This window comes from Aotus nancymaae, unplaced genomic scaffold (genome assembly GCF_030222135.1).
Source record: "Aotus nancymaae isolate 86718 unplaced genomic scaffold, 86718_ANA_hifiasm-v0.15.2.pri h1tg000018l, whole genome shotgun sequence".
Lineage (NCBI taxonomy): Eukaryota > Metazoa > Chordata > Mammalia > Primates > Aotidae > Aotus > Aotus nancymaae.
Window position 1 is genome coordinate 5,563,175 of NW_026988430.1, and position 256,237 is coordinate 5,819,411.

General features: G+C 51.1%; 6 protein-coding genes and 2 long non-coding RNA genes across 24 annotated transcripts; 5 read left to right on the forward strand and 3 right to left on the reverse strand.

Moving 5' to 3' along the window:
• Window positions 1-12,589: 12,589 nt before the first annotated feature.
• TLCD3A (TLC domain containing 3A) lies at window positions 12,590-20,491 on the forward strand. The gene is made up of 5 exons (XM_064378157.1): window positions 12,590-12,767; window positions 13,092-13,175; window positions 14,924-15,125; window positions 18,400-18,495; window positions 19,000-20,491. The coding sequence occupies exons 1-5, from the start codon at window positions 12,646-12,648 to the stop codon at window positions 19,267-19,269; spliced, it is 774 nt and encodes a 257-aa protein (XP_064234227.1). The 5' UTR covers window positions 12,590-12,645; the 3' UTR covers window positions 19,270-20,491.
• Window positions 20,492-22,410: 1,919 nt separating this feature from the next.
• On the reverse strand, window positions 22,411-33,543 carry GEMIN4 (gem nuclear organelle associated protein 4). Of its 11 annotated transcripts, none has more exons than XM_064378151.1 (3): window positions 33,393-33,543; window positions 27,594-27,689; window positions 22,411-25,764 (listed from the first exon to the last, which is right to left on the reverse strand). In XM_064378151.1, the coding sequence occupies exons 2-3, from the start codon at window positions 27,613-27,615 to the stop codon at window positions 22,598-22,600; spliced, it is 3,189 nt and encodes a 1,062-aa protein (XP_064234221.1). In that variant the 5' UTR covers window positions 27,616-27,689; window positions 33,393-33,543; the 3' UTR covers window positions 22,411-22,597. The 11 variants fall into 11 exon arrangements, with proteins under 11 accessions (XP_064234221.1, XP_064234222.1, XP_012317197.2 ...); XM_064378152.1 differs by lacking the exon at window positions 33,393-33,543 and adding an exon at window positions 27,778-29,056; XM_012461774.3 differs by lacking the exon at window positions 27,594-27,689.
• Window positions 33,544-34,899: 1,356 nt separating this feature from the next.
• On the reverse strand, window positions 34,900-52,928 carry GLOD4 (glyoxalase domain containing 4). 3 transcript variants are annotated; one of them, XM_064378158.1, is made up of 10 exons: window positions 52,822-52,928; window positions 50,167-50,216; window positions 48,324-48,444; window positions 46,933-47,077; window positions 42,458-42,594; window positions 41,543-41,629; window positions 41,164-41,277; window positions 40,990-41,076; window positions 40,292-40,381; window positions 34,900-36,105 (listed from the first exon to the last, which is right to left on the reverse strand). In XM_064378158.1, exons 1-10 carry the CDS (start codon window positions 52,909-52,911, stop codon window positions 36,040-36,042), a joined length of 987 nt encoding a protein of 328 aa, XP_064234228.1. In that variant the 5' UTR covers window positions 52,912-52,928; the 3' UTR covers window positions 34,900-36,039. The 3 variants fall into 3 exon arrangements, with proteins under 3 accessions (XP_064234228.1, XP_012317192.1, XP_064234229.1); XM_012461769.3 differs by lacking the exon at window positions 40,292-40,381; XM_064378159.1 differs by lacking the exons at window positions 34,900-36,105; window positions 40,292-40,381 and adding an exon at window positions 36,116-36,457.
• Window positions 52,929-53,025: 97 nt separating this feature from the next.
• On the forward strand, window positions 53,026-61,696 carry MRM3 (mitochondrial rRNA methyltransferase 3). Its single transcript, XM_012461767.2, has 4 exons — window positions 53,026-53,348; window positions 53,706-53,950; window positions 57,633-57,800; window positions 60,648-61,696. The coding sequence occupies exons 1-4, from the start codon at window positions 53,035-53,037 to the stop codon at window positions 61,208-61,210; spliced, it is 1,290 nt and encodes a 429-aa protein (XP_012317190.1). The 5' UTR covers window positions 53,026-53,034; the 3' UTR covers window positions 61,211-61,696.
• A 5,180-nt stretch (window positions 61,697-66,876) lies between these two features.
• Window positions 66,877-69,842, forward strand: LOC135275721 (uncharacterized). The gene is made up of 2 exons (XR_010343285.1): window positions 66,877-67,375; window positions 67,730-69,842. It is a non-coding gene; the product is annotated as an uncharacterized LOC135275721 (long non-coding RNA).
• On the reverse strand, window positions 67,994-236,871 carry NXN (nucleoredoxin). 5 transcript variants are annotated; one of them, XM_064378160.1, is made up of 8 exons: window positions 236,512-236,871; window positions 100,577-100,694; window positions 97,813-97,946; window positions 96,518-96,618; window positions 94,183-94,289; window positions 77,063-77,242; window positions 75,479-75,603; window positions 67,994-69,895 (listed from the first exon to the last, which is right to left on the reverse strand). In XM_064378160.1, the coding sequence occupies exons 1-8, from the start codon at window positions 236,869-236,871 to the stop codon at window positions 69,713-69,715; spliced, it is 1,308 nt and encodes a 435-aa protein (XP_064234230.1). In that variant the 3' UTR covers window positions 67,994-69,712. The 5 variants fall into 5 exon arrangements, with proteins under 5 accessions (XP_064234230.1, XP_064234233.1, XP_064234232.1 ...); XM_064378163.1 differs by lacking the exon at window positions 236,512-236,871 and adding an exon at window positions 189,190-189,243; XM_064378162.1 differs by lacking the exon at window positions 236,512-236,871 and adding an exon at window positions 177,009-177,098.
• On the forward strand, window positions 133,103-137,729 carry LOC135275720 (uncharacterized). Its single transcript, XR_010343284.1, has 2 exons — window positions 133,103-133,535; window positions 135,314-137,729. It is a non-coding gene; the product is annotated as an uncharacterized LOC135275720 (long non-coding RNA).
• An 11,494-nt stretch (window positions 236,872-248,365) lies between the features above and the next one.
• TIMM22 (translocase of inner mitochondrial membrane 22) lies at window positions 248,366-255,038 on the forward strand. The gene is made up of 4 exons (XM_012461762.3): window positions 248,366-248,612; window positions 251,180-251,376; window positions 251,870-251,942; window positions 253,887-255,038. Exons 1-4 carry the CDS (start codon window positions 248,375-248,377, stop codon window positions 253,961-253,963), a joined length of 585 nt encoding a protein of 194 aa, XP_012317185.2. The 5' UTR covers window positions 248,366-248,374; the 3' UTR covers window positions 253,964-255,038.
• The last annotated feature ends 1,199 nt before the right edge of the window (window positions 255,039-256,237 follow it).

Below are 256,237 nucleotides of genomic sequence, written 5' to 3' on the forward strand. Positions count from 1 at the left end.
CCACCCGCCTCGGCCTCCCAAAGTGCTGGGATTATAGGCGTGAGCCACGGCGCCCAGCGGGGAAGTGATTTTTAAGCTGAAGCCAAGGGTGGGAAGCGAGGATAGCACATGGATAAAAGGAACAGGATGTGCAAAAGCTGTGAGTATGAACACAATTGGCCAGGGTGGTGGAACTTTGAAAGTCAAGGGGAAGAGTGATACCTGAGGAAGCTGGAGAAAGGGGCATTGCCAGATGATGAGGGATCTGGAAGGTTGTCTTGAAGGACCGGGAAGGCTTTGAAGGGTTGTAAGCAGAGGAGTGGCATGACCAGGTTTGCATGCATGCCGTCAGCCCTATCCCTCCATTTTGTTTTCTTTGCATCAGAGCTTTCCACATTGTGGAGAGTCGTGCAACTAGGGTGACACGTCCAGCGCAAATCCCTGTTGTCTTATTTCCGCTGATTCTGATTGTCCTTCTCAGCATCCACTGTCAATTCTCAATGGCACTCCCTCAGGACCCAAAGCCTTCCCCTCCTCTGGAGCTCCAACTCCATGATATCCCTTCTCCCTCTTTGCACATAAGCTACTAATAATACAAACATTAGCTGGGCATGGTGGCTTTCGCCCGTAATCCCAGCTACTCAGGAGGCTGAGGCAGAAGAATCGCTTGAACCCAGGAAGCAGAGGTTGCAGTGAGCCAAGGTCGTGTCACTGCACTCCAGCCTGGACGACAAAGACTCTGTCTCAAAAAATACATAAAAATAAAAATACAAGAAGTTAGCTGGGCATGGTGGCATGCACCTGTAATCCCAGCTACTCAGGAGGCTGACAGGACAATCGCTTGAACCTGGGAGACAGAGGCTGCAGTGAGCCAAGATCCCACCATTGCACTCCAGCCTGGGGGACAGCAAGATTCTGTCTCAAAAACAAACAAAAACCAACTTCCTATTTTGCTGTAGGATAGGATATAGCTGATGACAAAATATCACAGAAAACATTTTTTCAACCTTGAAATTTCACCGTATGAGGCAGAAATTCAGTCTCTAATATTTTAAAAGCAAAACAAAACTAAACCCTGTGTCCTTCAGCAGGCGATGGGGGAGGATGGGCTGGAAAGGACCACAGTAGGCTGTGAGGGAGTCGGGTGGCACTCCGCGAGGAGATGCCAGAGTGAGGCAGAAACACCACCAAACCTCACACAATGAGTTTTCATTACGTTTCTCACCTTGCCAAAAATGCTTTACGTATATCATATAGAAACGTTCTGTAATTTTCAAACAGCCTTTGTTAATGAAATTCAGAGAGATCTCTAAATTTCATGTCTCTGCCATTGTAGTCTTAATGACTGTTGAAAGGAATCTCAACTGTCCTGTTACATTTGCAACCAGCTTGTTGTTGGAGTGCAGAGGCAGCTGACTGTAATGGACTCAGTAGGCACTGTGCAGAGAAGGGTCTTTCATGAGATCAAGACAGTGTCTTTCCACATGACCTTCCCTCTGTGTAAGGACCTTCTCCTAAACAGCTGAGCTTTTTGTGGAACTTCTTGTGCAGGCCATCTGAATGACCTGGTCCGTGCCCACTAAATGCCAGTAATATAGCACCTTTCCTGAACATTGATGTAGCCAACAGTACCCCACACACATGTCCAAAATGTCCCCGAGGCTTCCAAGCATCATTGAGATCCTATCGTCACTGGTGGCACAAGTTCCCAGGCCAACTTGTAGTGGAGGAATAGGGTTTAATTTCTACTTGACGTCTGCTCAAAATGTTCTCTTGGTGCTTCTTTAGGGACTGTTTCTAGTACATGGCTTTTCATGATGACCGGTTATTTCACTGTCCTTTATTCCTGAGTTTCCCGAATATTGGACCCTGGCACTTGTTCTTGATTGTCACTTGGATGATTCTGAACACTCCCTGTATCCTGGACACCAGTTTTGTTTTGGCTGGTACTCTGGTTCTCTGCATGCCCATTCTTGCTGAGCAGACGATGATCTACGGCTGGTTTCAGCAGCTCCCCTGTTCCCACGGTCATTTACATATGCTATCTCACAACTGCTTTTAAAATTAAAACCTTTTCCATTGGCTACATTGGGTTCATATTAAAGTAATCCTTTCCCTGAGTCAAGAAGTAATAATTATATAGGCCAAATTAATAAACCCTCTTGTACAACTTTTATATATGCCAACAACTATAAAAAGACATCTTGGCTGGGCACAATAGCTCACACCTGTCATCCCAGCACTTTGGGAGGCCGAGGCGAGTGGATCAACTGAGGTCAGGAGTTTGAGACCATCCTGACCAACATGGAGAAACGTCGACTCTACTAAAAATACAAAATTAGTAGGGTGTGGTGGCGCATGCCTGTAGTCCCAGCTACTCAGGAGGCTGAGGCAGGAGAATCGCTTGAACCTGGGAGGCAGAGGTTGTGGTGAGCAGAGATCGCACCATTGCACTCCAGCCTGGGCAATAAGAGCAAAACTCAAAAAATAAATGTTAACACTTCTGTTACAAAACTGACATTAACTAGTACAATCACTATAATGTAGCTAACATTAATTCATTGTATCTATGACCCTGAGCACCTTCCATAGCTGTTTTTCGACTCTACTTCCTGCTCAGTTCTGCTGCATCCCAGAGCAGCGTCTTCAGCTGCCGTGCCTTTTCCTCGTGTACAGCAGTCGTTCTCAGGAGCTAAAGAACTCTATATCAATCCTTTCTCTGAAAAAATACACATTTGCTTAGCATTTTGCATGCAGTTTTAATGAAGGGTGTTTCACTGAGTATTTTTTAACCTGTTTTTCTTAGCCCACACCTCTTTCTGCTAAACCTACAAATGCTGTGAACACCCTCCCACACCCAGTATTTTCACAAGAGTATGCTCTTCGTCACTATAATTTTACAGTCACTGATAGGGAAATTATATTCTCTCTTCACCTGCCCAGAATATTTTGCTCAGCTAACCTTATTTTAGCTATACTTCTGGAAATCAGTAGAAAGTTTTTATTGCCTAAACATAATGTTGTTCAAGGCCAGGTGTGATGGCTTATTGGGAGGCCGAGGAGGGAGGATCACTTGAACCCAGGAGTTCAAGAGGAGCCTGGGAAACAGAGGGAAACTTCCTCTCTATTAAAAAAAAAAAAGCCAGGTGTGGTGGAGCACATCTTTAGTCCTAGCTGCTTGGGAAGCCAGGAATTTGAGGCTGCAGGGAGCCATGATCATGTCAGTGCACGCCAGCCTGGGTGACAAAGCAAGACCCTGTCTGTAAAATATATTTAAGCTTCTGGCAGGGTGTGGTGGCTCACACCTGTAATCCCAGCACTTTGGGAGGCCGAGGCAGGTGGATCACCTGAGGTCAGGAGTTGGAAACCAGCCTGGCCAACCTGGTGAACCCAGTCTCTACTAAAAATACAAAAAATTAGCTGGGTGTGGTGGTGGGTGCCTGTAATCTCAGCTACTCAGGAGGCTTCTCTATATGTTGCTGTTTCTCTCCCTTTTTTTTTTTTTTTAATGAGACTGGGTCTCACTTTTTTATCCAGGCTGGAGTGCAGTGCTGCAATCATAGGTCACTGCAACCTTGACCCCCTGGGCTCAAGTGATCCTGCCACCTCATCCTCCTAAGTAGCTGGGACTACAGGTGCATACTACCATGCCCAGCTGTATTTCTTTTAATGGCTACAGAGTATTCCATAGTCTGAACGTACTGTAAATTACTTATTCTATTCCTTTTTTTTTTTTTTTTTTTTTGAGATGGAGTCTTGCTCTGTAGCCTAGGCTGGAGTGCAATGGCGCGATCTCGGCTCACCGTAACCTCTGCCTCCCAGGTCCTGGTTCAAGCAGTTCTCCTGCCTCAGCCTTCCGAGTAGCTAGGATTACAGGTACGTGCCACCATGCCCAGCTAATTTTTGTATTTTTAGTAGAGATGGGTTTCACCATGTTGGCCAGGCTGGTCTTGAACTCCTGACCTTGTGATGCACCCACCTTGGCCTCCCAAAGTGCTGGGATTACAGGCATGAGCCACCGCACCCGGCTTCTATTCCTTTTTATTTTTGGGGACACAATCTCACTCTGTCACCCAGACTGGAGTGCAGTGGCGCGATCTCAGCTCACTGCAGCCTCCGCCTCCCAGGTTCAAGCAATTCCCCTGCCTTAGCCTCCTGAAAGCTGGGATTACAGGCGCGTGCCACCACGCCAGGCTACTTTTTGTATTTTTAGTAGAGTAGGGGTTTCACTATGTTGGCCAGGCTCGTCTTGAACTCCTGAAGTCAAGTAATCCGCCAGCCTTGGCCTCCCAAAATGCTAGGATTACAAGTATGAGCCACTGTGCTGGGCCTTATTTATTCTATTCCTAAATATTTGGGTTGTTTCTAATTTTTGGCTGTTATAAACAATACTATATTCTTTTTTTTTTTTTTTTTTTTTTTTGAGACCAAGTCTCGTTCTGTTGCCCAGGCTGGAGTGCAGTGGCACAATCTCAGCTCACTGCAGCCTCCACCTCTGGGTTCAAGTGATTCTCCTGCCTCAGCCTCCTGAGTAGCTGGGATTATAGGCATGTGCCACCACGCTGCTAATTTTTATATCCCAAAGTGCTGGGATTACAGACGTGAGCCACTGTGCCCAGCCTAATAGTATATTATTTTAATTCTACCAGCACTGTAAAAAAAAAAATGGCTATGTCCTTGTATACTTAAGCACACTGGATATTTTCAGTCTTTTCAATATTCACTTATAATGTGTGTGTGTGTGTGTGTGTGTTATTTTGAGAGACAGGGTTTCCCTCTGTCACCAGGCTGGAGTACAGTGGCAGGATCATGGCTCACTGAAGCCTCAAACTCCTGGGCTCAAGGGATCCTCCCACCTCTGCTTCCCATGCAGCTGGGACTACAGGCACACACTACCACACCTGGCTAATTTTTTAATTTTTTTGTAGGGTCTTGTTATGCTGCCCAGGTTGGTCTTGAACTCCTGGTCTCAGGTGATCCTCATGCCTCGCCTCCCAAAGCGCTGGGATTACAGGTGTTGTGTCTGGCCTACTTATAAAGGTTTTAACTGGCCTTTTCATATTTCTTCTGTGTATTTCTTGTTTATATCACTTAAAAAGTTCTTTTGGATCATTTATATTCCTTAATAATTTGTAGGCTCTCTGACTATTCTGGATGTTAACCCTTACTCTGGTGTATGCTACAGACACATTGTTACTTGTCTTTTTTTTTTTTTTTTTTTTTTTGAGATGGAGTTTCGCTCTTGCTACACAGGCTGGAGTGCAATGGCGCAATCATCGGCTCACCGCAACCTCCGCCTCCTGGGTTCAGGCTATTCTCCTGCCTCAGTCTCCTGAGCAGCTGGGATTACAGGCATGCGCCACCATGCCCAGCTAATTTTCTGTATTTTGAGTAGAGATGAGTGTTCACCATGTTGACCAGGATGGTCTCGATCTCTTGACCTCGTGATCCACCCGCCTCCACCTCCCAAAATGCTGGGATTACAGGCGTGAGCCACCGCGCCCGGATTTTTTTTTTTTTTTTTTAAAGATGGGGTTTCACCATGATGGCCAGGCTGGTCTTGAACTCCTGACCTCAGGTGATCCACCCACCTCGGCCTCCCAAAGTGCTAGGATTACAGGCGTGAGCCACTGCACCTGGCCCTGTTACTTGTCTTTAACTTCTTTATTGTTGTTTTACTATCATCCAGGCTGGAGTGCAGTGGAGTGCAGTGGAGCCTCACTGCAGCTTTGAACTCCTGGGCTCAAGCAATCCACTCAAGTAACTGGGACTACAGGCATGCCACCATGCCTGGCTTGTCTTTTAATAGTGCTTTTTGATGTACAATTTTGTGTTGTTTGAGACCGGGTCTCACTCTGTTTGTTGCCCAGGCTGGAGTGCAGTAGCACAATCATGGCTCACTGCAATCTCCACCTCCTGGCACAAGTGATCGCCTCCCAAGTTGCTGGGACTACAGGCATGTGCCACCATGCTCAACTGATTTTTTTCTTTATTTTTTGTAGAGATGGGCTTTTGCCATGTTGCCCAGGCTGGTTTTGAACCCTTGAGCTCAAGTGATCCATCCACCTTGGCCTCTCAAAGTGCTAGAATTACAGGCATGAGACACTGTGCCCAACCAGTAGTGGTTTTTGATGTACTGTTGTGTTTTTTTTTTTTAAATGTATACAAATCCGTCAGTCCTTCTCTATATGACATCGGGGTTTTATGCCTTGTTTGGGAAAACTTTCTCTAGCCTATGATTTATAAAATATTTTTCAAAAGTTTCTTCCAGTACATTTGTAGTGTTTAACCCGTGATCTATCTGAATTTATTTTTGTGTTTGGTGTGGGGTGCACTGTACTGGTTTCCCGGAGCTGTCTTCACAAGTTACCACAGCCTGGGGTGCCTAGGACAGCAGACATTTCCTCACAGTTCTGTGGGCAGAGGTCTGAAATCAACAAGCTGAAGGACTGGTTTCTTTTTGGAGGCTCTGAGGGAAGAACCCTCCCATACCTGTCTCTGAACGTCTGGGGTTGACAGCAGGCCTCAGCATTCCTTGGCTTGTGGACGCGTCATTCCAGTCTCACTCCATCCTCACATCCCTTCGGCTCTGTGTCTCTGCGTTGTCTTCTGTCTAACTGGGTTTAGGGGCCACTCCAATCCAGGATGGCCCCATCTCAATCCTCACCTTAATCATATCTGCAAAGAGCCCATTTCCAAATAAGGCCATATGCTGAGACTCTGGATAGACATGAGCTGTGTGGAACACTGCTTCATTTCCTACTTTGTCCAACTGGAAGGCTCATCGTTTCTGTGGCTTTCCTAGGTAGTCCTTTTCCTCACAAGTATGACATGCTTGTCACAGATAAAATTTAGTAGGTCTGAAGCCAGGTGTGGTGGCTGGGATGCCTGTCATCCCAGCACTTTAGAAGGAAAGAGGGAGGATGGCTTGAGGCCAGGAGTTTGAGACCAGCCTGGGCAACAGAGTGAGACACATCCCTGCCACCTTTATTTTTTTTGAGACAGTGTCTCCGTCTGCCCCTCAGGCTGGATGCAGTGGCACCATCACAGCTCACTGTAGGCTCAACCTCCTTGAGCTCAGATGATCTCCCACCTCAGTCTCCCAAGGAGCTGGGGCTATGGGCATGCACCACTACAGCCAGCTAAGTTTTTTTTTTTTTTTTAAAGAGATGGTATTTCACCATTTTGCTCAGGCTGGTCTGGAATTCCTGGCTCAAGCAGTCTGCCCACCTTGGCCTCCCAAAGTGCTGGATTTACAGAAGTAAGCCAGTGTGCCTAGCCCTTAAATATTTTTCAAACCTGAGTCTGAAAATGCTGCTTTCAGATAGGTGTGACTATCCGCAAACAAGCCAGATTTTGCATTTATAGCAAAAGAAATTTGTATGTGAAAGTACTTTGAAAAACACAGTGCATATATAAAAGCAGCACTACATCCTTAGTTCCTTGTGTGAATTACACGGCAATCATAGCATTGTGTACAAGACCAAAGTCTCCCTGTAGTGCAGCTGCCGTCCCTGTTTGTGGAAACCATGTGGTTGGGTGTGACTGTGCTTCTTAGCCTCAGAGTTTGCTCTTGCAAAGAACTCAGGATGAAAAAAAAGGAAGCTGCAGCCTGGAGCCTGGGTAAGCCCGGCCTAGGGGACCTTTAATTCAGTGGGTGCTTTCTGGGAAGCTTCTCAGCAGGGAACTATGCTTGGGAATCCAGTGTAAAGAACAATCATCCCCTGCCTGTGCTGGGCACAGTTTAACATTTTGCAAATATGATCTCATTTAATTCTCCCAGCCATCCTGGAGGGTAGGTGGAGGAACCCCATTTTGCTGGGGAAGGAGGCAGTGTTTTCTCCATGCCAGCAGCTTCTGGGTGGTGGGGCCAGGGCTGGACCCAGGTTCCCTGATCCCAGCTCCAGTGCTGCAGGCCATGGCTGCCTCCCAGACAGACAGCTCCTACAGTCAGGGAGAAGTACACACACGTCAGCGCAGGGCTACGCTCATCAGGCAAACTAAGTGAAGGAGAAATTCAGAGCAGGGTGATTAACTTCTTTCTGGCCACACTCCTAAGAGCAAGATATCTCGTTCTTTGCGCCGTTTCTTCAAATGCAGTGTGGCTTTAGTTGGGGCTAGCCTGCAGCGAATGAAGTTCCACAGAAGGCTGCTGCTCTCCTTCTCCGTGTCTGACTGTCCTTTTCCCCTTGTTCTTTGGTTGTACCAATCTTTGCATCTTCATTTCTATGTCCATCTTCCTATATTGAAGAGTGTGTACTGGCATTGTGTGTGTGTGTGTGTGTGTGTGTTTGTGTTTTGAGACAGGATCTCACTGTCACCCAGGCTGGAGTACAGTGCTGTGCTTACAGCTCACTGCAGCCTCAACCTCCCGAGCTCAAGCAATCCTCCTACTTCAGCCTCCCAAGTAGCTGGGACTACAGGTGCGTGCCACCACACCTGGCTAATTTGCGTGTTTTTTTTTTTTTTTTATTTTGCCATGTTGCCCAGGCTGGTCTCAAACTCCTGGGCTCAAGTGATCTGCCCACCTTGGACAGATCCCAAAGTGCTAGGATTACTGTTGTGAGCCACTGTGCCAGCCTCTGTTAGGATTTCTAAAGGAGATAAGTGGACAGAGACCTCTAAGTTCCCTCTTGGTTCTGGAGCTCATTATGTGAAGGTGTTTCCTGTGTGATCTCAATTGTTTTTCATGTAGATGGTTTTCCCAGATAGGAGGAAAAGGTCCTTGATCAAGGGTAGTTGCCCACACATCACCTATCTTAATGGCATTCACTTGAGAACTCGCAAAGTATTTTAAAAGTAAATACAGTATTTTCCATTTAAGGCTGAAGAAACCAGGAAGCAGATATTCCCTAATGATAGTGAGTGGGGTCCAGAAGTATGGGGGAGAGGGGACTGAAAGGCAGGGCCACATACTTTCACAGTGGTAGAATCCCTCTGTAGCCCTTTACAATGGGGAGCTTTATAAATTCTGTGTTCAAGGGGGCGAGAGTCTAAATTTTGTAAGTGAGTTTTATCTTGGCATGAAGTAGCCCAGATTTTCACAGGAAATCCACACAAGCAGCATAATTACGAACTCGTTAAATCCCAGCCCTACAGCATGGAGTAGCTGAAATCACCCCGGAACATGAATCCAGCCCTAGGTTCTAACCTGGGCCTTGTCATTCACAGGGTGGCAAGTCAGTGTACTGTGCTGCACTTAGGTCTCTTCATCTGTAACATGAAAATAACATGTGTAGCCTACCTCACTGGTTATTTTGAGACCCAAGTGAGATAATGCACGTGAAAGCGCTTTGAAAATTTATAAAGTTACATATAAATATAGAATAGTGTTCATAGCAGCATCGGAGCCCATAAATTCACCATACACATTTATATTTACAAGTCAATAATCAGGAACAGCATTAATTGGAAACTATATTGTGAAAAATTGTTATTCTCTCCTCGCTTATCAGGTTTGAAGGCAGTATACTCATTCGGCACATGGAACCGAAGGCAGAAGGTACTGAGTTTAAATCCCAACTCTGCCACTGGCAGTGTGACCTTTGGCAATTTTTAAATTGCTCTAGTCTGAGTCTCATTTTGCTGATACACACACTCAGACACTCACACACACACACACACACACACACAGTGAGAATAACATTTGTTGTGAGCATTTAATGAGACAATGAATACAAAACATTTGATACAGGGCCCAGCAGGTAAGTGCTCAACCAATTGAGCTTTAGAAAATATGAAACATGTATTGAACCCTTAGAATGTGCCAGGCCTAGGCCAGGCGCGATGGCTCACGCCTGTAATCCCAGCACTTTGGGAGGCCGAGGCGGGCAGATCACAAGGTTGAGATTGAGACCAGCCTGGCCAACATGGAGAAACCCCGTCTCTACTAAAAATACAAAAATTAGCTGGGTGTGGCTGTGGGTGCCTGTAATCCCAGCTACTCAGGAGGCTGAGGCAGGAGAATCGCTTGAACCTGGGAGGTGGAGGTTGCAGCGAGGCGAGATCGCACCACTGCAGTCCAAACCTGGTGACAGAGCAAAGCTCCGTACCAAAAAAAAGAGAATGTACCAGGGCTAACTTGGGGTACAAAATGAAAAGACACAGTCCTTGTTTCAAAGACCTAACAGTCCAGTGGAGAAACATACATACAAATAAAAAAACCAACAGGCTCATTACTCAAAACGCAAAGGCAGATTTAGAAAATGAATTTTTCTAAATCATTACTGGAAGAGACAAAGAAGCCTTCTTAGAGAAGGAAACAGCTGATTCAAGACTTTTGAAGGATGAGCAGAAGTTTGCGTAAACCAGGCTCGGTGTTTTTTACTTGGCTTTATCATTTGCCCACAGAGGTTTGACCACTTGAGAAGCGAAGGTTCATGTTTATGCTTGTTAGCTTTATGGTGATTCAACCTAAACATTCTGGTGACTTCACTGAGCATGGTGTTGAAACTCATTTCACTTGCTATTTTCTATACATGAAACATCTGCTGTTTTGTCTTCAATTCATAAAGATGCCTTACGAGCTGTACAAACAGCTTCTTGTGTAGGGTAGATTGGTTCCCACCACTTAAAAGTGCAGCATACCCAGTGCCAAGTTGCTGGTCCCTTTAAGGAGGGAGGGCAGGGAGGACTCGTAATCACTTGTCACTCTGGAAACGCTGGTGCTGGAGGTGACTGTGATAATGCATAGGAGAGAAAGTGGAATACACAGAGTTGTTTTCCTGGGGAGAATGGGGAGTTCAGAGATAGCTGGTTTTGTCCACCAGCAAATGTGAAAATACAGAGAGCTTTGCATTTGTCAGAGACCTTGGTACCAAACTGAAGTGGCTTTCTCATTTCATGAAGTATGTTAGCAGTGAATTTGGGAGCTAGAGTAGAAATTCCAGGCTTTTCTTTAGGCCGTCTGCTACCTTGATGTTGGCTGAGTCCCTTTTCTTAACAACATATAGGAAGATGTTGGTGGCTACATTCATTCTAAAAGGTCACAACCAAATAACTAATACTTCTTTTCCTTAAAAGGAAAATTATCTTTTAAGCCTGAGAACCATTTTCAGACTCCATAATAAATGAATACAAAAACCAAAAGCTGTGCTCACTATACCAGTTCCTACATCAGTAACTGCCGTGTTAAAGTCATTTAACTGAAATCATCTGCCACTTTATAGAAGTCATAGAATCATAAGAATCTTAAGCTGGAAGAGCCTTAAAGGGCTAGTAATCCAGCCTCCCTCTCATTTCACAAGCCAGCAAATCATGGTCCAGAGAGCTGAGCCCGGCTATTCCGAAGTCCTCACATGGGATTCTGGTCAGCATTTTGCATCATGGTGCTCTGAAGAGACCCTTGCATTTGTAGTAACATAAATGAACTGTATTTCCCGCCCCCTACATTAGTTAGCTTAGGAAGATACAGACCAAAGCAAAACAAAGCTGCAGGTTCCTAAAGGAGAGAAGCCAGTGATACTGAAATTACTGTCCTCATCCAGGTGATTGGCACCTAGCGCAAATGAAATATATTCCAATTCATTCCCATTTAGGACGGCTGTCCCGATAACTTTTTTTTTTTTTTTTTTTTTTTTTTTTTGAGACAAGAGTCCTGCTCTGTCGCCCAGGCTGGAGTGCAGTGGTTCGATCTCGGCTCACTGCAACCTCCGCCTCCCAGATTCAAGCGATTCTCCTGCCTCAGCCTCCTGAGTAGCTGGGATTACAGGCACCCGCCACCACACCCAGCTAATTTTTGTATTTTTAGTAGAGACAGGATTTTGGCATGTTGGCCAGGATGGTCTCGAACTCCTGACCTCAGGTGATCCGCCTCCCAAAGTGCTGGGATAACAGGCCTGAGCCACTGCTTGTAAATAATGACACATTGTGAACAACAAAACAGTCACTAATCCTCTGGATGGTATCTCCCGACAGATCCAAAGCCAAGAGGCAGCTCCCCAGAAAGCCTGCGGCCTCCACTCCTGGTGCAGAGGGAGAGGGGCTGCTGGATGCCGTGGGGGGGGGGCGCGTCTCACGCTTTCTGAGGGTCCCCCCTGGAGCAGCCGCAGCAGCAGGCAGGAGGCCACGTCCTGACTCCCATCGGGAAGCACCAGGCTTGGTGGACGAGGCCGGCGGGGACAGAGCCACAGGCCTCCCTCCCTCCTTCCTTCCTTCCCCGCAGGGACATGGTGCGGCCGCGGGCTCGCCCACCCTGCGGGTCCCTACCTGGGTTTCTCGGCCCCGCGCCTCGCCTGCCCGCCCGAGGCCGGGAGCAGAGCAGGTCTGGGGGGCGGGCGCGGCGTGGGTGACGGAACAGAAGCCCGGGGACCCGGCCCTTCCCGCCTGCGCTCGGCCCCGTGGGTCCGGGAGGCGGCGTCGGTGGACTCGGAATCGCGCGCGCCGCGGCCCAGGCGAGAGCCTCCGCCCCCACCCGCCAGCCTGCCGGGGACGCCGCGGAGCCCTCGGGCGGGAGACGCCGGGAGACCCCGCCCCGCCCTATCGCGGCCACCGGGTCTGGTCACGCGCAGAGCCGCGCCGCCGCGGGATCGGGGCCAGCGCCGCGGGATCGGGGCCAGCGCCGGGGCGAGGGCGGCGGGTAGAAAGCGCGCGGCCGGGCCGGGGCGCGCCCAGCCCAGCCCAGCCACGCCGCGCGGCGCCAGCGAGGCGGCCGGACCCGCAGCCCTCATGCTGCCGACGCTGGCCGGGGGCACGCTCTTCTTCCCGGGCCTCTTCGCGCTCTGCTCCTGGGTGCTGCGCCGCTGGCGGCCCGAATGGACCTGCACGGACCGCGTGATGATCAGCACCAGGTACCCGGGCCGAGGCCGGCGCTGCCCCCGCCGTCCCCACCCACCGGCTGCGCAGGGCCCAGGGCGGAAAACGGGCGGCAGGAAGCCTGGGGGCCCCTCGGGGTCGCGGAGGCCCTAGCTTCCCGGAGACCCTCCGCGTCCGGACCTGGAGGGAGCGGGGCGGGCCGGGGCCGGGGCGGGCGGGGAGCGCCGGGGAGTCTCCGGAGCCCGCTCCCCGCGTCTGCCCGCAGCTGGGGCGGGCCGGGTGGGAGAGTCGGGCTCCGCGGTCCTCGGGACTGGACCGAGCGCGCGCGCTCTCTCCGTTTTCTTCCCCGCCCGCGCTAGGCTGGTGTCCTCGGTGCAGGCGGTGCTGGCCACCGGCTCGGGGATCGTCATCATTCTCTCCTGCAACGACGTGGTCACCGGCAGGTAACAGCCAGGCCCGAGGAGCGTGTTGGAAACGCGCATATTCCGTGGCTCGCAGCAGGCGCCGGCTCCTCTCAGCACAGGCTCTTAGATTCTAGCTGACTATGGGAAAAGCAGGCACCGCCATGAGCTCCTCTTCCTCTCGGAGTCTCTGAGCATCCCCAGCTTAGGAGAAAGTCCGAGGAAATGAGAAAGGACGACAGAGTCAGAGTCTGATTTCAGGTGGTGCGAACCGACAGTGTGGCCACGGACCCAGGTCCTTCGTGAGGCAGATGAGCGTGGAAATATTTAGAGCCGGGCGGGTGGCTGCTGGTTTCTTTTAGCTGGTGTCACCGGCTGCCCACTCTGGAGCATCACTGGCCCATATACGTCCAGTGTGGTTAGCAGAGCCCGGCGTGGAAAGGAACAAACGCTGCTCTTGGTTCCCCTTTAGCTTCGCTAAAAGGTGACTGAGAGGTTTCTAGTGCTTTCCCAACGCCGACTTGTGCGTCTGTGAGAGCTCAGTCCAGAGGCAGGTCAGGAAATGTGCATCTCTCTGCAGTTCCATGAAACAAATCATACATTAAGACCAGAGAGTCTGCTTTGCAGAGTATTTAGACCTGGGCAAAGGTGGTGCTTTTATTATTTTATTTTAAGCCTTTTTTCCCACACCTGTCTTGCTAGAATCACACGCACTTTCTCCCAAGTTGAAGAACCACAGTTGGATGTGCAGGAAAGTTGATCAGCCTTTCTAGACCCTCCTCTCCTGTGGGCTCTGCCCTGTCCTGCTTCTCACTTGTTGAGACCCAGCTGCCAGGGACCTGAGCAGGGCTTCTCTCTTTAGCCTGCAGTCTCACTTGGGATTGATCCTGCTGTCATGATTTTTGTGCTTTTCTTCTGCCTTTTTAAAAACATAACTGGCTATTGGTAATGAATGGTAGATGCTAAGAGAAGATAGACCAAGTGACCTTGATTTGTATACACCAAACGATAATATTTGCTTAGCTGGGTTCAATATTTCTTCTTCTTCTTTTTTTTTTTAAAGACAGGGTCTCACTATGTTGCCCAAAGCTGGTCTTGAACTCCAGGGCTCTCAAGTCATTTTTCTGCTCACCCTCTCAAAGTGCTGGTATTACAGGCATGAGCACCACACCCAGCACATTTTTAATTACTTTTTTTCCTGTAGAGACAGGGTCTCACTCTGTCACCTAGGATTACAGGCGTAAGCCACCGCGCCCAGCCAGCTCTAGAATTGTAAAGAAAATGGCCAGGGTTGCCTCCCAGAAAATCCCTAGAGTGGGGTTGCAAGCAGATGCAAGAGAAGACTCACAGGTTTAGGATTTAAGTTAGTAAACTTCTAACTGTGGAGCAACTGAGGAGTTAAACTGGAAATACTGGATTTGCAATTTGGGACACTTTCCAAATCAGTTTCTTGGTGGGGCTGTTGAATCATTTGCATATATATCTAATCAAAGTGAGTATGTATCACAAAATGCCAGAACATCTATTATAAATTAGTAGCTAAGTCAGGCAAATAGTGGCAGCAAGTTGCTTAAAACAGGCAAGGCTGAGTGATGCCTGCTTTTTCCTTTGACACTCATGCACTGGCCCTGGAACTTAGAGAAAGTTGTCTACTCCTGCATTTATCACTTTCGACATCTTTATTGTGAAGTATGTGGAATAAGAAGAGCTGATCAAGCACTGAGTTTGGCTCTGAGTCTTCACGATGGATATCCAGTCGTCTCACAGGCTGCGTGTATGCTTTCTTTCAGGCACTGGCTTGCCCGGGAATATGTGTGGTTTCTGATTCCATACATGATCTATGACTCCTACGCCATGTACCTCTGTGACTGGTACCGAGCCAGTGACCAGGACCGTGCACACTCCCTCACGCTTCGAAGCTTCCTCAGTCGAAACCGCCTCATGATCACACATCATGCAGTCATCCTCTTTGTTCTTGTACCAGTCGCACAGGTACGGCCTTCCGGGACAGCAGACCCGCAGCCTCAGTCACACCTTTTCTCCTGTTGAGCTGCGTGTCTGGGTGTCTTTTTTTTTTTTTTTTTTTTTTGAGATGGAGTCTTGCTCTGCTGCCCAGGTTGGAGTGCAATGGGGTGATCTCAGCTCACTGCAACCTACACCTCCCGGGTTTACACGATTCTCCTGCCTCAGCCTCCTGAGTAGCTGGGATTACAGGAGCCCACCACCATGCCTGGCTAATTTTTTCTATTTTTAGTAGAGATGGGGTTTCGCCATGTGTTGGCCAGGCTGGTCTCAAACTCCTGACCTCAAGTGATCCACCCGCCTTGGCCTCCCACAGTGCTGGGATTACAGGCGTGAGCCACTGCACCTGGCCTGAGCTGGATGTGTTGACTGTCCTTAGGACTCAGGGCTGCCCCTCATTTGTTTTCTGCTCATGGGCAGCCATTCTTGTGCCTGCTGCTCCAGCAGCCACCTCCCCCAGGGGAAAAGTGGAGGAACACCATCGCATCTGAAACATTCGTGATCCTCTTTACCAACATCAACATACTTTTTTTTTCTTTTTTGAGACAAGGTTTCACTCTGTCACCCAGGCTAGAGTGCAGCAGTGTGATCACAACTCACTGTAGCCTCGAACTAGTGGCCTCAAGTGATCCTCCTACCTCTGCCTCCCAGGTAGCTGGGAGCACGGGCACATGCCACCACAACCAGCTAATTCCTGTATTTTTTGTAAGGGTTTCTCCATGTTGCCCAGGCTGGTCTCAAACTCTTGAGCTCAAGTGATCCTCCTGCCTAGGCCTCCCAAAGTGCTGGGATTACAGGCATGAGCCACCAAGCCCGGCCCCAACATTCTTTTTAACAAACACGTAGCCCTCTGAGATTCCTTAGCATTTGTCAGAGGCTCTATCCTTAGTTCAGTATAAGATAAAAATGACATAAAATACAAATATAATACAAAACAACATAACGTGCCAGAAAGCACTGTGTGCATTTTTCTGACGTCACAAAAACACAGATTCTCAAAGCAAACAGCTTCCTAATTTCTCCCCAGATCAATTTCCCCATAAAAACCCACCTAACAAGGAAAAGAAATGGGAATGCTAAGGGGAAACCCCTAGTTCTTGAATGCCTGCTTGGGGAAGACTTGTGTTTTATTTTTAAAAATTATTTATTTATTTAGAGACAGAGTTTTGCTCTGTTGCCCAGGCTGGAGTGCAGTGGCATGATCTCGGCTCACTGCAACCTCTGCCTCCAGGGTTCAAGTGATTCTCCTACCTCAGCCTCCCGAGTAGCTGGGACTACAGGCACACACCACCATGCCCGGCTAATTTTTGTATTTTTAGTAGAGATGGGGTTTCACCATATTGGTCAGGCTGGTTTTGAACTCCTAACCTCAGGTGATCCACCCACCTCAGTCTCCCAGAGTGCTGGGATTACAGGTGTGAGCCACCGCACCCAGCCAGGCATGTGATTTAAAAGTTCATAGCTTGCTAAATATTAGAAACTATTAGCCTGATACTGTAGATGAAGAAACTGGGGCTCTAAGAGTTTTCTTACTATCTCACTGAGTGGTACTAAGTGGCAGAGCTGGCATTTTACTATGCTTACTGCTTTCTTGAAAAAGGAGGCCGGGCAAGGTGGCTCACACCTCTAATCCCAGTCAGAAGTTCAAGACCAGCTGGCCAACATGGTGAAACCCCATCTCTACTAAAAATATAAAAATTAGCCAGGCGTGTTGGTGCACAACTGTAGTCCCAGCTACTTGGGAAGCTGAGGCTGGAGAATAGTTTGAACCCAGGAGGTGGAGGTGGCAGTGAGCTGAGATCATGCCTTTGCACTCCAGCCTGGGCAACAAGAGCAAGACTCCATCTCAAAAAAAGAAAAAGAGGGTAGCGAGCATTCCATTCTTTTTTTTTTTTTTTTTTTGAGACGGAGTTTCGCTCTTGTTACCCAGGCTGGAGTGCAATGGCGCGATCTCGGCTCACTGCAACCTCCGCCTCCTGGGTTCAGGCAATTCTCCTGCCTCAGCCTCTTGAGTAGCTGGGATTACAGGCACACACCACCATGCCCAGCTAATTTTTTGTATTAGTAGAGACGGGGTTTCACCATTTTGACCAGGATGGTCTCGATCTCTTGACCTCGTGATCCCCCTGCCTCGGCCTCCCAAAGTGCTGGGATTACAGGCTTGAGCCACCGCGCCCGGCCATTCCATTCTTTCAGAAGCGTCTGGGACCTACCACCTAGGAACCAGAACTGCTAGGGTGCTTTGAGACCTTAACATCTAGCACAGGGCCCAGCACATACTCTGTTGAACTGAACAGGCTGAGTGCCTTGGCATGACTGACTAAGTTAGATCCACAGAAGTAGGCTGCAGAGTTCCTTTGGGCTGTCATCAAGATTCAGAGCTTGCCGTAGGTGCAGTCAGCCTGTCTGAATTTGCCTCTGGATCCTCCCGCTTGGGCCATCAAAGTGCAATTGCTGTGGAAGCAGCGGACAGTAACGGGGTCTACACTTACCTATGAATGCTTCCCTTCATGGTACCCTTTTCTTTCTTTTTTTTTTTTTTTGAGATGGAGTTTCGCTCTTGTTACCCAGGCTGGAGCGCAATGGCGCGATCTCGGCTCACCGCAACCTCTGCCTCCTGGGTTCAGGCAATTCTCCTGCCTCAGCCTCCTAAGTTGCTGGGATTACAGGCACACGTCACCATGCCCAGCTAATTTTTTGTATTTTTAGTAGAGACGGGGTTTCACCATGTTGACCAGGATGGTCTTGATCTCTTGACCTCGTGATCCACCCACCTCGGCCTCCCAAAGTGCTGGGATTACAGGCATGAGCCACCGTGCCCGGCCCCATGGGACCCTTTTCAATAGCCCCAGTGGGAACTTTCCTTCTGGTGGTTTCTTTTTTTTTTTTTTTTTTTTTTGAGACAGTCTCACTCCGTCACCAGGTGCCAGGCTGGAGTGGTGCAGTGGTGTGACCTCGGCTCACTGCAACCTCCACCTCCCGGGTTCAAGCAATTCTCCTGCCTCAGCCTCCTGAGTAGCTGGGACTACAGGCGCGTGCCACCACGCCCAGCTAATTTTTTTGTATTTTTAGTAGAGACGGGGTTTCACCATGTTGGCCAGGATGGTCTCAATCCCTTGACCTCGTGATCCACCCGCCTCAGCCTCCCAAAGTGCTGGGATTACAGGCGTGAGCCACCGCGCCCGGCCCCTTCTGGTGGTTTCTTAACCTCCACTTATTCCCCTTCTCGTTGTTTCATCTGCAGAGGCTCCGGGGGGACCTTGGGGACTTCTTTGTGGGCTGCATCTTCACGGCAGAACTGAGCACACCGTTCGTGTCGCTAGGCAGAGTTCTGATTCAGGCACGTATGAATGCAGTGGCAGGAACCGCACACGCAGGAGGGAGGGAGTGGATCTCACTTTTCCTTGGGAGATGGTGGGGTGTGGAGAAATCCCTGCTGCTAGAAGAGTCGGGTAGGAGATCTTTCCACAGACTTCAAGGTCAGCTGGTCCTCTGAGCCAGTGGGATGAAATTGTAGGTTTGATCTGAGTTTGATACAGTTCATTCTACTTTTTCCCTGGTCACATACTTTTCTCTAATCCACTGTTCCCGTCAGCTGCGTGGCCTAGGTGAAACTCAACATCACTACGGGGTAAAATGAGGTTATATGCATGTATCAATATGATAAGTGTTCAATAATGTCTTCGACAAATGTCAGAAAACTAGACATGTGTCAGGGAGTCTGGCAGCCCCGGTCTGGGTGAGCAGCTGCACCTGTGCAGCTTTTCTGCCGTGGGACTTGGCGCAGTCGCTCCCTGACACCCAGTCTCTTGGGGACCTTCCCTTTGTCCTTCCTCTTCTGCAGCTAAAGCAGCAGCACACCCTTCTGTACAAGGTGAACGGAATCCTCACACTGGCCACCTTCCTCTGCTGCCGGATCCTTCTCTTCCCCTTCATGTACTGGTCCTACGGCCACCAGCAGGGACTAAGCCTGCTACAAGTGCCCTTCCGCATTCCCTTCTTCTGCAACATGGCCAATGCCTTCCTCATCGCCCCTCAGATCTACTGGTTCTCTCTGCTGTGCAGGAAGGCACTCCGGCTCTTTGACACTCCCCAAGCCAAAAAGGATGGTTAAGCACTCCCAGGAGTCGGGCAGTAAGGGTGCAGCCTCACACCAGCTGCCTCCTCCGCTCAGTATTCCATAGACCAAACTGTGCCCTGGATGGCCTCAGACTTTTGGGTATTGATAAGCAGATAGATTTGAGTTTTTCTAAAGAATATTCATATTACCTCCTTCTAACCTGCCCCAATTGCAAAAGCACTTTTGTAGTAACACCTACTGGGTCCTGCCAGACCATGGGCAGCAAAGTGGCTTTCATGCAAGCCCAAGGATCCTTCTTTGGGTCTTATCTCTAGAGCTCTGGGAGGTGGAAGCATGGGGTGTGCTCGGCAGACCAGGGTGATAAGTGTCTGGGCATGGGCCTGTCCCTATATCGGCGGCTACCCACCTTTCCAACCACTCAGGGCAGTACCCATGGTTCTGGGCCAGCAGAAGCAAGTGGTGACTTCTTGTGACACTGGCCTGGGAAAATCATTGTGGGTAGGTAGTTTTTGTTTACTATATAACCCTTTGGTTCTTTGCCTCATCCTCTCATCCATGGGTCAACATTGAATTCTCACATCTTCTGACTTCCAATCAGAAGTCTCACTGGTGGGGCTGGGGTTGTGCAGGCCAGAGGCAGGAATGGAAACCTGAGTAGGTAGTGTGGCTGAGTCAGCACAACCTTTGCAGGCTGACTTGGTAAGACCAGTGTCAACCTTGTGAGCTTACTGCAGTCAGTCACAAACGCCATTCTTTTTAACACGTCCCTTCGTGCCCAGCTTTCCCCATATCCACATGCAGAAGACGCGCTCATAAAAACTACAGGGGCAATGTGAAATGATGGCTTTGGTAGCCATTTACTGGGTAACCCCACTCCATGACACTGTCCTTTTCATGTGATGTGGAAACCAATTTCTGTACTCCAAACCGTGAAATGTCTCATCTAGACTGCAAAGTACTTAGCCTCCTGATGAGCCAGAGCTTGGGGTGCAGAGCCCGTTCCTGTGTTGCGTGTCCTGCCATTTAGCCACAGAAGGCTGCAGAGCAAGGGGGCAGCCAGCCTGGCCAGAGGCCGTCTTGTGGACCGACACCTGTACCTCCTTCTGCAAACGGGATTTTCTGGTGCCAACACTAATCATTCCTTATCGACTAGGATGAGTTTGAGACTGTGCTCAAGTGTAGTGTAAAACGTGGATTTTTAAAGTGCCTTTTAATTCATTGTCTGTGAACTTGTAAAGGACTGAATGATGTCTCATTTTGACTGTTTAGTTTTTAATGGGTGCCATTTAAGAAACAAAGTGCTATTAATTTTTTTAACTTTTTTTTTTTTTTAACTGTCTTTTTTTAACTATCAGTGTATCTTTGAAAGTCACCCTTCTGGTGATTAAATTGCACTAACATTCCCAACTTACTCTCATTTGTGAAGTACATCAGTACGTTTCCTTTAAGAATCATCTTGTGACCCCCCCCACCCCCACCACCGACTGGCTGCTGTGTGCTATAGTTCCATGTTGATGTCCATGTTACTAGCAGAGGGGTTTGGTGCGTGTGAATGCTTTCAGCCTCCAGAGAGGTCCAGCTCACACGTCACTCAAACCTATCGCTGTGGTTCCCAGAGTTCAAGTGTAGTGGTCACATGTAACTGGAGGCCCTTTCTTCTGTTTTCCTAAGTGAATCCTGTTAGGAACTGCGAGAGTCAAAGCCTGGTTACTGGTCAAGGAGCCAAGCCTACTTTAGTTGGGGGAGAGAACCTGAGTAATGCCCCATTTTGAAGGAAGTTGTGTGGATGGAGATAGTGATGGGACATAATCTTTCCCCGCTTCATCTCAAAATAAACACGTCCCCAGCCCATTCTCAGTTTCCTAATACCCGAGACACCTTAAACTCATTTTTTCTTTATGTAGGGACAGGCATCTCTGTTGCCCAGGCTGGTCTCAAAGTCCTGGCCTGAACTGATCCTCCTGTCTCAGCCGCCAAAAACACTGGGATTATTACAGGTGTGAGCCACCACCGTGTCTAGCCCTCTCTCTCTCTCTCTCTCTCTCTCTCTCTCTCTCTCTCTCTCTCTCTCTCTCTCTCTCTCTCTCTCTATATATATATATATATATATATATATATATATTTTGAGATGGGGTCTCACTCTGTCACCCAGGCTGGAGTGCAGTGGTGTGATCTCAGTTCACTGCAGCCTCAACCTCCCAGGATCAAGTGATCCTGCTGCCTTAGCCTCCTAAATAGCTGGGACTACAGGTGTGTGTCACCACACCCAGCTAATTTTTGCATTTTTTTTTGTAGAGATAGGGCCTCCATATGTTGTCCGAGCTGGTCTCAAGTGATCCTCCTGCCTCTTATTGTCCCAGCTACTCAGGAGGCTGAGGGAGGAGGATCACTTGAGTCCACGGGTTCAAGGCCAGCCTGGGCAACAAAGACTGTAAGCAGTCCTCAATTCTGAGGGGGACCTATTTTCCTGAGGTCATTAACCTAGCCCCTTGCCAATCAGTCAATCCTCTCATTTTAGAATTGTGCAGGCCTCTCGGGCACAGCAATCTCATGGCCAGAGGCAGAACCAGGGCTGGAGTAGATACTTTTCCAAGCTGCTGTCCTTTCCAAGGTACCTCATGAAAAAAACATTAAAATACAAAATAACTTTTGAAGGGGGTTGCACATACCCTGTCATGCTTTTTCAACTCAGATAGTTTTAACTTTGGGCTTATTTGCCAAAATCTAGGATGGAAAAGTCCAGTTATGGCCGGGCGTGGTGGCTCACGCCTGTAATCCCAGCACTTTGGGAGGCTGAGGTGGGCAGATCACGAGGTCAAGAGATCGAGACCATCCTGGCCAACATGGTGAAACCCTGTCTCTACTAAAAAAATACAAAAATTAGCTGGTCGTGGTGGCACGCTCCTGTAGTCCCAGCTACTCAGGAGGCTGAGGCAAGAGAATTGCTTGAACCCAGGAGGCGGAGGTTGCGGTGAGCCGAGATTGCGTCACTGCACTCCACTCCAGCCTGGCACCTGGCAACAGAGCAAGACTCTGTCTCAAAAAAAAAAAAAGAAAGAAAGTCCAGTTATGAACATGTTCCTCTGGGCTGAACTGAATCTTGAAGACACTAAACTCAATTTCAGAGCATACGTAATCAATCTTGGGTTATTGCTGTGGCAGACTTAGACAAAGTGAGATGTAAAAGGGAATGTTTATTATAGTTTGTACATTATAAATACCTAAGAAACGATTTTCTTTACACCATTATTGCCATGATTTCCTGTGGACAGTTTCACGCAGCTGTAAAGTCCGTGCTGCACGGGTCTCGTCCCTATGGACCCGCCATGTTGAGCCCCAGCTTTTCTGCTATGGGCCAAGGTCAGAAGCTGCTGATCTTCTGCAGCAGGGTCTGGCGCCGCCCCTCGGGGCTGATGTTCTCAGCAATGGACTTCAGGAAGCGCTGCTCATTCACCTTCTGGAGCAAGGAGCTGACAGAAGGGTTAGCCTTGCTCAGAGTCTCATAGCAGGTGAGAGTTTCCAAGGCTAAAACATACAGTGGCTCACAGACCTCCTGGTGGAGCATGGCCATGATGTGCAGAGCGTGACAGAACACCTGGGTGTAGACAAACAGGGCTTCCTGGGTCAGGTCCTGTTCTTGTCCCTGTGCCCAAGGGCCAACTGAGTGTATCAGCCTGACTGAGTCCAGAAGGCTGGTCAGACTGCCACATAGGAGTCTGACCACGTGGTTCCAGCCTTCCAGAGGAAGCCAATTTTGACAACTCTGGCTACAGAGAAACTGGAAAGTCCTCAGAAAGAGTACAGAGAGCTGGAGCTCCTGGGCAAAGGGCTTCAGGTTGAGCAGAGGAACAAATTGAATATACTCCAGACTATACGGGACATGGAGCAGCTGTTTCTCCAGCAGCCTCCTGGTCAACTGGTGAAGGTGCTGCCACTCCTGAGGGCTGCACCAAGGCATGACTTGCACCAGGGCCACCAGAAAGCCTTTGCTGAACAACCTGACCTCCTCAGGACTACCCACGTCGACCACCAAGAGAGACAGCATCCTCTCCGAGAGGCTGCTGGAGACGCAGCAGCACTCCATCCAGGCCAGGAGCCCTGTGCCTAGCCCATACCCTGGGTGGGCCTGGGAGGTCCACTCATCCTCAGAAAGCTTACAGATCTCAAAAAGTGTGGCTGGCACCTCACACTTGAAGTGTCCCTCAAAGAAGGTCTTCAGTCTCAGGCCCACAGTCCAGTCGAGCTGTTCTAACTTGTGGTGGAGCCAGGACAGGGACTTGATCCAGGCATCCGGGGAGAAGGTCTCGGCATTGGCTAATACGATCTCACACAGGAGCTCCAGGATATGGGCCGCCAGATCCTTCCTCTCCAAAGACAAATGCCGCTTTTCCTTGGGGAGCTGCCAGTACTTGCTGAAGCTGTCCAGGAGCTGGCACAAGCTGAAGATGAGTGGGAATGGGGAGCAGGCCTGGAGCCAGTATTCCTCCAGGCATGCATTTGCTTCTAGAGTCTGGAGGAAGATCTTCAGACTGAGGTCCACCTCTTCAATATCTAACATCAAGAACAACAGGACAAATTCCTTCAGCACCTCATCTGGCTCAAGCAGAGCAGCCACTGGAATCCCCTGGGGCTTCACGGGATTCATCAGGCAGTTCAGGAGCTCCAAAAACTGCTTTTCCTCCTTGGGTGTAGAGAACTTCGCCCAGACAGTTTCTTTGAGGCATGACACCATGAAAGTGGCAGATGAATTTGGACACTGCTCTTCCACGAACCGAAGGGCAGGGAAGGCGGTGAGAATCTGGGCCAGGAACTTGTGGGTGCCAAGATTGACCACAGCCAGGCTGCAGATTTTCTTCACTGTGGCTTCCGGGTGCACTATCATCAGGCGGGCCACGGAGGCCACAGCTTTTGCCAAGCCCTGCTCGGAGGCACTCTGAGTGAGCTGGTTTAAGGTTGTATTGAGGTCTTCTGGAAAACTCTCCACATAGGCCAGCAACTTTTCAGACAGGCCCTTTTTCCCATAGGAGTGCAGGATACCTGCGAGGACTTTGTTTTTGTCTGGCAGGGAGAGGTCTGCGTAACATTCCAGGACTGAGTGGAGAACTTGCCGGATCTGAGGCTTGGGGACAGCTCTGTCAGTGGTGCTGACATCTAGCACTGTTTCCAGCAGCCTCAACACCAAGTCTGGCTCCCTGAAGAGAGCCCTGTTACTCACCAGGCAGGCTACCCACTCGTCTGAGAAAGCCCACTTCTTCTCAGAAGCAAAAATGTAGCACATTTCCATGTGATGGTTCATCTTCTGTTGGATGATGGCCATGGCAATGGAAGCCATGATGTCCTGGGAGCCCCTGTTCTTCAGCACCCTGCTGGTTTTCCTCAGGAAGTCCCTGACACACTCTGCCAGCTCAGAGGCCACCTGCCTCTCCTCCTCGGGCAGGCTGGTGCGGTTCAGGTAGAGCGCCAGGTTCTGGCTGAAGGAAGTAAGACTGTTGCACAGCCGGTAGCTGTCATAGCTTGTGCCCTGGCTGCTGCAGAGCATGGCTTGCAGCTCCTCCCCCCACTCCCCCAGCAGGGCGCGCATCAATTCCAGGCCCTCAAAAATCGTCTCACTGGGGAGTTTGGCCAGTGAGGTCAGGCTGACATCCCGTTCTGCCTCCTTCACCTTCTCCACCAGCGCCTGTTGGTGGTATGGGTTCTGGGTGTCTGAGTTCCACACAGAGATCACTGTGGCCAGTTTGTCCAGATATACGGTTGCAGACACCTCTTGGGGGTCGTCCTCAGTCAGTGCAAACACGCTCAGCATGTCGGCTAGGTTGGCCAGTGCACAGCACTTCCTCCCTGGGCCCAGGATCCGACTCTGGATCTGCATCAGCCCATGGAGCAACATGGCCAACAGGGGCATGGTGGGGCACACGTCTGGCTCTGACCTCAGCCTCTTGGGAGGATGGGGGAACTCATCTAAGACAGGCAAGTACTTATGGGCCATTGCGCTGAACTGGGAGAGCAGGGGGTCCTGCAGATTACCCCGGTGCTTCATCATTTCCCACCAGACATCCAGGAAGAAGGCCACGTCCTCGGAGGACGTGTCAACGCTCACGTGCTCCAAAAAGCGCTTGAGTTCTGCACAACAGACAGTGACGGGCAGGGCCATCAGGAGCTGGATAAAGAGTCCAGAAGCTTCTAGGGACTTGAGCAGCTCAAAGAGGACGGTGTGATTGAGGATGGGGATCATGTTGCCCACTGAGAAGAACACATCTTCCTGCCACCGAGTGTCTGTGTCGGAAGAGGTCACAGGCTGGGGCTGCAGAACCTTGGCCCAGATGATGATCAGAGCTTTCTTCTTCCAGGCAAAGGGCTGGGAATGCGCTGCAGCCGAGGAGATCTCCCGCAAGGCCTCCACGATGGGCCGCCCAACGTGCTCCCAGTCAGACTTGGTCAGTTCTGTCAGAGCTTTGGGGTGGAACAGCTGCTCAGCCATCAGGAAGCCTCCATGCAGAATAGTCATTTCCTCACAGATGTTCAAGGGTCCTGCACAGAGAAGCCAAGTAAGACAGTAAAGTGCGAATGTCTCAAGACGGTTACTGCAGTTAGGAGACTGTCAGGGTTAGAGACGACGAGGGTTTTAGACATCCACGAAGGAGAGAAGAAGGGATGGCCACCAGAGCCACTGCAGGGCTGGAGGCAGGACTTAGTCGAGGAATTCAGAATGACTTCCAAGCTCTCTAGCCCGGGAACTGGGAGGACCCCGGGTGGCGTCACATACAGGGAAGGAGGTTTGAGAAGAGACAAGCTCGATTTTGGCTATCAAGGCACAGGTGTCCTCCAGCAGTGGAAATGCCCGGTGCAAGTTGAGGAGAAAAGCCAGCTGGGAAATGTGATTCTGGATTTTGGCTATCAAGGAGCAGATGTCCTCCAGCAGCTGCAATGCCGGGTGGAAGTTCAGGAGGGAAGTCAGGTGGGAAATGTGACTCTGAGAGGCATCTGCCCAGAAGGGGATCACTGGAACCAAGAGAGAATGAGATCCCTCAGGAAAAGTAAAAAGAACAAGCTGGGCTGCTGAGGGCAAACTCAGCAAAGGATGGGCCAGAGGAGGATGTGGGGAGAGAGGTTCAGAAATAGAGAGCACAAGGACAATACAAACGACAGGAGCCACTGAGCATGTACCACAGGACATGACAGCTGAGTTTCTCATGACAGATGAAGCGGGGGAGAGCCACAATCGCACAGCCACAGGCCAATGGGCAGAGCAGCAATTACACAACCACAGGCTAATGGGCAGAGCAGCAATCACACAATCACAGGGTAATGGGCACAGCAGCAATCACACAGCCACAGGGTAATGGGCACAGCCACAATCACACAGCCACAGAGTAACGGCACAGCAGCAATCACAAAGCCACAGGGTAACGGGCACAGCAGCAATCACACAGACACAGGGTAATGGGCACCACCACAATCACACAGCCACAGGGTAATGGGCACAGCAGCAATCACACATCCACAATCACACAGCCACAATCACACAGCCACAGGGTAACGGGCACAGCAGCAATCACACAGCCACAATCACACAGCCACAGGGTAATGGGCACAGCCACAATCACACAGCCACAGGGTAACGGGCACAGCAGCAATCACACAGCCACAATCACACAGCCACAGGGTAATGGGCACAGCCACAATCACATAGACACAGGGTAATGGGCACAGCAGCAATCACACAGCTACAGGGTAATGGGCACAGCCACAATCACGCAGTCACAGAGTAACAGCACAGCCACAATCACACAGCCACAGAGTAATGGCACAGCAGCAATCACACAGCCGCAGGGTAATAGGCACAGCCACAGGGTAATGGGCACAGAAGCAATCACATAGCCACAATCACACAGCCACAGGGTAATGGGCACAGCCACAATCACACAGCCACAGGGTAATGGGCACAGCCACAATCATGCAGCCACAGAGTAACGGCACAGCCACAATCACACAGCCTCAGAGTAATGGCACAGCAGCAATCACATAGGCACAGGGTAATGGGCACAGCCACAATCACACAGCCATAGGTTAATGGGCACAGCCACAATCACACAGCCACAGATAACGGCACAGCAGCAATCACACAGCCACAGGGTAATGGGCACAGCAGCAATCACACAGCCACAGGGTGATGGACACAGCGACAATCACACAGCCACAGGGTAATGGGCATAGTAGCCATCACACAGCCACAGGGTAATGGGCACAGAAGCTACCACACAGCCACAGGGTAATGGACAATGAAGCAATCACACAGCCACAGGTAATGGGCACAGAAGCAATCAGACAAGCCCTGCCTTCACCCTTCATAACCTTGCCTTGCGAACAGGCTTCAAACATTCTTCTATCTTTCAGGGAAACAGTCCACCCCACAGCTCCTTCTAGTCAAAGACAAGCTACTCAAGGCCCTGGCTCTGTGGGAGAAACCAGGGAGTAGATACAGAAAATACTTCATTAGATTAAGTCCTTCCTTCAGAGAATTAATAATTGACACAGACTTACCATGAAAGGCATCTTGGGATGTTTAATCAGACATGGGTTTGATTCCTAGATCAGTCATTTAAAAGTAATGTGATTCTGTCCAGGTGCAGTGGCTAGCACTTGTAATCCCAGCTACTTGGGGGGCCAAGGCAGGTGGATCCCTGAGGTCACGAGTTCAAAACTAGCTAAGGTAACATAGTGAGACCCCCTCCCCACACCTCCAAAAAAAGGGGAGTGGGTAAGGGATGTGATGGTGGTCAGACTGCTTCTCCAAGCCTTCCTTCTGCAGCTGTGGGGTAATACAGACTTCCTGTTATGACTCTGAGGATCATGTGATGTGTACCAGTCAAGCCCCTGGTAGTTGGTTGGTACTGCTATCTCCTGACCCCATCTCCTGGGGACGCTGTGATGGAAAAATGAGATACAGCTACACTAAGAATCAGGTAACAGAGCCTGATCAGGGCTCAGTCAATGTTGGTTTCCCCAAACCTTCTCATGGTTGGCCAGGATCAGAATCCTGTCACTGTTCTTTGCCTGCCCCAGCTCAGAAACATCAAAGGACATAGGTTTTTATCAGGTATGTTTCCTTCGGCCCAGGAAGTAAAATGAGGATACAAACACTGCTCACTATTCCTTATTTCTGCATCCTCTCCCTTTCCCAGGATGGAGACACTGCTCACTATTCCTCACCCCCCACCCCGAGTCCTCTCCCTTTCCCAGGATGGAGAGACTGCTCACTATTCCTCACTCCCGAGTCCTCTCCCTTTCCCAGGATGGAGAGACTGCTCACTATTCCTCACTCCCGAGTCCTCTCCCTTTCCCAGGATGGAGACACTGCTCACTATTCCTCACTTCTCAGTCCTCTCCCTTTCCCAGGACCAAGAAATGCTTCTTCTTCCTCAGTCTCTCATGCCCCTGAAAGCTCACAGTCCCCATTTTACAGGCCAGACACCAGCAGAGATAACTCGGATTCCAAGAGACGAAGGACTGTGTTGCCCTTGCCACCATGTATGGGAGCAGCCGCAGGCCCAGCGCTGAGCACTCCCATGTAACCCATGTGCGGAGGAAATCCATCTCAGCTCGCAGTGGCTGAGGCCGCGGCTGCTGAGGGATCTCGCTGTGGTTACGGCCCTTCTGTCTCAGGAGGCTCTCCCAGACCCCAAAATACGGCCCCTCCTGGCGCTGCAAATGTAATTTTACTGCATTATCAGCTTCGTCGGGCCGATGCCTGGCCGTCCACGCGCGCCTTCCAGGCGCAGGCAGTCCGCGGCATTTGCAGCAGTAGCACCTGGGCAATGACGGCTGGAAAACCCGCCGGCGCTCGGTCAGGAACGGTGCCCAGCGGGAGCCAGAGCCAAGAGCTAGGGCTACCGGGTGGTTTCGCGCACACCGCGCCAGCCCCGCGCCGGGTCACATGCGAGACCTCCCGCATCACGACCACCTTGACAACACTGTTCCCGCTCAGCGCCGGAACACGGAGCTGCAGAAACGCTTTGGCCAGGGTGCCCGGCCGCCATTCCGCTCCCGAGAGCTGAGGCCGGGGCCGGGGCCGGGGCCGGGCCCTCCCGGTCCTGCTGCCGACAGTGTCAAGGCGCCGCGGCCCCAGCTCCCTGGACACCCTCCCGACGGCTCCGCGTTCTGGGCCTGGCCCCGACCACCCCCGGTTCCGACGCGCGCAGCCTCCCCGGCAGCCCCGCGTGAAGAGTCGCGCAGCCCTCGGCGGGGCAGATGCACCGTCCTCCTCCCGTTCCGCCAAGAACAAGCCAGACGAGATGAGACACGCGCCCTTCAGGAGCGCGGCCGTCCGGGCGCTGAGGGAGCCGCGCTTCCACAGCACGTGCGCCGACCCCGAGCGCTCCACCCTCACTCCGCTGCGCGACTCCCCGAGGCCGGGCCCGGACCCCCTCGCCAAGGCCACCCAGGACCCCAGACCCGCCCCGACGCGGAGGACGTTCCGCCTGGGCCCATCAGCGCGCGCTGCGGAAGAAGACGCGCCAGGGAGCACCGCCCTGCTGACGCGTAGCGGGACGCAGCCCGGGGCAGGGAGCGCGGCACCCACCTAGGTCCATGGCGGCAACGCCGGCGGCTGCGCGGGGCCGGCTCTCCCTCTCCTCAGAGAACGCGGGTGCGGCGCGGGACGCATGGCACAATGGGCGGCGCAGGCGCCACGGCGGCCGCGCTCAGGCCCCGCCCACAGCCTCCCGCGCACGCGCAGTCCTCACGAAGTCGCGCGCAGAGCCACAACACCGCCTCCTCACAGAGGCCGCCCGTCCGCGGTTAGGTACCGGGCGTCGCTCCCGGGCCCGTCCGCACCGGCCCCGCCTCCGGTTCTCAGCGGGTCCAGCTCGAGACCTGGCCCCGCATTCACCCTCATCCGGTGACCCCGAGCGCGCCCCGCACACTGTCCGCCCCTACCCAGCGCCTCCCCCGGGTCGTCCTCCACCCAGCGCGGCCGCACCACGCGCACTCTTTCCGCGCGCCGTTGCCGAGCCGCCCCTTGGGACGGCCGCGTTCGGGACTGGAGGCGCTTATCATGGCTGTTCCTCCCCAGAAACACCGTGGACAGACCCAGACACTGGCCCCTGGGCCTACAGTCGCCGGTGGAGAAAACACAGACTCCGCGTGTTCTTCCACGCGCCGCCCGTCCCCTGCCCCCGAGATGGAGGCCTGACGCCGGCCTTTCTACCTCCCTGCCTCCGGCTTCCACCACCGGGATCGCCCGGAAAGGCCCGGCCGCCTCCCGCCCCATGTGCCAAGTGGAGTTCGAGCTGGCGCGCGCCGCCCTCAAGCAGCTGAAGGGCCCCATGAGCGACCAGGACAACCTGCTGCTCTACCGCTGATACAAGCAGGCCACCCGGGGCGACTGCCACCTCCCCGCCCCTCCCGCCTCCGACCTGAAGGCCAAGGCCAAGTGGGAGGCGTGGACCGCGAACTAAGGGATGTCCAGGATGGACGCCATGAGGGCCTACGTGGCCAAAGTGGAGGAGCTGACCAGAAAGGAGGCCGGCTGAGGGCTCCTCGGAATGGAGTGGCTCCCTAGACCTCAACGGCCGAAATGGAGAGTAGCCGGGTTAGCCGAAACACCAGTCAATCACTGACACTGCACTAGAGTGACCGACTGCTGTGGAAAGGAAATTCGGTGACTGGGTGCGGGGGAGGCGTCCAAATACACAGACCGCGAAACTGTGTGGTTTTGGGTGGAGTTCCCAGCCTTCCTATTACTAGAGCGTATTGAGGGGATGGTGTGCCGTGGAAATACCCACGATCTGAGGTCGGGGAGACCCTTCTCCACTCAATGGCCTCTGGGGAGGCTGAGGCCCAGCCCCTTACCTCTTCAAGGGTGATTGACGAACACCCCAGCACTACAGAGGGGAAAGGGACTCTGTCCTAAATACCGAAGCCCCCACTGGAACACAGGGCCTAGGAAGTGCATGTTCTAGGGAGACCACGCTTTACCCGACGATAATGTGGTGAGACAACTGAGACTTCAGAACACAGCAGCTGAGAAACAACAGAGCCGATGGTGTCAAAATCCCAGGCCCAGAAAGGCTCACGGAAGGCCTCGCAACCGAAGTGTTCCCGGGACTATTCTGTACTTAACCCTGGTTTCTGCTTAGGGGATGTCTGTGGGATTTCCTGCAAGAGCACAACACACCCTTTGACCTATGCAAGTGCCAGTATCTGGGCCCACTTCTGTTCATGATCACGGAGGCCTCAATCACAGCCACCGCGCCTAGTGGCTGGAGTATGGAGTACTAAATGGTACCCAGAGAAGCAGGTCTACAGTGGCGGGGGATTGCCTGGGACTTCTTCCTTCATAAAAGCTGTTTTCATAGGTCACGACATCAGGTCAGCTCTAGTTCTTGCTAGGACCAACAAGAGAAGCAACCACCACCAAGACTTCAGAGGACAAAGGAAACCAAACCTCACTGTGCGTCTTCAACATCTGTTCACATAGTCGCAAGAAGTTGCTGTAGACAAAGTACATTACTTAGGAATGAAGCCCACCCAGGACGTCACAGCGACTAAAGAACTATTTCCGGTAACTGTGGGGCGAGACCCACACTGTAGAAAGCAGTGCTGCTCTCTTTTTTGGTGAATGTTATCAAGAAATTCTGATACACTTAGGATCATGATTCACGTTAAATGTAAATTAATAGTAAAAATAATACATCTTGGCTGGGTGCAGTGGCTCATGCCTGTAATCCCAGCACTTTGGGAGGCTGAGGCGGGCGGATCACCTGAGGTCGGGAGTTCCAGACCAGCCTGACCAACATGGAGAAACCCCATTTCTATTAAAAATACAAAATTAGCCAGGCATGGTGGCATATGCCTATAATCCCAGCTACTTGGGAGGCTGAGGCAGGAGAATCTCTTGAACCAGAAGGCGGAGGTTGCGAGAAGCCGAGATTGGCCAGCCTGGGCAACAAGAGTGAAACTCTATCTCAAAATAATAATAATAATAATACATCTTGCCCCAAAATATGGTGACAAGCAGCTGTCTCTATAGCCAGACCACTCTGTAAATCACTGAACCTAGAAAGTAAGTATGTGCCACAGTTAGGACAGCAGAAGGTAACAGTAAGATAAAGTTTTAAAAGAGAGAATAAAGATTTATCTATTTGTATTTGCTTAAGGAGGGGTTCCCCATAGGACGCAGGGGGAACAGGATTGATGGGGATGGGGTATACTGTGAAAGGAAAATCTATCTCAGGATCAAATTCACTAAGCCAAAGGGAAAAGTTAAGCTTGGAACCTGAGTCATGGAACCTGCAAAAAACTTTTCCTTTTGTTCCTAAACAGATAAGCTACCAGACAGAAGGCCACATATCTCCCCAGGTGGTCTCCCTCACCTGACAAGGTAAATTAACAGCTTATCTTCATAGTTAAGGGACAAAGACAACACCAGAAATGATCCCTCACCAGCCCTCAGACAAATGTAGATGTACTGAGCTGAATGCATAACTCCTTTCACTGTAACATGTAGATTTGGTGAGTGCTAAATGTAGATGTACTGAGCTGACTGCATAACTGACTCTTCCTCTGCCTGCTCCTTGCACACTGTAACATGTAGATTTGGTGGGTGCTAAATGTAGATTTACGGAGATGAATGCATAACTGACTGTTCCTCTGTCCACTTTCATTGTAACATGTAGATTTGGTGAGTGCTAAATGCAGATTTGCTGGGCTGAAGATAACTGACTGTTCCTCTACCCTCTCCTTTCACTGTGACATGTAGATTTGGTAAGCGCTAATCAAAGTCTCACAAGAATGTAACCACTAATCTCCCTACTACGCTCCTTTATTTTTCCTTCCCCTCTTCCCTCCCTTCCTGCTCTTTCCCTTTTAAATACTGAAGCCCTAAAATCCTCTGGAAAAAGTGCTGGCCACAGATCTGTGGTTGTGTTTACTTCTCAGGGACATCCTCAACCTTGGCAAAATACACCTCTATATGGGTGAGGCTTGTCTCAATACCTTTTTATATTGTTTTGATTTTTGAACCATGTGACTCTTACTTTATATAAAGAGGGAGAGGCAAGGGTACTTCTTTATTGATTATTAAAGTCAGAGTAAATTTCCTACTGATTTCCCCTAAGGTAGGGGGAGAACTCTTAGAACAAACGGAAATTTCTCACCTCTTACCCTGAATGTCAGTGGACAAGCTGGAGGTCTCCTGAAAACTCTGGCTGCTGAATCGCAGCGGCGCTGAGTGGCAGGTCATGTGAAGGAGCACTGAGTGTCGCTGGGTTTGTTAATTCCAGTAACGTCACACGGACATGAACTTCAGGCAGTAACATGTGTTACTTAGTCATTCAGTACTTCTATAAACCACTTATTTGACTACAACAAACCTCAAGGCCCACATTCAGCCGTTCTAAATCTTTCTGGAGATTCAACTCAAGCCACCCTTGCCTCTACAAAAAATCAAAAAATTAGCTGGGTGTTGTGGTATACGTGGTTGCGGTCCCAGCTACTTAGAAGGCTGGGGTGGGAGGATCTCTTGAGCCCGGGAGGTCAAGGCTGCAGAGAGCCATGATGGTGCCACTGCACTCCACCCTGGGTGGTAGAGCAGTGTCTCAAAAATGAAACACCAGCGTGGGCAAAGCTATCTTTTTTATACCCTCATTTTCTAATGGATCATACCATCCCCTAGACATGGGAAAGTAATAATTTTAGTTTAGTTTTTGCAGATCTAATGGGCATCTAAATCATAACTTTTAAGAATTACTGTTTTCTGGTTTAAAATTACTTGGCTGAACTGTGCAAAAGCAAGCTTCTGGATTCCTTGATAAAAAGCCTAAGTTGGACACTAGAGGGCTTTAGGATGAGTAAAATGTTAAAACACTCAACAAAGCAAGATGTGACAGGCAATGAGATAAATAAAAGGAGGCCGATCTCCTAAAGCCAAAATGTCCCGAGGAGACCAACAGCATTACCTTTCACCCTGCACAGTGCCCACTGTCAGGCATGGTTGAATAGTTAGGAGCAAAACATTCTGATAATGCTAAAATACAAGATAAACAGATAAAACGGAAACTAGTGTGTTACTTAGTCATTCAGTACTTCTATAAACCACTTATTTTACTACAACAAACCTCAAGGCCCACATTATAGCAGCCCAATACACTGGGAAAAAGTTTCTTTTCACAAGGACAATATTACCAGAGATGAACATTAAAAATGACTTAATAATCTCATAGGAAATTGGAAAATCAACACATTCTAAAGAGAAGCAGAAGTTTATCTGATTACTTAAAGTTCATGTAATTCCCCATGTATATAAAAAAAAGAACCAATTACCTAGAGGAGGGACATATATAACTTGGTTTGCTTTGAAACTCACGATTGCTTCCCTAGGATACAGAATTTAAGTTGAACGAAAAGTTGTAGAGCTGAATGAGAATTTCTTTCTCTCAGTGAAGGTATATAATATCACCCCTATAAGAATATAAGCTGAAACACAACCAAAATTTCCATGCCCCACCCTGCCAGTAAGGGAGGACAGCAGAGGTTATGATTTACAAGTAATTCTTTATATGTTCTTTTGGAACCAGGATCCTCTGAGTCAATCCCTTCCAATCTCCTAAGTTTATTTTAAAAATCTGAACCACCACTTTAAATGATGAGACTTAGAGACTGGTGTAACAGCTTGATAGCAGAAGCTTACTTTCAAAAAAAATTTAATTATTCAATGAATACACAATATAATTTCCAGTGATTACAACCTATTTGTTGTATAGAACCAAACAAAGCTACAAGGAAACATTTTTAAAACCTTTTTTTCAGGCTGAATAAATGGTTTAATCCATTTTTTTTTTTTTTGAGACGGAGTTTCGCTCTTGTTACCCAGGCTAGAGTGCAATGGCGCGATCTCGGCTCACCGCAACCTCCGCCTCCTGGGTTCAGGCAGTTCTCCTGCCTCAGCCTCCTGGGTAGCTGGGATTACAGGCACACGCCACCATGCCCAGCTAATTTTTTTGTATTTTTAGTAGAGACGGGGTTTCACCATGTTGACCAGATGGTCTCGATCTCTTAACCTCGTAATCCACCCGCCTCGGCCTCCCAAAGTGCTGGGATTACAGGCGTGAGCCACCGCGCCCGGCTGGTTTAATCCATTTTTAAGAAATCTCACGTGATGTTCTGTCGGGATTAAAAATAGACACAGAAAGAAGCTAGCAGAGAGGCAGGTGAGCAGCAACATAACAGACTCCATCCCTTCCGTCTGTTTTCTCTGGACAGTCAAAATGTAAAAGCAAGTAAGATGGGGGTGGTTAACCAAATCTTTTGGTCCAAGGAATAAAATTTCTTTAAAAAAATTTAAAATGTCAAAACCTGCCAGAGTAAGATACTAGAATAGCATATATATCATCATCAGATGCTGGGAATGGTACCATCACAAGCAATTAATTTGGATTTCCTGAACAGCTGCTCTCATCAAATCTACATGATTCTGAGTTCATCCTCACCATCTGCAAATCCCAAGCGAAGTCTTGTTTCATGCAGCCGTCCTAGTCTGGAAAATAATCTATTACTAACCTAGTACAGTTATATAGAGAACGTGCAGTTCCAGCACCAGTGCAGATTACAGCAGGCATTCTCTACCTGGACTAATGATTGGATTTCATTTCTAAAATATATGACAGCTTCCAAAGACTAAAATACACAAAGCCTCCTTGCTTGTACAGGAAACAAATTAGAAAAGCATTTATCAGGAACAGACAGGTCAGGCCTCACAGGTACTGGGCAGTAATCACAAATGCTTACTCTGCAAGATGGCTTCCATTAACCTGAAGCTTTGGGTTTATTGTGTTTAGCAAACCACTCATCACTTTTATCTGCTGCCATTGCCTGTAAAACAGAAAGAGAATATACGTTTATTCCAAGTCTGAAAAAGAAAAGCTAGAGCCCACTTTATACCTCACTATACTGCCCAAATAAAAAAATTAGCATTAAAAAAAAACCCAAACCCCAACGTTGAAAAAAAGGAAAAGAGAAAGAAAAAATCTTTTTAACATTTAAAGAGTATTAATCCAGTAGAGAGTATTACATTGAATGTGGCAGAAACACTGGTGAGTACAGCATCTGTGCAGAGAGTCCCACCACTCACAACACCCGGGCAGAGTCCCACCACTCACAGCACCCGGGCAGAGAGTCCCACCACTCACGGCACCCGGGCAGAGAGTCCCACCACTCACAGCATCTAGACAGACAGACAAGAATCTTTTGTGTCACAAAACCCAGTCTGATAGTGAGGCCAAATATGAAAAGCTACGTGATGTGTAGTTATTAAGCCCGGAATGATTCCTTTCTCACAAGTCTCCTCCCAGCCTACTCTTCGGATGCTGGCTCTGTTTTTTAGTTTTGGGTGCCTTGATTGAAAAGGAGGCCTTGAGCCATGCCCTGGGGTCACACCTATCATCACAGCCACTCGCAGGCTGAGGCCAGAGGATCACTGGAGCTCAGGAATTTGAGTTCAGCCTGGTAACATAGTAAGGCCCTGTCTCCTACATATACATACAGATACATTAAAAAAAAAAAATAAGCAGGAAGCCTGAATAATAATGTTTTGTTCCACAAGCATCCTTTTGGTTGCTTAGTAAGGACAAACATTCATTTATTCAGTCAAAAAGAGCTAGATACCATGCTGGGCTAAGGTGTGGCAGCAGAGACAGTCTGAAGCTCTGAGGAGCGTGCAGAACAGAGAATGTATATAGAGTACTTAGGGCTGGGTACAGCGGCTCACTCATTTTTATTTATTTACATATTTTTAATATAAGTAGAGAGTTTATCTGGGCCAAGCTTGAAGACTGCAACCTGGGGGCACAGATTCAGGTTTTCCTGAATATACACTCCCAAGTAGCCTTTATTTAATATTACAAAAAGAAGAATGAATTTGAGGTAAGATAAATTATAGACACGCTGAGTTTGATACATGGCAGGTTTCCCACGTGAAGAGGTTCATAGGATATAACATTGGTCTGAACAGAAAAAGTATGACACATAAGAGAAAAAGTGGTTAAGCTGGACTTCACCAAAATAAAAACTTCTTGTTCTTCAGAAACTCAATTCATGGCTGGGAAAAACACTTGCATTTCCAAGTGACGAAGGAATGATGGAAAACTATGGTACAGAGTCGAGGGAAGAGTCACAGAAGGATAAGTCCTACTCTCTCCTGCTGTGCATATTTGGAATTTTTAACTGTGGAATATTTAAAAATAAAATTTATGATAAAAAAATGGACAAAAGACTTGAACATAAAATTCACAAAAAGAAGTAAATGGCGGCCGGGCGCGGTGGCTCACGCTTGTAATCCCAGCACTTTGGGAGGCCAAGGCGGGTGGATCACGAGGTCAAGAGATCGAGACCATCCTGGTCAACATGGTGAAACCCCGTCTCTACTAAAAATACAAAAAATTAGCTGGGCACGGTGGCGCGTGCCTGTAATCCCAGCTACTCAGGAGGCTAAGGCAGGAGAATCGCCTGAACCCAGGAGGCGGAGGTTGCGGTGAGCCGAGATCGTGACATTGCACTCCAGCCTGGGTAACAAGAGTGAAACTCCGTCTCAAAAAAAAAAGAAGTAAATGGCTAATAGGCATATGAAAAGGTACTAAACATTGTTAGTCATCAGGGAAATAAAAATTAAGGCTTTGTGGGGCTGAGCTGGAAGGATCGCTTGTGGCCAGCCAAGGCAACACAGTGAGACTCTGTCTCTACAAACATGAAAACAGCTGTAGCCCTAGCTACCCGGGTGGCTGAGGCAGAAGGATCACTTGATGGCACTGCTGAAACCATTTCACATGTGCTCGAATGGCTAAAAAACTCACAATTTTACGTGCTGGTGAGCACGCAGAGCAACTGCATCTCTCGTATACAAACAATGGTCTGACCACTTTCAATTACTGTCTGGCACTTTTTTATAAAGGAATAGCAATTCTACTCCTAGGTATTTTACTCAAGAGCAATGAAACACATATCTATCAACAAGAAGATTTACACAACAATGTTCATGGCAGTCTTCCTTATGATAGATAAAATCTAGAAATAACCCACGGTCCACCATTGGAAGAATGAATAAGCAAATTGTTATATACATAAAATTCAGTTATCAGTCAGCAATATAAAAAAAAAAAGGTGTGATATGCAATTACATGGAGCAATCTCAAAACTACATTGAGTAAAAGAAGCAGGCACAAAAGCACAGGAAATGATTCCATATTTATGAAGTCCAAGAACAGACTAACCTACAGTGACAGAAATCAGAATAGCAGCTGCCTCTGGGAGATGAGGGTGCAAACTAATTGCAAATGGGCATGAGGGAACTTCCTGGGAAAACGGTCTGTATTTTGTTTTGAGTAGTGGTTGCATGAGCAAACACAACTGTCAAAACACATTCCAACTCTACCTAAATTGTACCTCACCAACAACAACCACTTGTCTGAGCTCAGGAAGAAGTTAAAAACTAGGAATTAGGAAGCTGGAGCAAGGCTGAAGGTTGAAGTCCAGCACAGGGGTAAGCAGAGTTTTAGGTCAGCTCTCGTCAGGGTAGAGGAAGAACGCAGAATGAGAAAACGGCAGAGTGGGACCATGGGTATTAAAACATCTGGGGATGAGACACAGAAGGAGGGGCCCATGTCTGAGGGGAAATTGTCAGGGAGATGAAGATGGCAGGATCGTGAACCGCAAAGGAGATGAGAGCGCAGGGAGGAGGGGCCATCAGCACCATGAGTGAGTGGAGGCTGGGTGTGGTGCATCACATCTATAATCCCAGCACTTCAGGAGGCCAAGATGGATGGATTGAGTGAACCCAAGAAATTCGAAACCAGCCTGGGCAACAAGGTGAAACCCCATCTCCCATCTCTACAAAAAATACAAAAATTAGCCAGGTGCGGTGGCACACGCCTGCGGTTCCAGCTACCAGAGAGGGAGGCTGAGGTGGGAGGATCACTTGAATCTAGGAGGCGGAGGTTGCAGTGAGCTGAGACTGCGCCACTACACTCTAGCCTGGGTGACAGAGAGAGATACCGTCCTAAAAAAATAAAATAGGGCCAGGTGTGGTAGCTCATGCCTGTAATCCCAGCACTTTGGGACGCCAAGGTGGGTGGATCATTTGAGGCCGGGAGTTTGAGACTAGCCTAGCCAACCTGGCAAAACTCCATCTCTACTAAAAATACAAAAATTAGCCAGCGTGGTGGTGCGCATACCTGTAATCCCAGCTACTTGGGAGACTCAGGCAGGTGAATAGCCTGAACCTGGGAGGTTGGGGTTGATGTGAGCCGATATTGCACCACTGCACTCCAGTCTGGGCGACAGAGGGAGACTCCATCTCAAAAAAAGTAACTAATTAAGCCAGGCTTGGTGGCTCATGCATGTAATCCTAGCACTTTGGGAGGCTGAGGCAGGCAGATCACGAGGTCAGGAGCTCGAGACCATCCTGGCCAACATAGTGAAACCCCGTCTCTAGTAAAAATACAAAAATTAGCTGGGTGTGGTGGCACGGGCCTATAGTCCCAGCTACTCAAGAGGCTGAGGATGGAGACTCCATTTCAAAAAAAAAAAAAAAGTAATTAATTAAATAAAGAACGAGGAGGAAGAGTCTGGCAAATCTGTCAGCTGAGAGGATGGCTGAGATTCTATTTTCCTTCAGGATAAAATTTATAAAGACTGTATTTCCTATACATTTCCTGCTTTAACATTAATCGTACATCTACTATTATGTCAGTAATTTGCCAAGCTCTATAAACCATAGCAATCTTATGAGGTAGAGACTCTTATTTTCTGAAATTTTCAGGTAAGGAGACTAAAATTCATAGAATTTAAGTAACCTGTTGAAGGTCAGCCACATAGATATGCAACAGAACTAAAGACTGATTCATTCCTTTAATCATTCCACAAAGAATTCCTGGAACGTCCAGTACATGCCAGGTATGTGCTGGGAGCCAGGATCCAGCAACTGCTTCTAATGCTTCTGAGCTACCGAGTGTGAAGAGAATCTCAAAGTGGTTGCCGTATCTGGCTAGAAACAAAAGCACTTAACTGAGTAAGGGAGCGAGCGCAGAACAGACTGGCATGAAACGGGAGGTGAGATGGAGAAACAGTGCGCACTCAGACTTGTAAATGAAGAAATCTGGAGAGGAGACAGATATGGGGTCAGTGAAAGGTTTTTAAAAGCTGGGAGCTTCCAGTGCCTGTTTGCGTGCTGACGAGAGGAATCACTGGAAGAACAGACTGATGCAGCAGAACAGAGAAGAGACACCTGAGGAGCTGCAGACTGAAGGGGGAGAGGACGGAGGCACCTTCACATAGACAGCAGAGTAAGGACAGAACCAGAGCGGAGGGGTGGGGACGGAGGCACCTCCACGCAGACAGCAGAGTAAGGACAGAACCAGAGCGGAGGGGTGGGGACGGAGGCACCTCCACGCAGACAGCAGAGTAAGGACAGATCCAGAGCGGAGGGGAGGGGACGCAGGCACCTCCACACAGACAGCAGAATAAGGACAGACCCAACAGCAGGGTTCAGAGTGGCCTGCGGTTGGAGGAAGGCACGAATGCTGAGTCTAGACAGGCGGTCTACACAGGTGGCAGTGAAGACATAGGCGCTTGGCTCAGGTCCACCCAACAGCGACGTAGTTCTGACCCTGAGAACCTGGACCCTGTTGCTTAGGCCCTTCTCACACACACCTAACATCAACCCCCTCAGGCCCAGGGTGACATCAGTTTAGAAATGAGACTCACATCATCCAACAATCTGCTTCCCTCTGGATCCATCTTAGAAAGTTCTCGAAATGCTTCATCCCCAACAAAGCAAATTTCATGTCCATCCTACATCAATAAAGAGAAAAGACATCTGCCAAAAAGACATGTCTGAAGCACCCCTCAACCAGCCTGCCCCTCCCGAGTAATACTTACAGGGTCGGCCAGAATGACCACCTGCACTGTTGCTTTCCCCGGGGTATCCAGGCTCACCAGGGGCGTCAGAATCTTCTGCTTCTCTCTTTTCATCAAATCTTCTAAGCTTGGTAACTGGAGGAAAACAAAGATGCAAGGTGAGCCAGGGGTCACACACTACTCACGACACGGCCCTCGCCAGCCCCAGAGGAGTGTCAGAGCCCAGAAAGAACCAAGGCGCCATTTGTTTGATTTTATTATCTCAGCTGCTCTTGAAACAATTGCTGAACTTGATACAAAAGCCATAATCAGAATGAACCTCGAGAAAGGAAGGGCAAGGTTCTTGGCTGGGCTGAACTAGCTAGTCGCAGAGTGTGAAAGATCTGGTTTCAAACGCTACCTCTTTCTGGGGGCAAGAGAAGGCAATTCTTCCAAATGCTGCTGCATGGTCCACCGCACCCTTCACGCCCTGTAGCTCCAGCTTACACTGAAACAGGAAAGGGGCTTATTTTTTGGAACAGGTTATACATTACATGTGTGTGGCAGAAAAATTTAAATAGCATACACTACAGGAATAAAGCAAAAACTAAGTCTCTATCCTTCTCTCAGCCCAGAGACAACCAGTAAGCAGTTGCCTGGGTACCCTTCGAGAAGCACTGCATGCCTACATCTTTTTCTTTCACACAAATGGTAGTATCACTGACAAATTATTCTGTTCCTTGTTTTTCTCCACTTAACGTTACCACGTCAATACATAAAGATTTGCCTCAACTTTTTTGCTAGCTACATAGTGATCCATTTCATGAATGAACCATAAATCACTGAAGTATGTCTCTAGTCCACAGGACACTGACGTTCTCATATGCTGTTATTACAAACAATGCCGCAACAGATACCCTCCCACAGACTTCTTTGTGCCTATGTATGCTGAGCACATCTGTAAAATAATTCCCAGGAGGAGAATTGCTGGGTCAAAGTACAAGGACTAAATCATGCTCAAATGCTAGGTTATTAAAAAAAAAAAGAAGATGACAAAGATGGTGCATTAAATCCATTCAATCTCCCTGATTAAGCAATTCCACTTCTACAAAGATACATCTATCCCCAAATAGAAACAAGGTAATATCTGGGTGGTAAGATTATCACTTACTTTCATTTCCTTCTGTTTATCTATATAAATTTTGAAATCACTGTGAAGAAACTATGAGAACAACCTTCATGTTAACCTTATCTATAAAGGTTATAAGCCATTTCTAAGCTTCATTTGTAAGCCAAATTCAAAGTAACAGGTTAGTTATTCTCCAAGACTGCTCACCTGGTTATCAGCATAGCCCAGCAAAGCCCTTTGCTTTTCTTCATCTTTTTCATAAATTTTCATGCCCAGTAGATTACACCAGTAGTTCAAGGACTTCTGAAGATCAGACACTGCTAGAGTTACTTTTAATACAGGATCTGTTGGGTAATAAAGTGGAATAGACAGATCAATTTAATGGAATGCAATAGAAAGACCAAAACATGCTCATGTATACATACAAATTTAGCTTATAAGAAAGGGATTTTTTTTCTTTTCTTTTCTTTTTTTTTTTTTTGAGACAGAGTCTGACTCTGTTGCCCAGGCTGGAGTGCATTGGTGCAATCTCAGTTCAACCTCTGCCTTCCAGGTTCAAGAGATTCTCCTGCCTCAGCCTCCCGAGTAGCTGGGACTATAGGTGTGCGCTGCCATGCCTGGCTAGTTTTTGTATTTTTAGTAGAGACAAGGTTTCACGATGTTGGCCAGGCTGGTCTCAAACTTCTGATCTCGTGATCCGTCTGCCTCGGGCTCCCAAAGTGCTGGGATTGCAATTGTGAGCCACCGTGCAAGGCCAAGAAAGGGATTTTAAGCCAATGTGAAGCCTGGTGCAGCAGCCCATGCCTGTAATCCCAACACTTTGGGAGATCGAGATAGGAAGATTGTGTGAGCCTAGGAATTCAAGACCAGCCCAGGCAACACAGTGAGACCTCAGCTGTATAAAAAATTTTTAAAAATTAGACAGGGGTGGTGGCGCATGTAGTCACAGCTATTTGAGAGGCTGAATCAGAATCACTTGAGCCTGGAAGGTCGAGACTGCAGTGAGCCAAGATTGAAATACTGCACTCCAGCCTGGGCAACAGAATGAGATCCTGTCTCAAAAATAGAAAAAGACAGTATGAAAAGCCTCGTTATTCAATGGATGGCACTAAGAAGACTGGCTAATCATTCGGCAAGAAAAACTTACATCTTTGAAATAAATGACAAAATACTTCCTGATGGGTTAAAGGAATAAGTTTAAAGAATGAAACCATGGGGAAAAAAAAAGAATGAAACCATGAAAATACTAGATACAGGTGATTATCTATACAATTCTGGAATAGAAGAAGACTTTGCTTTAAACTTAACACCAAAGATAGAAAAACTATGAAGAAAAAAATTCTGCTATATAAATTACACAAAATGGAGAACTCGCAGACAACAACAAAGAAAAGGAATTACAATCAAAACCAGAGTATACAACACAGTAGGAAAAATTGCAATATATTGGACAAAAAGTCCGTAATGTGTAAATCACCTGTAAATACTAATAGGAAAAGGATGAACATGCTAGAAAATCAGGCAAAGGCACAAAGCAATAATCCACAAAAGAAGGAATTAGATGGCCAATTAACATATGAAAAAATATTCAACCTGACCCCCTCCCAAAAACAGAAGTCAGAATTCACATAAAATCTTTTGTTATCTAATGTGCAAATCATGTTAAAAGTTAGAAGTGTTGGCCAGGCAGGGTAGCTCACGCTCGTAATCCCAGCACTTAGGGAGGCCGAGGCAGGTAGTTCACGAGGTTAAGAGATTGAGACCATCCTGGCCAACATGGTGGAACCCCGTCTCTACTAAAAATACAAAAATTAGCTGGCCAGAGTGGCATGCATCTGTAGTCCCAGCTACTCAGGAGGCTGAACCAGGAGAATCGCTTGAACCCGGGAGGCGGTGGTTGTAGTGAGCCGAGATCATGTCACTGCACTCCAACCTGGTGACAGAGTGAAGACTATGTCTCAAAAAAAAAAAAAAAAAGGTTAGCAGTGTTAACTGTATTAGTGTAGAGGGGAAAATCACAGTCACATAATACTGGTTAAATGTAAATTAGTACATTTCTGGCAATAATTTGACAGAATGTACCAAAAGCTTTGAAAAATGCTCACTGCTTTTAAAAGAACAAGTCCATTTTCAGCCACTCAAAAAGTAATTGTGAACGTATGAAGGGCTTTTACCACAAAGACATTCATCCCAGTGTTGCTTAGAACAATAAAACACTGACAGAAATTTCCAACAGAGAACTGTTCATCTTCCTCCAGTGTAACAACACAATGGAATCCTAGGAAAGGATGTGAAGAAACGTATACACTTAATATTATATATGTATTGTTGACAAAAGATCGGAAAGATATACTCTAAAATGTTAGCAGCGGTTATCTCTGGATATATGGGTACGGGTTCCTCCGCCCCCACCCCGCCTCATCTGCTTGTCTAAGGAAAAAAATTCCACTATTTTGTACAAAGAATAAAAGTCATATTGAAACACCTCCTGTTACTGGAAACTTTTCACATTGTAAAGTGACTTTCTGAAGAGCTGTTCCACGTCTCCATCTGACTATGATAAATTCAATACATTTTTATTTGGTTTTTGCTGCCTTAGTCCCGTTTGCTAGAAAGGCAATACCATGACTAAGACACGGTATTTCTCACAAGTGCCTCTGCCTGGCAGACTCCTTCCATTTACTTCAAAATCAGCAAATCCCAGTAGACCTGGAGCTGAAGGGACGCAGGACAGGAAGGTAACAAGCAAGGTGAAGTGGCACAGGAGTGAGTAATTCAAAGGAAAAATGAATGCCAGCTAGATAGACGGGTCTGACCACATTATCAACCAGAAATGCCCAAAGGGATTTCCATCCCAAAGGGCAAACGCATCTTAGCACTGTGGGGCTCTCTATTATTTTCTGTACTGAAACATCACTAAGACTGGAGGAAAAAAATGCACAGTGCAGCTAGTTGCAAAAGTTAAGTTTTAAAGTCAGTCAATAACCTATCAACAAAAAAACACCATACACATCCTTTAAATCACCAGCGAAGTACAGAAACACCATCTCTCCATGAGTCCCACATAGCCAAGTCTAACCTCCCACACTGGAACGGACTGATCTTTCTTTTGCTGAGCACCAGATGATAAATGAGGAGCATTAAACATTCTAGGCAGACTCAGCATGGGGGCCCTGGGGACAGGAGCCAAGCAGCGGGAGAGAGAGAACGTGCATGCTCCCTTCCCAGGCCACCTGCAGGAGCATGTTCACCAGGGGAAACAGCAGGCAGGGTGCCCCTGCCATCACCCACATTTTCCCGTTCCTGCTTTTGTTTTGGCAGAGCAGGTGGTTGAATTTGCAGGAATTCAATACAGAATTAAATACTGATGAAGCTGCCTCTGCAGTAAACAAACCAAACCCTGCAAAGTTTCCTTCTTGTCTGGGGCAGCAGTCAGCGTGAGGGCTCCTCACCTCCATGCCATCCCTCACTGAGTCCCAATGCTGAAGTGTGGGAAACGGACCTCAGCTCAAGATTCATGGCTAAATGGTTTAGGGGTGATCCTATTTCTCTTGCCAGTGATTGGTTTTGGAGCAGGCACAGTATATCAAATTTGACCAGGAAGTTTGCTGAAAGATTCTAGGAAAGCTTTTCTTCTGCTCTTAAAGCAAAAAGGGCCAGGCACAGTGGCTGACACCTGCAATCCCAGCACTTTGGGAGGCTGAGGTGGGTGGATCAAGTGAGGTCAGAAATTCAAGACCAGCCTGAACAATGTGATGAAACCCTGTCTTTATTAAAAATACAAAAATTAGCTGGGTGTGGTGGCAGGTGCCTGTAATCTCAGCTACTGGAGAGGCTGAGGCAGGAGAAATCACTTGAACCTGGGAGGCAGAGGTTGCAGTGAGGTGAGATTGTGCCACTGCACTCCAGCCTGGGTGATAGAGCAAGACTCCATCTCAAAAAAATAAATAAGTAGTTCTTAAAAATTAATAAAAATACAAAAAAAAAAAAACAGCTGGGCGTTGTGGTGGGCGCCTGTAATCCCAGCTACTTGGGAGGCTGAGGAAAGAGAATTGCTTGAACCCAGGAGGCAGAGGTTGCCAGGAGGCAGAGGTTGCCATGAGCCAGTGAGCAGAGACCGTGCCACTGCACTCCAGCCTGAGCAACGGAGTCTAAAAAAAAAAAAAAAAAAAGGGAAAAAGAAGTCAGTGTTTCCTCTCCTACCAGATGGGAACGTGGGAGCATGCGGCCCCTGCCTGCAGCTGGCAGCCCTCCTGCAACCCCGAGGGCACCAGCTCTAGGAGAGGGACCAGCAGAGCACAAGAGAGCACAGAAAGAGAAAACTTGATGAGCTGGTGAATCATCTAACCCTGGAATCTTGCCTACCTATAGAATGCCTGCTCTGTGAGCTAAGACATTTTCTAATTGTTCAAAGTAGTTGGGTTTTCTGTTATTTATGGATGAAAGAATCATAAATCAGTATATTACCAGTGAAACAGAACCACTCTAGACCCCCTATTGTTATGCATTAGAGTTCTGATATGAGAATATAATCTCTCGGATAACAGGCAAAAGCATTGGCTGGGGAAGACACGTCACACGAACACAGAAAGCCTCTACAAAAAAAAAGACAAGCGGCTCTCACTCTCCATTTTTCCAAGATGCCTTTAGACAGATGCTTTGATTGGTTCTGGTGTAATTACCTGACTGAGGTAGGCTGCAATTCTGCAAATAGAACTTATATCCTCCTGGGGCCTCGGTTTCAAAAACACCTTCTGCAACTTCCGTCAGCGGCCACCCCAGCTTCCTGGCATTGCTGACAGCCTGGCTAGAAGCGAGTGTGAGACCCTAAAACAAACAACAGCATCACCCAAGTACGTACACACACAGACACTTCACAGAACAAGACCACGAGCCCAGCCTCACTGCCTACTGCCTTCAGGTAAAATCACCTAAGATTTCACTGGCATCCAACATTTTCTTCTAGTGATTTAAAAACAGGTTTTGGATGTTTTATCCCACAAACGTTCAGACCCTCATGAATAATAGGACAAAAACTGAGATGCCAGTGAAGTCTGATTCATTTAATACCAAAGATAAGCACTTCTAGTTTTAAAGATCTAGCCAGAGAAGCCTTGATGTTACCTTGGTCTGTCAGCCAGCTACCCATTTAAGATGACCTGTTTTTGCTTTTTTTGTTGTTTTTTTTGAGACAGAATCTTGCTCTGTCACCAGGCGGGAGTACAGTGGCATGATCTCGGCTCTCTGCAGCCTCCGCCTCCCTGGTTCAAGTGAGTCTCCGGCCTCAGCATTCCAAGTAGCTGAGACTACAGGCATGTGCCACCACAACCGACTAATTTTTGTATTTTTAGTAGAGACGGGGGTTCACCATGTTGGCCAGGACGGTCTCAATCTCCTGACCTCATGATCTGCCCACCTTGGCCTCCCAAAATGCTAGGATTACAGGCATGAGCCACCATGCCAGGCTGTTTTTGCTTTTTTAACAAACCAACCAACCAAAAAATAAGTAAACTATCAAGGTTTCCTTACATCTAGTCAAAGGACCTAGAAATGTCCACCTATGCTCTCTGCTAAGGCTTGGATTATTCTCATGGCCTCTGTGCCCCCAGTCTTGTAAACCCATTATCCACTCTGAGCTGCAGTCAACTTCCCACAGCGCCTCCTGTGGTCCATCCCCAGACAGCAGCCAACAGGGTTTTCCCTTTGCTCAAAGCCCTCCAATGGCTCTTCATTTCACGCAGGGGTGACTTACGGCCTCGGGGGCCCTATGTGATCTTACCCCATGCCACTGCTGACCCCGTCTCTCACCACTTTCCCCCACTGTCTCTATTCCAGCCACACTGACTTCCTTACATGCCCTTGAACATGCCAGATGTGACTTGGGGGCTCGGAACAGGCTATCCTCTACTGGAATACTCTTCCCCCGGATATGCACATAGCTAACTCCCTGACCTCCTCTGAGCATCTGCTCAAATGTCATCTCTTCACTCACATACACCCTCAATACCCTCCTCAAATTTACAACCAGCCACCTACCGCAGCCAAAAATCTGCTAGAAAAAAACGGTATTTACCATAAAGTCATTGCCAAGCTTGTAGTCTCCGATGCCATAATTGTAAGTCAGTTCTGCAACAAAATGGTCATCCTCAGGCCCAAATCCCACCATTGTTTTACTCCATTTCCCATCATAAGGTCTAGAAGATAAAAGTAAATGAAGTCAGCAACCACAGACAAATCTGCCTCAGGCCACCGCCAGAAAACTACTGGGCACAGAAAGATGAGCAGTCATGACTGGTCCTAAAAGTTCTCTTAAGGATGAGATGACCTCAGGTGGTGCAGAAAGAGACGTGGGCAGTGCTCATGGGATCCTACTACAAACTCTAAAGACTGGCTATTCAGCACCTACTTGAAGGAAAGATTTGTTCACCTTTTCTGTAAAGCAGGGAACAGAATCCCAAAGACAGTTCTCCAGCTGACCTCAGTGACTTCCTTGCCTATCAATCAAAGAGCATCAAATTCCTAACAGGCCTTGGAGACGGTTCCAACTTGACATGGCAGTAAGCTTAAGAGATGGCTGGATGTGGTGGCTCATGCCTATAACCCCAGCACTTTGGGAAGCCGAGATGGGCAGGCGGATCACCTGAGGTCAGGAGTTTGAGACCAGCCTGGCCAACATGGTGAAATCCTGTCTCTCCTAAAAATACAAAAATTAGCTGGGTCGTGGTGGCACACGCCTGTAATCCCACTTACTAGGGAGGCTGAGGCAGGAGAATTGCTTGAACCCAGGAGACAGAGGTTGCAGTGAGCCAAGATTGTGCCACTGCACTCCAGCTGAATGACAGAGTGAGACTGTCTCAGAAAAAAAAAAAAGATACTCGAAAGCCGCTGCTTCACCCAGAGCATCTATTTATTTACATCTGTGGTATCATATGAAATTTATTTGTTCACTGTCCCTGGTTCCTGTCTCAGAGCTCCTCACACCTCTGGAATTTCCTCATAGGAATATCTTTTGTTCTTCATCATTAGCCCCTTTCAATCACACCTGAGTTTATGCTAATACGGTGACTCAGAGTGGTGCCTCTATATAGACTCAAGCTGGGGCTGGTCACCAGAAAGACAAACAATTACAGGACTGGAACTTTCAGTCTAGGAAGCAAGAGGATGGAGACTGGGCTCTCTTAGGCTTGAACAACAAGACTTGAGCTTCTAGGATGCTGAACACATGGAGGTGCTGGGAGGGGAGGCTGACCGGGAAGAGCAGGGAAGCCCCGGGAAGTGCACGGAAGACCTGGGAAGAGCAGGGAAGCCCCGGGAAAAGCAGGGAAGCCCCAGGTGGGAAGTGCATAGAAGCCCCGGGCAGGAAGAGCACAGAAGCCTCGCAGCCCACTCTCCTTCCTTGTGCTACGTATCTCTTCTGTCTGGCCATTTCTGACACGTATCCTTTATAATAAACCAGTAAACGTAAGTAAATGTTTCCAGCGTTTCCCTTAGTTGCATGAGTCATTGTAGCACATTATCAAACCGGAGGAAGCAGGGTGGGAAGCCCCGACTTGTAGCTGGTCATCAGAAATACTGAGATCAAGACTTGGGATGGGCACCTGAAGTGGGGGAAACCTTCTGGGACCGAGCCCTGAACTTGTGGGATCTGACACTAACTCCAGGTAGAGCCGGAATCGGATTAAATAACAGGGCAGCCAGCTGGTACTAGAGAGCTGGAGAATTGCTTGGTGTGCCACAAGTGTTGTATGAGAGTGCAGAGAAACAGAGTATGTGTTCCCAGTGTTCCTGAAGTTGCCTCCCTAGTTTACTGCCTCATTAATTAAGTTCACTGCTTTATACCTATTTTAAGAAACTGTCTTCTGTTATGCAGGTATATTCAGACCCTAAGCGAGATTTTAAGAAACAAGGTATCATACCCATTACAGGCAGCTTTGCAGCCTTCTTCAAATTCCTCATGCCGCAGAACCTGGGAAGAGATTTAAACAAATTGCAAAGTGTTACTAGTACTGCTCACAGCATCTTTAGCACAAACTAAAATGTCTAAACACAGATATTATCATTTGTAAGCTTTACTTGTAAAAGAACCAAAGAAAATGAGCCTTATACTTCTCCCAGGATAGAAGTAGTAGAAGGAAGCACAGCTTGACACCAAAGGTCAGGCTACCAAGCCAGTTGTGAAATCTATTTAGACCGGTAACCAGTGCTATGTAGTGGGAAAAAGTGTGGTCTTCAGCATTAAAGAAGTCTGATTTGGGCCGGGTGTGGTGATTATGCCTATAATCCCAGCACTTTGGGAGGCCAAGGTGGGTGGATCACCAGAAGTCAGAAGTTTGAGACAAGCCTAGCAAACACGGTGAAACCCTATCTCTACTAAAAATACAAAAATTGGCCAGGCATAGTGGTGTGTCCCTGTAATCCCAGCTACTCGGGAACCTGAGGCAGGAGAATCAGTTGAACCTGGGAGGCAGAGGTTGCAGTAAGCCGAGATTGCGCCACTGCACTCCAGCCTGGGCAACAAAAGCAAAACTCTGTCTCAAAAAAAAAGAAGTCTGATTCGGAATTCCGTCATCAGCAGTTGTGGAACTCTGAGCAAGCTGCTTAGAAGCTGAGTCTCGGTCTCCTAATATGTTATGAAATGGATGTTATTAAGGCACCGAATGCAGAAACCCTGTATACAGTAGGCTCTCAGGGTGTTTGTTCTAGTTTTCCTTTTTGATTCCCACTGCTGCTGCTCAAGTTCAAGTTCCCAACACTCCTCTCAGGCTATTAAAAATCATTTATATTGATATCCTTCCTTAATACCACCACCAAAGTACATGCCTAAAACACACAGCTCTGATCCTATCACTGCCTGTTTAAGAATGTAACTGAGCTCCCCTCTTACTGCAGCATAAAACCCAAATTCTTTAACATAGCATTCAAGATACTATTAGAACCAATGCTGACCTGTCTGTCCTGATATCCCATCTCCTCAACTTCAACTAAGCAACCTCAACTAAAGGTACAAAAAACCCAGTGTTTTCACAAACATGCGCCATCTCTGCACTGGCTCTTCAGTTCTTCCATGTAGCGCCTCCCTCTATCTATCTGTGGCTATCCCATCTATCTTTAGAGAACAACTCAATCACAAGGTCTCCATGAACTATTTCCTGATCACCCAGGTTGGAAAAACCTCTCCTTCTTTTGTATTTTTATAATAGTAGCTAACATGAACATAATGCACTATTACCTATATGTTAAATACTACATAGACAGTAAGGTGTTTAGTCTTTACAACAACCTTTTGATCACTAAGGAAAACAAGGGAAAGCTCTGTGGTTTCTGCTAACAAAAGTTTTGTGGTCGGCAGGGTGCAGTGGCTCACACCTGTAATCCTAGCACTTTGGGAGGCTGAGATGGGTGGATCACCTCAGCTCAGCAGTTTGAGAACAAGCCTGGGCAACATGGTGAAACCATCTCTCTGATAAAATACAAAAAATTAACCGGGCGTGGCGGCGTGTGCTTGTAGTCCCAGCTACTCGGGAGGCTGAGGCAGGAGAATTGCTAGAACCCAGGAGGCAGAGGTTGCAGTGAGCTGAGATCACGCCACTGCACTCCAGCTTGGGCAACAGAGCAAGACTCCATCTCTTAAAAAAAAAATAAATTGAGGGGTTTTTCACTATCAAATTCTGACTTCCATTACTATCATCTTCGTACAAATCCGTTCCAGCTCCCACCCCAACCCAGGCCATGAGTTCTAATGGAGGATATATATCCGGGTACTCTGTACCTCTTTTGCCAAAACTCAACATAGTACCCTGAAAACAGCAGACATTTAAACAATGACCTGAGGAACTCAGATAACTCCCTTCGGACTCCCTGCCTACTGCGCTGTCTCTACACTAAACAGCACTCTTGCACCTGTAAAGCCTTCCTTACGGTGTGTTCCCTACCTCCCCGGCTTATCACAGGAGTTCCCCAAAACGCAGTTCCCCTGCGTTTTCCAACCAAGTGAGTCCTGCAGTAACAGCTTCTCAGGACCCGAGGGAGACCGCTTCTGGGTGTTGTTGAAAATAGGATGGGTTCTGACTTAGCTCTGGATTGTTGAGAACTGGAGCATTTATTCAGAGAGACTGAGTATCCAAGAGGGACGGTTCGGACCAGCCCTGAGAAAAGCAGAACTCTGAATATGCTGATTATCTCCATCAAAGGCTCCAAACCGGAAAAGACAATTATTAACCGGAAAGCACTACATGACATTTGGCTTCTTCACCGTCTTTCCTGGGGGGACAGTGAGCTCCACAAGGGCGGGGCTCAATAAATATTTACGAGTGAATTTAAACGTGGGCACACCGCTGGGACTAAGCGTGCGGGGCCCCTCGCCAAGGCCTGTCATCCCACTGGCGACTCGCCACGCTTCCCGAAGCCGAACAGTGCGCAGGGCCCACGGGGAGCCCCGGCCTAAGGTCGGACGCCGACCTCAGCTCAGGCTGAGGTTCACGACACACCCATTTCTCCCTTCCCTCCCCCAGGGCCGGCTCGGGCGCCTGCTCCGGCCTCGCGCGCCAGCCCCTGTCGACCCCGGCCTGCACCTTCATCCCCAGGACGTCCCGGTAGAAACGCGCCGTCTGGAAGCGATTGCCCACTTTGAAAACGAAATGCAGAGCTCTGCGAGCAGCCATGACTCCGACCGCGCGCAGCCGTCACCCGCACGGCAGCGCCCCGCCCACAGAGGGCGCGCCGAACCGTGACGTCACTGGTCGTCGACGGCGGACTTTCGTGACGCAGCCCAGGTCTCGGGGAACATGGCCGCGCTGGTGAAACCCGCGCGGTTTGCTTTGCGACCTTTGCTGCAGGTGGTTCAGGCGTGGGACCTTGGCGCGAGGCGCTGGGTCCGGGCGCTGCGGCGGAGCCCAGTAAAAGTGGCGTTTCCTTCCGGAGAGGTGGTGGAACGGAAGCGCGCTCCTGGGAAGCAGCCCCGCAAGGCAGCATCTGAAGCCAGTGCCCACGAGCCACAAGAGAAACAGTCGCTTGAGGTGTCCCGATCCCACACACTCAGCACCTGGGAAGAGTCTGGGCTTCGCTACGATAAGGCTTTTCCCGGAGACAGGAGGCTGAGGTGATGTGTTATTGAGCCCTGTATAATGTTCTCGTTTCCCTTCCTCTCTCACAGCGGAACCTTAACCTCTGTCTCCCGATGGAGGACTACTTCCAGTACAGCCCGCTGGATTTTTATTTTGCACAGAGAGCCGAATGAGTGTCTTTGGAATTAGCGACTGTATCTCCTTAGCTTTGTTGTTGTTTCACCGTGTTGCCCAGGCTAGTCTCGAACTCCTGACCTCAGGTGATTCGCCCGCCTCGGCCTCCCAAAGCCACAGGCGGGAGCCCTCTCCTTAGCTCTTTATTTCTGTTACATCTAAGCTTGTCTCAGTAACAAGATGTCGATAATTACCTGCTTTTTTATTTCCATCTACAGCAGTGTGATGACAATAGTCAAGTCCAGGCCATTTCGGGAAAAACAAGGGAAGATCCTGCTGGAGGGTCGCAGGCTCATCGCAGACGCTCTCAAAGCTGGAGCTGTGCCAAAGATTTTCTTCTTTAGCCGTGTAGAATACCTAAAGGAGCTGCCAGTCGATAAGCTGAAAGGTGTCAGCCTCATTAAGGTGAAATTTGAAGATATCAAGGATTGGTCCGACCTAGTAACGCCGCAAGGAATAATGGGTCAGTGATTACACAGTATGTCTTAAGGGGTGGAGACCTAGGATTAATTGCTCATACTTGTGTTAGGACAGCAGATTTCATTGAAACTAAACTTAAAGTGTTACAATTAGAGAAATATAATTCTCAAGCCTGTGTATCTTAGAGTATTTTCAATGAAAATTGAAATCTGTTTTTCACTCTCTTTGCATTGTGGCTCTTTAGTCTCTAGGAAGAACCACTATTCCTCAAACCTTATATTTTTTAGATTACTTCTTCAACTTTTTATGTCAGATTAAAAATTAAGGAAATGTTTACTAAAAGATTTAGCCCTTTGTTTTTGCAAAACCTCTGCCCATGTGGTAGTAACTGTCAACTCCTTCTAGAAGCAGATCTGAGAAGTGAGGTATAAGCCACAATTTATTGCCCTGTTGAGCCCCATAAACAGAACCTTGTCTTCTAATCTGTTTCTTCATTTGGCTGAATCTAACTTAAGGTTTTATTTAACTCTGATGTCAATTAGCAATTACAAAGTCTTTTGTCTAAATATGAGAAGTTCTTCATACGTTTTTGACATTGGAGTTTTCAGATTTGAAAACTGAGTATTTGAACTGTTGGGAGAGGAGATTCTGGGGGACCATCTCTTGTCTCTGTAACCCAGTGAGTCACAGGAATCTGTGCCTCTATACTCAGAGCTCTTAGATCCTAGGATGGGGACTTGGAGTACTAAAGTACTTAGATTTACTCATGCTAGGTAACCGTATTCTCTTTAGCTACACCCCTCTAATCCCACTCCATGCTTCAGTGAAAGTGTCTTCATTTCCACCATGCATGTCACTTGGGGCAAGTGTGCTAACAGTGGCCAGCCCATCCTGCAGTTCATCATTATGACTGCTTTCATCATTTCCTGGCTTTAAAATTTTTATATTATTGAGCTTATCCTTATGTTACTATATTTTAGATTTTTTTTTTTTTCTTAGATGGAGTCTGGCTCTGTCACCCAGGCTGGAGAGCAGTGGCACAATCTTGGCTCACTGCAACCTCTGACTCCTGGGTTCAACATATTCTCCTGCCTCAGCCTCCTGAGTAGGTGGGACTACAGGCACATGCCATCACGCCCAGCTAGTTTTTGTATTTTTAGTAGAGACGGGGTTTCACCACCTTGGTCAGGCTGGTCTCAAGCTCCTGACGATTATGAGGTGATCCTCCTGCCTCAGCCCCCCAAAGTGCTGAGATTACAGGCATGAGCCACTGCGCCCAGCCTTATATTTTAGATTTGAGGGCAAAGAAGGAGGGAGAAATGGATAGGAACTGGCACCACCTGTCAGACTTTAGATACTCTCTGGAATCAGTGATGTAAGTAGGGCCTCTGTGTGGTAGGTTCTCATCACCATAGACATCCAAGTAAAGGACTTCTAAGGTCCCCAGCCCTACTGAATGACTTGTGGCCATCTGTGACTTTGAAGTGGAGGATCTCTTACAGCACACAGAAGCCTAGTACCCTTCCAGTCTCTTACAGCAGTCAGACGCCTAGTACCCTTCCACTGCCTTCAATGGTAGGTAGGCTTTTTACCTGCATTGTCTTGTAGAAAGAATCCTGAACCTTTCATTGTATCATGTTTCAGTACAAGTACTGTTTCATTCACTTCCTAGCTTCAGTCAGTAGCCCATTTATTGGGGCAATTATATATGACAAAATACTAGTAAGATTAAAAAAAAAAAAACCTAAACAGTCCCTTGGGAGCATACTACAAAGGGACTGAATATTTGATAATTATACCTGAATAGTTTAGGGTAGTGCTTGGCCTATAAAAAATTTACCAGTAAACATGGTGGTTCAAAAAGAAACTTGTGGATATGTGATACATCCATGTGAATAACTTCATCTTTACCACACACATTTCAGGTACTCTAAAGCCATTTTTATTTTAATATTGTAAGTAGCCTTTTTCCAGTTTCTGTCTTTTCCCGTAAATTCTTTCCATAATACTTTAGGAGCTAGAGGGTTAATCTAGAGACTATTAAATAAGGAGAGAATTTTTCACGAAGGAGCCACTTAGGGTTTTCATTTTTCCACCTATTTCCAGACCCCATTTGTACTCCTTTGTATTAGATGGAGGACAAAGAGGCCGCCAGTAAGTGGCTGTGCTCATTCTAAAAAACTCCCAGCCTCCCGGGCCTCCAGCCTTTACTGCACCTACAACCCCTTCATTTTGCAGCGTAGGTCCCTGAGATGGTGCTTCTGAGCCAATGTGTTTGAAAAAGGGGTTGTTACATTGATGCTGAGGTGGGTGGATCACCTGAGATCAGGAGTTTGAGAGCAGCCTGGCCAACATGGTGAAACCCTGTCTCTATTAAAAATAAAAAAAATTGGGCCAGGCGCGGTGGCTCACGCCTGTAATCCCAGCACTTTGGGAGGCCGAGACGGGTGGATCACGAGGTCAAGAGATCGAGACCATCCTGGTCAACATGGTGAAACTCCGTCTCTACTAAAAATACAAAAAAATTAGCTGGGTGTGGTGGCGCGTGCCTGTAATCCCAGCTACTCAGGAGGCTGAGGCAGGAGAATTGCCTGAACCCAGGAGGCGGAGGTTGCGGTGAGCCGAGATCGCGCCATTGCACTCCAGCCTGGGTAACAAGAGCGAAACTCCGTCTCAAAAAAAAAAAATAAATAAAAATAAAAAATAAAATAAAACAAATTAGCCAGCATGGTGGGTGGGTGCCTATAATCCCAACTACTTGGGAGGCTGAAGCAGGAGAATTGCTTGAACCCGGGAGGCAGAGGTTGCAGTGAGCTGAGATCATGCCATTGAGCTCCAGCCTGGGCGACAGAATGAGACTCTGTCCCCCGCCCGCAACAAAATAGCCTACAGCAGTTAAAGGAAGAAAGTAGCTCCAAATGTATTGACGTGGTAAGTTCAAGACATGCTATGTTGTTATATAAAATAAGTAGATTACAGAATAATAAAGTATGACACCAAATGTAAAGAAATATTTATATATGGACAGGTGTGCATATATATAGGTAGATGCATTGAACACGTTATAAAAGGATACACTCCAAAGCAGAGCAGTTGACAGGGAGGAGAGTGATACTGGTAGGATTTTATGCTGTTTGAATTTTGCTAATCCAAAGGTATTCATGTACTATTTTAAAAAATTTTCTCTTTTTTTTGTTCCAGGTTCTCACGAAATCTGATTTTTTTTTCTTCATTTTTTTTTCAGTACTTTTTTTAAGACAGAATCTCACTCTGTCGCCCTGGCTGGAGTCCAGTGGCATGATCTGGGCTCACTGCAACCTCTGCCTCCAAGATTCAAGCAATTCTGCCTCAGCCTCCTGAGTAGCTGGGACTATAAGCACACGCCACCACGCCTGGCAAATTTTTGTCTTTTTAGTAGAGATGGGGTTTCACCATGTTGGCCAGGCTGGTCTCAAACTCCTGACATCAGGTGATCCACCTGCCTTGGCCTCCCAAAGTGCTGGGATTACAGGTGTGAGCCACCGTGCCCAGCCCATATTCATTTATTTTTATGTAACTAAGACCACATAAAGATAAATGAAAAGTCAGACTATTCCCCATGCCCACACAAGTGAATGAAAAGTCAGACTATTATTCCCTATGCCCACACCACACAAGTGAATGAAAAGTCAGACTGTTCCCCATGCCCACACCACACAAGTGAACCATCTGTTTTGTTTCCTCAGGGATTTTTGCCAAACCTGACCATGTTAAGATGACATATCCAAAGACTCAGCTTCAGCATTCACTGCCTTTATTATTGATTTGTGACAATCTCCGTGACCCTGGGAACCTGGGGACAATTCTGAGATCTGCAGCTGGGGCAGGCTGCAGCAAAGTGTTACTCACCAAAGGTAAGAGCACCAAAGTCCAGGCATGGCGGCTCACACCTGTAATCTAGCCCTTGGCAGCCAAGGGAGGAGGGTCACTTGAGCGCAGGAGTTCAGGACCAGCCTGGGCAACATAGTGAGATGTCATCTCTACAAAAAAAAATGATTAACTGGATATGGTGGTGTGCCTGTAATCCCAGCAACTTGGGAGGCTGGGGTGGGAGGATTGCTTGAGCCTGGGATGTCAAGGTTGCAGTGAGCTCATCACTGTACTCCAGTGACAGAGTAAGACCTTGTCTAAAAACAAAAAATGTGTTACTAGATGGATTCATTGGTTACTTATTTATTTTTAAGCGATGAGGGTCTTACTGTGTTGCCCAGGCTGGGATTGAACTGGCTCTGGCTCAAGCAGTCCTCCTGCCTCAGCCTCCCAGAGTGCTGGAATTACAGGCAGGGCCACCCTGCCCAGCCAAGTTGGCCATTGTTAGGTGAGCCGGGGCTCTGGGCATACAGACACAGGTTTTGTCTTGGGTCTACCTTCACTAGCTGTGGCCCTGAACAGGAGTCCCTTCAGTGTCAGCGTCCTCGTGTGTGAAGTGGGAGCAGTAACAATCTCACTGGTCATTGTGAGGACTAAGTGAGTTGATGCACATCAGATACTTCACACCTCACCTTCTGTGCCTGGCACACAAGTAATTCAGTGTTGATTGTCTTCACACCACACCCCCTGTGCCTGGCACACAAGTAACTCAGTAAACATTGATTCTTTTTTTAAAAAAATTATCTTTTTTTGTAGAGACAGGGTCTTGCCATGTTGCCCAGGCTGATCTCGAATTCCTAAGCTTAAGGGATCCTCCTGCCTCGGCCTCACAAAGTGCTGAGATGATAGGTGTTGGCTGCTGTATCCAGCCAGTGTTTATTATCTTTAAAATTATCATGAAACCTGTTAGGCTATTAAAAGACTTCAATTACAGAAAAGAAATAGATGCCAGTTTTAACACTTGGTTTCTGCTTCTTTATTTAATGATCTTGAGTTCCCAAATTGTTGAGTTTACGAGATGTTCCTAACTCTTAAATTCTGAATCCTGTGAAAGGCACCATGTCAACAGCATGTGATTCTGTAGTTGTGATTCATTTCCCTTAGCCTCAGCATGGGTCACATGCGTACACACAGACCAGTCTCATTACATTTCGTCTCTTCCCATCAGAAATGGGGATGAATAATAGGCTTGTTCTAAACAGACTTGCCTAACAGTTGGGGCATGCCTACAATGTCTATTACACCTTGGGGCAGAGGGCACAGAGAGGATCCTTCATCAGAGACACCCAAGCCACCATTAAGAGCAAACTAATAGTGGCAGCCATTGTTGAGACTCAGTCACGCCTTGTTGGAATACATTTCTGTGCCAGTGTGAGAGCTGAGTGCTGGGGTTCGAAGATCAGTACCCCGCTGACTTGCCCCATTATTTAGTGTCCTGATAGCTGTTGAGGGATTTGGAAATCCAAATAATCTAAGCAGTACAGTTTTTATATTGGTAAGAAACAGGGAAAGAAAGTAGGAAATACTTGGTGTGGTGCCCAGTGCCCAGGGCAGGAGGACAACGAGAGAAGCCCCACCAGGCAGAGGGGTGGCCTCAGCTGCTCCTCTCACACAGCTGGGCCCATCTGGGGTCCCTTTCCCCAACCTCTTGGCATATGGCCCAGCTCCCGTCTCTGGTTTCCTGCAGGGAGCAGGAAAGCCTGTGGTGGGAGTGCAGGCACTGTTACATCCTGTGTCTCATTCTCCTTTTACAGGCTGGTTTGCCTGGTTAGTCTGTCCTGAGCTTTGACAAATGAACCTTTAAAATGACTTGTTAGGGGAGATGTACGTGGACAGGTTGCCAGGGGATGGTGGCAGGCGATGTAGTCACTGTGAGGCCCACCTTGCCCGCTCCCCCAACCTGCCCGGGGCAAGGAGTGGATCTGGGAAAGGCCAATCTCTAGTGCCTCCCCTGCTCCAGTGCAGGCTGAACACAAGCCCGGTGGGGCTTCATGAACAAGCTGATTCTGTCACGGCTTTACTTAAGATCCTCAACCGCATGACACTGCCTTCTGTTAAAATGTCTAAGTCCCCAGCTTCCCATACACTGCCTCCTTTGTATTGGCCTGTCCGCCTCCTGTGCCGCCACACTCCACCTGTTGATTGGCAGGCTCATCTCCTGTACAGCCACATCCACCGGTTGATCAGCAGGCTCACCTCTTGTGCCAACACACCCCACCCGTTGATTGGCAGGCTCACCTCCTGTGTTGACACACCCCACCTGTTGATTGGCAGGCTCACTTTGCTTGCAGTCCTTAGGCACTGCCACTCTCCCCCTTCCTTCCCTAGCTTTGTCCTCTGCCTGCGCCTTCCTCTGAGATGTCCTGTCATTCAAGAGCCAGCTCAGTGTCGTGGTCTTTTGGATGGTTTTCCTCGTTACCCTGCTTCGTCCATGGGTTTTCTGTGACTGTGTTGCTGCTTCCTTTACATCAGTTCCTACTGATACTGTAGTCATCTGTTTAAATACCCCAGGGCCACCACCCACTATACCATGAGTTCCTTGGGGGGTTTGGGACTTTAATCCTCTTTGCATCTTCTGCGCAGTGTCTGGCATGTGTGTATGGAGGATGCTGAAGGGATGGATGCAGTCTTTTCAGCACTAGCAGGAATAACCCTGATAGTCGCTTTGCTGGATGCTGTCACGGTCAGAAGCAGAAGGTCCCAGCTCTCAAGAAGGCTACCATAAAAGAAATTTGCTTTATCTTCTGATCCAAAATTAATCTTACTCCAGAGTCTCCTGGTCTGGGAAGATGTGTAAAATCTTGATTGTACCCTGTCTTTTTATTTTCTAGGCTGCGTGGATGCCTGGGAGCCCAAAGTGCTCCGGGCGGGCATGAGCGCACATTTCCAGGTGCCCATCATCAACAATCTGGAATGGGAAACTCTGCCCAATTACCTGCCCCCTGACACCCGCGTCTACGTGGCTGACAACTGTGGCCGTTACGCCCAGGCTCAGGTGTCTAATAAAGCGGGTGACCACGGCTGGGTGTGTGACCGGCGAGCCCTCAAGTCTCACAGGTATGAGGAGGAGGAAGATGTAGAAACTGGGGCCAGTCAGGATTGGCTGCCCGAGGTTGAGGTTCAGAGTTACGACTTGGACTGGACTGAGGCGCCGGCGGCCGTGGTGGTGGGCGGGGAGACCCACGGCGTGAGCCTGGAGTCCCTGCAGTTGGCCGAGAGCACTGGTGGCAAGCGGCTGCTGATCCCCGTCGTGCCCGGCGTGGACAGCCTCAACTCGGCCATGGCAGCGAGCATCCTGCTTTTCGAAGGGAGGAGACAGCTGCGGGTGAGGGCAGAGCACCTGCACAGGACAGGAGTTCCCACTGAGAAGGATGCAGAAGTGAGTTCTTCCTGAGGACGCCTCCAGCTCCCCTGCACCTGCACGCCATGAGTGAGGAGGCCGGCAGAGTCGGTGACTGTGGCCCATGTCCAGGGGCAGGTGTGATACGGTTACAGGAAAAATAACTTCCTCGGATGGAACAGGTCAGAGTTCTTCCCAAGGCCTTCCATCACGTCACTGATCTCGAGGTTGGTTGTATCTTTTTCCCTTGGTGACAACACAAATAGGTGACCCACGTGGCTCTGTGTTTTTAAACATTGTCCACCAAGAAGGATTTCGTGGCTGGAAAGTTCCTGAGGCATCCTCCTGGGCAGGGAGGAGTCCCCTCCACCAGCCGGTGGGTGTTTCCTGGGCAGGGAAGCGTCCCCTCCACCAGCTGATGGGTGTTTGTGATCGTCGAGCACGAGTTGTAGGTCTCAGCTACGCCACTCACAGCTCATCACTGGTTGGTGGAAAGTGAACGATGAGCAGCAGACGACATTAAAAGTTGCCTTTGTGAGGTTGGTGTGTCTCAGTGCCTGTGCCACGCTTGGCCTGTGAGGAGGCCGTGGCTGAGGGATACCAGGGTGCTGGGGGCTGGGGACATGGCATCCAGTAGCTCTTCTCTGGGCTCAGATTGTCTGTCAGTTTGAGATCGTTCAGGCCTTCACTGAGCCACTGTTTATATATCCGTAGAAATAGCTTAGTTCAACGGGCTGTGTCAGATCGCCTTGGCACCTCCGCAGATAGATACCTTTTTGAGGACTTTGCAGAATTTCAAAGTCTGCAGCCTGACCCAGCATTTGTCTGGGAAGCGTCACTGTTTCCTGGCTCCCTGTTAGTCCTTCCTGTGGTGAACTGCGATGCTCACCTACGCCTCATCCCCGATGCCTAGAGACCACGGTACAACACGGCAGGAGACCCCCGCTGTTCTCTCGGCCCCTCTGGGGGACCAGGGCAAGCTGGATCTTTACCTACCAGGGCTAAGCCAGGATGTAGCCGGGCTGTCGGGGCAAGAGCTGATGGCAATCGCTGTATTTATAAGGGACTGTGGGAATGGGGTGGGTGGAGTATGGGACTGACTAAGCACTGCTTTGCGACCACACAGAATATGGTTGCAGCTGGAGGTGGCACCGGAGCGTCATTTCTGCACAGCCTCCCGCCCAGTGGCTCCTGTGATGGTGTGGACTCTGGTAGCTCCTCGGCTGCTCACTTCAGGGAGGGCAAGTGTGTTGCTGCTGTGCCCAGGAGAATCCTTGCCCCCACCCCTTCTGCTCTCCCCACTTCCTAGTAAAACTTCCTCTCGGGGAAGCAAATGACCAAGCATGATGCACATGCTGAGGGGCAGGTTGGGCTCGATTTGGGATGTCTCGGGGGAGCGGTGTGTGCAGGGATCCTCGCTAGCTGGGCAGCCTGAACATCTGGTCCGGGCCCACCACACACCACCGCACCACTGCTCACAAAGGCCGGGCAGAGCCCACGGCTTCACTGCAGCGTTGATGCAGACAGGCTGAAAAGTGGCTGGAGAACGCAAATTCATCCGCTCCAGTCTCCCTAGACACCTCAGGCAGGAGTCACGGGAAGGAAGCTCACACCTTTCCAGCCTGAAACCAATCTCCTGTGATTGGTTCCCTGGCTTATACTCCCACTGATTTTTGTTACAAAATAACAATGAAAGAATAAACCATATATTATCTTATCCTTGTTTAGAAAAACCATGTAAAACACTGGCAAATTATTCTATGCCCCTTTTATCCTCCTGGGTGTAAGAGGGAAAAGAAATTCACACCCTGTTGCTTTAGAGTCCGTGGCTTACGTGCAGTGCCTTGAGTTCACTTTATGTATTCATGGGTATAATTTAGTAGGAGGTGAGGGAGGGTGCAGGCGGGAGGCAATGTCCTTTCTTCACTGAATACAGGGGAGCAGATGGTTGTTACTTTCTGAGTGATAGGCTCCCAAACACTACCTTAAATCCTCAGTTTTGAGGCCGACATTTGTTCTGTGACCATTTCTCCAGTAAACAGGAATAAAAACAAGTAACATTTGGCAGGGAAAACACTGCTTGGCGGAGAGAGAGAGGCCCTGTCAGGACGTTGGCCAGGCTCCTGAGCCTTTGTGTGGCAGCGTCGCTGTCGCGGTGGCGTCTGCCGGGAGGGGGCAGGCTACGCCTCCAAAACCACCCAGTGCTTAAGGGCAGGGCTTCCAGTTTTCCTAGATTTAAATCCTTGAAAAGGGAGGAAATGAGGATGGAGTCGCCCCCACCAGAGAGTGTTTTCCAAGCTGTCTGCTCCAGGCTGCAAACGCTGGAGACCCATCCAGACTGCCCCACACGATCTCAGCAGCAGAAGGAACCTGGAGCACAGGAGGGCATGGGAACAAGTCAGGACAGAAACAGGAAGGGGCAGGAAAACCCAGCACAACTTTTCTCCATGCCTGGAGCCTCTGAAAAAGCAGTGCTGGGCAAAGCACGGACGTCCAGATGCGCCTGGAGCTCACGATGGACGCCCACTGGCCAGCCCTTCGGTTCCTGCTCCAGGGCAGAGGGTGCTGAAATCAATCTCTCTTGCCCCTGCCCAGGCTCCTGGCTGGGACCCTGGTCAGTAAGGTCCAGAGGAGACACAGCTCTCTGGGGGACCCGCAGTTCACCTGGGACCTTCCACCGCTGGCCCCACGGCTGAGAGTAACCCCATATGTCCACACCGGCCATACGAGGCCACACTTAGACCCATTGTCACCCTTCTACCACACACAGCCCCTAGACGCACACCCCATCCAAGGTTCCAGGGCTTGCACTGAAAATCACCAGCTGCACTGCAGGGCCCAGGGCTCCCTTGACCAAGCCACCTCTCCCTCAGGAGCAGGCCTGACAGACCCACCTGTTTTTGTTTTTTAGGGAAACATGTTGCCACCTTAAAAATTCCACGATTGTATTTCCTCTATTTTCTTCTTATTTTTTTTTAGATGGGGTCTTCCCATGTTGTCTAGGCTGGTCTTGAACTCCTGGCCTCAAGCTATCCTCCTGCTTCGGCCTCCCACTGCACCTGCCGTGTTTCCCATTTTCATCAGTGCAGTGAGTGCACACCTGTAATAAGCTGGAAGCCAAGTTAAGGGTGAGCTGGTTAACCGCTCAGGATGATTGACGTCTCTGAACTAAGGAGCCATGCTACACTCTAGCAGGTGAGACAGTAGGTGAAGCCAAGTCCTCCCAAAAGCCTCAGGAAGTTTGGGTGACACTCGGCGGCCAAGCGTGACGGAGAATCCCAGATACCTTATGGATGGGGTCAGGTCTTTTCTTACCACACTCAAAATCTGGCTTCCTGGATCGTTTTGTAGGGAAGAGCCACTTTTTTCAGTTGCAGCCTGAGCTGGCATGGGCCACAGCCAAGGCTCCTGCTTCCTCAGAATGCAGGAAGGGGGCCGGCTATGGTGGCTTCACACCAGTAAATCCCAGCACTTTGGGAGGCGGAAGCAGGCGGATCACCTAAGGTCAGGAGTTTGAGACCAGCCTGGTCAACATGGTGAAACTCCATCTATTAAAAATACAAAAATTAGCTGAGCGTGGTGGTAAGCGCCTGTAGTCCAGCTACTCAGGAGGCTGAGACTCGGGAGGAGAACTGCTTGAATCCAGGAGGTGGAGGCTGCAGTGAGCGGAGACTGCGCCACTGCACTCCAGCCTGGGTGACGAGTAAAACTCTTCTCAAAAAAAAAAAAAAAATGCAGGAAGGGAACAAGGTTGGGGAGGGAGGAGCCAGCTGATGGCTGCAGCAAGGTCTGGCCTCAGCCTCCCTGCCTGCTCCTCTGAGAGGCCAAGGGCGGGGCATGCCAACTGACAGCCAGCCTGCCGAGTGGCTCTTCCCTGGCTGGGGATGGATTCCCATGTCCTCGGACGGTCAAGAGAGACTGATTTTTTGGCCCTGGGCCCTAGGGTCATGTCTCCTGCTGTGTCCTGGTTCTAGCACATGTGGGTGACTTACTCGTGTGTGTGAGGCGTGAGCACCCAGGAATCTGGACCAGAGGCTGTCTCTCCCTCCTCTGGGTTGCACACTGGCCCACAGACCTGGGAAGAGAGGCTTTCATGCGTTGATTTAACAGAAAACCACCAGTTCCACGCAAACCTCCCAGCACATTCTCTGGCTTGGGAAGTATTCCGAAACACCAAGGGGTGAGACACACTTACACCTTGAGAGATGACAGTCGGCCTACTCACCTGTCTTCATGCCCTCGTAGACGTACCTGCAACATCCTGATGTCATATTCCCAGCACTAAGCATGCAGCTGTCAACAGCTATTTCTTCCCAAATTATTTTCCCTTGAGCAGCCTGGAGGAAGCAGGGCAGGTGCTCCTGTCTTGGCAGCAGCCGTGAGGGGTGTAGGTAGGTGCCCACCTCTTTCATTCAGCTGCTTTGGGGCAAACTAGGAAGATCCTTCTGAGCTCATGGCCCCCTGCTCAGTCCTTGGCTCCCAAAGCAGCTTCCAGAGAGAAGCTGCAGGAGGCAGTCCGGAACCTCCGGTCCCACGGGCACGGCCACCCGCAGCGTGTGCGACAGTGGCGCTCCAGCCCTAAAGGGCGTGCATGGGCCTGGCCCGGCAATGGCGCCCTCCCAGCGCTACAGTTCCCAGCGTGCATGGTTTCTACGCATGCCTCCCACGCATCGCGGTTCTCGCCCTGAGCCCGCCGGCGCGACCCCGTCTTAGGTCCCACGGATCGGCTCCCGGCCCATCCTGCTACAGCTGCATTGCTGCTGAATTCAGTTTGCTGTCCTAGAGCAAGGCAGCAGGAGGGAGAACAGCTTTCCAGTGTCTTTAATTAGGCAACAGGGAAAAACAGTCTGGCTGAAAGTGACTATCTGAAGCGTGGCTGGCGCCAGCACAGAACCAACTCCCTGGGCTCTGATCAGTGACTTCAAGGACATACCAAGGGGCGAAAGGGACAGCAGGAAGTCACTCGCTCGGGAAAAGCAGCTGGTTTTCGTCGCTGGACGTGCTAGCCCCAAACATACGCTTTTCCCTTTTCTTTTTTAAATGATCATTATGTAAAGCAACGCTTTCCCTTTAAAAAAATTTTTTTTTTTCCCCAATTAGGAATTCAATGTGGAGAACACACCCTTTTTCTTAAACAGACTTTTAATGCTGGGAGACGGGTTAAAAAGCAACAACAGGCCGAGCGTGGTGGCTCACGCCTGTAATCCCAGCACTTGGGGAGGACGAGGCAGGTGGATCACCTGAGGTCAGGAGTTCAAGACCAGCCTGGCCAACATGGTGAAACTCCGTCTCTACTGAAAATATGAAAATTATCTGGGCGTGGTGGTGCGTGCCTGTAGTCCCACCTACCTGGGAGACTGAGGCAGGAGAATTGCTTGAACCCAGGAGGTGAACGTTTCAGTGAGCCAAGATTGCGCCACTGCGCTCCAGCCTGGGCGACAGAGCAAGCCACCGTCTCAAAAAAAAAAAAAAAAAAAAGTAAAGGAAAAAAACCCTCATCTCTGCTGTGAGAATGGGCAGATGGGATCTGGAAGTCACTGTGGACCTCGGGTGGGTTTTTTTTTTTTTTTTTTTTTTTTGAGACGGAGTTTTGCTCTTGTTACCCAGGTTGGAGTGCAATGGTGCGATCTCGGCTCACCGCAACCTCCGCCTCCTGGGTTCAGGCAATTCTCCTGCCTCAGCCTCCTGAGTAGCTGGGATTACAGGCACGCGCCACCATGCCCAGCTAATTTTTTGTATTTTTAGTAGAGACGGGGTTTCACCATGTTGACCAGGATGGTCTCGATCTCTTGACCTCGTGATCCACCTCGGGTGGGTTTTCACAGCTGCCCCAGCCTCCACCTGCAGGGCACGGGTTCCCTGTTGACTGGAGGAGCCCCTGAATCCGTCACAGCTGGTGTTTAACGTGCTTCCAATTAGCAACAAGAATCTCGAGGTACTCTGGAGCTGCTCGGTGGGAATTATCACGCCACACACTCTGCCTGCATCAGTGACCTTTACATCTCCCTCACCATCGCTCCCCAACATTCAGAAGCAATTCTTCCCTAATGATTTCCCACAAAGTAGCCACCGTATAAACCTGAACCTTTGGAGTACACCTCCCCCACGGATCTTAAGGAACCCAGAAATCGACTCTGCAAGGGGAATTCTGGTGTCGAGACTCCAGCTGCAATGACTTACAGCAACCCCTCGCTGGACTCTGTTCCTTCTGCCCCAAAGGTAAGCAGCTGTTAAGAGAACCCACCTTTCTTCCAAGGCCATCATGATACAGGGCGTGGACAGAAATCTGCCATCGCCCACATTCAGGTCAGCCATATTCATCTTGAACTCTCATCCACCCCGACCCCTAAGGGAGTCACTGGAAGAGCCCCAGAGAAGTCCCGAGCCCTGCGATGAGCTGGGTTTCAGGGTCTCTCACGCTTGCCCCATTCTCCACAAGGAGACCAGTGTGTGATTCCTCATGTTTCCCCAGCCGGCTTTCTCAGAGTTCAGAGCACTTGGCCTCTGTGGGGAGGAAATGGGTAAGAATGTCCACAATGAGGTATGCAACCTAAGGATTCACCCTTCGTCCAGGGCCAAGTCCAACCAGCAGAGATGGTGGCCAGAGCTCCAGGAGGGATCTGCGCCTGGCCCTGTGATCCAAGTGAGCTTCATGGCTGCTGGACACCAAGAAGCTTCGACGGACGACCAGCTACATCATGCGGGTCTCAGAACTTCCCATACACAGTCCCCAGGTATCCGACGGGAGGCTCTCTACGCCCCGCCCTCCACCGCCCACCCGACAGAGCACAGCACAAGCGAAAAAGCCTTTTGCTACTAAGGACAGGAAAGACCCGGTGGTGGAAAAGGCCCAGAGATGCCTGCTTTATTTCCTACTGAGCGATCGCATTTCAGGCCAGCAACAGCACATCACAAGTCTAACTGCCAACTAACTTTATACCTCTCAACTACAAATCAACAATCCAATTCAGCAAGGAACAAGTGTCAACAGCTCATTCGGGGGTGGGGGCTGGATTTTCCAAATAAACGGTCTTGGTTGGCAGTCCTGAGTGGAGCCAAGGGTAACGCCCAGAGTTGTTTCAAGTCCCCGACACCTGACTGAGGCCAAAGCCATCCATCCCCAGTCCTGAGAACAGAGTTGCTGTTTCTCTCTCAGTGTCAGGTCAGCCCCCGTAAGAGGCCGGCAAGCTACCTGGGCCTCGAGGTCCACTGGCGGCTGCCACGCCCTCCACCCTTGCTCCACCCTAGGGCACAGCTCCTGCTGGCACTCAGGAAAATGTGAGGCTTCTGGTAATTTCTCATCTTTGTAGTTCTGCTTAGAAAAGAAAAGGGGGCCGGGCACGGTGGCTCACGCCTATAATCCCAGCACTTTGGGAGGCCCAGATGAGTAGATCACTTGAGGTCAGGAGTTCCAGACCAGCCTAACATGGTGAAACCCCGTCTCTACTAAAAATGCAAAAATTAGCTGGGCATATTACATGCCCGTAATCCCAGCTATGAGTGAGGCTGAGGCAGGAGAATCGCTTGAACCTTGGGGGCGGAGATTACAGTGAGCCGAGATTGCACCATTGCACTCCAGCCTGGGCAACAGAGCAAGACTCCGTCTCAAAAAAAAAAGGGAATGACGGGGTAATGGAACGTGGGCATGGGTACCTCAGCAGAGATCAGTGGCCTCAGACACTGAGCTGGGTGGAGTCAGAGGCCTGTGCTGGTTCCGAGGTGCTCCTCTAAGAACTCTGGGCTAAGTTTCCTGGGAAGATGTCCAAGGAGAGGGATTTGTCAACAAAATTTCAAGATGGTAGGAGCTGTTTGTATGAGCAGGTGGAGACTTGGGGAAGGTCAAGGTCAAGGTCAAGAAAGATAAGGAGTAAGAAGCTCTCATCACGAAGTGGGAGCTCCATAAAAACAAGCCGTTACTATATGAACCATTACCTTAGCTACACTTTTTTCTCACCCCAAAAAACTCCACAAGCTTCTTTCCACATTTGGAGATGCCCTGCCTGGAAACACATGGATGGGCTGCTGCTTTCCTGCAGACCTGGAAAGACTGTGTCACTCGGAAAAGGATGTTCTCGTCCAAGCTCTAAACTGAGGCCACCGAGACCCAGGCTCTTTCTCGGCTCCCCTCACGCAGGTGTCACCCGGTGGTTCCCCTCTGGCTGTCCAGGGCTGCGTGTACGTGCCGGTGCCACAGTCAGCTCCCGAGCCCTGGGCCACTGGCCCTCCACGCTCACTCTGCCCCGGAAGACCCCGGCAGAGCCTTCACCAAACACTAGTGACTTTGCGAGAGTGATGCCATCCCTGCTCTGGCTGGGCTGGGCCATCCCATGCTCCCAAACACGGGAGCCTCCTAACATGGCAGATTCTGCTGCTGCTGGATTCTGCACCCCGGGGTGCTGCTGAGGAGTTTAATGCAGAGACAAGGCACCACAGAGAGGTTGGACACTTGGGTTGTGTGATTTGGGACACGCTGGGTAGGTCCAAGGGCGGAGGGAAGGAGGGGAGGAGGAGGAGAAGGCGGAGTTTTAAATAATGTCTCGGGAGGCTGCAGCCACACTAGATGGGCTCAGGCTTGAGCTTCTCTGCTAGGAAGTCATTCACAAAGGCCTCCACGATGGCGGGGGTGATCTCCTCCACGTCCATCACGTACTTGGCCCGGGCTGACATGTCCAGGATGGTGAGCAAAGGGGCGGCCTCGGGCAGGTTGGTGTAGTCTCGCAGGGAGTCAGTCATGTCGTCCTGAGGTCAGCGGGAGGGAGATAAAACCAACAAGCTTTAAAGAAAGGAGGTGGAGATGTCCCTTGCCCGGCTCCCCAGGCATGGCAGCTCCCTCACCCTGAAGCGCAGGCTTTCCTGAGGAAAGGGGGGCCCAGCATGGGAACCGGAGACCTGCCCTGCCTCTGGGAGGAAGGGGCTGCTTTGTAAAATTCCCTCTGTGCATCCGCCCCGCACACCACTAGGTAAGTCATCTGCATTTAGTTATTTACATATTTATTAGCATCAATGCCATTTTAACACATCCTAAGCATTTTGGAAATGTCACATCCTTTTTTTTTGAGATGGGGTCTCGCTCTGTTGCCCAGGCTGGAGTGCAGTGGTGCGATCTCAGGTCACTGAAACCTCTGCCTTCCAAATTCAAGCAGTTCTCCTGCCTCAGCCTCCCAAGTAGCTGGGATTACAGGCGGCCATCACCATACCCAGCTAATTTCTGTATTTTTAGTAGACACAGGATTTCGGCATGTTGGCCAGGCTGGTCTTGAACTCCTGACCTCAGGTGATCCCCCCACCTTGGCCTCCCAAAGTGCTGGGATGACAGACGTTGAGCCACCATGCCCAGCCTAGAAATGTTATAGCTTCTGATGGTTTATTTTTGTAATCAATGATTTGCAGCCCCACTGTGGGTTATCTGAGGTCAATCTGGACTTCAGCTCTGGAATGTTTTTAAACAGAAACAGCTCGGTGTCCTCCAACCTCCACCCTGTGGTTTCAGGAGGGACCAGAGCCGCAGAGCCAGCCAGTTCAGAAGACAGGGCTGCTGAAGCGCCATGCAGGTTTACACTGCCTCCCTGTACTTCTCTGAGAAGGAAGCTGGCACTTATCCTACATGCCCAGCAGCTGTCCAGGGCAATTTCCCTAACACCAGGTACAGCCTCATGCACATAGAAAGGCAAACACAGAAATCCAAGGAGAGAGGATTTGTAACGGAGCTACCTTGTTTTCTTTTTTTTTGGGAGACAGAGTTTCATTCTGTCGCCCAGGCTCGAGTGCAGTGGCGCGATCATAGCTCACTGTAGCCTCACCTCCTGGGCTCAAGCGATCCTCCCAAGTAGCTGGGACTACATTCATGCACCACCATGCCTGGCTAGTTTTTGCATATGTTGGAGAGGGGGGTTTCGCCATGTTGCCCAGGCTGGTCTCAAACTCCTAGGCTCAAGCAATCTACCCACCTCAGCCTCTGAAAGTCCTGGGATTACAGGCGTGAGCCACTGCACCCAGCCAGAGCTGCCATCTGAGATCACTCTTTGCACTGTGGACTTTCACTGGTGGGTAACAGAAAATGGAGTTGGAAACCCACCCTGGGGTTGTTTCACTGCAAATGTAAATACTCTCAAGGGAATGAAACACCTGAGCCCTCCTGTAGAGAAAAGGCTTGGGGGTATTCCTGACCTTCCACGGTGGGGAGCAGGAGGAATACAATTCACCAGTTTCTGAGACAAGCACAATCCCTTCTCAAAGGCAAATCCTTAGCTGTTAGTGAGGGTCTGTCCCTCACCCCACTGTGGAGGCAGCAAACACTTCCCAGCACTGTGGGACCACTCAGCACCTCTTCACTGTTTACCCAGTTCAGGCCTCCATGTGGGCCAATAAAAGAGCATGGGCACCTGACAAACACATCCATCTAAGTCCCACTGGGAGGCCCAGACCAAGCCAAGCACTCTGCTGCCTCCCTCTCGGCTCCCTGCAGCAAACCACAGGAAGGTGGAGTGCAATGGCACAATCTCGGCTCACTGCAGCCTCCACCTCCCAGGTGCAAGCAATTCTCCTGCCTCAGCCTCCCGAGTAGCTGGGATTACAGGCACCCGCCACCATGCCCAACTACTCCTTGTATTTTTAGTAGAGACGGGGTTTCTCCATGTTGGCCAGGCTGGTCTCGAACTCCTGACTTCAGGTGATGAGCCCACCTCAGCCTCCCAAACTGCTGGGATGACAGGGTGAGCCGCCGTGCCAGGCCACAGAGGCGGATTTTAATGCTACGAAGATTTTGTAAGGGCTGACATCTGCCTGCCACCGGGATGGGATTGAGATGGGATCAGTGGGTGCCCTTCACCCTGGTAACCCAGGGCTGGAATTCTGGGCTCAGCAGGGCTCTGTGGACACCTGCCTGCTGTGCCTACCCCTCTTCCATGCTGCCTTGCTTCTCAACATGACAGAGAATGGGACTAGGAATGCCACCAAGGCCACAAGCCCAGGTGAAGCGCAGGAAGAACGGCGGCCACGTGGGGTCCTCGGGCAGGGGAGAGAGGACACAGGCATCTCTTCCCGTCTGGTGCACTGGCCCTCGAGGTGTAATAACCTAGCTTCTGCTAGCCTGACTGACTCCATCTTAGCTTCTCCCTCCGTGCCTCGGCCCCCCCAGGTGCTTTACTGGGTCAGGCTGCACTCAAAACTCTGAACCGTGAAGAGTGATTCACACTGTTCACAGCACCTGTAACCACTGCACTGAAAACTCTGAACCGTTGAGAGTGGTTCTCACTGTTCACAGCACCTGTAACCACTGCACTCAAAGCTCTGAACCGTTGAGATGGTTCACACTGCTCACAGCTCCTGTAACCACTGCACTCAAAGCTCTGAACCGTTGAGAGTGGTTCACACTGCTCACAGCACCTGTAACCACTGCACTCAAAGCTCTGAACCGTTGAGAGTGGTTCACACTGTTCACAGCTCCTGTAACCACTGCACTCAAAGCTCTGAACCGTTGAGATGGTTCACACTGTTCACAGCACCTGTAACCACAGGACTCAAAGCTCTGAACCGTTGAGATGGTTCACACTGCTCACAGCTCCTGTAACCACTGCACTCAAAGCTCTGAACCATTAAGAGTGGTTCACACTGTTCACAGCACCTGTAACCACTGCACTCAAAGCTCTGAACTGTTGAGGTGGTTCACACTGTTCACAGCACCTGTAACCACTGCACTCAAAGCTCTGAACCATTAAGAGTGGTTCACACTGTTCACAGCACCTGTAACCACTGCACTCAAAGCTCTGAACCATTAAGAGTGGTTCACACTGTTCACAGCACCTGTAACCACTGCACTCAAAGCTCTGAACCGTTGAGGTGGTTCACACTGTTCACACCTGTAACCACTGCACTCAAAGCTCTGAACCGTTGAGAGTGGTTCTCACGGTTCACAGCACCTGTAACCACTGCACTCAAAGCTCTGAACCATTAAGAGTGGTTCACACTGTTCACAGCACCTGTAACCACTGCACTCAAAGCTCTGAACCGTTGAGAGTGGTTCACACTGCTCACAGCTCCTGTAACCACGGCACTCAAAGCTCTGAACCGTTGAGATGGTTCACACTGTTCACAGCACCTGTAACCACTGCACTCAAAGCTCTGAACCGTTGAGAGTGGTTCACACTGTTCACAGCACCTGTAACCACTGCACTCAAAGCTCTGAACCGTTGAGAGTGGTTCACACTGCTCACAGCTCCTGTAACCATGCCCTGCTTGGCAAGTCTACCTGCTACTCTGAATACCCTCCTTGGGGATTGAGTGTATGGAAAGTTCTCCCTGCTACCCCCCCCTTGATGACTGTAAGGAAATACCCTTAGCAACCAACAATGCTGGGAACCTCCTGCCCCTGATTACCAGCCTCCTTATCTATCCCGCTTTTCTGCTTCTGTACAATTCCACTTCAGCTAGGCTCCCCCTCCCCTACCTACATCAAGGTAGAAAGGGGAATCAAGCCCCTTCCTCGGGGCCAAGAGAATTTTGAGTGTTAGCCGTCTCTCAGTCGCTGACAAACAACTCTTAATTTGGAACTCAGAGTGTGGTGCTTTGCATCTAACTCACTCGGTCACAACAGAGGCTTCCTGCCACTCTCGAGGCCTCCCGGAGTCCCATTGGCCTCTCTGTTCTCTGCCTACCCCATGACTCTGGCAAGTCACTTCCTTCTCCAGGCCCAGGTCTCATCCCCTGTGAAACGGATTTAATGATGGCTCCCAACACGGGCTGACTGAGAGGTCCATGAACGGCAGCACTCCCAGCCCAGCTAGGCAGGAGCAGCACACAGCAGCCCCTCACCCGTCCTGAACCTTGTCTCCCAGCACACAGCCCTGAACCACCCGTCACCTGCCCTGAACCTTCCTCCCAGCACACAGCCCTGGAGCTGCCCCTCACCCGCCCTGAACCGTGTCCCCCTCCCCTGTGAAACAGGAGGACAACTCTGTTCCCAACCAGAAGGCAGGAGCAAAGAGACAGCCTGGGAGAAGCATGTGCTCTGTGCCTGGGTTACAGAACACCTGCACGTGCTCTTTCCAGACACACCTCTAAAGGCTGCCCAGCCTGCACCCAGCCCTGGCTGTTGTGCAGAGCCACTCTGCAGGGTTAGAGTTGATTACACAGGGCACAGCCTCCCCCGGGCTGGGCTTTGTGCGCAGAGGCTGGTGTGGACCGAAGGCAGGGCCTGTGAGCCTCTCTGTTCCCCTCCAGCCCGAGTGAGCATGGTTGAGCAAGTGACTGGAGCCGCCTGGGAGGGGCCTGGGGCTGGGCAGGGCCGGCTACTGTGGAGGTGATAAATGGGTGGCTCCGGGTGTCTGGTGTCTCCTCAGCCTCTTCTGGGATCCAAACACAGTGTGAAATTAAACCAGGGCTCTGACCAACTGGAGGTACCGATGGATGGATGGAGGGAAGGGGGCAGGAGCAGCCTCCAGAAGTGTCTGTTGTCGGGTAGGGTGGGGTGGGGTGGGGTGGGAGGCGGCAAAGCATGCGTGGAGGAGGCTCCCAGGCTGGAGGAGCTGAAGCTCCTGTGCTGAGCTGGTTGAGTCGCAGAGACACCCTGTCTGCAGGGTGCAGGGTTAGGGTCCCAGGCCCTGGATAACGGGGCACCTGCAGGTGGACCCACTTTCTCACCCTGTGAAACACCTCCTGCCTGGTCCAGCCCCACTGGAGCCCTCAAAGGGGCAGCCTGGGTGAAAGATAGGGAATGGCAGCTGTTTCCAGCCTCAGTGCTCACAGAGTTGGCGGGGTGATCGCAGGGGTGAGTGGTGGCTGTAGCCAGATCCCTATGGTGAGATGGGCCAGCTCTGCAGCCTGGATGGAGGCCCTAGTCCAGCATCCTGTGAAGCCTCAGGGGCCTGGCTGTGACCAGTACCGAGGGAGGGGTGTGGATCACACTGCGGCCATGGCGCCCTCCCCAGCAGCGCAGGTGGGAAGCAGCCCCTGCGGGGAGGGCTCCAAGCAGAGCGGGCGAGAAGGATGGGAAAAGGAAGCCGCAGGGTAGGAAACGGTTTTCCAGGGTGAATGACCCCTTTTTCTTGCCACATTTGTCTGTGGGCTCTCTCAGAAGCACAGACCACCCTGACCCTGGGGTCCTTTCAGGCAGCCCTGGGAGCCAGCCCTGGGGGCCGAGCCTCCCTCCACACTCACCTCCCCAGCTCCACACTCACCTCCCAGGCTCCAAAACACAGAAGCGGAGCCAGCCCTGGGGGCCGAGCCTCACTCCACACTCACCTCCCCAGCTATGCACTCACCTCCCAGGCTCCAAAACTCAGAATTGAAGTCAGCCCTGGGGGCCGAGCCTCCCTCCACACTCACCTCCCCGGCTACAAAGAACAGAAGCGGCGCCTCCTCCTCTTTGGCTTTGTACTTGGCAATGATTTTCTCTGCTATTGGCTGAATCAGCTGCTTGGCTGCCTCGGACTCTCCGTCATCCTCAGAATCTATGATGGGGGTCAGGGGAAAAAAAGACGGGAAGAAATGCTGGCTTGTCAAATAGAGCAGTGCCCGCCGAGTGGGCCTGAGCTGCAACAACGCCCACGTGCGCAGCCCCAAAATGGAGATGGACTTCCCCAACACCACCAATCCTGCTTCCGGTAGGTGCAGGTATGTCTGCACACGTCCCAGCCGCAAAGCACACACACAGCGCCCTCCCCGTGTCCCAGCAGCAAAGCTCGCACATAGCACGTATGTCCCAGCAGCGAAGCTCGCAGACAGCATCCTCCCCACGTCCCAGCAGCGAAGCTCGCACACAGCGCTCTCCTGCACCAGGCTCACCCGAGGAACCCACCCCAGTGAGTAGCACTAGTGCCCCTGACACACAGTCCTTTCTCCTGGATTCCTCACAAACGCACGGGGAAGCTGAGCATCCTCAAGCCAGGACCTGAGGCCCTGCTAGCATTTCTCTCAGTCACAGAATGAGAAGCCAGGACCTCAGACCTCCGGCTTCCCAGTGAAAATGGTGGAAAAAACTGGTGGTGACGGAGTGAGGGCTCTGGTCTGCTCAGAGGCTGTTTAGTTTTGTTTTTAGACGGAGTCTCACTCTGTTGCCCAGGCTGGAGTGCAATGGCAAGATCTCGGCTCAATGCAGCCTCCACCTCCCAGGTTCAAGTGATTCTCCTGCCTCCTGAGTAACTGGGATTATAAGCACCCACCACTACACTTGACTAATTTTTTTGTATTTTTAGTAGAGATGGGGTTTCACCATGTTGGCCGGGCTGGTCTTGAACCCCTGACCTCAGGTGATCCTCCTGCCTCGGCCTCCCAAAGTGCTGGGATTACAGGCGTGAGGCACCGCACCTGGCCTCGTACAGTAATTTTGAGTTGGAGCAAGTCCAAGGCAGAGGCCAGGTCTTGCAAAAGGAACGAGGGTCATCCCACCACACTACCGGGAGCCTGGCATGAACACTCCTGTGCCCTCCTGGCCAGGCTGGGCCATTACCCGCTAAGCACACAATGGGTGAGATGGGAGACTGGGAGGTGCCATCGAGGAAAAAGGAGCTGGGAGGGAGCGGCTCATCAGAGCACAGAGGATCAGCAGCCACAGCCATGGGGAGCCTCAGCCAGAGGGGTCCAGCCCCCTGCAGCTGCTGTGTGTGCAGCCGGCCTGTTTCCAACAATGGGTCTGTGCATGGGGCCCCGAGGGCATCCTCTAGACCTGACCTGTTCCACCCAGATGGCAGCTGGGGAGCAGCTAGGAGGAAAAGTGCACCCGCAGCTCCCACAGGGGCCACCATGAATAAATCATTGGGGTCAAAAGCAAGGCTCCCGGAGAGACAAAGGCCCAGCCACACTGCTCCTGACAGAGACAAGCTGCAGGGACAAAGCTCCTCCCAAGCAATGCCCCTCCTGCCCCGTCCCCCCACCCCCTGCCCAGGTCCCCACACCCTGGAAGCTTCATACCTACAAAGAGGACAAGGCAGGGACCCTCATTGAGCTGGGCAGCGTTGGAGTCGGAGAGCTCCAGCACGGGCTTGGGGTGCCAGGGGAACTCGCGGCAGTCCTCGTCATTCAGCACCTCCACCCGCCCCTGCCGCGTGATCACCTCGCCCTGTGGGTCCAGCACGATGAGCGTGGGGATGCCTGTGAGGGAGAGAGGGTGTGTGGCCACCGGCCTCAGTGAGGCAGGCCCTGCCTGGCAGGAGGAGCGGGTCTGTGGGGATGACTGCAAGGGAGAGAGGGTGTGAGGCTGCTGACCTGGGGGAGGCAGGCCCTGCCTGGCAGGAGGGGCAGGTCCAGCCCAGGGTCCCACCCACAGCAGTGGAGCACATGGAAGACCCGGGACAGGCTCACAATGAAGAGTCCAAGTCTACCATCAAAGCCTGGGGAGAATCCTGGTCTGGCCAGGGGCAGCCACGGAACTCCCTCAGGTCTGCCTGTCACCCGTCACCTTTGCTTTTCGGGGCCTCATGAGCCTCAGCTGTGACCTGATAAAGGTGCTGTAGTTTCTACCTTACTCCATTACGGAAAGATCAGTGAGTTCACCCGTTTAAAGAACTTACATAGTTTGGGAGACTGAGGTGAACGGATCATCTGAGGTCAGGAGTTCGAGACCAGCCTGGTCAACAGGTTCAACAGGCCAGTCTGGTGAAACCCCATCTCTACTAAAAATACAAATGTTAGCCAGGTGTGGTGGCACATGCCTGTAATCCCAGCTACTCGGGAGGCTGACGCAGGAGAATCGCTTGAACCCGGGAGGTGGAGACTGCAGTGAGCCAAGATTGCACCACTGCACCCTAGCCTGGGTGACAGAGCAAGACTCTGTCTCAAAAATAAATAATAAAGAACCTAGCACAGGGTCTTGTCACTTCAGAGGAATTGATCACTGCCAGCCTCCTAGAGAGACCCCAAAGGCACAGGAGACTGTCCCCAGTGGCAGGGGCTCAAACCCGGAACAGAGGTGGAGCAGCGACCATGCAGTGGACCTGCTATGGCCGCACAGGAGCACAAAGTCACCAAGGAGAGGAGTCCTTGGCCGGCCATGGTAAGCACAGGGCCAGTGCAGGGAGGAGACCGAGGCTGCTGCACAGGAGACTTGGAGGAGGCGGCCGGCTGACTGCAGCCCCCACCGTGTGCATCCCAGCTCTCCTCGCTCCCTTCCCCAGGGCTGGGGAAGAAGAGTCACAGAAAGCTTGCCTGCAAACCACACGTAACCCCAACCAAAAAGCCTTCAATGAAAACTCAGAGAAAACCCCATGGTCACAGCTGCACATGGCTTTTCCGCCTCCCTGCTCTTTCTACCCCACTCCCCATAGCTTCTCCTCCAGCAAGACGACAACCCCAACCACAGCCCACAGAGCCGGCCTCAGCCCCAGTCTTCAGGCATCTCTGTCTCTCCACTGGCAGCCGCTCCCCGCCCAGCCCCCAGCACGTTCCAGACGCCTCTCCTCTCCGGCTGCCCAAGTCTGAATTTTACGTGAAAGCCAGAGCAATTTAGTATTTACATATTCCAAAGTATTCGATCGGCAATTTGCTCCACTGACATTTTCCTTCGTGGGGGGTGCTGAGGTACCAGAAATACGGCCCTTGTGTTTCATACCCCACTGCGGCAACCGTCACAGCGGGCTTGCGGCGGGGCTGCCTTCGAGAGGAGTCAACGCGTCCATTACGTTCACACCTCGGAGACGAAGGCGGCTGTGTCGGGGGCAGGTCCTCAAGGATGGTCACTGCTCCGACATCACACACGAACACACGCACACGCAGCTGGCTCTCCCCAGAGCTTTTCAGAAATGCTCAGTGCTGGACAACACACACATGCACGCGCACACACACACAAACACACACAGCTGGCTCTCCCTGGGGCTTTTCAGATACGCTCACTGCCAGATAACACACACACACACACGCCCCATCACACACACACACACACAGTGCCCCAACATCACGCACACACTGCCCCATCACACACGCGCACACACACACACACTGCCCCATCACGCACGCATTGCCCCATCACACACACATGCACACACACACTGCCCCATCACGGATGCACTGCCCCATCACACACACACATGTACACACACTGCCCCAACATCACGCACGCACTGCCCCATCACACACACGCGCAAACTGCCCCATCACGCACGCACTGCCCCATCACATGCATGTGCACACACGCTGCCCCATCACACACACACACGCATGCACACACACTGTCCCATCACGCACGCACTGCCCCATCACACACACGCACACACACTGCCCCACCATGCACGCAAGCACACACACACTTCCCCAACATGACGCACACACTGCCCTATCACACACGCATGCACACACACACTGACCCAACATCACGCACACTGCCCCATCACACACGCACACACACACTGCCCCAACATCACGCACGCAAGCACACACACACTGCCCCATCACTCATGCAAACACACATACACACTGCCCGAACATGACGCACACACTGCCACATCAAACATGCATGCACACACTGCCCCAACGTCACGCACGCGTTGCCCTATCACACACACGCATGCACACACTGCCTCATCACACACACGCACGCACACACACTGCCCCAACATCATGCACGCACTGTCCCATCACACACACGCGCGAACACACCACCCCATGACGCATGCACTGCCCCATCACACACACGCGCAAACACACTGCCCCATCACGCACGCACTGCCCCATCACGCGCATGCACACACACGCTGCCCCATCACACACACACACGTATGCACACACAGTCCCATCACACACGCACTGCCCCATCACACACACGCACACACACACTGCCCCATCATGCATGCAAGCACACACACACTTCCCCGACATGACGCACACACTGCCCCATCACACACGCATGCACACACACACTGCCCCAACATCATGCACGCAAGCACACACACACTGCCCCATCATTCATGCAAACACACACACACACACTGCCCGAACATGACGCACACACTGCCACATCAAACATGCATGCACACACACTGCCCCAACGTCACGCACGTGTTGCCCCATCACACACACGAATGCACACACACACTGCCCCATCACACACGCACGCACACACACACTGCCCCAACATCACGTGCGCACTGCCCCATCTCACACATGCATGCACACACTGCCCCATCACGCATGCACTGCCCCATCACACACACACGCATGCACACACACTGCCCCAACATCACGCACGCACTGCCCCATCTCACACACACATGCACACACTGCCCCATCATGCATGCACTGCCCCATCACACACACACACATGCACACACACACTGCCCCAAAATCACACGTGCACTGCCCCATCACACACACACGCATGCACACACACTGCCCCATCACGCACGCACTGCCCCATCACACACACACGCACACACTGCCGCAACATCACACACGCACTGCCCCATCACACACACACGCATGCACACACACACTGACCCATCACGCACGCACTGCCCCATCACGCACGCGCGCAAGCAGCTGGCTCTCCCAAGGCTTCCAGATGCCCAGTGCTGACAGCGCTCCTGAGTCGTCGCGTGTCTGCCGCCGCACAGGAGCCCCGGGCATTTCCAGCCCCGTCCTCGCGGCTGCATGTTCTCTCCCGGAGGCCGGGGTCCACCACGTGTCCATCCCTGAGGCTCCGGGGCTGGTCTCGAGCAGCAGCGCAAATGGGAACGGGGCCGGGCCCGCCACAAGGCCAGCTGGCCGCAAAGGGCACCTCTGCTTCACCACACGCCCGTCTCAAAATCCCTCTGGCAAGGTCTCCTCCTCAGAGCTGCGGTGCTTCTGCAATCGCGCAATCATGAGCACTGCGGTGAACCAGCCCCTGCCGCCATGACGAGGCCCAGCGCAGGCATGCGGGTACCCCGAGTGGGAGGCCGAGTGGGTTCATGGAGGAGAAGCAGCTGCGGAGGACGGGGAAGGGAGGAGAAGCCGAGGAGGCAAAGCAGGCCCCATCCCCCGTCCAGCTCAGCGCTGGGGCTCTCCCAGGGCCGCCTCCACCCACTTCTGCCTCAGGGCCGAGGCTCTCCCAGGGCTCCCTCCACCCACTTCTGGCTCAGCATGGGGGCTCGCCAGGGCCTCCTCTACCCACTTCCGGCTCAGTGCTGGGGCTCTCCCAGAGCCTCCTCTAAGGGGCCTTTCTCATGACCATGGCTGCAGTCTCTTTCAAGTCAGTCAGTGCCTGTGGGGCCCAGGACAGCAGGGCAAGGACACAGAGACCCCGCCTGGCTGCTGAGGAGCACTCGGCAGCTTCCCCTAGGAACAGATGCCCCCAGGATCACATCTAAGAGCCTAAGACAACAAGCTGTACAGAGACGGGCGGGATTGGGCCCTGTGACTGTCGGCATAAGCAGAAACCAACCTGGTAATCATCACAGGCAGACCTGGACCCAAGGAAGCCCCTTGTTTCCGGCACCTGCACGAGGGAACCATCCGTATCCGCAGTGCCAGGCCCCCTCCATCACCTGCATGGCGGAACCATCCGTATCTGCAGTGCCAGGCTCCCCCCCATCACGTGCATGGCGGAACCATCCGTATCTGCGGTGCCATGCTCCCCCCATCAGCTGCACGGGGGAACCATCCGTATCTGCGGTGCCATGCTCTCCCCATCAGCTGCATGGGGGAACCATCCGTATCTGCAGTGCCATGCTCCCCGCCATCAGCTGGTCCTCACTTGCTTGGCCTAGAGCCAGATATGTACACATCCCTCCACAGATGAACCAGGGGCAAGAAAAAGGAACTGGCTTCTGCTCTTTCTACCAGGTCATCAACACTGCTGGGGCTCTCCCAGCACCTGGGGTGGGGACTGTCTGAACCAAGGTAGGGAAGCCCTGTACCTGAAGCTTTCTGCACACCCCTCTCCCTCTGCTCTTGGGGGAGAAGGCTGAGAGGACAGTCACCACTTCCCTTTCTCCCGCTTCACGCCCTCCCTGTCCCCAGCAAACTTCTACTGCATGCCTTTTCGCCGCTGCTTTGCCTGAACTGTTTCCCTGCGTGGGTGGCTGGGATGCTTGGGGGAAGTACAGCTGGGATTCTAAGGAAGATTCAGGCAAGTCAATTCCCGTTTTTTTTTTTTTTTTTTTTGAGATGGAGACTCACTCTGTCGCCCAGGCTGGAGTTCAATGGGGAGATCTCAAATCACTGTACCCTCCACCTCCCAGGTTCAAGTGATTCTCCTGTGTCAGCCTCTGGAGTAGCTGGGGTTACAGGCATGTGCCACCAAGCCCAGCTAATTTTTAAATTTTTTTGTAGAGATGTGGTTTCCCTATGTTGACCAGGCTGGTTTCAAACTCCTGGGCTCAAGCAATCCGCCCGCTTCAGCCTCCCCAAGTGCTGGAGTTACAGGCCTGAGCCACTGCATCTGGCCTCACTTTTCAAGTCTCATTTCCACAGCTGCCCGATGGAGATAATGACAGTTTCCTATCTGACTTGGTTATTGTGAGGAATAAACAAGGTATTAGTGTAAAGTTCTTTTTTGAGATGGAGCCTCGCTCTGTCCCTCAGGCTGGAGTGCAGAGGTGCAATCTCGGCTCACTGCAACCTCAGCCTCCCGGGTTCAAGCGATTCTCCTGCCTCAGCCTGCCGAGTAGCTGGGTTAAGGTGCCCACCACCACAGCTAGATAATTTTTTCTATTTTTAAGTAGAGACGGGGTTTCACCATGTTGTCCAGGCTTGTCTCAAACTCCCAACCTCAGGTGATCCACCCACCTGAGCCTCCCAAAGTGCTGGGATTACAGGCGTGAGCCACCACGCCCAGCCAGTGTAAAATACTTTTTAGCAGAGTGCTTGGTATATTGATATTATAAGTATTTCATAAGTATTGGTTGTTATTATGAATCAGCTTTTTTTTTTTTGAGACAGAGCCTCACTCTGTTGCCAGGCTGGAGTGCAGTGGCGCAATCTCAACTCACTGTAACCTCCGCCTCCCGGGTTCAACCAATTCTCTTGCTTCAGCCTCCTGAGTAGCTGGGACTACAGGCGCTTGCCACCATGCCCCGCTAAGTTTTGCATTTTTTGGTAGAGACAGCTTTCCATGTTGGCCAAGCTGGTCTCAAACTCCTTACCTCAAGTGATCGGCCTACCTCGGTCTCCCAAAGTGCTGGGATGACAGGCGTGAGCCACCATGCCCCGCCTTTATAGTTTTTTAATCATCCCTAAACTGATTATTTGGCTCATGAGAAGGCAGAGGTGTGGAAAACTGGGAGCTTGCTCTAGTGAGATCCACAGAGGACTCCATGCTGGGGGGAAGAAGTTAGTGAAAGAAACAGAAAGCAGAAACGCGGCCAAGACCTCAGTGAGAGTCCCAGCCACAGTGTGATGTCGGCCAAGGGTAGGCTTGGCGCACTCTTGCTGCCACCATCCCAAGCTTCGCTTGTGGGCTTGGAACACGTACTCTAAGTTCCTGGAGAGGGCTTGGCCTCGAGACCCCTGCTTTGCGACGTGAGTGGGGCCTACAGACCCCTTTCACCATCTCCTGCAAAACACATACACGAGCCAACTCCAAACTCTCTTCTTCTCCAAGGAGAAGCCTAGGTGCATGAATTTAAAGCAATCTCAAGGCCAGGTGCGCCAAGACGATCCAATGGTTTAGTGACTTTTCCACTGCCAATGAGACAGGGGATTCTGAAGGAGGTGGGGGCTGGGGCAAAGAAGCTGAAGGGGTCCAGGACCCTGGGAGGCTGGGAGGAGTGGACAGGGCTGTGACCCAGCCTTCTCTGCATCTGGGTGGCACCAGGATCTGAGGCAGCCAGGAGGAATTCCCCAAAGATTGCTGGGAGCTGGGAGGAGAAATGGAAGGAAAAGCAGGTACTGGAACAGAAAAGCTGGTGAGGATGCACGAGCAGGCAAAATACTACGTGATCATGGAAACGGTCGTTACGAAGACTGTAGCACCGCTGCAAGGAAATGCTTGCACTGCACTGTTTAGTGACAGCTGCAGAGCTCACAGTGCTGTGTGCACATGACAAGTCTGTGTGAGTCCAGATGCACGTGGACAGGAACCAAAAGGGACTCAGAAAAGCAGCAACAGTTGTGCTGCTGAGGCAGGAAGTTGGGTGACGGAGGGATAGCTATGTCTGGATACGTTTTCTCAAACAGCATCGGATTTAGCTCGTGAACTCAGAGGAAAATTAGATCGGAAGAGCCGTGGGGGTGAGGCGGGGATGACAGACACAAATCAGCCAACGCCTGGGCCTGCCCCTCGGATCCTCCGCTCCTGCCTCCTCCTGCCTCCCCAGAAACGTTTCCCTGGTTAGAGAGTTAAGGAAAGAAGCCAGGCACGGTGGTTCACACCTGTAATCCCAGCACATTGGGAGGCCAAGGCGGGTGGATCACGAGGTCAGGAGTTTGAGACCACCCTGGCCAACATGGTGAAACCCCGTTTCTGCTAAAAATAAACTAGCCGGGCATGGTAGCAGGCACCTGTAATCCCAGTTACTTGGGAGACTGAGGCAGGAGAATCGCCTCCTGGGAGGCGGAGGTTGCAGTGAGCTGAGGTCACACCACTGCACTCCAGCGTGGACAACAGAGTGAGACTGTCTCAAAAAAGAAAAAAAAAACGACAGACAGTTGAGGAAATTCCTTTCCTTAAGGGTTCCCTTTCTAAGGAAAGCAGCCCAGCTGGCAGCGTGACGAAGCTCAGATAAATTCCGGTGCAGCCAAAGGGACAGTCACGGCAACACTCTCCAGCAACAGCCTGTGCCCATCAGCAGTGGGGCAGATACACGAAGTGGGGCACAGTCTTACAATAAAGCACTTTTCAGCACTGAAAAGAAATGAGCTCCATGTAAATATCAACAGGGATAAATCTTGCAAATATAACATGAAGTGAGAAAAGCCAGTTGCAAAAGATATGTGGCGTGTTGGTATTTGAAGTCGGCTCCTAAAAGATGCGCCAAGCAATGCTGTATGATATTCACAGATTCATTTACACACAGGAAAATCATGAGGCCCATCACGACGATGCATGGTAACCTCGTGGCGGTGCTTCCCCCGATGCTGCGTGAGTGTCCGTGTGTGTGCGCGTCTGCGCACATGAGTTTATGTGTGTGCGTGAGTGCATGTGTGTGCGAGTAACTGTGTGTGTGTGAGTGTGCATGTGTACACATACACAGAACACGTCCGCTGAATGACTGTAGAAGCTGTAACCACAGAATCACACAAAAGCTCAGAAATATTCAGAATTCAATCAAAACTAACCGTCTGAGTTTTGTGATGCTATAAAGCGGATGAAAGCAGCACAGTTCCTTCAAGTTCAAAGGTATTTAGGTCCAGCCTGGCCACATTTAAATCTCCTCAGAGGCCAAGAAAGGCAAAATCCCAGCAAGGGACAGTGCCATCTGGAGAGGGCTCCCAGCTTCTACGACCACAGAGAAACCAGGGACGGAGCTGGAAGGCTCTGCAGGAGAAACAGCCGCCCGCTTGGCGGGCGAGGACACGGAGCCACAAACGGGGCTGAAGGCCGGGCGCAGGGCTCAGCACAACCTGACGCACCCAGAAGACGCTTCCAAATGCTGTCACGGCAACGATACAGTTACTTCCTCAATAAGTGAGCATCCTTCAAACCTAGGAAGATCTGGAACTCAGTGTAGAAATACGAATCAAACTCGTGCCACTGATGTTTTTGTGTGTCAAGAAGCATATGCGTATTTGGTATTTAATTTCAGTATTTGTTTAAAAAACTATGGTGAGTGGGGCGCAGTGGCTCAGGTTTGTCATCCGAGCACTTCGGGAGCCGAGGTGAGCGGATCACCTGAGGTCAGGAGTTCAAGACCAGCCTGGGCAACGTAGATAAACCCTGTCTCTATTGAAATACAGAAATTAGCCAGACATGGTGGAATGCTCCTGTAGTCCCAGCTACTAGGGAAGCTGAGACAGGAGGATAATTTGAACCTGGAAGTTGGAGGCTGCAGTGAGCCAAGATTGCACCACTGCACTCCAGCCTGGGTGAAAGGGCGAGACTCTGTCTCAAAAAAAAAAAAAAAAAAGAGACAGAGAGAGAGAGAGACTATGGCCTATCAGAGTAACTGAAGTATCCTGTGATTCCAATATGTCATTAAGAAATTGATTCACTTTTTTTTTGAGAGAGAGTCTTGCTCTGGCGCTCAGGCTGGAGAGCAGTGGTGCGATCACAGCTCACTGCAGCCTTGACCTCCTGGGCTCAGGTGATCCTCCTGCCTCAGCCTCTTGAGTAGCTGGGACCAGAGGTGCACGGCACCGTATCTAACTTTTTTTGGGGGGTGGAGGGGTTGAGATGGGGTCTTACTATGTTGCCCAGGCTTGTCTTGAACACCTGGGTTCAAGTGATCCTCCCACCTTGGCCTCCCAAAGAGCTGGCACTGCAGCCCTGAGCCACTGTGCCTGGCCTAGACTTGTGATTTTTCAGTTGAAACCTGACCAACAGTGCTGCCACATGTAAGAGAACCTAAGAATCGCCATGTTTATAAACTTAATTTACTGGAGTTAGCAGACTTACTTCAAGACATGGAAATATTTCATGTGCTCTTCAAGAAAGGATTCAAAAAGGTTTAAATTTATAAACCTCTTTGGAGTGTTTTGATCTGCACTGGCCACGTGGAACCCCTTCCCACCATTCAGTTACAATCAGGCAGCCACGTCGCTTTTAAGGAACACAGTCATTTCTGGGACGAAGACCGGAACTCCATGGATCAGAAGGACAAAGCACAAGCCATGCATTTTTTTAAAGTGCAAAATGCTGACAACCCGGCAGACCTCGGCTGCCCCTGGCAGAGCCTCCGAGGAAGGAGAGAGCCCTGTGGTGACTAGGCCAGGTGGATTCTGTGACGTCACAGCCTCCTTCCATGAGAAACACGTCGGCCTGGCCTTTGCCTGGGCTGTTCCTTCTGCCGGAACCTTCCCTCCACCATCGGCTTGGTCCGTTCCTAGTTGTTTTCCAGACCCACTGGAGCGCAGCATCCTTAGCCTTCTCTGATCTCTCCAATGAGGCAGAATCTCACTACCACAGCCCCCAGCACGGGGGGCTTTGCATTCAGAGCACTCGCAGTTCAGCTGACGTCCAGCTGTACCATCAGGGTAAGTCTCTGCTCCAGATCTACAAGCTCCACAAGGGCAGGGACGTATCTGTTTTTACTCAAGATTGTGTCCCCAGTCCCAGGCAGAATGCAGTCGAGCATACAGTCAGCCCTCAGTAAACACATTTACTCAGTAATGAATGAACAAATGAATTAACAGACAGAGCTCTCCACACCCACACACAGTGGGAAATCAGCCATCTATTTAGGACCACTGGCCTATGGTCATCCTGATACTTAGCTCAAGAAGCACAGCTCCTATCCCCAGGCACGGCCACCTAAAGTCTCTCTGCAGAGGGCCAGACAGGTGTATGACGCAAACTCTCTGACATCACCTACCGCACAGGGTCACACAGGAGCACCTGCCACCTCCCTGACATCACCCACGGCAGAGGGTCACACAGGAGCACCCAGCCACCTCCCTGACATCACCCACTGCAGAAGGTCACACAGGAGCACCTGCCGCCTCCCTGACATTACCCATGGCAGAGGGACACACAGGCGCACCTGGTCACCTCCCTGATATCACCCACTGCAGAGGGTCACACAGGAGCACCCGGTCACCTCCTTGACATCACCCACTACAGAGGGACACACAGGAGCACCTGCCACCTCCCTGACATCACACACTACAGAGGGACAGACAGGAGCACCCAGCCACCTCCCTGACATCACCAACTGCACAGTGTCACACAGGAGCACCTGGTCACCTCCCTGACATCACCCACTACAGAGGGACACATAGGAGCACCCGGCCACCTCTCTGACATCACCCACTACAGAGGGACACACAGGAGCACCTGCCACCTCCCTGACATCACCCACTGCAGAGGGTCACACAGGAGCACCCGGCCACCTCCCTGACATCACCCACTGCAGAGGGACACACAGGAGCACCTGCCACCTCCCTGACATCACCCACTACAGAGGGACACACAGGAGCACCCGGCCACCTCCCTGACATCACCCACTACAGAGGGACACACAGGAGCACCCGCCACCTCCCTGACATCACCCACTGCAGAGGGTCACACAGGAGCACCCGGCCACCTCCCTGACATCACCCACTGCAGAGGGACACACAGGAGCACCTGCCACCTCCCTGACATCACCCACTACAGAGGGACACACAGGAGCACCTGCCACCTCCCTGACATCACCCACTGCAGAGGGTCACACAGGAGCACCCGGCCACCTCCCTGACATCACCCACTGCAGAGGGAAACACAGGAGCACCTGCCACCTCCCTGACATCACCCACTACAGAGGGACACACAGGAGCACCCGGCCACTTCCCTGACATCACCCACTGCAGAGGGACACACAGGAGCACCCGGCCACCTCCCTGACATCACCCACTGCAGAGGGTCACACAGGAGCACCTGCCACCTCCCTGACATCACACACTACAGAGGGACACACAGGAGCACCCGGCCACCTCCCTGACATCACCCACTACAGAGGGACACACAGGAGCACCTGCCACCTCCCTGACATCACACACTACAGAGGGACACACAGGAGCACCCGGCCACTTCCCTGACATCACCCACTGCAGAGGGTCACACAGGAGCACCTGCCATCTCCCTGACATCACGCACTGCAGAGGGTCACACAGGAGCACCCGGCCACCTCCCTGACATCACCCACTACAGAGGGACACACAGGAGCACCTGCCACCTCCCTGACATCACCCACTGCAGAGGGTCACACAGGAGCACCTGCCACCTCCCTGACATCACCCACTGCAGAGGGTCACACAGGAGCACCCAGCCACCTCCCTGACATCACCAACTGCAGAGGGTCACACAGGAGCACCCGGTCACCTCCCTGACATCACCCACTACAGAGGGACACACAGGAGCACCCGGCCACCTCCCTGACATCACCCACTGCAGAGGGACACACAGGAGTACCCGCCACCTCCCTGACATCACCCACTGCAGAGGGTCACACAGGAGCACCTGCCACCTCCCTGACATCACCCACTGCAGAGGGTCACACAGGAGCACCTGCCACCTCCCTGACATCACCAACTGCAGAGGGTCACAAAGGAGCACCCGGTCACCTCCCTGACATCACCCACTACAGAGGGACACACAGGAGCACTGGCCACCTCCCTGACATCACCCACCGCAGAGGGTCACACAGGAGCACCCGGCCACCTCCCTGACATCACCCACTGCAGAGGGACACACAGGAGCACCTGCCACCTCCCTGACATCACCCACTACAGAGGGACACACAGGAGCACCCGGTCACCTCCCTGACATCACCCACTACAGAGGGACACACAGGAGCACCCGGCCACCTCCCTGACATCACCCACTGCAGAGGGACACACAGGAGTACCTGCCACCTCCCTGACATCACCCACTGCAGAGGGTCACACAGGAGCACCTGCCACCTCCCTGACATCACCCACTGCAGAGGGTCACACAGGAGCACCTGCCACCTCCCTGACATCACCAACTGCAGAGGGTCACAAAGGAGCACCCGGTCACCTCCCTGACATCACCCACTACAGAGGGACACACAGGAGCACCGGCCACCTCCCTGACATCACCCACCGCAGAGGGTCACACAGGAGCACCCGGCCACCTCCCTGACATCACCCACTGCAGAGGGACACACAGGAGCACCTGCCACCTCCCTGACATCACCCACTACAGAGGGACACACAGGAGCACCGGCCACCTCCCTGACATCACCCACCGCAGAGGGTCACAAAGGAGTACCCAGCCACCTCCCTGACATCATCCACTGCAGAGGGACACACAGGAGCACCTGCCACCTCCCTGACATCACCCACTACAGAGGGACACACAGGAGCACCTGCCACCTCCCTGACATCACCCACTGCTGAGGGTCACACAGGAGCACCCAGCCACACCTCCCTGACATCACCAACTGCAGAGGGTCACACAGGAGCACCCGGTCACCTCCCTGACATCACCCACTACAGAGGGACACACAGGAGCACCCGGCCACCTCCCTGACATCACCCACTACAGAGGGACACACAGGAGCACCTGCCACCTCCCTGACATCACCCACTGCAGAGGGTCACACAGGAGCACCCGGCCACCTCCCTGACATCACCCACTGCAGAGGGACACACAGGAGCACCCGGCCACCTCCCTGACATCACCCAATGCAGAGGGTCACACAGGAGCACCCAGCCACCTCCCTGACATCACCAACTGCAGAGGGTCACACAGGAGCACCCGGCCACCTCCCTGACATCACCCACTACAGAGGGACACACAGGAGCACCTGCCACCTCCGTGACATCACCCACTGCAGAGGGTCACACAGGAGCACCTGCCACCTCCCTGACATCACCCACTGCAGAGGGTCACACAGGAGCACCCAGCCACCTCCCTGACATCACCAACTGCAGAGGGTCACACAGGAGCACCCGGTCACCTCCCTGACATCACCCACTACAGAGGGACACACAGGAGCACCCGGCCACCTCCCTGACATCACCCACTACAGAGGGACACACAGGAGCACCTGCCACCTCCCTGACATCACCCACTGCAGAGGGTCACATAGGAGCACCCAGCCACCTCCCTGACATCACCCACTGCAGAGGGTCACACAGGAGCACCCAGCCACCTTCGTGACATCACCAACTGCAGAGGGTCACACAGGAGCACCCGGTCACCTCCCTGACATCACCCACTACAGAGGGACACATAGAGCACCCGGCCTCCTCCCTGACATCACCCACTACAGAGGGACACACAGGAGCACCTGCCACCTCCCTGACATCACCCACTGCAGAGGGTCACACAGGAGCACCCAGCCACCTCCCTGACATCACCCACTGCAGAGGGACACACAGGAGCACCTGCCACCTCCCTGACATCACCCACTACAGAGGGACACACAGGAGCACCTGCCACCTCCCTGACACCCACTGCAGAGGGTCACACAGGAGCACCCGGCCACCTCCCTGACATCACCCACTGCAGAGGGACACACAGGAGGACCCGGTCACCTCCCTGACATCACCCAGTACAGAGGGACACACAGGAGCACCCAGCCACCTCTCTGACATCACTCACTACAGAGGGTCATACAGGAGCACCCAGAGATCTCCCTGACATCACCAACTGCAGAGAGACACACAGGAGCACCTGGCCACCTCCCTGACATCACTCACTACAGAGAGTCACACAGGAGCACACAGAGACCTCCCTGACATCAACTGCAGAGAGATACACAGGAGCACCTGGCCACCTCCCTGACATCACCAACTGCAGAGAGACACACAGGAGCACCTGGCCACCTCCCTGACATCACCCACTACAGAGGCACACACAGGAGCACCCGGTCACCTCCCTGACATCACCAACTGCAGAGAGACACACAGGAGCACCTGGCCACCTCCCTGACATCACCCACTACAGAGGCACACACAGGAGCACCCGGTCACCTCCCTGACATCACCAACTGCAGAGAGACACACAGGAGCACCCGGCCACCTCCCTGACATCACCCACTACAGATAGTCAGACAGAAGCAGCCAGTAACCTCCCTGATATTACCAACTTGGTGCCTTTCCTTCTGGTCTTGTAGGCAATGCCATGTCTCTCAACTTCTCTTTGGAAAGGAAACTGCTTTCATTTTTGCTGTTAGCAGGAGGCAGGGCCCCCCAGACTCCTCTAGGATTAATGGACGGAGTCAGACTATTAATACTCAGCCTCGGCATGGTCTGAGAGACACGCAGTCTCTCAGCTTCCGCTCAGACCCACCGAATCTAAATCTGCACGTTCATGAGATCGCCAGGTGATTCTCATGAGCACTTGGGATTGAGAAGTACCAATCTAAAATTAAATATTAATTTTGTAAAACTTCAGCTCCAAACAAACTCGTGTATGTATTCTAAACGGTGAAGAAAAAAGATCAAAGAGCCTGATGAGGCTGGGCGTGGCGGCTCACACCTGTAATCCCAGCACTTTGGGAGGCTGAGGCAGGCCGATCACCTGAGGTCAGGAGTTCAAGACCAGCCTGGCCAACACGGTGAAACCCCATCTCTACTAAAAACACAAAAATTAGCCAGGTGTGGTGGCCTGTGCCTATAATACTAGCTACTGGAGAGGCTGAGACAGGAGAATTGTTTGAACCTGGGAGGTAGAGGTTGCAGTGAGCTGAGATCACGCCACTGAACTCCAACCTGAGCAACAGCGCAAGACTCCGTCTCAAAAAAAAAAAAAAAAAAGAGGTTGATGAGTTGCCTGTAGGTGCAGAACTTGTGAGTAAATCCGGATTTATCTTTCTTTCACTCTCTGTAACCCCAGGAGCACTGAGAACTCAATTACTAGCTGAAACTGTCTACGGCTGACAGATACAAAGAAAATGCGTCTCAGACTGCCCAGTTAAGCTCTTTGCTAATTAAAAAACCTGGCTGGGTGAAGGCTGGGAAGGAGGCATTCACACAATGAAGAATAAAAACACAGTCTGTCTCACTAACAGTCATTATTTCGGGACAGATGCAGCGGCTCAAGCCTGTCATCCCAGCACTTGGGGAGGCTGAGGCAGGTGGATCACTTGAGCCCAGGAGTTCAAAACCAGCCTGGGCAACACAGCAAAACCCGTCTCTACTAAAAATACAAAACATGAGAAGGGCGTGGTGGTGTGCACCTGTAATCCCAGCTACTTGGGAGGCTGAGGTGAGAGGATGGCTTGAACCTGGGAGGCAGAGGCTGCAGTGAGCAGAGATCGTACCACTGTACTCCAGCCTGGATGACACAGTGAGACCCTGACTTAAAAATACACATATAGGCCAGGCATGGTGGATCACGCCTGTAATCCTAGCACTTTGAGAGGCCAAGGTGGGTGGATCACGAGGTCAGATGTTCAAGACCAGCCTGACCAACATGGTGAAACCTCATCTCTACTAAAAATATAAAAGTTAGCCGGGCACAATGGCAGGCACCTATAACCCCAGCTACTCGGGAGGCTGAGGCAGAAGAATTGCTTGAACCCAGGCGGCAGAGGTTGCAGTGAGCCAAGATTGCACCACTGCACTCCAGCCTGGGCGACAGAGTGAGACTTGGTCTCAAAACAAACAAACAAACAAACAAACAAACAAAATATATATATAATTTCTGAAAAACACCTTGATTAGTATTCTAAGTTCTGAAAAACACCATGATTAGTACTCTAAGTCCTGGTTTACAACACTCTCAGGAAACTAATTTTCTCATCTAGAAGGTAACACCCATTCAGCCCACACTATTATGCCTCTTTACTTATATTACCTATACATTATCTGTGCAAAGTTTACCATCCCCACTTTGCAGAAGAGAAAACTGAGGCCCAATGACTCTGAGTGATGAAACTGAGGATCACTCTCAAGTCTTTCACAGTAAACTTTTGGGATAAGATTTTGGTGAAGTCATTTGCGAGGCTGTGCTCCATGTCCCAACCATATTAGAACCCACCATGCCAGCAGCGAGAAGCGGCTGTCTTATAAGACAGTATTTATTATTATTATTTATTATTATTATTATTTTTTGAGACAGAGTCTCATTCTGTTGCCCAGGCTGGAGTGCAATGGTGCCATCTTGGCTCATTGCAACCTCTGCCTTGCGGGTTCAAACAATTCTCCTGCCTCAGCCTCCCCAGCAGCTGGGATCACAGGTGTGTGTCACCGCACCTTGTTGACTTTTCTACTTTTAGTAGAGATGGGGTTTTGCCATGTTGGCCAGGCTGTTCTCAAACTCCTGACTCAGGTGATCCGCCTGCCTTGGCCTCCCAAAGTGCTGGGATTACAGACATGAGCCACCACACCTGGCCCCACAATACTTATGTTTAAAAAGTGGCTTAGAATTCACACCGTGACAATTCTAAAATATTGAGGACCATGAATACTCATGGAAATAATGACGCCCTTCTTAAAGGAAAGCCAGAGGTGCGGTGAGCCTGGGGAGCAGGTGTCCAGGAGTCGCACGGAGCCAGGGCTGGAGCACCTACCTTGGATTCCATAGAGCCGGTTGAGGCGCGACCGCCGGGCCTCGTCGGTGTAGGGGACGGCCAGCCAGGGCATCTCACTGAAGTACTGTTTGAAGGACTCCTCCGACCTACAGAGAGACACATGTGGTAGGCAGGACTCCATGATCATCCCGCCTGCACCACCGCCGAGTCCCCCCCACCTGGACCACCACAGAGTCCCCCCCGTCTGGACCACCACAGAGTACCCCCCCGCCTGCACCACCACTGAGGCCCCCCGCCTGGACCACCGCCGAGGCCCCCCCCCGCCTGCACCGCCGCCGAGGCCCCACCGCCGAGGCCTCCCCCCTGCACCACCGCCGAGGCCCCCCGCCTGCACCACCGCCGAGGCCTCCCCCCTGCACCACCGCCGAGGCCTCCCCCCTGCACCACCTCCGAGGCCCTCTGCCTGCACCACCACCGAGGCCTCGCCCCTGCACCACCGCCGAGGCCTCCCGCCTCACCACCGCCGAGGCCTCTCCCCTGCACCACCGCTGAGTCCTCCCACCTGCACCACCGCTGAGTCCTCCCACCCTGCCCGAGTTTCACCCAGGGTTTCTGCAGATGTTGGGGTTTCCAACCCCTGTGCTTCTCAGACACCAGGCTACGGGGATGTGTTCTTCCATGCGTGCTGGTGTCCACCGAGAAGCAAATGCCTCCGCACAGCAGGTGGATCTGCACTAAGAAGCCAGGCCACTTCACAGCTCCCATCCCAGCAATTTAACTCATGTCCAGCTTTCCATTTCTCAACACAGACAGGTCTTACTTGCCTAGGGAGCTTCGATGTACACAGGCACTGTATACCCATGAGAGTTCTAATTTGTGCATGAAATAGCAACTTACACGGGACCACAAATTTAAGAACCATATACCTATGATTCTACAGGTAAAAAAAACCCTCAGAAAGACACACCTACTCAAGTGGCAGAAGGTGGATTGGGGGTTCCCTGGGGCTGGGGTTTATGGGTAGAGACTGACCCAAGGATCCTACTTAGTGATGAAAATGGTCTGTATCTTACCTGTGATGGTGGTGATTACATGGGCACGTACATTACTCAATTGTAAACCTAAGATGCATGCATTTTATAACATATAAATTATGCTTCAATAAAGTTGAAGCTTAAAGCTTTCAAAAATGATTGTGGTCAGGCATGATGGCTCATGCCTATAATCCCATCACTTTGGGAGGCCAAGGTGGGCGGATTACTTAAGCCCTGGAGCTCAAGACCAGTCAGGAGACACGGCAAAACCCTATCTCTACTAAAAATACAAAAATCAGCCGGGTGTGGTGGCGCCTGTCTATAGTCCAGCTGCTCGGGAGGTTGAGGTGGGAGGATCACTTGAACACGGGAAGTGGAGGTTGCAGTGAGCTGAGATTGCACCACTGCACTCCAGCCTGGGCGACAGAGAGAGACTCAGCCTCAAAAAAACTGACAGCCACACCTGGTACGGCTTCAGGCTGAGACAGGAGCCGCGGCACAGCAGAGCGGGACTGCGGGCCAACAGCGCGCCCAGGATGGCGTGGACACAGCAGACGGAACAAGAGCAAAGTGTCTTCCGTGTGCCGGCATCTCGGTCCTGCTGTGAACAGGAACGTAAGTGGCAGAGGCGGCAGATGACTCCGTTCAAACTGGGTGGGGGTTTTGGAATGCAGGAAGCTCACTGGTAAGAGAGGCCTTAGCAAGGGGGACCTGACGTACTCCAGGAAGAATGTCCGCCCTTCCTGTTTTGTGATTCCTTATCTGTGTGCATTCAAACAGCACCGCACACAGTGCATGGCCAGAGGTAAGAAAACAGCCACCCAAGACAGGTGTCCGGTTACATCAGTCTCCGGCTCCTTCCCACCCATTCCCATCCTTGTCTTTTCACCACAATCTACAAAGCTGAGCAAATCAGAAGATGCGTCCTAATCTCAAACAATCCAGGCCTGAATGGGGACATATTCCAGTATTTATGACAAGAAGAGGTTCTCAGCCAGAAGCAGTGGCTCACATGTATATCAGCACTTTGGGAGGCCAAGGCGGGTAGATCATGAGGTCAGGAGTTCAAGACCAGCCTGGCCAGCATAGCGAAACCTTGTCTCTACTAAAAACTACAAAAATTAGCCAGGCATGGTGGTGGGTGCCTGTAATCCCAGCTACTTGGGAGGCTGAGGCAGGAGAACTGCTTGAACCCGGGAGGTGGAAGTTACAGTGAGCCGAGATCATGCCACTGCACTCCAGCCTGGTGACAGAGTAACACTCCGTCTCAAAACCAAAAAAAAAGATGTCGGCCACCCACAGAAAAGGGGCCCAGCGAGGCTTGTCACCACACGACTGACCTGTCTGCACTAACGAAGATGATCTCGAAGTTCTGGCCGGCCTCCTTGATCTTCCGGTAGGATTCCACCAGCACCCGGGTGAGGCTTCGGCAGGGCGGACACTGAAAGGCAGGACGGTGAGACCCGCTGTGACGCCCCTTCTCCACGTCCCACCACTCACCATCGGAGGCCAGGGGAGCAGGACGAGCAGGATCGGGACAGCAACATCCCATTCAAGAGAGGGGTGGATGTGAGACGTGCTACCTGGAGGCTGAGGCAGGAAGGTGGCTCGAGCCTCAGTGTGTGAGGCCGGCCTGGGCAACAGAGCAAGACCTAGTCTCTTGAATGAATGAAAGCGAACGATGAGACAAAAATAAACTTGCCTCTCTTAAAGGTGAGCATCCAGCACAAGCACCCGCACGGTCCCTGTGCAGTGTGAGCAGGCAGCGGGCAGCATGGACTCATCCGCATGGATTAAAAGGAACATCCAGGCCGGGCGCGGTGGCTCACGCCTGTAACCCCAGCACTCTGGGAGGCCGAAGTGGGGGGATCACTTGAGGTCAGGAGTTGACGAGACCAGCCTGGCCAACATGGTGAAACCCGTCTCTACTAAAAATACAAAAATTAGTTGGGCTTGGCAGTATGTGCCTATAGTCCAAGCTCCTTGAAAGGCTGAGGCTGGAGAATTACTTGAACCTGGGCGGTGGAGGGTGCAGTGAGCTGAGATCACACCACTGCACTCCAGCCTGGGTGACAAAGCAAGACACTGTCTCAAAAAAAAAAAAAAAAAAGAAAGAAAGAAAGAGGGCCGGGCACGGTGGCTCACGCCTGTAATCCCAGCACTTTGGGAGGCCGAGGCAGGCAGATCACTTGAGGTCAGGGTTCCAGACCAACCTGGCCAACATGGTAAAACCCCGTCTCTACTAAAAATACAAAATTAGCTGGGTGTGGCAGCACATGCCTGTAATGCCAGCTACTCGGGAAGCTGAGGCAGGAGAATCGCTTGAACCCAGCAGGTGGAGGATGCAGTGAGCCAAGATCGCACCACTACACTCCAGCCTGGGCGACAGAGCGAGACCCTGTCTCAGAAAGAAAAAACAAAGTGGACTATCGTTATAGACCCGTCCAAAGAAGTCATTTCTAGCTGCTTTTTTCATTCATAATCATAAGCACTTATTGCCAAGCAGGCCTCGGGCACAGGAGAAGCTGGAAACGGCTGCCTGGCCAGTCTCACCCCCAGAGGCCAGCCACAGCCGGGCTTGCTGGCCACCTCACCGCTTCCTTCTGTCCGAATGAAAAGGGGGCCAAACGCTCACCCAGTGTGCAGAGAAGTAGACACCCACATGGGAGCCCTCCAGGCTGCTGCTCTCCAGGGACTGCCCGCTACTTCTCAGCAAAGGCCCGGCAATGACCTCCCTGAATGGTTTAGGGCCCCAGGGGAACTCCAGACCTGAAACAGAAAACAGATGGTGAGAGGTTACGATTCTCCGTGATGGCCTGCGACCCAGGAGGCCTCAGCACAGCAGGCATGACAACGTCATCGTCATGTGGAATTTGTTCACACGTCCACAGGCTCTGCAGCTGACACAGGAATCAAAGCGGAACCACCACCTGCCCTCCAGGCAATGCTTCCCAAACCCAGATGGTCACTGTCTTCTGGGGGCTTCTGAGAAGTCCGCATGCCCAGGTCACATCCTGCGGCTGGAGAGCCAGGGGCAACGCAGCGATGTCTGTGCAAAACCAGACAGGCTCCGCAGTCCCTCTGATGGCGAGCCCGGTGTGGACACTGCCCCAGTGTCCATCTGATACCCAGGACTGTGGATTCAATCCCAGCCATCCCATCTCGGTGGTCCCCAGCTGGGGGATTTTAAAATGCAAGGGTCCTGGGCCCCAACCTGAGATTCTGATTCGATGGCTCTCGACGGGGCTCAGGGAACCAAGTGAGAATTTAAGTCTAATAAAAGAAAAGACTGAAGCCCACCCAGCCCAGATGCTCCACGTTCTGACGGCAGCTAAGCTCCAGGCAGGGAGAATTAATAACAAGCCCCCAACTCAACTTAACAGTGTTTTCTCACAGTGTGGTCCAGGGACCACTGCAAGGAGAACACAGGCTGGCTAAACACGCAGGTGGTCAGGCCTCCCGGAAACAAGCAGAATCCACCATGTTCTGGAGGTTGGGCTTGGGAGTCCACACTGGGCCAGGCTCCCCAGCTGCCCCCATAATCCCAGCACTTGGGAGGCTGAGGCGGGTCGATTGCTTGTGCCGAAAACTTTGAGACCAACCTGGGCAGCCTAGGGTGACCTCGTCTCTACAAATCATGAAAACCCAGCTGATGTGGTGGTGCACACCTGTAGTCCCAGCCACGTGGGAGGATCAGGTGAGCTCGGGAGGTCGAGGCTGCAGTGAACTGTAATCATGTCACAGCACTCAGCCTGGGAGAGACAGAGACAGTGTCTCTAAACAAATGAAAAGGTTTGTGTTTGCCTCCACCACGCCCTGGTTTTTACTGAGGGCAATTCTTTGAAGTAGATAACTTTTTTTTACTTTACTTTATTTATTTATTTAGAGACAGAGTCTCACTCTGTTGTCCAGGCTGGAGTGCAGTGGCGTGATTGCAGCTCACGGCAACCTCCACCTCCCAGTTTCAAGCGATTCTCCCACCTCAGCCTCCCGAGTAGCTGGGACTACAGGCGTCCGCCAACACACCGGTTAATTTTTCTATTTTCAGTAGAGACAGGGTTTCTCCATGTTGGTCAGGCTGGTCTTGAACTCCTCCTGACCTCGTGATTCACCCACCTCGGCCTCCCAAAGGGCTGGCTTTTTTTTTTCTCGAGATGGAGTCCTGCTCTGTTGCCCAGGCTGGAGTGCAGTGGCACGATCTCGGCTCACTGCAACCTCCACCCCCCAGGTTAAAGCGATTCTCCTGCCTCAGCCCCCCGAGTAGCTAGAATTACAGGCACCCACCATCATGCCTGGCTACTTATTTTTGTAATTTTTGTAGAGACAGGGTTTCACCATATTAGTCAGGCTGGTCTCAAAGTCCTGACCTCAGGTGATGAGCTTTGGCCTCCCAAAGTGCTGGGATTACAGGCGTGCACCACCATGCCTGGCCTTTAGTGACATTTGAACTGGGAAAACGTGTGAGCAGTCTTGAATGTTCTCACTGAATGGATAAGGGAGGGAAGGAGATTCACAGCCCTGTTCTCACTCTAGTGCAGGAGGGAAAGGAGCCACGTGGACAGTCTTGAGCGGGACTGGAGGAGCAGCTCCATGCGCGGCCAGCGAGACTACAGCATGCAGGGCCGGCAGCTCCAAGCATCAGGTGCGCTCACCGCCAAGCTGGGAGAGCCAGGCAGGCACTGGGACTTCGCTGCGCAATATTTTAAAGAGGAAAAAGCCCACTTGGCCCGCCTCTAGCTGTGAAGGGGCCGCTGCCACAGAAACAGCACTAGAAGCCGGGATCTGAGCTCTCCCACGGCCTTTCCCACTCTCCCACGGCCTCCTGAGGCCTCCGAGCCCGGCTCCTTTTTGTGGATTCCATCTCTTTTGGCCGGTGAATTGAAGCCCCGAGGAGGGACATTCCTATCCCGGTAAAAATCTAACCATGGAGGATACTGTAATTTCACCAGGATGATACTCTCCAGCCACGCACATCCACGTATGTATGTTTCACGAGTGCTCTCTATCAATGGGGCAGAGACTAGGGGCGTGGGGACGGGCCGGGTCAGGAGAGGACCCCACGCAGGGATTAGGGGAGGGGCGTGGGAGAGGGGCGGGGTCAGGAGAGGACCCCACGCAGGGATTAGGGGAGGGACGTGGGAGAGGGGCGGGGTCAGGAGAGGACCCCACGCAGGGATTAGGGGAGGGGCATGGGAGAGGGGCGGGGTCAGGAGAGGACCCAACGCAGGGATTGGGGAGGCGTGGGGGAGGGGCGGGGTCAGGAGAGGATCCCACGCAGGGATGAGGGGAGGGGCGTGGGAGGGGCGGGGTCAGGAATAGGCCCCACGCAGGGATGAGGGGAGGGGCGCGGGGGAGGCACGCGGTCATGGGAGGCCCACCCGCTCATGCCAAGGTCTCACCCTCCGGGTCATCCCGTATCACCAGCAGCCCGTTCCTGCACACGACCTTCCCGGTGGTGGCGTCTAGGAATATTAGCGATGGAATGTTGGAAATTCGGTATTTGTTCCAAAGTTTGAGCTGCAGGAAAAAAGCAAAAGAAAGTGGTTAAGTGCAAATCAGATTCCCTGCAGAGTTCTTTAGAGCCTCTTAGGCCTGGAGGCTGGATGAACGGGCAAGCCTCAAAGCATACAGAAAAGAATCATCGGTTCTAAGCAGGGCTGCTGGGCAAACGGGCACGGTCACTACAACGCCACTGGCCCCCGTGGTCTGGGACAGTGCGGGGACTCCACGGCAGAACTGATGGTCCCACTGGCCCCCGTGGTCTGGGACAGTGCGGGGACTCCACGGCAGAACTGATGGTCCCACTGGCCCCCGTGGTCTGGGACAGGGCGGGGACTCCGCGGCAGAACCGATGGTCCCACTGGCCCCCATGGTCTGGGACAGTGCGGGGACTCCGAGGGAGAACCGATGGTCCCACTGGCCCCCGTGGTCTGGGACAGTGTGGGGACTCCGCAGCAGAACTGGCCCCCGTGGTCTGGGACAGTGCAGGGACTCTGAGGTGGAAATGATGGAGGATGACACTCATCCTGGAGGGGGCTGCCCTTCTACCTCTATAAAAAGCATGAAGATGAAGATGGATTCTGCAAATTCACAACACAATGAGACCACCACGTGGTTAAGGAAGGAAGGGAAGGTTTTCCACCCTGGCAGCAGCAACAGCAGCCAGCCAATCTGCCACGGCCCCTTGCTACCAAGGGAGAGAAGAGACGGGTTTTCCAGTAGAAGTCCACGGAGTTACAATCTGCCCCTCACCCCTTCACCAGGCCCCTGCTCCTGAACGATCACAGTCGCTGTTACACGTGCCTTTCAGCCTGCAGAACACCAGGTAAGCCACGCCCAGAGCCAGCCCCTACCCCCAGCTCTTGGGGTCACACAAAACATGCTTCCGTCTCTCGGCAGATCTTTGAGGCTAGCTGTGCACACGGTCAGAGGTCCAGGGTCTCAGAGGAATGAAACCGAGAAAATGTGAATGCCAAGCCCGGGGTGGGAAGCCGAGTATGGCCAGCCTCCTTTGTTGGCTCACAGCCATCAGGGTGAATGTCATGTGGGTGTGCAACAGGGTGCTCCTGAACTTCACCGCCAAGCCCCAAAAGCTACATAATTAAATGCAGTGTCTGGGCCTGGTGCAGTGACTCATGTCTGTGGTCCCAGCACTTTGGGAAGCCAAGGCAGGAGGATCACCTAAGGTCAGGAGTTTGAGACCAGCCTGGCCAACATGGAGAAACCCTGTCTCTACTAAAAATACAAAAATTAGCCAGGCATGGTGACACATGCCTGTAATTCCAGCTACTTGGGAGGCTGAGGCAGGAGAATTGCTCAAACCCAGGAGGTGGAGGTTCCAGGGAGCTGAGATCACACCACTGCACTCTAGCCTGGGTGACAGAGCGAGACACCATCTCAAAAAAATAAATAAATAAATGTGGCTGGGTGCAGTGGCTCACACTTGTAATCCCAGCACTTTGGGAGGCCAAGGCAGGCGGATCACAAGGTCAGGAGTTTGAGACCAGCCTGGCCAACATGGTGAAACTCCATCTCCACTAAAAATACAAAAAGTAGCCAGGTGTGGTGACATGTGCCTGTAATCGCAGCTACTCAGGAGGCTGAGGCAGGAGAATCACTTGAACCAGGGAGGTGGAGGTTGCAGAGAGCCAAGAGTGTGCCACTGCACTCCTGCCTGGGCGACAGAGTGAGACTCTGTTTCATAAATAAATAAATAAATAAAATGAATGCATTGTTGGGCTGGCAATGTACCTCCAGAAAAGAAAGATACAGGGACACTGTAGAACGCCCACTGTTGAGGCCCTTCAGCTGTGAGCTTCCCTTCGGGGGCTTGGAGGGTCTAGGCAGGAAGGCTGCGCCTTTGGGCAGAACAGGGCAAGAATGTGTCACGGGAAGCAGCCTGAGCGGCCAGCAGGCACAGAGAAAAGGGAGAGGGTCTGTGGTGTGGTGAGGGTGGTTCCGGTTCCATCCCAAGCAGTGAGGGAGCGGGGCAGGGATCTGCTCAGAAATACCAGGCCTCCCTGTCTGTGGACACCTGTGCCTTGGCAGGAAGGGCTGTGGGACTCACCTCAGACTGGGTGGCTCTGTCTTCATGCCACATCTTTTCCCCAGCCCCGCATTTCTGAGGGCTCACAAAACCACCCTGGGACCTCAGAACAACAGTGATCCTGCACGTCCAGTTTTTCTTTCTTTTTTGAGACAGAGTCTTACTCTGTCACCCAGGCTGAAGTGCAGCGATGCAATCTCTCAGCTCACTGCAACCTCCGCCTCCTGGGTTCAAGTGATTCTCATGCTCAGCCTCCTGAGTAGCTGGAATTACAGGCAACCAAAACCACACCCAGCTAATTTTTGTATTTTTGGTAAAGACCAGGTTTCACCATGTTGGCCAGGCTAGTCTGGAACTTCTGGCCTGGAACTCCAGGCCTGGAAATCCATACCTCAGGTGATTCACCTGCGTCAGCCTTCCAAAGTGCTCAGATTACAGGTGTGAGCCACCGAGCCCGGCCAGTTTTCAATGGCATCATTCCAGAGAAACTAGGTATGGAATTCAGATTAAACATCCTTAGAAGGCTCAATAAGACCATCCTGCCACCAGGATCAGCTTTGTAAGTTTGCTATGCAAGGATTCAGTCATGTTAAATTTTTTTAAAAAGGAAGATTAAAGGCTGGCAAGGTAGCTCACGCCTGTAATCCCAGCACTTTGGGAGGCCGGGGCGGGCAGATCACGAGGTCAAGAGATCGAGCCCATCTTGGCCAACATGGTGAAATCCTGTCTCTACTAAAAATACAAAAATTAGCCAGGTGTGGTGGCACGTGCCTGTAATCCCAGCTACTTGGGAGGCTGAGGTGGAAGAATCGCTTGAACCCAGGAGTTGGAGGGTGCAGTAAGCCAAGATCGCACCATTGCACTCTAGCCTGGCGACAGAGCGAGGCTCTGTCTCAAAAAAAAAAAAAAAAGGAAGATTAAAATGATTGAATTTTAATTTTCCTGGTTTAAAAAGTAATTCTTGGGGGAAAAAAATCACTGGAAAAAAGTTGGGAAACATAGCAAACCACAAAAATTGAGATTAAAAATTACCCATGACTCCCCACTTAGGAAAGCTTAGAGCTTTTTGTTTGTTTGTTTGTTTGTTTTGACATGGAGTCTCGCTCTGTCAGCTGGAGTGCAATGGCATGATCTCGGCTCACTGCAATCTCCACCTCTGGGGTTCAAGCGATTCTCCTGCCTCAGCCTCCTGAGTAGCTGGGATTACCAGCATGTGCCGCCACCCCTGGCTAATTTTTGTAGTAGAGACGGGGTTTCACCATGTTGGCCAGGCTGGTCTCGATGTCTTGACCTTGTGATCCACCCGCCTCAGCCTCCCAAAATGCTGGGAGGACAGGTGTGAGCCACCGCGCCTGGCCCTGACTATCTTACATCCCCACAGTGGAAATGAGAGAGCCCGCTTTCTGGTGCCCTCGCCAACATTATCACCTCATTTCTGTTGCTTATCTTTTTTTTTTTTTTAAATTCCAGGATACATGTGCACCCATCAACCCATCATCTAGACTTTAAGCCCTGCATGCATTATGTATTTGTCCTAAAGCCGTCCCTCCCCTAGCCCCCCAGCCCACAACAGGCCCCGGTGTGTGATGTTCCCCTCCCTGTGTCCATGAGTCCTCATTATTCAGCTCCCCCTTATAAGTGAGAACATGAAGTGTTTGGTTTTCTGTTCCTGTGTTAGTTTGCTGAGGATAATGGCTTACAACTCCATCTATGCCCCTGCAAAGGATATGAACGCATTCTTTTTATGGCTACATAGTATTCCATGGCGTGTATGTACCACATTTTCTTTATCTGTCTATCACTATGGGCATTTGGGTTGGTTCCAAGTCTTTGCTATTGTAAATAGTGCCGAAATGAACATACATGTGCATGTGTCTTCATAATAGAACGATTTATAATCCTCTGGATATATACCCAGTAACGGGATTGCTGGGTCAAATGGTATTTCTGGTTCTAGATCTCTGAGGAATCGCCACACTGTCTTCCATGATGGTTGAACTAATTTATACTCTCACCAACAGTGTAAATGTTGCTTTTCACTGACTTACTGACATGTAGGAGATACGCTGTAGTGAGCACAGTTTTTTACCCCACTATGTTTTATGACTGGCAAGTGCTAGAAGTCATTCAACAGATATTAACTAAGCACCTACTGTGCGCCAGCCGTGTTTGTCACATAGGTATACAAGCATCAAGGGAGGTGTGAGCCAGGGTGAGGAGCAGTGGAGGAGGAGTGAGCTTGAGAGGGAAAGTCAAGGCTGGAAGGTCAACCCCCAGGTGCTATTACACGTGCAAGTGGAGATTTCAAGTTACCGGATTTAGTGATGGAGACTCAGTGGGGATGTAAAAGTCGGCATCGTCCGTGACTAGAAGACAGTAATGGTCACAGGACTGAATGAGGCCATCCAAGGAGCAGATGAGGCTACACACGAGACCCCAGGGCAGAGCCAGGGACCACAGACACGGGAGGCTGGGAAGGGGCACCGGGTGTGGAGGGGGGTGGGGGGCCCTGGATTCCCAACAGCCAGGTAAAGAAAGTGCCTCGGAGAGGAGAGCGTGGGCACCTGGTGTCAGATGCTGCTGAGATGCCAGGGACAATGAGGACAGAGAACGGGCCACGGAATGTGGCAAAGTCACGTACCAAGCTGACGGGGTTGGGGGGCCAGTGAGGGGACGAGGCTGAGGCCGACTGGCCTGGAGGAGGGAGGGGTTGTCACAGCTCTGCCCGGCGCACACACCTCACGTGGGTCTGTGACCCCACAAACCCAAGTCCCCCTGCCAACATGGGACACAGAGGAGAACCCTGCAGAGAAGAGAGGTTACACAGAGGCAGAGAAAGTCGCAGAGAAGGGGCTGAGGTAATGACCACACGATTCTCTTAACAGTCCTGGCCAGGCGTGGCATATCACTCCTGTCATCCCAGTACTCCAGGAGACCGAGGCAGGAGGCCTTGACTTCAGGTTGCTTGAGGCCAGGAGTTCGAGACCAGCCTGGGCAATGTAGCGAGAACTTGTCTCTACAAAAAGCAAATAGTTCTACTGTAAAGGGAAGAGAAGAACGGGGCTGTGGCTAGAAAAGCATAAACGAGGTAAGGAGGAAGGTATTTATTTATTTATTTATTTATTTTATTTTTTTTTGAGATGGAGTTTCGCTCTTGTTACCCAGTCTGGAGTGCAATGGCACGATCTCGGCTCACCGCAACCTCCGCCTCCTGGGTTCAGGCAATTCTCCTGCCTCAGCCTCCTGAGTAGCTGGGATTACAGGCACGTGCCACCATGCCCAGCTAATTTTTGCATTTTTAGTAGAGATGGGGTTTCACCATGTTGACCAGGATGGTCTCGGTCTCTTGAACTTGTGATCCACCCGCCTTGGCCTCCCAAAGTGCTGGGATTACAGGCGTGAGCCACCGCGCCCGGCATAAGGAGGAAGGTATTTTAAAGCTGCTCTGGCCAGGGGCGGTGGCTCACGCCTATAATTCCAGCACTTTGGGAGGCCCCTTTCAAAGAGGCCTCAAGAACTCTTTTTGACTGACTGTGCATTTTGCTTTTGGCTTCTAAGAGAACTCTGACACCACATCTGATTCTGAAAGGAATGTCTGCTTCATTTCCTCATCTCCCAGCTTGGAAGACAAGTGTGAAATGCAGGCAGCCTGGCACAAAAGACCGTGGGAGGGACAAGGGCCGAGGAGTTCCCGGCAGCCTTTCAATGAGGAGGCAGGGGCGAGGGCAAGAGCTCACATTCTGCTGGCTGCTGGAGAAAAAAGGCAAATGGGGATGGTTGCACCGGGCCAGGCGGGGCGCAGCAGCTCACACCTGTCATCCCAGCACCTTGGGAGGTCAAGGCGGCTGGATCACCTGAGCCCAGGAGTTCAAAACCAGCCCGGGCAACATGGCAAAACCCCGTCGCTCCACAAAAAAATACAAAAATTAGCTGGGTGTGCTGGCCACTCCTGTAGCCCCAGCTACTTGAGAAGCTGAGGTGGGAGGAGGCCTTGAGCCCCGGGGCTGAGGCTACAGTGAGCTGTGATGCTGTCATTGCACCCCAGAATGAGTGACAGGGCGAGACCCTGTCTCAACAGGGCTGTGCTGTCCAGCACTGCAGCAGCTGGGAAAGAGCAGATGACTTTACGTCCAGTGTTCGTTTTGCCTAGAGATCACCCTGGCAACTTTCCCACCCAGGGTGCATTCTGTTCCTTTCTTTCTTTTGAGATACAGTCTTGCTCTGTCACCCAGGCTGGAGTACAGTGGCATGATCTCAGCTCACTGCAACCTCCACCTTCTGGGTTCAAGTGGTTCTCCTGGCCCAGCCTCCTGAGTAGCTGGGATTATAGGCACCTGCCACCACGCCGGCTAATTTTTTGTTTTGTTTTTGACACAGAGTCCTGCCCTGTCGCCCAGACCAGAACGCAATGGCGTGGTCTTCGCTCACTGCTACTTCCATCTTCCGGGTTCAAACGGTTCTCCTGCCTCAGCCACCTGAGTCACTGGGACTACAGTCGCACACCACCAGGCCTAGCTAATTTTTTGATGTTTTATTGAGACGGGGTCTTGTTATTCGTCCCAAGGTGGTCTCGAACTCCTGAGCTGAAGCATTCCTCCCGTCTCCGCCTCCCAAAGTGCTGGGATGACAGGCGTGAGCTGCCGCGTCCAGCCGCAGGGTGCATTCTGATGATCCTTCGACTCGCTGAGTGGCCTCCTACCACAACCACCCAGAGGCCACGCGGCACAGTGGGGAACATCACAGCAAAACCCCAGCACCTACAACCCTACTGCTCACCATCAGCTCATCAAGTTCAGAAGCAAGGCCATGGAGAAGGGAGAGAAAAAAGAAAGTGGAGACAACATTAGCTCAACTTGGCAAATGTTGAAAAGGATGACGAAATGGGCTATCCAGTTACTTGAAAGTTCCCATTCCTCCGCCTGGCAGTTGGGTCTGGTAAAGTGTCCAAGGCTGCGGTTGGAACTATCCTAGGAATGCAGGCCAGAAACGCTTTCACAGGGACCCACGCAACAAGGAAGCAAACATCAGAAGGGACAGGGCTGGGAACCAGGAAACTGCAAAAATGCGAAGGAGAAAGTCCAGCAAAGCTGGAACACGGGTGGGATTAGTCAGCACCCACAGAGGCCGCAGGGAAATGAAACCTGGTGATTTCTGAGAAGCCTGAATCTGTCCCGCATGTTAAGGGCTGGGTCTTGCACTTCACTGGGAGGTCTAAGCTTTTCTTTCCAACAGCTTCTGTTGGAAACAGCTGCAAATCTGTGGAATCAAGGCAAAGCCAACGCAGATGCAGGATTCATCGGCAAACTCCTGGGCCAGGTCAGCCGAGCCTTCTTGGGCAAACGTCACCCCTGCCCTCCAGCCAAATGCTGACCACGATCAAAACCATCCTTTCCGTGAGCAGCATTTGAAAACAGAGCCTTGGGCTGGGCGCAGTGGCTCATGCCTATAATCCCAGCACTTTGAGAGGCCGAGGCGGTCGGATCATGAGGTCAAGAGATCGTGACCATCCTGGCCAACATGGTGAAACCCCGTCTCTACTAAAAAAAATACAAAAATTAACTGGACATGGTGGCGTGCGCCTGTAGTCCCAGCTACTTGGGAGGCTGAGGCAGGAGAATTGCTTGAACCCAGGAGGCAGAGATTGCAGTGAGCCAAGATTGCACCACTACACTCCAGCCTGGTGCCTGGCGACAAAGCAAGACTCTATCTCAAAAAAAAAAAAGAAAAGAAAAGAAAAGAAAAAAGACCCTTGACCAGGCACAGTGGCTCAATCCTGTAATCCCAGCACTTTGGGAGGCCGAGGCGGGTGGATCACCTGAGGTCAGGTGTTTGAGACCAGCCTGGCCAGCAAGGCTAAACTCCATCTCTAGTAAAAATACAAAACTTAGCAGGGCATGGTGGCGGGCACCTGTAGTCCCAGCTACTTGGGAGGCTGAGGCAGGAGAATCGCTTGAACCAGGGAGGTGGAGGCTGCAGTGAGCTGAGATGGCACCATTACACTCCAGCCTGGGTGACAAAGTGAGACTCTGTCTCAAAAAAGAAAAAGAGAAAAAAGAGCCTTAAATGTGCTCCCACCCTTCCGAACCCACAATGACCAAAGCCCGTGATCTGTCCTGAGAGCAGGAATCCCCCTGGTCCCATCTCCAAGGTCACAGCAGGACGTGTACCAGAGGTTGCTGAGCACAGGCCCTGGCTCCAGGGCCTGAGTGTTCCTTCGGCCTGTTCCAGCCACTTACTAGTGGGTGACCCTGGTCAGGCCTCTCACTTCTCTTGGTTTCCTCAGCTGCAAAATGCAGGTAACAAAGCCTGGCCAGGATTAGGTCTGACATAAGGGTTAACTGCTTTCTGCTAAGGAGCTGACACAGAGTGTGGGTCTCATTCTGTCGCCCAGGCTGGAGTGCAGTGGCCAAATCATGGCTCACTACAGCCTCCACCACCCAGGCTCAAGCGATCCTCCTACCTGAGCCTCCCAAAGTGCTGGGATTACAGGTGTGAGCCACCATACCGAGCTTAGCTGCCACTGTTATTATGATCATCATTATTTTGAGACACAGTCTTGCTCTGTCACCCAGGCTGGAGCGCAGTGGGGCAATCTCAGCTCACTGCAGCTTCAACCTCCCAGCTCACATGATCCTCCCACCTCAGCCTCTGAGTAGTTGGACTACAGTCACACACCACTATGCCTGGCTAATTTTCTGATGTTTTATTGAGACGGGGTCTCACTACACGTCCCCGGCTGGTCTCGAACTCCCAAGCTCAAGCATCCCTCCCGTCTCGGCCTCCTAGAGTTCTGGGATTACAGGCGTGAGCCACCACACGTAGCTATTACTATTACTATCATTGTTTCTGTTATCCCCGCCCCCTCTGTGCTTTTGTGTGTACAGACAGGGTCTATTCTGTTGTTCAGCCTGGAGTGCAGCAGCATGACCACAGCTCACTGTAACCCTGAACTCCTGGGTCGAGCCATTCTGCCCCCTCCAAAAGTGCTGTGTGACCGGTACAAGCCACCGTGCCCAGCCCCCATGCCATCTTCTTTTTTCTTTTTTTCTTGAGACAGAGTCTCACTATTGTCCCCCATGTTGGAGTGCAATGGTACAGTCTCAGCTCACTGCAACCTCCACCTCCTGGCTTCAATGGATCTCCTGTCTCAGCTTCCTGAGTAGCTGGGACTACAGGTGCCCACCAGCATGCCCGGCTAATTTTTTTTATTTTTAGTAGACACGGGGTTTGACCATGTTGGCCAGGTTGGTCTCGAACGCCTGACCTCAGGAGATCCACCCACCTTGGCCTCCCAAAGTGCCGGGGTTACAGGTGTGAGCCACCGCGCCAAGCCAGAACAGTGAATTTTCTAACCAATGTACAGATGACCTAGCTGAGCTTTGCAACCAAGAGCTGATCAGCTGTGATTTACAACACTCAAATGGAAGTGCCACAGGGAAATGAAGGTGGTGAGACACCTTGTCTACCTTACCATTTAGAAGTGGAAAATGGTGAGAATGGTAAACTTTAAGTTACAAATATTTGGCCACAATATAAAAATGTGAGGCTGCAACCGCGTATGGCAGATCAGGCTACCTGCCAGGAGAAACGAGCAGAAAAAGGGCCAGGAGGAGGACTGGTTGCCTTCTAGTTTACCAGCACTGCAGGGAAGGGCTCAGAATGTTAATCAAACACACACGGAACTATCTCACACACCCGCCCTCCGGCGCGTTCGTTCCAGTTGGGGCAGCTATAAGAATCGGCAGCTCAGGGTTGAGTCAGGTCCTCGCTGGTCAGTGAAATCTTCAGTCAGTACTCGTGTTTGCTGGAGGGCAGTATGGAATAGAGAAAATGATGGAGAATTCGGTTCTGGAGCCAGATTGCCTGGGTTCAAACCCCAGCTCTGCTATAAACCACGGGGTGAACTCCAGCATGTCACACCCTCTCTGAGTATCAGTTTCCTCATGAGTAAAATGAGGATAATAACAACACTGCTTCATATTCTGCCGTGGGACCTAACTGGATTGATGTGTGTGCAGGGCTGACACCACCGCTTGGTACACAGTGAGGGTTCTGGCCAGGCGCGGCGGCTCATGCCTGCAATCCCACAGCACTTTGGGAGGCTGAGGTGGGAGGATCACCTGAGGTTGGGAATTCAAGACCAGCCTGACCAACATGGAGAAACCCCATCTCTACTAATAATACAAAATTAGCCAGGTGTGGTGGCTCGTGCCTGTAATCCCAGTTACTCAGGAGGCTGAGGCGGGAGAATTGCTTGAACCCGGGAAGCGGAGGTTGCAGTGAGCCGAGATCGTGCCTGCCTGAGCAACAGAGCTAGACTCTGTCTCAAAAAAGAAGAGAGAAAGAGAGCGAGAAAGAAAGCAAAGAAAGCAAGCAAGCTGCCCTTCAGACTGAATTCAATCAACAACAACAACAAATTAGTGAGATAGAAAGTAACAGCCAGAAAGACAAACGCATCCGTGTTTTCTTCCCACCCTTTCAAAAGTGCTGATCACAGAACATTTAAATCCTCTGGTCTGCCGCCAGTGCGGGGAGTCCGGGACCCAACACAGGGAACCCCACCTCGTTTGTGACAGCGATTCTGGGGGTTCACGGACTGTGCCATCGGACTTCCTGCCCTAATGGCCCCGCCAGCCAGGAGATGAGCAGTTAGTGGGATCACACACGGCATGCGGCTGCCAGGCTGTGTGACAGCACAGACAGAGGAAAGGCTGCGTCCCCACGTGGCGGCCCTCGCAGGCTGACAGAAGGGATTTCCTAAAACCCCATCTTGTGTGAAAGCCTCCGCTGGGCATAGTGGTTTGCAATGGCACGTGGTGGCTGGTGATCACAGCCCATATGCTCCACGGAGAGAGATCTAAGCTCACGGCCGGGAGTTTGCACAGGGCAGGGAACAAGGAGCCAGCGTCCGTCTGGAGTGGGAGCACCCCCATCCCAGCGGCAACCACTTCCAGGGGGACAGGGTTTCTATGGCTTGCGGTGTCCTGGGTCTCTTGCCGACATCACCAGGAAAGAGCTCAGATGCGCCCACTCTGAGCAGTGCTTTTCGAGGTGACCCCAGGGGCCTTGATCGGTAGCAGACTTTGGGGGATGCGTTGTCACACACGTTCCACCCAGAATGTCACGCTTGTTAACAAAGAGACACAAACCTGACTGCTTTCACTCCAGATCTTTCCAGAACCCGTCAGTTTAAAAAGAAAGAAAAAGGAAGAACAGAAGCATAGGAATAAGGTCTCTGTGGAGGGATAAGTGCCGTTCCCTGTAGCTTCGGGGAATCTGCTGAAAAATATGCCTGTCAAGGCTGTGATCCCTCCGGCCCTGGCCCTCCTTAGCTGGAAGGGGGGGGAGATGTCACCAGCTCACCCCAATCCCAACCCCCCATCCTTTGTGGCTCAGTACAAGCCATGAGGCAATCACATCTGACAGCCAATGAAAGGATTCGGCAAAAAATGCAAAAATATGGTAGGTTTCCAAGTACAAGGTTTCTTTCTTTCTTTTTTTGAGACAGAGTATCATTCTGTCACCCAGGCTGGGGTGCAGTGGTGTGATCTCGGCTCACTGCAAACTCCGCCTCCTAGGTTCAAGCAATTCTCCTGCCTCAGCCTCCCTAGTAGCTGGGACTACAGGCGTGCGCCACCATGCCCAGCTGATTTTTGGATTTTTAGTAGAGACGGGGTTTCACCATGTTGGCCAGGATGGTCTCAAACCTCTGACCTCAGGCAATCTGCGTGCCTTGGCCTCCCAAAGTGCTGGGTTTACAGGCGCAAGCCACCACGACCGGTCACTATATACGAGGTTTCTGTGTTGGTTTTTGGTTTTTTTTTTTTAGATGGAATGTCACTCTCTCATCTAAGCTGGAGTGCTGTGGTGCAACCTTGGCTCACTGCAAACTCCATCTCCCAGGCTCAATTGATTCTCCTGCCTCTGCCTCCTGAGTAGCTGGGAATACAGGCACCCGCCACCACGCCCAGCTAATTTTTTTTTTTTTTTAGTAGAGACGGGGTTTCACCATGTTTGTCAGGCTGGTCTCAAACTCCTGACCTCAAATGATGCGCCCCCTCAGCCTCCCAAAATGCTGGGATTACAGGCATGAGTCACTGCGCCCGGTCTGTTTTTTTAAATTAAAACAAAAATCCATGCCAAGATGCCCTCTTCAGCTGAAAACAGACCTGCCCTGGGGAGACAGGGTCAGTGTAGGTGCCCGAGGACGGGACCCCAGAGCCCCGGGCTCTGTTTTCCACTAACTTCCAACACAGCACCCGACGGACATGTCCAGCGTGGCCTCACGGCCTGTGACAGAACTCCTGGGAGCAGCAGCCGCAGGAAAAAGGTCGGTTCAGGAGCTACAGGAAGACGGGAGGTGATCCACCAGGCTGAGGGCGAGAGAGAACTCCACCTCCCAGAATCCCAGTGCCCTGCTCCTACGGACTCACATCCAGAGACCACCTCACCTCTCCCTCAGTAGACGAGGCCTCCAGGGCCTATATCTGAGGCCACTTTGATCGTCACTGCCTTACACATGGGAGACACTCAGTAAATGGGGATGATGATGATGACGACACTCAGGCCGATGAAAGGTGGGCTATGAGCTCCCACATCTGACCTGGAGCCATAGCGTGAGCCACAGCATGAGCCACAGCATGAGCCACAGCACGAGCCACAGCGTGAGCCACAGCACAAGCCACAGCAGGCCAGCATTCCGTCTTCACGCATTCATCATGGCTCCCAGCAGCTACTCAGTAAGCTGCTATGCAGAAAAGAAACCAGGCAAACAGGCCAAGCATGGTGGCTCACACCTGTCATTCCAGCACTTTGGGAGGCTGAGGCAGATGGATCACTTGAGGTCAGAAGTTCGAGATGACAGTGGCCAACATGGCAAAACCCCGTCTCTACTAAAAATAACAAAAATTAGCCGGGCGCGGTGGTAGGGGCCTGTAATCCCAGCCACCTGGGAGGTTGAGGCAGGAAAATCGCTTAAACCCAGGAGGTGGAGGCTGCAGTGAGCCAAGATCACGCCACTGCATTCCAGCCTGGGGAAGAGAGTGAGACTCCATCTCAAAAATAAATACATAATAAATATATTGGCCGGGCACGGTGGCTCATGCCTGTAATCCCAGCACTTTGGGAGGTCAAGGCAGGCAGATCATGAGGTCAAGAAAATTGAGACCATCCCAGTCAACATGGAGAAACCCCGTCTCTACTAAAAATACAAAAAAATTAGCTAGGTGTGGTGGCGGGTGCCTGTAGTCCCAGCTACTTGGGAGGCTGAGGCAGGAGAATCGGTTGAACCCAGGAGGCGGACGTTGCAGTGAGCTGAGATTGCGCTACTGGACTCCAGCCTGGGTGACAACAGCAAAATGCCATCTCAAAAAACAAAACAAAAACAAATAATAATATTTTTTAACATTAGGCAAATAGCCTCGAAACTTTCTGCAGCTTCTAGATTAGAAATGTGACCGCGTAGTGCCTACAGCACCATTTAAATGCTCTTGTAAATTACAAGTCAGCAGGGTGAGCCTGTCCACATCTGCCCTACAAATGAAAATAAGAGCAGGAAATGTGGCCTGTGAGAACAGCGGAGATGTCTATTGGTCCGGCACCGTCTGCACCTGTCCCACCGCGGAACCGTGAGCACTCGGTGCAGCCCTGTGGGAACAACGGAGGTGGTTACGGTTCCACAGGCCTGTCTCACTGGAGCCAGGAGTCCTCAGCGCAGCCCCCTTCTCAATTTCCTATTTGATTGTTATTCCATCAGGGATTTTTTTTCCTTCTTGGCTGCATAGAAAGCTGTTTCTTGGCAGAACTTTCTGAGCGCCTGGTCATAAACCCCTCGTTCCCACCTTCCTGTGCCAGGAAGTCGCCACTGAGCCCCAGCCCTAGGACACGTAGAGGAAAGGAAACATTTACAATGATGGGAGAAATTCCCAGGCTGGAAAAAGAGATCAGAGGAAGAAGTCAGAAGGGACCGTTCTGCCCAGAGCCTGGCACGTGAAGCTCTCTCTCTACACCAGACTGGACAGGTCCACAGCGGTGACAACGTCACCTCACTGGGAATCCGGCAAGCCCCGTGCGTTCTCAGCTCTGCATGCAGCCTCAGCCTACTGCAGCGGATCAGCCACATTCATCGCAAAAGGAATCGTGTCCTGTACTAAGAAACTGTGGCCACCCTGTGCCAAGATGCCTTTATACAGAAACGGACTGTGGCTGGCCTTCTTCCCCTCCACCAGCTCCTGGAATGACAGGGTTCCACGGCACAGTGAAATCAGTAACAGCAGGAGAAAGAGAGAGGGAGGTAAATTGTTTGGAAAGCAGAAGAGAGGATGGAAAACATGAAATTCAAGACAGATGTGTGTGAGCCACAAACATATGTCTTTAAACTTATGCATCCAAGTGATTCATGTAGAGTAAGGAAAAAAGAGCTACAAGCCCAATATAGAAATAAAGACAGGAGTAAATACAGAACAAAGTATCACGTTCCCTGCGCTTCCACACCAGCACCAATTCCCGTCTCTCTGCTACATAAAGTTGGTATAAAGTGGGGTGGGAGAAGGATGGAAGATGAAACACTATTAATTAATAAGAGATTCTCTGTGGTCCCTGTCACCCTCGGGAGGCTGCCAGCTACTGACAATTCATTTCCACTTACTGAACATTGATTTCGTTTTTTCTTTTTCTTTTTTTTTGGAGATGGAGTCTTGCTCTGTCCCCCAGGCTGGAGTGCAGTGGCGCGATCTCGGCTCACTGCAACCTCCGTCTCCTGGGTTCAAGTGATTCTGCTGCCTCAGCCTCCCGAGTAGCTCGGATTACAGGCATGTGCCACCACACTCGGCTAATTTTTGTATTTTTAGTAGAGACGGGGTTTCGCCATGTTGGCTTGGCTGGTCTTGAACTCCTGACCTCAGGTGATCCACCTGCCTTGGCCTCCCAAAGTGCCGGGATACCAGGTGTGAGCCACCACGTCCAGCCGATTTCTCATCTCTAAAAGGTACTGCTGCAGCTTAACATAAGCAAGATTTAAAAATTAGTGGCATTTGCCAGGTTACTGCCTGGCCATTAACAAAAAACAAAGCAGGAAATGTAGATGGGCGTTTCCATCAAAACACAAAAGTCCAAGGCTGTGGCCGGAAAGCCGTTTTTACAATGTGGTGTTAGTGTGTGTCGTTTTGCTTCCAAACAGCCAACTGGAAGGGGCCGCCGCAGGACTGGTTCCAAATGCCTCCTGCTGAGAGAAAAGCACAGGCGGCCTGCCTTGCTGGTTAACTTCTCTGTTTGAGGCTTCAGACGGTAACAAGAAAGTGGAGGGCAGTGGGAAGGCCCCCAGATGTTACAGGCATCAGGTGGAGAAGCTGAGGCTGGTCTGAGGTTTTATCGCCGGGTAGTGGGGTGGGGAGGGTGGGCGGATGACGGAGGTTTGCTGGGTCCGCCAAGTGCCACGTTTCAAAATGCTGCTCAGCAGGGCACTGCCTCCACACCACACATGTGCCTGGTCACTTTTCATCAATACACATTTACTGAGCAGCTTAAACCTACCAGGTACTTGTGCCAGATGGTGTGGGGTTAGAGCAGGACCACAGTCTTCGTCTCCGAGAAAGGAAAGAGGCCTGTCTGGCTGTATTACAGGCTCGGCTTCCTTGCCAGCCCCTCCCCTGAGATGCCGGTCCCTGCCCCACCCATGCCCTCCCTTAGGTCACAGCGATCACAGTGGGTGTGCACGCTTGATCTAAGACCAATCACGCTCTCTCCTGGGAATTCAGAAATTAGATACAAAGACAGATTCATTAAGATCGGAGCTTCCCAGCCAGTACGGTGGCTCACGCCTGTCATTCCAGTACTTTGGGAGGCCGAGGTGGGTGGATCACCTGAGGTCAGGAGTTCAAGACCAGCCTGGCCAACATGGCAAAACCCCATCTCCACTAAAAATACAAAAAGTATCCAGGTGTGGTGGCAGGTGCCTGTAATCTCAGCTACTCGGGAGGCTGAGGAGAGAGAATTGCTTGAACCCGGGAGGCCAAAGTTGCAGTGAGCTGAGGTCACACCACTGCACTCCAGCCTGGGCAACAGACTGAGACTCCGTCTCAAAAAACAGCAGGGAGCTTCCCAACCCATGTGCTATGGCAGGCTGCAGGAGGGCACCTCGTTGGCGTCTCAGCCTCAGGGGCAGCTGGGCTCCCTCCCCCTCACTCCAAGTCCTTGTCCTCTGGGGCCAGTGGCCTTGTCCCTTTACCTCCACAGACGAGCGGCGATCTTTTCCTACATGTGGCAGGATGAGAGAAGGAAGAGAAGAGCTGAGACGACGTGGAGGTGAGAACCATGAACTCATGTCAGGGGCAGGTCGGGGTCGCCTCGCTGGCCAGGGACAGCAGAGAGAGGTGCAGCTGGCGGAGAGGAGGACAGATGAGGAAGGGCAGGAAACTCACCAGAGTCAGACGGGAGTGAAGGGGAGAAGCGGGACAGCCCCCAGGGAACGAGAGCGACCTGCTCTTGACGCCCCACACGGGCCGCTCCGCTCCCAGCTAGACGCCGTTCCTGCGTCTAGACACCCCTGCCATAAACCACTGTGTTCGGACAGTCTGACCCAAGGCACCCAAGGCAGCTCATTTCTGCGCCTTGTAAATAACTCCTAACCAAGACAGGCACGTGGTGTGTGCGCGGAGAGTCCCGAATCCTCAGTGCTTAGAACAACAGCAAAGGAAAAGCAGAATCACCTGACGTCTCAGCCCTTTCAAATCCCTTTCCCACGGGTCATCTTCTGCCTTCCCCACAGAGCCCTGGGGCCCAGGGAGGAGAGCGCTGCTTCTGCTCCTCCTCGTGCTTGGGACACAGAGGAAGGAGCAGCAAATGCATCCCAGGCGTCCTGTCCTCCGCAGCTGGCAGCCCCTTTTTTAGGTGGGGGCCTGATACCAGACATCGTGTGCAGATCCCAGAGGGGTCAGCCCGCTGCTCCAACCTGTGGGTCAAAGGAAGGTGACTCTCCGAGAAAGGCCATGCCTTGAGTTCCCAAAGGAGGGCTCTTCCTCCGGTAGGGCTTTGCTCACTCACTCCCTCCAGGAGGGCTGGGGGGCACCTGGGGCTGAGTCAGGAGGGAAGAAGGCAGGAGGTTCCTTCTGCAGACAAGATGAACGCCACACGCCCGGGGAGCGCACTCCCGAGGTATAACCGCACATAATACTCAGAAGCAGACACAGCACGTCTCCCCAGCTTTAGTTGCCAAAGACAGCTCAATGCGGGATGGCCATCGGCGGACAGCCCCAGGCCAGGTGTGTGGGCACCTTCCGTGGTCTGGCTCCTGGAGCCGCCGGTGCCACAGAAACAAAATGGCAGAGGGTCAAGTTTCTGAGGCTGCAGCGAGACTTGACTCTCTCCTCCAGGACAGAACAGTCCCAGTGGATCAGGCCCTCACCATGCCACTAATCACTGCTTAGGAAATTTAAAACTGCTGAGGCCTTCTGAGCAGAAACCACACACAAATGGCTTCCCCATCAGGAGCACGGATTCCCAGGACAGGCTGACTGCTTTAAAGAGCACGGCCATCCCCTCACCTTTTGGCGGAACCAAACTGTGAAACGTCAGTAAGTTTCAGCCTGCTCTCCAGAGCCCCCACAGAAAGGCCTGCGTCCAATAGCCAGGAAATGAGGTGGGGAGGCCAGGATCCAGGGAGGCTGGAGTCTGGGGAGGCTAGGGTCCAGGGAGGCCAGGGTCAGGGGAGGCCGGGGCTGGGGGAGGCCGGGGTCTGGGGAGGCTGGTGTCTGGGGAGGCTGGGGTCCAGGGAGGCCGGGGTCAGGGGAGGCCACGGTCTGGGGAGGCTGGGGTTGGAGAAGGCTAGGGTCCGGGGAGGCTGGGGTTGGAGGAGGCTGGGGTTGGAGAAGGCTGGGGTCCGGGGAGGCTGGGGTTGGAGGAGGCTGGGGTTGGAGAAGGCTGGGGTCCGGGGAGGCTGGGGTTGGAGGAGGCTGGGGTCCAGGGAGGCTGGGGTTGGAGAAGGCTGGGGTCCGGGGAGGCTGGGGTTGGAGGAGGCTGGGGTCCAGGGAGGCTGGGGTTGGAGGAGGATGGGGTTGGAGAAGGCTGGGGTCCGGGGAGGCTGGGGACGGGGAGGCTGAGGCCCGGGAAAGGCTGGGGTCGGAGGAGGCTGGGGTTGGAGAAGGCTGTGGTCCGGGGAGGCTGTGGTCCGGAGAGGCTGAGGCCCGGGGAAGGCTGGGGTCAGGGGGAGACTGGGCTCCTAGGAGGCTGGGGTCCAGGTGAGGCTGGGGTCTGGGGAGGCTGGGGTCCGGGGGAGACTGGGGTTGGGGGAGGCTGGGCTCAGGGAGGCTGGGTTTGGGAGAGGCTGGGGTCAGGGAAGACTGGGTTCGGGGAGGCTGGGTTTGGGGGAGGCTGGGGTCGGGGGAGGCTGGGGTCCGCTACTCGCCTGGCTACAGCTCAACCCCAAGTTCCGTGGCTGAAATGCAGACGCCAGGACAAAGTGGTGCAAGACGGCCTGCTCCTCCCGGAGGCAGCTCAGGGCTGCAGATGGGAGAGAACGTGCTGAGACAGCGTCAGGGGGCAAGCGGAGGGGCTAAGGGCCACAGAATGAACCTGAGGTCACAGTGTCCCCGGCCACAAGAAGGAGCAGGTGGAAAGACCAGGGAGGCAAAGTCACCAGGCTGCGCTGGTCCCTGCGCCTCTCTGCGAAGCCGCGTCCGCCACGCAGTGTGAAGAATGCTCGTGCTCCCCGCACAGGCTTGCTGTGAAGATGAAGTCAGACAGGAGAGCCAGACGGCTGCTCCCAGCACCCAGTTTCCAAGCCCAGGCATCGCATGTATCATTTACAATTTGTTCCCCACTCACTCAGACTCTTATTTACTTATTTTGCTTTGAATAGACTCCTTTAAAATAAAAACAATCTATTTTGAAAGGAAACTCTACACTGCTATTGTCAGTGGAGAATCAGTAGGACTCGACTCGCCATAAACAGAGGCCAAGTGTCAGAATGAAAAGAACAACGAGCCGTGATTACTTGCCATCGACTCCTGCTGCCTGTGGCAAGCCGGCTTTGGCTCTCTCTCCTGGAAGGGAGATCAGCAAGTTTTCCAGCGGTTTAAGGATGGAGCGCCACAGCAAGACCTTCTCTTGATCTAACCAGAGACTTGAAATGGAGGATGGAAAAAGCTGTCACTCAGGGGCGCCAGTCTCAGGAACCGCCGTGCCACCCTAATCCCTCAGGCCCAGTGCCAGCCAAGATCGTGGCCAGGAGAGGCAGCAAGGGTCTGGTGGCCGAGGCTTCCCCCTGCATGCCGGCGAAGGCCCCACAGTCGCTGAAGGCTGAGGAGCAATCCCGCTGGCTGAGCCCCAGTTCTTCTGCCATCTGGGGACATTTCGATGACACCTCCTCACAAGCCCCACCAGCAAGGACCTGCCTCAGCCTCAGCCAGTGGCATCTCCATCTGGGAATCCCGTAAAGCTCCCCACTGACCAAGAAGTGGCCACAGGCTCCCTGGGACCCCTCGTGCCCACAGCTGGCGTCTTGAGCCCCAAACTGAACCCTGTCTTCTCTCTCCTCTCTACCTCCAGAAAACGTTAGAAAGGACTGTGCGGAAGGACTGGCATCTGAATGTCCATACTCATGTCCAGATTTCAGGGGAGGGAAAAAAGAAAACCCAACACTTCCTTTCCTTTCTGACCCAGCTCCCAGAGCTCCGAGGTGGTGTCACATTTGGACACGGGGCTCCTGGAAGTGTATGTGAGCAGAAAGCAGGGCTGGGTGGGGGAGGAGGAAGGCAGGACCCTGTCTGCTGAGTCAGCCCGCGCTATAGAGCGGGACCAGGTCCCCGGAACGGTTGGGGTTACGCTTACGCCAAGCCTAACCGTCCCTGTCTGTAAAAACAAGGCCTCGAGTCCCCTCCAGCACAAATTGCAAATCAGGAAGAAAGAGCTTCACCAGAAGGGCTGAATGCAGCATTTCCCAGGACGCCTGCATCAGAGTCTCTGGGAGCCACGCAGCTTTCCAGGCCCCATTTCACCCACTGAATCTCACTCCCAGGGGTGAGACCTAAAAACATAAATGTTAAGAAAGCTCCCGGCCAGGTGCGGTGGCTCCCAGCACTCTGGGAGGCCGAGGCGGTTGGATCACCTGAGGTCAGGAGTTTGAGACCAGCCTGGCCAACATGCTGAAACCCCATCTCTACTAAGAATACAAAAATTAGCCGGGCGTGGTGGCAGGCACCTGTAGTCCCAGCTACTAGGGAGGCTGAGGCAGGAGAATTGCTTGAACCCGGGAGGCGGAGGTTGTAGTGAGCTGAGATTTAAGAGTTTAAAATTTTGCATCTAGAAGCTGAGTGCAGTGGCTCATGCCTATATTACAAGTGCTTTAGGAGGCAAAGGCGGGAGGATCGATTGAGCACAGGAGTCTGAGACCAGCCTGGGCAACATAGCAAGACCCCATCTCTACAAAAAGTAAAACATTAGCTGGGTGTGGTGGAGCAAACCAGTTGTCTGCTAATTGTGAGGCTGAGATGGGAGGATCACTTGAGCCCAGGAGTTTTGAGGCTGCAGTAACCTCTGATCATGCCACTGCATTCCAGCTTGGGCGACAGAGCGAGACACCATCTCACGTAAATAAATACATAAGGAATTTCCATATACTAACAAAGAGTAAGAAGAGAGGCAGCCTTTGAGTCTCCCGGGTCTGACAGTGTCCTACGGGGCTCCAGGACAGCTCTGCTCAGGGTTATGAGCAGAGGGAGGTAAACGTTTTCTATCCAACCCAAGACACCTTCTCTGTGGCTAGCAAAACCTTGACTGCTACCCTAGGATCAAAACGTGGGTCAAATTTCCCCCAGATTTATCTCCTAAGTTCTATGCATGAATAGGTCTGTTGAAAAGTTTTGCTTGAATGAGCATAACTCTGTCTCTGAAAACACGCTCCAGAAGGAAGCGGTCCTCCCATTCTTCAGCAAGTACAGGCGAGTCCCATCTGATCTATCCGTTCTGGCAGCCAAACACCCACAAACGTTTAGCTCTGCCATGGGATATGTAGAATAAATTAAGTTTAGGGGGAAAATCATAAAACAAGCCTCTGAGTCTAAAGACTCTGTGTACCTTGGCAGGGGGAATGTGTGTGTTAGAACAAATCCCATCCAGCATGCCAGAGAACTCAATCAAAACCAGCAGAAAGCGACTCCTCTCACATGAGACCGACAACCCCACAGCCGGCCCTGGAGGAGACAGAGAGAAGAGGGTCCGATCTAGCCCAGGTGCTGCGGCTCACACCTGTAATTCCAACACTTTGGGAGGCCAAGGCGGGTGGATCACGAGGTCATGAGTTCGAGACCATCCTGGCCAACATGGTGAAACCAAAATACAAAAATGCAAAAATTAGCTGGGTGTTGTGGTGCATGCCTACAATCCCAGCTTACTCTGCAGAGGCTGCAGCCAGCCGAGATGGCTCTCACCCAGGCTGGAGTGCAACGGCATGATCTCAGCTCACGGCAACCTCCACCTCTGGGGTTCCAGGGATTCTCCTGCCTCAGCCTCTCGAGTAGCTGGGATTACAGGTGTGCACCACTAATTTTTATATTTTTGGTAGAGACGGGGTTTTTCCATGTTGGTCAGGCTGGTCTCGAACTCCTGACCTCGGGTGATCCGCCCGCTCCGGCCTCCCAAACTGCTGGGATGACAGGCATGAGCCACCACACCTTGCCTTGTCTTTGAAGAGAAACACTGATTTCCACAGCTAAGCCTGCCCTGCGTCTGGGTGGCCAGGCTCACCTCGACCAAGGCAGACTCTAGTGAGCCTGTAGGACCCAGCACGCCACCCACAGTAAAGTGAGACTCAACCAGTAAGACAATCCCTCCTTGGCAGAGAGGCACCGAGAGTAACGAAGTCAGGATTTCTCGGGCCAGTGCTGTCCCTGAGGGGCTGGCTACCACCTCACACCCCGGCTGTACTTGTTACCATTCCGTGGCAAAATCCACCAGGAATATCAGATGGTCTGTGGCTTTGTTTTGGACCTTTGCTTCTATGGGTAAGTAAAGGTCATGCATTTCAGCCAAGTTCATGGCCATGTTAGAACAAGGCCAGCCTGTCCTCTAGTTTCCAATAACATGTTCCTCTCTCCATCTTAGACCTCATCGGAATGTCCTTTACCGTCCACATTTTTTTTCCTGAGACGGAGTCTCACTCTGTCCCCCAGGCTGGAGTACAATGGCGTGATCTCCGCTCACTGCAACCTCTGCCTTCGGGTTCAAGCGATTCTCCAGCCTCAGCCTCCCGAGTAGCTGAAACCACAGGCACCCACCACCACTCCCAGCCAACTTTTTGCATTTTTAGTAGAGACGGGATTTCACCATGTTGGCTGGGCTGGTCTCGAACTCCTGACCTTATGATCTGCCCACCTGGGCCTGCCAAAGTGCTGGGATTACAGGCGTGAGCCACCGTGCCTGGCCTACTGTCCACATTTCTACCAAAGTCCTGTTCACAGCTCCCTAGGTTTTCTCCGAGACAGCGGAGGCTTTCTCTCCAGCTCCCTTTTCTTCTTCCTGAGCCTGCAACAGAACAGCCCTGCACATTATGTTCAGGGCAACCTAGGCCTTTTCTGTCATGAACCTCAAAACACCTCTGGCTTCTACATGTTACCCTGTTCTACAGCTACTTCCACAGATTCAGGATCAATTCAGCAGCACCTCACTTCTCGGTACCAATTTACTTCTGTCTGAATCCATTCAAGCCGCTATAATAGGATAGCACAGACTGGGTGCCTTGTAAACACAGAAGTTTCTTTCTTGCAGTTGGGGAGAGTGGGAAGTCCAAGGTCACGGCACCAGTGGACTGGGTGCCTGGTGAGTGGACTTGGGGTCTGGTGAGTGGATTCGGGGTCCGGTGAGTGGCCTCAGTGCCTGGTGAGTGGACTCGGTGCCTGCTGAGTGGACTCGGTGACTACTGAGTGGACTCCGGGTCTGGTGAGTGGCCTCAGTGCCTGGTGAGTGGCTTCGGTGCCTGGTGAGTGGACTCGGTGCCTGGTGAGTGGACTCGGGGTCTGGTGAGCGGCCTCCGTGCCTGGTGAGCGGACTTGGTGCCTGGTGAGTGGACTCGGGGTCTGGTGAGTGGACTCGGGGTCTGGTGAGCGGACTCGGCACCTGGTGAGCGGACTCGGCGCCTGGTGAGTGGACTCGGCGCCTGGTGAGTGGCCTCCACGCCTGGTGAGTGGACTCAGCGCCTGGTGAGTGGCCTCCACGCCTGGTGAGTGGACTCAGCGCCTGGTGAGTGGCCTCCACGCCTGGTGAGTGGATTCGGGGTCTGGTGAGTGGACTCGGGGTCTGGTGAGCGGACTCGGCACCTGGTGAGTGGACTCGGCACCTGGTGAGTGGCCTCGGTACCTGGTGAGTGGACTCGGGGTCTGGTGAGTGGCCTCCACGCCTGGTGAGTGGACTCGGCGCCTGGTGAGTGGCCTCCACGCCTGGTGAGTGGACTCGGGGTCTGGTGAGTGGACTCAGGGTCTGGTGAGTGGACTCAGTGCCTGGTGAGTGGACTCGGTACCTGGTGAGTGGACTCGGGGTCTGGTGAGTGGACTCGGTGCCTGGTGAGTGGACTCGGGGTCTGGTGAGTGGACTCGGTGCCTGGTGAGTGGACTCGAGGTCTGGTGAGTGGACTCGGTGCCTGGTGAGTGGACTCGGGGTCTGGTGAGTGGACTCGGTACCTGGTGAGTGGACTTGGGGTCTGGTGAGTGGACTCGGTACCTGGTGAGTGGACTTGGGGTCTGGTGAGTGGACTCGGTGCCTGGTGAGTGGACTCGGGGTCTGGTGAGTGGACTCGGTGCCTGGTGAGTGGACTCGGGGTCTGGTGAGTGGACTCGGTGCCTGGTGAGTGGACTCGGGGTCTGGTGAGTGGACTCGGCGCCTGGTGAGTGGACTCGGCGACTGCTGAGTGGACTCGGGGTCTGGTGAGTGGCCTCCGTGCCTGGTGAGTGGACTCGGCGCCTGGTGAGTGGACTCGGTGCCTGGTGAGTGGACTCGGGGCCTGGGGAGGACATGATCCTCACAGATGGCATCTTCTTGCTGCATCCTCACATGGTGGATGTGGTCTCTCTTGGGCTTTTTTTGAGATGGAGTCTTGCTCTCTCTCCCAGGCTGGAGTGCAGTGGTGTAATCTTGGCTCACTGCAACCTCCACCTCCCAGGTTCAAGTGATTCTCCTGCCTCAGCCTCCCGAGTAGCTGGGACTACAGCCACACACCACCACGCCCAGCTAATTTTTGTATTTTTAGTAGAGACAGGGTTTTGCCATGTTGGCCAGGCTGGTCTCGAACTTGCTGGTCTTGAACTTGTGACCTCAGGTGATCCACCGACCTCGGCCTCCCAAAGTGCTGGGATTACAGGCATGAGCCACCATGCCCGGCATAAACACCAACTATTTTTAAGCTGAAGTTAAGGATTTTTTTGACATACTTCAAACTACACTAGTTTCCAAGAATATTTTTAAAAGCTGAGCATAAAAGCTATAGCTCTATCGATGGTCACTGCCATCCCAAATATCGCCAAGGCCATCACTGTATGGCAGTGGGCAGTGTTCCTCTAAGTGGAATTCCTCGCTGACACCTGGCAGACATCTCCTCCAGGTGGCATGAGTATCCCTCACTGATAACGCTGAGTGAAATACTGAGAAGTTTAGCCCTTTTGTAGTTCCAGTTACTTTAGGAGAAGAGTGTTGGTGTGATGTCAGTAATTAACATTTCTCTAACACCTGCTCATCTCCCTTTTTAACCAAATATATCAATCTTTTTTTTTGAGATGGAGTCTTGCTCTGTTGCCCAGGCTGAAATGCAGTGGTGCCATCTTGGCTTACTGCAGCCTCAACCTACCAGGTTCAAGTGATCCTCCCACCTCAGCCTCCCGAGTAGTGGGACCACAGGTGTAAACCACCACACCTGGCTAATTTTTATATTTCTTGTAAAGACAAGGTTTCACCACGTTGCAACTAATTTTTGTATTTTTCTATAGAGACGAGGTTTTGCCATATTGCCCAGGCTGGTCTTGAACTCTTGAGTTCCAGAAATCTGCCCACCTCGGCCTCCCAAAGTGCTGGGATTACAAGAATGAGCCACGTCCAGCCTAAATCTACATTTTTTAAATGAGAATATTTAAAGAAAAATGTAAGTAAACGGTAGTATAACTGGTATTCTGACAGGAGAGAGCCACAGAGGTGATGCTGCACGGCTGAGATACAGAAAACAGCTCTACCGTGAAAACCTCAGGCTCCCCTTTCTATCCCACAGATGCCAGGAGCAGGCAGAGGCCACTTTTCCGAGTTTATTTCCTCTACTTTGAAGGCTCTCTGGCATGCTAAAAATGGATTCCATCCACCAAGGAAGAACTGACAAGATGAGTTACTATTGAAGGGTGTGGCTCAAAGGCCACGCCACCTCTGCTGCCTGGGAGAGGATCTTCACCGAAAAAACTCACCACTCAAGAAATGGACCAAGTTATTCCAGGAAATACTTTCAGATCGAGTTTCCTGTCCAGCTACAGTTTGCAAATCAGGTCTTGTCACCTGACCCCATAACCATATTTAACGGAACCGATGAGATGTGTGTATCCATGCTGACCAATAGTTCAAAGCCGTCGTCTGGAACCGGGACAAAGAGTCACTCTCTAAATTCTCCAAAGGAGTTAAGGCCGGGAATCCTGGAGGGGTTCCCACTGAGGTCATCTGGAGTTTAGGGGAAATTTTTGGTTTGGGTTTTCTCCTAGTTTTAATTGCTTATAAAAGCTCCTTCATGTCAAGTAAAGAACAACAACAAATGTGAAACATTAACTTCCCCAAGATGTTTATTCAAAAGAAAAAAAAAATGGTTCCCAGCAACCTTTCTGCAGCAGGGAGGGATGAGAACGAGATAATCTCGTATGAAAAGGAAAAGAAACTCGCGCTCGTGAGGCAGAGAACAGCTGCAGGAACAGGCCTGCCAGAGAAGGAGCCTCTCTGCTTAGCCACAGTCCGTTCCACGCATTCCAGACCCGCCCCGGAACACCGCGGCCAGCTCCACTCCGGTCAGGAGCGATTAAATGGACCACCAAACCCAACTTAGCTGCTTCCTTCTATCTGAAAGGCTGCCCTCAGGTCGTCCCAGACAACCCTTCCTTCTCCACGGGGAGCTTTGCCTTTTCACAGGTTCCCGTGCAATAGACAAAACTAAGCAAATCAACAGCGTGAGGAAGAGCAGGAACTCCAACCTGCTCTCACGTGCTTCCTCTGGTCACAGCTGATCCTGAGAACAGTATCAGACTCTTCCTGTGTACACACCAAGAGAAGACCCAAGACAGAGCAGCAGAGTAAGGAAGTCAGAAAGGGCATGACACAAACTAAGAACACTCACTTCTGGGAGTGAAAGCGAGCCTCTCTTTGTATGTTATTTTATACAGTTTTGACTTTTTTTTTTTTTTTGAGACAGAGTCTTGCTCCGTCACCCAGACTGGAGTGCAGTGGCATGATCTCGGCTCACTGCAACCTCTGCCTCCCGGATTCAAGTGATTCTCCTGCCTCAGCCTCCCAAGTAGCTGGGACTACAGGCGCCGGCCACCACGGCCAGCTAATTTTTGTACTTTTAGTAGAGATGGGGTTTCACCATGTTGGCCAGGCTGTTCTTGAACGCCCGACCTCAGGTGATCCACCCACCTCGGCCTCCCAAAGTGCTGAGATTACAGGCGTGAGCCACCGTGTCCAGCCTAGTTTTGACTTTTCAATCTCGTAAACATTTTACTTACTAAAAGAATAAAATCAAGTAAAAAGCAGGAGAAAAAAGCAAATTCTAAAGTTGAATATGAACAGAAACATGTGAACCTAACTGTAATAATAATTATTACCTATGTATAGAAGAAGGCAAGTGATTCCAGTGACTTTTGGATACAGCTGACTATTCCTCCTTACTTGGATGTGGTCTAAGGACAGAAACAACCGAAAAGAAAATCTGGACTGGACGTGTTAGGTTTACTGCTGGCTGTGACATGGATGCTGCCAATCTGTAAACGGGTTTCACGGTGGGACGAGAGGAACACAAATACAGACTAGGGAAGTCAGGACGGGCCTGGGCTGCTGGCTCTGAATGGCGCCTATCAGTATCAACTCAAGATTTTAAAAACATTTAAATTTCTCAGCTACTTTTTTTTTTTTTTTGAAACACAGTTTCACTCTGTTGCCTAAGGCTGGAGGGCAGTGGCACCATCTTGGCTCACTACAACCTCCACCTCCCAGGTTCAAGTGATTCTTGTGGCTCGGCTTCCCAAGTAGCTGAGATTACAGGCACCCACCACCATGCCCGGCTAACTTTTGTATTATTAGTAGAGAGGGATTTCATCATGTTGGTCAGGCTGGTCTCAAACTCCTGACCTCAGGTGATCCACCCACCTCGGCCTCCCGCAGTGCTGGGATTACAGGCGTGAGCCACTGCGCCAGGCTGTTCTCGGCTCTATCCAAAGTGCCTGTGAGCAGTGAGATGCCCAGATCCTGGTTTCTCAAGACTATCCCTTCACCAAAAGGAAGGAGGGTTTCTCAGAGAAAGAGCTGATTCCAAGACTAGGAGAGGGAGAGGGCAAGCTGAGCCTGAACATCCCAGTGAGTGCTTGTAGGATGCCAGGAACATGGTAGAAGACTCACGAGCCATCTAGAAAACACTCCAATTTAACACATTTGGGATTGAGTATTTAAAACATAATGAAATTAATATGCTACAGCAATAGGATTTTTTTTCATCCATGAGTCTGAAATGACACTAAAAAAAATTGAGTGGGGGAACACGAGGCTCTTTTTTTTAATTGAGACAGAGTCTTGCCCTGCTGCCCAGGCTGGAGCGCAGTGGTGCGATCTCAGCTCACCGCAACCTCCACCTTCTGGGCTCAAGCAATCCTCCCACCTCAGCCTCCAGAGTAGCTGGGATGACATGAGTACACCACCATGCTTGGTTAATTTTTTTGTATTTTTGTGGAGACGGGGTTTCACCTTGTTTCCAAGGCTGGTCTCGAACTTCTGAGCTCAAGTGATCCACCGCCTCAGCCTCCCAAAGTGCTGGGATTACAGGCGTGAGCCACTGCACCCAGCCAGTGAGGGGCTCTTTATAAAGGAATGTGAGGTAATAAATGTAGAAGCAGTGACAATATAAAGACCAACATTCTGCAATAATCAACGTAAAAACAGATTCGGGAGGCTAGGCATGGTGACTCACACCTGTAATCCCAGTGCTTTGGGAGGGTGGGGAGGGAGGATCCTATGAGACCAGGAATTCAAGATCAGCTCCAACATGTAAGACCCCATCTCAAATACATACAAATAAAAATAAAACTTAGCCGGGTGTGGTGTAGTCCCAGCTACTCAGGAGGCTGAGGAGGGAGGACCACTAGAGTCCAGGAGTTAGAGGCTGCGGTGAGCTAGGATTGTGCCACTGCACCCCAGCCTGGGTGATGGAGTGGGACTCTGTCTTTAAAAAAAACAATCAAGGCAGGGCGCTGTGGCTCACGCCTGTAATCCCAGCTCTTAGGGAGGCAGAGGCGGGAGGATAGCTTGAGCCCAAGAGTTCGAGACCTGCCTGGGCAATACAGCAAGACCCCGTTCTCCACAAAAAGGCGGGGGGGGACAAAAATAATAAACAAAACAGATGAAAGAATCATCACATATGAGTGTCTGTGAAAGCCACCGGGTAACAAGTTACTGGGAAGAGAACATCTCTATGGTGCTCAACTATCAGACCACTCACTGGTCGGTACTTACAAAGGGGAAAATACCTTTACGAAGTAGAGCAATCTGGGAGACGTGATCTCAGCCACGTTTAGCCTCAGCATGGCCAGTGCCAGGATGGAACTATCACGTCGCTCCTGGCAAGAACCAATAGAGCTTGCGGCCTGGATCTGATCACGAGGGAACCACCTGACAAATTCAGACCGTGGAGAATTCTGCAAAGCAAAGCACCTGTGCTCTTCACGCAGCGACGCTGAGTTTCTTGGGTATGATATGGGTACTGCTGTTAGGAAGGGAACGCCCTTGTTTTTTAGGAGAGAATGAAGTGCTTAGGATGAAATATGATATACATAATACTATTTTCTTTTTTATTTATTTTTTTTTTTTTTGAGATGGAGTCTTGCTCTTTCACCAAGGCTGTAGTGCAGTGGCTCAGTCTCAGCTCACTGCAATCTCTGCCTCCTGGGTTCAAGCAATTCTCCTGCCTCAGCCTCCAGAGTAGCTGGGACTACAGGCGTGCACCACCACGCCTAGCTATTTTATTTTTTATTTTTTATTTTTTTTAGACGGGGTTTCACCATGTTGGTCAGGCTGGTCTTGAACTCCCAACCTCAAGTGATCTGCCCGCCTTGGCCTCCAAAGTGCTTGGATTACAGGCATGAGCTACCATGCCCGGCCTTTTTTTTTGTATTTTTATTAGAGATGGGGTTTCACCATGTTGGCCAGGATGGTCTCGATCTCCTGACCTTGTGATCCACTCGCCTCAGCCTCCAAAAGTGCTGGGATCATAGGCCTGAGCCACCGTGCCTGGCCTCTATTTTCAAACACAGTTACCCCACAGTGTACTCGGGGGATTGGTTCCGGGACCCCCACGTGTCGGAAATCTGCATACACCTCAGTCCTACAGTCAGCCCCGTAGAACCTGAGTGCAGGAAGAATCAGCCCTCTGCATGAGCACGCTTCACCTCCTGTGAGTACTGTTTTGTGTTTTGTTTTGAGCAGGGTCTCACTCTGTTGCTCAGGCTGGTGTACAGCAGTCCAGTCACATCTCACTGCTGCCTCAACCTCCCTGGTTCAAGCGATCCTCCTGGCTCAGCCTCCCGAGGAGCTGGGACCACAGGTGCATGCCTCCACACTCAGCTAATTTTTCATATTAGAGTTGGGGGTCTCTCTATGCTGCCCATGCTGGTCTTGATCTGCTGGGCTGACGCGACCCTCCTGCCTCAGCCTCCCAAAGTGCTGGGATTATAGGCATGAGCCACTGCACCCAGCTGACACTGTATTTTTGATTCACCTTTGATTGAAGAAAGTCCGCATGCAAGTGGACCCGGCAATTCAGGCCCATGACATTCAGGGGTCAACCATCGTTCATGAAAAAAAAAATATATCCACTCCTCACACACAGGTAGAGGCTTACAAAAGGTTCACAGAGTGTGTTCCCAGCTCAGCAGCAGCAATAGCTGGGAACGGAATGTGGCAACATGGTCACCACTGCTCAGGTGAGGGGGTGGGTACAGGATGGGAATTTATTATGACATGGTCACCATTGCTCAGCTGAGGGGGCAGATACATGACAGTCACTGTGACATGGTCACTATTGCTCAGCTGAGGGGGCGGATACATGACAGTCACTGTGACACGGTCACCACTGCTCAGCTGAGGGGGCGGGTACATGACAGTCACTGTGACACGGTCACCACTGCTCAGCTGAGGGGGCGGGTACATGACAGTCACTGTGACATGGTCACCACTGCTCAGCTGAGGGGCAGAAACATGACAGTCACTGTGACATGGTCACCACTGCTCAGTTGAGGGGCAGATACATGACAGTCACTGTGACATGGTCACTATTGCTCAGCTGAGGGGGCGGATACATGACAGTCACTGTGACACGGTCACCACTGCTCAGCTGAGGGGGCGGGTACATGACAGTCACTGTGACACGGTCACCACTGCTCAGCTGAGGGGGCGGGTACATGACAGTCACTGTGACATGGTCACCACTGCTCAGCTGAGGGGCAGAAACATGACAGTCACTGTGACATGGTCACCACTGCTCAGTTGAGGGGCAGATACATGACAGTCACTGTGACATGGTCATCACTGCTCAGCTGAGGGGCCGGGTACAGGATGGGAATTCATTGTGACATGTTCACCATTGCTCAGCTGAGGGGGCAGATACATGACAGTCACTGTGACATGGTCACCACTGCTCAGCTGAGGGGGCGGGTACATGACAGTCACTGTGACATGGTCACCACTGCTCAGTTGAGGGGCAGATACATGACAGTCACTGTGACATGGTCACCACTGCTCAGCTGAGGGGGTGGGTACATGATAGTCACTGTGACATGGTCACCACTGCTCAGGTGAGGGGTGGGTACAGGATGGACATTCATTGTACTTGTCTTCCACTTTTCTGTAGGTCTGACATTTCCCAATATAAAAAGTTGGGTGTGGGGAGAGTAAGTCTTAACCCATTTCCTTCTCAGGGAATCAAAACCATGGTTGTTCAAAGTGTTGATTCTTAAATGTGCCCAAGTGTGGCGAGTGCTAGCTTAGACCTATCCGCGTTCCCCAGTTCTGTGTCCCATGGGATAAGACCCCAAGCGCAACGGTATCAGGTCAGGAGGGTGGACTCTACGGAAAGAAACAGAACCGAGGCACGGAGAGGGCTCTGCCCATTCGCACGGCTGCCTTGGTAGCACAGGCTGATTCTCCCATGAGGCGCCTGAGGCTTTGGAGGAACCTGCCTTGCATTTCCTCCCTCTCCAGATCATTCTCTGCTCTAACATCTAAGACAACTTTTGACCCGACTTCCACCCCGAGATCCTTTCCAACCTGATTATAACAGAAACCGTAATACCCCAACACTCACTCAGGCTCTTCTAATTAAGGGACCTCGTGAAGGAACGTGTTTGCCATCCACGGGGCAGAGGAGACAGCACGGTTAAGGACGCTGCTGCGAATCTCCTGAGAACAGAGGTGACCCAGGAGGTGTTCGGTCCATCTGCTGCCCAGGGAGGGGCCTTCTCTCTCATACAGCGCTGATGGAAACATAAAGAACTGGCCAGGCATGGTGGCTCACTCCTGTCATCCCAGCACTTTGGGAGGCCGAGGAGGGCAGATCACCGTCTCTACTAAGCTCCTGAGGTCAGGAGTTAGAGACCAGCCTGGCCAACATTGTGAAACCCTGTCTCTACTGAAAATACAAAAATTAGCCGGGTTTGGTGACGGGTGCCTGTAATCCCAGCTACTCGGGAGGCTGAGGCAGAAGAATCACTTAAACCAGGGAGGAGGAGGTTGCAGTGAGCCGAGATCGTGCCACGGCACTCCAGCCTGGGTGACAGAGCAAGACTCTGACTGAAAAAATACAAAACAAATAAACAAATAGAAAAAATAAAGAATCTAGAAATTAAAAGGTGGATTCTGGCATTTTACCTCCTGCTTCAGCCTGCCCTGGAGGTCAGGCTCCGGATCTCAGAGCTGGAACGACGCCTGGTTTTATGTAAAATCAGGAGATGGGACTAAACGGATCATCTTGTCCACATGTACTGAGTCCAGGAGGAAAGCACCGTTCCCAGAAGCCATCTTTCCTGCCCAACGTCTCACCCGTCTCCTCTCCCCGTGCTGCCTTCCAGCAGCAACGCACGGCTGACATTCTCTGTATCAGGAGCAGCATTTTCTGGGCAATGGAAACTATTGGTATTTTAGGCTGGCTGTCAAAAGCTGGAGTTAACGCATTTTCCTTCTTTTTTTTTTTGAGAGGGAGATTCACTCTTGTTGCCCAGGCTGGAGTGCAGTGGCATGATCTCGGCTCACTGCAATCTCCGCCTCGCAGGTTCAAGCGATTCTCCTGCCTCACCCTCCAGAGTAGCTGGGATTACAGGCATGCACCACCACACCCGGCTAATTTTGTATTTTTAGTAGAGACGGGATTTCTCCATGTTGGTCAGGCTGGTCTCAAACTCCCAACCTCAGGTGATCCGCCCGCCTTGGCCTCCCAAAGTGCTGCGGTTACAGGCGTGAGCCATGCGCCCGGCCGAGTCACACATTTTCTATAAAGCAACGACATTCTCTGTCCTCCAAGAAGGAGCCTGGCAACGTCTATCGAAGTTAATAAGGTATGTCTTTGGCTGATTCCAATTCACAGATACGCATGCGTGAAGTGTGCAACGATGTATTACAACCGTGTTCATCATAGAGTTATTTGCAACAGCAAAAGGTAAAGGAAGGGGTGAAATACCCATGTATCGGGCAGTGCGCAAGTAAATTATGCTCCAGACATTCAATAGAATACAATTCTGTTGTTACGACTAAAGCAGGTCGGCCTATGCTGACAGGAAAAGGTTGACAAGATGTTAGCTTCTTTTTAAATCAAAGGTTTCTTTTGTTAAGAGGACAGAGAATACCTATCACACACACGTATCCATGCAGGATACTTCAGAAGGATGTATATGAGAAACTTAAGTCTGGGCACGGTGGCTCATGCCTGTAATCCCAGCACTTAGAGGCCAAGGCAGGAGGCTCACCTGTGGTCAGGAGTTCAAGATCAGCCTGGCCAACATGGTGAAATGCCGTCTCTACAAAAATTACAAAAGTCGGTGGCGGGCACCTGTAGTCCCAGCTACTCAGGAGGCTCAGGCAGGAGAACCTGTGGACCCAGGAGGCAGAGGCTGCAGGGAGCTAAGATTGCGCCACTGCACTCCAGCCTGGGCGGCAGAGACCCTGTCTCAACAGACACATAAATGAAACTTAAGAGTGATTACAGCTGAGGGGTTATACCTCTGTCGTGTCCTTCAGTGCCACGTGAATTTTTTAAGTACGTGCATGGAGTTCTGCTTTTATAATGAAACAACAGGTTCTGCAGCCTCTGATGCTGTTCAGCTTCAGCCCAATCCTATCAGGCCAAGGCTTTTTAACTGAATCAGCAATCCAGCTTCTGGATGTGAACTCATCGGTTTGCTATCTGAAAATCCATATTCTTAGTGAAACAAATGGTTTGCGCATGGGTCAGGGCAGGGCCAACATTCAAATACTGCAAACCCTCAGCTGGTGCCAGCCTCGGGCTGGAGTCGGAACATGTGAGTGGAAACATTTCCCAGGAAAGAAGACGGATGCCAGCTTTGTCAGCAAGTTCTCCGGGTTCTCCAGGGATTCTTTCAAGTCCCTTGAGGTTATGCTCAGAATAGGGCTTGCCCAGCTACCAAAATAAGCTCTCCCACTGTGGAAGGAAAAGCTCAGCATTGCACAAAATCTTGACACTGACTTTTTACTCCCTCCACTCCTCCATAGTCCATGTAGCTAAATGACACAAAGGGTTTTTTCTCAAAGTCTGGGAGAACAGTAGTTTGGCCCTCTGAAGAATCCCAAACTTGTGATTAATAAGGGAAAAATAGACAGTTTAACACGGCGGGGGGATTGAAAAGTCAAAGAGGCCAGGTGTGGTGTGGCTCACACCTGTCATCTCAACACTTTGGGAGGCTGAGGCAGGTGGATCATCTGAGGTCAGGAGTTTGAGGCCAGCCTGGCCAACAAGGTGAGACCCCATCTCTACTAAAAATATAAAAATTAGCCAGGCGTGGTGGTGGGCACCTGTAATCCCAGCTACCTGGGAGGCTGAGGCATGAGAATCGCTTAAACCCAGGAGGTGAAGGTTGCAGTGAACTGAGATCGCACCACTACACTTCAGCCTGGGCGACTGGGAGACTCTGTCCCAAAAAAAAAAGTCTAAACAATTTGAACCAAATTCCTTCTCATAGAGGACAGTACAAAAAGAAAAAAAAAAAAAAGTCTAAACAAACGACTTAGCAGCCAATGACTTGCCAAGGGCATGCAGAAGCTGTTGAAACGTAAGTGGGGTCGTGCATGGTTCTGCCTTGCTCTCATTAATGACCTGCAGGGTGACAGGAACGTAACCTGTTCTGGGACACCGTGGGGACATGTGCTGCACTCCGGCAGAGACTGTGCGGCTTCCAATGCTTCATCTCCTGGCTGGACACCTGCAACTGCTCCGGACTCACCTGCAACTGCTCTGGACTCAGGGGTAGTTCCCACCCATCTCCCTGGGAACTACCCCTGGAATTCACCTCTCCTCCGGCCTTGGCACGTGTGACTCTCTCTATCTGACCCGCCCTTCCCAGTAATGTTCACCTGACTCCGACAAGGAGTATCACCGGGAAACCTCCCTGACCTCATCTCCCTGGAACTGTCATCCAGCCTGCAGGGGGAAGGAGCTCCTCCTGGGCTCTCCCCAGGCACAAAAACCACCTTTCCTGCATCATGGCCACACCAGTGACGGCACAGACCTGGGCTGCGTCTGCCATCCAGCCTGGGTCTGCAGGAGGAGAAAATGAGCAGAGAAAGGAAAAAGTTCAGGGTGCACAGAAAGGAAAGCTCAGAAATCACTGTGGCCAGGGAATGGTGTGGAAAACACGGAGGCTGAGTTGCTGGAACTTCCCAGCGCCTGGGGGGAAACGTCTCCCGGGAAAGGTCTCCCAGGCCTTCTATCACTGCAGATGCAAGGCTGGGGCTGGGGTGGATTCTCCCCAAGTCTCCTGCCTTTAAGTCCGACCCTCCACACCAATGAACCTCAAGACGAGGGTGAACCCCATTGAACAGACAGTTCCTTCTCTCATCGCATATCCTGTCTCCTGTTTGTTAACTTCCCAGTACAGATCTGTTTCTCTGTAAAAGGCAGGGAGCCCCATGCACCCTGGGTCACATCGGAGGCCAGAATGCCTGAAGAGGCTGCTCCAGTAGCTCCTGACGCCACTGGGAGCCACCAGCTTCTGCCTCACCAGGCGCCAGCTCACGCTCTGATCAAGGAGCTCTGGAAGCGGCTTCAGGTTCCAGGGGGCTGCCTGACGTGTCTGTGCCCATCGACAGGGACAGGAACCTACGCATATGATGATGGAACCTCTCTCACGTTCCTGAGCTGCAAACAGGACCATTTCCTCCAGGCATTTTGGCAAAAGCTCCCATGTCCCTGTTCACATCCACATACTCTGAGTATTATTTCGGCAGCACTTAGACTTAATACTTCAGAAAGATACTGTAAGAATCACTGGCACGTGTAGGTTTCAGTGAAGACACTTGGGGAGCCCTCCCCACGAGGGAAAGACGACGCCTGGTGACAGAACCCAGTTCCATAAGTCACCCAGAGAAGTGAGTGAAAAGGGAAGGGGCGCGGTCCGTCGGGAACATCTCCACACCGCTCTGCTCTTTCACTCCCTCTACTCATCCGTATTCCACGGACAGGCCCTGCCAGTCCTCCCTCCGGGCCTCTGGGAGTGCAGTGTTACTGACATGGAGCAGGTACAAGCCAGGACGCTGGTGACAATCTACCACGCGCAGCACAGCTCCTCCCATGGCAAAGAATCACCTGGCTCGGAACGTCAGCAGTGCCGTGAAACCGCACAGTAGGCCACCCCTGGGACTACCCCGGCTTCCGTCTGGCCCCCATCACTCTCAGACCCCAACTCTCCAGCACAGGAAGACAGGCGGTGGATTACAGGAGAAAGGGAGAGCTACCCAGCAAAGCTCTGGCTCTGTGTGTGTCACTATAGGGGAAAGCACCTTGGATTTGCTGCATGACTCGGGAGGTTCCCGAGCAGGCCTGAACAATCTCACTGTTACTACGCCATCGGAGTGAGGAGGCCTAACGGAGCATCAAGGGACATGAGCGTCATGTGGAATGAAAAATCCTGGCTGAGTTCAGTGGCTCACGCCTGTAATCCCAGAACTTTGGGAGGCCAAGGAGGGAGGACTGCTTGAGTCCAGGAGTTTGAGACCAGCCTGGACAATACAGTGAGACCTGGTCTCTACCAAAAAACGCAAATAATTAGCCAGGTGTGCTGATGCATGCCTGTGGTCCCAGCTACCTGAGAGGCCAGGGTGGGGACGTGGCTTGAGCCTGGACGGCAGGTGCGGATGGCGCTGCTGAACCGAGTCAAGCCTGCCCAACAGAGAGAGACTGTGTCTGGGAAACAAATCTCATCCCCACCATCCCCACCCCACCCGCCTTCCTTCCTGAGCAAATTATTTGGAATCTCTCACACTTCCGGAGCCATTTGCTTTTATTTTAAGCACGGTGGTCTGCACAGCTCTAAGCTGAAGCCACATTTGCAGCCACCAGGAACTAAAAGGGCACACATAGGACCTCCGAGGCGTCCCACAGCTCCGGGTTAGACACCGGTCTACGTGATCGCCTCAGTGCTGAGGTCAGTCAATTACCAATATCACTCAGAGTGCAGTTAGTAAATGCTCTGTTTTCCAGTGATCAGTCACAGCATACGCATCTGCTTTTTTTTCTTTCTTTTTTTTTGAGACGGAGTTTCGCTCTTGTTACCCAGGCTGGAGTGCAATGGCGCAATCTCGGCTCACCGCAACCTCTGCCTCCTGGGTTCAAGCAATTCTCCTGCCTCAGCCTCCCAAGTAGCTGGGACTACAGGCACGCGCCACCATGCCCAGCTAATTTTTTTGTATTTTTAGTAGAGATGGGGTTTCACCATGTTGACCAGGATGGTCTCGATCTCTTGACCTCGTGATCCGCCCGCCTCTGCCTCCCAAAGTGCTGGGATTATAGGCGTGAGCCACCGTGCCTGGCCACATCTGCTTTTTTTTTTTTTTTTGAGATGGAGTCTCATTCTGTTGCCCAGGCTGGAGTGCAGTGACGCGATCTCAGTTCAATGCAACCTCCGCCTCCTGGGTTCAAGTGATTCTCCCACCTCAGCCTCCTGAGTAGCTGGGATTACAAGCACCTGCCACCACGCCCGGCTAATTTTTGTAGAGATGGGGTTTCACCAGGTTGACCAGGCTGGTCTCAAACTCCTGACCTCAGGTGATCCACCCGCCTCAGCCTCCCAAAGTGCTGGGATTACAGGCGTGAGCCACTGCGCCCAGCTGCATTTGCTCCCGGTAAGTTTCCCTGAATGGAGAACGTGGATGTGACGCTAATTGGAAGTGGCACGTTTTATCCAGCCCGGATCCAGCTGCGCTCTGTTACTGAGGAACGCTTACTGGCTGCTCCCAAGCTTGGAAAATGCTTTTGTGAACATATCACGCGGCGCTATCTGCTTTATTTCCTGGGAAACTTGGGGGTGAGGGATTATCAGAATTTGGACAAGCCCACAGAAGTATGTCATGCGTGGAATTTCATACACCATGTGTGCTGTGGCAAAAATAAAAATAAAAAAGTCGAGGGCTGTGGTCCTAAAACAGGATGAGGAAGAAGCCTGAAGACACAAATGCAAGAAGCAGGGGTGGTGGGGAGTCCTCGCCGAGGCCGGTCTTTCCCCAAGCTGTCAAGTGCTCAGCAGCCAGGATGCTCCACAGTTCATTCAAAGACAAAGACAGAGAGAGACAGAGACAGAGAGAGACAGAGAGAGACAGAGAGAGAGAGAGAGACAGAGAGAGAGAGAGACAGAGAGAGAGAGAGACAGAGACAGAGAGAGACAGAGAGACAGATAGAGACAGAGACAGAGATGGAGACAGAGACAGAGAGACAGAGACTGAGAGACAGAGACAGAGAAACAGAGAGAGACAGAGAGACAGAGACAGAGAGAAAGTGTGGGTGCAATGCTTAATCTTACATGTCAACATGACTGAGCTGGAGGGAGCCCTGATATTTGACTAAACATGGTTCTGAGTGTGTCTGTGACTGAGTTTCTGGGTGAGATCAACATTTTTTCTTTTTGCTGGAGTGCAGTGGCGCCATCTCTGCTCACTGCAACCTCCACCTCCTGGGCTCAAGCGAGTCTCCTGCCTCAGCCTCCTGAGTAGCTGGGATTACAGGCACCCACTACTACACCTAGCTAATTTTTGTATTTTTAGTAGAGACAGGGTTTCGCCATGTTGGCCAGGCTGGTCTTGAACCCCTGACCTCAGGTGATCCGCCCACCTTGCCCTCCCAGTGTTGGGATTACAGGCGTGAGTCACCACAACCAGCCGAGAACAGCATTCGAATCAGCAGACTTAGAGTATAAAGCAGACTGCTCTCCCCAGTGTGGGTGGGCCTCACCCAACCCACTGAAGTCTAAATAGAAAAAGCTGCTGAGTACGGGAGAATTCTCTCTGCCTGACTGTCTTCCAGCTGGGACATCGTCTTCTTCTGCCTTCAGACTTGGCGGGAACTCACACCGTCCGTTCTCCTGGGTCTCCAGCTTGCCAACTGAAGCTCTTGAGGCTTCTCAGCTTCTATAACCATGTGTGTCAATCCTTTATAAGAGTCTCTTTTGGCTGGGCGAGGTGGCTCACGCCTGTAATCCCAACACTTTGGGAGGCCAAGGCAGGCGGATCACCTGAGGTCGGGAGTTCAAGACTAGCTTGACCAACATGAAGAAACCCTGCGCGTATACTAAAAATACAAAATTAGCTGGGCATGGTGGCGCATGCCTGTAATCCCAGCTACTTGGGAGGCTGAGGCAGGAGAACTGCTTGAACCCAGGAGGCACAGGTTGCGGTGAGCTGAGGTTGCACCACTGCACTCCAGCCTGGGTGACAGAGTGAAACTCCATCTCAAAAAAAAAAAAAAAAAAAATTACTGGAATGAAAGACAAACATGACTAGAGAAAAGAACAACTTCAAAGATACAACAAGAGTGCAATTAATTTATCACTGCTGAGGCACTTTCTGTCAGCCACCACATTAAACTGCTTCATATATACGACCTTTTTTTTGAGACAGAGTCTCGCTCTGTTGCCCAGGCTGGAGTGCAGTGGCACAATCTCAGCTCACTGTAACCTCTGCCTCCCAGGTTCAAGTGATTCTTCTGCCTCAGCCACCCGAGTAGCTGGGATTACAGGTGCCCACCACCAAACTGGGCTAATTTACATATTTTTACTAGAGATAGGGTTTTACCATATTGGCCAGGCTGGTCTCAAACTCCTGGCCTCAGGTGATCTGCCCACCTCGGCCCCCGAAAGTGCTGGGATGACAGGCGTGAGCCGCCCTGCCTGGCACTATCCTACCCTTTTAACCCTCACAACACAATCTTCTATCCTATTACCATCAACCCCATTCGACAGATCAGCAAACAGACTGAGAGATAAGTCACTCCCTGAAGGGTGCATGGTTAAACCACTGAACTCATAAATGGCAGAGTGTGGCTTCAAACCTGGGATTTCTCAAAAGCATTTTTTTTTTTTTGAGACAGAGTCTCGCTCTATCGCCAGTCTGGAGTGCAGTGGCGCGATCCCAGCTCACTGCAACTTCCATTTTCTGGTTTCAAGCAATTTTCCTGCCTCAGCCTCCTGAGTAGCTGGGACAACAGGCACGCACCACCACGCCTGGCTAATTTTTTGTACTTCTAGTACAGATGGGGTTTCACCATGTTGGCCAGGATGGTCTTGATCTCTTGACCTTGTGATCTGCCCACCTCTGCCTCCCACTGTGTTAGGCGTGAGCTACCGTGCTTTGTCCCAATTTTTGTAGTTTTTAATAGAGATGGGGTTTCACCATGTTGGCCAGGCTGGTCTCAATCTCCTGACCTCAGGTGATCCGCCTGCCTCAGCCTCCCAAAGTGTGGGGATTACAGGCGTGAGCCACCATGTCCGGCCATCTCAAAAGTCTTAATTTCCCTCACTACACACTTAAGAGCTGAAGATCTAATCAGACTAGTGTGAAATGAAATAGGGATTTTTTCATTGTTTTTGTTTTAAGGTAAGATTTGCTGTGTTGCCCAGGCTGGAGTGCCTGGTATGATCATAGCTCACTGCAACCTCCAACTCCCTGGGCTCAAGTGATCCTCCCCCCCTTAGCCTCCCAAGTAGCTGGGACTACAGGCACATGTGAGCACGCACATCTGGCTAATTTTTCTAAAAAAATGTTTTGTAGAGGCCAGTCTCAGGCTGGTCTCAAACTCCTGGCTTCAAGCTATCCTCCTGCCCCAGTCTCCCAAAGTGCTGGGATTATGGGTGTTAGCCACCGCACCCAGCGCTGAAACAGTTTTTAAGCAGAGTTTTAACGTATGGAAGAAGCACAGTTTGGCAAGAGACGGTAGGAGGGCAATGGACTGGCGCGAATGTAAAATGGTTCCATGTCCTCGGAAATGCATTCGGTGGTTCTCACAAAGTTCATCAGAATCACCATTCGATCCAGCAATTCCATTTCCAGGTCTATACTCAAAAGAATAAAAAACAAATACTCAACCAAAAACATGTGCACCCATGTTCACAGCAGTGCTATTCACAGGAGGCAAAAGAGAGACACGATCCAAACATCCGTCAGCAGCTCAAGCGATGAACAAATCATAGTTTATACATACAACGAAGTCTCATTTAGCAGCTGGGCGCGGGGGCTCATGCCTGTCATTCCAGCACTTTGGGAGGCTGAGGTGGGCAGATCACAAGGTCGGGGGTTCAAGACCATCCTGGCCAACATGGGGAAACCCCATCTCTACTAAAAATACAAAAATTAGTCAGGTGTGGTGGTGCGTGCCTATAGTCCCAGCTACTGGGGAGGCTGAGGTTGCAGTGAGCTGAGGTCGCACCACTGCACTCCAGCCTGGGCGACAGAGCGAGACTCTGTCTCAAAATATATGTATATTACTTAGCCATAGAAAATAACGATGTGTGCTACATCATGAACAAAACTTGAAAGTCCTATGCTAAGTGAAAGAAGCCAGACATAACAAGTCACACATAGCTTGATTTCATTCATGTTAAATCCCAGAATACATAAATCCATAGCCACCGAAAGCAGGAAGGGTGGACGGGGAGGTGTCTCCTAATGGGTTCAGGGTTTCCTTTGAGACTATGAAAATGTTTTGGAGCAAAATAGAATCGGTAGCTGCACAACATGGTGAATATACGAAATGCCACTACATCGTTCACTATAAAATGGTCAATTTCATGTCATGTGCATTTCACCTCAACTATAAAAACTTCTTTAAAAAAAGGGATTGTAGACAACTAAGCCAGCAAATATGAAAGTATTGAAGCAGTAAGAGGAACGAGAACCCGCTGAGCTGCAGGTGAGAAAAGCAGGTGCCCAGGCCCCGGTCTGGCGGCTCACATCCATCATCTCCCGGCACGCTGGGAGGCCGAGGCAGGTGGATCACTTGAAGCCACGAGTTCAAGACCAGGCTGGGAAACAGGGAGATTCCCATCTCCTTAAAAAATAAAAACATTAGCTTGGCGGTGCACGCCTGTAGTTCCGGCTACTCCGGAGGCTGAGGCAGGAGGAATGCGTCAGCCTGGGAGGTGGAGGTTGCAGTGAGCTGAGATCGCACCATTGCACTACAGCCTGGGATACAGAACATGACCCTGTCTCAAAAAGAAAGATAAGAAATGCAGGTGCCCAGCAAAAAATGCCGGCTTCCGAAGTGAATGTGAAGACACTAAGTATCACGCTGTCTAACAAGTTATTCAGGTGGGCAGGGTGGCTCACATCTGTAATCCCCGCACTTTGGGAGGCCGAGGCGGGTGAATCATGAGGTCAGGAGATCAAGATCATCCTGGCCAACATGGTGAAACCCCGTTTCTACCAAAAATACAAAAATTAGCTGGGCGTGGTGGCGCATGCCTGTAGTCCCAACTACTCGGGAGGCTGAGGCAGGAGAATGGCTTGAACCTGGGAGGCAGAGGTTGCAGTGAGCTGAGGTCGTACCACTGCACTCCAGCCTAGGCAACAGAGCTAGACTCTGTCTCAAAAAGAAGAGCTACTGAAGTTTCAGGTGACAGAGGGACTTAAAAACGGTGCTGATGGAAGTCAGCACAGGTCACGACGGACGGGCCCCTAATTCGGCTCCTGCTCACACCTCCCTATTTTGGTCATTTAGTTCACACACGAGTCCTTGTCCCTAAGCGTGTTTCACATAAGTCTCCCCATCAATGATGAAAGCACCTTGAGAGCACGAAGTAGGAGTCATGTACCCCAAAATTCTCCCTTAATCCCAGGCATCAATCTCACTGGCCTGGGAACACTAATAGCACTGACTGTGACTATTTCTCGCTGATAATCACTTTCACACCATGCTATGATCTTCATTCCTCATTTATATGGAAAACCCCTTCTGGTCCCCTTTGTGGCACCAGCTTCCAGCACATGTAATCAAAAGTCTTTCTTGGCCAGGCACAGTGGCTCACACCCGTGATCCCACCACTTTGGGAGGCCGAGGCAGGCAGATCACTTGAGGTCAGGAGTTTGAGACCAGCCTGGCCAACATGGTGAAACCCTGTCTCCACTAAAAATACAAAAAAATAGCCAGGCACACTGGCGGGCTCCTGTAATCCCAGATACTCAGGAGGCTGAGGCAGGAGAATTGCTTGAACCCGGGAGAAGGAGGCTGCAGTGAGCTGAGATCCTGCCACTGCACTCCTGCCTGGGTGACAGAGTGAAACTCCATCTCAAAAACAAACAAAAAATAATAATTCTTAATATATTAAACAAACATGTACTAAAGAACTATGTGAACAGTGACTGTTTTTCCCACAGTTGCATTTACCAGCGTGTGAAGCCCTGTGCTAAATGCTGGGAACAGAAAGACAGCTGATACACGAGCCTTTCCTTTAAGGAAGCCCCAGTCCCACACAGAAGACAGACACGAACGTAAACTATTAGTTTGCAGGAAATACAGGCACAATAATCCTGGCATATAGAGGAAATCAGTCAAGATGCGTAGAACGACATCTGGGGCACACACTTAGTGCTTTATAAAGTACTAGCCGTTTTTACCATCTAACCTTGCTGTGGGTTGGAGCAATGGAAGAGGAAAGAGGCAGCAGCATCGAGCTGCTTTGTGAGGAAGGAACCGGGTCTCAGCAGCCAGGCCAGGAGCGGGACAGAGGCAGGCAGAGCCAGGACTAGTTTCTCCAGACTGTAAAACAGGAAGACTTGGAGGCTGCTAGGGAGGGCGCGGCAGCTGTAGAGGAGGCTGGAGCCCCGGAGACTAACAAATAGGGCTCCAATTCATGATATCCTGACCACAAACTATTAGAAATGAGAAATGAGGCCAGGCCGGGTGCGGTGGCTCACGCCTGTAATCCCAGCACTCTGGGAGGCCGAGGAGGGTGGATCACGAGGTCAGGAGATCGAGACCAGCCTGGCCACTATGGAGAAACCCCGTCTCTACTAAAGATACAACAAATTAGCCGGGTGTGGCGGTGGGCGCCTGTAATCCCAGCCACTCGGGAGGCTGTGGCAGCAGAACTGCTTGAACCGGGGAGGCAGAGGTTGCAGTGAGCCCGATGGCGCCACTACACTCCAGCCTGAGCAACAGACTTAGACATCGCCTCAAAAAAAAAAAAAAGTTAAACCAGTTAAAAGCTCTAGTATGTGTTTAAAGAACAAATTAGTGAAAGAATGGGTACACAGCCCAGGTGTGGTGGCCCACGCCTGTAATCCCAGCACTTTGGGAGGCCGAGGAGGGTGGATCACCTGAGGTCGGGAGTTTGAGACCAGACTGGACAACATGGTGAAACCCCATCTCTACTAAAATTACAAAATTAGCCAGGTGTGGTGGCGGGTGCCTGTAATCCCAGCTACTCAGGAGGCTGAGGCAGGAGAATCACTCGAATCCGGGAGGTAGAGGCTGCAGTGAGCCAAGACTGCACCACTACACTCCAGCCTGGGAGACAAGAGAGAAACTCTGTCTCAAAACAAAAAAAAGAATGAGTAAACAGGGGAAAAGGAGAAAAAAGTGGAAGAAAAACTGGTGAAGAGTAGGAAAAGGAGTCTTTTTTTTCTTGAGCTGGTCAGGGGAGCCGGTGGGAGGGAGCCAGTGGTGGGGGAGGTGGTTGGGGGCAGGTGGTGGGGAGGTGGTGGTGGGGAGGTAGGGGAGGTGGTGGGGAGATGGGGGGAGGCTGGGGGGTGCTGGTGGGGTGGGGAGCCAGTGGGGGGGCAGCCAGTGAGGAGGGGAGCCGGTAGGGGGAAGGTGGTAGGGAGGGGAGCCAGTGGGGGCGGAGCCGGTGATGGGGAGCAGAGCCAGTGTGGGGAGCCGGGGGGAGGGGAGCCAGTAGAGGGGGAGGTGGTGGGGAGGGGAACCAGTGGTGGGGAGGTGGTGGGGGAGGAGCCAGTGGGGGAGAAGCGGGGTAGGGGAAGCTGGTCGCGGGCAGTTGGTGGGGGGAACTTTTCTGCAGGTGTCTCTTTCTAGCCTCCAGCAGGTCGCAGCAACAAAAGAAGGCTCAGAAGAAAGAACGTGGCTGAGTACATGCGTGCGTTTCAAGCCAAAGGCCTCTAGAAACTTCTCTCACAGGTATGGAATCCAACCGCAATGCCCGCTGTGGTGAAGACACTGCTGGTCCACAAAGAAGTGACTAAGAAAATGACACGGAGCCCAACTCCTTCGGAAAGCAGACCCTCGCAGTGGTTAAGAATGGAAATTCCACTTCATTCCAAGCAAAGCTTCTAATGTATCAAGTTCAAGGGTGAGGTTTCATTAAAGGAATTTAAAATTTGTGAGATCACAGCAATTTTTTTTTAAATGATTGTTTTAGTGAAGGGAAAAAAGGACTTTATCCTCATTCAGGGCATCACTCCCAATCCTGCTCCCTGAAGACAGTTCCCAAACACCCAACCTTCAGCAAATCACGCCCAGGCGCCAGGGGCAGAGAAGTGAGGGAAGTGCCTCCCCATTTCCTCATCTATAAAAGGATTTAATTAAATAACTTGGATTAACTACCAGGGCTGGGGCTTATGATAAGACTGTGATTAGAGCCACATCAAAGGAGAAAATGTCTTAAGTACTTCTTGTGGCCTGCTTGAGCCTTTCTCAGTAAATACTAAGTCACACTTTTCCTGGAGAGAGAACCATGGAAATGACCCATTTCCCCAACAGGCCACCATTGCCCGCCATTCACATGTGGTCAAGTTAAAAAAGCCCGTCTGAACCTAGCTCGGCCAGGCCGGGGGAAAATTAAAAATAAGTTTATCTTTCTGATTAAAGCCAAACAATCAGACTGAAAATAGAGAGGCCACAGAAAACCCAGAGTCTTCCACGTGCCCCTGAGCGGACTGACACACCCAAGGACATCTGCCCACAGGAAAAAGCAGCAGCGGGCAGGGCTGGAGACCGGTCAAAGTCTTTACACACATGTAGGTGGAGAGCCTGCTTTTAGCCAAAAGAGTAAGTTAATTCTGAAGGACAGATAGTTCCAACCCGAAACCAAGTAAAGCCGTTGGTCTGCTAATAGCACGGACAGAAATGAAGGCCTCCTCCGAGAATCCCACAGCCTGGGCGGGGCTCTGAGGGGCTGACCGGCTCCGGGGGCTCAAATCTCTGCCAACGTCTTCGTCCCTCTCAACCCACCCATGGCAGGGAGCTGAGGCCTGGCCCGAGGAGTGCACACTCTAAACACGCAGAAAGCTTTCCCTGCTGCAGGCAGGAGCCAGGGGGTCTGAAGCGCGGCTGATCTGATGGGTGTGGAATGCCTTCCTGGAAAAAGACTGAGAATTGGCCTGAAAGGCGAAAGGGTGCCCAAAAGATGAATGGCAGAACCACGATGCTTCTACGAGACAACAGAGCGTGAGAGAGAAAACTCAGGGGAAAAGAAGGCCTCAGGGAAGCTGGGAGGGTGCTTCTCATGACACACAAGCACCTCCTGAAATGAAAAGTCAAACTGGACTTCGTTAAAATGAACAGTGGTTCAGCCTGTCATCCCAGCACTTTGGGAGGCCAAGACGGGTGGACTGCTTGAGTCCAGGAGTTCCAGACCAGCCTGGGTAACACAGCAAAACGCCATCTCTACAAAAAATACACACAAAAAAAATTAGGCAGGCGTGGTGGTGCACGTCTGTAGTCCCAGCTACTCGTGAGAGACTGAGCCCTGGAGGTCAAGGCTACAGTGAGCTGTGATTGCGCCACTGAACCCCAGCTCAGGTAACAGAGTGAGACCCTGTATCAAAAAAAAAAATAAAAGAAGAAGAAACAAATAATTCTATTTATGTAATGCTCCAAACACGCACAACTGGAGGGTTCAGAGAAGCACATGTCAACTGAAAAGTATCAGGGGAAGCGAGGAAGGATAACCACGGAAGTTGGGGCGATGGTTCCTCCAATGGAGAGGAAGGCGCTGTGCCCAGGAAGCGCACGCAGAGGATCCAGGGCCTGTCCCAGTTCATTTCTTCCTCAGATGCTGCTGCACGGAGTCTGCTGACGATAACACACTCACCTGGACCTGTCTGTCTGGTGCACTTTTCTATGGTATACGCCACGTAATACTTTTCAAGAATAAAAAGGGAACGGGGCCAGGCACAGTGGCTCACGCCTATAATCCCAGCACTGTGGGAGGCTGAGGCGGGTGGATCACCTGAGGTCGGGAGTTCAAGACCAGCCTGACCAACATGGAGAAAACTTGTCTCTGCTAAAAATACAAAATTGGCTGGGCATGGTGGTGCACGACTGTAATCCCAGCTACTTGGGAGGCTGAGGCAGGAGAACTGCTTGAACTTGGAAGGTGGTGGTTGCAGCGAGCCAAGATCACACCATTGTACTCCAGCCTGAGCAATGAGGGAGAAACTCTGTCTCAAAATAAAAGGGACAGGGAAGCAGCCAGGAGGACTGACAGAACATCTCTGTGTACCTCCAAGAACAAAGAACCTGCATGCGAGTTCAAAGAGCCAGTAAGGACAGAAAAGCAGCGAGCGTGTCTTCCGGCAGGGGTGAGAGAAACTCAGACCAAGGTCTTGCAAAGAAACCAACTGTAAAAAGCAAAGTGTTGTGAAGGAATTAGTATTCATTTTTAAGGTGTGATAGTAGCATTTTGGGTTGTGTGTGTTTTTGAAGAGTCCTTATCTTCTAGAAATACAGACCAAGACACCGATGATGGAAACAGATCTGGGATTTGCTTTGAAATAAACTGAGGAGGCAGCTGAACGCCCGCAGGTGTGGAGGAAATGTTACGGCCAAGACCCACAACGGCCGGGTGATGGGCAGTGAGGCTCATTCGAATACTCCTTCTCCTTCCAAATCTGAGGTCGCAAATGTATCACTGTTTCCTCCAACTCAGGCAATGAAACAGTCTTTTGAAAAGGCTCTAAAACCGGCTGTCCTACAGCTGGGGAAGAGCTCTCCCGCACCTCAAATCAACCTGTCTCCAGAATCAGAGCCTCACACGCCCGCCTGAGCTCTGCTCAGCTCCAGTCCCAGCCTAGACCAACAGTCAGCACGCCTCCCATGCCATCCTTCAACAACAGAAAGAAATCCTTGTCATAACCAAAGCACCTTCCATCTCATAATTTCCTGACAGGAAAATCCCCCCAGTGCTTAGCGCCTCAGGATAGGCAGAAACAAGTGATATTAAAACCAAAAATAATGTATAATATACATACATACATATAGATAGTAGTGTATCAAAAGCTGATATACTAATGCATCTTTAACAAAGACTCATACCCAGACTATATAGATAACTCTCGGCCGGGCGCGGTGGCTCATGCCTGTAATCCCAGCACTTTGGGAGGCTGAGGCAGGCAGATCACAAGGTCAAGAGATCAAGACCATCCTGGCCAACGTATTGAAACCCTGTCTCCACTAAAAATACAAAAATTAGCTGGGTGTGGTGGCACACGCCTGTAATCCCAGCTACTCGGGAGGCTGAGGCACGAGACTTGCTTGAACCCAGGAGGCAGAGGCTGCAGTGAGATGAGACTGTGCCATTTCACTCCAATGGTGACAGAGTGAGACTGTCTCAAAAAAAAAAAAAAAAAGAACTCTTATAAGTCAACACTAAAAATATGAAAAACTCAGTAAAAAATAGGCAAGAGATAAGAACAGACACTTCCGGAAAGTAGATACGTGGGCAGCCGGGAAGAATATGCAAAGGTGTTCAACATCTTTAATCATCAAGGAAATGCAAATCAAAACTATTTCACACTGGGGGGAAACAGGACTCTCATGCACCGCAGGTGGGATGTAAATGGTAGCCGCACTCTGTGGTTGCTGTCGAGACAGGATCTCACTGTTGCCCAGGCTGGAGTGCAGTGGTGCCACCTTGGTTCACTGAGGCCTCCACATTCCCAGGCTCAGGTCATCCTCCTACCTCAAAGTAGCTGGGAATTACAGGCGTGTGCCACCACATCCAGCTAATTTTTAAAAGTTTTTGTAGAGATGGGGTTTTGCCATGTTGCTCAGACTGGTCTCAAACCTGCCTGCCTTGGCTTCCCAAAGTGCTGGGATTACAGGCGTGAGCCACCATGCCTGGTCAGCACAAACGCTTTGAAGACCAGTTTGGTCTGTCTTATGAAGATAAATCTTCATTTAACCCATCATCTCCTCAGTAATCTACCCTCAGTCTTCCAACTCATCAGTATTTACCCAAGATAATTGTTTTTAGTCCATAAAAATGTTTATTTATAACAGCCTTCCCCACCCCAAACTGAAAACAGCTTACACATGCATCACTGGAAGAATGGATACATTGTGACAACACGTCCATCCAAGGGAATATGTCTCAGCAATAAGAAGGAACAGAGCGATATAACCGAAAACAAGGAGGAAGCTCCGATCATGCCAGACACAAAAGGACACCGACTGTATGATTCCATTTCCATGGTTCTAGAACAGGGGACTGAGTGGTGGGTGGGAGGGGCGTTGCCAGACGGGCGCAGCCGGGGACTCTGCACGGAGATGGAAACGTTCTGCATCTTGTTTGGATGGTTGTTTATGTAGGTGTAACAGTTGTTCAAACACAGCAAGCTGGGTACTTAAGAACCCTGAATTTTACTGCATTAAATTAAACCTTAAAAAAAAACTCCATGCCAAAAAGAGGGAGGAGAAAATAGTTTGTTCTCATCTCATCAAGAGCCAGGTAACTGAGAGTTCCAGAGTGAGCTCAGGGGCTGCCTCCTGACCACGGCCACCTTCCCCACATGGCGGCCTCCCCCCGCCTTTCTCTGCTATTGCTCCCCATTTCCATGAAGGGACCCAACTGCCCTCCACCCGGCGTCCCTAAGCAGAAACCTTCTACACGCTTCTCTCCGCCTCGCTTCTGCTCACTTTCCAGACAGCTGCTCAATGAGGTCTCCACCCTAACTGTGTCAATTGGAAGGGTTTCTTTTGTGTTTTGTGTTGTTTTGTTTGAGACGGAGTCTCGTTCTGTTACCCAGGCTAGAGTGCAGTGGCGTGATCTCAGCTCACTGCAACCTCTGCCTCCCAGGTTCAAGCGATTCTCCTGCCTCAGCTTCCCAAGTAGCTATGATTACAGGAGCCCGCCACCACACCTGGCTATTTTTTGTATGTTTAGTAGAGACAGGGTTTTGCCATGTTGGCCAGGCTGATCTTGAACTCCTGACCTCAGGTGATCTGCCCACCTTGGCCTCCCAAAGTGCTGGGATTACGGGCATGAACCACTGCACGCCTGGCCTCACTTGCAGTTTGAATTCAGGGTCACTAAAATTGCAATTTGGATCCAGGGTCAGCATAACTGGAGTTTGGACCCAGGGTCAGTATATCTGGAGTTTGGATCCAGAGTCACTATAACTGGGGTTTGGACCCAGGGTCACTATAACTGGGGTTTGGACCCAGGGTCACTATAACTGGAGTTTGGATCCAGGGTCACTATAACTGGAGTTTGGACCCAGGGTCACTATAACTGGAGTTTGGACCCAGGGTCAGTATATCTGGAGTTTGGATCCAGGGTCACTATAACTGGAGTTTGGACCCAGGGTCAGCATAACTGGAGTTTGGACCCAGGGTCAGTATATCTGGAGTTTGGATCCAGGGTCAGTATACCTAGAGTCACTATAACTGCCTCCTGTCCAGTTCCAGTCTGGCTCCCTTCCAATCTATTCTTACCTGAAAACAACAAAGCCTTTGTTTAACATCCTTCTGCTGCCCTGGCTCACCCTGAGGATAAAGGCCAAACTCCTCAGCAAGGCAAGCAAAGGCAGTCAAGCCCTCCACCCTCTGGCTGTTAGCACTGCCCCCGGCACCACGTTCCCCTTTCTGTTCCCTTCCCACCTCTGTATTCGCACCTGTCCACCTGCTGAAACTCCCTTACCACTTGGATCAAGCATTACTTATTCTCAGAAGTCTCTCTCCTAGCTGCCCCTCGGCCTGGTGCCTCTGTGCATGCGCGTGCATGCATGCGTAAGTGTGTGTGTGTAAAGGTCTTGTTCTGTTGCCCAGGCTGGTTTTGAATTCCTGGCTTCAAGTGATCCTCCCACTTCAGCCTCCTGAGTAGCTGGGACTATGGGCACACACCACCACACCCAGCTATTTTTTTCCAATTTATTTTTTATAGAGATGGGGGGTAGTCTCCCTATGTTCCCCAGGCTGATTTTGAACTTCTGGGCTCAAGAGATCCTCCCATCTCAGCCTCCCAAAGTGCTGGGATTACAGGCATGAGCCACTACACCTGGCCAACTTCCTAGTTTTTTTTTTTTTTTTTTTTTTTTTTAGGCGGAGTTTCGCTCGTTACCCAGGCTGGAGTGCAATGGCGCGATCTCGGCTCACCGCAACCTCCGCCTCCTGGGTTCAGGCAATTCTCCTGCCTCAGCCTCCTGAGTAGCTGGGATTACAGGCACGCGCCACCATGCCCAGCTAATTTTTTGTATTAGTAGAGACGGGGTTTCACCATGTTGACCAGGATGGTCTCGATCTCTTGACCTCGTGATCCACCCGCCTCGGCCTCCCAAAGTGCTGGGATTACAGGCTTGAGCCACCGAGCCCGGCCTCAACTTCCTAGTTTTAAATGAAAAGGAAAAAAAAAACACACACCAGGGACTGTTTCCCATCTCTCCTGCCCATCCCTTCTCCCTCCACACCAGCTCAGGCAGCAATGGTGGCAGCTAGGCCAGGAGGGAAAGGCTGCAGGAAGACAATGCTGACTCTCTCTTACTGAATCTGAGTTTCCAAGACATAGAAACACCCTGTTCACAGAGGCCTCCCTTCTCTCCTCCTGAAAACCCCCAGCAGAAGCAGCTCACTGGCTGTTGTCAAAGTAGCCCTTGTTCTTAGAGTCGAACCAGCACAGGCCTCAGATTTCCATGACATCCACAGCTCTAACCCCTCCTGGACCCACTTTGTGACCTCAGGCTAAGGAAAGAAAGAAGCTGGCCATAAACACCCCAGGCTAAGAAACCAAGGCTCCTCCCAAGACAGATGACCCCGAGGAGACCCTCTGGTTCCCTCTCCACGAAGTCAGGCTGGTGCCGGGAGGAGAGAAATGGGGAAGGCTCACAGAACACGGATTTCAGGGCTAATGATCCCAAATTGTACAGACGCAGGGCAGCAAAGTCACAAGATCTAAAGACAGACACGCAGGGCCAGGCGCGGCGGCTCACGCCTGTAATCCCAGCACTTTGGGAGGCCGAGGTGGGCAATCACCTGAGGTCGGGAGTTTGAGACCAGCCTGAGCAACATAGTGCAGCTCCGCCTCTACTAAAAGATAAAAATAAAACTTATCTGTGTGGCGTGCCGTGCACCTGGAGTCCTAGCTACTTGGGAGGCTGAGGTGGGAGGATCCCTTGAACCCAGAGGTTCGAGGTGACAGTGAGGTATGACTGCACCACTGCACTCCAGCCTGGTGACAGAGCAAGACTCCATCTCAAAATAATAATAATAATAGTGCAAAAAAACAACAGAGATTTGGGAAACTACGGACGATGACTGTAGGGCATGGTCAGCAAGAAGCAGAGAAAACCAGGGCTGGCAAAAGCGTGTGAGGGAAGCGTGTCTGGCGCTGTCCAGGGGAAGGGCGACATGCTGGACACAGATGTCAGTTGAGCTGGGCACAGGCTGACTGGGTCCTCCGCCATTCCCTCCTCATCCACCAACTCTCTAGAACACCTTCTGGACCCTTGTTTCCTTCTCTAGTCACCTGGCAGGGAAGTGGAGCCTGCTGAATGGGGAACCCACATGTTCAGGTACCAGAACGGAGGGTGGGGGACGGCCCCTGGGGAATTAATACACAGCCGGAGCTGAAGACTGATCCCACGTGTCTCAACAGCTCTGGACGTCCTGATAAAACATGTTTCTAGAACGTTAACAGCTCTGAAGCATCCTTACTCCAATCACCAATCCAGAACCTAGGAAGCCAAAGAAAGTCTGGGTTTTCACTCAAACACTTAGCTGAGGACTCGGAAGAATGAGGTGCGTGTGAAAGGAAGGAAGAATCTGGCCTGGGGCGTCTGTGGCAAGAAGCGGGACATCTAAGACCAAGCAGTGCTGAGTCAGGCCTCCTGGGTGTAATGAAACGGTGTGAGAGAGAGGGGCCCAGGAAAGGGTCTTGGTCAGGCTCACGTGTCCCATAATGATCAGCCAAGGTTTGGATGGAGACTAACAAGGCTTAAGACTTCCAGGTCTGGGTTATTTTGTTTTTTAAAGAGATAGGGTCTCACTAAGTGGCCCAGGCTGGACTTGAACTCCTGTACTCAAGCAATCCCCCACTTTGGCCTCATGAGTAGCCAGGATTACAAACGCACACCATCACGCTAGTTTCTAATTTTCCGTAGGCATGGGTGGGGTCTCACTATGTTGCCCAGGCTGGTCTCAAACTCCTGGGCTCAAGCGATCTGCCTGCCTCGGCCTCCCAAAGCACTAGGATGACAGGCAGAGGCCACAGTGCCTAGCCAGGTATTTTTATTTTTTTACTTTTTATTTTTTTGAGACCACTCTTGTGGCCCAGGGTGGATGGAGTGCAATGGTGCAACCTCGGCTCACTGCAACCTCCGCCTACCAGGTTGAAGGGATTCTACTACCTCGGCCTCCCAAGTGGCAGGAATTACAGGCACCTGCCACCATGCCCGGCTAATTTTTTTATTTTTAGTAGAGACAGGGTTTCGCCATATTGGCCAGGCTTGTCTCGAACTCCAGACCTCAGGTGATCTGCCTGCCTCGGCCTCCCAAAGTGCTGGGAGTACAGGCGTAAGCCACACCTCCCGCCATTTTATTTTATTTTTGAGACAGAGTCTCACTCTGTCGCCCAGGCTGGAGTGCAGCTGCATGATCTTAGTTCACTGCAGCCTGTCTCCCGGGTTCAAGCGATTCTCATGCCTCAACTGCCCTAGTAGCTGCAGCTACAAGTGTGCACCATCATGTCCAGTCAATTTTTGTATTTTTAGTAGAAACGGGGTTTCTCCATGTTGGCCAGGCTGGTCTCAAACTCCTGGCTTCAAATGATGCACCTATCTTGGTCTCCCAAAGTGGTAAAATTATAGGCATGGGCCACCACACCCAGCCTACTTTTTTTTTTTTTTTTTTGAGACAGAGTCTTGCTCTGTCGCCAGGCTAGAGGGCAGTGGTGCAATCTTGGCTCACTGCAACCTCCACCTCCCGGGTTCAAGCAATTCTCCTGCCTCAGCCTCCCAAGTAGCTGGGACTACAGGCGTACACCACCACGCCCAGCTAATTTTTGTATTTTTAGTAGAGACGGGGTTTCACCGCGTTGGCCAGGCTGGTCTCGATCTCTTGACCTCGTGATCTGCCCGCCTCGGCCTCCCAAAGTGCTGGGATTACAGGAGCCACCACGCCCGGCCTCAGTCTTTTATCCAGAGGGAGCTCCATAAATCCACGCTAGTTGACAGGCCAGGACCCTCCCAGGGGACTGGCCGGAGGGATGAAGGTTTGGAGGTGCAGCGGGAGGGTACGTGGACACAGCACAGTGACGAGCCCATGTCTGATTTCGTGGGCGTGACTGGGAAGCCGCCACCCATATGCTCTTGCCGCCAAAGTCAAGGGTCCCTTCTCCTGCACCACGTACTCGGAGATTTTCCAAATCCCAGGCATCTTCAGTCCTGCACTCCCGCCACTAAAACCCCACGGCTTTCTCCTTCCAAGTGACGAGGCCAAGAAAAGAATCCATTTTATTTGTCAGAACTTGCCATAAGGTAAACAAACACAAAGAAAGCATGCGCCAGCCAGTTAAACAGGAATGCGGGCTCCTGGCAGCGCATGACCCAGTTTTCCGTTCACTCCGAGTCAGTGAACCACCTCCGCCAGCTGGCCCCTGTGGCCTGAGGGGAAAAGAGAGAAAGGCTTTCCACCACCCTCCTCCTAGGAAACAAGCCGAATTCCTCTTTACCCAGTTCCTGCTTAGTGGGAAAGAAGAATAAGAGTGGAAGGGACATGGGCTTCAGCGTCACCGAGGCCCGAGTTTAAATCCTCGGTCCCATTACAACCACCAGCTGTGAAGTTCAAAGCGTGTACACTGCACCTCTCCAGGCCTCAGCTCCCTCATCCGTAAAACAGAGACGTCTGTGGCTGCCACGCAGGTCAGGGTTCGGAAAGCGTGCCAGGCACAGCACACGCTCAGCAAGCGTTTCCTTCTCCCCAGCTTGGGTTCATATCACGGGGTGCGGGTATGTACCAGGTACAGAGAGGGACAGAAGGTGGGTTTAGCAGCTTCTAATGCAATAAAAAGGAAACTCTGTGTCTTACAGCAGGATCAAGTTCCACAGATTAGTTTTAATTTATAATTTCTACTTCTTTGTTTGAGACAGGGTCTCGCTCTGCTGCTCAGGCAGGAGGGCAGCAGCACGATCACACCTCACTGCAGCCTGGACCTGCTGGGCTCAAGCCATCCTCCTGCCTCAGCCTCCTGAGTAGCTGGGACTACAGGCATGCATCACCATTCCTGGCTAATTTTTGCAGTTATTTTGTAGACATGGGGTCTCGTTGTGTTGCCCAGTCTGGCAAAGAAACCCTGGGCTCAGGTGATCTGCCCACCTTGGCCTCCCAAAGTCCTGGGATTGTGAGCATGAGCCACCACACCCGGCCTCAGAAAGGGTTTTTGACTTCAAGGAAACAAGGGTGCTCTTTGGTCTTCAGACAACTGCGATTATCAATCACAGCAAATAATAAATAAATAAAAATACAGCTGGCGTGTGAGATGACGCTCTAAATGCCTTGGAACTCACACAAAGATTGACGGAGGCCAGGTGTGGTGGCTCAGGCCTGGCCTCTCCAGGATTCATCAACAGAATGCTTGCTTCCAGTTAATGAGATTTATGAGGCAGTGAGGTCTTTGGGACTCAAGCTAGAAAGTAATCCCAGCACTCTGGGAGGCCAGGGCGAGTGCACTGCCTGAGGTTGGGAGTTCAAGACCAGCCTGGCCAACATGGGGAAACCCTGCCTGCACTACAAATACAAAAATGAGCTAGGCATGGTGGCGGGTGCCTGTAATCGCAGCTACCCAGGAGGCTGAGGCAGGAGAATCGCTTGAACCTGGGAGGCGAAGGTTGCAGTGAGCTGAGATCGTGCCATTGCACTCCTGCCTGGGCAACGGAGCGAGATTCTTTCTCCAAAAATAAAAAATAAAAAATAAAAAAATAAAACCCAGAAAGAAAGAAACACAGACAGATGAATTCTTGGGTATTGCAGAATGCAAGATGAGGCTGGACCCCCAGGTTTCCAGTTGAAGGCTGTGGGTATTTCAGAGCCCAGTGAAAATCAAGGCACTGCCGTGATTTCGCTCCACTCCCGCAACCTGCCACAGATCAGGGCCCCGACTCACAGAGTGCACACAGCCAGTGCACCATCTCCCCCTCTAGGATGAAGAAAGACGTCCAAAACCCAAGATCCAAACTTAGGAAGAAACTGAATTCAAAACAACAGAAGTCCACACCTCCTGCGCACAGGACTGTAATTAAACAGTGTCAAGCATGCCAGCGTGAGCTCAGTGTCTGCACCTACTCATTATGAAGTAAACTTGATTAAGAACAAATCCCGCCTAAGAACAGAAAAACACCCAGCAACTCTCACGCACATCAAATGCTGTTCTCCATTATCCTTTCCCTCTGAACCTCGCAGAGTACCAGCAGGTGGGAGGTAATTAAAGTTTGAATAAAACTCGCTTTATGTGCCTCTGTTGGACACTTTGGTTCTGCAAAGCTTTCCCTCTTCAGCCCAAAAATGCACCTGCAAAAAAAGAGTTTTTTGAAAAGAACATTTTTCTGGTTACATCTGGGGCTTTATGACTTCAGACAGATAAGCGTGGAGGAGGTAATTTATGAAAAGAAATATTTCTCTGTCCATATTTACGTTCTGTAAGGGAAGGAGACTGGCTTTTGGATTCTCCTCCCACGCCTGTCAGGGGAATATACTCTTTGCTCCTAGCTGATGAGATTTATGGGACAATGAGGTCTTTGGGACTGATGCTACAGCACCTGCTTCACAAATACGGCCCCTCCATTTGCAAAGTGCTGCCTTAGGACATGCGGATTTTCCCCTTACAAATCTCTCTATCCATCCCTCCCTCTATCCATCCATCTCTCCCTCCATCCATCCATCCATCTAGCCATCCATCCATCTACCTAGTTATCCATCCATCTATCCATCCATCACCTATTCATCCATCCATCCAACCACCCATCCCTCCATCCATCCATTCATCCATCTATCCATGCACCTATTCATCCACCCATCCATCAATTTATCCATCTACCTGTTCATCTATCCATCCATCTATCCATCCCTCTATCCATCTATCCATCCATCCATCCATCCAACCATCCATCCATCCATCCAACCATCCACGCATCCATCCATTTATCCATCCATCTATCCATCCACCTATCCATCCATCCATCCATTTATCCATCCATCTATTTATCTATCCACCTATTCATCCATCTATCTATCCATCCATTTATCCATCCATCCATCCCTCCATCTATCCATCCACCTATTCATCCATCCCTCCATCCCTCCATCTCTCTCACTCTGCTTCCCAGGCTGTCATGCAGTGGCGTGATCACAGCTCACTGCAGCCTTGACTTCCCGAGCTCAAGCAATCCTCCTCAGCTTCCAGGGTAGCTGGGACCACAGCTGTGTGCCACCATGCCCAGCTAATTTTTAAATTTTTTGTAGAAATGAGGTCACATTATATTGCTGAGGCTGGTCTCGAACTCCTGAGCTTAAGTGATCCTCCCACCTTGGCCTCCAGAGTGTTGGGGTTACAGGTGTGAGCCACTGCGCCTGGCCTAAATCTCTCATTTTCTAAGCAGTCACCTTGTGGGTTTCCATCCCATTCATACACACTCAACATCCATCTATGTGTTTTCCGGTATGAAAAACGCTACCCTTTTCTTCTTAGTTTTTCATTGATTGGGTCCCAATCAATGAAAAATACAGCTTTGGCATCACAAAAGCTAACCAGAGTACACTGAGGATTTCAACTTGTGAAGATGCTGTGTCTAAAAAAAGACAAGGGCAGCGGTCTTCCTTTTCAGAAAAGTGAACCGAGGCAGCAAGAGACTGTGATGCTTCGACACGGGACCTCCGCCCAAGCCGTGGGCTTCTGGTTCTCTCATAGACGCATCAGACGCTGCACTTAACAGGAGCGTAACCTAAGCTAACCCCACCACGCACAACCTGACAATTCTAATCAGGGGCGTTTTAACTGGATTCGGACGTTGGGGTTTGAATTTGAGAAGGTGAGAGTTTCAGGAACGTGTGGAGTGATAACGGCTGGAATGCTGCCTCTGTCTCAGCTGACCCTCTCCTCGGGTCATCCAAACCCACCTGCTGCCTCTCTTCCGTCACTGCACAGCCAGGCCACCCCCACCCGAACACCAGGTTCTGGAGGTGACCTGCCCAGCACTGGTGCCTCACCAGCTCCATCCTCACCCGGAAGGCACTCAGGGCTGTGCCTGGCCAGCATCTGTGTAGCAGTGTGTCAGAGTCTCAGCACCGCTGACGCTTTGCTGGGGGGGTGGGGTGGGGAGGGTTGTTCTGCACATTGAAGAATGTTCATCGGCATCCCAGGAAATGCCAGGAATCCCCACTCAGTGACCACGGAAAATGGTGCCAGAAGCCCCAGAGACTCTGAGAGCAGCGAAGCGATTCTGTCTGACCCTGTCGTGGGGGTGCATGTCGTTCATTATGCATTTGTCAAAACCAGCAGAGTGTCCAACACAAACAGTGACCCCGAGGTGAGCTGTGAACTTCGGTTCATCAGCATGTATCCTCAGCTGTAACCCGCGTAGCACACGAATGCAAATGGTAACGACAGCAGGAGTCGCTGGAGGGCAAGGCAGGGGCACACGGGGACTCGGCACTTTCTGCTCAATTTTCCTGAAAACCTAACTGTTCTATGAAACACAGTCTATCAATTAAAGATTAAAGGTTTCCAGGCATTTGCCTAGGTCCCTAAAGGCACAGGCAAAACTGTTCCACTTGGCTTATGCAGAGAGAACAACCTGCCCACGCAGGTCACATTCCACGCAGGCCACGTTCCACGCAGGCCACATCCCTCACAGGCCACGTCCCTCACAGGGCAAAGCTCTGCTTACTTTCAGAGTCAGTCAGGGCAGTTTCCTGAGGCATTTCTGGAGGGAGGGTGGAAAAGGTTGTAGAAAGTCCTCTAGGGGAGGCAGCATGGAACTCAGTCTCAGGAAACCCCAGAGAGAGGCTGGACAGACAGACCTACACCTCCCGTCCCGGCTTAAAGGCAGCACTGTGGTCACTGTGTTCAGTCTGGTAAGAACGCCCTCCTTGGTTTTCACATCTTCAAAAATTATCCCCATAGCTCAGTAGCCTGAGATAAGATGTAGAAGAAAGGCTTAGCCTTTGAAGAAGCCAGAGGAGACATCCGAATGTCCCAACCCGGGGGTTCTGCCAGGGCCGCCTTTGCAGCTCTGCCACTGAGTGTCTGCTGAGACTGGCGGAGACACGACGGAGGCGCCCCAGGAATACGGGTGGCCCCCAGCTCTGCACATACCGGCTGCTAAAATACCCACTTCCATCTGAATGCGTCACTGAGATGTGACTGTGTCAGGCTGAACTCCATGTGGCTTTAGTCATTTGCACGGATGAAATGTGGGCACATCTAGGTCCCCGCTGGCTTCCTTCCCCATTTCCCTGCAATCCTGGCTCTCCCTTGTCCCGGCGGCCTGACTGCCTTTCTCTCTCATCTCTTCCTTTCACCCTTTCCCTTTTTTTCTTGATTTTTTGGAGACTAAGTCTCGCTCTGTCGCCAGGCAGTAGTGCAATGACACAATCTCGGCTCACTGCAACCTCCACCTCCTGGGTTCAAGTGATTCTCCTGCCTCAGCCTCCTTAGTAGCTGGGATTACAGACAGCCACCACCACGCCTTGCTAATTTTTGTATTTTTAGTGGAGACAGGGTTTCACCATATTGGTCAGGCTGGTCTGGAACTCCTGACCTCAAGTGATCCACCCACCTCGGCCTCCCAAAGTGCTGGGATTACAGGCGTGAGGCACTGCGCCCGGCCTCCCCTTCCCTTTATAGTTCCTGTTCTCTAATGGAGACAGGTAAAAGAGGGTACCCAAAGAAGCAGGAAACTGAGAGACAGTCATACCTGAACTCTCACGGGGACTGCTGCTACGAGCTAGGTATGCGACACACGGAATTCAGTGACCTTCTAACATGCCACAGTAACACTCTCCCGCTTAAAAAGACCTCTCCTTTCCCAACATCATCAATTCTTCTCAACATCTTCCAAGGTGAATCTTATAGTAATGTGGGCTTTACAGCTTGTTGATGGACTGGGGCAGTGGCTTCGGGGGGCTGAGGTGGGGGGACTGTTTGATCCAATGTAAGCATTGTAATCCCAGCGCTTCAGGAGGCTGAGGTGGGGAGGACTGTTTGAGGTCAAGAGTTCAAGACCAGTCTGGGCAACACATCAAGACTCCATCTCTACAAAAAAATTCAGTAGGCCAGGCATGGTGGCCCGTGCCTGTAGTCCTAAGTACTTGGGAGGCTGAGGTGGATTACTCGAGCATGGGAGTTTTTGTTTTTGTAACTCAAGCATGGGAGTTTGAGCTTACGGTGAGCTATGATCACGCCACTGCACTCTAGCCAGGGTAACAAAGCAAGACTCTATGTCTAAAAAACAAGAAGAAAAAGAAAAAGTGAAGTGTTGGTGTAGTTCTCGGTGTTCGTGGGAGGATTAAGCTGGCTCACGACAACACAGCACTTAACAATGCCTCACGCGCCGCACACACTCACCCGACCTTTTTAACTATTGTCTTTATTTGCATTTCAACTTTGCTTTAAACTAAAATATAAACATTCACTAACTATCCAGTTCTCCTGCTGCTCATCTCACTATCCCCAGCCCAAGGAAGTTTCTGTGGAATTGACATATGACATGTGCGCTTACAGAGAGCTGTTTCTGGGACTAGAACCTCCTCATCTAGTTCAAAGCTTCCTTAGATTCTCCACCAAGAGACACTTGAACCTCTCCCGATCTCTAAGACAGTATCGTGGACCACACCGCCCTGGCCACTCAGCAAACTCGCCTATTTCTCAGTTCCTGCATATCACACAGAATATTCTATTCCCTTTTGTCCCAAGTCAGCCCCTCACGTGCCTGTTTACATGACGCCTCTCCTAGGAAAGTCCGTGCAGCAGATGCACGCGGGCTTTGCAATGGAAGCTCCGGCTGCTGACAATACCATGGCTGCCACACGCGTGCGAGCGTCCGCGACAGCCAGGGACTGGCAACCCAGGGCTGCCGTGCCCAGGAAAATTATTTCCTATGGGAGACAAAGAGCAGGAAGCCCGAGCCAGGCTCTCGGGAGTGCCAGCGCTGTGTCCTTGGAGACGGACCCTTCAATGCCCCAGATGGGAAAGGCAGCTTGGCGAGAATCAAAATGACTGCAGAGATGCGTGGCTTTTTCCCGACGTCACAGAAACAAAGCCACCGGGGGCTGCCCAGCACCGATTACAGGACAATCAATTAGCAAGATGGATCTCATGATGAGCAGAAAACACACAGAAAACTCAATTTCTTCTGGAACGCATTCTCTAGGGCGGGTGCATCCTTATCCCATCAGTCAGATGTCAAAAGGCAATTGCTCAAATTGAATGAGGGAAGGAAAACGCCGGGCAGCCTCATGGCCTTCCTGCAGGTCCCCCTGTGATAGAAAGGAAATTGAGAGATTACAGACAGCAGAGCCTGTTCGCCTCACGATGCCCAGTCCCATGGGGATCAGCAGAGACATCTTCACTGTGGCGTGCTCGGCAACGCTGGCTTCAATGAGTTCCTGCTCCAGCATTTTCTTTTTCTTTTTCTTTTTTTGAGATGGAGTCTCGTCCTGTCGCCCAGGCTGGAGTGCAGTGGCACAATCTCAGCTCACTGCAACCTCCGTTTCCCGGGCTCAAGCCGTTCTCCTGCCTCAGCCTCCCGAGTAGCTGGGATTACAGGCACGCACCAGGCGAGCATCAGGATCTTCCCTGGGTGGGAAGCGAAGGTGGTGAGTTTATAAACAAGCAAAATAAATCTGCTGGTTCAAGGAGAAGAGGGATGAATGGTACTGGTTTTTTCACATTCTTACCAGTGGGATTGGGCCTCCTTTAGCACCTCATTAGCCAAAAAAACACTCAAAAGCTAATGCCTACAGACGAGACGGCCAAAAAACATGTCCTTTCTTTTCTCTTCATGGAAAGAGTTTTCTGATATTTAAAAGCTCAGGATTATTCTGCAGAGATGTTAAGAATGACCCAATCTGCCGGGCTAGAAGCATCTGCAGGGAGGCAGGGGAGTTTTGAGAGAAAAGCGTGGACTTTATGAAAAGACAGATCAGGATTCTTCTCCTCCTTCTTTTTCTGGACAGAGTTTAGAGTTTTTGGTTCAGCCTGGAGTGCAATGGCACGATCTCGGCTCACTGCAAACTCCACCTCCCGGGTTCAAGTGATTCCCCGACCTCGCCTCCCGAGTAGCTGGGACTACACGCGCCCGTCACCATGCCCAGCTAATTTTATATTTTTAGTAGAGACTGGCTTTCTCCATGTTGGCCAGGCTGGTCTCGAACTCCTGACCTCAGGCCTCCCAAAGTGCTGGGATTACAGGCATGAGCCGCTGTGCCCGGCCAGCTAGATCTGCGTTCTAATTTGCATCCGCTAAACCCTCTAAGCCTTGACGTCACCATCGGCAGCACGCAGGGACTTGTCGGGGGATGATTTCTACGTGAAACGAAGTAACAATATCTGGCGCAGGAGCGGACACTGAATCAACACCAGCTCCTCTGCTTTCCACAGTTGATTCCAGGGAAGAACCTTGGCCGGGAAGCAGCACACCTGGTGCAGCTCAGCTCTGCCTGGACTCAGGTGACTCTGACGCTTCAACTGCCCTGAGCTCTGCTTCCTGGTCAGGAAAATGAAGAGCACAGCATCGACCTCCAACAGCTGCCATAGGGTTCGAGGACACCTCCGACGGTGAATGAAAACAAAGCACGTTAGCTGAACCCTAAATCTAAATCGATGGCATTTTGTCCTACAAACCCTTAGCCTGAAAGTCTCCCCTTCAGCTTGCTGGTTCGTTTTTGTTTTTTTGTTTTTTTTGAGACGGAGTCTCACTCTATCCCCTAGGCTTGAGTGCGGTGGCGAGATCTTAGCTCATGGCAACCTCCGCCTCCTGGGTTTAAGCAATTCTGCTTCAGCCTCCCGAGTAGCTGGGATTACGGACACGTGCCACCACGCCTGGCTAATTTTTGTATTTTTAGTAGAAACGGGGTTTTGCCATGTTGGCCAGGCTGGTCTTGAACTCCTGACCTGAGATGATCCACCTGCCTCAGCCCTGGCCTCTTGAACTGCCAGGATTACAGGCGTTGAGCCACAGCCCCAGGTCTCAGCTTGCTGATTAAACACGGTCTCATGCAGTTCCATCCTCCTGTGAGCCGGACAGCGACACAGTCATCTCCCAAAAATACCCCGGGTGTTTGTCCCAGTTGGTGAGTCAGGACTGAACCTGAAACCAGGGACAGCGTTGCTACTGCCAAGGCACTTCTCCCCAGTTTTCTTCTTCGCTGCTCCCCCTGCACGCAGGAGAAATGCCCACAGTCTGTTCCAGACACACATCAACGTTCACTCTGGCATTCTTAGCGAGCCTTCAGGTAACAGAAAAAATGCTTAACCTCCAGGGTCAGCCTCTGAGCTCTGTGAGGCTGATCCTTCAAGCAGAAGACACGAGAAGGTCTTTCTGAACCTGAAAATCACAGTGAAGGTCCTTGGGACATCCACATCGAAGCAGATACAGATTTATTAATTTATTAGGAAGAACGCAGTGGAGAAAAAAGATGGCAGAAGAAAAGATGCTGCCCCGCTGGGCGGTCCTGGCCTCCCCCTCCCCCTCCCCCAAAGGGCAAGCTCAGGAAGCTATTTAAAGGCAGCTGTCACTCAGGGCCAAGGCCACTGCCTTCCAGACCTGTTCTCTTCCCTCCAAACCTGTTTACGAAGGAGAACTGCGGAAAAGAGGGGACAGTCACACCCCTCATTCTATCCATCACCCTGGCGCCCCCGATATTTTAACACAACGAGTAACCGCAATGACAACAATAAAAGCAGCTAACAAAATAAAAACCAAAAAGAAAAAAAACTGAAAAGCAGCTAACAATTATGAAGTGCGCACCTCTAAATTCTGCTAAAGCTTTTTTGTTTTTGCTTTCACTGCAACCTCCACCACCCGTGTTCAAGCGATTCTCCTGCCTCGGCCTCCCATGTAGCTAAGATTACAGGCACCCACCACCACACCCGGTCTTTGTTTTTTGATCTATGCATTTTTTTTTGAGACAGGGTCTCGCTCTGTCACCCAGGCTGGAGCACGGTGGCGTGATCACAGCTCACGGCTACCTCCGCCTCCCAGGCTCAAGCAGATTCTCCCACCTCAGCCTCCTGTGCAGCTGGGATTACAGGCGTGCGCCACTATGCCCGGCTAATTTTTCAATTTTTTGTAGAGACAGTTTTTGCCTGTGGGCCAGGCTGGTCTCAAACTCCTGGGCTCCAGTGATCCTGCCTCAGCCTCCCAAAGTGCTGGGATTACAGGTATGAGCCAGCACACCCTGCCTCTGCTATGAGCTTTATACACACTGGCTTACTTAGGACCCATGACAACTCTTTAAGGTATTTTTATCCCCACTTTCCAGATGGACCACTGAGGTTTCGAGAGGCTAAGGAACCTGCCTGAAATCATACAACCCACTAAGTTTTATCACCACAGCCAAAGCAGCTGACGTCTGCCTTAATCCAGGGCAGACCAACTCCCTCCCGGGGTGACCCCCTCCAAGGCCACCCTCACCCCACACTGACGTGTTCCCAAGACAATTCGTGTTCCCTTCTTTGCGGCAAAAAGTCACCAGTCTGTGGGCAAGGAGGAGTTAAGGCTGATCTGTAGACTCAGAACACCAAGTTTTCTCAGTTTTGTGGGCTGAGGTCAGGCTTATAGCAGTAACTTTAATGTAAATTTTTTTGGATGTGATTCATGTGGAATTCCTGCCAAGAATTTTAATAATGAGACTGAGTTAGACCCAACGCCGTCTGCGCACCCCTCGGTTACTCCGCAGTCCCAGCAAGGCCTGGGGAAGGGCTGACCCGGCTGGAATGGGACAGCTCTCCAGTTCTAAGCAGGGCTCACTGTGAAGAACGGGGCCTGCGGGCCACACAGGATCTCAGCCTCCCAGCCGACCGACTTGCCCTAGTTTTATGGGACCCCAGAGCCACTAAGGACAAAAGGAAGGGAGCACACATTGGAAAAAGCTGATAGAGGAAGAGCCTCTCCCAGCCGTCTCCCTCCCAAGGGCTGTGGAGTCTTTCCCTCTGATGTGCTGATTTTCAGCCTTTTTCCCCACCTCGGACCCAACACGCTCCCGTCAGGAACAGGAATGTATCCACATTGCAGTGTTTTTTATGGGGAGGGGAAGAGTCCACATCTTTACTCCTGACTCTTAGAGAAGCAGAATCTGTAAAGGGGGGGTCACGAAGAGTCTGCAAGATCCATTTCCCAGGCTGGTCGCGGTGGCTCACGCCTGTAATCCCAGCACTTTGAGAGGCCGAGGCGGGTGGATTACGAGGTCAAGAAATCGAGATCATCCTGGTCAACATGGTGAAACCCCGTCTCTACTAAAAATACAAAAAATTAGCTGGGCATGGTGGCATGTGCCTGTAGTCCCAGCTACTCGGGAGGTTGAGGTGGGAGAATTGCTTGAACCCGGGAGGCAGAGGTTGCGGTGAGCCGAGATCGTGCCGTTGCACTCCAGTCTAGGTAATAAGAGTGAAACTCTGTCTCCAAAAAAAAAAAAAAAAATCCATTTCCTGTCTTCCTCTCCTCTCCACACCCAAGTGTGCGTGGCACACACCTTCACACTCCCACATCCACAGCTCCACGGACCTAACACACAGTCCCCAAACATGCAGCCTGCCAGGAGTTAGGACTTACCTGGAAGCCTACGTCATTAAAATCACAGAAATTATATCAAAATTAGAAAACAGGCCAGGTGTGGTGCCTCACACCTGTAACCCCAGCACCTGAGAAGGCCAAACCGGGCAGTCTGCTGGAGCCCAAGAGTTTGAGACCAGCTGAGCAACACAGCAAGACTGTCTCCACAAATACACATGCATACATATACAAAAGCCGGGCATGGTAACGCACACCTACAGTTCCAGGTATTCAGGAGGTGGGAGGCCCCCTTGATCCTAGGAGTCAGAGGCTGCAGCGAGTGAGCTTCAAACGCACCACCGTTCTCCAGTCCAGGTGACAGAACCAGATCCTGTCGGTTAAAATTAAGTGAACTAAAGAATGTGTAAGTTTCTTAAAGCAGTCTTCAAATCAGCATGGGAAGTTAAAGGCAGCTTGCTCCCCGCAAACGGAGGCGTACTCTTACAGGCTAGAATGGTGGTAAAATATGAGCTACGTTACTGACACGAGACAGAAACTATGTTCTTGCAAACCATAGAAAATAGTTGTAGGGCAGTGCTGTTCAACAGAAATATAATGTGAGCTACATGTATCATTTTCAATTTCTTAACAGGAAAAGGTAAACGGGCTGGGCATAGTAGCTCACACCTGTAATCCCAGCACTTTGGGAGGCTGAGGCGGAAGGACTGCTTGAGCCCAGGAGTTTGAGACCAGCCTGGGCAACATAGTGAGATCCTATCTCTACAAAAATATTTAAAAATTAGCTGGGCATAGTGACATGTGCCTGTGGTCCCAGCTACTCTGGAGGCTGAGGTGGGAGGATCACCTGAGCCCAGGAGGCAGAGGTTTCAGTGAGCCATAATCGCGCCATTGCACTCCAGCCTGGGCTACAGAGTGAGACCCTGTCTTAAAAAAAAAAAAAAAAAAAAAAAAAGGTTAAAAGGTACAGGTGAAGTTAATCTTAATATATTTTAACCCAAAACATCTGAAATATCATTTTGACATATAATCAATATAAACAAATATTAATAAGATGTGTTACATTCTCTTTTTTTGAGACAAGAGTCTTGCTCTTATTGCCCAGGCTGGAGCGCAATGGCACAATCTCAGCTCACCGCAACCTCCGCCTCCTGGGTTCAAGTAGTTATCCTGTCTCAGCCTCCCAAATAGCTGGGATTACAGGCATGCGCCATCACGACTGGCTCACTTTGCATTTTTAGTAGAGACGGGTTTCTCCATGTTGGTCAGGCTGGTCTCAAACTCCTGACCTCAGGTGATCCGCCCGCCTCGGCCTCCCAAAGTGTCCAGATGTCTTACATTCTGTCCATCATACCTGGGTCTTGAGGGCAGGTGCACTTCACACGTTCAGTGCTTGCCTGATTCTCAGGTAGAAGCCAGTGGTGCCTCGGGACCATACAGCTCAGGGAAGTGGGACCGTACAGTTAAGAACAGTCCAGAGTTCTTATTCCTAAATTGTGTGTTTTTTTTTTTTTTTTTTTTTTTTTTTTTTTTTTTTGAGACGGAGTTTCACTCTTGTTACCCAGGCTGGAGTGCAATGGCGCGATCTCGGCTCACCGCAACCTCCGCCTCCTGGGTTCAGGCAATTCTCCTGCCTCAGCCTCCTGAGTAGCTGGGATTACAGGCATGCGCCACCATGCCCAGCTAATTTTTTGTATTTTTAGTAGAGACGGGGTTTCACCTTGTTGACCAGGATGGTCCCGATCTCTTGACTTCGTGATCCACCCGCCTCGGCCTCCCAAAGTGCTGGGATTACAGGCGTGAGCCACCGCGCCCGGCCAATTGTGTATTTTTGAATGACTGACCTGGAATTAATAAATACTATGTTTAAAAAAAAAATTTTTTTTTAATGTTTTCCATTCCCACCTGCCCATTTCCTACGTAAACAGCTCTGGGCAAGTGACGTTCCTGAGCTTGAGCTTCATAAAGTACAAATGAAGATAAAATGCCAACACAAGTTCCCCTCCAGGGCTGTCTCCAGGCTCATCAGGCATCAAGAAGCGTTTTAGGGTTTTGTGGTTTTTGTTTGGAGATAGAGTCACTCGTTGCCCAGGCTGGAGTGCAGTGGCATGATCTCAGCTCACTGCAACCTCTGCCTCCTGAGTTCAAGTGATTCTCCTGTCTCAGCCTCCCGAGTAGCTGGGACTACAGGTGCCCACCACCGCGCCCAGCCAACTTTTTGTATTTTATTTTTATTTTCAGTGGAAATGGAGTTTCACTATGTTGGCCAGGCTGGTCGAGAACTCCTGATCTCAGTGATCTACCCGCCTGGGCCTCCCAAAGTGCTGGGATTACAGGCGTGAGACACCGGATCCGCTGCGAAGTGTTTTGTATAGTGCTATGCAAATGTCAATCACCGCTATGACAGTTACTTTAAGAGACTAGCTCATCCCCAGACGCCAGCAGCATTCTTTTCTTTGGTCTATAAACATTTTGCATACACCTGTCCTTCCTTCCCAGAGGCATAAAAACAGTAAGAAACATACATCAACCATCCCCAGATCAGAAGCTGTAAACCTACTTTACAAGAAAAATCCCATCCCAATTTCCAAGTGATTTTTTTTTGGAGGCCTATCTCCGAGAGAATTAGGCTAGTAAAGAAAGATGGAGAATGACGTCCATCCCCACCCTAACAATCATGTTCCCTTTCCTGCAGCTCTGGCTCTTTAAGAGGTTTAGTGAATTATCTGAATTTAGGTGATGGTTTCCATCTGCAATATTTTAGGACTGCGAAGAGAACTGATGTCTCATTTTTTTTTTCTTTTTTAAACAGAGTCCCACTCAGTCACCCAGGTTGAGGTGCAGTGGTGTGATCTCAGCTCACTACAACCTCCACCTCCTGGGCTCAAGTGATCCTCCCATCCCAGCCTCCCAAGTAGCTGGGAGTAGCTGCGCCACCACACCCGGCTAATTTTTGTATTTTTAGTAGAGACCGGGTTTCACCATGTTGGCCAGGCTGGTCTTGAACTCCTGACCTCGGGTGATCTGCTCACCTCGGCCTCCCAAAGTGCTGACATTACAGGAGTAAGCCAACGTGCACAGCCTGTAATATGGAAATGTTTAGCAGGCAATTTAACCATGGATTGGTCCTTTTCTCAGATGTTGGATCAGTAGGGTCTCAAGTTGACATGGGCACATCTTCAGACACTGCAACTTCCATAAACGGTCACAAAATAGAATGGATGGTAGAAAAAAGGGGAGGTAGGTGGCCAGACACGGTGGCTCACGTCTGTAATCACAGCGCTTTGGGAGGCTGAGGCAGGTGGATCACTTAAGGTCAAGAGTTTGAGACCAGCCTGGTCAACATGGTGAAATCCCGTCTCTACTAAAAATACAAAAATTAACCAGGTGTGGTGGCGGGTGCCTGTAGTCCAAGCCACTTGGGAGGCTGAGGCAGGAGAATTGCTTGAACCTGGGAGGCAGAGGTTGCAGCAAGCTGATATTGTGCCACTGCACTCCAGCCTGGGTGACAGAGCGAGACTCTGTCTCGGAAATAAAAAAAAAAAAAGCCCATGTTCTACTTTTTTCACTGATTATGGTTAAATCCAAACAATGCCCCTCAGTGGTTCCAGAACATGTACAGAAGGCCCCTGGAGGGCGCGTCGGGGCTGTGACAAAGGTCCTTCGATCACATGAGCACCAACAACTGTCTTCAGACCCCAAATTCAAAACTACAAGTGCCATTAGGTGCAGAGGCCATGAAACCTTCTGATGTTAAAGAGACCCTCATGTTTTCAACCCTGAAAACCAAGACTAGCACTTTTAATAAATACACTCCCTGCCAGCGATCTGTCCTATTCAAAAGAGAAGAACATATCTCAAAATCTTCTTCTAAGTCACGGAATAATGAAGATTAAATGAGAAACACCTTTGGTTTTGTTTTGCACTTTTAATCTCATGAGGCACCACAAAATCTCAAATTACAAATGCTCATAAATTTAAACATCACACAACCACTGCTCGGCATGAAACAGAGATTTTATATTTATTCTTCAGTGGTACCAAATAGAGGAACAGTGTACCCTTAGAATAAAGTCTCAGAATAACATTTTGACAGACCTGCACTGATTAGAAAAACAGTAAAGCCACTGAAAACCTGGTCTGACATTTGACTGTTTACCAAAGACAGCATTTCTTGACTTCTGCTGCGGTTTTGCAAGGATGAAAAATGGAAGTTTGATGAGCTTGTGTTCCAAAGGAAAGGGATCTGGAAGAACTGGCCGGGCACGGTGGCTCACGCCTGTAATCCTAGCACTGTGGGAGGCCGAGGCGGGTGGATCACGAGGTCAGGAGATCGAGACCATGCTGGCCAACATGGTGAAACCCCATCTCTATTAAAAATACAAAAATTAGCCAGGTGTGGTGGCACGTGCCTGTAGTCCTAGCTACGCAGGAGGCTGAGGCAGGAGAATGGCTTGAACCTGGGAGGTGGAGGTTGCAGTGAGCTGAGATCGCACCACTGCACTCCAGCCTGGTGCCTGGTGATGGAGCAAGACTCTGTCTCAAAAAGAGAAAAAAAAAAAAGGACTACTGTGAGCGATGCCTCTGAAGCGGACTAGCGGGAACCAGCGAGCAATGGAGGATATATGTCTAAAACACGTGAGCCAGAGGCATCCCCTTTAATATCTCTATCTGCCCACTACGGCTCTTACAAAAGAATCATGAAATACATAAAGGCAGTTTATTTGCCAAGAGAACAATCTCAAATCTCCTGAAAGTTCCATCCAGTTCTGGGATGAAGCAACATGTCACACCTTCTAAATCAAATAACCTATGACTCAAATTCTATTCTTGGTCAGGCACGGTAGCTTATGCCTGTAATCCCAGCACTTTGGGAGGCTGAGGCAGGCGGATCACCTGAGGCCAGGAGTTCGAGACCAGGCTGACCAACATGGCGAAACCCTGTCTCTATTAAAAATACAAAAATGAGCCAAGGCATGGTGGCGGGTGCTGCAGTCCCAGCTGCTTGGGAGGATGAGGCAGGAGAATCGCTTGAACCCAGGAGGCAGAGGCTGTGGTGAGCTGAGATCATGTCACTGCACTCCAGCCTGGGCGACAAGAGCAAAACTCCAACTCAAAAAAAAAAAAAAAAGTTTTTATCTTTATAAGTGGCATAGACAGATGATAAAACGTTTTCCAAATGCTGTAGGATATACATTTTTTAAAGCTCCCTATGTATAAAACTGTCTGGAGGGATTTCTTTTCCATTTGTTTTTTAAAAGAATTTACCATCCGTTCCCAGTTAAAGTTCACTTGCTACAAATGCTCAGAACTGATGATGTTTTTTAAAAAACAACATACTTTCTACAGCCAGCATTACTGCTCCAATGAATTAATGCCAACAAATGTGGTCAGTCCCATTTCCAGATTCAAGTAACTGGACTCCTTGGAATGGTCAAGCCCGTCCCATCTGTCCTTGATTACTTAATTTGCAGTCATTTGTAACAGAATGACTTTTCCAAATCGAAAATGGAAGCACACCTGGGCCAGCTCATCTGGAAGCGGAACGAGCGACGTGGGCGCAGCTCACAGACTGTCCCACGCGGGGATTCCGACAGGCGGCAGAGAGCAGCCATTCCCTCCCCACGGGAAGGCTTGGGAAGGAAGGGCACTTCCCATTTTCTGGGAGACTCTGGTCTTTAACAGAGTTTCCTTCCTGCTCTGGCTTATCTTTTTTAGCTTTTTTTCAAAGTATTTTTTTGTTGATGAATCCATTCTGCCTTTTCTCTCAAAGGACTCCAAGTTCCCACAGTACACATGTATCCAATTTTATTGCTCTGCCTTTGATATATTGCTTTGTAACTGCTCAAGGCTTATTTCTGTGGACACTGCGCTGCTGTCTCCCACACTATAAGCTTCTTAACAAAAAAACCATGCCCTGCCTCCCGAGGATTTTTAACTATGACTGTATTAAATCTATAAACTAATTTTAAAGAAATCACACCTTTACAATATTTCATATTTCTAGCCAGGAACAGTCTGTTTCTTCATTAATGCAAATCCTTTTTTTTAAATGTCTAACCAAAGTTTTGTATTTTCTAACTATAAAAACAAAACATGCCCATGATAAATAATTTCTACATACAGCATTATTGCCTCAGTGAATTAATTAATCAGGTGATTCCCTCAGTTTCTTAGGTAGCTTCCAGAAAATATTCATGCATATACATTTTTTTTTCTTTTGAGACGGAGAACCTTGCTCTGTTGCCCAGGCTGGAGTGTAATGGTGCAATCTCACCTCAATGCAACCTCCACCTCCCAGGTTCAAATGTTCTCCTGCCTCAGCCTCCCGAGTAGCTGGGATTATAGGCATGCGCCACCACGCCTGGCTAATTTTGCATTTTTAGTAGAGACAGAGTTTCAGCATGTTGGCCAGGCTGGTCTCAAACTCCTGACCTCAGGTGATCCACCTGCCTCGGCCTCCCAAAGTGCTGGAATTACAGGCATGAACCACCACGCCTGGCTCATATACATATTTATATAAACATGAATATCATCCTCCCCCTATGCCCCATTTTTAAAAAGCTGGGCCTGTTATGAACTTATTACCTCTCAGCTGGCAAAAGAAAAATATTTAAGGGGCACAGATCCATTTTCCCAGATCAGGCAACAAAGGCTGAATATGAAGCCAAGAGACAAACTGATCGTGAGCACAGAAGCTAGATACAAGCACACTCTGCACAGCACAAACGAGAAGCCTTTAAACGGCTGGGCAGGATTCCATGGCATGGATATGCCACAATTTACCGACCAGTCTTCTACTCATAGACACTGTCACTTTTTTTTTTTTTTTTCCCCCTGAGATGGAGTCTCTCTCTGTTTGCCCAGGCTGGAGTGCAGTGGTGCGATCTCAGCTCACTGCAACCTCTGCTTCCCAGGTTCAAGCAATTCTCCCTCGTCAGCCTCCCAAGTAGATGGGATTACAGGCACACGCCACCACACCCGACTTATTTTTGTATTTTTAGTAGAGATGGGGTTTTACCACGTTGGCCAAGATGGTCTCAATCTCTTGACCTCAAAGTGATCTACCTGCCTCCGCCTCCAAAAGTGCTGGGATTGCAGGCGTGAGCCACCACGCCCAGCTGATACTGTCACATTTTAACTGCAAATATTGCTACAGTGAACATCTCTGTAGAGACATCTCTGTTTATATAGTCATCCCTCAGTATAGGCATGAGCCACTGCGCCCAGCCTCCAAATTGATTTTAAAAGCTCTTTATGCATTAAGAAAAAAAAGCAGGCCAGCACGTGGTGGCTCAAGCCTGTAATCCCAGCACTCTGGGAGACTGAGGCAGACAGATCATCTGAGGTCTGGAGTTCAAGACCAGCCTGGTCAACATAGGGAAACCCCATCACTACTAAAAATACAAAAATTAGTTGGATGTGGTGGCGGGCACCTGTAATTCCAGCCACTCGGGAGGCTGAGGCAGGAGAATCACTTGAACCCGGGAGGTGGAGGTTGCAGTGAGCTGAGATCACGAGGCTGCACTCAGTCTGGGTGACAGAGCAAGACAAGGAAGGGATAAAGGAAAGAAGAAAGAAAGAAAAGAAAAATAGCCCTTTTCTCTGTCATCTATGTTGGAAATAGCTTTTCTCAGTCTAGGGTTTATCATTTGATCTGGTATTTATCATCTGATTCTGGCATTTGGACCATACACAAGTTTTATATATTACAGTCCTCTTTTTTATAGTCACCAATAAAATCTAGATTAGTTTTCTGAACATAAATATATGCTGAGTTCCTATCAGGAGAAGTAAAATCGAACAGAAAAATGCATGAGTCACCAAAAATCCTTCCCCCGATTTCGTAAAAGCTGGAAAAGCAAACAGCTGTTCACCAAACCACCGCGGAACCCAAAGCACGAAACTCATCCAAAGGCACCCACACGTCCCGGGGCACATCCTATCCTCAAGCTGGAAAAGTCCGTTTGCTGTCAGTTTTCTGGAGTCCGGTAAACCCCTCTGCCTCTAGCAAGAGACGCGCTGGCTGAGCTGTTTCGATACAGAAGTGATTACAGAAGAAGATGCTGGCCCTGCCCCGCCGAGCAGAGATTCCTCAGCACAACAGGCTGAGAAAGCAGAGCTGGTCCATTTCCCAGAGACATAATGGCCCAACGGAGACCAAAGGAAAAGACAGGAGGCAGGTTCTCCAACCACCCGCTCGGCCCCAGGCAACGCCCACACCACAGATGTTCTCAGATGACTTTTCTCTCCCTGCACCTGCTCTTTCTTATCCTTGCAGTAGAAGGGCAGACAAAAATGAAGCAGAAAAAATTTTTTTAAACATTGCCCTTTTCAGCTACACTGGCATAAAGTCACTAACTTTACAGCAAGGACATTCATTGTAATGGCCTGTCCTCCCAAACTCAGGTAAGATTTTTATTTTTTTTATTTATTTATTTTTTTTTTAGACAGAGTCTTGCTCTGTCTTCCAGTCTGGAGTGAAACGGCGCGATCTCGGCTCACTGCAACCTCCACCTCCCGGGCTCAAGCGATTCTCCGGCCTCAGCCTCTCTAGTAGCTGGGATTACAGGCGCCCGCCACCACGCCCAGCTGATTTTATATTTTCAGTAGAGAAGGGGTTTCACCATGTTGGTCAGGCTGCTCCCGACCTTAGGTGATCCGCCCGCCTCAGCCTCCCAAAGAGCTGGGATTACAGGCTTGAGCCACCGCGCCCGGCCAGAGGCAGATTTTTTTTAAGTCGGGAAGTATGCAGTGAGACAGCAGAGAAAAGGTGAACGGCAAACAGGGATAGCACGCAGGATTCCCAGAGGAGACAGGCATATACACAGCTCGATAAACATTTACGAAGCGCTGCCTTCTGCTGAGCACTGAACCCGGTGGAGATTAAGATGAGAAACGAAGACCTGCTTCTTTAATTTGTGTAGCAGCAAGAGAACCACAAAAAGCAAAAAAAAAAAAGACTTGCTACTGACCTTGCAGGAGTTCATGGTCCACTGAGTGAGGTAATTAACTAAGCAAGCAATTTAACAGAGGGAGCACCAGGACGCAGGAAGCAGGACCGTGCTGGGTATGGGCAGGCAAACAAAGCTGTATTTGGGGAACCAGGACTTTCCGGAGGATCTGAAGATTAGCTAATGATCAACAGCGCGGGGAGAGGGAAGGCAGCAAGTGAGATGAGTTTTCCTCAAATACTAAATGGGGCGGGATAGCAGAAAGAAACTTGTATTGGAAAAATTTCATAGTTGAGGATTTTTTTTTTTTAGACGGAATCTCACTCTGTCACCCAGGCGGGAGTGCAATGGCGTGATCTGAGCTCACTGCAACCTCTACCTCCCTGGTTCAAGCAATTGTCTTGCCTCAGCCTCCTGAGTAGCTGGGGTTACAGGCACACGCCACCACACCCAGCTAATTTTTGTGTTTTCAGTAAAGACGGGGTTTCATCATGTTGGCCAGGATGGGATGGTCTTGATCTCCTGACCTTGTGATCCGCCTGCCTCGGCCTCCCAAAGTGCTGGATTACAGGCGTCAGCCACCGTACCAGGCCTAGCTGAAAATTTAGAGTTGAGAGTAAGTAGGATTATGATTAGGACCTTCAGAGTACAAAAAGACATAATTCTGGATGACCTCTAGGAATTCTTTCTTTTTGAGACAGAGTCTCACTCTGTCACCCAGGCTGGAGTGCAGTGTCAGGGTCTCAGCTCACTGCTACCTCTACCTTCGGGGTTCAAGCGATTCTCCTGCCTCAGCCTCCTGAGTAGCTGGGAATACAGGAGTGTGCCATCACACCCAGCTAATTTTTATATTTTTTGTCAAGACTTTTACCTTGTTTCCCAGACTGGTCTCAAACTCTTGGGCTCAAGTGATCCTGCCTCAGCCTCCCAAAGTGCTGGGATTACAGGCATAAGCCCCCATGCCTGGCCTCAAGGAAGTCATTTCTAAGAAAGGAATAAGTGGCCGGGTGTGGTGGCTCACGCCTGTAATCCCAACACTTTGGAAAGCTGAGGCTGGTGGATCACAAGGTCAGGAGCTCGAGACCATCCTGGCCAACATGGAGAAACCCAGTCTCTACTAAAAATACAAAAAATTAGCCAGGCATGGTGGCATATGCCTGTGTGTCAGCATGGAGAGGCCGGCATGGGGAGAGAGAAGTGTGTCCATTTAACTCCCAGTGAGGCAGCCGGCCTTACACCAGTCTCTACTAAAAATACAAAAAATTAGCCAGGCATGGTGGCATATGCCTGTGATCCCACCTACTCGGAGGCTGAGGTGGAGAATCGCTTGAACCCAGGAGGCAGAGGTTGCAGTGAGCCGAGATCGCACCACTGCACTCCAGCCCGGGCGACAGAGCAAGATTTCGTCTCAAAAAAGAAAAAAAAAGGAATAAAAGTGAAAAATGAATGAGTATACAGTGTAATGCTTCCCAGCTTTGGTGCAGGAGGAGAGAAAGTAAGTAACAAGGATACCCTAGGGCTGGAAACTTGGCACGGCAACAACCAGCAAGACAGAGACTAGTTAGTGAAACATGACCGTGGGTGACCCCTCATGGGTCAGAGCTGGAGCTTCCAGCCACTCCTCCTCACCTGGTTCTTCTGTCCTCGTCCCTGGAGTTTCAGTCTCCAGGTGGCTGGTTCCGTGTTTTTATTTGCATGCTCCATTTTAAACCACATTTTGAAAAGGCACTTCTTGAAAGGCAAAGATGGAGAGAAAAGCACTGAGCCTCCGGAGAGCACCTGCCTGCCTGCCGAGGCATCGTTTCAGTCAAACGCTGAAAGAAAAGGGAGACACAGAATGATGGGAAAAGTAACCTCCAGCAAAACTCTTGGCCCACTTTGCTAGAAATCCTGGCACGTGGGCAACAGAAATGGAAGCGGAAAATCGCCTCTTCCAGAAAGCAGGCATCAAACAGGAAAAGGCACGAGCAGTGAGGTGCCGGGCGTTTCCTGTGGCGCGGGATCCATTTATCCCTTTCTCCTTCCTCCTGTGGAAAATGGAATCGCTTACAACGATTCAAGACATAGTTTTCCTTTGCAGGGGGCCTTCTGGGAATGAGCCAAGGCCAAATCCCTGGTTTCAAGTAAAATTCGTATGTGACATTTCAAAGTTACCGAACTAAAAAAATGAAAATATAAACACATTCCAAAACTTTAAAATTAAGGAGACTTCGGACAGTCCCTCCTGGTAAAATGTGAAATTGCACCTTGGCTGGAGTAGCTACTGTGAATATCCAAGGAATCAAAGTTTTCAGTGTTTGGGGATCCCAGGGATCGCTGCAAAGTACTGAGGACTTTCACATTAAGCTCACAAAGATACAGCAGCTGATGGGCGCAGTGCCTCATGCCCATAATCCCAGCACTCTGGGAGGCAAAGGCGGGTGGATCACCTGAGGTCAGGAGTTTGAGACCAGCCTGGCCAACATGGTGAAACCCTGTCTCTACTAAAAATACAAGAGTTAGCCAGGCGTGGTGGCGGGCCCGCTTAAACCTAGGAGGTGGAGATGCAGTGAGGCGAGATCACACCACTGCACTCCAGCCTGAGCAACAACAGTGAGACTCCGTCTCAAAAAAAAAAAAAAAACAAATTAGCTGGGCATGGTGGTAGCCATCTGTAGTCCAAGCTACTCAGGAGGCTGAGACAGGAAGATCGCTTGAACCAGAGAGGTGGAGGTTGCACTGAGCCGAGATCACACCAGTGCACTCCAGCCTGGGTGACAGAGTGAGACCTCACCTCAAAAAAAAAAAAAAAAAAAATTACAGCAGCCAACAGGCCTCGGTCAGTCCCTACCCTAACCTCCTCCTCGTAAATTTCCAAACCACACTGAAGGTGGGTATTCTCGGTGGTCTTTATTCCTATCCATTAATCATCTTCTCAGATACTTCCTGTGTGTCCTCCTCTGTTATACATGCTGGAGCTACAAATCAAATGTAGGCTTTGCCTCCGACAAGACTGCTGGTTCCTTTGCTCATGAGCCTCAACTCATGCCGTGGGCCACGCTGTCGTCCGGGCAGCCATCCCGGCTCCTCCTTGTTCCCTCTGGACCTGCCATCCGCCCTTTCATCACACCACTGTCTCACTTCTTCATTTCCCTGTTGTTTTTTTTTTTTTTTTTGAAATGAAGTCTCACTCTGTAGCCAGGCTGGAGCGCTGTGGTGCAGTCTCGCCTCACTGCAACCTCTGCCTCCCAGGTTCAAGTGATTCTCCTGCCTCAGCCTCCCAAGTAGCTGGGATTACAGGCGTGCACCACCACGCCCAGCTAATTTTTGTATTTTTAGTAGAGATGGGGTTTCATCATGCTGGCCAGACTGGTCTCAAACCCCTGACCTCATGATCTGCCCACCTTGGCCTCCCAAAGTGCTGGGATGACAGGCGTGAGCCACCTTGCCCGGCCCTCATTTCCCATTTTTTAATCTCCACCCACTCTCTGAACTCAGCACTGGTGTCCACAGGCTCAACTCCCAGCTCTCTCTCCCACAAGGACTTGGCTCAGATCCACTTCACCACCTCAACCCAATTCAGGCCATCCACCCTGGGCGGGCATCCTATCCAATTCTACCTCTTAGACGGACACGCCAGGGTCCAGCCCCACACGGGGTGCATACAGAGCGCATCACTGGCATGGCAGGCAAGAGGGACCCCGAGCCCCAGGAAGGCCTTGCAGAGGGGGGACAACACGCCACATCTCGGAGGATAAGAAGACGGGAGAAGGGAGGACTTGAGCTCCAAACAAAGGGGACAGCATCCCAGCGAGGAGGAAGAACATGGCCCGTGTTCAGTTTTGTTGACAAGAACTCCTAACGGATAATAAAATGTCCACTGAGCTCCGACTTTATGGACGACACATGGCCAGGCGGGGCCTGCACGTCACAAGAGAAGCACCCCGAGTCTGCAGCATCAAGGAAGTCTCAGTTTCAGCTTTAACAGGTGTGTGTCTACATCAGAAAATAAATCTTCACATCATCCTACTGGGAAGATGGGCCACCAACAAACAAAAGAAACACCAAGACAGTCGGCATCGCCTCTCCCAAAACCGCTGTAACCGAAGAGCAACACACGGCCGTGGCCACCCTGGCTGCCCCGCTGTGCTGGACACGGAGCCCAGAACCCTGGGCCTAAGGGGTCTGGTCTCCATTGAGGCTATTTTTCTTTGTAACGTTGGGTTTGGAGGGAAAAGGAGGAGGAATCTGGAGGGTCCAGGACGTGTCCGTGAGCTTTACCACGTGTTCATCTCCTTTGTGAACCAGACTCAGGAACCCGTAACTCCATTTCATCCAGCCCCCAAGTCAGTAACTCACTTCCATGCCGGCTACTTTCTATCTTAATTTCTTGACTTAAAAAGGGTTTGGTTGAGGCTAGACGCAGTGGCTCACACCTGTAATCCCAGCACTTGGTAATCCCCGAACACCTGAGGTCAGGAGCTCGAGGCCAGCCTGGCCAACATGGTGAAATCCCCTCTCTACTACAAATACAAAAAAAATTAGCTGGGTGGGGCAGTGGGCGCCTGTAATCCCAGCTACTCGGGAAGCCGAGGCACGAGAATCGCTTGCACCTGGGAGGTGGGGGGTTGCCCTGAGCCGACATTGTCACGCCACTGTACTCCAGCCTGGGAGACAGAGCAAGACTCCATCTCAAAAAAAAAAAGACGGGGGGGGGGGGGCGGGGGCGGTGTTTGTTGAATCCTTGGTGAACTTAAGGACTCAGAAAACTAAGTTAAACTACGTTTGCACAGCCTCTTTCTTCATTAAAAATGTTTCTGCAGCCAGGCAAGGCGGAGCACACCTGGAGTCGCAGCTACTCAGGAGGCTGAGGAGGGAAGATCGCTTGAGGCCAGGAATTTGAGACTGCGGTGAGCTTCGATCGCACCACTGCACTCCCGCCGACCCTATCGCGTAACAAAAAATAAAAGTTTCTGGAATCATTATTCCAATTAAACAGCTTTTATCCCAAGGCTCTGTCAATGCAGGGTGATAATTCCTTCATTTAAGAAGCTCGTAAATGTGTTATTGTCCTATAATCTCAGCAGGACCAGATATTGAGGCGGCCCATTTTGTGAGGACGCGGTCAGATGGCTGTCGGCAGCACCTGCTCTCATGGTGGGTTACAGAACCTGCATCTCTATCGGGATCCCAGTGTTCCTCTCACACGGCCCTCACACACGGGCTCTGGTTCAAGGTGGGAGAGAGGGAGGACATCCATCAGCACTGATCACGCAGGGCGCGGCTCTGCAGGCGAGCAGCAATTGGAAAATAACATCGGAAAGCAATCCAGAAACACAGCGAGGGGCAGAGCAGTCCTGGGACCAAACGCCTGGAAACACTCTCCCTTCCGTCATTCAATCTTGGCCGGCCACACGGGTCTGTGAGCCCACCCAGCTACACCTCCCTCTCCTGGGCCTATGGATGGATACTCACTGACTCCCAGGCCATGGCAGAAAATGTACCTTCCACCTCTCTCTGCCTCAGCTCCCACTAGCACCCCCAGTGCCCTCATCACTCAGCCAGAGAGTCTCCCCAGTTCCACAGCCTCCTCCATCGAGGGACCTTCAGTCCCAACGCTCTTCAAGCCACCACGCCTTGCAAAATTTTGTGTTTTTGGTAGAGACAAGGTTTCGTCGTGTTGCCCAGGTTGGTCTTGAACTCCTGGGCTCAAGCGATCAGCCCGTCTCAGCCGCCCAAAGTGCTGTGACTACAAGCGTGAGCCATTATGCCCGGCCAACATTCTGAATCTTTAACCCCCAAACACCCCAAAACCCAAAATTACAAATGTATCAACGCTGCCTCCTAGTCATCTACTCTGCCCCCCGCCCCCAGCTCCAGCTTTGACCTGGAGGAATCTGGCAATGCCAACATCTGTGATTGTTCAAGTTCAGCTTAAAAAGCCACGAGCCCAGTGGCCACCCTCCCAGCCCAGAGTGCCTCCTGTCACCCCCGCCAGGGCTGCACTGGCTCCTGTCTGCCGAGTCAGCCTGGAAGTCATCCTACCCACCAAACTCCGTCCCCCCAGGATCCCGGTCCCACCCCGGCACCCTCCCCGAGGGACCAGCCCACCCCAGCTCACCCCAGCTCCGCCGTGTGCTCCCAGACTCTCACCCCTCCCTCATCCAGGTTCATTTACTATGCAGATCCCATGGCTTGGGGTCAGTCTCATCAATTGTACCCTCACTGGCAGCACCCAGGACCTTCTCAATGAGGTCTTGATTTATGCCGCCTTGCTAATCCACTGATTCCTCGCCCTCAAAAGCACCTGGAAGATTCCACTGTTCTGGAAGCCTTTCTTTCTTTTTTTTTGTGAAGACACAGTCTCGCTCTGTCACCAGGCTGGAGTGCAGTGGCGCCATCTTGGCTCACCACGACCTCTGCCTCCCAGGTTCAGGCAATTCTCCCGCCTCGGCCTCCCGAGTAGCTGGGACCACAGGTGCACGCTGCCACACCCAGCTAGTTTTTGTAATTTTAGTAGAGTCGGGGTTCCACCACATTGGCCAGGCTGAACTCCTGACCTCAAGTGATCCTACCACCTTGGCCCCCCGAAGTGCTGGATGGATTATGAGGTGAGCCACCGTGCCCAGCCTCTATGTGGCCTTCATACATTTCTTAACCTGTTCGTAACTCCGTTTTCCTATCTGTAAAATAGAGATAAGAGCATCTACGCCCCCGCTTTGCAGTGAGAGCTGGACACCAGCCTCGGCTGGCACACGGGAGCCTCCTTCACTCCCTCCTCTCCTCCGCCTTGAAAACAGGCTCCAGGCTTTGCCACTCAGGAGATAACTGTCCCTCCCCGAGCCACCACTGTCTTCCTCTGGCTTTGCCCCAGCTCTCACTCACCACGGCCTCCTCCCACCCTGGCTCAGGCTCCACACTGACAAGTCTGCTCTCAGTGGGGCGTCCATGACACGGGGGAACCCGCCGACTCGTCCCGGTCCATGCCGTCCCTGAAACCGCTGCCCGCCCGCTCTTCCTCCACACGCCTCCCGCACCTCTCCCGGCCCCTCCGCACCTGCGGCTGCTCCTCGGTCCCCGGCACCCGCCCCTCCGCACCTGCGGCTGCTCCTTGGTCCCTGGCACCCGCCCCTCCGTACTGGGGCTGCTGGTTTCCCCCTTGGCCTTCTCCTCTCTCCGCAGGATGAGCCCACCTGCTCCCACACGCTGGCCCAGCCTGGCAGGCCGGCTTCTCCCACCCACTGCCCACCGGCCTCTCTTCTGGGCTCCATCTGCCCACGGCCTCCCTTGTATCCCACAGAACTTCAAACTCCACACTTCTACGATGGAGGTGAGTGCTGTCCTCAAATCTGCTTCTCTGTATCTTGCATAGAGACTGATGACATCGCTGCCAACCCCGCTCAACCCCGGTGTGGGCCGTGATCACAGCACTGCACTCCAGCCCGGGCAGCGTGGCAAACCATGTCTCAAAAGCAAAAAAGAAAATTAATTTTTAAAATAAAGCCTATCCCATCTGAGCAGAAATGAGAACACATTCAACAGTGTATCCATGTATTCAGTGTTTGCAGGCCTACAACGTGCTGGACGCCACACTGGGCACTCGGGAGGCGTTCTCACGGAGTTTACACACTTGTGAGAAAACAGACATCAAATGATCCCCAAAACACATCTCATCAGAAACTTGGATACGCGGAATAAAAGAAATACAGGGCACACAATGAGAGTGCATTTGATACGAGGAAGAGGACCTGGTCTGGGAGTCAGGAATGAGGAAATATCAAGCCACTGTGAAAATGAGTATTTGATTACAAAAATTAGCCGGGTGTGGTGGCACGTGCTTGTAATCCCAGCTACTGGGGAGGCTGAGGCAGAGAATCGCCTGAACCCAGGAGGCAGAGGTTGCAGTGAGCCGAGATCACACCACTGCACTCCAGCCTGAGCGACAAAGCGAGATTCCATCTCAAAAGAAAAAAGAGAAAATAAGTATTTGATGCTATCTGATGAGGTCGGAGAATATCTGTGAGATGGTTAAGTGGAAACCACAAAACACTGTGTCTAGTTAAGCCCCGCTTTTGTATTTTTTTTTTTTTTTAGTATATTTTACAGAAAAAAGACTGGGAAGATATAAAATACAGAAAACTGCAAACTGTCAGCAGTGGAAGGCTCATGATCCCTATAATCTTGTGCTTTGCTGTGTTTTTCAAATCCTCTAAAAGACTTTTTCTTTTTTTGAGACAGAGTCTCACTCTGTTGCCCAGGCTGGAGTGTGGTGGTGGGATACTGGGCTCAAGGGCTCTCCCCACCTCTACCTCCTGAGAAGCTGGGACCACAGGAGAGCATCACCATACCGGCAAACTTCTTGTTTTATTTATTTATTTGTGAGAAGGAGTCCCACCCTGTCACTCAGGCTAGAGTGCAGTGGCACAATCTCAGCTCACTGCAACCTCCACTCCCTGGGTTCAAGCAATTTTCCTGCCTCAGCCTCTGACTAGTTGGGATTACAGGCTCCCGCCACCACACCAGGCTATTTTTTGAATTTTTTTTCTTTTTATTTATTTATTTTTTTCTATTTTGTATTTTTAGTAGAGACGGGGTTTTGCCATGTTGGCCAGGCTGGTCTCAAACTCCTGACCTCAAGTGATCCACCCACCCTGGCCTCCCAAAGTGTTGGGATTACAGGTGTGAGCCACCTGACAGCGTTTTGTTTTTTTTTTTTTTGTAGAGAGGAGGTCTCACTTTGTTACCCAGGCTGGTCTCCAACTCCTAGGCTCAAGTGATCCTCTGGCCTCAGCCTCCCAAAACGCTGGGATTACTGGGGTGAGCCACTGTGCCAAGCCTCTCTAAAACATCTTACGCTACTTGTATAATATTCTTTGTGTTGGGGAAAGCCTCGCTTCATTTTGTTTTTGAGACAGTTTCACTCTTGTTGCCCAGTCTGGAGTGCAATAGCGCAATCTCAGCTCACCACAACTTCCGCCTCCCAGGTTCAAGCGATTCTCCTGCCTCAGCCTCCCAAGCAGCTGGGATTATAGGTACACACCACCATGCCCGGGTAATTTTGTATTTTTAGTAGAGACAGGGTTTCTCTGTGTTGGTCAGGCTGGTCTCAAACTCCTGACCTCAGGTGATCTGCCGGCCTCGGCCTCCCAAAGTGCTGGGATGACAGATGGGAGTCACCATGCCCCGCCGATTTTCAATTTTTTATCGTGATAAAATATACATGGCAAAAAACGTATGATTTCAAGTGTTTTCAGCGTGGAGTCCTGTGGCATTAAGCACATTCACAGTTCTGCAACCGTGGCCATCTGTGTCCAGAACTTTTTCATCTTCCCAAACTGAAACTCCGTCTTCATTAAAAACTAACTCCCCTTCCCCTGCTCCCCAGCCCCAGCCAACGGCAGCACCAAGCCTCATTTGATTTTAAATGCAAACATTCAAAGACCAAGCCTCATTCACACCTTCAGTGTAAATTACTTTCATCTGCTAAACTCCTATCACTCAGAAATGACTGCCCACCTAAAGGCAGGAACTCCAGTTATACAGAGCTGGAAGACAGGCCTGGGTGGCAAGTTGGGACGGGAGTTGGGGAGAAGAGATTTTAAAGGCCAGATGGGGAGGCAAAGTAACTATTTGCTTTGAGGTTTGGCCCACGGCCTTGGGAGCTGCCGGAGGAGCCAGGTGTAAGGACTGACCCCTCTGCTTCTTTCAGTTCAAAGCTGATTGTCTCCAGCTGCACAGCGGCACCAAGGAGGGGGCGGGGAAGAAGGAAGGGTGGTAAGACAGACATACAGGGGCTGAAACGGCAAGAAGGGGCCTCCCTCCTGGGAAGCAAACAGGAATTATTAAACAAGCCAACCACGGGTCCAGGGAAGCCCTGGGACTCTAGAGACACACACCCAGCAGCTTTAGCCATCCCAAACCCAGCCACACTGAAGGCACCGTACAGGCTCTGGCTTTTTCCCGATTTTTTTTTTTTTTTTTGAGACAGTTTTACTCTTGTTGCGCAGGCTAGAGTGAATGGCACGATCTCCACTCACTGCAACCTCTGCCTCCCGGGTTCGAGTGATTCCCCAGTCTCAGCCTCCTGAGTAGCTGCGACTACAGGCGTGCACCACCACGCCCAGCTCATTTTTGTATTTTTAGTAGAGACGGGGAATCACCACGTTGGCCAGGCTGGTCTTGAACTGCTGATCTCAGGTGATCCTCTCACCTCGGCCTCCCAAAGTGCTGGGATTGCAGCCCCTGATTTTTTCTTAATGCCTCACCTCCCACTACAACCCCCCATTCAACTTTCTCTAAAACTGTCTCACTCATACAAACTTCACCCTGGCTCAAGCAACGGCTAAAACGTCCCTGTTCCCTGAGAAGTACACAGTGGGCTTAGTCCCAGCACAGCGAAGGTCATCATCCTAGTCTCTAACTTATCCAAATCTCCCTACGCCGGCTAAGAGCGATCGCTTCTTTGGGTATCTTTACTTTTTCTTCCCCGATATCGTGAATAGTAGCAGCTGATTCTCTTTGTAAAAGAGCCATTTTTCACAAAGAAAGTTTTAATTACTGACGAGTTCCAACCAGGCTGCAATTCAAATCCATGTCTTAGCAAAATTATTACCTGTCAGGAACCTCTGGGATGGCTGAAAGCTCTCAAGAAATCAAGACAATGTTACATCTGCACATTCGAAGCATCTACTGTCTCAGTATTTTTTTCTCCTTCCTTTTTTTTTTTTTTTTTTAGAGATAGGGTCTTGCTCTGTTACCCAGGCTGTAGTGCAGTGGCACCATCAAAGGCTCATTCCAGCCTCAACCTCAAGCAATCCTCCCAGCCTAGCCCTCCAAGTAGCTAGGAGTACAGGCGTGCATCACTACACCTGGCTAAGTTTTTTTATTTTTTGTAGAGACAGGTCTCACCATCTTGCCCAGACTGATTTCAAATTCCTGGGCTCAAGCGTTGCCCAGGCTGGTCTTGAACTCCTGGGTTCAAGCGATCCTCCCACCTCAGCCTCCCCAAGTCCTAGGATTACAGGCATGAGCCACTGTGCCTGGCTCTCCTTCCCTTTATTAACAGAAATATCCCAAACGTTCTTTTTTCTTTTCTTTTTTTTGTCGGGGGACAAGGTCTGGCTCGATCGCCCAGGCTGGAGTGCAGTGGCGCAATCTCAGCTCACTGCAGCCTCCACTTCCCGGGCTAAAACCATCCTCCCACTGCAGCTTTCCGAGTAGCTGAGACCACAGGCATGCAGCACCACGGCCGGCTAACTTTGGTATTTTTTGTAGAGATGGGGTTTCGTCATGTCCCCCAGGCTGCCTGAACTCCTGAGCTCAAGCGACCTGCCCGTCTTGGCCTCCCAAAGTGCCGGGATTACAGGCGTGAGCCAACGTGCCCAGCCAGCCCACGTATCCTCGGGATTTGTAGAACAAGGTTCCGGGTGATGAAAGAGTCTGTGCATAAATACTTTTGCCCATCTCCCATCCCATGCAGCCAAAAAAACTGTTTATAATAAGCTGGGAGGGGAGTCAGTGACCCGACGGGAGGCCGGAAGGAGCACAGAAAGGGGAGGTCACAGCGGCAAAAGGGCGGCCGGGCGCGGTGGCTCACACCTGTGATCACAGCACTTTGGGAGGCCGGGGCGGGCAGATCACTTGAGCTCAGGAGTTCCAGATCAGCGTGGGCAACAAGGTGAAACCCCATCCCTACAAAAAAAAAAAAAGAGCCGGGCGTGGTGGTACACACCTGTGGTCCCAGCTACCCGGGAGGCTGAGGCAGGAGAATCACTTAAGCCTGGGAGGTGGAGGTTGCGATGAGCTGAGATCATGCCACTGCACTCCAGCCTGGGAAACAGGAGTAAAACCTTGTCTTATTAAAAAAAAAAAAAAAAAGCAAGCAAAAGTAGCCAGGATGGTCTGGGGGAAGAGCAGGAGGAGGCGAGCTCTGTAGGAGATGCCTAACTAGTCGCAGAGAGAGAGGTGAAGCCAGCCCTGCCCACTGCACTCTCCCGGCTTCCCTTTAATTACCCAAGTCTGCACGTGATGGTCCTTATACTGCCTGGACTCTCACCAACCCAAGCTGCTTGTGTTAACAAAGTCGACTCCTCTGAGAATCTGGGCTGCTGGTAATTAGCAGAGAGAGGAGAGGATAAACATCATGGATAAAGGGAAACCACAGACTGTAAACTTGAAGAGGACTCTGGCCAAAAATCCAGAGGGGTTACTTAATTCACAGGGTTGTGGCAAGGGACTGATGAGAATGCCGATGAAGGCGTTTTGCAAAGAAAGCGCCCTCTGGGTGCATCACTAGGAAGACTTAAGTATCAACACAGGGTCTCAGCGGGGGTCTCAACCACACAGGGTCTCAGAGGGGTCTCAACCACACAGGGTCTCAGCAGGGGTCTCAACCACCGCACATCCAACTAACTTCGTATCTCACTCAAGAGTGGCAGTTTGGGAAGCGTGCTCTGCCTGGCACATCAGGAAAGCATTCGATGAGATTTCCTATGGAATCCTCCTGGGTAAGACAGATCCACAGGCTGGTAATGTGAACTAATAACTGGGCAACCACCACACCCTGAAGCTTAGATTATTGGATGAATATTATTAACCTAGAGGGAAGCTTCTCACTGTGGTCTAAAAAGATACATTCTGGGCTGGGCGCAGCAGCTCACACCTGTAATCCCAGCACTTTGGGAGGCCGAGGCGGGCAGATCACGAGGTCAGGAGTTCGAGACCAGCCTGGCCACCATGGTGAAACCCCGTCTCTACCAAAAATACAAAAAAAATTAGCCAGGCATGGTGGCAGGTGTCTGTAGTCCCAGCTACTCGGGAGGCTGAGGCAGAAGAATTGCCTGAACCCAGGAGGCGGAGGCTGCAGTGAGCCAAGATGGTGCCACTGCACTCCAGACTGAGCAACACAGTGAGACTCTGTCTCAAAAAAAAGAAAAATCCATTCTGGCTATGTTCATCTCAACATTATCCTTAATTCCCTTGAGAAAGGTACTGGAAGGCCGGGCGCGGTGGCTCACGCCTGTAATCCCAGCACTTTGGGAGGCTGACAGAGGCGGATCACCTGAGGTCAGGAGTTCAAGACTAGCCTGATCAATGGGGTTTCTCTACCAAAAGTACAAAAATTAGCTGGTTGTGGTGACACATGCCTGTAACCCCAGCTACTTGGGAGGCTGAGGCAGGAGAATTGCTTAAACCGGGGAGGTGGAGGTTGCAGTCAGCTGAGATGGTGCCACCGCACTCCAGCCTGGGCATTAGAGTGAGACTCTGTCTCAAAAAAGAAAACAAAAAAACAAAAAAGCACAGGTATTGGAGAATATCGTTCACATGAGCAGGTATCAAGAAGACTAGGAGATGAGCAATGACCTGAACACTATCATCAGCTGCATGCATGCAATACTCAGCATGACGTTCAGGAACTGTTTGCAATTTACACTTAATTCCCGTGGAGTACAGCAGAGGTCCGAAGTTGGTGAACTCAGATGTGCTTTGTTTGGCTCGCCCAATGTTAAGAAAATTTTTAACTGGCTAACAGCATGTAAAACTTAACTGGCTTCACATAAAAACCCAGACTGTAAGCTTGAAAAGTCAGAAGAGCTGGCAACGCTGGCCCTCATTACTGCAGCAAGCAGCTGGAAGCTACAGCAGGCGCTCCCCGAGGGCTGGCCGCAGCCCTCCACACTGTCCCGCCACCACCTGACCCAGGCACTCACTCCACCTGCCTGCTGGCCCTCTGTTGGCATTTGAGTAACACTGGTTTACATTATTAAATGTTCCCAATTAACCATACATTTTATTTGGCTGTGCACGAAACTCCACCTCAATCTTCACTTACAGCTTTTGCAGGTTTTGCTCCGGTAACAAAATCCAACATCTGATCACAACTTCACAATGACAACCTGTGTATAAGCAACATTCCTGCTGGGCGCGGTGGCTCATGCCTGTAATCCCAGTACTTTGAGAAGCCGTGGCGGGCAGATCACGAGTTTAGGAGTTCGAGGCCAGCCTGACCAACATGGTGAAATGCCGTCTCTACTAAAAAATACAAAAATTAGCTGGGTGTGGTGGCGTGTGCCTGTAATCCCAGCTACTCGGGAGGCTGAGGCAGGAGAATCACTTGAACCCAGGAGGCGGAGGCTGCAGTGAGCCGAGATTGTGCCACTACACTCCAGCCTGGGCGACAGAGGCAGACTGTGTCTCAAAAAAAATAAAGAAAGAACATTCCAACTTTCCAGTGTGTTCTCCTATCTTCTGGTTTATTCAGTCTTCCCAGCATTCCAGGAAGGCTGGACGGTTATCATCTATAACATAAGGGAGAGCAACCAGCTAACAGGAAACAAAGCCAGGACATCCACGCAGGACGTGGGTTAAATCTTACCGCAGCATTTCCCACCGTACGTGCCATGCCTCCCTCAATCCCTGGAGGTGGCTCTGATTCCAGACTCACCCAACCCTCAGAGGCTCAAGTCCAGATCACAAAGCAGCTGGGCTGCTCAGGAAACAGTGTCTGGAATCCGTGCTGCACGTCCATGTTTAATCTTTAAAAAAACCTGTGTAGTAGTGTTTAATCCAAAGACAGCTGATTCCCATTTACACTTCACCTGTGTTGAACTCACATACCAAAATTTAAAGCTCTGCCCTCGAAAACGCCCTTTGCCCTTTAAGCTCTCCCTGGTAACACTTCCAACTGGTGTCTGAGCTACATTAAAAACAAAACAAAACTGTGGAACCAATCATGGACTGGAGTTAGAATAAAATCCAATGTGAAATCCAACTCAGGAAAGTACCAAAGGAACGTTCCAGAATGACAGCTGCATAGCTGACCCCAAGAACCACCTGTCCAGGATGGAGGAGGGATGACAAATCCCAGGAAAGGGGACTCTCCAGGTTAAAAAGGGGACTCAGGCTGGGCACAGTGGCTCACACCTGTAATCCCAGCACTTTGGGAGGTTGAGGCAGGCAGATCACCCTGAGGTCAAGAGTTCAAGACCAGCCTGGTCAACATGGAGAAGCCCCATCTTTAGTAAAAATACAAAAATCAGCCAGGTATGGTGGCAGGTACCTGTAATCCCAGCTACTTGGGAGGCTGAGGCAAGGAGAATCACTTGAACCTGGGAGGCAGAGGTTGCAGTGAGTTGAAATCGCGCCACTGCACTCCAGCCTGGGTGACAGAAAAAAAAAAAACTTCCATCTCAAAAAAAAAAAAAGGGGACTCAGTAAACTACCTGATTGGATTGAGAATTCTGGGGAAAGAAACTGAGGACACAGTCAAATAACACGAGGAGGGAAAAGGGAGTTAGAAATTTCAAGACAAAATGAAAAGCTGCACAAAAGATGTAGTCCTAATGTGCCACCTGCATTTGCTGAAAACTGTATTTACACACGCGCAACAATGCCCCTATTGACTGGCTGACTGACTTTCAACCACACACAAAGCATGAACCACAGTTACGTAACACAACATAAATACGAACAACCTTGACCAAAACCAGGAAGGAAAAGCAGGAGACCGGACGAGCAGGACAGGGAGACGCAGGCATTCCCACAGTCTTACTGCAGGGTAAGGACGAAAGGCATCAACACGTTCCTGAATGCTGAAACTGTAACCAGGAAAACCGTAAATGGTGATACAGTCGTATCAAGAGGACAAGGAAAGCTGTTTGCTTTTAAGGAGCTAAACAGACCTCTAGCCTAGCAGAAAAGCAGCACTAACGTGGAAGTCAGCCGCATGTGGTGTTGGAGGCAGAGGTGGGAGGATCGCTTGAGCCTGGGAAGCCGAGGCTGTAGTAAGCTGAGATGGCGCCACTGCACTCCAGCCTGGGTGACAGAGTGAGGCCCAGTCTCAAGAAAAAAAAAAGAAAAAAGAAAGATAAGTTCATATTATAAGCCTGTGTAGACTATCTGATTTTGTTTTAGCCATAAGCTTATGTTACTTATTTTTAAAAATACTTTTGGCCGGGCGTGGTGGCTCACGCCTATCATCCTAGCACTTTGGAAGGCCAAGGCAGACGGATCACTGAAGGCCAGGAGTTCGAGACCAGCCTGGCCAACATGGTGAAACCCCGTCTCTACTAAAAACACAAAAAGTAGCCGGGTGTGCTGGTGGATGCCTGTAATCCGAGCTACTAGGGAGGCTGGGAAGAATTACTTGAATGCAGGAGACAGAGGCCGCAGTGAGCTGAGATGGTGCCACTGCACTCCAGTCTGAGTGAAAGAGTGACACCCTATCTCAAAAATAAAATAAAATAACAAAATTTTAAATGTGTACTTATTTGGAAGCCTAGAAAAAAGCTAAGGCGAAGCTGATCAGAAGAATCTGTCTACCTACCCGGCCACCGACCCAGGCCGGTACAGTTTTGGTCCCGGGCAGCGGCTCTTAAACTCCCATCCCTGCACCTGTGGCTTTGCTGTCACCTGAGAACCATTCTTGGAATTGCAAATTATGGGGCCCCAGCCCAGACCTACCAAGTCCAGAACTCTGGGACTGGGCCCAGGGATCTGCATTTGACAAGCCCTCCTGGTTACTCTCGTTTGGAAACCACAGGTCTTCAGCAAAAGTAGACTCTGAGGCCATTCTTGGTGTTACGGGCCTCTCCTCAGCTACGAGTTAACCATCCATTACCGCAGCTTCAGGTGAAGGCCTCAGCCCTCCTAGGAAGACAGGCATTTGAAAGGATCTCCAGGGCTGCTTTCCTCAGGTTTGGGGCTAGAGACAGCGGTAACCCTGCCCTGTGTGAGGTCTGTGGGGTGAGCAGCAAGGACTCATCACAGGAAAAGGCTTCTGAGAGGCACCGATTTGCCACCAGTGGGCAGCGAGTAGGCCGTGTGGTCCTTGGACCAGCAGCTGAGTGGGTGGGGAATGCCCTGTCCTGGCGGCTTTGCAGACGGCACCTGCTGTTAGAAGTGAGGGGAGCTTCACTGCTGGCTTCTGACATTCTGAACAGAGGTCTCGGACACCCTTGGCTGGGTCTAACTTGAATTAAAAAAGACCACATCTTGCATCCTAGGTACACTCTGATGAGGGATCCAGCAGCTTTGGGGTATATATATATCCCGATAGGGGCTTCTGTAGGTAAAATACTCAGGTGTACTGAGCTGGGTGTAATCAATGTGACATATGAGATGTATTTATATCCAGATATATATATGCTGGAAAGACTGCTACTAACCAGTCAATGTGACACAGATGTGGTCTATTTTAATCTAAGTTGGACATAGCCAAGGGTGTCTGAGAACCCTGTTCAGAATGTCAGAAGCCAGCAGTGACCTTCCTCTTGCTTCCTTCTATCAGCAGATGATTTATATATACTAATATATATATATATGTAAAGAGAGAGAGAGATTCACTCTTGTTGCCCAGATATATACTGACATATACATATAGGTGTGTGTGTGTGTGTATATATATACACACACATATTTATATACACACACACATATATACACACACACACATATATATACACACACACACATATATATATACATATATACACACACATATATATATGGGTTTTTTTTTTTTGAGACAGAGTTTCACTCTTGTCACCCAGGCTGGAGTGTAGTGGCACAATCTCGACTCATTGCAACCTCTGCCTCCTGGGTTCAAGCGATTCTCCTGCCTCAGCCTCCTGAGTAGCTGGGATTATAGGCACCCACCACCAGGCCCAGCTAATTTTTGTATTTTTAGTAGACACGGGGTTTCTCCATGTTGGCCAGGCTGGTCTTGAACTCCCGACCTCAGGTGATCTTCCCGCCTCAGTCTCCCAAAGTCCTGGGATTACAGGCATGAGCCACCACGCCCGGCCGCAATTCCTCACTTCTGCTTCTGTTTGGAGGTGCAGCTATGCCAACAGGAGCAGGCTCGCACTGGGTCAGAGTTCCCGGACGGTGGGGACCATCTCGGGACTGCAGCCATTTTCCTCTACGGAGCCCTCGGCAGACAAGGTGACTGCACAGAGCCTCAAAATCCTTCTCAACCCTTGGCTGGAAAGGGTACTACTAGCCAGTCAATGCTGAAATGTACCCCACTCAGCTCAGTATACCCGAGTAGTTCATCAACAGAACCCCGCAGAACGACACAGCACCCCAGCGTCTGTCAGAGAAAGAGGTGACTGTCATTCATGGCTCACCATTTTCCGTGGATTTTCCTTCTTAGGGTGATGAATTTCTTAAGTTCATTACCAGCTACACAAAGTAACACTCTCATTTCTCCTCAGCAGCCTGGCTACTATTTAGGGCCAGAAACTGGTGGGCTGACGTGTGGGCCTAAACATCTTTCACATCCTTCATAAGGAAAAGGGAAGTCTGAAGTCCTAGAAACCAGTTTAGAACAGGTCTGAGCCCCACCAAACATCAAGAGAGTCATCGAAATCTCAAGTCCTCCTCCCTTCCTTCGAGGCGCTCATATACAAGTTGGAAAGCAAAGCAAAAAATGCAATCAACACAAGTAAATGCCAGACTGCTGTAAAGAAAATACACCAGAGGCCGGCACGGTGGCTCACGCCTGTAATCCCAGCACTGTGGGAGGCCAAGGTGGGTGGATCACCTGAGGTCGGGAGTTCAAGACCAGCCTGGGTAACACGTGGTGGTGGGTGCCTGTAATCCCCGCCTCTACTAAAAATACAAAAATTAGGTGGGTGTGGTGGTACATATCTGTAATCCCAGCTACTCGGGAAGCTGACGCAGGAAAGTCACTTGAATCCAGGACGCGGAGGCTGTGGTGAGCCCGGATCGTGCCACTGCACTCTAGCCTGGGCAATGGGGCAAGACTCCGTCTCAAAGAAAATAAAAATAACACCAGAGGTTCAAAAGGGGGCAGGCTCACCGAGAGAGCTGGAGAGTAAAGGCACGTGAAGGCCGTGCTAGACATGGATGAGCAGAGCGTGGTCGGAACAACCTGGGCTAATGGAGACCCCCAGTGGGGCCGCTGTTGGGGGTCTGGGAGCTGACGGGCCACCTTCGAGGGTAACTGCGGGGTCGGGGTGAGACGGGACCTGGACTTGGCAGTGGGGGGGCAGCCACACAGAGAGGCTTGACTCACAGGGCAACTGAGCCCTTCTGCTCTCAAAAGTCCCTGAGGGAACTGGTGTTTGGGAGATATCAGAGCCACAGCAGAAGGCAAAACGGGTCCTCATTCTCCTTTCTCGTTTTTCTGGCGCGGCAGCTCATGCCTGTAATTCCTGTACTTTGGGAGGCTGAAGTGGGTGGATCACCTGAGGTCAGGAGGTTTGAGAGCAGTCTGACCAACAGGGAGAAACCCCATCAAATTACAAACATTAGCTGGACGTGGTGGCTCAAGCCTATAATCCCAGCTACTTGGGAGGCTGAGGCAGGAGAATCGCTTGAACCCAGGAGGTGGAGGTTGCAGTGAGCCGAGATCACGCCATTGCACTCCAGCCCGGGCAACAAGAGCAAAACTCTGTTTCAAAAAAAAAAAAAAAAAAAAAGAAATAAATAAAACTCTTTTTCTGATGTGATTCTATACTCCAGATCTGCAGCTGCCATTTTCAGAAGCCAACGTCCGCCTCTGAAACACAGAACCAGTCTCACTGGGGCAAGGGCAACTGCCTCCCGATGACAGAGGCAAGGCCTTTAGGGGAAGAGCTGGGCCCAAGGAGAAAATCTGATTATTACCAAGATATGCAGCCAAGGAGTAAATTAAATGAATGCTCAGAGAGAGAGAGCACACATCATGACAGGGACAGAAAGGCTCTGGGATGGGGGCAGGGAAGGAGAACTGTTTTTCTCATATTGGACTCGCCTCCCAGATCCCAGCCAAAGCGAGGGCCCCTCTACTCCAAGGGCTCCAGGCGGCCTTCTGCTTGGACACACACTTTCTGCGTCAGGACTCCGAGTGAATGCCAAGGCAGATCTATCATCTCAACCCCAGGGCAGCACCAAACCACTCACGGGGCTTATCTTGAAATTCCCCTTTCATCTTGGCCTCCCACTGAGGCAGAACAATGCATTTAAAACACATCCAAGCCCCCTACGGTAAATCCCAATCCACATTCCTCACAAAGCACTGACTAGAGAGCTGTTTATCCTGAACTCTCCGGAAAATGTGCCTTCATTAAGCTGGGTTTTATAAAATAAATAAATAAAAAGCCTCCACAAATACCAGAACACTTATCAATCTGGACCAAATTCATGGATTCCAACACAAGCAGCCAAGGCCCTCAAGCCTCAAGCACAAACCTCCCGTGCCCTTGTTAACTGAAGAGTAAACAGACGGGACATGGGTACGTGCCTCGCTCTGCGGCTTCAAACCAATGACGCCATGTTCTTCCATTAATTTTTAAAAAGGCATTTTACTTTTCACTTTACGATCCTAAAGTCATACATTCAGACGACGGGGAAATCTGGAAAGTAGAGTAAGAAGGAAACCTACCCCTGAAAGTCAGGGAAGCATAGAAAGTCACTTCTGGAAAAGTCGCTGAATTGGTGACGTACAGTCAACACAATCCCAAGTCTAGCCAAATTCCAGCCCAAGTGAAGAACAGTGTTGTCGCCCGATCCCACGCCCACCGTCTGGCTGGAGAGCGTCTTCGCATGCTGACACTCACCGCTGCACCATTTTGCTGTGCTCTTTATTTTTAAATTTATTTTATTTTTGAGATGAGGTCTCACTCTGTCCCCCAGGCTGGAGTGCAATGGCGCGATCTCGGCTCACTGCAAGCTCCACCTCCCGGCTTCAAGCGATTCTCCTGCCTCACCCTCCTGAGTAGCTGGGATTACAGGCACCTGCCACCACACCTGGCTAATTTTTGTATTTTTAGTAGAAATGGGGTTTCACCATGTTGGCCAGGCTGGTCTTGAACTCCTGACCCCAGGTGATCCACCGGCCTCGGCCTCCCAAAGTGCTGGGATTACAGGCCTGAGCCACCGCACCCATCACCCAGCCTGGGTGTGCTCTTTAAACACCTGCAGGACTCCACCCCAATTCCTTCGTATCTGGGAATCCTCTGGCACAAAACGCCCACCTCCCATATCATGTGGCCTGTGTGACGGCCAGAAACCCCCAGCTTAAGAACACAGAGAAGCCGGAGACTTCCACCGGGGCACGCCCAGCTGGGCAAGGAGACGCTTAAAGGTCTGGCAAGGTTGTAGGAAAAGGCCAAGACACTTCAGGACCCAGCTTTGGGACGTGTTGACAGCTGCGACGAATGTGCGCTCTGATCAGTGGGCTCTGCGCTCGCTCATCCATCCATATGTCCTGAGCACCTCCTGTGTGAGACCCTGCGCTCTGCAGAGACGCACAGCAAGAACAGAAGGAGCTGCTCTGAGAGCCGGGAGGGCCTGCCACGCGCGCGGTATTCCCTGTCGCCATCCTGGGGAACAAAGCCACCTTTCACGAGATGTCACCAGAGACCATGCCAGCCACACCCTTGCCTGCAATCAAGCCTGCAGCCTAGGCCGGCAGTGGCTCACGCCTGTCATCCCAGCACTCCGGGAAGCCGAGGTGGGCGGAGCACCTGAGGTCGGGAGTTTGAGACCAGCCTGGCCACCACAGAGAAACTCCATCTCTACTAAAAATATAAAATCAGCCGGGTGTGGTGGCGCACGCCTGTAATCCCAGGTACTCGGGACGCTGAGGCAGGAGAATTGCGTGAACCCGGGAGGCGGAGGTCGCAGTGAGCCGAGGTCGTGCCATTGCACTCCAGCCTGGACGATAAGAGTGAAATTCCATCTCAAAAAAAAACCCTGCAGCCTTGCTGCCACGAAGCCACACGCTCTTGGCTCTTGCTCGTGCTTCCATCAACTGTCCTCAAAGGATGGCTGGAGTGTCTCCCTGTCACCAGCAGGCCACTCATATTCAACCTGCGGACTCAAGACATGCCGAGGGGCTCGACGCTGTGAAATACCCCTGTGACAAGGCCTCTGGTTTGGCTTTCTGTCTCCCCCACCACGGGTGGAAGGGCTGCTCTCTCCGAGGCACTGCAGCCGCGGGTGCCCTGGTGAGTGGCCACACGTGTACCCAGCATGACCCAGCCACACTGCCCAGCCCACACCCCTCCTGCGAGTCCACACGTGGTGAGCTGCCGTGGCCGGCCCAGCGATTCCCTCCTTCCACACCTTCCGGTCCCAAAAGTGACCTGAAGGCAGGATTCTGATGCAGATAAACCGGACTTGGAGGAAGGGTGAGGAGTGCCGGCTCCTCCAGTCTAGGGTGCCAAATTCTGGCCATGCAAACAGCGAGGAAAAAGGGTGCTACAATGTCTGGCTACAATGGGGGCATCAGAGCCGCTGGCGGCCCGTTTTCAAAATCCACGGATTTATGATGGATTTACGTTCTAACTTGCAAATACACATGAGATACCTTACAAAAGCATTATGGGTAAGTTGCATTTCTCCATATAAACTCACCTTTACTGAAAAAGTTAAAGTGACATAAAACTGGGAGTGTCCCAGAAAAGGCAGGCCTCGTGTTCAACATCACACACTTACTGACAGAAAAGAGAGAGGAAGGCCGTGCGCGGTGGCTCACACCTGTCATCCCAGCACTTTGGGAGGCCGAGGCGGGTGGATCACTTGAGGTCGGGACTTCAAGACCAGCCTGGCCAACATGGCAAAATCCCATCTCTACTAAATATACAAAAATGAGCCAAGTGTGGTGGCACACGCCTGTAATCCCAGCTACTTGGAGGCTCAGGTGGGAGGATCACTTGAACCAAGGAAGCGGAGGTTGCAGTGAGCCAAGATTGTGCCACTGCACTCCAGCCTAGGCGACAGAGTGAGACTTATTGCAGTCTTCACCTCCCGGGCTCAAGCGATCCTCCTGCCTCAGTGTCCTGAGTAGCTGGGACTACAGGCATGCATCACCATGCCAGGCTAATTTTTGTATTTTTAGTACAGACAGGGTTTCACCATGTTGCCCAGGCTGTTCTTGAACTCCTAGGCTCGAGCTCAAGTGACCTGCCCACCTCGGCCTTCCAAAGTGCTGGGATTACAAGTGTGAGCCACTGCAGCCGGCTTATACATAATTTTTAAAGCTGACCCCAACAACGGTAATTACGGAAAGTGCGGGATAAATTAATCTGCTTGACTGTAGTAATCACTTCACTATGTACATGCATATCAAAACATCATGTTGTAAAGCTTTAATATAAAATAGGTGAAAAATGGGATGTATACTATGTAAACAATGATTGGCTATTTGATGAGATTAAGGAACTGTTAATTTAGGGGCATAATACTACTGGTTACTTCTCAAATCTTTATGTTTTATAGACACACATTTAAGTATTTATGGCTGAACTGTGGGGTCTGAGATCTGCTTAGGAACTGTGGGTGGGTGCTCACGAGCCAGCAGGGGCTATGAATCCATCGCTGCTGCAGCTGGGCTGGTAGGCAGATGAGGTCTGCTTTCCCATGTATTTGAAATTCTCTGCAATGAAAAGATTTGGTTGTATTTTTCTCCTTTTTTTTTTTGAGATGGAGTCTCACTCTGTCGCCCAGGCTGGAGTGTAGTGCCGCCATCTCAGCTCACTACAATCTCCACCTCCCAGGTTCAAGCGATTCTCCTACCTCAGCCTCCCGAGGAGCTGGGATTACACGCGCCCGCTATCGTGCCCAGCTAATTTTTTGTATTTGTAGTACAGATGGGGTTTCATCATGTTGGCCAGGCTGGTCTCAAACTCCTGACCTCAGGTGATCCACCTGCCTCGGCCTCCCAAAGTGTTAGCTGCATTTTTTTTTTTTCCAGTCGGGGTCTTCCTCTGTCGCCCAGGCTGGAGTGCAGTGACACAATCTCGGCTCACTGCAGCCTCCACCTCCCAGGTTCAAGTGATTCTCCTGCCTCAGCCTCCCGAGGACTGGGATTACAGGCACGCGCCACCACGCCTGGTTAATTTTTTGTATTTTTAGTAGAGACGGGGTTTCACCATGTTGGCCAGGCTGGTCTCAATCTCCTGACCTCGTGATCCTCCCGCCTCGGCCTCCCAGAGGGCTGGGATTACAGGCGTGAGCCACCGCGCCCAGCCTGGGTGCATTTTTTCTTAATGAAGAAAAGCAGGATGTGGTGGGGGGCAAGGGGCAGGGCAAAAAAGAAGAGCCCAGGCTTCCAAGAGGAAAAGGCCAGAGGAAACCGAGGGAATCAGCTTCTAGCAGGGACCCGCAAGCCCGCTTGAGCATGCAGGAATCCAGGAATACACCTGGAGATCAGTTTGTGCTGATCACTCCACAGTGAGAACCAAAGGCGCAGCTTAGGGGAAACAGGTGGGAGGGCGAGGAGGAGGGAGAAGCTGAAATTATCTGTAATCGAGAGGACCGCACTTTTCTCCCGGGCTACAGCCAGTTCAGGCTCATTTCCTTCAGGACACACCCACGAAGTTCCTGGGGTCCCTCCACCACCCTCCCCAACACGTGCACTCATCCAGACAATCTCGCTCTTCTCTGCGCAGATTCCAGGGAAGTATCCTGGAGACAGACATCAAAGGAATTGGAGCTGGCAGCCACCACAGGTCACGCTGTCAGGGGGACGCAGGAACACATGAAAAGCAGGGAGATCACGGGGCGTTCTATTACTATTATTATTTTTTAAAGAGCTCAAAAATGTCTTTCGTTTTAGTTTTAGTTGAAGGACAGCTACCTCTGGGGAAATGGCTTTGAAGTCACACAGCCCAGAACAGCGCTCAGCGGGGGCCATCGAGGAAGAAAAACGCAGCCCCCAGTGGAAAAGCCCACAGGAGCCACGCGGAAGCCACCCAGGAACCACGCAGGCGTAGGGGCAGTTGCTAAAGAAGAACCCAGAGGGCCGGGCGCGGTGGCTCACGCCTGTAATCCCAGCACTTTGGGAGGCTGAGGCGGGTGGATCACGAGGTCAAGAGATCGAGACCATCCTGGTCAACATGGTGAAACCCCGTCTCTACTAAAAATACAAAAAAATTAGCTGGGCATGGTGGCGCGTGCCTGTAGTCCCAGCTACTCAGGAGGCTGAGGCAGGAGAATTGCCTGAACCCAGGAGGCGGAGGTTGCGGTGAGCCGAGATTGCGCCATTGCACTCCAGCCTGGGTAACAAGAGCGAAACTCCGTCTCAAAAAAAAAAGAAGAACCCAGAGGTTGCTGGTTGGTACAAGGACATGAGGGAAAGGAAGGAATGGCCGCAGCTGGGACAACATTTGAAAACCTGCCGAGGCCAGCCCTGCAATGGCCCTCCTGGGCGGCGGCAGCAGCTAACACGCAGAGGCTAAGTGCAGAGACCCCGGGAGAACCCCACGAACGCCCATCTGGAGGGGCCAGGGTCAGAGGGCAAAGAGGCCAGAGAGGAATAAGACTTTCACCTGGGCTGTTTTACTCTTTAGAAAGCAGTTTTTGAGCCGGGCACAGTGGCTCAAGCCTGTAATCCCAGCACTTTGGGAGGCCAAGGCGGGTGGATCACCCGAAGTCAGGAGTTGAAGACTGGCCTGACCAACATGGTGAAACCCCATCTCTACTAAAAATACAAAAATTAGCTGGGTGTGGTGGCAGGTGCCTATAATAAGAGCTACTCAGGAGGCTGAGGCAGGAGAATCGCTTGAACCCAGCAGGCAGAGGTTGCAGTGAGCCAAGATCGCGCCACTGCACTCCAGCCAGGGCAACAAGAGCGAGACTCTACCTAAAAAAAAAAAGAAAGCAGTTTTGAAACGCATGGGATGATGGATGGGAGGCCAAGGCTGCGGTGATATCCAGAGCTGGCCCCGGTGTGACGCAGGTGAGCTGGCCACAAACACAGCTTACAGCTAGTGCAAAGGCCAAGCCAGAGAACAGGTCCCTAAGCAGACCCCCTCTCGGCAGCTCCAACACACACAGGAGAGAGAGAGCACACACATTCCCTGGAGGCCTGCCGCAGGTCTGGCGTCTCCACTACTCTCACCAGGACACTGAAGAGCTAAAACTGGGACATAAATGTATCTCTGCAAACTCAGGATCTGAGAGGACAGTCTCAGCAAGAAGCCAGAGACAGGAACCACGTAGGAAGCATGAGCCCAGGCCGGGTGTGACGGCTCATGTCTGTAATCCCAGCACTTTGGGATGATGAGGCAGGTAGATCACAAGGTCAGGAGTTCAAGACCATCCTGGCCAACATGTTGAAACCCCGTCAATACTAACAATACAAAAATTAGCTGGGCATGGTGGTGCATGCCCGTAATCCCAGCTACTCATCAGGAGGCTGAGGCAGGAGAACTGCTTGAACCAGGACCTGGGAGGTGGAGGTTGCAGTCAGCCGAGATTGCACCACTGCACTGCAGCCTGGGCGACAGAGCGAGACTCTATCTCAAAAAAAAAAAAAAGAAAGAAAAAGAAAGTTGTTTCCTATGATCCATGGAAAAAAATTTTTAAAAATAAAAAAAAGAAAGTACAAGCCAGGGCTCCAGGCAGGCCCAGGACCTCACTGAACTGTCTTCACTCCAGGGCAAGTTCAAGCCACCAGACGCAGTCCACCACAAAATAGCAAAACGCAGTCCTGAAGGTGCCACGGGTGGACCACTGGAAACAGAAGGAAAACCGGAGAAGGCATGCTTGCTTTTAGGCCGAAATGTTTTTGAAAAAATACATAAAAAGAGCTGAATAAAATGAGAAAATACTGTAAGGAAAGTAGAATGGCAGTTACATGTTTTAAACCTGTTCAAAGACGTCTAAAAAAATAGAACCAGTTCTGCAGATCTAAGAGGAATCCCAAAGCCAGTGGGACGAAGTGGCTCACGCCTGTCACTCCAGCACTCTGGGAGGCCGAGGCGGGCAGATCACCTGAGGTCAGGAGTTCAAGACCAGCCTGGCCAACATGGTGAAACCCAGCCTCTACTAAAAATACAAAAATTAGCCGGGCATGGTGGCGCATGCCTGTAGTCTCAGCTACTTGGGAGGCTGAGGTGGGAGGATCACTTGACCCAGGAAGCAGAAGTTGCAGTCAGCCAAGATCACACCACTGCACTCCAGCCTGGGTAACAGAGTGAGCCACTGCCTCAAAAAACAAAACAAATGAAACGGACAAAATCGAAAGAAAAATGAAAAAGAAGATAAAATTAAGTATGATACATGCATTCATAGACGACTGACAGACAGATGGACAGAGATACAGTGAAATACCATGTAGCTATTAGAGATCAGCTTTTTTTTTTTTTTTGAGATGGAGTCTCACTCTGTCGCCCAGGCTGGAGTGCAGTGGCGCAATCTCAGCTCACTGCAACCTCCACCTCCCGAGTTCAAGTGATTCTCCTGCCTCAACCTCCCCAGTAGCAGAGATTACAGGCGCCCCCACCACACTTGGCTAATTTGTTTTGATTTGTTGTTTTGTTTTGTTTTTATGAGACTGAGTCTCACTCTGTCACTCAGGCTGGAGTGCAGTGGTGTCATCTCAGCTCACTGCAACCTCCACCTCCCAGGTCCAAGCTTTTCTCCTGCCTCAGCCTCCCAAGCTGAGGGATCACAGGCGCAGGCAATTACACCAGCTGATTTTGGTATTTTTAGTAGAGACGGGGTTTCTCCATGTCGGCCAGGCTGGTCTCGATCTCTTGACCTCGTGATCTGCCTGCCTCGGCCTTCCAAAGTGCTGGGATTACAGGCGTGAGCCACGCACCCAGCCCCAATATTGGTTTTGTAAAAGTATAATTTGTAGGCATGAGCAGCACCGTCGTGAGGTTCTGAGTGGGGAGGTAGAGTGCATTGAACTCCCCAATCCAGCAGTACCTTTTTTACTTTCTCTTCCTGTCATTCAGGCTGGAGTCCGGTGGCATGCTCACAGCTCACTGCAGCCTCAAACTCATGGGATTGGGTGATCCTCCCTCCTCAGCCTCCTGAGGAGCTGGGACCACAGGCACAGGCCACCACGCCCAACTAATTTTCGTACTTTTTGGGTAGAGGTGGGGGTGGTCTCCATGTGTTTCCAGGCTCGTCTTGAACGCCTGGCCTTGAGTGATTCTCCCGCCGCTGCCTCCCAAAGTGCTGGGATTATAGGCGTCAGCCTCTGTGCCTGGCCTCAATATTACTTTTAAAAGAGAAAAATACCGCCAGGGGCAGTGGCTCACACCTGTAATCCCAGCACTTAAGGAGACAGAGATGGAGGCCAAGATACAGGCGCACACCACCACACCCGGCTAAATTTTGTATTTTTAGTAGAGATGGGGTTTCGCCATGTTGGCCAGGCTGGTCTCGAACTCCTGACCTCAGGTGATCCGTCTGCCTCAGCCTCCCAAAGTGCTAGGATCACAGGTGTGAGCCACCTCACCCTTTCCTTCTTTTTACCAAAATATCTATTGGGATTTTTTTTTTTTAAATGGAGTCTCGCTCTGACACCAGGTTGGAGTGCATCTCGGCATACTGCAACCTCCACCTCCCAGTTCAAATGATTCTTCCGCCTCACCTCCCAAGTAGCTGGGACTACAAGCGCACACCACCGCCCCCGGTTAATTTTTGTATTTTTTAGTAGAGACGGGGTTTCACCACGTGGGTCGAGCTACTTGGGAGGCTGAGGCAGGAGACTCACTTGAACCTGGGAGGCGGAGGTTGCCATGAGCCGAGATCAAGCAGCTACATTCCAGCCTGGGCGACAGTGAGACTCCATCTCGAAAAATAAATAAATAAATAAAAACTGCCTTGGGCAACTTCCAAATGCAACGTCTCTGTGAAAAATCAGTTCCACTGAGGTCAACAGCCCCTAAGAAAGGCATCCCCCAGACCCTCTCACCACTCAGGACTAGGTACCCCACAGCTTGCCTCACTTCACAGCAGCCCAGCAGGCTTTACAGAACCCTTACAAACAAGACCCTCCTCCCTTCCCGGCACCAACGTGCCTCATGGTTTTAAAATAACCCGTCCATCTCTAAAGGTAAATATTAAGCTTAGCTCCTGAGCAGGCATCATCATTCTCTCTCGACTAAAACGTCTGTGACCTTTAAATCTCTCAGCAGGGGTGCTGGTCCTGCGTGAAGCTACCCAGTGATCAACCGACGCCCAGCTCTGCATTAACTACCCAGGTTCAAGGACCTCCAGAAAACAGTCACCAACAGGAAAAGGAGCTCCAGGGAGATGCACCGGCCCGAGGGTTCTAAGATCACAAAGGGAAGGAGGAAAGGATCCCCAGAGGGGCCCCGAGTGACGACCCCAAGCCAGTCCATCCTCCACTTTCTGAGTTAACTTTCTAAGTTAATCCTCCACACTTCCTAAGTTACTCTGCCCAGCCTTAAGATGGTGAAAACAAGTAACGCCTTGTCATTAATCACATCTTTCTTCAAAGGAATATTACTGGGCGGACCCTGTGATTCACGCCTGTAATCCCAGCACTTTGAGAGGCTGAGGCAGGCAGATCACTTGAGGCCAGGAGTTCAAGACCAGCCCGGCCAACATGGTGAAACCCCATCTCTACTAAAATCATTAAATTGTGGCCGATGGGGTCAGTATTTTCTTTCAGGCAAGGGCCGCGCTGGGGAAATTTAAAAATAACAATAACAAACCACCCGCCCACTGGGAAACACACTGAGAGGAGGAGATTGGGTCCCGTCATGGAAATGGATTTTCCTAAAATGGGGTCAGATGCCCGAAGGGCTCCCCAGAGGAGAACTCTAGGAAGGGCGGCCTCCTCAATCAACAGCACGCCCGGGAAATGCATGAGGATGTGGGCAGCAAGCAGTTCTCTTTACTTTATTTTTCATTTTTGAGACAGAGTTTCGCTCTGTGGCCCAGGCTGGAGGGCAGTGGCGCGATCTCAGCTCACTGCAACCTCCGCCTCCTGGGTTCAAGCGACTCTCCTGCCTCAGCCTCCCGAGTAGCGGGGATTACAGGTGCGTGCCACCACGCCCAGCTAATTTTTTATTTTTAGTAGAGACTGCGTTTCACCATGTTGGCCAGGCTGGTCTCAAACTCCTGACCTCAGGTGATCCGCCCACCTCGACCTCTCAAAGTGCTGGGATTACAGGCGGGAGCCACCCACCCGGCCCACGTATTTCTCTTTAAAGCACTGAGGGAAGCGCAAAAGTGTCTGAGTTTTCTCAAGCCCATGGTCCGTCCCTGGGACAAGCCCTGCCTCTGACACAACCTGGGCCAGTCTTTTTCCCATGAGTTCCTCCAACAAAATCATGCCAGAGCCACACAGCCATTCTCCTTAAACGCCAGGGTCACCATCTCATGCCTCTGTTCAAAAGGTTTCAACGGCTGCTTAGATCATTCTACACTGAGCGCAAACATGCTTGCCTGCTCACGAGGCTTCCACAGGCCAGCCCCGCCTGCAGCCCGCCTCTCCTCCTCACAGGTGTCACGGGACCTGGGTTTGAGTCTTGGGTCTGACATTTGCGGCTGAGAGGGCCGGAATATTTTCGTGATGGAAGCTGGCTAGGTTTAGGGGACAGACCTGGGTTTGAATCCCACTTCTGTCCCTGACCAATCCTCATGGCTTGGGTGAGTCACCTTCCGTGAGCCTCACTTGAAGAGCCAAGAGTAACGCCACCCACCCCTCAGGGCGGTTTCAGAGGAGACTGCAGGAAAGCTGGGGAGCACCTGGCCCAGCACCCGTTCCCACATTCTCCCTGCGTCTCTCCACGTGAGCCCCCCTGACTCCCGGCGGTGGTCAGGAATTGATGCGGGGAAGCACTTTGGAAACAGCCCAGTGCCAGCGTACCTTCCTTGGGCCAGAAGGGGAGGGAAGAAGGAACATTCTGGGGAGATTCCCAGTGTGAGCTGGGACGGACAAAATGGGTCACACGGCAGGTTAATGGATCTTTTGTCTGTTTCGCTCTTGTCGCCCAGTCTGGAAGGCAGTGGTACGATCTCGGTTCATTGCAACCTCCACCTCCCGGGTTCAAGCAATTCTCCTGCCTCAGCCTCCCGAGGAGCTGTGATTACAGGCATGAGACACCGCGCCCAGCTAATTTTTTGTATTTAGTAGAGATGGGGTTTTGCCATGCTGTTTGGGCTGGTCACAAACTCCTGAGCTCAGGTGATCCGCCCACCTCGGCCTCCCCAAGTGCTAGGATGATGGCACAAGCCGCCGCGCCCAGCCTGTTTAGCTGACCTCACATAGTCACATGCGATGGGCCCCCGTACCCACAGGTTCTGCATCTGTGGATCTGACTCACTGCCCGTCCGCTGAGCTCACGTGGGGAACCTCTGTAAAATGTTCCTTCTTCCCTCCCCCTCTTCCAGGCCCAAGGCAAGTCCTCCCACCCTAAGGGTTAGGCCTCCTCCGGCTGCTCCAGGGAGTCGCAGGTTCACCTGCGGGCCCCTCCATGCCCACCTGCAGAGCAAACGCATCTCTTCTCCTCCTTCATTGCTTCCCTGACCCAGGTAGGGCCTTTTCTCTGTAAGCAGGACTGCAGACTCCAGGAAACCATGCTCTCCATACTCCCAAATACGCCTGCTGCCTCCCTGTGCGAATCCCCACAGGTGCCCCACAGACCGCCAGGTGCAAACAGAGCATGGTGCTGGGGATGCTGCCCTAGTGACAGCCCTTAAAGCCAAAATCACCGGCCAGGCAGGTGGTGCATGCCTGTAACCCCAGCACTGTGGGAGGCCAAGGCGGGCGGATCACGAGATCAAGAGATTGAGACCAGTCTGGCCAACATGGTGAAACCCCTGAAACCCCATCTCTGGCTGGGCGCGGTGGCTCACACCTTTCACCCCAGCACTGTGGGAGGCCAAGATGGGCGGATCACATGAGGTCAGGAGTTCGAGACCAGCCTGGCCAATATGGTGAAACCCCGACTCTACTAAAAATACAAAAACTTAGCAAAGTGTGATGGCGGGCGCCTGTAATCCCAGCCACTCAGGAGGCTGAGGTGGGAGAATCTCTTGAACCCAGGAGGCGGAGGTTGCAGTGAGCTCAGATAGCACCACAGCACTCCAGCCTGGGTGACAGAGTGAGACTCTGCATTTAAGAAAAAAAAGCCGGGCGCGGTGGCTCACGCCTGTAATCCCAGCACTTTGGGAGGCTGAGGCGGGCGGATCACAAGGTCAAGAGATCGAGACCATCCTGGTCAAGATGGTGAAACCCCGTCTCTACTAAAAATACAAAAAATTAGCTGGGCATGGTGGCGCGTGCCTGTAATCCCAGCTACTCGGGAGGCTGAGGCAGGAGAATTGCCTGAACCTGGGAGGCGGAGGTTGCGGTGAGCTGAGATCGCGCCATTGCACTCCAGCCTGGGTAATAAGAGTGAAACTCCGTCTCAAAAAAAAAAAAAGAAAAAGGAAAAAAAAAAGCCGAAATCACCAAGATGGCCAAGGGACAAATGTGGATTTTGTCTTTGTTCTAACAGCCCAAAGGCCACAGCGGACTCTTCAGCACGTCATTTGGTTCACGCACTGTTTACATTCTAATGAGCTGCCAACACTTGGAAAAGAGATTTCACATCTTGTAAAACTGGGGAAGGTTTCGACCTGCTGGGAGTGCATCCCACCCTGGCGCTCCCTCCAGAGGAAGGACCCCCGGCCTGTCCCCACAGGCCCCCCACTCCCCACCTCCTGAATCACACCCACACCCATGCTCTACACAGGACAGAGCTGAGACAAAGGCAAGTTACTTTTTACTCCTGGGTCTCCATCAAAGTTAGAAGATAGAAGATTCCACTGGGCGTGGTGCCTCATGCCTGTCATCCCAGCAGTTTGGGAGGCCAAGGCAGGGGATCTCTTGAGCCCAGGAGTTCAAGACCAACGGGCCCCCCGTGGTGAGACCCTCTCTCTACAAAATATACAGACATTAGCCAGGCGTGGTGGCAGGATCTCTTAAGCCCAGGAGGTCGAGGAGAGCTGTGATCACGCCACTGCGCTCCAGCCTGGGTGACAGAGCGCGACCCTGTCTCAAAATAAAATAAAATAAATGAAATAGAAGAATCTGTAAGAGGGATTTATGGTCAAGAAAAACAAGAAGGGAGCGTGTTTCTTTGCAAAAGGTGAGGCGATTCCCACGTTTCACAGGCACACAGAGGTCTGTGCAGAAACCCCGCACAGCCGTGCCCGGAGGCTCACACCTGCAGTCTCAGCACATCAGGAAGCTGAAGCGGACAGATTTCTTGAGCCTGCCTGAGCCCAGGAGTTCGAGACCCACCTGGGAAACATGGAGAAACTGTCTCCACAAAAAAATACAAAAATGAGTCAAGCATGGTGGCACACACCCGCAGTCCCAGCCACTCGGAAGGTTGAGGTGGGAGGATCACTTGAGCTGGGGAGGTCCAGGCTGCAGTGAGTTGTGACCGCACCACTGCACTTCAGCCGGGGCTACAGAGTGAGACAGTGTCTCAGAGAGAGAGAGAGAGAGAGGAACTCCCAACGTGCTTACGCATTTAGGTGACAGTGGGTATTGGACCTGCTGCCCTATCCTATGCCCTACACTCCCAAGTGGGTTTTTGTTTGTTTGTTTTTGAGACAGAGTCTTGCTCTGTCGCTCAGACTGGAGTGCAGTGGCACAAATCTCAGCTCACTGCAAGCTCCGCCTCCCGGGTTCAAGTGATTCTTCTGCCTCAGCCTCCCAAGTAGCTGGGATTACAGAGGCTTGCCATCACTCCTGGCTAATTTTTGTATTTTTAGTAGAGACGGGGTTTCACCATGTTGCCTGGTCTTCAACTCCTGACCTCAGGTGATCTGCCAACCTCAGCCTCACAGAGTGCTGGGATTACAGACATGAGCTGCCACACCTGGCCCCAAGTGGGTGTTAAAAGCAACCTTGGGGAATACATAAGTTTCCCGGATGACAGAGTTAGATGTTAAACATCGCAAAGTCAGTGGATATTAAATGGATGATTGTTTTCATATCTTTAACCTCAAAATAACACATGCTCAGTAGAGATACCCAAAGCCAGGGAGCTTCCACTGCCTCTCTCTCCTGACTCCGGTGAGTTCTGTCCTTTCACAGAAACGCTGACCATGTGGAGATAAACAGCCGATCAGGCGTGGCTTAGGTAGCCCGGCTGACCACAGGCTGGAAACTGGGAACGTCCTGGGCTCCGGGGCCTCGGCTGTTTCATCCCGGGTGGCCACTCAAAGGGCCCTTTCTTTACTGCAGGAGACCTTCCGTGGGGTAGAGAGGGGAGTGTGTGTGTTTGTGTGTGTGTGTGTGTGTGTATTTGTGTGTGTTTGTGTTAGTGTGTGTTTGTGTGTGCGTGTCTGAGTGTATGTGCATGTGTATGTGTGTGTATTTGTGTGTTTGTGAGTGTGTATATGTTGGTGTGTGTGTGCATGTGTGGGCGTGTGTCTGTGTGTGTTTGTGTGCTTTTGTGTGTTTGTGTGTGCATGTCTTTGTGTGTACGTGAGTGCATGTGTGTGTGCATTGTGTTTGTGTATGTGTGCGTGTGTGTGAGTGCATGTGGGCGTGTGTGTGTGTGTATGTGTTGGTGTGTGAGTGTATGTGTGTGCATGTCTGTGTGTATGTATGTGTGTATTTGTGTGTATATGTTGGTGTGTGAGTGCATGTGTGTGTATTTGTTTGTGTGTATGTGTTGGTGTGTGAGTGCATGTGTGTGTCTGTGTGTTTGTGTGTGTCTGTGTGTGAGTGCATGTGTATGTATGTGTGTGAGTTGTATGTGTGTTTGTGTATGTGTGCGTGTGTGTGAGTGTGTGTGTGTGTGGGGGAAGCTGGTGACTAAAGAACACAGGAGTTGATGGATTCTCGGTGGCTGAAAGCTCAGAAGGCCGTCTCCTCTAAGAACTGAGGTTTTAAAGCCATTTTCCTAAGCTCTCGGTCTCCAAGAGTCTGTCGTCAGCCTGCTCCAGGCCTGAGCTCGGATTCCCATCTCCACTAACACCCTGGCTGAAAGGTTCCCACCAAAGACAGATGTGATACTTGCTTCCCAAACACCCTAAACACCATGCTTCAGTTAGCCATGGCGCCGCGCAGGAAAAGAACTGCGCGGGGAAACTCTGCAGGGAAGACCCCGGCCGGGAGACCCTGCAGCTGATGGGCTTGCTGGTATCTCTGCATCACCGGGCCTCCGTCTTCTCATCTGGAAAATGAGGGTGCTCATGCCAACTTCATAGGGCCCTTGGGAGGATGAAATGAGGCAATACCTAGAAGGGTCTCTACTGCAGTCCCGGCACAGGGAAGTCACGGCCTTCGGCGGCAGCTCAGCACAGCTCCAGGGCCAGTGTGCAGATCCCAGTTCAGCCACGGATCAGCGGGACTCCTGGGGAAGCCACTCGGCCCCGCAGAGCATCCTCCAGGGGCTGCGTGAGGAGAGATGATACAGGCCAGCACCCAGGGCCCAGCGATGGCCTCCAATCGCCAATCGGTGAAAACCAGTGGTCTTTTCGTTTTCTTCGAGATGGAGTTTCACTCGTTGCCCAGGCTGGAGTGCAGTGGCGCGATCTCCGCTCACCGCAACCTCCGCCTCCTGGGTTCCAGCGATTCTCCTGCCTCAGCCTCCTGAGTAGTTGCATTACAGGCATGCACCACCACGCCCAGCTAATTTCTGTATTTTTAGTGGTGATGGGGTTCCGCCACATTGGCCAGGCTGGTCTCAAACTCCCAACCTCGTGATCCACCCGCCTCGGCTTCCCAAAGTACCGGGGTTACAGGCGTGGGCCACCGCGCCCGGCCACTCTCTCTTGTGCTCGTCCTGATTCTGCACCCTCGCGTCCCCCTCGGTTACAAATCCCATTCCATATGACAAACCGCTAGTGACCCGAGTACAGCAGAGACTGAAGCGCATTCACAAGAACCATCATCAGGGACCTTCGCGACCACAGCGTGACGGGTCATGCAGGTGCGCACGAGTGACGGACTCTGCATTGAATGACAGCGAAGACACTGCACCAACTCATTCTACTGAAAACTATGGGCAGACGTCACAGGCCACACGGGTGCTCAGCTGATTCCACACAGTTAGATGCCTTGGGCCCTCTGCACCCACAGGTTCTATATCCGTGGATTCCACCAACCACAAATCAAAAATATTCAGGGCCAGGCACGCTGGCTCACACCTGTAATCCCAGCAATATAAGAGGCTGAGGTGGGCAGATCACCTGAGATGGGGAGTTTGAGACCAGCCTGGCCAACGTGGAAAAACCCCATCTCTACTAAAAATACAAAATTAGCCAGGCGTGGTGATACACACCTGTAATCCCAGGGAGGCTGAGGCGGGTGGATCAAGGAAAATCGCTTGAACCCAGGAGGCAGAGGTTGCAGTGAGCCAAGATCCTGCCACTGCACTCCACCCTGGGCGACAGAGCGAGGCTCCCTCTCAAAAAAACAAAGAAAGAAAAGACAAAAAGGAAAGGCTGGGCACGGTGGCTCATGCCTCTCTAATCCTATCACTTTGGGAGGCTGAGGCAGGCAAATTGCCCGAGCTCAGGAGTTCGAGACCAGTCTGGGCAACACGGGAAAACCCTGACTCTACTGAAATACAAAAAAAAAAATTTAGGCAGGTGTGGCAGCGTGTACCTGTAGTCCCAGCTACTCGGGAGGTTGAGGCAGGAGAATCGCTTGAACCCGGGAGACAGAGGTTGCAGTGAGCGGAGACTGTGCCACTACACTCCAGCCTGGGTGACTGAGTGAGACTCTGTCTTAAAAAAAAATTTAGTAAAAATAATTTTAAAAACAGCATTTAAAAAATACAAATAAAAAAATACACAGCATAACAACTATTTAAATAGCAATGTATCAGGTGTATTAGGTATTACTTATAATCCTTTGTGTTAGGTATTATAAGTAATCTAGAGGTAAGTATATAGGATTACCCAATTCACCGTGATGTGAAGATTACACACTGTATGTCTGTATCAAAATATCTCCTGTACCCTTTAAATATATGCACCATAAAAATTAAACAACAAAAATAAAGTAAAAAAAAAAACAAAGGGAAAAATAAATGGGAGTTGGTACATGTTTCTATGTAAATGGAGGTTGTATGCGGGTTCTTTGTAAACAGAGGATGTACATGTTTCTACGTAAATGGAGAATGTACAGAGTTCCATGTAAATGGAGGATATACACGTTTCTATGTAAATGGAGGATGTACACGGGTTCTATGTAAATGGAGGATGTACACGGGTTCTATGTAAATGGAGGGTGTTCCTGGGTTCTATGTAAATGGAGGATGTACACAGGTTCTATGTAAATGGAGGATGTACACAGGTTCTATGTAAATGGAGGATGTACACAGGTTCTATGTAAATGGAGGATGTACACAGGTTCTATGTAAATGGAGGATGTACACAGGTTCTATGTAAATGGAGGATGTACACGGGTTCTATGTAAATGGAGGATGTACACAGGTTCTATGTAAATGGAGGATGTACACAGGTTCTATGTAAATGGAGGATGTACACAGGTTCTATGTAAATGGAGGATGTACACAGGTTCTATGTAAATGGAGGATGTACACGGGTTCTATGTAAACGGAGGATGTTCCCAGGTTCTATGTAAATGGAGGATGTACTTGGGTTCCATGTAAATGCTATGCTATTTTATATCAGGGAGTTGATTGTCATTGGATTGGGGTACCAAGGGGTAGGAGGGGCCCTGGGACCATTGCTCACAGACCCCGAGGGACGCTGTGTTTAACTCCACAGGGCCAGGCCATGTGCTCGATGCTGGGACCTAGCAGTGGATAAGCAGCCTGGAAATACACATTTTTAAAAGCTCCTCAGGTGACTGAAGATCAGCCAGGGTTTAAAATCACCATGTTTCACTTGGAACGAGATTTTGACGCAAACCTAAGAGGGCTGTGTCCCAACATGGTTCCCTCACCTCACCTTGTCCCGTCCCGCCCCACCCCGCCCGAGTGCTGAGGTTGAGAGCCACATTCCCAGATCATATTAAACCCACATCCTGGGACAGGAGGAAACAGCCGGGCCAGCCATGGCCTCCTTCCCTCCCCGCTGGCCTCCCCTGTTAGGGCCACCTCCCTGTCTCAGTCTGGAAGCAGTGGCCACGTGAGCACCTCCAAGCCCTTGAGAGCCCCAGGCTCAGCCTGGAGCTGCTGTGGGAAGACACCATCCATCCTCCAGCCCTGCATCTGCCTGGGCACGTGGTGGTAACAGCTACTGGGCCAGCAGCTTCCGGGGGATGAACAGTCAAGGCCGGGAGCAATTAGCGCCACGTATGGGTCCTCCCTGGAGGCAAAACCATTAGTAGGCTGAAGACAGCCTGACGCTTAAGAAATCATTTTTTTCAGAAGGAAGAAAAAGGTCGCTTAAAAGAAGCCCTTTAACTCCGAAGGCAGTTCCATCCACCTTACAAATTCAATGCCCTCAGAATGCACATCCACGGGTCACAGCAGGGAATCTTTTAACTAGCAAAAGAGCAAGAGAAAGAATCCACATCAACCTCTTGGACTGCAGCAGTAAGGCTGCTGCCTGTTCACCCCTCCCTCCCCACCCCACTCCCCAGCGCCCCCCTCACCCCCGCAGGAAAGAATCAAGGAAGAATTTCAGAATCTTTTTATACAATTAAAGAAAGGGATTCAGTGGGGGAAGGGAGTGGGTACAGAGATGAATTAGTTTAGGGTTTGCTATTTCAAGCTCAAAATAAACCCTGATGAGAAAGGAGCAGAGGCTTGGTTTTATTTTTAAGACCTTACCCAAGGCGAGGAACTGTATCTGGTGTTCGGGGTGGGTGGGGTGCAATGGGCCAGGCTAGCAGTCACTCCAGCCCCGCCTGCTCCCCAAAAGCAAAACCAGAGCTTGGCATGTGCGTCTAGAATTTTACAATCTTGAATTATGGCCCCAAAATAACTCAGATTCCACCATAATGAAGCTCAGAGGACACCATTAAGTAGACGCACGTGGGCCAGACTACAGAGACAACCCAGTGAAATACCCAAAACTGTTCCCAAGATGGTAGCCGGGGAAAGAATCGCACAAAATGGTGACGTATTCGGCACAAGAAGACCAACAAATTACGCATCAAACCAGTAAACACAGCTCTGTAAGAAATGCACATTCTTGGCTGGGCGCGGTGGCTCACGCCTGTAATCCCAGCATTTTGGGAGGCCAAGGCAGGTGGATTGCAAGGTCAGGAGTTCAAGACCAGCCTGGCCAAGATGGTGAAACCCTGTCTTTACTAAAGATACAAAAAAATTAGCTGGGCATGGTGGCAGGCACCTGAGTCGCAGCTACTCAGGAGGCTGAGGCGGGAGAATTGCTTGAACCTGGGAGGTGGAGGTTGCAGTGAGCTGAGATCGCACCACTGCACTCCAGCCTGGTCAACAGACGGAGACTAAGAAATAAAGAAACACACATTCTTTCCCAAAATGACTTTAGAACCTATTGCTGTCTGTCAACTCTGACTTTCTAGAAGTCTAACTACATGAGGTCCGATGCTCGATCGCTTACAAAACAAAATCAGACAGAAGTGGGCAGGACTCTAGCACTGTGCATTATAAAAAGCACTTCCTCAAGAGACCCAAAGATAACGTCAAAAAACATTACCTATTGGCTTCTTGGCAATGTCAAGAGCTGTATCTGTTGGGATTGTGTCTCTGAGCCAGAGGCCCAGGTGGGTTTGATTTAATCATTTGATTTTATTAAAGCACTCCATAGTTTCAGCTTGGACCCTCAGATTTTTTCTTTTTCTCAAATCATTGAGAAAAGTGTATATATGCTAATATACGTTAATATACACGTTTACGAAGAACACCTCCTCTCCTCCAAGAAGCCTTTTTATATTAAGATTTTAATTGGCTGGGCGTGGTGCCTCACACCTGTCATCCAGCACTTTGGGAGGCCGAGGCAGGTGGATGATCTGAGGTCAGGAGTTGGAGACCAGCCTGGCCAAGATGGTGAAACCCCGTCTCTACTTTAAAAAAAATACAAAACTTAGCCGGGCGTGGTAGCAAGTACCTATAATCATGGCTACTTGGGAGGCTGAGGCATGAGAATTGCTTGAACCCGGGAGGCAGAGGTTGCAGTGAGCTGAGATTGCACCACTACACTCCAGTCTGGGAGAGACTGAGACTGTCTCAAAAAAAAAAAAAAAAAAAAAAAAAAAGATTTAGTGGCTTATCTTCAGAACTTTGCAGCAGCCCCACAGCTGAAGTAAGTGTGGTAAGCGCTATGGGAGGAACTGGACGGTGGTTTCTGCTGCCTGTTCTCTCTGCTGAGATGCTCACGCTCTCCTCTTGCAGACACGATGTGGTTACAATCAACACATTTTAAAAATGTGAGCTGGGGTGGGAGGCCTGTCAGCTGTGGGAGACAAATCTCTTGCTCCAGGCGCGGGCAGAGGCTGGCAAGCCCCACTTCCATCTATGGAAGTGAAGGAAAGCCGGAAAACCTCAGGCATGAGTCTGGGCAGGGCTGGGGGTGGGGCAGCATTCCTCCTAGAGGAGCCAGCCAGCAGGGACCTTCGCCGGGGTCCTGTGGATGTTTCTGCAGGACAGCACGGGAGGCAGGAAGGCAAAGAGCACCCAGGAAGTGAGCTTGGCCAGCCCGAGAGCGCACCAGAGCCACGCAGCTGCCACATGCCCTGACCTCAGCCCCCGGGAATGCAGAGTTCTCAAGGCCAGCACTGAAAGAAGGGGTGATTTCATTTTGGACGAGGGGTTGCAGCTTTTGTGGTCTGAGAAACTCAGGACAGTTACCCCCGCCTCTGCGGGGGCAAGGCGAGTGGCTGCAAAAAATTTAGGTCACACTGTGGGGGCTGGAGTCAGACAGACCAAGGTTGGAACCCGGCAGGTACCACGGAACCCCAGGTCCCTTCCGCCCATGTGGCACTCCCACCGAGACAGCCATGGAACCCCAGGTCCCTTCCGCCCATGTGGCACTCCCACCGAGACTGCCACGGAACCCCAGGCAAAGGTTACCAGCACAGCTGGTAACTACTTCTCCTTCATGGAAGGTGGAGTGAGGTAATAAAAGCACTTAATGAGGGGGGTCCCAGATAGGTCCCAGGCCACCCCATTTTACAGATGTGAATACTGAGGCCAGAGCCATGAAGACCACTGCAAGGTGGTCCCTGGCATCCAGCGAGGAGCTTGGGACACAGAAGCTGGGACTGATGCTCATGATCACTGAGCCCTCTAGCTCAGGGAATGTCTCAGTAGCTCCCTCAAGTCCAAACGGAAGACTATGGCCCTTGGGAGATCGCCGAGGTAATGAGTTCAAGACCAGCCTGATCAATATGGCGAAACCCTGTCTCTACTGAAAACACAAAAAAACTCAAGCAGGTGTGGTGGCGCACGTCCGTATTCCCGGCTACTCAGAAGGCTGAGCAGGAGAATAGCTTGAACCTAGAAGGTAGAGGCTGCAGGAGCCGAGATGGCGCTGCTGTACTCCAGCCTGGGTGACAGAGCGAGACTCCCACTCCCAGGTTTCGGAATCCCTAACTCCTCTCTCGAGTCAGGTGGCAGGTCTGACCTGCAGCGTCGCCTCCGAAGTCCCTAGGCTGAGGCCGAGCCCACGTCCGGGGCTGCCCGCACCAAGTGTTCGTTTTTCTCCTACTCCGGCACGTTCTACCTCCCCACTCGGGTTCCAGCAACGTCCTCAAAGCAACAGGGCCAATTCCCACGACCCCAGGCCCAGGGCTCAGGCCACAGCTGTCCCTCACCACAGGGCGCTCACCGCCCGGACATGCCCCAGGTAAGAGCCTCCTCTCCCTGCTGACAGCACGACAGGAAAAATGCTGTGGCTGCCGAGTCATCCAAATGGAATTTCTGTTCACCAGTTGGGAGCGCATCAGCCTGCCCCCCAGACTGAAGCACCTGGCCCTTTCCAAATTCCCTTTTCCACATTCCACATATTTCAGCGCTGGTGATCCCCACTGAAGGGCTCCGAGCTGTGGTCCGTGGACGTGTTTGTTTTCTCAGCCCTGAGCCCACACAGGAGGCCTGCCCTGTGCCCTGGGCCTGACCCCAGCCCTTCCACAGGAAAACCCCCTGCCCTTGGACCCGCTCCTGGGACAGGGAAATGGTCGTTCTAGAGGCCAGGATATGTAACTCACACAGGAAAGGCAGGCCTATGGCATTTCCCTCTTCTCTATTCAGCATGCCCATATCTTTTCTTTTTTTTTTTTTTTTTTGAGACAAAGAAGTCTCACTCTGTTGCCCAGGCTGGAGTGCAATGGTGCGATCTCAGCTCACTGCAGCCTCCACCTCCTGGGTTCAAGCGATTCTCCTGCCTCAGTCTCCCAAGTGGGAGGTTCCACACCCAGCTAATTTTTGGTTTTGGGTTTTTATTGAGACGGAGTCTCACTCTGTCACCAGCCTGGAGTGCAGTGGTGTGATCTTGGCTCACGGCAACCTCTGCCTCCTGGTGGGTTCAAGTGATTCTCCTGCCTCAGCCTCCCAAATAGCTGGGACTACAGGCACACGCCACCATGCCTGACTAATTTTTTATTTTTTTTTAGTAGAGACAGGGTTTCACCATGTTGGCCAGCTGGTCTCAAACTCCTGACCTCATGTAATCCACCCTCCTCGGCCTCCCGAAGTGCTGGGATGACAGGCGTGAGCCACCGCACCCAGCCTCATCTCTTTTCTAAGAGCAAAACTTGGCAATGTCTGACAGACACCGGTTGGACTTCTTTTAAAGGCTGCCAGGAAGACTGCCAAGCAAGATGACTGGCCCAGCCATAAGGAGGCTGGGAATCCAGAGGCCGGTTCCACATGTGGCCGCCTCCCCCCTGGGCCTCAGTCTCCTTGTCTGTAAAGGAAGACACGGCCACATAATCCCCCTGCTGCCCCGTCCTTTCTAGGGTATCATTCAGTGACCGCGTTGCTCAATATTTTGCAGTAAGGGCATTTAATTATGATGACAGCACCATAAACACTGAGCCTCACTGCAGTGGACACTGGGAACCCCATGCCTCTTCCCACCGGAATTCCGCCCAGCCCTCAACTCTCAGTCTAAACCATTTGTCCCTTCTTTCAATAAACACTGTGCCCAGCATTTATTAATAAGAGGTGCCCATCAGGTCTCATGGAACAGAACAGGGCTTACCACCTTGCTGCCATTTCCTCTGTGCCCAGCGCTATGTTAAGGGCTTCTTATTTTTATTTATTTATTTTGAGACGGAGTTTCGCTTTTGTTACCCAGGCTGGAGTGCAGTGGCACAACATCAGCTCACTGCAACCTCCAACTCCCAGGTTCTAGCAATTCTGCCGCAGTCTCCCAAGTAGCTGGGATTACAGGTGCCCACCAACATGCCTAGCTTTTTTTTTATTTTTAGTAGAGACGGGGTTTCATCACGTTGGCCAGGCTGGTCTCGATCTCCTGACCTCAGGTGATCCACCCACCTCAGGCTCCCTAAGTGCTGGGATTACAGGGTGAGCCACCGCGCCCGGCCAAGGGTTTTTTAAATTTCTCATCGTCTTGAACCTCCACTGCAAACCAACAAGGTGGGCGCTGCTGTCATCCCACTCTAAACGGAGGGTAAAGTGACTCGCCCACGGCCTCAAGGCTGGAGAGTGGGAGAGCCAGCTCGGAACCAGGTCATCCAGGAGAGAGGCTGGCCTATCTATTCTCGGAGCTCCTAGGGGCACCCCCAGCCCTTTCAGAACCCACATCATCACCCAGGAGAAACTCTAAATTTCCATGTATCTATATTTCCTGCCTTATCTCCCCAGCTAAATTACAAATGCCTTTGAGAGCAGGGACTCAGTCAATTTATTTCTCTGCATCCTGACACTGCCTGAGGCCAGTGAGATGCTCAGAAAACACGTGACAGGCAACGAAACATACAAACTTGATTTTTGTAATATGAGCACATACTAAGTAAAACACCTAGCTTGAGAGCGGCTTCATCCGTCACCACGCCCCCTCCCCCTGGAAAATGCCTAGAGAAATTTCCTTTCCTTTATTTAACAAACAGAAGCTATGAACCCACGACATCATCTTTGCATTCGACGGAAGCTTACAAAAAATGCATTTCTGAGGCTGGGCGAGGTGGCTCACGCCTGTAATCCCAACACTTTGGGAGACCGAGGCGGGCGGATCACCTGAGGTCAGGAGGTTGAGACCAGCCTGGCCAACATGGAGAAATCCCATCTCTACTAAAAATACAAAAATTAGCTGGGCAAGGTGGCTCATGCCTGTAATCCCAGCTACTCGGGAGGCTGAGGCAAGAGAATCGCTTGAACTCAGTTGGTGGAGGTTACAGTGAACCGAGATGGCGCTACTGCACTCAAGCTTGGGTGACAGAGTGAGACTCTGTCTCAAAAAAAAAAAGGAAAAGAAAATGTGTTTCTGCCAGGCGAGGTGGCTCACACCTGTAATCCCAGCACTTTGGGAGGCCAAGGTGGGCAGATCACCTGAGGTCGGGAGTTCGAGACCAGCCTGGCCAACATGGTGAAACCCCACCTCTACTAAAAGTGCTAAATTAGCCAGCTGTGGTGGCAGGCACCTGTGGTCCCAGCTACTCAGGAGGCTGAGGCAGGAGAATCGCTTGAACCTGGGAGGCGGAGGTTGAGATCACACCATTGTTCTCCTGTCTGGGCGACAAGAGCCAGACTCCATCTCAAAAAAAAAAAAAAATGTGTTTCTGCAACCTGGCCCAGAGGAGGTTCTTTGGTGCAAGTTGGGCCTCCTGGGTACAAAAGGCAATGACCTTCATCCTCATTCCAAGCCCAGACCTAAGAGAGGCAACTGTCACCTTGCAAACGGACAGCGGGGTCGGCTTCTCAGTCTCCACACACGGAGCCACACCCGCAAATCAGCATCGCCTAAACGCATGTTCTTGAGGATTGCGGCAAGGGGACGTTTGTTTTCCTTACAGAAAGTGAAAACGTTTCTAAGGAGCATGGGCCGCCTCTGTCACTCATCAGCTTCCAAACACACATCCTCTCACGCCATCCGAGACTTACGCGCCTCAGAGGGGTCAAATGAGCCCTCTCCTTCTCAGCTTTCCCCTTGCTTCCCACATGGTTATTTATATCTGGAATACCTCGCTTTCTTAATCCACTGGGCTACCCTCCCCCTTGTTTGAAAAAGTCACTTTCAAGTCATTCTTTTCAGAAGGCTTTCCTGGAGGAGGTGGCTGCAGGCTGGTCCTTTGCCCTGGGTACCTCTGCTCAATGATGAGCAACGTTACTCACCTTATGCCAACTTGCCAACAGGAGCAAACACTGCAGCAAAGCCTCCAAAAACTCAACGCAGCCGGGCAGTGGCTCACCCTGTAATCCCAGTGCCTGGGAGGCTGAAGCAGGAGGATCGCTTGAGGTCAGGCGTTCGAAACCAGCCTGGGCAACATAGCAAGACTCCATCTCTACAAAAATTATTCTTAAAAATTAGCCAGGCATGGTGGCGTGCACCTGTGATGCCAGCCACCAGGGAGGCTGAGGCAGGAGAATTGCTTGAACTCGGGAGGTGGAGGTTGCAGTGAGTCAAGATCACACCACTGCACTCTAGCCTGGGGGACAGAGCAGGACTCCGTCTCAAGAAAAAGTGAAATAATCAAATGAATATATTCAGAACATGTGGGAATCAGAAACCCACCACCCATAGATGCCACCACCTAAAATAACAATAAGCAATTGGAGACGGCGGCTCACGCCTGTAATCCCAGCACTTTGGGAGGCCGAGGCAGGCAGATCACCTGAGGTCAGGAGTCCGAGACCACCTTGGCCAACATGGTGAAACCCTATCTCTACTAAAAATACATAAATTAGCTGGGCGTGGTGGCATGTGCCTGTAACCCAGCTACTCAGGAGGCTGAGGCACGAGAATCACTTGAACCCAGGAGGTGGAGGCTGCAGTGAGCCGAGATCATACCACTGCACTACAGCCTGGGCGACAGAGCAAGACTCTGTCTCAAAAAAAAAGAAAAAAGAAAGAAAAGAAAAAGAAAATAAGGAACATTCAGGAAAAGGGGGAAGAGTCGTGTGCAATATCAGAAGACTTTTGACATCATATTTGCACACTTTTCTCAAAGCAGTAGATGTATTCCTGAGCCATTGGAGGGGAGTTTTTCTAAGCAGAGGCAATCCCAGCTTGAACACCTCTCAGGAGCTCACAATCTAAAACAACGAGGCAAACTGCCTAATAAAATGAAGATCCTTCTGTAATAAAAACAATCTTCCCAGCCGGGCACAGTGGCTCATGCCTGTAGTCCCAGGACTTTGACAGGTAGAAGCAGGTAGATCACTTGAGCCCTGGAGTTCGAGACTAGCCTGGACAACACAGTAAACCTCAGTCTCTACCAAAAATACAAAACCTAGCCAGTCTCATAACCCCATCTCAAAACACATCAATAAATTCAAAAATTTTTAATTGTCCCTTAATTGATTTCATAACTTTGGATTTTAGGTGAGGTGGGTTTTCTAAAAACATGGCCCTCTTCAGTAAGTAAAAAAGTCTATATTAAATACAAGCTGCCCAATATTAATCCCCTACAGAAACCACAGCGTCATACAAACGCCCGGCACGGAGAAGGCTTCTGCCCCCACATGAATCTGAACACGCTGGGAAGGAGACACTGACAGCTGCAGAGACTAAGCGTCTCAATTTATCCAAATGGCAGAGACCAGTGGTGGGTGTTTCGGAGACACAGTCTTGTAACTGCTCCCCGTCAGTCCTGGAGGGGGCCGCTCTCTAAGGACGGGGAGGACAGGGAAGCTGCTTTCAAATGTCTCCTTCGCTGGCTGTACGTAGGGAGCACGTCAGCTAAGACAATCTCCTTCTAAGGAGGGTGCTGGTTTGGGGGATTCTGCTCCTCATCTCTCACCATACTGGGTTCATTATCAAGGCAGACATCATATGAAGTTATCAGAGAGCCAGGCAAAGACATTTCTAGTCTTTACCCACCTGAGACAGAAAAGCAGCACCTATGAGGTTAGCCAAGAATACAAGCAAGACCCATTTAAAAGGCTTGGCTTAAAAAAATTTAAAAAAAGGGTATAGTAACTAGGACACGAACACACACACACACACACACACACACACACACACTCCTTTCATTTTATTTGAAAAAATTTTTAACATACTGCCCTTCCAGGAAATAAAAGTTAATTAAAAATGCTAAATCTGCGGGGCATGGTGGCTCACGCCAGTAATTCCAGCACTTTGGTTTGGGAGACTGAGGCAGGTGGATCGCCTGAGGTCAGGTGTTTGAGATCAGCCTGGTCAACATGGTGAAACCCTGTCTCTACCAAAAATACAAAATTAGCTGGGCGTGGTGGTGCACGCCTATAATCCCAGCTACTCGGGAGGCTGAGGCAGGAGAATCGCTTGAACCCAGGAGGCGGAGGTTGCGGTGAGCCGACATCATGCCACTGCACTCCAGCCTGGGTGACAGAGTGAGACTCAGTCTCAAAAATAATAATCATCATCATCATGAAAAGCCAAATCCAGGCTGGGTGCAGTGGCTCACACACGTAATCCCAGCACTTTGGGAGGCCGAGGCAGGTGGATCACTTGAGGCCAGGAGTTTGAGACCAGCTTGGCAAAATAGTGAAACCCCCCTACGAAAAATAAAAACATTAGCCAGGTGTGGTGGCGCACACCCAGAGTTCCCAATACTCAGGAGGCTGAGGTGGGAGGATCATCTGAATCCAGGAGGCGGAGGCTCCGTGAGCCGAGATGGCACCATGGCACTCCAGCCTGGGCGGCAGAGCAAGACTCTGTCTCAAGGAAAAAAGAACAGAAAGTAAAAGACAAAAAATAAAATGCTAAACCAATTTGCGCAAAAAACCATTCAAGCATACGTATTTTTATATGCAGTATCTATATGCCTATTCTTTTTCTGGAAAAACACACAAGCCGCTCCTAACAGTGCTAATCTTTGAGAAGAGGATTATTGCTACAGTTAAACGAAATGCTGGCTCTCTCCTGCAGACAGAAAGAAAGTGAAGACGTGGACAAACGGGGTCTGCAGCACATGCTGAGTAGAGGAATATAAATAGCTTTTTAATGTAAACAGTCAGCAGGAAAGCCATGGTTTGGGCTGTATATACAGAGACAAATAAATCCAGCCTCCCATGTACACACGGTGTGTTTTGTTCTAGGGATCGCTCTTTGCCTGGCGACCACTGGCTCAGTGGCAAGGCAGGTTCAGGCCATCTCAGAAAAAAAGTCACTAATTTCTTCACAGCAAAGAAGTGCTTCTAAAAGCACTTCAGAACTCAAGTGTTCCACCAAGATCTCTACAAATTAATACCTTCCGCAAATCCAAATGAAAGAGAGTGTCTTCATGCGGTATTAAGCAGCATTTTATTTTATTTTATTTATTTTTTGAGACAGAGTCTCACTGTGTCACCCAGGCTGGAGTGCAATCGCGGGATCTTGGCTTACTGCAAACTCCACCTCCAGGGTTCAAACGATTCTTCTGCCTCAGCCTCCTGAGTAGCTGGGATTACAGGTGTGCACCACCACACCCAGATAATTTTTGTGTTTTTAGTAGAGACAGGGTTTCACCATGTTGGTCCGGCTGGTCTCAAACTCCTGACCTCGTGATCCGCCCGCCTCGACCTCCCAAAGTGCTGGGATTACAGCTGTGAGCCACCGCGCCTGGCCAGCATTTTATTCTTAAGAAACATTCATAAAAAACTTAAAACGACACATCCAAGGGTTGAAGCCAGAGACTTTCTGCAAATTTAGGAAACTGATTCCGTCCAGGAAAATGTTTTCGGGCATTTAATCCTAATCCATCCTCATGCCTACGTTGGAAATGTCAGAATTCTTAGGTGCCAAACTGCAATGAATATAACAGATCTGTATGTCATTTTAGGTGGCCAAATACACTTGTGCAATAAAACAAATCTAATTCAAAAGAAGGTAAAATTCTCAAAATAAATGGACTGATACACCCTAAAATATTAAGAAAAACAAATCTACCCACAGGAGGACACTGGGTGGCTTTGCAGCTAGTGACTGTCTATAGATAATTTTGAAACGAAATGCCACACTTAATTAGCCAGTGGGATTCGCATCCCATGTGTGATGGAGGGAAATGCATTAAGAAAAAGACTCCCCCAGGCTCCATTAGAGCCCTGATGAGAGGGTGAGGGAAGAGGGGTGCTGGGTCGGAGGCAAGGCACTCAGGATTGCCATGGGGCCTTCGGAAACTGCACGCTGGGGACTTCTGGACAAATGGGGTGCTCTCAACCACACACTGACTACTGGGCGTATCTAGACAGCTATTCCCACGGGGTCCTCTGTAGGAAGCAGACGCGCCCACACTCAACGAGCCCGGCTGATAGAGCAGTTCTCAGATTACATCCAGGAGGGGTAAAACGTGCCTTAAGCTATCTGCAAAGGTATACGCCTCACTGAGAGCATAAGGACTCTGTTACTTGGGAAATGCTGGCCAAAAAAGAAAAAAAAATGTGCCTTAAGCTCACGTAACCATTGTCCGTGATTTCATGACCAGAGACCCACACATGAACGGAGTCTCAGTTTTCAAAAGAACCAAAGCGGGAAGATTCTGCAAAGTACAGACGGCTGAACTTGGCATCAACCCTTCAACAGACCTTCCGACTTATTGTAGTTATCAAACACACACTTAGGAAAAGAAGCAGTCTGTCAGAAGCAAGCCTGCGTTCACCAAACACAAGTCATTTCAGACTGTCTTTCCCTGAAAAGGAACAGTAACTATCAGGCGTGATGGTGTACGTGCCTGTAGTCCCAGCTACTCGGGAGCCTGAGGCAGGAGAACTGCTTGAACCCGGGAGGCGGAGGGTGCAGTGAGCCGAGATCACGGCACTGCACTCCAGCCTGGGCAACAAAAGCAAAATTCCATCTCAAAAACGAAAGAAAAGGGAAGCGAATGCAATGTGATCTGGGGCATGGTGAGAGGAGTCTAGATAAGATGTGGAGCACGCGTGTCCAGCCCACAGCACGTGGGACGCATGTGGCCTGGGACAGCTCTGATGGGGCCCAACACAAATTTGTAAACTTTCTTAAAGCGGTACGAGGTTTTATCGTGAGTCTTCTTTTTTAGCTCATCAGCGACTGTTAGTGTTAGTATATTTTATGTGTGGCCCAAGACAATTCTTCTTCTTCCAATGTGGCTCAGGGAAGCCAAAAGATTGGACAGCAAAGGTGGTGAGGCCACCAACTGCCTCTGTGCCGGGCAAACCACACTGGAGTCTGCGTCCAGGAGTGGGGATGGCTGTGGAGGGGTCCAGAGAAGCCTGGAGTGCAATGGACATGAACAGCCGGGGCGGGTGGGGAAACACGAACCCACGCCACAGGAAGCGCTCCAAGGACCCAGAGGCTCACTTGGGAGAGAGAAGTGGTGTCTGCTGTCCTTCAAGCCAAGTAGTCTCCTGGGAGAGGACGCCGGAGTCCCAGGGTATGCACTTCCTCAGGAGATGGGGTGCTGGGGTCACGCGAGACACCCCACACAGGGAGGATGACCGTGGTGGGCACGCCCCTCAGTATGTAACACACGCTGATGTCCCTTGTCGAGCCCCCCACGCCCCCAGGCCTGAGGCTCAGGCCACCTGGTTTGGGACCCAGCCTCTGTCTACACAGGTGTGGATGCGACTCAGGCTTGACCCTTCAGTGTTTACATATCCCGGCCGCAGTGACCAGTTATGGGGTCGGAGGGCCACCGTGCCGGCCTCCTTCTGCTGGGAGTCCGGGAAGGCAGGAGGCGGACCCAGAACTGCTGATGGTCCTCAGGCCACTAGGAGATGGGGAGCAGCCCGCCAGAAGTCAGGGTCCAGAGACAAGCAGGGCGGGGAGCGGGGGAAGGACCCACACCAAGATGGCATCTGTGCCACCCAGGCCTAAAGGTGACCGACGTCTGGACCTCTCCCCTACAGGAGACTCGGACCCTTCTGAACCCAGGCATCGATATTCTACACACTGAGATAAGGGGGAAAATGTGGACCGGAAACGCCGAGGAATGTGGCAAGGAGGCAGATCCAGGGACAGAACAAATTTAAACGGAGAACAACAACAGGTAAATCACAAGGAAAAGCAGGGACGGGAACTATAGGTTACAAGAGGCTTCAGAGACACAGCTACAAATGGAATGTGCGGATTTCATTTGGATTCAAACAAACCAACTGTAAAAAAAAAATTAGGAGACAATCAGGAAAACATGAATGCTAACTGGGTATTTGCTGATATTAAAGAACTACCAGATTTCTTAGGTGTGACGCTGTGGTTATGCTTTTTAAGGGTTACTTAGTGAAATGCTTATGAAGGAAATGATACGACCTATGACAGCTGGGACCGTCTTCCAGATCACTGAGGGGGTGGGGTGGGGAGGGGAGCATGTCCGTGAGTTGGTCACTGCTGAATGTGGGTAGATGTGGGGATTGGCTGTGCTGTTTTCTCTACCTGCATGATGTTTAAAGTTTTCCAAAATAAATAATGGAAGAGACAGATTCACAGACCAGTACCTACCCACCCCGGCCCCTGCCGGCCTCTCCCAGCTCAGATGACAGGACGGAATCCATTCAGTAAAACTGAGCACCTGATTAGTCAAAGAGATGGTCTAGAATTACACCCACATGCAAAGATTCACGGAGGCAGCTGGGCATGGTGGAGCACACGTGCAGTTCCAGCTACTCGGGAGGCTGAGGTGGGATGACTGCCTGGGCCCAGGTGGAGGCTGCGGTGAGCTATGACTGCACCACTGCACTCCAGCCCGGGCAACAGAGCGAGACCTCTCTCACACAAACAAACAAAAAATCGAAGATACAGATGTCATCAAATCAACAACTGACAGATAAATATTGTCCTAGTAAGAAAATGAAGACAGGCCAGGCACAGCGGCTCGTGCCTGTAATCTCAGCCCTCTGGGAGGCCGAGGCAGGCAGACCACTTGAGGTCAGGAGTTTGAGACCAGCTTGGTCAAAATGGTGAAACCCTGTCTTTACTAAAAATACAAAAATGGCCAGGTGCGGTGGCCTGTGCCTGTAATCCCAGCACTCTGAGAGGCTGAGGCAGCCAGACCACTTGAGGTCAGGAGCTCAAGACCAGCCTGGTCAAGATGATGAAACTCTGTATTATTAATACAAAAACGGCCGGGTGCGGTGGCTCACACCTGTAATCCCAACACTTTGGGAGGCCGAGGCGGGCGGATCACTTGAGGTTGGGAGTTCAAGACCAGCCTGGCCAACATGGAGAAACCCCGTCTCTACTAATAATACAAAAATCAGCCACACGTGGTTGGGGGCACCTGTAGTCCCAGCTGCTCAGGAGACTGAGGCACGAAAATCACTTGAACCCGGGAGGCAGAGGTTGTGGTTAGCCGAGATTGCACCATTGCACTCCAGTCTGGGCAACAAGAGTGAAACTCTGTCTCAAAAAATAATACTAAATAAATAGAATACAAAAATTAGCCAGGCATAGTGACAGGCACCTGTAATCCTGGCTACTCAGGAGGCTGAGGCAGGAGGATCGCCTGAACCCAAGAGGCAGAGGCTGCAGTGAGCCGAGATCGTGCCACTACACTCCAGCCTGGGCAACAAAGGGAGACATGGTCCCAAAAAAGGAAAAAAAAAAAGAAAAAGAAAATAAAGAGAAACCAGCTTCTGTGATAGTCTAGGTGCTTTGGAATGGGGGAGGGGTACAAAGACGTAAAAAGGCTGAATTCCTCTCTCCTGTAATCCAAATAGCCATAAAATATGGAATGAGCACCCAAGTGCCTGTGGTAAACATTTACATGGCACGTGCTATGCACCGGGCACTATCTTAAGTACTTGTCAAATATTAAGTCGTTCAGTCCTTGACAACAACCCTCAGAGGCTGGCAGCATCAGCTCCATTTTACTCACCAGGAAACTAGAGACAGAAATTCTGTAACTGGCCCCAAAGTCATGCTGCCGGAAAGAGCCAGGTTCCAAACCTAAGAAACCCGGATCTGGATTTACAGTCTGTTTTTTTTTTTTAATTGTTGGAATCTCACTCTGTCGCTCAGGCTGGAGTGTAGTGGCGTGATCTCAGTCTACTGCAACCTCCGCCTCCCAGGTTCAAGCCATTCTCCTACCTCAGCCTCCCGAGTAGCTGGGATTACAGGTGCCCCCAACCACACCCAACTAATTTTTGTATTTTTAGTAGAGACAGGGTTTCACCATGTCGGCCAGGCTGGTCTCAAACTCCTGACCTCATGATCTGCCCGCCTTGGCCTCCCAAAGTGCTGGGATTACAGGCGTGAGCCACTGCACCCGGCCAGTCCGTATTCTTTTTCTACTATGCGACATACTTTAAATATTCACTTATAATAATGGAGTATTTTTGAAGGATCATGGGTATAAACCATTTTTACAACTGCAATCAAGTACATGCCCCAAGCTGAAAAACGCTGCACTCACGCCTACATGTGCGCCTGTCCGGGGCTGCAAGGGTCACACCGAGATCTTCCCCTATCCCACACTGTCCCGCCCAATCTTGAGATTTCACATCAAAACCTGAAAAATGAGTAACAGATGAGGCAGCTGTACTGTGAGCCGCCACGATCAAAAGAAAACTCTGTCTTGACCTGATCACATTTAAAGGGAGAAAAAGCAACGTCTTCTGATCTTAAACAGACTGAATCCATTCCGATTTTTAGCCCAGGGATATTGACCAAAAAAAGACAAACAGAAAACTGTAGAACTGATGCATCTGGATGGAATTGTCCTAGGAAAACAAAGAGGAAACCCTATGCCTTGGACAGCAAAACTCACCACACCCTGTTCTGTGACTATTCAACCATGATCTAAAATAAAACCATCATTAACTGCAGAAACTTCACTTGAATTTACCTGTAACTGGTGCCTGTATTGAAACACCACAGTGAGCAGGGGAGAGGCTGACAGATTTGGTGGAAGGGAGAGATGAAGTGAAGCTTACGTTGTTTCTTTAAAAGGATTTTCTCATGTAGTTCATATAAAAATACACTGTGTGTGTGGCGCAAGAGTTATGACCAGCAAGCCGCAGAAAATTTACGTTTGCTTTTAATCACAGACACCATGGCCCCCAAGTTTCCATGACGGGTTTCAGTCCCGAGTAACAGCACTGGGGCAACTTTCAATCACTGGACTTCCTTCTCGTCACGAGGCAGAAAGCACATTTTTGAGATTTCACTGGAAGTCAGAAGAAGTCAGAACAGCAGTTTCTGCAAACCTCATAAAAGGGAGTTCTGATTTAGTCCTCGGATCTCAGCAGGATACCTGAAGTTCAATTTTGTCTCTGAACAAAAAGCATGAGGGCAGCCCGCAGGCTTTGCACAGGATGAAGGGGGAGTTGGGGCCACGTCACTGACTAAAAAAAGCCACATCATTAAAAAGACCTTTAGAAAAAAACAGGCAGAACAGAAAAGAGGTCTGGCTCTCTGGCCTTCCAAGCAACCAGCCAATGTTTCAAGCCATTAAACTATCTCTGTCTTACTTCAGAGAGGTCGCTGCACACCTAGAAAGCTGTTTGAAGCAAACTCACAGCTCCCTCCTCCTCCACGCAGAACGTTTGATGTGAATATTTCTTAAGATACAATTTCATGAACAGAAAGGACCAAGTTGAATTTTTTTTTTTTTGAGACGGAGTCTCGCTCTGTCATCCAGGCTGGTGTGATCTCAGCTCACTGCAACCTCCGCCCCTCGGGTCAAGTGATTCTCTGCCTCAGCCTCCCAAATAGCTGGGACTACAGGCAGCCGCCAGCACACCTGGCTAATTTTTTTTGTACTAATTTTTAGTAGAGACAGCGTTTCACCATCTTGGCCAGGCTGGTCTTGAACTCCTGACCTTGTGATCCAGCCACCTCGGCCTCCCAAAGTGCTGGGATTACCGGCGTGAGCCACCGCACCCGGCCGACCAAGCTGAATTTAAAGGAGTTCAGCTGAGTACTTTCCTCCAGCACTGTGACCCTGATCTCATCATTGGTTCTCTTGGCTTCAATTTCTCAACTCTAACATACTTTGAAAAGTTAGAATGGTGAATATCTACTGATTATTAGTTGCTGCAAAAGGTAATATACATGCATTTTGAGTTCTGTGGAAGAAAGACACTAGAGAAATGGAAACGATTAAATATTAAAGCAAGGCACGATAGGTCTGCAGATATGAGACTCTTTTTTTTTTTTTTTTTGAGACAGAGTTTCGCTCTTGTTGCCCAGGCTGGAGTTAAATGGTGTGATCTCGGCTCACCACAACCTCTGCCTCCTGGGTTAAGTGATTCTCCTGCCTCAGCTTCCCGTGTAGCTGGGATTACAGGCACGAGCCACCACACCCGGCTACTTTGGTATATTTAGTAGGGACAGGGTTTCGCCATGTTGGCCAGGCTGGTCTCGAACTCCTGACCTTGTGATCTGCCTGCCTAGGCCTCCTAGAGTGCTGGGATTACAGGCATGAGCCACCGCACCCGACTTTTTTTTTCTTTTGAGACAGTTTCGCTCTGTTGCCTGGGCTGGAGTGCAATGGCGCAATCTCAGCTCACTGAAGAAACCTCTGCCTCCTGGGTTCAAGCGATTCTCCTGCCGCAGCCTCCCGAGTAGCTGGGATTACAAGCAGGCGCCACCACACCTGGCTTTTTTTTGCATTTTTAGTAGAGACACTGTTTCTCTATGTCAGTCAGGCTGGTCTTGACCTCCCGACCTCAGGTGATCCGCCCCCCTCAGCCTCCCAAAGTCCTGGGATTACAAGCGTGCGCCACCTCGCCCAGCCAGGAATTTTTTTAAAAAGAGAATCAAATCAGTGACCGTAACTTCCAGTGGCTGCTTCTGTGCTCTGGTTCCCATCCCAACCCGTATCAGAAAACAAATAGCAATTGCCGTGGACAGCTACCCAGAGTCAGGACTGAGTTGCTAACGGGGAGAGGAGAGCCAAACCTGCAGTCCCTACATGTCTGAGCAAACCTCTCCCGCAGCATTCCGGAGCTGGGAAGGGAGGCAGGCCCAGGCTCGAGGTGGGGTTTCCACTGCTCCGGAGACGGGCGCCCTCCATTTCCCACGCGAAAGAGGAGTTATCCTTTAACTTCTGAGTGGCCCAGTTAAGCAAACAGGTGAGCAGAAGACACATCTAATCGCTTTGGGAAACCACAAAATGACTGCTCTGTACATGATTTCTCTCAAAAAGAATGCCTGATCATCTTCGAGTTACTTAAATGGTAACTGAAGGGTAACTTAAATCTTTCTCAGGCTGCACTGATCAGCAGCAGTCTGGACCGTCACTGGCAGATATCAACACAGAGCTCAGTAAATACCAGTAATACCCAGAACTGTAAGGAACATCTTTATTCCATATTCATCCGCTTTTGTTCTTTCATTCTTCTAGGTCTTTCTTCTCAGTTATAATCTCTCGTGAGGCAATTTTTTTTAATTTTTATTTTTCCCAAGACAGAGTCTCGCTCTGTCTTCCGGGGTTCAAGGGATTCGCCTGCCTCAGCCTCCCGAGTAGCTGGGAGCACAGGCATGCGCCACCACGTCCAGTTAATTTTGTATTTTTAGTGGAGACGGGGTTTTGCCACGTTAGCCAGGCTGGTCTCGAACTCCTGACCTCAGGTGATCCCCCGCCTCGGCCTCCCAAAGTGCCAGGATTACAGGCGTAAGCCACTGTGCCCGGCCATTCTAGGGCAATTTTTTTGAATCCTTCATCAAATCCCCTTGTATGCTTGTAAATCACTGACTTGAAAAGTTTAAAAATACACCTTGTGACAGTTTTGCAGTTCTGTGATGTGACACACTCCAAAGTTTCAAGCTATGAAATGAATGACTTAATGAGCATTTATTTTAAATAACAGCATTTATTGAGCACTCACTATATGCCAGGCACGTGGATATTATCTCATGTAGCCTTTACACAAGGCAGATGCTATTATCACGTCCCCTTTACAAATGGAAAAGGAACCTGTGGCACAGAGGCGTCGGCGCCTTGCACAAGGACACACAGCTAATACATGGCAGAGCCGGGGTGTGAACTCAAGCAGAAGACAAAAGAATCTGCATTTTAAGCCATATATTCGACTGCTTTATTATGTAAAGGAAAAAATGACATTTAAAAAATACATGACAAATAATGGAACAAGGAAAAGACTCTCAAGGAACATTGCTCTTATGACTTTATTTTATTTATTTATTTATTCATTTAGGACAGAGTCTTGCACTGTTGCCCAGGCTCCAGTGCAGTGCCTCAAGCAAGGCTCACTGCAGCCTCAACCTCCTGGGTTCAAGCCATCTTCCTGCCTCAGCCTCCCAAGTAGCTGAGAACACAGGTACACAATATCATGACAAGCTAATTTTTATTTTTATAGAGATAATGTTTTACTATGTTGCCCAGGTTGGTCTCGAACTCCTAGGCTCAAGTGATCCTCCCACCTTGGCCTCCCAAAGTGCTGGCTTACAGGTGTGAGGTGTCACGCCTGGCCTGCTCTTCACTGGACTGTTACCCTTTATTACTAATAGACTGACCCAGGTTCCAGAAACACAGTCACCAGTGGGAGCCTGTCCTGGCTGTCCAGGCTCCTTACGAAGAAAGCGGAAGATCCTAATTTTCAAGACTGTACCTTTCTGCCATCTTTTACCACCATGAAAGTGAATACAAAGAAAAGACACAGTGCTGTCGTAGAAACTGTTTCCTTCCTGGCTACCGTGTTTGCATTCAAGGAAGCATGTGAGAGCGGAGTTGGAAGACTGGAGGTGGCTACCAAGTCCTGCCCCACCCCACCCAGGGAGCCGAAGGCATGCAGGTGAATTCTCAGCCAAGCCTCTCATTTAATCTGAACTGAAGGGACCACCCGGAGCAGCCAGAGGGAGACTCCACTTCCCCTAGCTGGAGCAGGCTGACTAGGGATGCTGGAGCAGGGTCCCCTGACTCTGCAGACTTTCTCTTCCCCTTGTCATGCCGGAAGTCCTGGGCCGACACTGGAGTCTCACAAAACCGTCCAGAGGAAGGCCAGTGGTCTGCACCCTCGGGTGTTGGCGCACCCACACCAACCATGTGTTTTTGATCAGGCATCCAGCCCACACAAAGCTGAGCTCCGTGGCTTTAAAACCAAAACCAGTGCTCACGTCTGTGATGCTCAAGTTTATCCTGGAGACGGACCTCTCCAGTCTTGACGACTGAGCAACACACACTAAGCCAGAGGGACGGACCGAATCCCCAAAGTCCAAATTTCACCCTCCCGACCACCCATCACCTTCTTTCTCTTTAGAAATCTGAAAGCCATCTACCAACCTACTTAGTAAAACACATCTAAATGCCTTAACTTCAGGATTATACATTTGCTGATAAAAACCGTTCTTATAAATGCACTCAAAGTTCTAGTATCATCTAATTACAGCTTCTGCACAGCTACGTAAGAATGTGCGTTTTGGAAGCCGAAAACATTAAGCTTCAATTACTTTTGTGCCTACCACGACAACAGGCAGAAATGGGACAATTCTGTGTAATTTTTTTTTCCTTTTGGTGTTTTCTCACAGCTATAGTCAAGGTGAGAGGAACCAGGCAAAATGCAGGCTTAGCATACATGGCCATCCCAGACTGTTTTACTACATAAAGGAGAAATTAATAAAAGAAAAAAGAAATAGCACACAGCATTTTATTTACCCACCATAATTTTTCAATTTTCTTTAGAAAAATGCCAGCCAATAGCTAATGAGAACCATATCCTTTGTTACCCCCATGGGAAAGAACAAATGTTAATGAGAACTGAAAAAAAATTAGCAATCTGGAACTCTGGTTTCCCTGCAGTGTAAAACAAAATTCCCTTCTCTAAAGCTATTTTTATAGTTGGTGCAACGGCATGGTCAGAGTCCATCAACAAGGCATGCTCGTGTTCACCCATTCAGTGCCCTCACCTGGGGGGCATGCATTCGCCAGTTCAGTGCCCTCACCTGGAGGGGCACGCATTCGCCAGTCCAGTGCCCTCACCCGGGGGGGCACGCATTCACCCGTTCAGTGCCCTCACCCGGGGGGGCACGCATTCGCCCGTTCAGTGCCCTCACCCGGGGGGGCACGCATTCGCCCGTTCAGTGCCCTCACCTGGGGGGGGCAAGCATTCGCCTGTTCAATGCCCTCACCTGGGGGGCACGCATTCGCCCGTTCAGGGCCCTCACCTGGGGGCACTCTGGGCTCTTCATTTGCTCTGACGGTGAAATTAGCATCACCAGCTCATCGGCTTCTAAACACCCTAACTTCAAACGGGACAATAACTCAGTTACAGAAAAGGCATTTGTTCTACATCTCTCTGGTTTCAAGGGGGGGAAAAATACTTCCTTTTACAGTCTACACAGCTTTTGTCATTTCCAAGAGTATGTTTTCCATAAGAAAGACAGCTGGAGTCTTTTTCCTTGGTATCTCTCACTGAGAATAAGAATGCTTCTGGGGTCAGATCTTGAGTAGTTTCTTCAGGACCCAGGGCAGAAACTGCATCCTTGAAAACTGGACTGGATTTAGAGAATCAAGTATATAGAACACGAGCCAGGAAAACTCTGAGCAAAAAAATACATGTTTAAGATGCTAATAACACTCCAAGGTTTGGGCCATCCAGCATCTGAACTGTATTTTCAAATGAGAGTCGGCCCCACGTCATCCAGAAGCTCATCATGGAGGAATCAGAGGTCCAGCCTAGGGCCGCAGAATACTCTTTGTCATGCAAAGAGCCTGTCCAGGGTATAGAGAACCAGCCACAGCCTACCAAATATTCTCCTTTTTCGGAAAAAGCTTCAGGCATTTGCAAAACATCTGTTTGCTCCGTATTTTTACTAACCAAAAAATGTATTTCCTCTTCAGTAAAAAACACAACAGGCCTTAAGCCTGTAATATTTTACCATCTTATTTTACCATCACTCTACATTTTCAACAGCTAGAAATCATTCGTATCACCCGATACAGACACTATTTTAAATAGACTTCACAACAGAAACTTGCCCCAACAATGAAAATTTTTTTTGGTAAATCACTTTCTGGACATTATTTCCCCACGAAAGTATCATAAAAACCACCACCAAGGAAAACAAAGGGTTCCGTATTTTGAATCAAAAAGTAGTGGCCATGCATATTCATAATCTATCAACCACGTCAATCAAAATGGGCAAGACAACCTAGAGAGCAGCTAAAATGCCAACTCCTGCCTCGGACGGGCCGTGAGCCTGTGTTTTCCCCAAGTGAAATGTACAAACCGCACTGGAGGAACTGTATGTCACACTTTAAATCCCAAGTCTCTACCTTACACTGCTTCGGGATGGGTGATTTCCTCAGGACATCTGGGGTCACACAGTATAAGCTTCTGCTCCCACCAAATGTAAATCCTGCTTCGCAGCAAGATTCTGTTCACATAAAAGGAACACATGGCAGCCTCACCATGCTCCCCAGAGGAAGCTAAACGCCCCCAGAGTAGCCCCTCAGTCCACTCCAGAAACGGGCTTTCCTCAAACGGGGAAGGGGCTGGATCCACACGTTGCATGAGCCACACTTATTAGCAACAGCGCTCCAGAACTTTTCCCGACTCCATTCATCACAAAACGTCCTGAACGCGTCGTACTATAACAGAGACAGACCTCTGCACCCGAGGGAGACATTCAGACCCCAACGAATCTCAGCAGCGAACCCGGAGACGGGAAGAGCGGACGCCAAGCATGCGTTCCCCCAAATCCTCCTCGCAGGCGGTGGGCCCCGATGATGCGAAGGTCGCGGAGACAACAGGGCCCACTCCCGGCCGCGCCGCGTTCCCGCGCCCGGAGGCTCCGGGGAGGCCGGCGGGACGCGAGACAATGCAGCTCCCCCGGGGCCCGAACTCAGCCTGGGCCGAGGGGCGCGCGCGGGAGATCGAGGGGCGAGAGCCCTTCTCGGCCACAGCCACGGTCACCGGCGGCCTCTCCGGGGCTGGGGGAGGCCTGACCCCGGCCTCGGCCCCTCGGTCCCCGGGAATGGGCTCCGAAAAAGCGGTTTCTCTGGGGAGGAAACTTCCCGCTCCGGGAATTGCGGGCGGGGGGCGCGCGGCCTCCCCTCCCCTCCCCACAGTGGGGACACGGGGAGTCGGCGGCGGAAGCAAGAAGGGACCCCTCCCGGCGCCTCTGATCGGGAGTGAAGAGGTCTCGGAACCGCACCCCCGAGCGCAGCCGCCCCTACCCGAGGCTCCCAGCGCGTGTGGACGGGGGATGGGGGGGGCTCGAGCCGGGGTCCCGGGGGCCGAGGGGGCCCGCACCGAGGAGTTGCCGCGGGACCCGCGAGCCGGAGACGGGTCCTGGGGATGAGGGCGCGGACACAGCGCGGGGTGGGGGGGCAGGGGTCAGCGGGGTGAGGGCAGGGGGACAGTGGGGTTCGGTGAGCGGGGGTACAGCGGGGCGGGGTCGGGGGACAGTCGGGGAGGGCGGGGAATGGCGGGGCGGGCGGTCAGCGGGGGGCGGGCAGGGGCGGCGGGGGAGGGGCGGACAGGGGCGGCGAGGCCCGGCCGCTCACCTTCCGGTGCTTCTCCTTGTAGGGCAGCGCCAGCCACGGCATGTCCCGCACGAAGTCCTGCCACTGCCGCTGGTCCTGGTCCGAGGACACGAAGACGATCTCCAGGCGCCGCCGCGGCTCGGGCTCCGCCGCCGCCCCGGCCCCCGCCCCCGGCCCCGGCCCGGCCGCCGCGTCCCCCCGCAGGCGCCCGTAGAAGGCGGCCAGGCTGGCGCTGAGCTGCGCGCAGGGGGCGCTCAGGCTGCAGCCGAAGTAGAGCCCGAGCAGCGCGATGCCGCGGGCGCCCAGCGAGTGCACGTCCACCTCCTCGCCGCCGCCCGTCACCAGCTTCTCGCCCAGCAGCTCCTCCAGGAAGCCCGACATCCTGGCCCACCGCAGGCCCGGCAGGCGGCTGCGACCCCCGGGCTCCCTCGGTCTCCCTCGGTCCGCGCGGCGGGCGGAGGCGGCGGCGGCGGCGGGCGCTGGGGCGAGCGGAGCCCCGCCCACTAGGGCCGCCCGCGCCACGCCCCCTCCGCCTGAGCCGCGCCCCTTCCGCCCGCCTGCGCCACGCCCCCCTCATCCCGCGCCACGCCCCATCGCCCGCCCGCTCCACGCCCCTCCGCCGACCTCCGCCACGCCCCCTCTGCTCACCACGCCCCCTCCCACAGGCCACCCCCCACCCCTCCGGCCCGCGCCACGCCCCCTCTGCGGCCGGCCGGGGCCAGCGCTGTACGCCCGGGCCGGGTCCGCAGCTGCTGGCCGGGTGTGCGGGGTGACCGCTTGGGAGACAAGCCGGACCCGCAACGCCCCACTCTCCCGGGAAAGCCCGGGCGGACGTGAAGAAAGGAGAAGAGTCCCTGAGCCGGCGCTTCTCGGGCTGCAGCCCCGCCCCCATTTCCTCTCCTGCCCCCGATTCTAAATTCCCTCCAGACCCCCTGGAGACGCCGGCCCCCCGCGGAGCCGCTCACCCCAGCCCTGTTCCTCCCGGCCTTTTCCCTCTCCCTCCCTGCACAAAGCCCACCCCCTCCTCCCCCCGCCCCGCCCCCTAGTCCCCCCGCCCCGCCCCCTCGTCCCCCCCGGCCCTGGTTCCACCCACCTCCCCTTTCCCCGAGCACCCTCGTTGCCCCGCCCCTGGCCCCCGCCCCCTCCTGCCCCCGCCCCGCCCCTTCGTGCCCCCGTCCCCCCTTGCCCCGCCCAGCCCCCGTCTCTCCTCTCGTGCCCCCCACCCCCCCTCGTGCCCCCGCCTCTCGTTCCACCCGCCTCCCCTCCTTCCCCCCGCCCCTGGCCCCGCCCCCTCCTTCCCCCCGCCCCCGCCCCCTCGTGCCCCCCGCATCCCTCCGCCCCCCCGTCCCCCCAGGTGCTGATGGGCCCGCGTCCTCCCGCGGGGGCGGTCCTGGCTGGACACCAACTTCGGGTGTTTCTGAGCTGGTCCGAGGGGGCCGAGGGCGCCTCGCCGCTTCCGGTGGGTCTGGCCGGCTGCCGGGAACCCGGGAGGCAGAACAAACCCCCGATACCTGCGGGGGGCGGGTCGCAGCGTGGGGATCGGTCCGGGGGCCAGCCCCGCAGATGGACGCGAAGGGTCCCGCGCGCCTGCAGACCATGCTGGCCGCGCTCCCGAACCCGCTCGGGCGCCGGGTCAGGTCTGTGGATCGCTGAGAACGTTTCTAGGGATTTGTTCTTCCTGCTCGCGGTCGGGACGCTCTGGACGCTTAGGGAGAAACTGGATGAAGCAGGTGGTCCGAGGTCCGGGGCGGGTCCTCCGGCTCCCAGCGCCTCCTCCGCCCTCACAGCCTCGCGCAGCAGGTGCAGGGCCCGGCCGGCCACGTGGAAGATGTAAACCCGCCGCTTCGGAGCGTCCCCCGCCACCGAAGGGCAGAGTGACCCCTGAGGTCGAGCGGACTCCAGCTGTGAAACGATCCGGGCGGGACACCAGGCGCGACGTTGTCACGTTACAGCGGCTTTCCACGGCACACACACCACACACCACGGGACGCCTTGCGGGAGCGAATTTAAAACCTCAGAATGTAACGTCAAGCTTTCTGCACAAACACGCTTTCACATGGAAGGTTCTCCGTTTTCCTAGACTAGAGGAAGGAAGGGTACGGGTTTTCAGCGGGGCGAAATGTGACCGTATAAAACAGGTGGAAGCGGGTGGCGATGGAAGCCGAGAGTGGACTGGCGTCTCTACAAATTACATCTACTTTCTCAGTCACCTCCTCGTATCACTCATGACACAGCTGAGACCCTAGGCGCAGAGGACTGCCTCCAAGCACGCTAGAACCCTGCTGCAAAGTCAGCTTCCACCCTGATTCTGAGGAGACCCATGCTGAAAGTCCGGCCACTGTAGAGACAATATCATTATGAAACACACACAGAAACCATCACTTTTTAGTGAAAACTTTTTCTTTAAGGGAGTTTCGATCTTGTTATCCTGGCTGTAGTGCAATGGCGCGATCCTGGCTCACTGTGACCTCTGCCTCTGGGTTCAAGCGATTCTCCTGCCTCAGCCTCCAGAGTAGCTGGGACTACAGGCAGGTGCCACCTCGCCCGGCTAATTTTGTATTTTTAGTAGAGACGGAGTTTCTCCATGTTGGCCAGGCTGGTCTTGAACTCCTGGCCTCAAGTGATCCGCCTGCCTCGGCCTCCCAAAGTGCTGGGATTACAGGCGTGAGCCACCACCCACCCTTGGTGAAAACATTTAAAGCTACTCATATCATATATATTAAGTTACTCGGTATCTTTTAAATTCCTGTAAATGAGCCGGGCGCGGTGGCTCATGCCTGTAATCCCAGCACTTTGGGAGGCCAAGGCGGGTGGATCACGAGGTCAAGAGATCGAGACCATCCTGGTCAACATGGTGAAACCTCGTCTCTACTAAAAATACAAAAAATTAGCTGGGCATGGTGGCACGTGCCTGTAATCCCAGCTACTCAGGAGGCTGAGGCAGGAGAATTGCCTGAACCCAGGAGGCGGAAGTTGCGGTGAGCCGAGATCGCGCCATTGCACTCCAGCCTGGGTAACAAGAGCGAAACTCCGTCTCAAAAATAAAATAAAATAAAATAAAATCCTGTAAATGGGTTACAATGTTTTATCATCTCATCCAAATTCTATTTGAAAAGTCCATGCATTGAGTACGTGGGTTAGGAACTATTGAAAGAGCATGAGATTCCTACAGTCCGACACTTTCAAAATTATGAAAAGTAAGGGAATATGCTGGGCGCAGTGGCTCACACCTGTAATCCCAGCACTTTGGGAGGCCAAGGCGGGAGGATCACCTGAGGTTGGGAATTTGAGACCAGCCTGGACAACATGGAGAAACCCTGTCTCTACTAAAAATACAAAATTGAGCCAGGTGTGGTAGAGGGCACCTGTAATCCCAGCTACTCAGGAGGCTGAGGCAGGACAATCGCTTGAACCGGGAGGCGAAGGTTGCAATGGGCCGAGATCACACCACTGCACTCCAGCCTGGGCAACAGAGCGAGACTCCCTCTCATAAAAAAGAAATGTGAAGGGGTTATCAGCATTTACATGCTATGACAGCCAAAGGGCAAGGCACTGATGAGCAGGCAATTTGGGAGACTGCAAATATTAGCATACTTAACTTTGGCATACGTGGTGCAGGTCTGATATAAAGAGGAGGTTTGTTCCGTATTTTGCTTTTCTTATTTTACAGGAAAGCACTTTCCACTGGAGTGTGTCCAAACCAGCATCTGGCACCTGGGGAATGCACATGAAATATAAATAAAATTTAGAGAATTGTGGATGCAGCAGGCCTTGGTTGGAAGCCAAATAGCGCAGCTGCCTTTTAAAGGCGTGTGGAAAGAGGGGATTTGCAATGGAAATGGTCCCCAAATCATAATTCTAGTGGTTGTTACAAGAAGCCCAAACAGAGTCATTTGGCATCCTGTGAAGAATTAGCCAGTGTCCTCTGGCTTACAGAAATCACTCTCTCTGTTTATGTGGTACACTTAAGGAGAATGTCTCTACTGGTGTTTAGCTAGCAATGGTACATGAATTGACTTGGCTATTCTGAAAATTATTGTTTCAAAATATGTATGAATGGCCAGGGATGACAGCTCACGCCTGTAATCCCAGCACTTTGGGAGGCCAATGTGGGTGGATCACCTGAAGTCAGGAGTAAGACCAGCCTGATCAACATGGAGAAACCCCGTCTGTACTTAAAATACATAAAAATTAGCCGGGCATGGTGGCACCTACCTGTAATCCTGGCTACTCAGGAGGCTGAGGCAAGAGAATCACTTAAACCCGGGAGGCAGAGGTCGCAGTGAGCCAAGATCGTGCCATTGCACTCCAGCCTGGGCAACAAGAGCAAAACGCTGTCTCAAATATATATATATAATATATATTATATATATATACACATACATACACATACATATATATGAATGAGCCTCAACATGTATTGTACAGAACAGACATATTACAGAGTTTTCGCTTCAGAAATTGCATTCTAAGGCACATGATGTCATACAAAATTCACATGGAATAAATATATATTTATCATCACTTTTAAGATGCATAAATCAATACTTGGTCTTCAGAAACAGTAATACCCGTGATGTGGGCTGGGTATGGTGGCTCACGCCTATAATCCAGCACTTTGGGAAGCCAGGCCAGGTGGATTGCTTGAGCTCAGGAGTTCGAGACTGGCGTGGGAAACATGGCAAAACCCTATATCTACTAAAAATTAGTTGGGTGTGGTGGCACGCACCTGTGGTCCCAGCTACACAGGAGGCTGAAGTGGGAGGATAAACTGAGCCCAGGAGGTTGAGTCTTTCAGTGAGCGTGATTGTGCCACTGCACTCCAGCTTGGGTGACAGAGCATGACCCTGTCTCAAAAAAAATATATATATATATATTAGCTGGCATGGTGGCATATGCCTGCAGTCCTAGCTACTTAGGAGGCTGTGGTGGGAGGATTGATTGAGTCCAGAAGGTTGAGGCTGCAGTCAGCTATGACTGCACCACTGCTCTCCAGCCTGGGCAACAGAGCAAGACCCCTTCTCAAAAAAAAAAAAAAAAAAAAAAGCATTCGTAACTCACGGGAGAAAGTCAAAATATCAACACTAACAGGAGTTTGGAAGAAGTTGATTCCAACCGTCACACGTGTCTTCCGTGAAGGAAGAAAGTGCAGATGTGGGCCGGGCATGGTGGCTCACACCTGTAAGCCCAGCTACTCGGGAGGCTGAGGCAGGAGAATGGCTTGAACCCTGGCAGTGAGCTGAGATTGTGCCATTGCACTCCAGCGTGGGCAATGAGAGCGAAACTCCATCTCAAAAAAAAAAAAAAAAAGTGCAGACACCACCAGCCGTCAACACCAAAGGCAACTTGCTGAAGGCTCAAATGAGCATTAGCATCCTTTAGCAACGAAGTATTTTAAGGGAGGTTTATGCATTCTTTTCTGGACATAATGCTATTGCACACTTAATAGATTATAGTGCTGTGCAAACATAATGGAGTCTTGCTCTGTCGCCCAGGCTGGAGGGCAGTGGCATGATCTTAGCTCACTGCAACCTCCGCCCCACCGGGGTTCAAGCGCTTCTCCTGCCTCAGCCTCCAAGTAGCTGGGATTACAGGCATGTGCCACCATGCCTGGCTAATTTTTGTATTTTTAGTAGAGATGAGGTTTCACCATGTTGGCCAGGCTGGTCTTGAACTCCTGACCTCAAGTGATCCACCTGGCTCAGCCTCTGAAAGTCCTGGATTACAGGCAGAAACCACTGCACCGGCCCAAACATAACTTTACATGCACCAGGAAACCAAAAAATTTGTGACTCACTTTATTGTGATATTAGGGTGTTTTTTTTGAGACGGACTTTTGCTCTTGTTGCCCAGGCTGGAGTGCAATGGCAGGATCTTGGCTCACTGCAACCTTTGCCTCCCAGGTTCAAGCTATTCTCCTGCCTCAGCCTCACGAGTGGCTGGATTACAGGCGTACACCACCATGCCTGGTTAGTTTTTTGTATTTTTAGTAGAGACAGGGCTTCACCACGTTGGTCAGGCTGGTCTTGAACTCCTGACCTCAGGTGATCCGCCCGCCTGGCCTCCCAAAGTGCTGGGATTACAGGCGTGAGCTGCTGTGCCTGCCATGGCTGGTATTTATAATGACCTTCTTTCACTACCCAATATGTATTCCCTTTGCTTTCAGTAAGCTCCTCAGCGGGTTGTGAGTGACCCAAATCTTCCTTCCTGAAAGGTCTGGGCCCTTGGTAGTCCTGCCTGGATTGAATTCTTGTGGTTTTCCATTGCCTAAGTCATAGGCCGTGGTCCACTAGGAAACACCCCGCGGGACCTCCTCTATGCCGGACATACTCTTGCTCACCTCAGTCGTGGACTCGTGGTCCAATCTAGGACCGATCACCCTCGCCGCACAGAACCTCTCTCATCTGTCTGTTGATTCAGAGGCAGTGGGAGGCCAAATGGGCCCAGCAGTCGTCTTCACTGGAGGTTCAGTGGCATCACTGTGGGGTCTCCTGGGGGAAGCATTCCTCCACTTGGAAATAAGACCCCTAGGCCAGCAGAGCAGAAGGTCACGGGAACAGGAAGCAAACACCTTGCTGCTGGGGCACTAGGGGTACTAGCGACTGGTGCCACTCTCACTGCCACCCCTTGATTCCTGGACCCATGAGTCCTGGCTGTGGGAGAAACAGCACCCTACACTCCATTCGGACTCAGAGCATATACCGCCTCCTGGAGAACTCTGCCCCAGCCCTCCAAGGCCTTGCCACCCAGCTGGCACTGCAATGGAGTCTTCCAAAGGCCATCCCACCATTCTATCAAACCAGCTGCTTCAAGATGGTGGACAGATTGTAAGAGCACTTAGGACATTTTTAGGAGTGTGTCCATGGGCACGGACTCACGGCCATGCTTTCTTTGCTGAGAAGTGAGTTCCTTGATCAGAAGCAATGCTGTGTGGTGTACCCTGACGGCGGGTGAGGCATCCTGTGAGTCCACAGACACGGGAGCTTTGGCAGGAGCATGGCACGCAGGGAAGGCAAATCCCGACCTAGAGCAAGCGTCTGCTCCAGTGAGGACAAAATGCCGCCCCTTCCACGATGGAAGTGGTCCCATGTCGTCAACCTGTCACCGGGTGGCTGGCTCATCACCCCATGGAATTGTGGATATCTGGGGCTCAGGGCTGGTCCCTGCTGCTGGCAGATTGGGCCCTAAGAGCAGCTGTAGCCAGGATGGTGAGTAAAAGTCCATCCTGTGAGCCCACGAATAAGCTTCATCCTTGCCCTCATGGCCACTTTGTTCATGAGCCCCCTGGGAGCTGACAGTGTCGGGGGAAGAGGCTGACCAGCATCCACAGGACGGGCCATCCTCTCACTCCATCACTCAGATCCTCCCCTGGTGAGGCCACTCTTTGGCAGCATTGACATAGCACACAGGTGTCTTCGTGTTTTCTGCCACACACCTCTTCCCTGTTTCCTTGTCACCAGTTTTCCAATCATGCTCCCTCCAAGTCCCCGACTCTTCCACAGATCACTGGCTACAGTCCGTGAATCCATATTACTCTCACTTCTAGCCATTTCTCCTGAGCACAATACTGCTCCAGCTTCTGCTGGCTGAGAGGGTCCGCCTCCACCGCTGCCCTTCAGGGATGTCCAAGAACGAGGCTGTTGGGCAGCAGCTGCCCAGTTCTGGGCGGTGCCTGTCCATGGTACAGAAGCAGGACGTGAGTCTTCCCTTTCTCTGTCAGCTGATCATGGGGACTCTCCGTGGCGTAGGTGCTGGGAGAGAGAAGGCGGCATGGAATCGCGGGGAGTAGGAACCACATGCTTTTTTTCTTTTTTTTTGAGACAGAGTCTTATTCTTGTTGCCCGGGCTGGAGTGCAGTGGTGCAATCTCAACTCACTGCAACCTCCACCTCCCAGATTCAAGTGATTGTCCTGTCTCAGCCTCCTAAGTAGCTGGGATTACAGGCTCCCACCACTACACCTGGCTAATTTTTGGTATTTTAATAGAGATGGGGTTTCATGTTGGCCAGGCTGATCTCAAACTCCTGACCTCATGATCCACCCACCTCGTCCTCCCAAAGTGCTGGGATTACAGGGGTGAGCCACCGCACCCAGTCTGTAATTTTTTTTTTTTTACAGAAACAGGTCTTGGCCAGCCGTGGTGGCTCATGCCTGTAATCCCAGCACATTGGGAGTCTGAGGCGGGTGGATCATTTGAAGTCAGGAGTTCGAGACAGCCCAGCCAACATGGTGAAACCTCATCTCTACTAAAAATATAAAAATTAGCCATGCATGTTCGTGGGTGCCTGTAATCCCAGCTACTCAGGAGGCTGAGGCAGGAGAATTGCTTAAACCCGGAAGGCTGAGGTTGTAGTGAGCCGAGATGGCACCACTGCACTCCAGCCTGGGGGACAGAGCAAGACTGTCTCAAAAAAAAAAAAGAAAAAGAAAAAGAAAAGAAACAGGGTCTTGCTCTGCCCAGGCTGCAGTTTATGATGTGGTCACAACTCACTGCAGCTTCCAACTCCTAGGCTCCAGCGATCCTCCCACAGCAGCTTCCTGGGTAGCTGGAATACAGGTGCACTCCACCATGCCCGGCTAATTTTTTTTTTTTTAAGAGACGTGGGTCTCACTATGCTGCCCAGGTTGGTCTTGAACTCCTGGCTTCAAGTGATCCTCCCAGTGTAGGCCCTCTGAACTTCAGGGATTACAGGCATGAGCACCCGGCCCCATTTGTAATTCTTTTGCATGGTGAAACACACACACACACACGCACACACACACATATCAAATATAATGCTTATATATATGCATGAAATAGATCTGGAAAGAGAGAAAAATCGCTCACACATGGAAAATCGAATTCCATTATAACAAAGCTGTTAGTATAAAATGAACATTTGATGATAAAGGTTTTCTCAGTCCACTTCATTTAGGAAATAATTGATTCTACGAAATCTGAATCAAAAGGAATGCAAATAAAATACTTATCCATTTAATTGGGAGTTGCCTGTAAAAGATTTTACTTGTACATTAATGGCGTATTGACAATTTTGTTTTTTGAGACAGAGTCTCAATTCTCTCTCTATGACGATAAACAGACAGTGCTGCTAAGTGACCTTCACTGTGGAGATGGAAGGGAGGGGACCCTGCCCGGAGCCTGGGGTGCTCTTCTTCGCCTGCTGCCCGTGGGTCCCCATGACTCTCATGGCTGGAGGCCCCACACCCACTTCTGCAGCCAACCATGTCAGGCCTTATCCCATCCATCACACCAGGCCAGACAATCAATGTCCTCTTGTGGGGAAAGTGACTTCAGAGAGAAAAGCTGGGAGCCTCCGCCCTCATATAAGACCTGATGGCTGGGTATTCCATCCTGATCCCAGAACAACATGTCCCAAAAGTATGGCTTCCAGGAGGGCTCCTTAGCTCCCACCCATTTCTTCTCTGGGGCTCAGAGACCCTTAAAATAAGGATGCTTCGGCTGGGCGCGGGGGCGCACGCCTGTCATCCCAGCACTTTGGGAGGCCCAGGCGGGTGGATCACCTGAGGTCAGGAGTTCAAGACCAGCCTGACCAACATGGTGAAATCCCGTCTCTACTAAAAATACAAGTTAGCCAGGTGTGGTGGCGGGGACCTGCAATCCCAGCTACTCGGGAGGCTGAGTGAGGCAGGAGAATCGCTTGAACCTGGGAGGCGGAGGTTGTGGTGAGCCGAAATCGAGCCATTGCACCCCAGCCTGGGCAACAAGAGCGAGACTCCACCTCAAAAAAATAAATAAATAAATAAGGATGCGTCACATCCTCTTACAACTCAGACATATCTGTGAGGCTCTGGGCTATGGAATACCCTCCCCCCGCCAAGTCCTTTCAAAGCGGTTTGTGCAGCCTTCTGAATAAAATGACCACTGTTGACTTAGAGGATTCTTCTTCTTTTTTTTTTTTTTTTAAGACAGGGTCTCGTTCTGTTGCTCATGCTGGAGTGCAATGGCATGGTCATGACTCACTGCATCAACCTCCTGGACTCAAGCAATATTCTAGCCTCAGCCTCCCGAAGGGCTGCGATGACAGGTGTGAGCCACCATGCCAGCAGAGGAATCTTTTTTGATCAACATCTTCTGAGAGTCCCTGGCCCAGGTGGGCAGATGTTGCCATGGCACTGCCTTCAGGCCACCAGCAAAAAACGTGCTTAAATGCCCCAGAGGTTCCCCGGCCACATTTTCTTCATACAAGGAGTGCACATGATGCCAAAGCGTTAGCATTCTTGGGACCAAAAACCCCTCCCCAACATCCCCTAGGATTTTCCTGGATACACCCGAAATCCGTTCCCCACTTCTTCACCCTACCAGCCCCCAATTCTGGTTTCCTCAAAGAGGAGGAAGTGTTCCTGGTTCCCAAAATATGCTTGCAGTGAATGGTATAATGGTAAATTTTTAACAACAATAACAAAAAGACCCTAACTTACCAGGCGCGGTGGCTCACGCCTGTAATCCCAGCACCTTGGGAGGCTGAGGCGAGCAGATCACTTAAGGTCGGGAGTTTGAGACCATCCTGGCCCACGTGGTGAAACCCCATCTCTACTAAAAATACAAAAAAGATTAGCTGGGCGTGGTGGGGTGCCCTTGTAGTCCTGGCTACTTGGGAGGCGGAGGCAGGAGAATTGCTTGAACCTGAGAGGCAGAGGTTGCAGTGAGCTGAGATGGTGCCACTGCACTCCAGCCTGAGCGACGGAGTGAGACTCCATCTCAAAAAAAAAAAAAAAGAATTTTAAAAAGTAAGGCAATAAATTATCAGGAATTTCTGGGCTGGTTGTTAAGCACAGTTATTAAAAATTACATTCTATACATTTACTATTAAATTATATTTAAAATAGGTAATATATGCTCAAAACTCATCACTTCCTAAAAATTTTACATTGTGCTGTTGACTTTATTTACATAGATTGTTTCTGATGGCAAAAACACCATCTAACCACGAGCTGGTTAATCTCTTCCCAATTCTATGGCTGATGACCTCACTTGGTAGTTTGAAATCAGCCATGATGGGAATTCTTGCACCACACAAGTCAGCGAATGCTGTAAGCTGGGATCTTTTTTTGTTTTCTAGACGGAGTTTTGCTCGTCACCCAGGCTGGAGTGCAATGGCGCACTGCAACCTCTGCCTCCTGGGTTTAAGCGATTCTCTTGCCTCAGCCTCCTGAGTACCTGGGATTACAGGTGGGCGCCACCATGCCCAGCTAATTTTTTTTTTTTTTGGTATTTTTAGTAGAGACGGGGGTTTCACCATATTGGTCAGAGTGGTCTCGAACTCCTGACCTCAGGTGATCCTCCTGCCTCGGCCTCGCAAAGTGCTGGGATGACAGGCGTGAGCCACCGCGCCTCACCGTACAATGACAGCGTTAGGCGGAAAGGGCAGCGAGAATGCTCGCGTGCCCCCTGCCGGCGATCCGGAGCATGGCGGCCTCGGAGCTCGCGGCCGCTCCTCACTCACCTCAGGAGATCGCAAGAGCCCTGGGCGGGACCGAGGCGCGAGAGCTCGCGCAATGCTTCCTGGGAAATGTAGTTGATGTCGGATTGGAACTACATATTTCGGTAGGCACCGCGCTGCCGGATTGCAAATACAAATCCCGGTACGCACCGCGCTGCAGCCCCGAAAATGAGGGCTATTTCTGGTGGGTCTTCATCTCGTTTGTCTGTGACATAGAGAAAGCTGTTTTCACAAGAGGCTTTTTGTTTTTGGAAACATGATAGCGCTCTCGCTGGGGTGCGCAGGACGATTCTTGCGGCCGCGGCTTCCTCCTGCGGCGAATCTGCCGTTGCAGCACGGTGGTAGTCTCAGGACCCGCCACGTGACGCTTGTCGAATCTGCTGCGGGGAGAACGACGCGAGGGTTGCTTGGGTAGCGACTGTCATGGCGGCCGCCGCCCCCAATGCCGGGGGCTCGGCGCCGGAGGCAGCGGGTTCCACCGAAGCCCCGCTGCAGTACAGCCTTCTCCTGCAGTACCTGGTGGGTGACAAGCGCCAGCCGCGGCTCCTGGAGCCTGGAAGCCTGGGCGGGATCCCAAGTCCAGCCAAGAGCGAGGAGCAGAAGATGATGGAGCAGGTGATGGAAAGCTGCGCTTTCAAGGCTGCGCTGGCCTGCGTGGGAGGTGAGGTCTGGCGAGTGGGACCGGGGAGGCGGAGGGCTTGGACGGCAGCGGGGACCTCTGCCGAGAAGACCACGCGCCTGGGAGGCGAGGGACTGCGGGTCTTGACCTTGGCCGCACCCTTGCCTCATTCCGTAAACTCGGGCGTCACCCCTCCTGTCCCCTCGGGTCAGCTTCCCTTACGGAGAGTGATCCGAGAATCGGTGCTGTGTTTGGGCCTAAAAGTTACTACGTGGGTGACTTCGTTCACCCGTTAATTCCCTTAGATTCGCTCATTCTCTTAAACAATTCGACAAATTGTTCGTAAGCAACTATCACATGCCGGGTGGTGGGATTATAGGGTGAAAGAGACAAGAACCTGGTCCTCATGGGGCCGGTGTTTCACTGTGTGACGAAGAACATTGCGCGGGAACGCTGCAGAAGAGTGATGGAGACTAAGGAGCTGCACGTGCAGACGTCCCCAGGGCAGCAATTGCCTGAGGTTTGAAAAGCTGAAAGGCCAGTGTGACTTGGCAGCAGCGGGCAAGGGGAGAGAAGCCTGCACTTGGCCTTCTGTTTCTCCCTTAAGTTTTCTGGAGATTTGAGAATGTACAGTGTCCCTTCTGTGTGCAGGGTAACGAGGTTGACCACATTTGCAGGTAAGTTTGTCTCACTGAGAATGAAAGACATATAAGAAATGAATATAGGGAGAGTGCCAATGAAAACAAGTGAGGTAGGAAGAAGAAACGTCTTTTTTTGGTTGAGGAAGACCATAGAACAGGTGATACTGGAGCTGCATCTTAAAGGATTGAGAAAATACAGGTAGGCGGGGTATCCCAGCACTTTGGGAGGCTGAGGCGGTAGGTCTCTTGAGCCCAGAAGTTCGAGACCAGCCTGGCCAATATGGCAAAACCCCAGCTCTACAAAAATTATATAAATTAGCTGGTGTGCACCTGTGGGCCCAGCTACTCAAGAGGCTGAGGTGGGAGGATCACTGGAGCCCAGAAGGTTGAGGGTGCAGTGAGCTGTGATCTAGCTACTGCACTGTAGCCTAGGTGACAGAGCAAGTCCCTGTCTCAAAAAAAAAGGGCCAGGTATGGTGGCTCACACCTGTAGTCCCAGCACTTGGGGAGGCTAAGGCGGATGGATCACAAGGTCAAGAGATCAAGACCATCCTGCACAACATGGTGAAACCCCGTCTCTACTAAAAATACAAAAATTAGCTGGGCATAGTGGTGCACACCTGTAGTCCCAGCTACTTGGGATGCTGAATCAGGAGAATCAGTTGAACCAGGAGGCAGAGGTTGCGGTGAGCCAAGATCACGCCACTGAACTCCAGCCTGGGCGACAGAACGAGATTCTGTTTCAAAGAAAAAAGAGAGGCTGGGTGTGGTGGCTCACGCCTGTAATCCAAGCACTTTGGAGGCCAAGGCGGGCAGATTACTTGAGTTTGGGAGTTCAAGACCAGCCTGACCAACATGGTGAAACCCCGTTTTTAAAGAAAAAAAAGAGAGAAAAGAAAAATACACTTAGGCAAAGGAGAAGAGACGTGTTATTTCAAGTTTGGGGTTAAGTGGGGGATTTGGGCTTTTTGCTTATAGGCATTAGGGCAGTAGTTGATATTTTTCATGAAGAGTAATAAGTGGTAATGAACATGATCAATTAGGATAAAGTGTGTTGAAGGAAAGAAAAATCTGTGGATGAGGCGGCCAGAGAGGCAGTTCACTAGACTGAAGCTTCATGAGGGCATGGACTGGGCCTGTGTTCCTCAGTCTGCCTGACCCTAAGAAGTCACTGGTAGAGTTGTTGAAAGGAAAAATGGAGTCTTCATCGTGCTCATGGTTGAAGCGGTGGAGGCCCAGACTGGGATGACAGTTGTGGACATAGACAGGGATGGACTGGACTTGAAGAACTGGGAGGAAAGATTCTGCCATGTTTCACGACTGACTGGTTACAGGAAGAAGCAAAGCAGAGCCAGAGGTGCTCCTAATGCCAGGAGATGGCATGGCTGGAAAGAAGGAGCCACAGGCGGCAAAGTCTGGAGGAAGGTGCCCATGATCTTATTAATCTCACACTGACCATGAGGTCATGAGGGGCATCCCTATGGGAAAGTCAGATGTGGACAGCAGTGTGAGAGTTGCCGTTGGCTAGCTGTGTGGCCTTATGAGAAGTGGCTTAACCTCTCTGAGCCTTGGTTTATCTATGGAAAGGAGAGGCTGATAGCCATCTGTCTCGCTGGATGACTGTGAAGAATAAATGAAGCTGTGACTATCAAGTGCCCGAGTGTAGTATCCGGCATGTGCTGCTCAGTGAAGCGTTGCCATGGATGTCAGTATGGTCAAGAGAGGGATTGCAAAGCTGATAGGTGAACTTGAGGGTGGCTGGTTTACATGTGAGAGTGTAGTGAGCATAGAGGGCTAAAGGAGCAAGAAACCCTAGAGACAAAGAAGATGATGTCACAATAATAGACCCTGGATTGTGTCCAGCTCGCCACCAGGCACCTGGAGTTCGAGTGGCAAGAGGGGGGCGTCCCTTCCAGTACGATCCCAGTGCCGTAATCCAGAAACCTTCGCCTCTGTGCTTGCCTCTAGGATTTGTCTTAGGAGGTGCATTTGGGGTGTTTACTGCCGGCATTGATACCAACGTGGGCTTTGACCCTAAGGATCCTTACCGCACACCGACTGCAAAAGAAGTTCTGAAGGACATGGGGCAGAGAGGAATGTCCTATGCCAAGAATTTTGCCATCGTGGGAGCCATGTTTTCCTGTACTGAGTGTTTGGTGGAATCTGTAAGTGTCTCTGCCTTCTGAGAAATCCTTGCTGGGGCCGCCTTTTAAAGAAAAATTGCTCTTTAAAAGTCATTTGCAAGTTGTTATAGAAAGCAGCTTGGAGCCTCAGATAAACTCTAGGTTTAAGTCCCAGAAAACAGTCCCTGTTGCAAACTTTTGGTGTGTTTACAGTATGGGCTTGCATTATTTTTTACTTTTTGCAGGCTAGAAGTTAGCTAATGATTTTAAACATGAGACTGTTGGAGAACCCCTTTAGAAATTTTGATTCCATTTCAAACGCTGGACTTGGTTTCGGCACTGTGGCGCCACCTGCAGGAAGCGCCTGTGAGCACATACTGTGTACACGTGTCCTGCACCATTAGGAACTGTGCTTTTGAGAAAGATGGGGTTTCCTCTGGGCAGGGACTCAATGAGCAAACTAGAAGCACTGTGTATTTTCCCTGAATGGCCTTGCGTGTTTCTCCAGCTCTAAAGTGTTCTCCTCTGCCCACAGTACCGGGGAAAGTCGGATTGGAAGAACAGCGTCTTCAGCGGCTGCATCACCGGAGGAGCCATTGGTTTCAGAGGTTGGTAAACGGTGCGCGGATGCTTTTCCTTTGTGGCCTTAGAGAACTTGCTGAGGCTGCCATTTCCAAACATAGGAGTGGTCCAGGGACACTTGATCTTCCTCCCCCTGACCAATACATTGCGGTCGTTTCTGCGTGAACTCAGCTTTGGAAACTTGCTGGGATCTAGATGAGGTTTCTGATCTCTGGCACCATCGACATTTGGACCAGATGAACCTTTGCCAGGATTGGGTCTGTTTTGTGCATTCTGAGGTGTTAGCACCATCCTTGGCCTCTACCCACAAGATGCAGGGAACCTTGTCAGTTGTCACAACTAATTTTTCTTTTTTTAGGTGGCCGAGTCTGACTCTGTTGCCCAGGTTGGAGTACAGTGGCACGATCTTGGCCACTACAACCTCTGCCTCCTGGGTTTAAGTGATTCCCCTGCCTCATCTCCCGAATAGCTGGGATTACAGGTGCCCACCACCACATCCAGCTATTTTTTTGTATTTTTAGTAGGGATGGGTTTTGCCATGTTGGCCAGGCTGGTCTTGAACTCTCAACCTCAGGTGATCTGCCGGCCTCGGCCTCCCAAAGTGCTGGGATTACAGGCATGAGCCACCGTGCCTGGCCAGTTGTAACAACTCTTGATGTCCCTGAAAGTCCCCGAGGGGCACGTGACCCCAGGTGAGTCACCGATCCAGATCTAAGAACACAGAACTGCCCGTGCTGAACATATGGGAAAACCTCCTCATGGTGAGTGATCCCTGCACTCTGTCGGTGCGGGACACAGAAGCTGGGCTGTGTCCATTCAGCCCAGGCCGCCCAACGTTTTTTACTCTAAAGCATTTCAAGAATTTAGCCTTTTTTTTTTTTTGAGATAGACTCACTCTTGTTGCCCAGGCTGGAGTGCAATGGCACGATCTCGGCTCACTGCAACCTCCACCTCCTGGGTTCAAGTGATTCTCCTGCCTTAGCCTCCTGCGTAGCTGGGATTACAGGCTCCCACCACCACACCTGGCTAATTTTTGTATTTTTAGTAGAGACAGGGTTTCACCATGTTGGCCAGGCTGGTCTCGAACTCCTGACCTCAGGTCATCCACCCGCCTCGGCCTCCCAAAGTGCTGGGATAATGGGCATGAGCCGCTGCACCTGGCCGACATTTTTTTCAATAATTCTATACAGTTATCTGTTTTAATTTTGGATATAAATGATATAACAGTAATATCTTTCTGCCCTTGGGGATTCTGATTTCTACCTGTTGAATGCTAAATACAGATATTCTGGAAATGTTAGATTATCAGCTGTAAAAAAAGAGAAAACCAGTTTGCTTGCCGTTTCCCTGTCGGCTTGTCCATCCGAGTGTGGAGGGCCTTGGGGCCTGACTCCTGGAAGCATCAGTGCTTTATCACTGGACCAGTTTCCATCTGTCATGCCCCGACTTGGAGCAAAAAGCCGGTTTTCTCATCTTCTGGGAGACAGGATGATTTGCTGTCATGAAAACCTGGTTTTGCTGCTCTGACACCATTTGTGATTGGTGGAGGGACTTCTTCATCATGTCCTTTGCTCAGCTTCACCAGGGCCTCTTTGAGAAGCTCCGCTGTCTCCAGGACTGCTTTGATCACCTTCCCAGGAATGTATTCCATAAACAAATCAGGGTAAAAGGCCATATGCTTTAATTTGATTCCAAGGGCTGGTTCTCTTAAGCAGTTCCCTGCCTGTGAGGGGCTATTTCCCTAAGACTAGAAATAGTCCTTGAAGGAGACAAGCCAGACAAATGTAGTTGGATGAGCATGCGGGGTTAAATCTGTCCACTGCTGCGTTGATGTCTCACAGCGCTGCGATCGCTTGAATGACTTACAGTGCTTAAGCTCGCTTCACACCTGAGGGTGTGTGAGCCTAACGTGAGTGCATCTCGCCCCAGCAGCTGTCATGCAGGTGATGTGATTTCTGTTTGTTCGACAGCTGGCTTAAAAGCTGGGGCCATCGGTTGTGGAGGTTTCGCTGCGTTCTCTGCTGCCATTGATTATTACCTACGGTGAGAGCGACTGCCCATGGGAAGGACGATGCCAGCCCTGGATCTGAGCTGCTCTTTGGAGGATGGTTTCTGGACCACCCCAGGGCCCTTGCTTCAGGGCCTGAAGACGTTCGTTTTCCCTCATGTCGTTGGGATTCTGAGGGGGCCGCCTGGCTTCTCTCCTCCAGCCTTCAGAGCAGCCACACTTTGCCGCTCCTGGCCTCCAGCCAGGCCTCAGAGAGGACGTGTCGTGCCAGATGCTCTCTTCAGAGCAGATCGGGAGACAGGATGTCAAAGTACAGGAATTGGGCTCCACAAGCTTCAGTCCTGACCATAGCTGGCCCTGTAGGTTGTCTGGTGTTGCGGACACAGAGGTGACAGTCTTTACAGGTACCAAGAAGCTCTTCTACCTGGGACTCCAGGCAGCTGTCCATCTCCAATACCAGGAAGGGCAGGGCAGGGCGGGTCGACGCCGTCCAACCAGTTATGTCACTTGTTTTGTGTTCTGACATCCTTGTTTAAAAAATACACCCCCCACACACCTTATAGTTCAAAAGATTGGTTTATTTTTATTTTCAAATTCCCTTATTCCAAAAATAGTGCCAGGTTTTGGCCCAGAGATAACATCTGAAGGGAAAGAATGAGAAAGCTCCCGAGGAGGCTGGGGATGGCAGATTCTCAGCGTTGCTGGAGGACTGTGTCATCCTCAGGCTGGGGATGGCAGATTCTCAGGGTTGCTGGAGGACTGTGTCATCCTCAGCAAGATCGTTACATCTGCCAGGGCCTGCCTCAAGGGCTTAGTCCGGCCTCTTCCTAGGATGGACAGAACCCCATCCATGAACTCGAGGGCCTCTTCAGAGCCCCTGCTGTGCTGGCTGAGAGGCACACCTGCAGTCTGCTAAGCCACACACTGGTTTCATGATGGGACCACTGGCCCAGGCCAGCTCGAGCCGCCTGTGAAGGGTCTTGCTGTGCTCATCCTGGTGACTTGGTCACAGCAGCTACTGGTCAAGATCAGATGTCGCTGAGGGGCTGCTTACCACCACACTCGTTCTCCAGTGTCAGGGAAGTGTTTTAACATGTTGATGTTTTCGACTTGATCTTGTGGTCTTTTTCTTGCCTAACTGTGTGCCATGGGGGGAAAAGAAGCCATCCACAATTGCGCTTCACCACTGCTGCTGCTTTCGGGGAGAGAGGAAGTTGATGGAGTCAGGCCTTTGCTCTTGGGTGGGGCACAGGCAGGTAGCTTGGTGGGGGCCATGCAGTTCTGGGCACCTTCAGCCAGTGGTAGTCTCCTTTTTCCTATCACAGTAATTCTGCTACTCCTTTTTTGCCTTCTTCCTCATCCGCCCTGTTTTCTAGCCCAAGCCCTCTTAGCCAGACTTCAGACTTGGCATACATGGCGTCCCGAGTGTTGTCTGTGTGTGATGATCAAACCCAGCTGGTAACACCTTCCCCGGGCCATGTTTGCCATTTCCTGGGAATGAATGTGAGCTCCGGCTCAGGGCTCATGTCCTTGTATGGCGAATTCTATATAATGCCCCTCCCTCTCTCATAGCTAGGAGGCTTCATCACTGCTAGGCCAGCTGGAGAACTCCCCAGAGCCCAGGAGACACTGTTTCCTCTACTACCCCCGAATACAGGACACCTATAAACACTCTGAAGCAAGGGCCATTAGGCACTCGTACCTGGCACGGTCCTGGGGTGCCTGGGATCTTCTGACTTTCAGTCTAGTACGTGGAGAGGGCCGTCAGACACTCCTACCTGGCACCTGGCATGGTCCTGGGATCTTCTGTCTTTCCATCTAAAACATGGAAAGGGCTGTCAGACACTCCTACCTGGCGCCGGGCGTGGTCCTGGGGTGCTTGGGATCTTCTGTCTTTCCATCTAGCACATGGGACCCAGCACAAGAAATGCCACAAGCTGGGAGGGAGTGGGAGCTGTCAGCGGCCGTCGGTTCAGTAAGCCAGGCATTGCCCACACTGCCTATTCACTCGAGGGAGATGAATCGTTTCCTGTTTTAGATGGCTGCGGAGCCAGTATGAGCTCATAAACCAAACAGCAATTTTCAGAGACATCTGTTCTTGATCTTCAGAATAAACTCAGTGTCCAGTTGCTGAGGCTGGCGGGAGCCTACATCAATGCCACTGGCTCTCCCAAAGCAGGGGGGCCTTGGGGATCCAGCTTTTCTGACAAGCAGGTTGGACCAGAGGCCGCCTCAAAGATATGCTGCATGGAAGGAAGATGTAGAGACGTCATCACAGAAAATCAGCAGCTTCCTCTTCAGTGGACAACGTCG

Coding starts and splice junctions, on each gene's coding strand:
- TLCD3A (XM_064378157.1), top strand. CDS start 12,646: ATGCTGCCGACGCTGGCCGGGGGCACGCTCTTCTTCCCGGGCCTCTTC. Junction 13,176..14,923: donor AACGACGTGGTCACCGGCAG/GTAACAGCCAGG, acceptor GCTTTCTTTCAG/GCACTGGCTTGCCCGGGAAT. Junction 18,496..18,999: donor TAGGCAGAGTTCTGATTCAG/GCACGTATGAAT, acceptor CCTCTTCTGCAG/CTAAAGCAGCAGCACACCCT.
- GEMIN4 (XM_064378151.1), bottom strand. CDS start 27,615: ATGTTTGAAGCCTGTTCGCAAG. Junction 25,765..27,593: donor GTTTGAAGCCTGTTCGCAAG/GCAAGGTTATGA, acceptor TTCTCTGTGCAG/GACCCTTGAACATCTGTGAG.
- GLOD4 (XM_064378158.1), bottom strand. CDS start 52,911: ATGGCTGCTCGCAGAGCTCTGCATTTCGTTTTCAAAGTGGGCAATCGC. Junction 48,445..50,166: donor TGCAAAGCTGCCTGTAATGG/GTATGATACCTT, acceptor TTTATCTTCTAG/ACCTTATGATGGGAAATGGA. Junction 40,382..40,989: donor GAAGCAGATTGTTGGATGAT/GTGAGTCTCATT, acceptor TCTCCTCTCCAG/ATTTCTTCATTTACAAGTCT.
- MRM3 (XM_012461767.2), top strand. CDS start 53,035: ATGGCCGCGCTGGTGAAACCCGCGCGGTTTGCTTTGCGACCTTTGCTG. Junction 53,349..53,705: donor CCCGGAGACAGGAGGCTGAG/GTGATGTGTTAT, acceptor TTCCATCTACAG/CAGTGTGATGACAATAGTCA. Junction 57,801..60,647: donor CAAAGTGTTACTCACCAAAG/GTAAGAGCACCA, acceptor TTTATTTTCTAG/GCTGCGTGGATGCCTGGGAG.
- NXN (XM_064378160.1), bottom strand. CDS start 236,871: ATGTCGGGCTTCCTGGAGGAGCTGCTGGGCGAGAAGCTGGTGACGGGC. Junction 94,290..96,517: donor ATCTTCGTTAGTGCAGACAG/GTCAGTCGTGTG, acceptor GTCTCTCTGTAG/GTCGGAGGAGTCCTTCAAAC. Junction 77,243..94,182: donor CCGGCTCTATGGAATCCAAG/GTAGGTGCTCCA, acceptor TCTCCCTCACAG/GCATCCCCACGCTCATCGTG.
- TIMM22 (XM_012461762.3), top strand. CDS start 248,375: ATGGCGGCCGCCGCCCCCAATGCCGGGGGCTCGGCGCCGGAGGCAGCG. Junction 251,377..251,869: donor CTGAGTGTTTGGTGGAATCT/GTAAGTGTCTCT, acceptor CTCTGCCCACAG/TACCGGGGAAAGTCGGATTG. Junction 251,943..253,886: donor AGGAGCCATTGGTTTCAGAG/GTTGGTAAACGG, acceptor TTTGTTCGACAG/CTGGCTTAAAAGCTGGGGCC.